Here is a 284,483-nt window from a genome sequence, read left to right as displayed (position 1 = left end):
AGCACAGCGGGGCACCCGGCTCCTGTCATTTCTCTGGTGCTCTGTCCAGTCTCATTTGAAATGCCTTGCAGGATGAATTACAGTGCTCTGAGAGAATCTGCAAAATAGGATCACAGGCCAATTGAATCCATCCGCAAAATGCGGGAGGATGATGTATCGCCCTACAGATGGATTCTGCTCACCCCTTTTTTTTTTTTTTTTTATTTTATTTTAAAAACACTTGGTGAGAGTAAGAGCAATAAATTCTTGAGGAGCAAACAGCTGGATCAGGCCATGCTGACTAAAGGTGGGTGATGCGGAAGGGAAGTTGGGAAGCAAGGAGAGATTCACACTGTCTGCTGGCCAGTCTGGTCCCTCTGAGATCGGACTATATATGGAAGTGTTTCATGGCATAAAATGTGGTGGGACAGGCTGGAATTAGCATCTATGGGGAGGCTTTAGGGACAAGTAACAACCTTCCCAAGTCAATCAAAGCAGCTTCAAGTAGGAGCCGTGCAGGTGCTGTGACCCACGTGGATGTTGCAGGTACCCCAGAGCATCTCAGAGCACAAGGGCAGCTGAATGCAGCCCTCAGGATCTGATTTAGCAATTCCTGGCTGGCTGGCCTGGCCATGCTCCCCTGGGAATGTGGCCAAGGTCACCCATCTTGGCCCCGATGTGGTTGGACTGCCAAGGAAGAAGTTAACCCCCTTGCACTTTGGGTGGATTGAGGTTGGGCTGGTGTTACCGAGCTTCCTCCTCCTCCGGCTGGGATGCTCCAGCCATGGCCTGAGGGGGAAGGGAAATGAATTAAACCCATCTTCAGACACGTTTGTATTGATTCTGTCACTTTCTTGCTGCTTGCTGACAGGTGATGGATGGCTCATAATGCGACCGGCACAGTACATTACGTTTCCCATCCAGGGACTCCTAAATCATTTCAAATTTTCAAATTCCCTAATCAATATTTTATCAGTAGCAGAAGAAAGCGGAACAGACCCATTTCTCAAGAGGTAGAGGAATGAGCGTGTGTGGATGCGTGCCTGCACATACATAGGCATGGGAGTTTGGGTATTTATAATCACAACTAAGGCACTCTTAGTATAACAATTATATCTGCAACCAGAAAAATAAATACAGAAGTAGGACCAGGAGTGATGCTTACATTTAAGTGACTTCAGGATGAAGTAAATTAGAGATCTGGATTTCTGATATGGACCTGGAGGATTAGTGCCATGGTGGCTTTGCACTCATTGCTCAGCTGGTTGCTCCATCCTTATGCAGGGTGGAGGGGGATTGAGGCAGGTGCAAGCATGCCTCATTTTTTGGGGAAGGAAATTGGATTTGCAACCACCTGTAATGCAGTGGGACTCAGCTCTCTCCCACTGCACTGAAGCAGTAATGGGGAAATATCCCTAACAAGGCTGGCTGGAGCTGGGTTATGTGGCCTGGATGATTATTTGTCTGGCATTTTAACCAAAGCATGGTGCTGCTTTCTTGGCACTGGGGTGGGCAGAGAAGGATCCTGTTGCTGCCATGGTGTGTTGGCTCCTGGGGCACTGGAAGACTAAATGGGAATGTGCCTGCAATGAACTGGTCCTGAGCAAACAGCATGTGCCTTTCTATTCCTGTGTTGGCACTTGCTGCCATGGTAGGATGTGATTCAGGTGGGGCTGAGTGAGGACAGATAAGGAAGGAGCATTTCAGAGGAGGTGCAGGTGGACTCTGTGATGTTAGGATACTGTGTGGAGTGACTGGCTCCAAACTGGGATCCAGATTCAGTGACTTTCCATGTCTTCCACACTGGGCTTCCTTCACCAGCAGCTTCCAGTTCCTGCCTGGCATCTGGCTTTCTGCTGAGCTTTGGGATGCAAGAGCCCAGGGAAGAATGGAACTGGTTCCCGCTGTTGTAGGAGTGTGGTCTGTGCAAAGTGGAGACAACACAGGGCTTTGTTCTTTCCCCTTCAAAAGTTGATCCTGGTTGAGACAGCCAGAGCATGCCTGTCTGCCCTGAAGATGGCTGCTTTCCCCAAATCCTTCCTGTGCTGGTGGTCCTTCCTTTGTGCTCCTTGCCTCCCCTGACCTTGTCTGCTCGATAATCTTTCTCCATTCAATTACTCATTCTCTTGGATGCTTGTTTTTTATTCCCAGACTGGATGTTTTCCAAGTAAAAGATTTATTCTTAAGCTATTTTTTCCTTCCCTGTGAAGAGAGCTTCCAAACAGCACAGATGTGAGGCTAAACATAACCTTCCTTGTTACTGTCACCTCTCCTCAGCCTTCGCCTGGCTGATCTGGTGTTGCCTTTGCTTCCAAGTGTTGTTTCACAGCTCAGTTGTAGCCTGCTGCTGGAATACACAAGGTAGGCTTGCAGGAAGAGAGCAGGGCTGCTGCTCTTGGGAGCACAAGGTGGAGCTCGAGGGTGGCACTTACACCCATGCTGACCTCCTGGGGGCCCCCCCCCCCAGGCTGTGTGGGGACTCAGCCCTTTGGGCTGGTGCAGTGGCACGGGCTGAATAACGGGAGAGTCAGAATCTCTCTCCAGAGATAGTTTTAAAACCAGATTTTTGCTCATAGAAGAAACTTTTGTGCCTTTCCATCCTGACCTCCCTACAGTTTAGGAGAGAAACACAATGCTCTTTCCCCAAGGCAAGAGCGGCCTCACCACCAGCAGGGAAGTCTTCTACTACACTTCTATGCCAACATTTTTCCTCTATGTTCAAAGCTTTCTGTGGGCTTGGTTTCAGAGACTGGATCCCTGCTGTGCCCAGGTGGAGGTGAAGTTTGCAGCTATACCCTTTTCTTTCTATTATCACATGCTCAGGGTTTGTCAGGGATGGGGAGGCCTCTGGTTTGTGCTGTCCACACAGCTTCCTCCCCTGGAGGCACTATGTGTAACGGGAACCTGGTTGAACGTTGCAAAAAGATGTGCAGAAATAACTGATTTTCTTCTTCTGAAAGCCTGTGCCTGATCTTCAGGAGCAGGAATCCTTTTGAAGAGCTCCTGCACATGTCATGTGCACCAGAGGCAGGTTGCAGGGCTGTTTTCCTTTTTCCTTGGTTAAAGATAAGATTCAATTGAACCAAAGAGAAGTCAGTTTTTGCTGTGTTATTTACTGACCCACTGGCTGTTTGGAGTTTGGTCTGACAGTGTCTGGAAGCAGAGTTTCTTCAGCCATGCTGCTCTGGGCCGTGTGTCCATGATTCCCAGAGCACAGCAGGAGAGAGGAAAGAAGCTACTGAGATGACTCCCAGAGAGAAAGGTATTTTTCATGTAGCTGTCACCAAGTACTCTTCAAATCAAACTTGGCCACCCAGACTGCCTGCTGCTTTCCCTCTTTTAAGTACAATAGCAGGAATTGCCTTTTTCCCTCCTGCTTTGGTGTTAACCTTCTCTTGTTCTGGTGCTTTTTGAGGACACATCATGTGTTTCACTGTGAGCAGGACAAGAGTCAGACCCAGACCTTGGTGCTTCACAGCTGCCACCTTTGCAGCACACATGTGAGCCCCTGTCAATAGCTGACCTAGACAATGACTGTATCTGGCTGATTAACTCAGTCCTTCTGCACAAGAGGTGAAGCCCATTGTCTGGGCACAGGTGGCTATAAATACTGTTTCCCTGGATGAGAGATGTTCTGAATAACTGTACCTGAGAAAGAAATGGGCCCTTACCACTTGAAAAAGTTTGCTGTGGGATTGTGTGTTGTAGTTCTCATCTTTGTGGTTGCTGTGCCTGGGAAAGAGCAGAGAAACTGGGAAACTCTCTGCAAGCAGTATTAGGCTTATCTCAAACAGGAGGGGATGGGGTGAACTGGCTCCCCAAAGGCTGTGCTTAACCCCCATTTGGGAGTTAGGACAAAGGATGTGTTCAACCCTAAAGCTCCAGGACACAGCTCCACCCTACACCTTAAGAGGTCTTTTCCAACCTAAATGATTCCGTGATTCTGTATCTTACATGCTTTAAAATATACTTGGGTGTCCTGAAATGATCTCAGGTTAAGAGCTGGGATTTATGTCCCTCAGGGTAAGAGCCTGTGGCAAACAGATCTCAGCTTGGCTTGTCACTTCTCTCAGCTGGAAGTACCAGGATTTCCTGACCTTTTTGTAGTGGGACAGAGCTGGTCCTGGTGGCACAGCTGCTGTAAGGACAAGGAGCTGCTTGGGTGAGGAGGATGTGGGCTGAGGATACCTGGAGACTTCATGTCAGAGCTGTCACTTGTCAACCTGACCAGAATACTGTGCAGGGAAGTGAATTTTGGATAACAGCAAAACACCACAAAGGCTCTGCGTGGTTTTCAAATGAGCTGTGGTGGCATGAAGGGGAAATGCCCAGCTGGTTTTAATATCCAGCTTAAGGGAAGTCCTTTTGTTCATTTAGTCTTGATTTAAAGTGGTCTGAGGAGGCAAAATCCTCTTGCCTCATCTGGGTCTAAGCTGGGTGCTGATAAGCAAAGAGCTGTTTTTCCCTGCCAGCCACTTCTGCCAAGGCAGAAATAGCCTGCCCGAGTAAGCTCACCATAGCAGCATTTCTCATTCAAAAAGTTAATAAGCTTTGAAATTGGATTTTAATCAACTAATCTTTGATCCTAGGCACTAGAGCTCGATTAGGAGCATCCAGTAAACCAAGTTACATCTCTCTTCCCTGCTGTCTTTTTCCCCCCCAAATCGAGCAAAGAAAAGGCTGAGAAATGTTTCAGCATTTGAGGACATGTGCATTTTAGGCTGTGTGTTGTCCCTGTTCTTTTGATCTGATCCAGCCCATGGGTGAATGGAAAAATGATCTCTGGTGGATGTCTGCTCTCCTGAGGCTGTCTTTTAACAGCTCCTTTTGGGGAAAGGGCTGGACCTCTTTTTTAACAAAAGTTGGGATTCAATCAGATGAGGTGGGACAAGGGATAGAAGATCTGCTGGGGCCCTAACCAAATCTCTCCTATTCTCAGCATCAAAATAGAGTACCAGAAATTCTGCATCCCACAGAACCATGAAACAGCTGATGTTGAAGGGACCTCTGGCATTTTGCCAGGCTGCAGAGAAAATTATAGCTGGACTTCAGGGTGATGTAGTTACACTTCCAGTCAAGGAATGGGTTCAGTTAAGACCTCTCCAACTCACTGCCCCCACCATAAATCTGAGCAAACACTCCTGCCTCAATTTACCCTCCAAACACTTTTCTCTTGATCAGATAGACTAGAGCCTGGTTTTTATTTTTTTAGAGTTAGATTTGGGTGCACAAGCTTCTGTTTCCTACAGAAATACTGGCTTAGTGAGCTCCCCAAGGACCACACAGTTCATTCCTGTGCTTGTGGAATGGTCAAATCAAACAGGAGAGGATTTGTTTGGGCAGCAGAGTAAGCATAGAGATGCACTGCACTGCTCACATGCTGTAGTCTTGTCATCTTGGGTCATCCCTGACCCAGCTGTGGTATACAGGGTTGAGGTGGGCTCTCTAATGGTCACCTCTTTCCCTAGCACCTCACACTAGGGGTGCTGGGAAAGTGGCACAGAGTCCCTGGTGTTTGGTTTGGGTTTGATGGGACACTGGGGAAGCTGCTCACGCTGGCTCTGAGCAGAGTCTCTGCAGGTCTCTGCTCTCCAGTTCTCCTGCTTGCTCTTCCAGAGGATGTTGTATTTCCCTTGCCCTGGGCTATGAACATCCATCTGGACATTTATCTTCTTTCCTCTGAGGAAAAGCAGCCAAGGGAGTATAATGGTCCTTCCAAACACACTTTACAACCTAGAATATCTACTCCATATAAAACTACCCTAATGGCCAGCTTTTACCTTTTCCAGTGCTTTTCAGGGGATTTAAGCTCTGTGATGGTACTTGCCAGGAATATGAGCTGTGGTGTGTCAGCTTTTGGGGCCTGTCCAGCCTGTGCTGGGCTGACAGGTAGCTTGAAGGGAAGCTGGTCTAGTGGGCAGGATTGGCTGGCCCTTCAGAAAACAGTGTGCTTAGGGTGAGTCAGCTTCCTCTGGAGGTGATGCTTCCAGCCAACCACAGCCACATGATAAATTAGAAGTGACATTAATCTACTAACCCTCAGGCCAATGCAGTTAGCAGTGCTGATTGTACCAAGGGAGGGATGAAGTTAGCCTGGTTGGGATCCTCTGAGGAATCTGAATTTTACAGATCTTGGGGGGTGCTGATCCCCAAACCTCCCCAGTCTGTGAGTGGAATTCAGAAGCCCTCATTGGGCTGATCCTTAGAAGGAGTCCAGAGCAGGTCTGATGCCCCACAGAGTGGCAGGTGGGGTCTCAGAAACTTTTGTCAGGCCACCCTCAAAATAGAGGAGGTTTTGCCTTGTGTAGTCCCAGCTATGAAGAGATGATGGCCTTGTACAGGGAAATCTGCAGAGTTTTTCAAGTGTTTCCTCATGTTTTCCATTCTTACTTGGTATTCCTAGCTAGGGCTAGTTTTCTTTTTTTAAAGTCCAGATAAAGAGCTGCCCCCCTGCAACAAACCTCAGTCCTTTCTTGGGTTAGCAAAGACCGAAGTGTTCTCACTCTGGTGGCATTTGGTGGTCACTTATTTTGTGAAGCTTTTTGGAGTGAAATTGCCCAATCCCATAACAAAGCAGCAAGTCTGGTGAACAGCATTGCAGGCCTCAACTTGTCCTCCAGGCTCCATGAAATGTGTGAACAAGCTGCCAGCAGTCATGGTGGGTGTGAAGACCAGATCCTGCCTGCTTTGGGATGTGTGAATGTTTTGACCTTCTTAGAGCTTCCCATTGCAATGTTTTAGGGCCTGATTTCTGACAGGGCTCTTCATCTCACAGTTTGTGTCCAGCTCTCTTGCCCAGCTGAGACCCCAAATCTGAGCATGAGATCAGGTTTGGACACTTCTCCATGTGCTCTGGTAAATATTTGTGTGGCTGAAGAGAACAGGCATAGCTCAAAATATCTTGTACAGAGTAACTCATCCTATTCCTTCCTTCTGATTGTCTTCTCAAGGTGATTCCTCCTTGTTGCTTCCAGCCAGCCACTGGAAGGACTAGAATCTCTGGAGATGTCCCTTCTGGAGAGCCACCCAAGTTAGAGCCAGCTGGTCAGATACAACTTTCAAATTTGAGATTTTTTTTGATGGCATTTGAATGGAAAGGCTGCATGTCCAGTGAGTTGTGCTTTTAAGTTTGGTTTTGGATGGTTTTTTTGGGGGGAGGGAAAAAGAAGGGTAAATGAATTATGTTGTGCAGATAGAGGTAAGCAGCTGATGCTCATGGAAACAGATGATCATGGAAGTTCAAGGTCTTGGGGACCTGCATGAGTTGAGAATACAGGAGAACCAATTTTGAGCCCACGTTCAGCTTGATTCAGAGCCATGCTGAGCTTTTTCTCTCTCTTTTTGGATCACAGCCTAAGGAACCTCTTTTTGGATCTGTGCTTAATCTCACCTGATATTATGGATCCATCTCCTTGAAAAAGGTTGGCAATATTGAAATAGCCCTTTTAATTGTCTTTTTCATAGTTGTGTTGTGTTGGGGCAAGTTTGGTTATGACTGAGAGAAACTAGTAGGAGGATGCTATGGAAATGCAAGCCTGGGCAAGGAGGAGGAAGAGGAATGGAACTTTATTGTAACCACTGCTCCAAGGGGAGGGTGTTTGCCTAGGAAGGTTTTGAAGGACTGGTGCCCAGTGGGCTGACAGAAGTCAGCCTGTGAGGAACCACTTGGAAGATTTGATGGTGCTTAGAAGTTGAGACTGGGGACCCACCAGTGGCATTATTCTTTCCTTTTAATGAGGGCAGAGTTCATCTATATCCTTGAGGAGGAGAACCAGATCCTGGACTCGTGTAGGGATGGTAGTTCCCAGCTCTTCCCTGGGAGGCTAGGGCTGGCCTGGATGAACTACAGATTTAACTTGTCTGCCCTTCTCCCTGTCCCAGCACAGTCACCTCCAGCTCAGCCCAGGATCTTGGCTCATCCCTTGTGAAGGACACAATGAAATCCTGCCCAGGTGACAATCTCCAGGGACTGCTTTGCAAAGACTTGCCAGAGATGTGGCAGCCACAGACTCACTTAAATTCCAACAGCGAGCTAGTTGGTGCCAAATGCCATTTGTATCACTGAGAAAAATGGTAAAATCATTGTTAGATGTTCACTAAAATACTCTAAATTTTAGAGAATACGAAGCATGAGTCAGGCATTGAAACCAGCATCCAAAGGAGGGAGGGAGTGGCGAGAGGCAGCAGGAGTGCTTATGAAATATTTTGTTTCACTGGCAAGAGGACAAGAAATAATTGGGCCTTAAATCAAGGAAATGGGAGAATAGGAACAGCAAATCAAGGGAAATGGTGGAAAATTAGGTCTTAGAGTAGAGAAATGTGTACACATGATCACCTGGTGGTTCTGGCAGAGATATATGCCCATAAATCTTCTCTTTTAACCTCTTCCCTGTTGCTTTATGGGGAATAGTGTCAGGTTTGCTGGCCCCATCCATCTTTTCTAGAGACTACTGGTTTTGGTTTCAACTTGCTTGGTGCTGAGCCTCCACTGAGTGGCCAGAATCTGCTTTAGAGCTGGAGAGGGAGCTCCCAGCCTGCCTGGACTCCTTGGGGCAGCCTGGAGACTCTGACCCTCAAGAGAAGATAATTGTGCAGATCCATCCTTTATGTGGGATGGGGTTGGATGGATGGGGTGAGCCATGGAGGACTCTCCCCTAGAGCTGTGGTGTGTCTGTTTACACACTCACAGATGTTGGAACCTAGAAGAGTAAGGTGACCTCTGTGGAGACCTAGGCACCTCCCTGCTATTTAGGCACAGGACATTCTCAGCAGGCTCTTCCAGCTGCAAATCCTGCTATTTAAAAAAAAGGAAAAAATGATTAAAAATCCCCTTTACGCCTCCCTTAAGGTCCCAGGCTTCTTTTTCTTATAAAAATAATGAAATGTAAAAATAAAGCTTTCCCTGTTTGCTTTCTGCCAGCCATCCCTCCCTTTGCACAGTGCTCATTAACTCCCCGAACGCTCGAGTCAGACACGGCCTCCGGTTAAAAACAGCAACCGCCCTCGTGCCTTGCCTGTTTCCCAGGAGCTGGCAGCCAGACAATAACACCAATGGGATCATCTTCATCAGATGTCAGCCCCTCTGTAAAATTTACATAACTTCAGTTTGGAGGGGGGAGAGGAGGGAAGCAGATTGAAAAATAAATAAAGAATGGTGGAAAAAAGAAGTGGAAAGAGGAGAGCTGCTGTTTGGGAGAGGCTGCTGGAGAAGCTGCCTCTCTGCATGTCCCTGCTGAGGGATCTTTTGGGCAGGTAGGAGTTTCTTCTCCAGGTGATGTGAGTTATATGACCCCATCAGTGGTTGGATTTGATGATCTTGGAGGTCTTTTCCAACCTTAATGATTCTGTGGTTTTCCCCAGCACAGCCTTTCTGACCCACTTGGATACCTGGGGTGAGAGTACTCAGAAAGAGTGAAGTGTTAAATTATTCTGTCAGAAACAAAAGTCTCTGCTGAGTGTTGTTTTAAAATAGCCAGTCTGGTCCACACGGTTTGAGGAGTTCTATTAGTCAGATAAAAACATTGTCTTCTGATATTTAAGCAGAATGGGGGTGTCCAGAAATGTCTTAAACAAAAACTGCTCCTGCAAAGCCTTTAATCTGATTTTGTTTGGCTGTTGGTACATCCTGGTGGGAATCTGATGTTGGCCCACCTTTGGCTGCTCTAGGGCAGCTGCCCAGGGAAGGCAAGCCCAACCCCAGGGTGTAACGATTGTTAAGGCGACACTGCTGATCTCCAATTCCTGCTTGAAATGGCTGCATAACCAGGGCCAGGCTCCCCTAGAGGGAAGGGGGGAAAGCTATCACTCACTCCTTTGGTTTGGGAGGAATTATATCCTATCTGGGCATCTGGGGTGAGGCTCCTGAGCTACCTGGAGGAAGCTCCTTCACCTGTGGCTGCCAGGATAACCCAGTTTGGTGTTACATGGCCATGGGGTTTGGTGCTTAATGCTGTCATGGATCCCCTTTCAAGGCCTGGACTTTGGGGTTTTTGTTTTGTTTTTTAGTTATCATCACTCCAAAGTGATGCAGAGGAGTGAACATTTGTGCCAGCAGCAGCTGAGGGTACCAGCAGCTGTCTGGGGCCATTATGCAGAAGTTCAAGTCCTGGCCAACGTGCTGAGTCCTAACAATCCCCGACTGAAGGCACGTCCAAGAGAGGTCAGGCAAAAAGTTATTATTTTTTAGTTTATGCTCTTTTGAATGTGGGAGATGCTGTTTGGAATGAGTGTCTGGGCACAACAGCGTTGCTATTCCTGCCTGCTTTTCCATCACCTCGCTCTCTCTGCCTGTTTGTTTGCTATTGTGTCTGTATTAATTTTTTCTCTCCCCCCCCTTTCTTCATCTCCAGCATAAAAAGTTATTCAGCCCCTGAGTGTGCGGGAGCCTATTGTGCACAGAGAGCTGCAGCACAAAGGATTCCAGAGACAATCTTGTTCCCTCTCGCCAGCACAAGCTGCCCAGCCAGATTCACAAACACATCTGCTAGTCTTAAAAGGAGTTGTGCTCTGTTTGACTGCAGCTTAAAGCACAGGGAATAGGGGAGGGAGAGGCCTTTCAGAAGCCTCGTGGGTTTTATCAGCCCACTCCTGGTCCTGTGGCACAGCTGCAGCCCAGCCCATGCAGATGTTAGTGAATGCCCATGTTTGAGATGGAGCTTTACTTTGCAGTTGGTCTGAAGATAAACAGTGGACAAACTCTCCCCTTGAGAACCTCTGGTTTGTGGGGTATGGAGGTGCCCCCCCAGGCAGGCTGCAATTTTAGCACCAGAATGGCTGCCCTGGTGGTGTGTGGATACTCATTAGTCCTGATGTTCATCAGGGCTCATATCCGGGTGCAGACTTCCTGAACTGCTTTCCTGCAGTGGCAGCTCTGAATGGCACCATGCTGTAGGCATGGATCTACTCCCTCAGCAGTAGCTTCATGTTTTCCAGGGCTCCCATTGCCCACAGAAGTGCCTGTGCAGGGACACCAGAGGGTGTGTTGCCAGCCCTGGCACATGGTGGCTGTCAAGGGCACTGAAGCATAAGAGATGAGTTCAGGAGACCTGGGTTCCCAGAGCTGCTCCAGGTAAGCCTTCTTGAATGCTGCCTTGACCCTTGGCATAACCTCAGCTTCCACAGCAGGGATGGGAGAAGCTCTAAGCTTGGGTTCTGCAGCTCAGTTTAGTCACTGGTGTCTCTGAGAACAGCTCTGCTCCAGCTGGGGCAAAATGAGTTTTTTTCTGACTACAGAATAACAGAATGGTTGGGATTGGAAGGGGCCTTACAGATCTTCCCATTCCAACCCCCTTGTCATGGGCAAGGACACTTTGCACCAGACCAAGTTGTTCTGGGTCCTGTCCAACCTGGCCTGGAACACTTTCAGGGATGGGGCAGCCACAGCTTTTCTGGGTAACCTGTGCCAGGGCCTCACCACCCTCACAGGGAAGAATGTTTCACAAATATCTAATCTAACCTCTCTTTCAGTTTAAAGCCATTCCTTCTCTTCCTGTTGCTCCAGAACCTTGTCCAAAGTCCTTTTCCAGCTCTCTTGTAGCCTTTCTCAGCACGGGAAGGGGCTCCAAGGTCTCACTGGGGCCTTTTCTTCTTCAGGTTGGACAGCTCCAACTCTCCCAGCCGATCTCCACTGGAGAGGTGTTCCATCCCTCTGAGCATCTTTGTGGCCTTCCTCTGGATTCTTTTCAAAAGGTTCACATAAACCTGTGGAAACCCAGGGAAACGCCTCATCTCCAGACCTGCACAGATGGGAGGGTTGGTTAAACCCATGCCACTAATCATTCCTTGCTCCAGTCTTGTGAGACAAAGTATTCCCAAGCTCATGGATCAACCTTCAAGCTGAGATGTGCTCTGTGAAATGTCAGGATTTGGGTGACCTCTTCCATTCCACCTTGGATGCTGCTGGAGTTCAGCGTTGCACCGAAATAGGAGAAGAGGAGGTGTCCAAGCAAGTGGCAGAGACAAACAGCTTTAAAAAAGCCCTGTCTTTGCAGAGTGCTGTTTCTTTTAACCTTTAAAGACTCTGCCTTACTTCTTTTCAAAGCCTCCTGCTTTGATTTCCCATTCACAGTTGTCTTTCTGGCAGCCCATGGAAGAAAGGAGATGCGGCTGAGGGTTAAAGAACAGCTGCAGGAACATAATTAATGCTTTGCAACATTTCTGAAGGCCTTTAGCACCTTGCCGTGACCCAGCCTGTAACATCTGTGCTTTGGCAGCAGCCAAGCTGTAAAACTCCCCTCCTCCAAGTCCTGCACAGAGCAACTGTCGCCTGCCCGAGGCATGCAATCACGGCAAAAACGTAACAAATCAGTACAAAAGGCAGGCTGCAGCACAGATGGCAGGTCCTTGGGTGCTGGGCTTGGCAGTGGTAAGGGGCTTCCAGCTGCTGATCCTTGTTAGATGTCCAAGGGGGGAGGTGGAAGAATGCTGCTTTTGCAAGAGATTAGATAGGAGAAATAGGACACAGCCAAATCTGAGCATCCCTGTGCTTGCCTATGTTCTCCCCCACAGAAGGGGTGTGGGCCAAAGGCAGAGCCCCAGCCCTGCCCAGCGCTGTCAGGATGATTGCCTGTGCAGCTGTCACCTACCCCGAGGGATGCCAAGTGTGTCCCCATTTGGATCGTGTTTTATCAAGGTCTGTCTCTTGCAGCACTTTTCCCTTTATGTGGCTAAAGGGCACCTTCAGGGCTTGCCACCCTCATTTTTATGTGAGCTGTAGCTCAGTACAAAGTAGGCACAAAAGTGATTCCAATTCCCCAGGGTTCCAGCTAGCGTTCTCCTTTCAGTCCCAGACTGAACTCACAGCTGGAGCTAACTTGGTGACCAAAGAGAAGATGAACAAAACCACTTTGTTTTTGAAGATTAACTTTTTTCTTCTTCCATCTCTTCCTTTTCCTCCCTGTTTTGCTGCAGCCAGCCCTGCTGAGTTTCCAACCTTCAAAGCCCATTGTATCCAGCTGGACAGGAATGAGCTTGCCAAGGGGAACTGTTTGTCCTTTGCTCTTTTTGGTTTTCTGAGAGGCCTGTGACTGTAGTGGATGCCAAGCAGCCCTGACCTTCACCTGACAGGAGTTCCCAGCTGCTACAGTGTTAGTACAGCATCTCTGCCTGATAGAAATTCAGCTTTGTTCCTTGTACCTGGAAATTTCATATGACAAATGTGTCTAATTTCTAATTCTAGCCTCCTTTAGGTGGACCGGAATGTCTGCTGCCTGGGAGAGGTTTGTAGATCCGAAAGGCTGGAAGGAAACACATTTCTCTCCTTTTGCCTCCTGTTAGAAGTGTGCCAGCATTTGAATTTCAGCCAGGTAGCTGGAAGGGACTGCATCTCCTTGGCACCTTCCACTGATGGACTATCCAGCTTTGCTTCTCGTCATGCCTCCCTGTACTTCTCTTCCTTAGGGCAGGAGGGGGAGGTGTTGCTGGAGAGACCGACTTTCTTTAAAGAAATCTCTTGCCTCACAAGTCAGATGAGGATGTTTTGTTGCACTTCTGGTGAATTTTCTCCCCTTTGGAAGGAAAAGTGGCTGGGTTTGCAGCAGGCTTCCTCCTGGTAATAAAAATGATGGGATTACTTCAGGGATGGCAGCTGAGGAATTAGGCCTGGTAACAGCATATTATAACATCTCAGACATCTTTGTTTATGCAGCTTAGACAATGTCTGAGCCACGACATCCCTGTGGGCTTGGTGAGCCCCATCAGGTCTTTGGGTACCTAGGGCACTTTGGAGGCAGATCTCTGGTTTTGCAGCAGCTGTGGGTTTAACTCTGTTGCTACATGCCTGTGCACTACTTTCCTTGGTGGGGAGGAATATGAATTACTGCCTTGCCGAGATGGCTTGCCTCTGTTTAGATTCCTGGTGCTGAATTATCTTTCCTTTGGCTGGCATTCACGAGGAGGTATTGTGGGGTTTTTTTTCTGGTGTTTGTGCCCTAGGGTCCTAATTCTTGACCAGCTCCTTTTGCTGGATGCTATGCAATCACTTCTTTCTCACCCTGCAATCAGGGTGTTTTTTTAAGGGAACTGGAAGAAGCCATAGAGTATTATTTTCATTTGGGAACTGCAACTGAAAATAGAAAGTGCTTTACTCTGGTGGTCAGTTCAGTGTCAGGTGTGTCCAGCTGTAAGCAAGTTGCTGCAGGCTGCATGAAAGAGAAAAGGAGAGAGAATAATCATGGGGGAATGAGAGCTGAGATGCTCTGAAGATCTGGTATCAACAGTCAGGAGTATGGGGGGACACTTTGGGCTCTGCAGGCACAAAAGAGGAGAAGAGGAAATAAATGGCCTGACAGAGAAAAAAGGGCAGTGGATTAATAAGTTACACAAATAGGACTGCCATCACTCCTGCTCTTGGTTTTATTCCTCTCAGCTCTAAGATAGTGATTTAAAAAGAAAATGTATGCCAAGATTGTGTGTGTGGAACATATATAAAATCCCAAGTGTTTGGTTAGGAAACTTCTTGTTTCTATCAAGAATATTCTTTCTCTCTGTGCAAATGTATATGCTCTGGGTAAATCCCCTTTAAGTTGTTCTGTGGTGAAGGCCCTTGAATACTGGTGGTTGAAGGAGAACATATTTTATTTTCACACTGGAATTTCTAATTGTATGGGGAAAAACTTCACATTTCCACCCACTTCTGAAGTAAGGAAGCGTTACATTCTTCTGCTTTGCTTCCTATTAACAGAGTTTCCAGAGGTGCTGAGCTCCTGCAGTTCCCACTGACGTGAGCAGGGCAAAACAACCTTGGAAACTAGATGTGAGAGCTCTCCAGACAGCTTTTCTTGCAATCCCAGTGCATCCTGCAAGATCCCAGATGTGGGATGTGGTATGTTTGATGCATGTCAGTTTGCCTTAGGAGTCTCACCTGCTTTATAGCCCTGTATGGTGGGATGCTCAAACCAGTGAGTCACTGGGCAGATGATGGGGGCCTGATCTGAATACTATTACTTTTGGGTGGTGGTTGTCTGCCTTTGATTGCTGGGCATGAATCTCCTGTGGGTTTCAGGCAGAGGTAAATATGTCAGTGAGACCCTGGCTGTGGAGTCAGAGTGAGTGTCTGAGGCACTGCCTGGGTGTTCGTCCCCAGTCCTGTTGATGTGGCAGGGTGCAAAGGACTAGTTAATCAAACTGCAGAGATTAGGTGCCACCTGGCCATTTTTCAGTTGTCACCTGGTGATCAGACAGAGCAGCTGCTCCGACAGCCCCAAGCACTCAGCCTGTGGTGTTTGACAGTGAATTAAACAGCAGGACCATACTTTGTGCTCCTTTGCTCTTACAAATTGGGACTGAGTTCTCAAAGCAACCATTTACCTGTGTGGGGGAGGAGGAAGAACGGGGATTGTAAAATAAAATGAAACAGACCATTCAAGTAATTTAATTCTTAAATCTTGTCTCCCTTGGGCTAATCTCCTCCAAGCCATTCTTTGCTCAGGTCAACTGCTTTTAATTAGCAAGCTTCATTGATCAGGGCAGGAGTGGGAGCTGGTGGGTTACTGTCCAGGTCTTTTTAATTAGAGGCTTTTCTTCCTTGCTGGAGGAATGGTATTACCCAGAGAGGAACCTGGCAAGAAGGCCTGCAATTGTTTGAAGAAGGCTGACCTACGATTGCCTTCACTGCATCTCTCCTGACAGTGTCAGGGGTTAGCGAATTTTCAAGTGGAGAAAGAGGGAGGGAAAGGAACCAAGTCTGAAAGCAGGTTGTGGTAGCACTGAGAATTGCTGTAGAGATACAGTTGCAGGCAGGAGTGTGGGAGTGTGTTTTTTGTCCTTCCTAGGGAAAGGCAGAAAAACCAAAGGTCATTGCAGACACCTCCATTCTCCCCAGCATCTTCAGCCTGCTTTCTCAAATGTTGCTGCCCAGCAACAGGAGCAGTGGAGCACCTTGGTGGGAAGGAGAGTGAAGAATACTTGCTCCCTGCCTTAGGGAGGAATGCCCTGCAGTCTAACAAGGCAGAGGCTACTATTCCCTCTTACGGTGATTTTCTGGGGCATTAATAGCAGTTGTTTTGTTTTTGTTTTTTTTTTTTTTTTTTTTTTTTTTTTTGCCCTCTTACATCTTAGGGATGGGGCTCACCATGTAACTGTGGCTTCGGGCAGGGGTGGTGGTGGTGTTGCTGACAGCCTTCTCTAGCTGGTGTCCCCTTAGGGGGATAAGGCTGAAAGTGAACCCCTAAAGCCTTCCATGCTCCTGAAGGATAACACTTTACTCCTCTTTCCTGTAAATGGAAAACAACTATATACCTGATATTAATCCTTCTTTACTCCATTACCAGGAGTGATAATTTCTATTAAGCATAGATGACCACACTTCAAGGATGTGGATGCACCTGCATCTCTGTTCTCTTCCAGGTCCCCCTGTGGTACAGTTGTCCTGCATTTTGGATGAATTCTGGCTGTGTGGTGACTGTAGATGCAAATCTATGGGCTGTCATGGTGTGATTGCTGGGTGATAATGCTCTTGGCCTCTGGGCCTCTGCAATTCATGGTTAAGGAAAATACATCTAATATTAATTAATTAGCACAAATTTGCTATTTTATGTATTTGTTCAACTCAGCCATGAAAATTCTGAAATGCAGTTAAATCAAACAGAAAGGGAAGTGGCTTTGTATTAAACTATTGAATTAATATAATTATCTTATTGATTAAATCATCAAATCAACCTACAGCTCCTTTATCTGCTTTACTTGGCCATTTGGGAGAGCATCAGCTCTCAATCCCTGAAGCACCCTTCTCAGTGCCTTTATATTCCAGTCAGACAGCTGATCTGCAGGTGATCTCCAGCTGAATGTTCCCTGGAAAGCAAGGCTATGATGTCCATCACAGCTGTCAACCAAAATTATATGTATTTGAGCAAAAGGTGATCTCTTTTATACCCACTCTTACTGTGAATCATAGAATGGTCTGCATTTCAAGGCACCTTAAAGATCATCTAGTTTGTTACATTTCCAACTCCAGGGGTGGAAATGCTGGTGAGTCGTGACTTTTAGGGTTCCACATGCCATGGGAACACAGGCGCCTGTCTTGCAGGCCAAGGGCTATTTCAGGGGCTGCTTTTGGAGCTGGGGAGGTGGGCTTGAAATGTCTTATCTAATACTCTGTGTGGCTCTTTCTTGCAACGGGTTTCCTGTTCTTGCATCTTGAGGGAAAATTGTGTGAGTGGAAAGATATTGGTATTGTTCTTAATAAATACTAATGTGGGCTAGCTTAGTGAGATCTCCCCACAGGACTGATGTTCTGCTGCAAGTAATTTTAGCCAGTGGGTTTAGTTGCTCAGCTATTTAATGTGTCACACTGGTTTCCTGGCTGAAGGTTGCTGTCTTAGACCTGTCAACTACGAGACCTTGCTAATGGCCCTAATTCTTGGTGGCTCACCAGAAGTGTGAGAGGAAACAGCAATGTCATAAAGAAGGCATGTCAGGGAGAGCCTGGCAGCTGCAATGTGAAGCTGTAAAATGTGGGCTTGAGTTTAAATCAGGGTCAGCTTCCCATTGGAGTAATCCAAGTTTTAACCAGGCAGCCAGCCAAGAGCTGGCAGTGATCACTCAGAGCCATTATGATCTGTGAGCCCACTTCTGTTGACCCTGCAGGACTCCTAACTTGAAAACATTAAAAACTTGACACAATTTGGTCTTAAAATTATTGTTGAGCCCCTCAAAGTTTTATCTTTCATAGGCATGTGCAAGAGCCAGTTGCTGTCTCTGCAAGCAGATAAGTTTAATTTGGTTTTAAGCTTTGAAGCAATGCTGAGCTTTGTGTAGGAGTCGGACAAAAGGTTGGGTCTTTTGAGAAAGTCCCTGCTTTGGGCTCTGTTTCCTAGTCCCAGTCTGTGACTGTCTCAGTGGTCCTGCAGCCACCTCATTGCTGATAAGCAATACCATTTCATCCTTAATCATTCCAGCTGACAGCAGCGAGGATGACTCATCCACAGCACTGTTTTTGGAGTGTGAGTTTAGCCCCTGATTGTGCTGTGAGGAGAGAACAAGCAGGAAGGGTTCCCGAGGAGGCTGCATTGTTCCTGCCAGCTCAGGGCTGCTGGCAGGGGGCTCAGGCACTGACAGTATTGCTGGGCTCTCTGAAATCTCACTCCTAACATGCCTCAGTAGGGGGTGAAAGGGTAAGAAAAAAAAAAAGGGACACAATCCAGGTTTGGCTTTGTGCTGTGCTCAAACTTCTCCATGGTTCCTCCTTCTCCAGGAAACAGTCGCTCTGCAGGTGAGGCGTGAAATACATCCACTGAAGAAATTGAAAGAGACTGTCTCAGTAGGGGAGGGATTCGAATTCTGTCAGATTTGGGGGGGAGGTTTCCAGCCTTCCTTGGATGCAGATGTCCCAGGGGCAATGCTTTTCGTCCTGCATGTGATTTTTGCTTTTGGCAAGCTGCCCTTTGGCGCTGCATGTTGCTTGAGATGAAAGGCTGGAGCAAAGCATGTTCTTAACACTTAGGAAACCAGCTGTGTTGTCAGATTCACCTTGAAATACTGATGAACAGCTTTGCAGGGGCCAACTCTTGTGCTACCCTGCCTTGTCCGGGCTGCTGCCTCGGCTGTGATCCACAGATGTGAGGAAGACCATGGCCTCCCTTTCTGGTGGAGACAGCAGCAGAAGAGATCAGTTGATTGAAGACACAAAAAATGGATGGTTTGGTTCTAGCCTGTTTCTGGAAGTCTGGTTCAGCCTTTGGGCTTGCACTCTGTGCTGATATCCTCTCTGTGATGTGGCAGTCCTACCTGGGCAGTCCCTGAGCAACACCATTTCTCCTGGTTCCCTCCTGGAGAACTGTCACATTCACCCATCAGTGTCAACTGATGGGACCTTCCTTTTGTTGTCAGGATTTGCTTTCCTCTGATAATGTTGAGACATGGGAGCTTCACCTTGGGGAGGTACTTTCAAGTGGTTGGAATTAATAGTTTCTGGGTGGATGGGAATAGCTGAAGAAACATCACTTGGGAATGTGTGCAGGTCAGGCACTGAGGGCATCCTTGGCCTGGCATTAAAGTCAACATTTCTGGCTGTGAACAGTGAAGTGATGATGGGTTGTTGTTACAAGTATCTGCAGTGCAAGGGAGACCCTTCTACTGGAGAAGGTCTCTCTGTAGCAGGTGTGTGTGATCTGATGGTGCCTGGTGTGATCCATACAGTCAGTCTGGTATCAGTGCTCTGATTTATAACCCTTACAGTGCTATGGTACCTCCACTGCAGTGTCAGACACCTCACCTCCCCTCCTCCAATGCCTTGCTTGCTTTGTGCTGGTAAATCTTAGGAGCAGCTCCTGTAGATTTGTTTAAGGTCAGATGCCTCCTCTTTTTCCTCTTCCTCCTTCCTTCCAGTATACCTGAGCAGTGTGCACCTGACAGGTTGATGTGCTGCAGGACGATCTGTCTGTTCCCTGTTGGACATCACAATCCTTTTCCCTCTTTGCTTGCATCAGCCAGTCAAGGTTTGTGACAGGGGAATGTCCTGACTGCTGGACTGCGTTGGTGTTTGAGCATCACTGAGCTATGCATGAGTTGCAGGTAGGAGAGTGCCCCAAGTGCTTGATGCCTTCGTTTTCTCTGCTTGTCCAAATGTGGCTTCTCAGGAAGATGCAATGGGGGTTTGCTCCCCTTCCTCATCTGTATTCCCTCACCTGAAAGTAGATGCTCCAGCACAGGATTTGGTGTCAGTGCTGGCACAGCTCATGATACTGCACACGGTAGCAAATCTAAACTGTTCCAGCCCTGCAGCATCTCCTTCCTCTTTGACTTTCTTGCCCTCCTTGGGCTGCCCAAGTCTGCACAAGGCCATAGCCATTCACTCTGTGGACAACTCTGAGTCTGGACTGCTCTTTTTTGGCAGAACAACAGTCTGTGCTTAGGTCAGCTGTAAATTTAATCGAGCAGCACAAAGGATTTAGTGCACCTTGTGGATAAAAATTGCCTTGGGCTGGACAAAAGAAACACACATGCCATTCCTTTCCTCTCTTCCTGTGATGGCTTAGGCTGTGGTTGTTCTTTTTCCCTTTTGTCTCCCACTCCATGACATACAACGCAGATGTTATTTGCATCTTGGTGTGTCTCAAAACACTATTCTTACCTAGCAATGATGAATTCAGTGTATGCAGCATAGAACTGTGATTTCCCTGGGGGTCCTTTGTAGTAATAATTTCTGTAAATAAAGGCTGGAATCAGGATCTCTGTTGTAATAGGATTTTGTTTGTGCAAGGGCTGGTAGCCATGTTCCCCTGATGCTGCCCTGTATTAGGACTGTAGACTTTATGACAGCTTTGTGTGTAGGATGGGAAGGGTGGGCTGGCATGGAACACCCCTGAAGGGAGGGAGAGGCATAGGACTCACCTATGGGAAGTGTTGGGAAGTTTGTAGGCCAGGAGCACAGTGCTGATGGGCACCTCCACTGTCTCTTGAACTGCTGGATCTCACCAGACTGGTTTGTGTTCCTGACAGAGGGCTGGCTTTCTGCAAAGACCCCATGGCCAAGGTAAAGTCTGCATCCTGTGTAAGGTGCCAAAGCCTGTGAGTCTTGGAGGAGAAGGAAGAGCCAGAGAGGTCTGAACAGGCTCCAGCAGCTCCTGCTGCTGCTGTGAGTGCATTGATCTGTGTGGAGGAAAGCTGCAACCTCTTCATTTGTCTCTGGACTCGCAGGACTCGCGATTCTGTGAGCCGGTGACTGCGGTGACCTGCATCCCGAGGCAGCTGCCTTTCCGAGCAGCTCACCTCTCTAAAACACACACCACTGCTGAGAGAGCAATTTGTCAGCCCCCTCGAATGAAGGGTGCATGAAAACGGTGCCTTTAATTATGCCTGCCTGGGAGAGAGGTGAGCTAGGAGCGTGTGATCGCAAGCCCTGGGGGCTGTTAGATTTTTTTCTCACCTGTTCTATCAGTAAGAAGCACAGGGGGGAAGCACACTTGCGTTTACACATTCACTCTGCTACCCCTGCTGGGTGCAGTAACTCTTCCTGTGCTGGTGAAGGGGTGCTGATGGAAAGTTCTCCTCAATGGGAGGACTGGTGGGTGTGCTGGAAGTGATGGGGGGCCTTCATGCCTGGCTGCTGCAGCACTGCAGAGCATCCTCTCTGCAGGATCCTGAGCAGCCGTGGGTGAATGCAGCACATCTGAACATACCCACCTCAGACACGTTGGTAAATTAAGATTTCTATTCTTGTGCTGGCTGTATCTCATCCTGAATTGGTCCTGTACCCAGGTTAGGTGGGCTCAGTACCACCTAGTGATGTGGAGCTGAACTGTAGCTCTACAGCACTATGGAGGTGAGAGGCTTTTCCTCAAGCAATGATGGCAAAGGATGCGTGCCAAGTTCGGCGTCAGCAGCAGAGAGTTGTGCTGTTCTCAAAAAATAACCAGGTGCCAGAACTGTTTGTCACGTGAAAAGGTGTGCTGGCAGTTCATCCCTCCCTGGCATCACCTGGGAGGCTCAAGTGAGCTCTGACAAAGCCTGCACACCATTCACAGTGTAATTAGCACCACAAGTCTTGCTAATTGCTGAGGGTTTTTTCCCTTCCCCCTCCCTTTTTCCAGCACAAAATATCTCTAGTTATCTTGGGTTAACATCATGGTAGACAGTGTGCTAAGCCTGGATGCTCCTTCTGAGGGCTGGTGTCAGGAATAATTACTGCCATAGTAAGCTGATCAGCCCTTCCTTATTAGCTGCTGTTGTTGTTACTCGACATTGATTAGTAATTTGTAGCTGCCAGTGCTTTCCTCTGCCCTCAAAGCCGAGGGTTTGCTGCTGCTGCCCTGCTGTTCTGCCAAGGACAAATGAACATTTTCCCCCCTTGCCACCCACCCTGGAACTTCCCGTCTAGAGCATGAGAGCAGCAGCAGCCCTGTCTGAATGCTGACTTTGCAGCTGAAAATTGCTGAGGGTCCCAACTGGCTGCAGTGGTGGAAGATCTTGTGGTGAGTGACCCAGTGGTGGGACAATGTTTGCAATTTCAGGCTGAGAGCTTTGCAGTGATGCCCTCAAGTCCTGCATCCTCCTGCTGGTTGGAGAGGTCAGTGGAGATGCCACCATAAATATCAAATTGCTCCAGAGAGATCTGTGATGTTTGTAGGTTGCTGCTCACATGTGTTCATGTCTGAGCTGGTGAGCAGTGGTGAAGGCAGGTTTAGGAGGGGAATGAGGAGAAAACACACCTGTAGCCTCTATCCTGTTGTGAGATATTCAGTTTGTTTTGAACTAATGCCACTTAGCAACTTGAAACTGCAAATGCTGGGAGAAGGGGAGCTTCTCAACCAAGACCTGGGGTCAGGGGTCCTTGCTCACAGTGCTGACTCCCTCTATGGTTGGGTCTGTCTCTTATGTCTTTCAGCTGTTCCTATCTCGCTCTGAGAGCCACGTGCCATCACTTGTTTGTCTGACCTGCTGGTCTGTGGACCAGCTGTGCCTGTCAAAGCCAGGTCAGAGAGCAGAAGGCAAGCTTGCAAGCCTGTGCTGGGATGGAGAGGGAAGTTTGGGAAAAGGAATAAAGGAATGCAAGTGCCTTTTATGTGATCTGTGTCTCTTGTGTCAGCATGTTGCTGGCTCATATATTGTCTCGGGACCTCAGCAGTGAATCTTGTGAGCATTTTGGCTTGTCCAACGTGGCCCCTTGCAGAGTGACATCCCAGGAGATGCTCTCCCATCGGACACCTACATGCAAATAATAATCTACCCTGGGCAAGCCCTCTATGGAGGGGACATGGAGCAAGCCTTGGGCTGGCATGGAGCAGAGCAGGATGCCCATCCATCTCTGCCCGCCGTGCCGCCGGCGCTGGGAGGCGGTGTGTGCCATGGCCGTCCCTCTGACACGGCAGGTATAAATCATGCATGGGCAGCAGAGACGGCGGGGAACGCGCCTCCTCTCACCCCTACTCTGACTAGCATCCCTGTGATGCCAGGGGGGTGGCAGGGGGCAAAGCTTGATGTCACTTCTTGGCACTCTAAGAAGACGTTATTCAAAGAGACGGTGACCTCTCCTGGCACGCCGAGCGCTGCCGGGGACCTCCAGCCCCGCGTCTGCGGCAAATCGAATGATGTGCTGTGGGAGAGGAGGGCTGGCACTCAGACATCCATCACCAGCCTGCTGACCGTGGAGGAGAGGAAGAGAGCTGCCAAGAAGCCTCCCCTCCATCAGCCCTCGGAGGCGCCGGTAACTTAAATCCTGGGTTGTCCTCTTACTCATCCATTAGTGGACACTAACCACAGCTCCCTGGGCAAGCACCTTAATGGCTGCCTCATCTGGACAAGCCCTAATTAAGACTGAGGAGTGGTTTCTTTTCAAAACCTGTGCTCAAGTGTGTTTTTCTAGTTTCTCACCTTCCCAGATGAGATTTCCAGCACTCAGGCTAGGTGATTTTTCTTTTCTTTAGTAGTTCCAGTGATTCACCAGTTTAAAAACGTGAGAGGACTGCAGGACACCCGATCAGGCTTCCTTTCTGATCACACATTCAGGAGATTTTATTATCTTTTCTTTTCCTCTCCAGAGAGCTCAAGCTCTGAGGTAGCTCAGGTAGAAACCTGCAAACCACAGAAATTAATCTTTGCTGACAAAAGCTTTCTGACTAAGCACTGGTCTGGGTTTGAGGATGTGCTTGATGCTCCCAGGTGAGCTTGCAAAGGTGGAGGGAGCACTGGTGTGTCCCACCACTGTGGCATGTACCACAATAGGGTGTGCACACCCTATTGTGTTAGTTAGTTAGTTAGGGGATCCAGCCCACTCTGTATGTGACAGTGACTGTGTCATGCCACTGCTGGGCTTCCTGGAGGGTGAGACCAGTGAAATGCTAGAGATCTGCATGTTGCCTGCAGAATGCTGTGTAGGGCTGAGAGGTTTCTTCAGCTTGGAGGCTCCAGCTCCTGTTCTTCGCTGGTACAATCCAGTCTGCACTAGTGACTTCAATGGGCCAGCCTTAGTTTACCTAACATGAGGATATTATTCCCTGGCTCATCCTCTTCCCTGTGATCTCCCCAGCTTCTTGTCCAGCTTGCCCCTGCTGCACAGCCACCATCTCAGCCACGGGAGCAATGCTGAGCCTTGGCTGCTGGCTCATGTACCATTGGAATAGGTAGAGGCTGCCGTGCTCTCCCCTTTCCTGGTGCTTTGGGGTAGGTGTGGTTTCTGCAGTACTGAACACCCCAGTGGAGGACACTGCAGGCAAGCCTGCCAGTGTCCCATGTGTTCATTGCCTGAATTGTGTTCCTCTGTGGAGGACCTGCCTCCCTCTAATGAGGAGGTGCTGCTGATGTGCGACTCTGGTCTTGTGTGGTAGAGGCAGCAGCATGTTAACTCAGAGGGCAGCATGGGACAAAAAACGCTGTGGAGAATGTGTCTGCTGTGGAGTATGGACCTGCTTTGAAGTGGTGTCTGCTGGGATCTGAGCCTACCGTTACAGAGGACTTTGGGTTGGCACTTTCTTGTGTGCACAAAGAGTTTAAGATGCTTGGCTGAGCCAGGTGCTTTCACAGCTATTTCCATTTCACAGGCACTGCAGTGATGCTGCATTGGTGTCTCCCCACAGGACAGTTCAGTCCTCTCAGGATGGTCTGCCCAAGGGTGTAAAGAAGCTTCCCCAGCTCACATCTATCCAAGTGGGTTGCTGAAGGTAAGACAAGCTTTCAAACATCCCAAAGCAGAAGGAACAATTGTTACCCAAGCTCTGTCCAAGTTCTCCTAAGGAGAAAAGAAAGACCCAAGTGTTGCAACATCCCTTAAAGCTCTCTGAGCAATGATGACTGAAATCTCCAGGAATCTGGCCCATGCTGCGCTCCCAAACCTCAAGTTCCCCGTCCCTTCTGACAGCTCTCTTCCTCACAGGTGCCTGGGGAGTATGGAAATTCCTCCCCGGTTTTCCCGACCCCTTTCCCAGGCCGGGCACTGGGCCCCTAGATGGCAGTGTTTCTGTTCAGGAGCCCCGCAGCCGCTTCCCAGGCCAGCTCCATGGATCCCTTTCGTGCCGGGCTTTGGAGAAGCTCCGAGATTAGCGCTGGGCTGAAGTGGGCAGCTTAGTACCCCGCTGCCTCTTATCTCTTCCTCAGTGAAAGTGGCTTGAATTGTGTGACCTTAGGGGACCAGCGGCTTTAGCAGGTTGGACAGAAGTTTCTGGCTGTCCTTCCATGCCACGGGATGGAATTGGCTCAGGGTTGAGTGCTCGGACAATTGCCCGTTGGTCAGGGAGGGAGCAGAGATTTTGGAGCTGATGGGTGTCCTTTGCTGTGGCAAAGCTCGGCTAGTTTTCTGTGTGTGCTTGAGGATGCAGACAAGGGCTCTGTTCTTCCCAGTGTGTGTGGAGGCTGCCTATGTGGGACTAGGGCCCTATCTTTGGCTGGAGGAGAGCTGGGAGCTTAGGGAAGGAAAATGTTGCTGGAGACAGGACTGTAATTGCTCCTGCACACTTGGAACTGTCACTTGCTGTCACCTCCTCCCTGTACCTGGCTCTGCTCACTGCCTGAGTGATGAGGTTCCTGGGCTCAGTACCCTCCTCCTTTCCCAGGGCTTCTGCTGTGATGCTGGATGGAGACCACACCTAAGAGGCTGTGCTCCTGTTCATCTTCTCTCCTGGATGCCAATGTGACAGATACTTTCCTTGTCCATATAAGTGTCAAGGGAGAAAGATGAAGGGAGCCTGAAGGCTGCTGTTCCCTCACTGGCTGCACTTGGTGGCTTTGCTTCAAGTTTGGGGCTGATTTCACTTGGCTTCTGACTTTGTTTTATCATGGACTCAACCCCTCTGGGGTCAAGAAGAGGAGAGGAAGACTCAGAAAGCCAGGGATGTGTTCCTGCCCCTGGGAGCTGTGAAATGGAGCACATGTAGACTGGGGTTCTATAACTCTTTCCTATCACAGCCCTTCTGGAAGCTGGCAACAAAATTCAGCCCCTTGCCAAGGCCCCCAGAGTGCTGAGAGGGAGGAAGGCAAGCTCCATATTCAGCAAAGGTCTGGGCCATTTGTACTTGTTGCGGCTCCTTGGGGTTTTATGAATCTAAGTGTACCCTCATCTTGGGAGAACTGGGTTTGCTCTGTGGACCAGAAATAGAGGCTAGACCCAGATCTTGCTTGAGCTTGGCTGGTGTGGTGACAACAGCTGACCTGGGATCTGGGGCAGTCTCCTCTTCACCCAATTCCTACCACTTCCACTGAGGGAAGTGTTGAGATGGGTGTGAGAGCATTTCCTTCCTGTATTGGCAAGGATGGGAGGAGCAAGCCCTGCTCCTGAAGATCTCCTCTTGTACTCCATCCCCTCCCTCTCCCCTCTGCCTGCCTGGCCTGGCTCTCCCAGCCTGGCCCCTTGCTGGGGCTGCTCATGCTCCCCCTCAGCACTGTGGAGGAGCCTGGAGCTGCTCCTGAGCAGGGGAATGATGCTGGTGCTGCAAAGTGTGGAAGGGGTACTGGATTTCAGGGGCTGCAGGAGATGCCAATCATTTCCCAGCTCTGCCACAGCAGAGCAGAAATCATTCCTATCTCCCTGTGCATCATTTCCCTCTGCATAAAACAGACAGTGATCCTTTTCTTGTCTCCTTGAGTTGATGCCAAAGGAGAGAGACTGGTTCCTCCTTGTTTTTCCCCCGGCACAGATGATAGTCCCTTTGGGGTTGGCGTGGTCATGCCTGGGCTTTCCAATCCCCCAGGAGACCTTGGGCCCTGGCTTTGCAGGAGTGTGGCAGCAGAGATGAGCTGCCTGGCTGTCCCTCAGCCTCTCAAGGCCATGAGACAGCTCATTCCCAGCCTATGCAGGAGCTTTCTCTGCCAGTCCTGCACCTGCAGCCTGGGAAAATGGCTCCAGTCATGCTGCAGCGGGCATGGACAATTGATTATAAGTGGTCATAGATTACCTGGAGCAATGCTATTAAATTTAATACACTTCTCCACTGGCTCTTGGGGCTCAGCCTTGGGTTGTGTAACTGACATCTTGTTGCAAAGCATTTTGGGGACATTGCAAGGGGCGGGAGGCAAAGAGATTCAACTGCAAAAAGAGGGAGAAGAAGATGAGTTTGTGTTGAGATTTATTTCCTGCCCTATAATTGCCCAGAAAAGCTGTGTAAACCTTCTCTGTTTGTGGAACAAATACTGCAAGAGTTACTGCTCTGACCTTTTTTTTTCTTTTCCACTGGACAATTGTCTGTGCCCTTGCTATTCTGAAGCCTTGATATGCTGCTGGCAGATTTATGCCATGTTGAAACCCACTTCTTATTGCTTCAAAGTTGATTGGAAGAAAGGAAACTTGCTTGCTGAAAAAATAAACCCGCTAGCATGTGTCCTGCATGCCAAGCTGGGGATGAAGTTTAGAAGTCCTCTTTTCCTTGTCAGCTCCTTGTCTCCTGTCACTGTGTCATCTCTGAAAGGTGAGGGACCAGCTCCAAAGAGGATCACCACTGGATTTAGGCAAGAGTGAGACACCAAATGAGCAACCCACACTGTGATGCAGCGAGGCCACTGCTTCCTCTCGAGGGAAGGGTTGTTCAGTGTCCAAGTCCTGCCCTGGCTTAACAAAAGCCTGTGGCAAATCCCCTTGTGAACACTCTCACATTGATTTGGCAGCTGCTAAATTTGGGGATAAATCCACCTTCCATGGCAGCAGTAGTAAATCAGATGAGGCATGTCCAGTGAGGGTTTGGAATCCACTGCAAAGCTGCATTCTGTTTGTGTGTGATTCAGAGCCTGCCCGTGCTGAAGAGGACTTGGTGCTAAAGCTCTCTAGAACAAACCTCACAGTTTTAATCCTGTCCTGGGTGAGATCCCAGGTGAGATCTCAGTTAGTGCTTTTTGGAGACTTCATCACTCTGCAAGCCTCTGATATTGGTGCTTAGAGCCCCTTTTCCCTCTGTATCAGCACAGAACAGCCAACAGGGTTGTGTAGTGGCCAGACAGTCTAGAGAGACTGTACAACAAAGGCTACCTGGAGTCATCAATCCTCCCCTTGAATGCCACACAAGAGCAGATGCCACTTGCCAACCTCAGCTCCTTCTAAGTGTTGGGTGAGTTCGAGGTCTGTTGCTACTGGCTTTGTCCAGGCAGGACATTGGTTCTGTCTGTAAGTTTTATTGTGGATAATATAAGATTCTTGTGGTAGCTGGTAAATGTCAGCCCTCATTAGGAAGTATGTCATCTCGGGGGTGTGTTTCTCCTTGTGTTGGAAGCTACTGGTGTTTCACTGAGTGTCTGAGTGGAGAATCAGGCCTGTATGTGTATCTGTGTATGTCCCCGTGCACTTCCTCCTGCAGGTGACAGGAGAGCAGAGGGTGTGGGGTTCAATTCGTGTGTCTGTGTGGGCGGCTCTGCCGAGGCTCTTTGGCAGCTGGAATCCCAGCACAGGGCTCTGCGGCATCAGCCGTGCCTTCCTTTTTGCCTTCTGTCACATTTGGAAGGAGGGAAGATGTAGCTGAGTCTTGCAATAGTAGGTCAAAACATACTGCAGCACTAAACATCAGAGCAAAAGCTTTCTCGTACAAACACATGGTTTTATTCATCCTGTTATTTTCTTTATCAAATGCTTACTTGCCTTTACAGAGCAGCTTTCAGCCCCAGGGAAAGAAAGTGTCTCTGGGAGGGAAGCTGGGCTAGTGACTGGAGTGGGTGACAGTTATGGAAAATGGGCAATCTGGACTTTTATTCCTGGTTCTGCTCTGGCTCCTGTTCTCCAGATCTCTGTGAAGAGCTGAAGGAATGGAGTGCAGGGGTTGTCACTGCATGTGTATGTGGCACAGAGTGCGGTGGCACCCCCAGAGCACCCTGGGCTCAGCAAGAAATGCCAGTCATGCTTGCTGGTTCTGGCTGGGGAGCAGTCTGGTTAGGGTACAGCCTGGTTAGGGTGCTGGAACGAGCTCTTTTATCCAGGCAAAGCATTGCCTGGAATTCTTCAATGTCCAGACATGCAGACAGCTTATTTTTAAGGTCTCATTTGAAAGATGTCAGCTCCCCCTCCCTACTCTTCCCCAGGCAGCGAGAGCAGAAAACTAAATTTATCTGCATTGGGACAGAGAGAGCTGGAGTAAACCAGCCAGGCGCTGCTCCAGACCTGCTGGGTGGAACAACTGGCACAGAGCTGTCTGTCTGTCCAAGGCAGAGGTGCTAGGGTGCAGCTGATGCTGGGCTGCTGTGACACCTGCACAGAGTTTTTCATTCCTGTCCCTGGGGTTCAGAATTTGCTGGAAAGTTTGCCTTGTTGAGGTGATGTTTTATCAGTCTCTGAGTTAATATATTTCTTCTATAGGTGAGGCAAAGCAGCCTCTCTGCTTGTTGGGAGACAGATGAGGAACTACACTCCTCCGCTTGCTTCCCAAGACCTTGTGAGAATCCCAGGGTGGAAACAGTGCTGGAGAGGATCCTGGTGAAGCCCTTGTTGCTCAGGAACTTTTGAATATCCTGTAGGTAGTACATAGGAATGGGTACTGTGAAGGACTCAAATATGTTCAGCTTGAGGGTAGCTGCCCACAGGCCCCTTTTTGGTGTCATTCTTGATTGGTGGAAGGGAACATAGGGCAGATGTTTGAATGGGTGTGTGCTGCACACTGCTGTGTGCCTGAGGTAAAGAGGAGACTCTTTACTGTGTTCCTTCCTGAGGCTGTCTGGGGCATGGGCAAATGGGGAATCAGTAGGATCTGTTTTTTCTTTTCCCCTTCCTAAAACTGGAGCATCCTTCTCTGTCAGGCTGCTGCTAATGAGTTAGTTAAACAGCATCTCCTTACTGGAAACTCTTTTCAGTCCAATTAAGATCTTGCAACATGTCAGTTGTGACAATAAAAGTGAATTAAGGCTCATTTCTTCTTTTTTACGATGTTTATTAGAAGATGGGAATGCTCATTTAGAGGAGCTAATCGTGGTTATTTATTTGTCAGTTGTACCAAGAAGCCCCTGCTCAGGCTAGAGACCCAGTGCTAGATGCTGTGTGTGTTCTTGGAAGGAGTGGGAGCCAGCCTTGGAGAACCATGCAGGAAGAGCCCAGCTGAGGTAGGGAGTGACCATTTAGCCCCAGCTGCAGGACTTGCTGCTGCTTGGAGAGCCACTGGAGTCAAAGAAGGAAAGAGGAGAATGCATAATTCGTCTTCCCTCTCAAGCTACTTTGATTCAATGGCTTGGCCAAGACTTAAAGCAAGCTCTTCCAGGAGCTGGGCTGCTAGTGAAGATGCTTTCCAGCACATCTAAGAGGGAAAAGGAGTTATTTTATTGCTGTGAGGAACCCAGGGAGGTGAATGTAATAGAAAAGGCCTGTAGAAAGGTTCATTGCTTCACTTTGTTTTCAAGAGGAGCTTGGTTTGTGCTTCTCAGACCCTTAACCAATAAAATGAAAAAATCCAGTAATTAAAAGCAGAAATCCAAGGACATGGAGGCACAGAGACTGAGAATTTGGCCAGGAAGGAAAAAGCCAAACTAATGATGCTCCCCTGCTGTCTGTCCTGCAGAGAACCAACAACAGTCAACCCTCAGTGCCTCTCCCTGTGAGGGTGACCCTGTGCTGGAGGAAGGGGGTAAAACGGTCTGGTCTCCCTTGCCCTGAGTTTGCCATGTGGGGAGGGGCAGAATTGACTGAAGGCAAATGCACTGAGCACAATGAGACAATGTCCTGTGGGCTACTGCAGTCCCATGCTGGCATCAGTAGTGACTGAGCTGTGGGCTGCTGAGCTCTGTCCCTGGCCTGTGGTTTGGGATTCCAGATGTTTGTCTTTCAGTCTGTGCTCCTGCCTGCCTTGTGGGCTCCTTCCTCAGGACTTTTTGGTTTGTGCTGTTGTGCTTATGAGTGTCATCCACACCCTGGGTCCATCCTTGATGCCAGCCTCACATAAACATGGGTTGGGGCTCTGAATGCTGGAGGACAGAAACTGAGGGCTTTGAAGATCATCCTGAACATGAGGATGGAGAAAGCTGAGGTGAATGAGGCTGCAGGATGTGCTGACTTGCTCCCAACTCCCTCGCCAGGATTCCCAGGCTGGGGTGAGCAGCAGCAGCCTGTGGGGAACTGAGACTTCCAGGCTGGGCTCCTGCTTGTGGCCACATGAGTACAATACACTGGGGCTCTTCCCCGTCCATGAACCCATCCTGCCGTGTTGTAGCAGGCAGAATCTCTGTCTGTATTGGTGTAAAAACATCCTTCTTCTTTCAGTCCTGCAGCTGTTGATGTTTTGAAGTTAAGAAAACATTTAAATGATTAAAAAAAACCAAACCACCAACCCAGCCTTGGTTTATCAAGGGAACTTCTAATGAGGAGAAGGGGAGGAGGAACAGACACAGGAAGGGCAGCAGAGAATAACAGCCTGGCAGAGCACTTGTCATCTTGACAACACAGTAAGTTTCAAACTGGGCTCGCTCCTGACGTTTGCCTGAAGGTATATTTAACTAGTGCGGGAGACGCCGGAGCAGAAGTGTGCACCTTTGAGCCCAAGGAAGCCTCCACGGGGGTTAGCCGGGCTTGGGAAGGGGGGAGATGGGCTCCAAACGGGAAATGTGCTCCTTCCCTGCCTGCCTGTCTGTGTGTAGCCAGACTGCAAGGCTGTGCTCGCAGCTTGGTGAGAGAGGATGCTAATGAAGCGTGAACCGGCTGTGCTCAGTGGCGGCTCCTCGCTATCTGCCACTAGCCCACCTCTTCCTTTCATTCCTTCTCTATCTGCATGTTGTGTTTGACGAATGGAAATGCGGGCTTGCCTTTGAAGCAGGAGGGATGACAAACAAACAGATAGGATGAGAGCTCAAATTCTGCTTTCGCAGGGCTAGGCTAAATTGTCAGAGGGTACACAAAGCTTCTAGGAGAGATTTGCAGCCTTTGGGACTGATGGGAGACCCTGGATTTTGCAGGTTCAGTGAGGTGCAAAGAAGGGTCTTTCAGTGGCTCTGTACTGTGTCCAGAATTTTATATATATATATATAATTTTTTTTTTTTTTTCAGGCTCTGACTTGGAGTGCTCTGTGCTCCAGGGCTGCTGCTCCCCTGTATGGAGTTCCAAACCCCCAACCCTTCTTACTCTAGAACTTCCAAAGTGCACCTCCCACCTCTCTCAAATGCCTTTCAGCTCTCCCTGCTGCAGCAGGACCTGCTCCATCTCTCCTGTTCAGGTATTCCTGCCCTTCCCCACTGCCTTTGATTCTTACCTCCCCTTCTTTCCCTGAGTTTTCCCTGCTTTAGTCAGGCCTTTGCTCACTTTCTGTCTTGAGAAGCTGAGCTATGGGATTTCAGAAAGAAACATGAACTGTATTTCCAGAAATCCTGACGTGGTGCCTACAGACCACAGGCTTGTGTTGAATCTGCATTACCTGCACGTGGGAGTGAACAGCATCATCTCCTCAAACATGCCTACAACCAAAATCATTGAATTGTTAAGGTTGGAAAAGACCTCTAAGATCATTGAGTGTGACTGCTAACCCAGCACTGCTGTGTTCACCTCTAAGCCATGTCTCCAAAACAGTCCAGACAGCCACAGGAGAGCAGGATGCTTTCTGTCTGGTCCTGTGTTGTGAGAAGGTTTTGTGGCAGAGCTTAAGGCTCATACATTGACGCTGGATGCTGCTGAAAAGATTTGATTGGTTTTTTCATAGTGAGTGACTTTTTGGCATTTCTGAGAAGCAAAGTCCCAACTAGGAGGCAGAACAAGCTGGGCATGTAAGATGGGAGTTGTGCCATGAGCCAGAGCATCTGCTGTATTGGAGGGTTTGAACTGTCCTGTTGCTTTCATCACATCCCCAGGCACCTCATGGCACCTCCCCGCCTGCAAAGACACATCTGGAAGGGTGCAAATGCCAATCTGTGTTTGTACTGGCCCTCTGTAACAAAGCCAGCCACATCCCAGCCCCAGCTGTACCAGGAAGAGATGGAAACATGCTATTAGACACTGGAATGGGGGCCCTGCCTGGGAGCCTTGCCTGGAAATGGTTGTCTGTGGCAGTATGGGGAATGGGCTAAAACCAGGGATGTTAGTCCATGCTCTCTCTTGCAGCTGTATGGTTTTATCTTCCTTTCTGGATTGGCTTTAGGATATGGGAAAACGTTGAGATTCTTCCCACAGGAGAGATTTGCTGAGGTCCTTACCTGGTACAAATCAATCAAGCTCTAACTCACAAAGCACCCTATGGGGACACAACTTCGATAGGAACCTTCCCTCTGAAGTTTGATGTGATTTCCTTTTCTTCCAGCCACACATTTTCCTCTTTTCATTGCAAAAAATAAAAGCTGTGACAAAGCCTGGCATAGCCCCAGAGCTGGTCCCCACCTCCCTTGTCCCAGCCTTCGTGCCCTCCATCAGAAAACTGTGAGTCATCACCTCTTGGCTCCACCAGCTTTGTAATGTTTTTTTTTCTCCTCCTCATTCCCCCATCCCAGCTGGGGTGAAGAAGCGAGAAAGCAAATAGGAATAAATACCTCCAGCCATAAAAGTGAAATAAATCAATACCTCTTCTCTGAAGCCAGAGATGCTTAATAGGCAAGGATCACTGCCAGATTGTAAAAAATGTGTTTAGTGTGCGGCTGGGGCAAGTTTAACCCTTGGACATAAACAGCTGAGCAGCTTCTCTCACCTCTGAATTAAATAACTTTAACTGCAGAGGGCTGTGATTAATGGAGGCGCCTCTGCTTGGGATGCTGCAGGTATTTGGTGCCTATGGATTGTCTGGGAGATTGGGATGGAGAAGTTGTTGCCAGGTCCTTTCTGCAGGCCCAGTGATGCTTTTTTTTCCATGAAAGTAGGACTCTGTTCACGGGTAAGGGAGCTCCTGGGCACTGGGCTGAGTTGGTGAGACTTCAGGTGCCTTTCCCAGGAATTAAGGACTTTTCCTTTGTCTGTGGTGGGAAAAGCAGAGGCGCAAAGCTTGGATGAGGACCTGAGACATTGATAGGACCTGAGGGAATGGCATGAATCTGTGTCAGGGGAAGTTTAGGCTAGATATTAGGAAAATGTTTGTCACCCAGAGGGTGGGTGGGCACTGGCTTCCCAGGGAAGTGGTCACAAACCCATGGCTGCTACAATTCAAGGAGCATTTGGACATGCTCCCTGAAGTCTGGCAGCCATGGTGGGAATGTTGGGGATGTCCTGTGCAGGACCAGGAGCTGAACTTGATGATTCTTGTGGGTCCCTTCTAGCTCAGAATATTCTATGATTCACTAGGATGACAAGACACAGCCAAGACTGGAGTAACAGGGATTGTTGGAAGCCCCAGTGAGATGTTGGGAAACAGTAGCCCTCTTGTCAGCTAGACTGGTGAGACCACATCAGGAACAATGGGGATACTGTGGCCAGTCTGTCTGAAGGCCAGTGAGATCAGATGGGGGCAGGTCTAAAGGAGCCTGCAGAGAAATTCAAAATCACACAAGTCCTATCACACCCTGAGTTTGGCTTCACAAAATCAAGGCTAAGAGGTGATGCACTCTGGGAGAAGAACTGTTTAGAGGAAGCAAGTGTTGGCACAAGGACAGCTAGTTATGGGCTGTCCATGAGCTCAGGAGACTGGCACCAAGCAGAAAGACAGTGAGCCCCTCCAGCAGTCATGGAGCAGGGAAGCATTGGGACTGGTTTAAAGTGAAGCTGAGCAGGAGTGATTATTTGACATAACTCCAGCACTGCTCAGAGGCTGGATGTAAGGATGTGGGCCTTCTTACAATTCTTATTTATGATGGTTTGTGTGCCTTTTGTTGGGGCTAGGAGCTCCAAGATAGCCAAGGTATTTCAGGAGAGGATTAGGGTCAGTTTCCTACAAAGCCTTCATGCACCTGGATAAGCTCTTTGTTCCCCTGGCACACACTCAGTTAAGTGCTGCCTGACACACATATACTTTCCTGAATTGCTGAGGAGAGCCACATGATGGAAATTAACTTGGTGTTGAGGAGCTGGAGGCATCTGACACAACTCTCAAAGCCAGCTGGTTGCCGTGCAAAAGGAAGACAGGGTCTGCTGAGGTGATCCTGGAAACACTTGGATTGTTTTGATGTTTATTTTCACGGGTAGAGGAAATTGCATCTCTTGTTAACATAAGCTTTGCCACAGGTGTGGGAGTTATTAAAGTAGCAGTGGAATAGGCTATTCCAAACATGCCCTGATTTTGCTTTTCTCCCATGGGGAGTATTGCCATTAGATGGGACAGAACAAACAATTGAGGTTGTGGTTGGCATAAAATGGGCAGGATTAGCCCCATCACTTGTGCCAGACTTTCGTTATGGGAAGCAACAGAGAAACCTGGGTCTTACACAGAAAAATAAAAAGAGCTTTGCTGACTTTTGATGCATTGCTTCTACCTTGCTCTGCAGTCTGACAGGCAGCTCCTACTCCTCCCCAACAGATTCTAGGTGTTCCAGTTTGGACCTGAAAGTCCTTGTAGTTATACCAGGTGATGTCAGAGGTAGCTCTCCACACCTAAATCCACTTAATTAAAGCCAGAAAAAATTTCCAAGATCATCAAGTCCAACCATTAACCCAGCACTGCAGCTTTTTTCAGTTTATTGATCCCTTCAAATATGAAGAAAGGCGGATCATATTGCCTGTAAGAGTCTACTGCCTCCAGGACCCCAGGTGATGGGTGAGGTGATGATGTCCTGTGGACATCAAACATCTCTGTGGCTTTGTGTGCGTCATTCCTCGCTCACTCATCCACCTCCAAACGCAGGAGAAAATCCTCTTGGTGGTGCCTGCAGAGTTGTCTGTGAAAGTCCAGCCATGGAAGAGCTGGTGAATTGTTTTTCTGCCCAAAGCAAAGAAAGTGCTCCTGATGGGATAATCAATCTTCACAAGAGCTCCCCCAGCCGAAGGCGACCGCCCTGACTTTATGGAGTGTAGAGCACCTCCCCTGAACTGGCCACGAGTCTCCCTCACAGGCAGGAGCTCACCTGTGGGATGGGGAGTATGTGTGTGTGTTTAAAGGTCGTAAAAGGCTCGGTGGAGGAAGGCTCTGTCCGTTACACGTGCTGACAGGAGAGCTCCCGGCGCTTCAGCTTCCTTGGCGTAAAATCACAGCGGCGGATAAATCCTGGAGAAATAAAACCAACCCAATCGAATTAGCCCAGAACCGTGTGCAGGAGGTGGGAAATGTTTTCACAGTGTTTTATCCTCTCTTGCGGGTACTGAATCATTGAGGGTAATTTTTCAGCTCAGTGCAGTTCAAACCAGACAGGGCTCCTTGTTGGTTAATTCTAATGAGGGGGAGAGGCCCCTCTGTTGGTCTGACAGTACCACGTTGCTCTTGTGTTCCCCAAAATGGGAAGGAAAGGCACTGGCAGTGGGTTTTTTTTGGGTGCCCTTTTCCTTCCTCCTTGGACTTTCTGATGCTGTGCCTTGAGTTTGAGGGAAGGATGCTCCCTAATGTCAGCCAGCACTGGGCTGGGTGTGCTCTGCCTTGCTGGCTGCCCCGGGGCCGGAGCCATCACCCAGGCTGGGATTTCTCCCGAGGCTGGGAAGTAGCTGCCAGGCCGGATCTGGGATGGGGGAAGGGAAAGACTTGGTTTCTTTCTGTATCTGAGGGTGGATTAAGTGGAGCGTTCCTTGTTAGCTAATTGAAACAGTCAAAATGTCAAATGAGGCATTTCAATAATAGTGATGTTAGGAGCTTTACGTTTTTATTTCCTTCTCTCTCTCCTTTGTATCGTGCCTTCAAGACATGGGGACCTAAGTCTGCTTTTACAGAAACCCTCTTAAAGAGGGGCTTCAGGGGGATGGGGCAAGGACTGAAGCTGTTTTAATCCCCTCCAATTCCAACATTATTGTGTTTCAGCAAATATTTTGCAAAAGGATTTTCAGGCTGAACTTCAAACAGGCAAATTCCTCACTCCAGTGACTCGGGGAGCTTTGCAAATTTAGAAAAGAAAATGAAGATTGTTTTAGCTGACATTTAAACCTCTTCTCTTTTCCCAGCCTGTCAGGAAGCTTCATACACTTTGGGTCAGACGCTCTTTCCCTGAAGAAGAAAAGGATATTTATAGCTTGGTAGGACCTTAAAGGGGAAATCTCTAGGCTGCAGTACCTGTCAGATGAAGTTATATATTGCCCCAATAGGAACAGTCAACCTGGAACCCACTAGAGGGAAGCAAAAAGATGATGGTCCATCCCTGGGCCACACAGGAGGGTCTAGCTCAGGTAATTTGGCCAGATTCCAGGAGGGTGAAGGGAGGTTTGGCTGGAGTGTGGTATTTTCCAGGTTTTCCTCATAGCTCACTGTGTTTTGTTGCCCTTCTGAATCTTGCAGAGTGTTGGCACACAGAGACATTCAAATGTGGTTTGGAACATTCCTGCTCCTTGGAGAGGTAGGAAAGGGATTGATGAGGGAGACAAACCCATAGAAAGCCAGTTTATCACACAGAAAGGCTGTGGCTTGCTTGCCTTGGTTGGTTGGAAGCTTCTGAGGGGCTGATGGAGCACCTGGCTGCAGGTCTTGGTTCCTTCTTGCTCCTCCAGCCAGGGCTGAAGCCAGGCTGGCAATGCCAAGCAGGAAGCAGCTGTCTGGGCTGTGTGTGGAGCATTTTACTCCCAAGGATTAGAGTGATTAGGGTTTCTTAAGGTAAAGACAGCTTGCAAGGAAAAGCAGCATGCCCGGGGACAGCAGAGCTTTGCCACAACCTGCTCTTACCCACAGCTTGTTCTACACAAGGAGATTTTGTTGGCACATCACCTCTCCTCCAGAACTGGTCTGGAAGGAGGGGAGCTCACTCTGTGGGGCTGGGGAGTGGGGATGAGGTTGTCTTCTGTGGCTGATGGGGCTGCACAGAAGCTTTTGGCATAAGCTTTTCTGCAACCCAACCCCTGGGGCTTGCTCTGAGGCCCCAGGTAGGACACCACAGACATTTTGGTGTAGCCCAAGGTAGCTGGAGTCTGGATGAAGGTTGGTCAGGCTAATGTAGGTCTAGGGCTGTTATTTCTGTGTGGTATTGGCTTATTGAACTACAGTGTGGAAATCTCTGGTGAGCTTCAACTAGATCTGAGAGCATCTCCTAAGTCTAGGTAGTAGATCCAAGTGTTCTCATTTTGGCCGGCATGGGGTGGGTGTTCTGCACTCTGTATTTTTCCCATGTCTCCCTAGATTTTAAGGGAAAGAAATTCAGGTGCAGTGTCTGGAGAGGGAACCATGATGTGTTCTGGCCAAGAGTCCTGGTTTAGCCATAGGGGTGTGGTGGCTCATTCTGTATGGAATGGGCATGCAGGTACCACCCAGAGCTGTGTGGGGTGCTGCAGGCAGGCTTTCCTTGTAGAAAAACCACCTGGGCTGATGGAATAACAAAACAGCTCTTAGAGACCACTCATCTCATGGAGGTGAGACCCAGAGGGATCTTCTGTGGAGCTCGCAGGTGACTCAGCTGGTGCTCTGCTCCTCTGGGCTCTGCAGGAGTGGGAGAGCCCAGGGCACTATGCAGGATGTTCTGGGGGTTATCAGGTTGGATCTGGCCACACTGATGGTTCTGCTTCCATGTTCTTTGAGATACCAGCCCCAGCAGTTGAGTCCTGGAGCCAAACTGCCCAGGTGTTCATGATCTCAGAAAGGAAAGTAACAAATCTCTTACACAGGGAGCTCTCCAGCGGGTTTTCCCACCTTCTGCCCACCCTGGTGGATGTTAACAAGCTAGTAGATCTAGACCTGCTGTGCCTTGATAGAAAGATTTATTTTTAGGGCCTTGATATTTAAAATGATCTGTTATAATTTCATGCTTAAATAACACTAAATAATGTTCCCTGTTTGCACAGTGTAATTGGAAGAGGCGAATAAACCAAACAAACCAGCTATGACTGAGCTTCCTTAGTATTTTCAGACTGAAACAAACAGCAAAAAACAAGGGCTTAGTCAATTTAACACTTTGGGGGTATTTTCTACTTGGCATTTCACTTTTTCATTTTCACAGGCCAAGAAACACGAGAGTTCTAAAGAGCCAGTGGCTTCTTGCCAAAGAAAACTCAGTTGATCTTAGATTGCAAAAAAAGAAAAAAAAAATCAGAAGTGAACTTATTGTTTGTTTTTTAGGAACTGGCAGGGCTAATGACTCTGCAAGTGCCATGGGATTTTATGCAAGTGCAGAAAAGACTTAGAAAATATTCAGCGAGTTCATTTAGGCTCCTTTCATGCTTCTCAAATCCTGAGGTTTCTTTATTGCTTCTTTATGTCAATTTGGCACTGCTTGATTTCGCTGCCGCCCTCAATGTTACTGCAATGGCATTGCTGTGCTCCATGTGGAACAGGCCCTGCACTGATCACATCCCATGTAACCTGCCTGGGCTTTTAGGGGATTGAATGAAAACAACTGTGGCCTTTGGCTGACCCTTTTTGAGGATAGGGAGTTCAGGCCAAGCTGCCATTCCCTGTGTACAAAGGTGTTGGCGTCATTATTTAGCCAAAGAGATTTTGTGATTAGTCATGAATCGGTTGTATTCCCTTCTGGAAAACTGCCATTGGAGAGGGAATATAGCCCTGCTGCTGCACATCAGGTCATCAGTGTGTCTTTATCTGGCAGGATCTCTCTTTGTCAGGGTTCAAGAAGTGTTAGGACTCTCAGGCTCATGTTGGGATTCTGTGCAGGGCCAGGAGCTGGACATGATGGTCCTTGTGGGTTGCTGTGATTTTATGATTCTCCTGTTAGAAGGGAGTGAGTCAGTTTTCCCTCTGTATCCCAGTGCTGAGATGCCCCATGGAGCAATGCTCCTGCAGGCTCAGACTGTGGCAATGATCATGATGAGACTCCTCAGCAGCCCTGCATCCTCCTCCTGGTTCTTCCCTTTCCTTCCAGTACATTTTCCTCCCTCTGTCCCGCCTACCCTGGGGCGAGCAGGCTTCCCCCAGCGCCTCCCCTCCTTCCTGGCTGGTGAAATCCTTTTCCCTCTCCTCCTCCCTGCGCTCCGCACAAGCCTGGGCTCTGTTTGTGCCCACATTAGCATTTCTGCTGACTGCAAGGATTGGTTTAATTTCATGGGTGTCATTTCCTTCAAGAAATCTCTCTCTGAGCAGCAGCCCGACAAATGCCTGATAAAACATATTTTCCTGCGGTAATGATTTTATGGACCCATAAGTCATGAATTTATTATGATCTCAGCCCCTGCTGCTGATTGCTGTAAAATGCAAAGTAATTAACAGCGAGCGGTAGCAGCTATTCCCACCTGGTAGCATGTTCTTGGGTATGCTGATGGCTTTGATTAAAGTAATGGCTAAAGTGTACAGCCCGGCTGTAAAATATTAGCATGATTAATGCAGTATCCTAAATAAGAAACAAAACTAATGGGCATAGTTTAAGGAATTAAATATATATATATGTGTGTGTATATATATATATATATATACACACATTCCTCTCCCATCCTCTAGCTATTGTTCTGGCTCATTTATGCTTTCTTTTCTGTTAAATAATGTATAGGCTGGAGGACCGGGGGCCAGGCTACAGATGCATATTGCAGTTTCATAACATCTTAAGTGCTTGTGTTAATTTTTCACTCCTTCCTCCTCTTTCCCCTCAACCTGCCATCTCCCATCGCGTAGGGGGAGAAAGATAATCGAGTTTCCTGAACTTGGCCTGAAGTCAGATGTGATTTGATTTGGATTGCAGACAGCCTGGGGAAGTGGCTCCGAGACAACTCGGGGAGTTGGATGTGGTTTCTGGTCTCTCAGAAGAGGAACCCCGGCGCTGTGCTCACATTCCTGTGGCCGGGGGTGATCTCTGGGCTGTCTCAACAGCCGGGAGCCCAGAAGTTTCTTGCACATGAAGAACAACCACATCTGTCCAAAAAGCTGCAGTGCTTCTGCTGAGAAAAGAATACTCTTGCTTTTCTTTTTTCTGAGCAGCCTAAAAAAGGCAGTGACTTGATTTTAGTGGCAAGTAAGACCCAAGTCAGATTTCTCCCTGCCACCCTTCCCAAAACCATGATGAATTTGATTTCCGGCATTTTCCAATGGGAAATTTTCCAATCAGAAATTACTTCGGCTTGTGTGTGAGAAAAGGAAATATGCTCTTTTTTTTAAGACCAGCACTTTGAAAATTTTATTTGGATATGGAGAAAATATCTGATTGAGGGGAAGAAAATGGGGGAAAAAAACCCTTTCTGACCCATGTATTTTGATCAGCTCTTCTCTTTCTATTTCTAAAGATGTGTACACCAATGTCATCTAATTCCCTCTGATCAGCCTCTACCTTTTCAGGTCTATTGATCTGCTCTAGTTTATGAAGCTCCCAACTATTGGAAAGAAGAGTTTATAAATAACTACAGAGAAACGGGATTCTGTATCACAGGAGTTCCAGCTGTGCTGCTTTTGTTTATCACACAACACACATTTTTTGGAGCTTTTCTTAACCAGGAGGTTGCAAAAGGAAGCTCAGCATGCCAATGTCACTGAGAACTGTTGTGTTGTATTGTACTGTACAAATGGTGTTTTCTCCCTCTTGGGATGGAAAGGTTTCTGGGTTTGTTTTTGTAGATAAGATATAAACTCAGTAGTGGTTCTGCTAGTAAATACAAGTAGCCTCAAGCTCTGGGATATGTCTTGTTGGTTCCTCCAGTAATTTGACAAAGTGCCCTTCCAGCAGTTTCCTGAAAAGTACAATATGAATAGTTTTGTTGATCCCTCAGTATCTTGAATAGTGGGAAAGGTCACTTTGCTAGTGTTAGTGTGTTCAGTGGTGGTCAGTCTCAGGAATCAGATGTGTGTTACCAGGAGGGTGAGGGAAGTTCTCCCTCTAAAACTGCCACTTCTGGAATTGTGACTACCTTTTGGGGGGAAAGGTGTAGGAAACCTCAAAAAGGTAGATTTAAAGTACAGGGGAGCTTGGAGGCAAGGAGAGACTAATCGGATTGAGATGTGTTGTTTGAGTAGAGAGGCAGCTGGGAGAGGGAGAAGCCAAGTACAGTCCAGAGAGGAGTAGGAAGATTTGCTGTATCTTGTGATGTGGGTTACCCAGCGAACTCATAAAGTAAAAAGTTTAAAGAAAATGAAGGTAAGTCCATTCTCCTGACATGCATAATTACATATATATTCCATCATAACTTGCTGCTGTGGAGTCCAAAAGAAGAAAATGAATAGATATGAAGCAGGACTAGATCATCATGGAAGGCAGATCCCTGCGGATGCTGAATGTAATCAAAGGGTTTGCAGCAAGAAGAGAGTCACAGATATCCTCATTTGCTTTCCCCCTCTTCCTCTTGGGAAGGCTGTGGCCATGTTCTTATGGCTGCTGTGGCCTCTTGTCTTGACACAGGGTCTCAGGGGCTGAGTGCTGGAGGATGTGGTTTGACTGACAGCACTTCCCTTCCTCAGGAATGGATGTCCCAGTCTTCTCCCACCACAGGAGACCTTGTGTGCTGGATGAAGAAGCACAGGGCAGGTGGTGAAGGAAGGGCAGTGATACTGGGCTACATCATGACTCCCACCAGGACCATCTGGCCTGGGGGGTGTGGAGGACACCACAAGCCCGTGGGGCTGAGAAGTAAGAGCCAGGTGTGTGGATCTCCTGCCAGCCCTGAGCCATGACAGTGCCACAGCAAACCCTGGCCTGTGAGGGTGGTGTGTGGTACCTGGGCAAGGGGGGCTGGTCCTTTTCATCCCTCCTTTGGGCTCTGTTTGAGCCGTCTGCCGCAGTCAGGCTGCAGGGTCATATTTGGAAGGCTTTCTCAGTAGTGCACACATGTTAATGATGTTTGAGGAGTAGTTTCAGTGGGAGACCTGAGAGCCAGGCAGCTCTGCAAATCAGCCCATTAGTATTTTTAAAAGAAAACCTCCATCCTATAGGAACTGCTTTGGCCTCTGGAGACGTGCCAGAACTGTATCCCAGACTGCACCGCATCTGCTTCTATTAGATCTTTCCCTCTCTCCTTTTATCCACCCCTTTTCCTTCCCTCCTGCCTAGAGCTTTCTCTTGCTTTTCTATCCAAAACACACTTTAGCTGTTCCTTTGGAAGTTTGCATAAGGATAGGTCGGCGTTTACTTTTCCCCCGCCATCTCCTTTCTCCTTTTGGAGCTAATCACCCCGGTGAAATTGAGCTGTAATTCAGTTGGCAGTGGTCAGATTGAGCTGAACATGTGTGCTCCAGCACATCCCCAGATTCTTGCATCAACAAAAATGAGCACAGACAGGCATAAAGCAAAGGAGAAATCGCGTGGCCTTGTTTAAAACACACTCGTGCAGCGGCGTCAGCTACCTGAACAAAAGCTGCCTGTCTGCTTTTGGGAGGTGGGTGAAAGAGGAGGTTGTTTGGCTTGATGTGCACAGCAAGAAGGGGAGATGGTGCTTCCCCCCTCCTCCCCCTGCCATCTGCAGCCTGGTGGCAGGTAGAGGAGGTTTGGTTTGGTTTGGTGGGGAGGATTTGTAGCTGCCGTGAGTCAGTCAGTGTGTCAGGGTAAATCAAGCCTGACGTCTTTAACATCTTCCCCACACGAAGAGGGAGGGGCGGGGGGAACGGAGGAAGCAATTGTAATTTTATGTCTATATCCTGCTCGACTAATCAAGGTGAGCAAGAGACTTGCCAGGCAGAGGTTTTCCTCTTGTTAGCTTGTTCATTCTTCTGCTTTGCCTTTCCCCTTCCTTTTCTGGACTACTAAAGCAATCTCCTCTGTAGGGAAAGAAAGATCCAGCTGATCAATGCTAGAGGCTTGTAGACAAATGGTTCTTGCTCCTCCAGACTGTCTCTTGTATTATCTCTCTAATTTGGGAAATTAAAACTCAGGGAAAAACACATTTTGGCAGAGGTTTGACTACCTTTGACCCTGTATCCTGCCTCCTCACCCCTATTCATACCCTGAACTTACAGCTAGCCCTGATGGCAGTGCTGTAGTGCGCCCTGCCCATCTCGGGAACACCTTGTTTAGGTTGGACAGGCCTACAGGTGAGCTATGGAAAGAAAGAATATCTGCATCATGAGAGGAAGGTAATTCCAGGGGATTTTTCAGCAGCAGCATGGCTTTAGAGTTGTGTTTGGTATGCTTCTTGTCTTGCCTCAGGCACGTGCTGCTGCAAAGCCTCTCTGTGCTTTGTACCTTGCTGCCAGCACAGGCTGCTTGCTCTAATCCCAGGTGGGCTAATTCCCTCTGGTGAGCGAGGAGAGGAAGGGAGGCAAAGTAAATTCATGGATAGGTGCCCCCCTTCCATTGCCACAGTCCAGAGTATGGGTGTAACACATTAGGGGCATCCTGGTTTGAATACTGGGATTAACAGGATGCTCTACCTTTTGTTGGGAGCAATGATCCAGTATCCTGGGATACCTGGTGGCAGTGAAAAAGCTTGTGCTCCAGGGGAACAGCTTGGCAGCTTCAGAGCTCCCTTCCAGCCCATGGCATATGTTGTCCTGAAGGTGGGTGAGGTGGATCATGCACAGTCCTGAGCTGGAGCTGCTGAGCAGCATTAAGAGCTGCACGCTGGGTCCATGTGCTGTCAGGGCAGGGCAGCATCATTAAAATTCCTGGTGTGCACAGAAGTGGACTAAGTCATCAGCACAGGGCAGGGAGCCTCCGAGTTCTGAGTGCTCATGCTGATTTACACCAGCTGGGGAACTGGGCCAAATCTGTCTCGTTCAATGAATGATCATTCAATTTTTCTCTCTGCTATCAAGCCCTTAAACAAAAGCCAATTGAAATCAATGGGAGACTTTCATCATTTTCAGGGTTATAGGCCTAAAAAATTGGATGCTTGGGGAAAAAGCAGGCAGGGGAAGAGAAAGGGAAGAAGGAATAAATGCTTCTGTAACATTATGGCTTACAACAGAAACAGATGGAAGTGAGAAATGCTTTAGTTACGATTCTCTGGCAGCAACAATTCAGCAAAGCTGTACATGGAGATGTGTACATTGAAGAGCATCCTTCCTTATGTAGACTGCTCTGTGAGTGCAAAGAGAGCCTGTCCCTCTGTGAATCCCATCCCTGCGTGTCCTATTTCTATATGTGATTAAGTTCTCTGCTCTTCCATTACAGTTAAAGTTGTTATTAGTGGTAAGCACTTGCACAAGCTCCACAGCTGGCTGTTCTGCAGAGAAATGCAGGAAGAATCCCAGAAACCAGCAGGATTTTTTTTTTTTTTTTTTTTCTTTTTTTTTTTTTTTGCAGTAGCTGGAAGAGGGGGAGGTTAATATCTCATCCAGCCTCTGGCTGTATTTTGATAAAATCCTTTGTCCAATGACTGCAAAGTATTTTGCACGTACAGCAGGATAAATCCCCTTCAGACAGGTATTATCTGGCCTATTTTTACAGCTGAGAATTTGCAGCCTTCGGAGCCATCCGAAGGCACTGCCTGCACCTTGTGATCTCCTCTGCAGAATGAATGTGTCAGGATGGGTGCTGTCAAACCCAGCCCCAGTTCCAACAGAGCCCTCCAGTGTGCCTGGGTACCGTTAGATCCTTCCTCCCTCAGCCTCCCCATCCCTATCACAGGTATGACAATCATCCCTTCCCCCGGGTAAACATTTCATTATGCGATGCTGCCGAGCACCTCGGAGGGGAGAAGACCTACAGATAAGTCTGCATTCTCATTTTGGCTGTATTTGTGTGCGTGTTTTCTGCTTTAACTGCTCTTCCCTTTCTTTGCCTGCTCATTAGTTCTGCCTGAGTGCAGGACCTCTCCAAAAAATGCAGTGTTGGCAGCGGGCATGAATTCTTAACGACTCCTGTCTCTAATGACAGAATCCAGGGCCAGGCAGTCAGTTTGCTTGCTGGGAGAAGGAGAGGCGGATGAGACTGTGGCTCTTCCCCTTGTCATGGGGGTGAGTTTGCAAAATCACGGGAGGATGTGCAAAATATGCTCAGGTCTTGGACTGCTTCTCATGCTGCAAGGAGAATTGCTTGAGATGGCAGATGGAAAGAGATGCCTCTCGGGCTGTGCAAGGTGTTGAATTTGTTTTTAAAGCTCACTCTGCTGTTCTACCCAAGCAATCAACAACAGATTTTGGCTTTTGAGCCAAAGCTGAAAATTTCGAGTCTGACTTGCCCAGTACCCTTTTGTGCTGACCAACATAATGCAGATGGAATGTATTAAATTGGTAAAGAAGCTCAAACAAAACAATACAACAATCAATTAACAGAAAAAAATCACCAAGGGTTCAATTTTACTGAACAGGAGAAGGACTTTTCTTAATGGAAAGATTAAAACTTATTTTTAGTAGTGTTTTTGTTGTCTTTCATTCCTATTCTGTCCTTGATTCAAAGTTTCCTTCACTTTTTTGCAGATGCAGCTTTTAACATGAGTTAGCTTTTCTTTCACAGACTCTTTTGTTTAAAGAAGAAGCAAGTCTTCACAAGTTAAAAGAGGTGGCAAGAGAAAGACAGGTGAATCCTGCCTGGGTGCCATTCTTTCTGTTTCACCTAATGTCAGGCATAAGAAGAAAAAACATTAAAAATCTTTGATTTTTGATTTTTAAAAGCCAAGCCAAGGAAAATTACAATTTTTCATACTGGTGATGAAATCCTAGATTTTTAGTTTGGTGGATTTGTGCTGAAATGTCATTTGGTAGAACTGTTTTGTTTCTGATGAAATCTCAGTAGGCGCTGAGAAAATTTCAAGTTGATTGTGGGATGACCAATCCCTCTCGGAGTTCTGGTTATTTCTTTAGATTTGTCCTGATCTCTCCTTCCTACTTTCATCCTTGCTGATGCATTTTTCCTCTCCTATTCCTGTTGCACTGAAATTGCCAGCACCAAGACCATTAAAATGCCCATGAGGCATTTCCTTCCTGGATGGACTAGTTGGGTTAAGATCCAGAATCCCAGAGATGTCATCTTAGCCTGACTGAGTTGCCTCTATCTCACACACTGTTGCTGGAAAACTTTTCAATTTTCTGCTCAGAGTGCTTCTCTCCACTTCTTCTATAAGGAAAGGCAGATTCGGGCACTGGGACATTCCATGTGGCCTGTGGAGGTTGCTCGGGTAGGCTGGATCTCAACCTGTGTTGTCTGCAGAGTTAATTCTGGCTTTGCAACAACTGAAGTTCAGCTCTCTATAAAATATGGTGGGATTCATTTGGGGAATCTTCAGAACCATAGGTAAACCTTTGATTTAGAGGAAAGAGAAAATTGGTAAATATCCTGTCCAGGGATTCTCTTTCCTCTCTCAGTCCCATCTGTGTCCATGGGCCCAGGGACATGAACTGGTGTTCACCTCGGTCTGACAGATGAATGCACACTGAAACAGCAGTGTCTTGCACCTCTGGCAGTGGCTTTAGCAGAGTAATCTGAAAACCAAAGGATCTCTGGAGCTCCCCTCAGAGCTCTGTGGAAGCTTCTTCTGCATGAAGCCTATGCCATGACTTTGGAGATAAGACCTGGCCATCTCAAGACCAGAGTGTTCTGCAGAAATGTGGAGCCACCACCTTTTGTGGCATCCTGATGTTCTAGACCAGTTCTGGGATGAAATATCCAAAATCCATTTCTAATAAGATGTTTGGGAGTTTCATCTCCATGTCTTGCTGGCAGGAAGTTCCCACCTTCTGTGTGTACCTCCATCCCCTCAAGCAGGAGTGTTGATTCCACAATCCTCTTGTTCTCGAGGGCAGGTTTTAAAATCCTGTCGTAATTATCCCCAAGCTTTGATTGGAGCCCACGCTCAGAAACACTATTTGCATCCAGGGAGGATCTGATTATAATTGCTGAAGAGAAGTTTGTTTGAGACTGACTCTGTGTCAGCTTTAAATTTCTTGATGATGCTCTTTGGGCATGAAAACTGTTCAGAGGAGGGTGGTTGAAGGGACTTGGGGTGTCAGGCTTGGGGATGGAAATTGTTTTTTTCTTCAGAGAAGATGGCTATAGTATGAATGCTGAGCTGGAGAAAGAGCAGAGCAGTAGAAACGGGAATTACCTGACTGGTCTTTGGGGCACCGCTGTCTTCTCCACCCTAAAAACTTGAGGAGGCAGCCTGTTTTCTTCAGGATGGCTGATTTAAATCACCCATTTTAATCATGATTTAAATCAACAAGCAGGAAATCTTGATTTAAAACCCACGTTTTAATCTTGTATTTTAAAGTTCATTTCCTAATGAAACGTGGTTTTTCATTGGTTGGCATAATTTGGTACTATTTTTGGCAAAGCAAAAGGGGACGCGACACCCATACATATTTATTGGTGTGACTGTAAAGCTCAATATATATCTGTTCTAACTTTTACATCTTTTTATTACATTGAAGGGATGGAAAGCATGTAATTTCTGATATAATAGCCATGGCTTTGGTTTTTTTTTACACTTGTCTCAAGCTATATGAGGACAAAAATTAAAATGCAATTAAAAATGCATGAAGAAAGCAGTTTAAAAGTTTGTTGTTGGTATCGCAGAGGGCTGGAACAAGCCTCTGCAGATAGTCTGCTCCATGTGTAGGCATTGAGGCAAGATCAATTACACCTTTCCCCTGCACACAGGTGTTTGTTTAACCTTTCCGTAGATGTCTCCAGTGAAAAATTCTGCAACTTCCCTGTATCTGTTCTAGGGAGAAAGTTTTTAATCTTTTTTTTTTAGATGTCTAAACTTAAGCTCTCTTTGCTCCGAGTTAAATTATTTCTTCTTCTGCCACTGAACACAGAGAACAATCGACTGCTGTCTTAATAACCTGCAAGCTACTGGAAGATTGTTATGCCTCTGTGCCTTAGTCTTCTCCTTTTTTTTCTAGGCTGAATGAACCTAGTTCGTTTAACCTTTCCTTGCCAGCTCTTCCTAAAGCTGTGACGGTTTAATTTCTTCTCCTCCAGACTGCCCCCTGCTTTTTTCATCTCCTTCTGCATCTGCAGTGAAATTACTTTGGGGGTGCTTCAAGAGGAGAAATTGCTTGCCATGCCGTGTAGGCAAACTGTGGAACTCATTGCTATGGGATACTGTGGATGCTAAAGATTAAATGGGTTTGGAAAGGGTTTAAACAAAGTAATGAAAGCTGTTCCTGAGCTGTGTGTTGCTGGAAGGCCTTGGGAGATTGGGATAAACAAAGGGTAAAATGCTATGTTCTGTCTTAAGGTTTCATTGCTGCCTTTGGGGTGCTACCAACCCTGCCAGGGGTTATATTGCCATGCACTGCCCTGCATCTTTGTCATGCTGTTGTGATGTACTGGGAGCTTGTCCCACTGCTGTGTTTCAGGGAAATGCTGTGATGTGCCCATGTCTTCCCCCAGAGCTTGTCTTTCCAGCCTTTCCAGCAGCTGCCTTCCAACCAGCTGGAAAAAAGGAGCCCAGCTCTGACTCGGGCATGTTGGGAATCAGAGCCTCAGAAACCTTGGATGGCAGCAAGGGGTGTATGAATTTCCTGGGATTTGGATGTTAACCAGATGCTGTTTGAGTGATGTTCTGGCCTTCTGGCAGACAGGAGCATGGGGTGGTGCTGGTGACTCTGCTGGAGCACCACGGTGGTTAATGAAGCCCCAGCCAGGCTGCACGAGTGCTGTAAACAGCCGTCGGGAAGCAGAAATCTCTCTCTTCTCCAGAGCTACTGGATTCGACAGTTCCCCTTTTATCTGTTCAGAAAGTGCTGAAGTGTTTTCTAGCTCCTCTTCAAAAGCAGTTCTGCACTGCCCAGAGGGGGCTGTAATTCACATGGGGAGCCAGGAAAAAATGATACTCCCCATCTCAGCAGATGTGTGTAAACCACGTCAATTCTGACTTCAGCTCCTCAGTGAGATTTAAATGTGAGGGTGGGAGTGTGGTGACAAGGACTCAGTGGGTCACTAGCAGGGCAAAGGTACACCAGGAAGCTGTTACTTCTGGAAAGGCAGGGTTTGAGGATAGCAATGCTTTGTCCTGGAGCATCTTCAGGGATTAAAAAGGTAACTGGAGTCTGAGTTTCCTGTTTGCCGAGCTTCATGATGCTCTGTGGTTTTCGTAAGAATGCCCTGTTATTGAAGGTCTTTATAGAACAGTCCCTCTTTGTTCCCATCTGTTCTTGGGCTTCCAAATCCCTTTTTCCTTTCCAGTTTATCTTATGGAGGGGAGCACTTTCTCAAAAGACCCTGTCTGATTTTAGCTCTCTTGAGGCCAGTGGAGCACAGCAAGGATTGGGTAGGTTCACAGTTCCTTGGGGGAGAATGAGGCCAATTCAACATTTAAAGGGGAAAGCTGGGATGTGGCTTTTGGTGGGCTGGGAATCATAGAATCCTAGAATAGTTTGGGTTGGAAGGAACCTTAGACATCATCTAGTTCCAGTGTGGGTGTGTGGAGGTGGAATTAGGCAGCAGTGAAACAGTGCTGGTCATGTTTCCCTTGCCATGAGCAGTGGGGCCAGGGACAGCTGGGCAAAGCAAGAAGTTGCTCATCATCTCCCAAGTGATGGTCCCAAAAGGAGGGTGGATGTGTCTGAAGGGGATTCATGACAGTTATTGCATCTCTTGAACCTCTTGAAAAACATTTGCACGAAGAGATTTCTGTGTTTCAAGAAATAATAAAGCTGGGCAGCTTGCAAGCCACATGCTTGCCTTCTCCCTGGTGTTCCCGTGCTTGGCAGTGCCTTTGCTTTTGCAGAAGAAGTGTGGCTTGGTTGTTTAACTCTTGCTGCTCTGTTAAAGAGAGCAGCCAGAGAATGAACAGTTTGGGATTTTGCAGGTAGACAGGGGGTGGACACCAGCCCTCTTTAATCTTGGGTGCTGAAGGTGATCAGAGCTTTTTATATAGACTTTTATCTGTTGGCAACTTAATTAACTAATGGTCCCAGAAAGCTCTTACAGAACAATTGATTTTATTCACTTCAATATTGTTATCTCTGTCCTGCTGGCACCCGGGCAGTTGTGCAGACATTTTTGGGTGGTGAAAGCTGGTCATGGCTTCCTTTCCCAGACCTGTTTTTTTCTCCGTAGTGTTTTTGGATTAGAGATTTAGCTTTAGAGAGAGTTAAATTCTCTCTGTCTGTGGCTGTGTGGGGAGCACATGGCTGCAGCTGTAACAACCTTAGAGTATGAATGGCACAGGGCAAAGGAAACATGATCAGCATTGTTTCACTGCTGCCTTGCCTCACTGTCTGTGCTCCCTACCTGACCTGAGGACACACGTGAGAGCAATACAAGATATTCAGCCCCTCGTCACGCTGTGTCTTTTCTTTGCCTCTGGCCTGAACCCTGGTCTTCTGGTTACTAGTTCTTGCAATTTTGCTGGTAGCCCTCCTGGTGGTACATGTCACGCTGAACTCCTGTGTCGTGGGTGCATGTGACAGAGAGAATCACAGCCCTCGTTTTAATAAAGCTTAATTCCTCTGCCTCCATAAAAAATATCTATGTAAGAAGACACAGCTGAGCCCTCAGGTCTAGATATGAGAAGGTAGAGGGAAGATCTCCCCTCAGGCTGTGTGTGTGTATTTTAAGTGCTTTCCCAGTGCAGGGGTGTGGACTCCTGGGGTCATTTGATTCACTGAGACTTCTGCAATAGGGATTGCTGGGGTGAACTGGGATTTGATGAGAATTGAAGCTGGCTGTGGGAAAAAAAAAAATTACCTGAGTCCTCCTCCAACTTCACACTGGGTTGGATTTTGCATCATCTTTGCCAAGGTCAGAAGAAATTCATAATGGCAGCTAGGGCCAGAACAAAGAGCTTTAAGGCTTGATGGAAGTTTTCTCCTTTTCCCATCCCTCCAGCTTCCTTGGACACCTGGTCATTCCCCCTTCCACCTACCATTTAACCCAGCAGCTCATCACCCTGCTTGTCAAGCACATCTTCCTCTAGTATCTCTGTCCCCATTCCCATCCTAAGCATCTGTGACCCTACCAGTATTGTGGCAGAATCCTTACTGGGGCTGAGGGTGCTTCGGTCAGCCCTTTCTGCCTGTGGTGCTCTGCAGTAGAGGGAGCTTCTTCTCTTTTTATTAAAACATAATCAAATACACCAGCACATATGGTGGCACCTCCATACAGATAAGATTGTGATCCTTCAGACCTGGAAGTAAGAACCACCCCCTTTGCCCCCACAGATGCTGGGACCACCCAATTTGACTTTCTTATATATTTTAGTTCCTTACTGGGGTCTTCTGGGCTGCTGGTGGCTGGGGAGATACTGTTGCTTTGTTTGAAACCCACAAAAGGTCATTTAATCAGTTTGGCTTCCTGTTTGGCTGGGCAAGAGTACCCCAGAAATGTAGTGGGCTGCTTTCACGAGCAGCAGCTCATGCTTGATATTTATAGAGAAATGGTGCTTTGAAAAGACCCCATTTTTCTGCCTCTCCTGCTGTTCTCTAGCTAGGGCTGAGCCTTGCTGTTAATAAGGGAAATGCAGACATCTCTTCACAGTAAAGACAAAAAAAATCTCCCCTTTGCTTTCCTTCCCATCTTGTCAGGAGCACCCTGCTGTGCCCCTCCGCTTTCTTCCCATCTCACAGAGGGGATGGATTCTCTCTTTCAGTTGTGCTCCTCACTAGAATCCTGGTTGCTGTGTGTGTCCATGCAGCCATACCATATCCCTTCAGTTGGCTTTTATTAGCAAGCAGAAAGCAAAGTGCAATGGTTTGGGGGGGGAAGGAGGGGTTTGGAAGACCTGAGGTTAAGTCTCAGTTGTGTTTTGGATTTACCGTGTAGCTTTAGGAAAGTCATTTGTGTGCATCAGCTCTCTACCTGTAAGCATCAATGTGGTCTGACCGACTTCTTCAGCATTAAATGGTAGTTATGTGTTGCTTTTAACCATATTCCATCCCCAGAAGAAAAGAAGTGGGTGTTGAAGCAAGGGTCACTTTGAAGCTGAGCCTCAGCCGTGTGTGTTTCTCAGGTGCTTTCAGTAATATGACCCATGCTTTATGTTACAGGCTGCAAATACTGCAAAAGGCTATTTTCAGCCCTGGTAGCTTTGACTGAGATCCAGGCTCCTAGCAGCCCTTGCAAAATGAGCCTGACACCCTGTATTCTGTTGTTCTAGTGAAAAAATGGGTTTCTTAAGCTTTTTGGCCGTGCTTTGGATAGATGTTTGTGGTCTGAGGTGTCACCAAAAGAACTGGGGCTCTGGCTCAGCGGGACTCTTCAGATGTTCTGATTCTGATATCAGAAATTCTGATATTTTCTCTCTGGAAAAATCACTGGCCATATAAGAAACTCAGATGAGAAAATGCTTGCTTAAAAACTCAGGAGACACTCCATGGCAAACCCACGGGAGGATCCATTTCCCAAGCCTCCTCCTGTCTGCAGGGGCTATTAGGGGATTCATTTATTCTGCTTGAAGCCTGCAGGTGTATTAACACAGGCTCTTCTCTTCAGCTGAGTTAAGAAGAACAACTTCCGTTTGAATTCCTGTGGGACTGTAGCTGTCTGTCTCTATCATTCAGTTCAGGAGTGTAGCAGAGGGGAGGGGGGAAAGCCAGGGGAGGACCAAAAGGGTCTCGGTTTGTACTGGACTAGGAAAACCTGCATTATGGTGAGAATGGGTAAAAATGTCACGATTAAACTTGTGCTGCTGCAGCCTGGAGGGATGAGCCCCATTAGAGCTCTTAGTGCAGCATCCCTGGTGCACCTGTGGGGATGGGGCTGGGCCTGAGGACACGACTGGGCTTTTAGACTCAGCTAAACTAATTGTCTTTGGAAGCTGGGGACAACAGGCAGCTTTCCCTGGGCTGTGGCAACACTCAAAAGAACAAGGTGGCATTTCTGGGGCCTCTGAATGTCACTGGTATGTCAAAGATGGCTTTGGGCTCATGGCTGAGAGATGCTACCACAGGGAAACTCACAGTGTCTGAGTGGTTGCAGAACTGAGGCTAGAGAAAACATGTGAGATGGCTTCTCTGGCTGTTTTCATTTTCCTGTGCCATACTCAGGAAGATTCAAATACTCCAGAGACCTGTTCAGTTCTGAGGCCACGGCTGTAGCTGGTGGGGTCACTTTCACCCTGCAGGTGGATTGAAAGGCTTTCACTCCCTCCTGCACAGGGATCGAAGGGTTCTGCTCCCTGGCTTGTGAGACAGAATGACTGCAGTTGCTGTGAGAGAGCAGGAAATCATCTCTGTAAAGCTGTCCAGAAAGCCTTGAATTCAGGTACAAGCCTCATGTTTATAGGAACATAAAAGGAACCATGGAAACTAAATATGGGTCAGAGCATCCACAAATAGAAAAAACAGAGGGATTGCAGAGTTACACTAATTTCTCTGCCTTTGGATTTGCTGTGGTGGTTTCAAACCTGCCTGAGGTCCTAGGCTCTAAAGGAGGATTTGAGATCCTTAGGAGTAAGGAATATTTTTGGGAAGGCAGTGGGCAGAAGACCTCATACAAGTGTCTTTTCCACGAGGGCCATGCTGCTCAGTGGTACATAAGATGCGCTGGTTGTGACATTCCCATTGAGTCCCAAGGGAGATCAGGCACCTGGGGAGGAATGAAGAGCTTCATGTGCATTCTTGACATGGAACTTAAACTTTGCTTCCCTCTGTTCCCTTGTTCAGAGGATTACCCTGTGGAGCTCTGCGTGCCCTCCTGGGCCTGTCGCAATGATTCAGCTGCTCTGCAGTCCTCAGCTTCATCACGGGGAAACTTCTTCACCTAGCTGCTGCCAGCATGCTTTTGGCGACCCTGGGTGTCCTGTCAGCTGTTACAGGCCATTAAAGGATTTGTTTCTCGGTGTATGAAAAGGCTTAATTCAATTCTCATTCTCTCCTGGCATTCCTCGGAGGTGAGTGCGTCCCCTCAGCATGAATCCTCCAATGCCGCTAATTGACTTGAAAGTAGCTCGTGTCTCCTTGGAAATGTCACCCAGCCCTTTTCAAGTGCAATTCCAGGCAATCAGGATCAATATGTTTCTTTAGCTAAGGGTATTAGCACATGACTGACAGCCCTGCGGCATTAGCTTATTCATATGGACTTTCAGATGCTCATTTTTCTTCCCTGTCTCAGCTCCAGTCCCAGTAAGGAGGGACAGAGCTTGGAGCAGAGCCATTTCCTGAGCTGCAGTTGTTCGCAGAGCACTGGTGGGCACTGGGCTGGCTCTCCCATACCTGCCCTAAATCCCTCATTCCCTGTCTCTCAGGTGAAGTCAAACTGCATTGCTCCATGCCCTTGCTCATCACATCGTGGCCTCGAGGTGTTCCAGAAAGAACAAAGGACGGGGCTGGATTTCTCTGCCCTTGTTAATCAGGGCGGAGCTTTGTTTGATAAAAGAAAGGGTGTCAGCATATTTTGGCAGCACCTTTGCACAGAGAATACTGTCAGTGTAGCTGTCCCTCCTCACATCACGGCCCCTTTTTTCTCCCAGGGTGGCTGCAGTCAGCAGCAGAGGACTTCTCTTGCTTTCCTCATCGTGTGGCAGTTGTGGGGTGATCCTGGTGCCCAAAACATTTGGGGTTTTCATTATGTCTTCCATCAATTAGACATTCTTCTGCTTTCTTACCTCAAAAATGTTTGTGAATTCATCTTCCCAGCACCCTGTGAGGAAGGGACATGCTGCTCTCTCTGCTTAGAAACAGGGGTGAAAGCACTGGGAAATTAATTTAGAGGAGCTTACAAAAGCACTTGAGACAGTGAATTTAATCTGAGCCCAGGTGCCCTCTGCTTTCCTTGCCTCTCCTTTAATAAGGCTGTCACACCTGATGCATTCACTCTGCTCCCCTGGAGAGACCTCCCATCTCTTCTGCACCCCAACTCTGCCTCTTTCCTTGGGAAGCAGAGGGGGAACTCACTCCCTACTTTGGGAAACACTCAGAAGTCTAACAAGCAACACCTCCGGAAACAGATCATAGAATATTTGATGTTTTCAAAGGCAGAAGCTGGGTTGCTGAGAGACCAAGAGCCATGTCCTAGGTGAGATGACATTTCTCTGGCTCGGTTCTTCTGGGTCCCTGCCACTCTGCTAGCAAGCAGTGCTCCCAGCTCTCCAAGAGCTCCTCCTGGCATGTTAGAGCTGCAGGGAAAATGAAGGTAGCTCCCAAGCAGCAAACATTAACATTCTGAAGGATGAGGTGTGCTGCACTGGTGTATTGAGAAAACTTTGAGAACTTCTATGCCATTGTGACTTTGAGTGTGCTGTGAATTTGGTGATGGCACATCATCTGCCCCCACCTGGGATTTGTAACTGCTACTGAGGCAGAGGTAGGGAATCTGTCAGGAAGCTGCTGAGAGCACGATCCCCAAAGGCACATCAAGAGAGAAACAAGAAAGCCTGGAAGTTTTTAAGGTGGTTTTTTGGTGGGGTGGTTTTTTTTTTTTTTTTTTTTTTTTTTTTTTTTTTTTTTTTTTGGTTTTTTTTTTTTTTTTTTTTGTTTTTTTCTGTGAGTCTGCCTGGATACCTGCAGGTGTGTTAGCTTTCCCTGTCCTCTGGAATTAGTCAGTAAAGAGTTAAGGTGTGTGCCCTGTGAGACAGCCAGAACGAGCACATCCCAAACCCGGGCAATCAGAGGCAAAGCAACAATTATTAACGCCTCGTTGTTTAATGTGGCAGATCGCTTACGCCCCCAGTTATATTGTGTGCTCAGTTCCAGGGCCCTCAGAGTTGTCAGTCAGCAGGTCCATAGATCATGGTGACCTTAGCATCGTGTCAAGGGGCTTCACTCCATCAGGGATAATGAGCATCTCCCACCAGTTCCTTCCCATCATTCATTTGAGATCCAGAAGTTCATCATGCAAATGACAAACAGTGTTAATTTTCTGCAAATAATTCCTCCAGATGTCCACAGGATTCCAGCATTCCTTGCCCAGAACAGTAAAATATGTTTGTCTTCCTCCCTATAATTCATCACCAGGCCCACAAATCTCCCCTAAGTCTCTATAAACAAAGCAGGATGCAGAGTGCAGAGGATAATAGTTCACTGCAAACATGTCTCCGGGTGTCTTCTGTGCTCTGCACAAGAAAAGGAGTGGTGGAACAGGTCCAGAAGTTTCTTCTCATGTGAGCTGAGTTTGACTGCATTTAGTCTTACAAATACAGTGAGTGGGATGGTCTGAGCCAAGCCTCACACAAGCACAAGTCATTGTGGGAGGAGAAACTCTGGAGGAATTTTTATGGGTTTGAAATTCAGGTCTGTCATTCTGGAATGGCTCGATCTGGAGTGAAACCTCCTGCAAAATGTATCTGCATCACTAGGGGATGGAGAGCCATGGGATCCATGCTTTATCATGGATCTGCATCATGCTGTTTTCTGATGAGTACTAAAGCAATTAACCAGGTTTTGATTTCTCCAAGCATCTTTCAGCTGACTGGATTCCAGATTCAACCAAAAATACACAGAAAGCTGATTTTCAGGGAGATTTGGGCCACAGAGCACAAGAAGTTTTAGCTTGGATGGATTTGAAGATATGATGCAGGAATTGGCTCCAGCCAGTGTGTCTGCTTGGGAATAAGGCAGACCCATGATGAGGCAGACAGAAAAACGACTGTATTTTTGACTCACACAAGAGGTCATCAGGTAGCTAGGACCCAAATCCAAAGAGGGTGGTACAAATCTTGGACTTCTTCCAATGCTCCAAGTAAAGTTCAGAAGAGTTTGAGGGTGCTCAGCTTGGCATCAGGCTCAAAAAGCTTCTGTACTTGAGATATGCATAGATGTATGTATTGTTTTATTTAGTTGGACACGGACAAAAACAAGGACATCCCAAAACTCTTCCTCCTCTGGCTGCTGAGAACACCCAACCATGCGCTCCTGCCTTACCTTGGCACCCACCAATTGCTAAAGCCAGCCAGAGGGCTCAGTCCTGAGCTCCAGGAAATGACCTGACCTGGAGACACATTAAGGACAGAGCCACCAGCTCAGAGTGAGGCTTCTGTGTGCTGGAGGAGAGAGCATCCCAAGCTCTGGAAGGTCCTGTGAGGGCCCAAGGCCCCTCTTGCCAGTGGGGCAGTGTGTGGTGGGTGTGTCACCTGGCACAGAGCAGGTAGGCTTTGTTACTCTGCTCTTCTGTTTCCCACCAGGCTTAACAGGCCCAGCTTTGCTGTGGATTTTTCCTCTCCATTCTCCAGCTCCTGCCAGCCCTGGAAGCTGCTGCACCCGCTCCCTCCCTCACTGGCCTTTTCACCCTGGAAGGGTTTTTAAAGGTCCCTCTAAGCTGCATCTGCTGTGTGGCTTTTTGGGTTGGTTTTTTTTTTGGTGTTTTTTATGATGGGCCGGAAATTAATTTCTTTTTCACTGGCGTTGGACTATCCATTCCCCATGTCACAGTGCAGAATGAGCTCGTAACTCTCTCGACTGCCTCGTGGCTGAGTTATGGGGTCTTCTGCAGTGTAGCCCAAAGGGTTTAATTTAACAGTGGATGTTGGAGGAAAGCAATGGAGTCCTGACAACTGTCTAGTGCTTTTGCTGTCGGTGCACTTGGAAAATTTTCCTTAATATTTGACTGAAAGGTTTCCTTGCTTTAAATTTAGCTGAGGACTTGTTGTCCTTTCCATAGGTGAGGAAAGGTGGATGGTTTTTATTGTTTTCCCCCTTTCTCTTTTTGTTTGTCTGAAGATTGCAACCATGTCTCCATCCTCTCTAGACTGAGCATCACAAATGCTTTCCACCCCTCCTTGCCAACTGTCTCCTATAGATTTCTAGTCACTGTTGTCTGTCTCTGTTGGACTGTCTCCAATTGTTCACACCGTCTGGAAGATCAGCATCCCAAACTGGACAACGTGTTCCAGCTGAGTCTTTAGCAGCGTGGAAGGCACGGGAGGGGAACCTGGACTCCTTGCACATGACATCTTTCCTGGGCTCTGATCCTGGTTGCCCTTGGCATGATCTTGAACCTCTTTTGGGGCAAGTGGGGTGAAGTGCTTTGGTTGCTGTCTGGGCCACCTGTGGTGGTCTCCTTGTCACCACACAGGGACACTAATAAGGCCATCTGCCGTAGGAACCTGTGTCTCGGATTGGGGATGCTCGGGTGAGCTAATGTGAAAGGACAAAGGATGCCTGCTGCTTGCAGGAGCTGGAGCTCGTTAACCCCCCTGCAGATGTTCCTGCATGTACCTTTATTCATGGGACTAGTTATTCACAGGCTGGTTTAATGTGCCTGTTAATGGTTAAACTGGTGGGGTTGTGTCCATTGGAGCGCTCTTCTCACAGAACTGTGGAGGAGCCATGGGGAAAGAAACAAAGTCCTTGTTTTTTCCTCATCCCTAGTTCTGCTTTTTTGTGATTTCCTGTAGCCCTGATTCCATGCCTGAGATGTTTTGGTTTTCTGAAATTCCTTTTCCAGGGAATTTTCCATAAACAGAAGACGTGTTTTTGTAACTGTACGATGTTATTCCTTCCTTTTCCTAGGATGGGCTTCTTGATGTCCCTCTGGACTGACCAATGTGAGTGAAGAGGTTTGCCTTGTATCACCAATTGAATTGGTCTGTGTAAAATAGTATATAAGGGGAACATATCCCAAAAATAAAAGAGTAATTTTCAGCCTTCTGAAGCTCAGAGTCTGTGTCATTGTGATGTAAAACAGTGTCAATTTCCCCTTAGAAAGATCAGCAGACTTCACTTTTTTTAAGGCCTAGCTCATTTTTTGTCCCCTTAATGAGTAATAACATCTTAAAGGCACTGTCCCAGGGCTTTGTCTCTCCCAGGGCAGCACCTAATCCTGTAGCATTTGCTCAGTTGAATGGTCACTGGGTTTTTTTGGACTTTCTGGACTCATACCATGGAGGACATGGTACAGATCCAAGTGCAGTTCAGGAGCTGGGCTCTTGCATGAGGGTGATTATAAACAAATAGAACTTGTTATGTTGGAAAAGACCTCTTAGATCATCAAGTCCAACCATTAACCCAGCAGAACAAAGCCCCCAAGTGTCTTGCAGACTAAATTATGTCCGCAGGTGTTACATTACATCCACTGTTTTTTTTTGAACACTTCTAGGGATGGTGATTCCACCACTTTCCTGGTTTGCCTGTTCCAGTGCTTGAACACCCTTTCTGTGAAGCAATTTCTCCTACTATCCAATCTACACCTCCTTTGATACAGCTTGAGGCTGATTCCTCTTGTCCCATCCTTATTCCCTGGGGTCAGAGCTTGACCCCTACCTGGCTACAGCCTCCTGTTGTGGAATTGTGGAGAGTGAGAAGATCTCCCCAGGGGCTCTTTTTCTGGAGGCTGAACAACCCCAGCTCCCTCAGCTGCTCCTCATTGGTCTTGTTCCTCCTACTTCACTTTGGGGTGTGGAGAGCAAAGCTGAGGCATTTGTTGTGAGTCATAAAAAAAGAGAGGATTTGATATGGTTGCTTTCAGGCCAACCTGGCTGGAGGTGGAAGGAAAAGTGGGTCCAACCGACAGCTGGAAAAGCTGAGTAGGAGCCCTCAACCTCCTGAGGGGAGGAGGGACTTAGATCCCTGAGTTGTTCTGTTCCTGTTTAGGAGCTAAAACAGAGCATGGATCTGACACACCCTGGAGACCTTACAGCATTCTAGGAGCAGGGGTGGAAATGCAGATGTATTGTGAGGGTCTGGACTTACAACTCCTCAGGTGATGCTCGTGTAACACCTGTCTCAGTGGAAATGACCAGAGAACCTGTGAAATCCCTCTTGTTTCTCAGGAGTTCACCCCCAGCTGGGTAAGGAAATCAGGATAAGTGGCTTGTCTTGCCTTTGGCAATGTATTTGAGGCAATCATCTATTTCTGGCACCACCTGAGTGCTGTTTGCAGTCCAAATACTGTCAAGTTCTGTGGGACAGCCCCTGTCTCTACCTCAAACTCATCTCCTGGAGCCAGACAATTAGATGAGACTCTTTTTCATCTAAGTGCTTTTTGTTTTGCTTTCTAATCTGTGGAGGGAAGCTGGCAGATATCATCTTTAAAGGTGAGGAAAATGGAGCCAACGTTTTGTATTCCAGAAATCTCATTATTTTCCAACTAATATGCTGATTTTGGATGCTTGGGGTTTGGCATTGATGCAAGGGTCATCGCTGAACAAAGCAGAAGCAGGCCCATCCTGGAGAAGCCTGCCTGGGTAAAATACACTTTTTCTAAGAGTGGAAAACATGAATTCCCTGGGTCATGTCAAGGAATGAGGCCTTGTGGGTAATTTCCCTTTGGCTCTGACTTGATGAAAGCTTTTACAAAAGGAAAAAGTGTGTTTTAAGAAGTTACTTGATACTTATCTGTCCGGAGTGCTTTTCCCAGGCTGGATTTGGGGAGGGATTATCTCAGATTTTCATTTAGTTCTGAAATCCTGGGTATTGGTTTTATAAACTAAAACCCCTTCGCAGCAGGTTGCTTGTTCTGTCTTGTTGTTTTAGCTTGATGCCTAGGAAGGAATTTAAATTTCCTGAATGGATGGGGCCTGCGCCTCAATGGCGTAAATCAGCATCGTTCAAATATTTAAAGGCAGATGCATCAATACTGGCAGCTGAGGATCTGGCTTACTTTGATTAAAATCTGATCAAGATTACTCAGCCTTGCCAAGGGACTTGGATTACCAGTCTATAAAAAGAAGAGGAGGAGAGGAGAGGACATCAAATATAAAAATAATCCAATGAAGGACGTTAAGCTAAACTCACTGCAAATTGAACAATAATGAAAACATCCTCCTTAAGCAGGTGGAGGGGGCAGCAGGGCTTGCAGGCAGGCATGGGGCCTGCAGCTGGGGTTGAGGTAGAAATATTGCCCTGGGGTTTCTCATGGGCATGGCCTCATCTTTTAAAGACAGATTTCTTTTCAAAGGAGGGCCTTGCTCATTTAAAACCCCCAAGGAAGCGTTGAGGGAGAAGATGTGGGTGACAAATCCTTCGGAAAATCCTTGCCTCTGCTTCCTCAGGAGACCTGGGCTAGTGCCAAATCTCACTAGCAAAGAGGTGATTGAAGCTGAGGAACAGAAAATCAACTCTCTTACAGATTACAGAATGTGAAATGTGCTTTTGTCTTTAGGGCTTCTTACAGGGGTTGAATTTCAACTCTTCCCTTCCATCACAGAATTTTTTTCACCCTGGTTCCTCATTACTTTTTAAATGTAAAGCATATTCAAGGAATGTTATTATGCCATGGGATTAGGCTTGATAGCCAGTGACTGATGGGGACACTGCACCAAGCTCATTGCTTGCTGAGCTGTTTAAGGAGTCTGTCCAACCATTTGGCACGTGTCTAGATTTCCCAAGATTTCTTGTGCTTATGGTCTCTAAACCCTGGTGTCATGGGAAGTGTCCCTGCCCATGGCATAGGCTTGAAACTGGATGATCTCTAAGGTCCCTTCCAACCCAAACCATGATTCCCTGTGCTCCTGTGAAATGCTGTACCTATTAGCAGGGCAGGCACACTTGGGTCCTAAACTTGTTGGGTTTTGAAGCCCCCAAATCCCCCTGAGGTCAGCAGATTTTTCCCTCCTCTTTATGGAGCATGCTGGCTTGCTGGAATGGGAAGGAAGCACATCCCTTGGTGATCTCTGTAGAAGACATGTGAGGGGCTGCAGGACCTGAGTGTCCTTTTGACAGGACTGTCACTTTGTGAGCAGGAGGCATGGAGAGCTGGCTGGTCTGAGACTGGAAGAGGCTTTGACTGTGTCAGAGGATTCTGAGAGCCTGGAGAGTGGGGCTGGGTGGCCTTAAAATAGTCACAGAATCCTCAAATGGTTTGGGTTGGAAGGGACCTTAAAGATCATCTGGTCCCAACCTCCCTGCCATGGGGTGGGGGTGGGAGGTGACGTGAAGTGACACATCTCAGACTGCTGGAGGGAAGTCAGGGGTGGCTGTGAGACCTCCTGGGCAATTATGTACATGGATGGTCAGTGACATTGCCTGAATGCCCCAGCAGTGCTGCCTGTCTGTCCCGTTTTCTGTAATGGGAATGAGGGTCGGATGAGGATAAGATGGTGTTCTAATAAATATTTGTGAGCAAGTGCCTTCCCCTCCCCCCTCCCCTCTAATATTGTTCATTTTCCTTGCAGTAACACGTGCCTCCTTCAGCTTCTGTTGCTCCATGTGTCGTGCTCCATTACTCCATCTCACTCGCAGCCACGGAGCAGGAGGAACACAGCCAAGGCTTTTTCTGGGAATTTGCTCTGGTCCTGCTACTTCCCTGGCCATGCTCAACTGATGTGTTTTGTTTGCAGGGGGGAATAAAATGCTCAGCTGTCAGCTCCTGTCAGAGACCAAGTCAAGGAGCAGCCCCCTCCTTCAGCTCTGTGTGCAGGTGCCCACACAGCCATGGGAAGTTTTGCGCCATGACTTTTGGGAGAGAAAAGTTGCTAAGCAATAAAGGTGACCTTCTTACCGTGCTTTAAAAGATGTGAGACTTTGCTTAAGGCATCCTTAGGATAAAGGTTCTTCCCCTCCAACCTTTCTCAGGTGCAAAAACTGGGTCTGCAAGTGGCTGTGATGGTCTGTGAAGAGGCAGCCCTGTCTGAGGTATGATTGTATCCTCGTGGGGTGTGGAACAGTGTTTAAAAACGTTGATACTTGAAATGCACTGGTGAACATGTTTTTCAAACACTTGCTTTCTTACTGGAAACAGGATTATCCTTACCCAGACCAAGTGGCTGCAGGGAAGGTGGAGCAGCAGTGGTGCCTGGGCTGTGCCTTGGTTAACTTGAGGCTGAATTTCTGATGACTCAGAAGGGAGCCTTGCAGCCCCTCAGCTGTTTGCAGGTCTGAGGGTCTTATGAACCAGCACTGCATTGAGCAGGGCTGGGACCAAAAGCCACCTCAGTCCCAAACTGCCCATAAATGAGGCAGCTGAGTGTTCCCAAGTGTCAGGTTTGCACAGGGCGCTCACAGGCAAGTTCCAAAGAAATAATAAGGTAGATGTTTATTATTTAATAAGAAGGTTCTCGCTGCTTGCTTCAGTTTTTTCAGGCCATGAGAGGGAGCAGGGGAAATTTGAACCATCTGATGTGTATTAGTAATGAGATATTAATGTTGTGCATGAACAGGGGCTTTATCACTGCAGGAGCTAGTGATACTGAGTATCTTACACTTTCTGATTTATAATTCCTTCCTGATCTGGAGTCTTTGGTCGAACATCTTTGTATGCAAAGCCCCTTTTTTCATGGGACATGCCTTGCAAACCTTTGCTGCCAGGTCACAGCAGCTTCAGAGCACTGGGCCACCAAGTGGGCCAGAATGACACGGGGTTGATAAGCAGTGGGCAGGAGTTTGTGCAGCTCCACAACCCACACCTGTGCCTGCAGCATCCTGGCCTGCAGAGCCTCTGTGCTCGCTCAAGAGGTGTTTCACCTGAGCTCTGGCTCTTCAGGTTGTTCTCTGAGCTGTGCTTAACCCTCTGTCCTACCTGGATTTCTTGTCTCCAAGAGCTGCACAGGGCAGCTGCCCAAGCTCAGTTATAAAACCTTTCCTTCTTGCCTTTTCTCCCTGAGAAAAGAGGGTTAATGTGGTTTTGGCTCCTTTTTTGCCCACCCCTAATAACTTTCCACCCTGATGGCTGATTGCAGCTCTATATGCCAGAGACCTTAAAGATAACAAGTTCCTAACCAGCTTGATATAAATAGGGGGCCAGGGAGAAGATTTTATCTTTGCTCCTCTCTGCCAAAGGAGTTCAATCCTTATCAGTGCAAGAGCATCTGTGTGTGAGAGAATGAGCAAGAGAGATGTCACGAATGCCTGTGGGGAAAACCGTTCTTGGAGACAGTGCCCTACTGCATCCTGGGGAATCCCACTGGGATATGTAACTCCATGGGAAATGGAAGTATTGCTGGCCCTGCTAGGGGCTGAGCACTGTGTGAGGCTTTCTCTTTGTTTTCCCTGCATCCTTTCATCAGAGACTAGAAGAAGTGATGTGTGTGGTGTTGCCAGCCTGACTTTGAGCAGGAAGCACAGGGACAGGAGTCTGGTACAGGAGCAGAGGGTTGTAGCCTGATTCCCATGGAAGTGAGGTTGTTTTAGCCTCTGGCTGGTTGATGGGGCATCTTTTTCCTCCAGCAGCACTTATTTTCCCTGGAGAACAGCCCCTGTTTCTAAAATGGTCCTCCAGCTCAGCACCCAGCTCCCTTCCTGCCCTCTTTGCCTTTTGCAGAAAGCTGTTTAATCAAGGGTGTATCAAAATCCATCTGTCTACACTGGTGTCAACAACTTGGCTTCAGGGACATTTTAAATCATTTTCTAACTGCATTCTGTAATGGATTTTGTTGCTGAGAGAATGGAAAGCAGGGCAGCAAAGGTGTTTTAATTACATCTGATTGTGGCATCTTGCAGACTTGCCCTGTCAGTTGTTCTGGCACAGCAGCATTTAGAGCCTGCTTTTGCCAGCATGGGCACATTAGCTGGGGGGGTTACTGATCACAGAGGAAATCATTGATATTTTACTACTGACATTATCTTGGAGCTGTGTCTTCTTTTTCTACCTTGCTTTTGTGGCATCAACTTCTCCTGCTGTAGAGGACTCCAGTCCTATGTCATGTCATTTGGGAGCAGTGAAAACCAGTCACTGCCCTATTATTGTACGGGCACCATATTAGGGTGGAGCAGAAGTGCTTTGCTTGCTCTGAAGGGAAGCTGTGTTGCTGCAAGGGAAATGTCCCTCTCAACCCTTTCCCCAGCTCACATCTTGGTTTCACAGCCTGTAAACATAAAAAAAACAGCTTCTCTTTTTCTGGGTTGAGCAGAGGAAGATTGAAATGCTGTCGCCAGCAAGACTGTTTGGGGGAAGAAGGAGGGAATGCGACAGGAAAAGGCTGATGGTCTTGCTAGGCTGAAACACCCTTGTCAGATCCATGGGACTGGATCAGCAGGTGGAGTTAGTCCTGGACAGGCAGGGGTGTAGCAGATGCAATAAAGCACATTTTTGGAAGTGCCTGCTCACCACACAAGAGGAACTCTAGCTGGGTACATGGGGGAATGCCAAGAACTATTGTATCTGTACACATTTAAGGTGTATTTTCACTGGCACTCAGGGCTCATGGTCTCTGCAATGATGCCTGTGTGTTTTCTGGAGCATTCAGCAAGTAGCAGCTCCCAGAGCTCATACTTTGACTTGCCATTTCAAACTGCTTAACAGGCAGGAACTGTTTGAATCTGACATGGGGTTTGGAGGAATGAGAGTCCGAGGAGGAGGAGAGCAGAGCTGATGTCATTTTTCTACATGACTGCTAATATTGCTTCCATTCTTTCCAAAGCTTTTGGCTCTGATTTAGTAGATAGCTCAATCCTCAATATCCACAATTTTTCAATGTTGGAATGTGCTTGTGCTCCTGACAACACTCATCTGTGTCATTTCCTCCTCTTAATAGTTCTAACCTCAGCTGCAGATGAGGAGTGCTTTGTTTGTGACTCTTGGGTGCTCTGCACTTGATGCATCTTCTCCCAACAGATGCAGGACAAACTCCGCTCCTCTTGCCTGGCCTGGGCTGCAATGATGGATTAAGTAGGTAAGGAATAGAGTGGTAATGAGATAACCACTGACACTGAGCATTAACGTGGGAATAAATGAAGTTACCAACCAGAACTAATGGCCTGAACTATCACTGGGTTGTAATTAATAAGTGTGGTGGCTGAGATTTACAAGGATATTTTAGGATGCTCCTTGCATGCAGCTTTGGGTTTTATGGCTTGGTTGGAGAGAAACTGGTGAATGCCAAGGACTTAATGAATGGGCAGAAGCTGTTCTTTGTCAGTTTGAAGTGCCCTTTTTGTGGAAGAGGCCAGATTGGCACATGTGGAATATCTGCCTTTTCATTCCTTCAGGGACTGGAGGAGGGTAGGATGCTGTGGCCTCTTGGTGTTTCAACCTTTCAGTGCGAGGTATCTTGCAGTTCTTGTTTCTTCTGTCTTATTAGGGCAGACTAGTAGGAGTCCTGGTGGAAGCACTGCACCATAGGTTCTGAATTGAACATATGGACAAGTTCACTTGTATGTAGAAGAGATTTCCATTGACATGGATTCTCCACCCAGGACCTCTGAACTGAGCAATGACAAGCTGCCCTGTTCTGCTCCATGAACAGGGTTTCTTCTGGTTTCTCCTTCAGGTCTTCTTGCTGCTCTGGCTCTGTTGCCTGCATGTCTCCCCTCCCTCATCCTGCTCTGATGTCTGTGTGATCCAACTGCCTGTACCTCATGCAGGAGCTTCCTGGAGCAGGAAAGGAGGTGTCCATGCCCAGAGGGCTTTGTCTGGAGACCTAGCACTCTCTGCTTGAGCAACTTTCTCACTGTGTGACCCTGCTTAATGCTTCTCAGACATGTAAGAAACATTTCAGAGGTGGTTGCTAGGCTGTTGCAGGAAACACAGCAGAGCAGTCAAAATTCTTCATGGTAATTGGTGGGAATACTCCAGCCACCTCACTGCTGCCTTCCTCATCTTTCCATGGCAACCCTCCCTCTACAGCAGCCCAGGTGCTTGTGGTTGGATAGAGTAGGAGTTTTTGAGTCCTCTGTCTTCCAAATCACCCCTTGGAGCATGGAGGGAACATCTGTACTTTTAAAGTATGGGCACCATGTGATACAACAAATAACTTCACTTGCTCTAACCATATTCCTTTTCTATGCTGGCAGAGACAGAAGACTTTGGAAACATGCCTGAACCAGACCCTTGCATTTCTTGGATGGAAAGAGCTGTTACCCTGATTTTTAATGGGGAGAGAAAGGTACAGAAAGACCTGAGTGTTTCTTTTCCTCCCCATAGTCTGAGCCACCACACCTCTCTGTGCTGGAGAGAGTAGTGGGACCACACTCAGCATCTGGTGAGCAAAGGGAAGGACTATCTTTTTCTCTCTGGCAGAGACAGCCTGGATGGAGCTGTGATGTCTCCTACAGGAAACCAGGATAGTGGCTGGAGGGAACAAAGATGAGAGAGAGCAGAAAAGAGAGAGAGAGAGGTCAGGCATTGCCTCATTCTCATTTCTGCTCCCTGCTGTAAACAAGGGTATGTGTGACACAAGATAAACACAGAACTTCCTGTTGGATGATACCCAGCTCTGCCAGCATGGGCAGAGTTGGGCATTGCAGAGCAGAGGCATCTTCCTGCTCTCCACTTCCCTGAAACATTCTCCATGCATGTTCTAGTACCATTATCTTTTCCCAGACCTGTTGTACAGGCATTTTTAATGATTCCAGGGGAAAATGAGACTCAATTGGCTTCTGGCAAACCCAGCCCAAAGCTGCCCAGACTTGGTGAGGTTGTCCCTTTGTCTGGAAGCATTATTTACCCTTGGTGCAGGCTCTTAGTTCCCTCCCATGTTGAAAAGGAGGAGGAAACAAATTTCCATCAGGCTCAGAAAGTTCCTTTCCACACTGAACAGGAGCAAGAAATTTCCACTTGCTGGGCCAGCACAAGCCAAGACCCAAACTGAACAAAGAATGGGCAGTGTATATTCAGAGAGATGTAAACCCTCCTCCTCCAGCCTTGGGGACTTTATTGCCCTCCAGGACGTGCACAGTGTGTCTGTCATTCCTGAGCAGCCCAGGCGGGCTCTTAAACGACAAGGGAAAATTACCCAGTCTGTTCTCCAGAAGGCAAGTGAGTAGGAATTTTCCTCCAACTGGTTCAGGACAAAGTTAATGTAGGGAAAGCCATTAAAATTAATGCTGGTAAACAAGGATAAAAACCAGCAGGGTTGTAACAAAATTTGGACCAGATTGGGTTTCCCAGCTGTTGTGCTGCACACTGTCTTAAAGGCAGGGGGCAGAGGGAGGGGGGGAGCTGAGCTCAGAAAAGTCTTACTGGAGAGGGTTGTAGGGTTGGGGTTGGGGCATCTGGGCTCATTTGGCACCAACTTTATGGTCCAGCCTTCTAATCCCCTCAGGCTGGCTGTCTTTTTTTTGGGAAGCAGTGATGTTGGGTTTTTTTCTGATGGTCATTACATGTTTTATATATTCTTGTTATTCATTTGCTGTTCTGCAGAGGCTGCCCTCCCCATTCAAGCCCTGCTTTAGGGCTCTGGCAATGTGTCCACATGGTTGCTGGCTGCAGGTGTTTTGTGTGAGCTGGTTTGGGAGCAGATCTTGGACTGTTGGGGCAGTGACTTGCTCCAAGAAACTTATCCTAAGTTCAGATGGGTAAAGAGGCACAGCTGTGTGTTACTACTCTCTTCTAGGTAAACAGCTTTTTTCCAACCCCACAGCTTGCTAGTATGATCCAGGCAACTTCTCCAAAACACCTGGCACTGGATGTTCAGCTGAATTGACACACTTCAGAGTAACTCAAATCTACTATAACCAATCCAACTATTCCAGCCCCAGAACAGAAGTAATGCCCCATATTTTCAGGTGACCACTGATGGTACTGGTGAAGAGGGAGAGGTACAAAAGCAGTCAGCCACTTTCTTGCAGTGTCTGAGGGAGCTGGACTATATATTTGGGAAAAAAAAGAAGGCAAGAAAAAAGAAAGGAAAAGGATTATATATTTGGAAAAAAAGAAGGCACAACCTTCAGCACAGACACTGACATCCATAGAAAACCTTCCGTTCCACAAGTCAGTGAAAAGAACAGCAGAAATATCCTTTAATTCCCCAAAAAATTATCATATCCCTTGTGTATCTGCCTAGTGAGGCTGTGCTTGCTCAGAGTTCAATGGTTTTGATGGTCCTGTCCTGGATGGTCAGGTTTTGCAGGTTGGGTGGGTTCTGGAATCTCCATGCAGCAACTCACAGAGCCAAGTGAAGCTGCTGAGATAAGGAGCTGTGGTGCCTCCAGCCCAGGGCAGGGAAATAAAGCTGGATGTCTGAAATTATCCTCAGTGAAGAGATGGAGGAGGGTCTGGACAGGTCATGGCTCCTGCTGGAATGGAAAGCAGTGTGAAGAGAGGCCCAAGGATTTTTTGGAGCTCCCATCCCTGTGGGAATCCACAGGCTGCCTCTCTGGAGAGGCATCAGCCCCTTTTCACCAGTCAAGCTGCTGTCAGGTTGGTGTCTCAGAGGTGGAGAGCTTTCTTTTGTTTTTCATGAGACATCACCAAAGAATCAGGGTGACAGAATTTTTTTTTTTTTTTTGGAAGTAACTATGTGAAACATTTTTTATTTGGATTATTTGAAAACTAAAACTGTTCATGGGTTTTAAAATTCATGTCCCCTCCAGGTTGCTTTACTTTTTTTTTGTTTCTTATTCCCTCTCCCTTATTCCTCAGAGGGAACCATCCAAACCTACACAGTGTGTTATTTCTTTGAGAAATGCAATCGTTTTGCAGTCAAACCTAGGCTGGAAATGCTGCTGGTGATTCATTTGTCTGAGAAATTTAAAAAGGCTTGGATGGAGCAGAAACCAGCCCGGTTCTGCTCAGAGGGAGTTTTCTTGTGTGTGAAGACCCACTTTAGCGGGGGAGTTCTTTTTTCATTGGAAAAAGAAGTTTTTATTGGCTTTGTTAGGGAGACTTGGGCTCCAGCCATTCTTCTATTGCAGCTTTTTGTATGGTACAAAGATCTGGAGCCTGGCTATCCCAGTTCCTGCTTCCCACGTCTGCTGCATTGCAGAGTTCCATGATTCCACTGCCTTGAGCCCTTTTTTCTTCCGGGTTGCTGCTTTAGCAGGGTGGGATGGGAGTGATGCCATTTTTGCCTTGACTGTACTTTGTCTCACAAGTCTTTCCCAAACACAAGTATCAAATGGATGCACTGCTGTGTCTTGAGGGCAGCAGGGGTCTCCTGTTATCACATGGTGAAGGCTCCAGGCCCTACATTCACCTTTAGGGTCTGCTCAAGCTCCTCCTCAGCAAGAACCTCTTTCTGTAGTTTCCCAGCATCCAGCTGGGATGGTTCAGAGCCAGGCACCAGGAAGGCAGAGTCATGGCTGGTAACCACCACAAGTCCCCTGCAGAGTACCTTTTTGGCCTTCAGTTTTCCCATCTATAAGCCAAGCATTTTTAAATGGTGTGCTCTTTGAGACATGGTTTTCTGTTCCCTCAGACAACAGGGACCTGTGGAAAACCCCCAGGCAGTGACTGAAATCAGATGAGCTGATATATCCCATCCCAAGAGTAATCCTGGCTTTGGGGAGCTGCTCTTATCACCTCCATGGATATCCCAGAGTTAGCTTGATTGGAGGCAAGGAGTACCATGGAAACAGGACTGGGAGGAGAGGCTTGCACAGTGGGGAGGCTTTGCAGGGGTCAGGAGTGGTGGCAAGTGCCAGTCTGTCTGGAAATAGAGCAAGAAGTGGGCTGGATAGAGGAGACCATCACTCCTTTAATGACTGCTGTAAGAGCTGCCACCTCTGCTGCCTAGAGCTGGCCAGATCCATGGTGTGACTGCTCATCTCCAGCCCCTGCCTTCCCTGTGCCCCACTTGCTGCTTTTCCCTATCAATAGTCCTGTGGGAAGCGGAGCATGGAGCCACCACGGATGGCCCCCAGGTACACGTGCAGCTGTGTGTGAGATCCCAGAGAAAAGCTGTCAATACCTTGCCTGGAGCCATCTAGTGAAACCTCATTAAAAATGGTGTCCTCTTCCCTAACCCCCTTCACCCCCTGGCTTCCCACTCCAGCTCGCCTGCATTCAGGCACCCTTATTAAACATGCACTTCTAAGCAAGGAGCGCTGACTTTCCCTTAATTGAGGCATAATAATTAGAGCATTAACACATTAGGAGGGTGAGACAGCATGTTTAGCTTTTGTGATTAATTATCTGAGGATTGTAATAAGTTGTTAAGACATTAATTACTCTGGCATGTTTATTGCTCTTTATTGCAGAACAGACACTTGGTAGCAGCAAGTGCTGGTTCGTCTGGAAATAAGAGTGAGAAGTGGTCTGATGGGAGCAGACCACCTACTCATCCACACAACAGTGAGCTGCTGCTGGTGGCAGCAAGGTGGGGGCATCCCCCTGGCTGTGCCTTGGTAACCAAACAGGTTTATCTCTCTCAGATGGATATAGAAATGGTACCCGAGTCCCTTAGGACAATCCAGGACCCAAAAAATCCTTTCTGATCTTTTCATCTGGATTTTTCTCCTCTTTCAAATGAAGTGTTTTCTTCCTGATGCTTTGAGCTCCCCCTGATTTGGATCATTGTGTGGCCAAGTTTGATTAGCAAGGCTCAGTCTCTGTCTGGATGTTACCAGGAAGGTTGTCTGTATTAAAGACAGGCTGAAGTTTGGAGCATCAGCAGATGCCAAGGAATGAACCAGGACCCCACTGGCCTCCCTCACCCTGCCACTGGATGAGTTTTCCTTTGGAGTTTAGGGAAGTAGGTCAGGGGAAGAGTTGGAGAGGTTTGGATTGCTGTAGGCTCCTCTTTGCACAGAAGGCTCCTCTGTGTCCCCTAGACAGCTCCATGTGGGTTGGTCAGGTTGGACTGATGGCAGAGTTCAGGCCTGCAGGATGAGTGGTTCTTGCGTGTTCCTGGAACTCTGAGAAAGAGAAAACTCAACATCATAAAAAAGACATGTCATCAAATCAGCAGGATGACATGGTGGACCTGTTTCCAGTCTTCTGCTCTTCTCATGAAATACTCATGCTGATGGACCCTCCCTGCCCAGCCTCTCCTTGAAGTTATCTGGCTGGGAGGAACACAGGAGACATGATGGCAGCCCCAACAACTATCACAGATAAAGAAGTTTGGGAATACTATGACAAACAAGAGGGTGGGGAAGCCAGAGGAGCAGTGTGTTGATATCAGTTTCCTTTGGGACCCCTGGAACCCAATGTTTCCTGTCTCCAGGCTGTTCTGTGTCCTCATGTTATTGCAACACATGCCTGTGTCTGATAAATGCAAGGGGCAGGAAGGGGAGATTCTCTGTTGCCTCTTTTTAAAATTGAAACACAGGATGATCCTGACAATTCTTTGTCCTTCCAGGGCTGACCCAGTGGTCACTTTCCCTGTGGCTTCCACCAGCTCAAGCCAGTGTCACTGTCACTCACTTGTGTGAATGGCTGTGGAGGAAAATTCCCTGTGTGCAATTTGGGATCTGTCCTGTGTCAGCTGAATGTGATTTGCTGCCTTCAGCCCCTCAGAGCCAGGTCTGCCTCTCTCCAGCCCAGCCTGGGATTGGCATTCACTGTCAGGGACCTGCTCTCTGCATTCAGAGTGTGGGACTGTCAGCCTGGCCTTCCCTGCTCCGCCCTGGGGACAAGGCAGGTCATGACTTATGCATTTTATCATTACAAAGAGAATTTCCTCTAGATGTGTGCAATAAGACAGTGGTGCTGACCTGTGATCCTGGCATTGAGCAGCGTTAATGACTCCCCTTTGCAGGTAATAAGCAGCAAATGTACACATTTTGGGGAGATTTGACTATTTTTTTTCTCTTTTTAAGACTGCTGTCTTCCTAGGCCAGACTTAATTAGCAGACCTCATTATTTCCTGAAATGTAACTTGACTTCCATTGAATGAGAATTGTTCAGTGGATGGGAAGCAGCAGAGCAGTGCTGCAATATTCATATTGTTTTAATTGCAACATTAACATTTCATGCCGCTCTTGGCACACTTTCAGGTGCGGCCCTTTAGCTCAATGCAACACTGTGAAAGGTTGGATCAGAACAATTAGGATAGAGTAACTGGATTTCTGGGTTTTCTTTTTTTTCCCCCTTCTGTTTTAATGAACATAAGCTGGAATTCAATCCCCTTCCCTTCTTTTGTTGGGCAGAACAGGGAGTCACCATCCCTGGAGTGTAAATACTTTTTTTTTTTTCTGAGTTAAGGATGTATTGTAGCACATGTTTAAATTGTCTTTTTGTGGGGCTTCAGCTCCACAGGTACAAGTGATACATGATCCACCAGGCTGAAGGCACCTCCTGGGACTTGACCTTTACCAGGTGAATCAGAGAAGTCCCAAAATGTGTCTGGCCAGCTGGGAGAGTGTCACAAATGAGCTGGAGGGAAAAAGGCTATTTCTCACTTCTCGGTTTCTGCCAGGGCTCTGCAATGCCTGAGGCTGGAAATGACACTGTGAACAGATAACAACTGGGTTATCAGTGCAGATCCTAAATGAGCACAGGGATCACACCCTGCTCTATCCCCAAACTGCATACAGGGTTTGGCTTTCTGACAGGAGGGTCAGACAGCTCTCAAATGCTGGGCTCAGCCTTAGCAAGGTTGTATCTCACTGAGTGAGGTTAATTGACTCTAAGGGAGAACCAGGAGGCTGTTGTATTCCTTTCAGCAGGAAGAAGAAGGGTTTCTGAGGTTCCCTCTTCCCTCCTGGGGGAAGAACACCAATGCTGCTGCCCGCCAGCCCCGTGCAGGTCTGTACTGGGGCTGGTGGGCAGCAAGGACCTGTGTGTGGAGGAATCTCACAAGTGCTACCCATCAGTCAACAGCTAATGAGCAGCTTGGTGTGTAAGTGACCTGCTGAGAGCTCACCAGGCACTGCTCCGACTCTGGGCTGCCTTCCTGGCCCCTCCTGGCAGCAGCCTGTGGGTGAAGCATCTTTGTGGAAGGTGAAATCTCTGCCCATGCAGTGGGGAGGCAATGGGAGAGTTGTGGTGAGGGTGAGGGAGCTGCTCGGCCCATCAGCTCTCCCCCTTGGGGCTGGCCATGGCACGTCCATTTTTGGCAGCAGCTGAACTCATCCATAAGTCTGAGAGGGCAATTAAGGTTGGAAATGCAGAAGGACCTCGGCTTGGTCTCGAAGAAGGACAAGGGAAGGGCACACATTCCATTTCCATGGACTTTCCAAAGGCATCTTAGCTGGCTGGCTCTCCTATCAGCCAAACAGGCCTGAAACCCTCTCCTGTTGGTACAATGTGCAGTGGGATCTATGAAATCTCATGTTCTCTGGGTGTGCAGTTTGGATTTGGAGTCTCTGGTGTCCAGTAAGTTATTTGTGCTGAATGGAGCATCTCTCTTTCCTGGGATATTTATAGCATCTCTCCCACACAAATTGTCTGATGTCTAATAAGGGATGATACACTACAGTTTGGAAGGTGCTAATAATGTCTCTCCTCTGTTTGGTAGTCTGTTCCCATGAAATTTATAGACTCTGACTGTCTCCAAGACCTCTGTTGCTCTGTCACGTCAGCTTGAAATCTGTTTGCGGTGTCAGAAGTCGCTGGGGAGTGGGCAGAGGACAGACTGATGCAGCAGGATTGCACACGCTTTACACTCGCAGGGAAATCAGGCTGGAAATGAGCGGATCGGGTACGGGGGCAGGCGCGGCTCGGGTCACGGAGTTGGGTGTCGGGGGAAGCGATCCGGCTGTGCGGGAGGAGGGCGATGAGCTCCGGGCGCTCCCCAGGCGCCTTCGGGCTGCCCGGGGCGAGCGGCGGGTGCCGAGCGCGGCCTCGGCTGGGAAACAGCCCCCGGGGACGATGGACGAGCCGGCCCAGAGTCCTGGCTGCCGTGAAGAATTGCCTGGCTAAAGGATAATGAATGCCACAGCAAGAGACAGAGCGTTTCTCTGAGGCCATTCATCCCCTTTATCACCCTGCTAACAAGCCCCAGAGCGACTTTAGAGACTTCTCTGGAGCAGCAGCATCCCTCAGCCGTGCTGCTGGCTGGGTGCTGGGGCCAGGGGTGCTGCATGTGGCAGGAGCACTCAGCAGGAACACCACGGACCATCCCCCAGATAACAGCCCCGGGTCTGGGGCTCTGCTCTGGGGACTGTGCCTTGGCCGTGGTTTGGCTGGCATGGAGACCATGCCCTCCCTCAGGCCGTGCTTGGTGCCACCTGAGAGATCCAGATGTAAAAGCCAACCATCCATCTTTTTAAAAGTACTTCTGAGCAGCACCTGCAGCACCCTTAGGAGGATTGCTCCATCCTAACTCCCAGCTTGCCTAAGATTTAAGATTTGTAAGATTTATACTAGACCCAAGAGGAGTTTGGGGCCGCCAGCACGTAGGTGAGTTGGTTCTGCTTCACTTGCAGCACAGCTGAGCCTGTGCGTGAGCCATGTGAGAGGAGGAAAGGGCAGGAGGGATGTGCTCTTCATGAGAGCTAATAAAAGCTAATCCATCCCTTTGCTCCAAGACAGTGGGAAGCATTAGTGGCTGGCTGAGTGCCTCCTCCACTGCGGCAGCGTTCTGAGTGCCTCTGCCTCCCCTCTGCCTGGGAGCAAACCCTGTCCTCCCGTGGAGGGGAAGGTGTCTCTGGCAAGGCTGTGCTGCCTGGAACTGCTCTCTGTGCCTGCCGTGCCTCCTGGGAAGAAAAAACTGCCTGAGAACCTGGACAGTCTGGGAATGAGGATGGACAGCCCTTGGGCAAGCTCTCATGCAGCTCCAAGCAAGTGCCTTGCCTCTGCTCCAGGAGTTGTGGCTTGTGGGAGCAGAGGAGAGCATCACCCCTGATCTGACTGGTGTGTATGAGACCCTCAGAAAGGCTGGAGCCAGTTGAGCCCAAACAGGTGCCCCAATAGGTTGGAATACCTTCACCAAACAGCCTGTGTGTTCACCTGTGCACTGTGTGTGCAGGTACAAGCTCTGCCACCCTGCCAAGAGTGATTTCTGTCTGGGGCGCAGTGCACAGTGGGTGATCAAGTAGAAATAATTGCCAGTAATTGGAAGTTTTTTTTCTTTTTCATCCTGTGTGTTTTCTTAATTTCTCCTTCTCCTCCTCCTCCAGGTTTAGCTGTCGGGGAATGCATTTTATGTGGTCCATGGTAAACACACCACAATCAGTGCTAGTGGGAGAAGGGAAAGCAAACAGAGGAGTTCATGTTGTGTTTGGGTGTCCTCAACAAATGCTGTTAGTGGTTTTATAGGGGCAAAAAAGGAGGAGAAAAGCTGCAAAGCTTTACAGATAGAGGGGGCAGAGTGCCATGAGAGATAATTGGGTGGTTCCAGTGAGGGGAGAAACAGCAGGAGAGCAGCAGGTGGTGGGAATGGCCTGGAATGTGTTTGCAGAGCTGTGGAGCAGAGGAGAAAGTGTGTCATGGAGCCAGGTGTCTCCTTGAGTGTGAGCAGCACAACAGCAAGAGGATTGTAAACCTGACTTTTTCTCTCTCTCTCTCTTTTTTTTTTCTTTTTTTTTTTTTTTAATCAAGAGGTCTCCAAGCATTTTAAAAGGAAGCTAACATTGCAGATTCAAAAATTTCCCATCTTGCGGCTTCAGTGACTAAGTTTGGAGCCAGCCAGAGGAACCTGTGAGTGTTGAGCCTTTGCCACATGCTTTCCTCCCAAAATGTCTGCACTTTAGACCTTGACCCCTCTCCCAGACCCCTGTGCTGACCAGACTGATGATGGGGAGCTCACTGGATGCCAGTCACGTCCCACTGGATGGCAGCAGGACATGTTGCCTCCTGTGGCCACTGCCATCAGCTGGACTGCCTTTGGAAGGGAGGTTGTTGGCAAGCCAAGTGGCCTTTCAGAGCAGGCTGGAATTTAAGTTTGTGAGGCCCCTGTTCCTGCCCTGCCCTCTCAGTGTTTCAGGAGGAGTTCTCTTCCAGTCCAGAAACATCTGGTGCTTTTTCTTCTTCTGCCAGCACCATTGAATGTCGAGTTGAAGGGAAACACAATACATCACCTTCCTCATGGGCTGCCATTCAGCCAAGAGTAACAGAGATTAGCCTTCAATCACATGAGGGCTGGAGCTGAAGGAAACCTTCCCGAGGACACGCTGGAGAAACATTTTCATTAGCAGAGGAGAAGGTGACGGAGATGAAGTGGCCCTTCACCTCGGCTGCCAGACCTCTCGCCTGCCTGGCGTTAACAGGATGGGGAATGCTGACTGAGGAGCTGGGGCCAGCTGCAGTGCTCCAAGTGCTGGCTGCATCCAGATGTGGGAACAGCTGGGACACAGCAAAGCAGAGCTTTTATAGTCTGATGGGGGTGGACTTGGTTTTCCTCCTGCCTATGAGCTCCCAGTGCTAGGAATAACCTGTCTCTCTCAGCTGAAAGAAGAAAATGTGTGCTAGGGCACATACCTGAGTGGGTACCCTGGCATGGGCCAGAAAAACAATGTCCTTGGGTGATAATGCCCGTGGGACCAGGAGGTATCACAGCCTCTGCCTCCTGCAATACATTTTGCAAATTTAACCTTAAATCCTGAACCTTAAGTCCTTACATTTAAGGACTGCCTTGGTGGTAGTAGAGGCTTTCTCTGCTCATGGAAAGCTGTTCCACAGCTCTTTGCTCTTACTCTGCATCCCCCCAAGGCAGTTGAGGTGTCCAGGATTCACTTCTGCTATTGATGTTGACGAAACACCCCCTGGACCCCAGCTGGGTGCCTGGCACAGACCTGTCTGTCCCAGTTACTGGGAATTAACCAACAGGATCCCTGCAGCTCTGTCTGCCGTCCCCCACCACCTCACCTCCCCGGGGCTGGCGTGCTCCTGACAAAGGCAGACTCCATCTCTTTCACTCACAGCTGAAGGATGCCTCGCCTGCTCCTATCTTGCAGGTTGGAGGAAATCATTTTAATTTGTGTGGCACATTCCTTTGGGCGTAAGTTGCAGGAAGAGAAGAAAATCCGAAAGAAACTCTGGCCATTCTGGGTATTTTTAGTTGTTTGCGTAGGACCATTAATATCTCTTTCTCTCTCTCTCTCTCTCTTTTTTTTTTTAATTTCCTGCAGACTGTTCTCTCTCAGGGGCTGCCTGTGGTGCTGCATTAACATCACATCTCTGTGGTGAAGGTAAGCTAGTTCTCAGTGTTCCCTGAGACACAGACTCAGAGGGAGCCCCATCTCTCCTCTTCACTCTCCCTGGGTGCCCACCACGTGCAGAGCCCTCTGAGAAGGGGCTCCTGCCTGGGAGGGTGAAAGCTTGAAGACATTTATGCCTTTTGGGACGGTTTTAACAGGAATGGGATTTGAGCTCCCTGAGAGGGAAGTGACACAGTCTGGCAGCTAGGGAATTGGTTTGGAACATCAGAACAAATGGCTGCTGGTTTTGGAGCCTTCTCATGTTAAGTTACCTCTCATGTCTCTCTCCTCCATTTCAGAACTGAGAGCAGCCAAAATGAAAGGAAAACATGGCTCCTGAGCATTTTCCCCCCTGTGATGCCTTTGCCTTTCTTGCATTCCCTTTTCTCCTACGATCTCAGCTGGCTGGGTTTCACTGCCAGCCTATTGAAAGGAAAGGCACGTGCTGGCTTATGGAGGGAGAGAGACCTGAGACAGGATAAATCTGTATGCAATGAGAATGGGGGGAAGCAAGTCAGCTGCTCTGACACTTTTATTATGGAGCCAGGCTGCTTGGGGATGAATCTTTCTTGAAACGTGTTGCTGGATGACATTTCTACCAGGTCTCAGCAGTAACCTTCACCAAGCCTTGCTGCCCAGCCCTGTGCTTGCCTGTTCCTAGGACAAAGAGAATGAATATCAGCTGGAAATGTCGCAGGCAGCAGGGATCAATGGGGCTTGATGCACCTCCAGTGAGTCTGAAGACACCTAGACTTTCTCACCAGAAGCTCTTCAGGCTCTGGTGACTTCAGCTTATGGCTGCATGTGTTGTTTTGCAAAGGAGGTGTGGGCTCCTACATCTGTTTCTCATTTCAGAAACAAAGAGGATTCAGCAAAGACCAAAATGAAATTCTCCTCGGAGTTGTGCAGAAGGATGGATAGCTGCAAGAAAATATGATTCCATGGCTCTGGAAAAGGAATATCTGCTTGTTTAGTAACCTGGTAATGAGGTGCTGGCTCTGCTCCATGCAGAGGCTGGAAGCCACGGGAGATTTGGGGTTACAAAGAGGGCTGGGCAGAGTTTGCTGCCCTCTCAGCTCCTTTCCTGTATCACTGTCAACTCAGATTTCACATCAGGAGGGTGATGTTATGGCTGGCGGTGACAACAGCAGAATGTCACTGGCAGAGGTGAAATCTTTCCCTCCGTGAGGGTAATTCTTCCTTCCCTTTCCCCTTCCCCCTGGCTTGCACTGGGACCCCCTGGCTCCTGGTGCTGGGCAGGGCAGGCACACATGCTGCTCAGGGGACAGCTTATGCTGTGCTGAGCAGCACTTCCTGCTGAGTGAGTGGCTCCGTGTCACTGCTGCCTCCTGGCTGTGTGGTGACCTGGGACAGAGGGAAGCCCCTTGTCACTGTCTGTAACAAATTGGGGCCATTGGAAGCTGCAGTGTCTGCCATGATGGCACCATTGCACACAGTGGTCCTCTGCCATGCTGGCAGGCTTGTACCAGCAGGAGCTCTGCCAGGGATGTCCCTTCAGAGCCCTGGGGACCTCTATGCTCTTTAGGGCCAGGCCTAACCTGGTCTGGGTCTGAGGGGCAGACTGACATGTTAATGGTTCATGTTCTCTGCAGGCTGTCTCTCACCTCCTCTGAGCAGGAGCTGATCTTGTAGAAAGGTGCCTGTGCCCACCTGCTCCAGCAGCCCCTCTACCAGCATCTGTTCCCAAGGGCCAGTTCAGCAAAGCCTTGCTGTTGTTCTGGGTCCAGTTTTCATTTTTCAGCTGGTTATGGAGAAAAGGATAAAGGTACCTGCTGCCACCAGCCCATGGTAAAAAACAGAGGAAGAGGACTGGCCTCTTGGTGTGCTTAAAGGACCAAAAATTTAATCTGACTTTGCTTCTCTCTCAACCCTGATCCTGTTGTATCTTTTCCAGCTGATGCCTGAGCCTTTTTTTGTTTTGCTATTTTTTTCTGTTCCCTTTTTACCCTCACTTTATGAAAAATGGCTTTCCCATCTGCATCTGTCAGGAGTCTGCCTGAGCTGGGTGTACGGCTCAGTGAATATACAAATGTGCAGTTGGGTCGTGGCCCTCCTGACAGGCCAGAGATGAATTCCAAACGTGCAGGGAGAAGGGCTTCTGCTGCCTCTCATGGTTGTTTTTCTTATCCCAAGGAAGTATGAGAATAGCCTTTGGGAGCAGTGCTTCCTTCTGCTCCTGCTCTGCCTTACCAAGGATCAGTTCTCTCTCATCCATCATCAGATGAGTCCTCCTTGCTCCCTCATCTCAGCTGCTGATGGGAATGCTGGGGAAAGGGAAAACAATCTTATCCTGCTTTTTACTACTATTCTTTTCCCTCTGCCTTTTGCATCCCACTTCCTAAGCCCATGACAATATATTTGGCAGGCTGGGGCTTGAAACATTTGCTGGTCCAGGTACTTTTAAAGAGAGTTAAAGACGAGGTGGAGGGAAGGGCATTGTTTTGTAGAATTGTAGAATATCCTGAGTTGGAATCCATAAGGATCATGGAGTCTAATTCCTGGACACCCCAGGGCACAGGACACCCCAACAATCCCACCATGTGTCTGAGAGCATTGTCCAAACATTTCTTGAGCTTTGGCAGGCTTTTGGTTATGACCACTGCCCTGGGGAGCCTGTTCCAGGCCCACTCACCCTCTGGGTTGAAGTACATTTTCCTAATACCCACCCTAAACCTCCCCTGACACAGCTTCAGGCTGTTCCTTGGGGTCACCAGTTCCACCCTTAAAATGCAGCTTTGGAATTTTTCAGCAATGGTTCACAGCTCCACGTAAGATGCCCTGAAAACACCCAAATGCTCCTGCACATTTCAGCCTGGCTGTGTCCTCTTTCCCTGCTGCACCATGGGGCTCTGCAAGGAGGAGTTCACCACCTATGCTGTGTAACTGCAGGATCACTCAGGTGCCCAGAGGGAGTTGTCAGCCTGCCCTGACACCCACGGATTTGCTGAGCTGCTCCTGCCTCTTGGCTTTCTGCAGGCTGGTACGTGAGCTGTTCCCTCACCCCTGTGTGCAGAGGTGCTTACAGCCAGGTGGGCTCAGAGGAGCAGGCAGGCAGAAAATAAAATGAGTCTGTCCATCCACTCTCTTGCCACAGTTACCTGGTCAAGGAGGGGAAGTTTCTGGGAGGGCAGACCCCCACTTTGGCAGGAAGAGAGAGCAGGCAGCTTGAGCTGAGCTCATTTTTCCACAAGCAGATGGATGTTCAGTGGGGACCCACGAAAGCCCTCTCAACTCCAGGCTGCAAGCCCTCCAAACCAAAGTGTTGTGCTGACATGGAAAAAAGCATCGCTCCGTTGGTGCTCAGCCTGAACTGCTTCTTCCATCCCATTCAGGACACAGCCACAGCTTCCTCCTGCCCCCAGCTCCCGTGAGGAGCCAGCTGCACACCTGCAGCCAGGTGAGGAGGGAGCTGGAGCTGTTGAGCCACGAGGAAAGGCGGCTGATGGCAGATTCCTCGGGCATTTCCACCCCGCGGGGCTCTTGGCGAGCCAGCGCTCGTCTGCTTTGCAAGCTCTTAGTGCTCCTGCAGGTGGGAGCCAATTTGTCTGCTCTCCTGCCCAGGTGCCATCTGTTGGTAGGATTGCCTGTGCGGTGGATGAGCACGGCGGGGATGGCGAAGGGAAAAAGGGCTGCTGGGGCGGGAGAGATGAGCCTGAAACTTTCCTCGGGTATCTTCAGCACTTCTGGCTGCCGTTGCTCCTTCTCCTCTGCGCCGTGGCGGGGAAATCACAGCCTGTCATTTGCTGTTCCTGGAGCGTGATGGGGAGCTGAGGCACCGCTAATAGCAAACCATCATTTTAATGCTAATTTCCTACCATTAGCTCAGGCTGAGGGAGGCTCAGCCTGGGTGGAGGGAAGCCATTAACAGATGGAGAAAGGGGGGATGTGTGGGGATTCGTTCTGCACCCCCAGAAGGGACTTCCAAAGGGCAGATGACTAACTACCACTGGGAAAATTGGTAGGAGGCACTGGGGTCAGTGTGTGGTGGGTATGTGGGAGGGAGGAAGAGCAGTGCTTTGTTCCAAATCATCTTCCTATAGGGATTTCTTGAGTGCCTCAGACTTAGGCTTGAATTTGGTGTTTGCTGCTTGTTGCCAGCCCTCTGTGCCCTGTGACCCAAGGGATGCTCAGAGTGCTGGCAGGGCTGCAGCTTTGGGCATTGTTGCCCTTTCAACAAGGGAGACAAGCAGGGTTTGGCTTAGCTGCTGTCATCTTGGGAGGGGCTCCCTAGTGCAGGAGCCTGGAAATCCATATTGGGTCATGGGCTTCAGAGCAGGGAAATGTGAAGGTGTTCTTGAGATACCTAAGAGCTAAAAAAGAGAAACCTGCCCTTTTTGCCATGGGAGCAAGGTCAGCTGTCCCAAGCTGGAGAGCTGGCAGGAGAAGACAGAGGCTCAATTTGGAGTCATGAAGGAAACTCAACCATTTCCCTGCCCTTTCCAGAGGTGGTAGTTCCTGCACCCAGCCTCTTGGTCAGTCTCCTGTAGCCATGCTTGCAAAGTGGAAGAGCCTGGGCTGGTGTAGGTGGCTGGAGCTCTGGGGGAGTTTGAAGGAAGATGACTGGCTGTAAGGCATGTTTGGGATTGTTTGGGCAGCAGTCAGAGAGGTCCCTCTGCCATTTCCAGACCAGCATGGAAATGTTGGGACCAAAGGAATGCGAGTTCAGATGCTGTGCCTGTCTGGTAAGAAACTGGTGGCCTACTAATGAAGGACAGTGTTGTTTGAAGGGCCCAGTGGTGTCCTGTCTGTGCTGTGACACCTCTCCTGAAGACACACCAGCCTGTGCTGATCTAGACCACTGGCTTCATCATTTCACATGGAAGCCTATGTGGATTTTTTAAAAACCCTCTAAAGGACTGTTTGAAGACTATTTTGTCATCTGGCAGAGAAGCAGTGGAAGGACAAAAGCAGCCACAACAAACCAGGAACTGGTTAAATGCAAAGGGATTGTAAGCCAAGAAGGGACCATCCTACCACAAGGCTACATTAGTAGAGTACCAGCTATCAGATCCATCTCAGTGTGGAGCATGACTCACTGTTTTTAAAGAAGCTATTTCCATCTGAGAAAATGGCTCCTATATTTTATAAAGGTTCTTCCCAGCTTTGGCTGAGGAGAGAAATGAAAAAGTGAAGGGCTACTTTTTCCTAGTTGAGGAGAATCAAACTTTTCCTTCAAGTAGCTGAGCAGGGAGATCAGCGCCTTACATGTTCCCAAGAATAACACAATCCAGTAGTTTTGGGGGGGAGAAGAGAAGTAAGAATAAAACAGCATTGCTTTTCCCAGTTCAGCACTCTGAATAATGAGCCTGCAAGGCAGAGGGAGAGCTCCCGGGAGAGGCGCCTGCATGCGGGAGATGGACACAACAAGTGTCTCAGATGGGTCGGTATCTGAAGCCATCTCTCTCTAATTTTCTACATCACTGAGAGCACAGCACAGCACCATCAATCACAGTCAGCCTCCCCTCGGAAAGCCACCTCCTACCTCGCTCTGCCGTGGTGTCCCCCTGTGCTCCTGCCCGTGCTGGGGACTGCAGGACAGCACTGCAGGCACTGTCCCTCCCAGGGGGTTCTCATTCCTCGTGTTAGAGCCTGCTTGTGCTTCTGCCTGTCTTCTTCCTCCACCCCCAGTACCTGCTCCTTGCCAGCACTTCATTTCCAGATGCATCTTCTTCTCCTGGAGTTGGAAAAGGCCAAATGCTGCTTTTATCCCCAATGAGTAGAAGATGTGGGGCTGCCTTACCTGGAATAAACCCACTGTGTGCTGCCTGGGAGAGGCCTCAGGGTGGGCTTGGTGCTTGGACTGCTCATCTGAGGATGGGGAGGTTGGGCTTTGCAGTTCCCATGGAGCCATCAGGGCACGTTCTGGGGTTTGCTCAGGACTGGTTCTTTTGCCCCAGCTCTGGGCATGGAGCAGCTTTCATGCTGTGCTTGTGATGCTATACAGCAGCTCTTGGTCCCTCATCTCTCTTTTTGTGAAGCCTTCTGCTCCTTCCTGGCCTGGCTGTGTTTCTGCCAGACCCAGGGGCACTGCTTTGACAGGAGAACTGGTCATGGGTCTTCTGGCCAGGCACACTCCTGGGCTGGCCAGAGGGCTGGTGGGATACAGATCTGTGCCTGTGGCTGTTTCTTCTATTGCAGCACAGACATAGCTGGTGGGTTTGCTGCCTCTTGCTTCTTCATCTCTCCCATGTGCTAAATTGGGTGGTCTTCTTCAGTCGCGGTGGCTCTTGGACCTACCAGAACCTGGCTGACTTGTTCCTGGTATCATGACATGGAAGTTGTTTCCAGCCCCATATCTGACTCCATGGCCTCAAGCTCCAGCTAGAAAACCAAGGACTGAGCTGCTTTCTTGAGCACAGCCTCAGAGAGAAGCATTTCCAGAAGAAACTCTTGCAATTGCCACCTCCCTCTCAGCCTCTTCACTGGTTTCTGAGAGCTGCTGAGCATCCTTGACCTCTCTCTCAGGCACGGCTCCCTGCATGTATCAGCCCTGCTCCAGTGTTGTGGAGCTGTTGATGGCATCTGTAATAGCTGCCTTGTTTACTTCCCAAGTGCCTGCCCTTTCTGTAATGAGCTGTAATTCATCCTGGTTTACACAGGGCCTGGAGATACCTGGAACAAGGAGGGTGTGCCATTAAACCACCTTCTAGACTGCTATCTGGACCTGGGATTGCTGATCCCCTGGAAATGTAAAACAGGGAGGACAAGGAGGACCAGGTGGAGATGGGGAATAACTGCCTTGCAGGGTAAAGGGGGCTGGCTGGGTTGGAAGCTGCTGGGAGGTGGCACACAGGTGCAGATGCATGGTTATGGCAGGCAAGGCAGAGGGATGAAAGATGCCTTTTTAAAGCATCTGCCTCTCTCTCTTCCTCTGCTTTATAACCTGTTTTTATAGAGACTGCACGAGGAACACATTTTTTTTATTAGCAGCTTGGGAGTGGAGAGTAATAAAGATTAATTTTTTTAAAATAATTCTTTGCATTATCTTTTAATTTCCTGTGGCAGGGTTTGACTTTTAAATCTGCAAATGGACTTAACTGCTAATGTGCTCATCAGTTCAGAAGTGGCAGCCAAAGGAGCTGTGGGACTTGGTGAAGGTGGGAGAGGCCCCAGAGATGAGCCTGGAGTCCCAGGAAAAGCCGTTCCACAGTCTTCCCTGGCCAAAAGGACCCATTCAGGTCCACAGCTGTATCTCCATCCCAGCAAACTTGGAGAGATCTAGTCCATACTACAGCTCATGATGCCCATTTTGCTTCCTTCCACTGATGGCAGTGGTGAAGCTCCTGTGAGGAGGAAGGAGGGAAGACTGATGTCCCTGCTGTGCTGCTGTGGGTGACAGGTCCTTGCTGGCCTCCTCCAGGGTGGTGTGTCCTGCTGGGACCTGTGCTGAGCTGTGTGGGATGGTGGGCATGGGGCTGTCCATGCTGGACCCCAGGGCTCATGCTGCCATCAGGGAAAGGTGGTTACAGCCCTGGGGAGTGGGGAAGTGATAGGAAGGGGATGAAGTGTCAGAGAGAAGTGACAGCACTGCGGATCTGATGGGAAAGGCTCTCCCTGATCCGCACCATCCATCCCAGCCTCCACAAGCACAGACCAGCTGGTGCTCTGCTGGGCTTTAACCTGCCTGAGAGACTGGCTTGCACTGGAGCTGGAGAACCTTCCCTGGCTTGGATGAGCTCTCCCATGCCCTGTAAGTGTGCCAAGGTGGCACTGGAGGTGGGGAGAAGTGATGACCAGCATGCAGATACCCCAGCCCCAGCTTGCTTTGATCACTGACCACCTTCTCAGAGCTTGTTCTTCACCAGGCAGCCCTTTTGGTTGAGTTTGCTCTGACTTTCTGATCTCCCTGTAGACAACATGGTGGAGGCAGAGAGCAGTGGTATGGAGAACCAGCACACTGGCTCCCACAGGTATGAAAGCAGCTGCAACTCAAGTGCCTGGTGTGGGCTTTGGGAAGACAGAAAGGGAAGCCTAGTGAAGGGTGGAGCACAGCTGGAGTGTCTGTTGAGCCCTGAAAAGGCTTTTAACTGGGTCATATTGCTCCTGTGTTGGAAGCAGGACCAGGATTAGAGGTTTTGGAGATGCCTGGGGATGGGGAAGAGCCAAGTCCTGCATGGGGAGCACTGTGACCCAGACTGCTCCTGGCTCCCTCTGACAGATGCCATCTGGAGCAGGCTCTGTGCATGCCCGGGTGTCTGTGTGCCAGCCCTGCTGACCCACAGGGCTGTGCCCCCCTCCTCCCAGTGCTTCTCTGCTTGGAAGAGTGATGCAGGGTAGCTCCAGACTCAGCCTGGCCTCACTGCTGCTCCCACAGCTCCCCTTGCTCCTGGGAAGAGGAGAAACCCACCTCAGACCATGCTCAGGTCGGTCACCCCTTGCCAGATCACCTCTGTTGGTATTTCACTGGGCAGAGCTGTCCTGGATGAGCTGTGGGCACCCTGCAGGGGATGTGGGAGGTCTGCCTTTGGATATGTGAGACTGCTTGGCTCCAGGAATCCTGCCTGCAGCAATCAATGTGGTTTGGGTTCTGGTTTTGTACCTTGGCAGCAGGCTGAGCTCTCATCCTGTTGGCTAGGCTTCATTCAGCTGGATCCTCTGGTGTCCAAGGGAATGCCAAAAAGCTTTGGTGCCTGTGGCTGCTGCGTGTTTTGGGTGGGAAAACTCATTCCTCAGCCTTTTGTTTGAATTTTCCATTTGTTCAAGGCTTGGACAAAAAAATGGGACCCTGCCCTCTGCCAGCAGAAGATGACAGAAGTGCTCCTGGAAGGGAGCTCAGGAGGGAAACTGAGGCTCAAAGAGCCTGTTTGGCACCTCAGTCACACTCACATCCATCCCTCTGTGTACATCTGCCAACCCCTGCCTCCCAGCCTATTCTGAATAACCACAACTTTTGAGTTGTGTTTTTCAGCCAAAAGAAGCATCATTTGTTACATTTTCCAGGTGTCAGGAAAACTTGGAAGGCAGTTCCTGACTGTCAATATCTGTCTAAGAGCAGAAGCCTCTCCTGTTGTGGTGGGCTCTTCTTTTTTTTACCTTGTGAATTCACAGAGAGAAAAATGGAAATAAAAAGCAGCAGGGAGAGAGCTGTTAAAAAGCTTAAAGCTGTCACAAGGCATTGGTTAGTTTATGTGCAGCGAAGTATACAAACAAGTTTTCAGCTTGTTGGTTGGAGCCAAGGAGCAGGGTGGGTTTTTTTTCTGTGTGATAAATATGTTTTATAGGTCTTTTATGGGATTTTTTAAAATGCCTGTCCCAATAAATTATTTACCAGGGTAATAAAAGATCAAGGAAATTGTTTCAGCCATATCGCTGAGCATCTAAATCCCAAACTTTTACTGGGGTGGAAGGACCCTCTGAATTCCTGTGTCCTTATGAAAGATGGGCCAGGTGTGCTGTTTTTCTGTGGTGTCCTTCTGGAAGGCAGGTCCCCAGGCACCCTGACACTCTGTGTATATCCAGGAGGTCCCAGAGGCTTCACACTGGTTTTCCACCCCCTCAGCCTCTACTCCTGGGGATGGATAGCATCTCCTTCCACCACTGGCAGCAAATCTCTTGATAGTCTCTGACTTTTTATTTAGGTTTCCAAGAGATCTCAGAAGCTTAATGGTCTTTGCTGAGATGAAGTGGGAGTTAGAAATCCCTCAGAAGGCAGGGGGGAGCTCAAAGAACACCCATAACTCCTGTGGGAGGGGCTGAAAGGGCAGCCATGCCATCCTGCAGGTAAAAGGAACCTTTTCCCATCCCAGGTGTCTGGGTTTGTTCCTCCTTGCTTGGCATCAGCCTCTGCACTCAGGAAGGGCCAGGTCCTGCTGGCTCGGTCTGCGTGCCAAACAAACCCAAATAGCCTCAGTGCAGGAGAAATAAAAATTGATGGGGTTTCAGCCACACAGTCTACAAATACATCTTTTTGGGGCATTAAAGTAGGCTTTAAGATATCCAGTCACTCTCCCTCCCTGCTCCTCCCAAGAGGAAGGAGGGGGCTGGGGCTCCTATCAAAGGTCCCCCTTCAGGACTGGGCAAATCCTTTGGCTGCATCCCAGACTTGCTGTAGTAAGTGGGATTAGGTGTAACCCCCACTAGGGTTTAAAAGACATCCAGTTGTTAATGCACTGGCTTTTGTGAGGACTCTGGTCAGGAAAGGTGCAGCCCTGTGTGATAAGCTGGCCACAAATAAATTTAGACAGGATTTTAAAAGCAATTTCTGATGCTTGAAAGGGATCCTTCTGGAGTGGCCTTCAAAAGGGCTGGTGGGTGGGAAGAGACAGCCACTGTTTCAAGATAGCTCTCAATATTCATGGGAAGGATTATTCATTCAGAGCCTTTCCAGAGGGGAGAGTCCTTGGGTATCTGGTGTGCTGAAGCGAGACTGGATTGATCTTTGTTTGTGCTGTCTTTGTCGTATGTTAATCCCTCACTTCGGGGTGTCTGCTGTCCTCTGCAGAGTCCAGGGAGGAATCCTCATCTCCCTCGGTGCCTAATTTGGCTCCTGGCTTTGGTGATGGTCCCGTCTCTCTCTGAGGTGGAGGAGAGTGGCCACAGCTGGAGTCGCATCTGGGGACAGGGAGCAATTTCTCTGCTCAGCCAGCAGGGAGCACAGGGCTTTGTTTGGCCTCCTTATGGTGCCTGGAGGGTTCTGCAGATCTTTCAGTTTTCTGAAATAATTCCTCTGCTATTACAGGGCACTAGGAAATTCACAGAGCTGTTTATCTTCCTTGATTGCTTCCCATGCCACATTACAGTGGTGGCTTTTGGGCTTCCCGTGGGCTTGTCTGACAGTTTGGGGCATGGCCTCGTCTCCAGGCCCGACAGATGTGCTGGGGTGGAAATCCTGAGTGGCTGCTGGATATCCTGATCTGCCCTTCTGTGCTGTCCTAAAAAGGGGCTCATTCCTCTCATGTGGGCACTGGGCCAGCAGGAACAGCCCTCTGGCATCTCTTCTCTGGGCTGGTGGCTGCCAAAGTTTTGGGGTGTGTGGGCTGCACCCTAGAGTGTGCAGTGCTGGTTCCCAATCCTGTGAGTGGGCTGAGGGCTCCAAGTCACTAAAGCTTTATCCTGGGAAAAATTAAATCAGCTCTGTCTGTTGTAATGTTTGCTGGGGTCAAGGCCCTGTGGTTTGGCTTTTAGGCTGGCAGCTGGGAACCAGGTTTTGGAGCGGGCTTTGCATCACAGGGAGCAGAGGCTGGAACACTCTGATGTTTGGCTTTAAAGAAAAAAAAGGACACATCTCCCCAGTGTCCCTCTTATTAATTACAAACACGTCCTGCTAGTTTGGGAAGGGATGCCATAAATTTCAGGATTGAGCTGGCACAGGTGTAAGGGACCCGGATGATGTGTGCAGGCCAGGCTCAGCATCCCCTCCTGCTCACTCCAGACTGTGCAGCATGACTCCTCTGACTTCAGTGGCATTTCCTCCTGGCTCCCCTCCTCACGATGGGAATTGGACTGCACGTAATTGAAAAGGATGGGGCGTCTGCCAGCAGACTGCCAGCCACATTCCCCTTGGCAGCTTGAGCTCGCTGGTCGGGGACAGGGGAGACAGGGGAGACACCTGCGTCAGGGGGAGGTGATCGGCATCACAGGGATCCCAAATCCATCTCCATCGGAAACTCTCTGGATGTGGCCTCCCGTTGTGAGAGGATTGCCCATGCCCGGAGGGGGGCTGATATCTCCAGCTGCTGGTGCGTGAGCAGTAATTTCCTCTCGTTCGAGATCTCCCCTGCGATGGCACCAGGACAGACACGTGAAGTGCTGCTCCTCCGAGCAGCTTTCTGAGCCGAGGACTTGAACTTGAAAAGCGTCCTCTGATCCGTCCTGCTGCTGCTGCTGACCCCGGGCTCTGCAGCACCACATCTCCCTGCCCGAGCATCAGTCGGGAGCAGCCGGGGGAGGCAAAGGCTCCTGGGCTTGGCGCGGTCCTGAGCACTAACAAGGGTTCATCACACGCGGCCGGCGCGGGGGCTCGGTGCAGGGCCACTGATCAAGATGCGAGGGCGTTGTAAACCCGACACCTACAAAGATGCGGGAACAAAGCGGGGCAGGATCTGCATTTCAAAGCGCCTTGTTTCTGTAGCACTGGAGCTGACGTGCTCCTGCTGCCAAGGCACAGACCGAGCTGTTTGAACAGCGGGATGGGGAAGCCTGTAAGCGCCGGCTCCTGCTCGGGGCACGCTGAAAGGAAAGGTTCCTGACCCCACACTAATTGCACGGTGAGCTGATGCCGGCCGGGCTCGGCGCTGCCTAACGCGGGCTGCAGCAGGGGAAGATGTCCTGGAACTGTGTTCTGCTTCCAAATGTCTGTGCTGCCTCACTTGGCTGCTAATGACAGAAGCATCCCTGCCACAGAGTCATAGAATCACAGAATATCCTGAGTTGGAAGGAACCCATAAAGGATCACTGAGTCCAACTCCTGGCCCTGCACGGGATAACCCAAGTGGAGGCTGGCCACACCAGCAATAGGAGATTCGCTTAGGGAGAGCCAGTTCCTGCCTCACAAGCCTTTGGTCCAGGCAGGAGAGACAGCCACGAGAGCAGGAAATGAAATAAAATCCAGTGGTGATGAAATTATTTGGTTTTGTATTCCGGTTGAAGCAGTGATTGAGTCAGGAGTGACAGCCAGAGCCTGGCCATGATTGCTGGACACAGCCTCCTTCACCACAAACAGTGCTTTTTTTAAAAAAAAAAATAGAGTTGTTTTTGGCTGTGAATTGTTTTTTTTTTCTGATAGTATTTTCTGGAAGGGGAAATTCTAGAGAGTGGGTGGTTTTGGGCAGCATGGCACCACTTTCATTTCTCTGTACTGTCCAACTCGGTGGGAGATGGAGCATCTCCTCCACAGCACTGCTGGCTGCTGTCACACTCCCAGGGCAGCTGCTTTCCCAGGGGAAGAGGAGCACCAGCAAATCCCAATTCCTGAGTGATTCCAGCCTGCCCTCTCTGGCTCATGGTGAGCAGACCTCCACATTCCTTGGTGGCCCTGCTGCTGTCCAGACCCTCCAAGCCCAGACCAGGAGCAGGATCCTGATGCTTGGCTTGTGTTGGAACCCTGTGTGCCTCAGAGGTGCTGGAGTAAGGAGCTGTTACAGGGAGAGATGCTTCTTCCAGGTAGCAAAATTAAAATTAAATAGAGCAAAATAGTGGCTGAACATAGCAGGTAAGGCAGTTCAATGTGTTCCCCCATCACCAAACTGAGTAGGGAACAAGATGGTTTTATAAATAAAACTGTTCTGGGTGTGTCCAGGTCAGGCACCTGTCTGGGTCACCACTGTGCATTCACCTATATTTCAGAGGGCACCATCAGGAGAAAAAAACAAACAAACAAACAAACAAAAACAAAAACAAAAACCACAACAAAACCAACCAAAAACAAAAAGAAAGAAGAAAAATGCCATCTGTGCCACTCAAGCCCCCTCAGTTCACTCGGGCTGTGGTCCAGAAAAGCACTTAGGCTTGTGTGAATGCCTCTCCAGGCAGCAGAGTGTGGTGTCCCTGCCTGGGCAGGGCAGCAGGGCCTGGCCTTGGGGTTTGGGAGCCAGGGAGCCCCTGCCTCTCAGCACCCTCATGAGATGCCCAGCCAGGTCCAGCTGTGGCTGAGCCTGGCTTGGGAAGTTACTGCATTTTTATTATGTTTACATACACCTGTGAGGAGTGGAAATGAGGACTCACTCCTTCACACTGGGATGGCTGGAGGCCTGCAGGATATCAGGCAGGACATCTTTTCTCAGACAAACAGGTACTTTGGGGTTTCTGGGATGTAAAAGCAAAGACCTTTGGTCACAGGTCTGGCTTTAGGCCAGTCTCACTTTCAAGGCTGCATCTGGACAGTTTTGCTTCATAATTACTTCAAGAGCAGTTGCCAACACTGGGTTGTCAGTGGGACTTGCACAAGGCTTTCCTGGGAGCAGCAGATCCCTTTCTTGGGGTTCCTCTCCAGAAACACCCATGTCAGCAGGAGGGTGGGACAAGCTTCTCCCGGGGCTCATATAATTCATCCAGAGAACAGAAGGATGACAAGTACCTCTACAGCTGAGAGCAGAGCTGGATCCAGCAAGGTTGCCACCATGGTAACAACTGACAGGACAAAAGGAGATGTCTTCAAGTTGCTTCAGGGAAGGTTTAGATTGGATATTGGAAAAAAATGTTTTCACTGAAAGAACGATTGAGCGTTGGAGCAGCAATGGGGTGAGTCACCGTTCTTGGAAGTGTTCAAAAAATGAGTGGAGGGGCACTTGGTGGGTTTGGCAAGGCTTAAAGGTCTTTCCCAGCATTAACAATTCCACCATCTCTGGTTGCCAGGCTGCCCTGCTCTGCTGAGAGAGGACACATGGCTGAGGACCACTGTGGAGACTTGTGGATTCCCCCCATGCCAGCTCACACCACCAGCAATCACTTCTGCGTGTGCTGTTCTACAAACCTTGGCCAGGTTGTTAACGGAGGGAGGAAATAAAAAAGCAAGGGCTCCAAATGGATCCCAGAGGGATTCCCTGTAGCAATTAGCTTTATACTTGAAAACATATTTCCAGTCTTTACTGCCTGCTCTCTGTATTTGAAATAATTTTCTACCCAATAAACCTTAGTAGCCCCCAAACATAATTTTAGCCGTGCATTAATTAACAACAAGGTGACCCGCTGGTGGTTCGAAGCTGAGCAGAACCTGATGCATCTCAAGGCAGTGAGGCAGCATTTCCAAGGAGCTCTCTGGGGCAGCACGTGGAGGCAGGAGCTTTATATAGGATATTACCTAAGGCCTGGCTGGCCCCAGGGCAGTCTGGGCTCTCAGGTGCTGACAGGCACCTTCTGCTTTGGGTAACCACACTGGAATTTGAGACTTGCAAAGCTCTTCTCTGTTTTTTTAATCCTTCATAAAGAATAATTTTGGGTATCTGTTAGGCTTAAGAAGGTCTCTAAACCTGAATAAACCCCTCACTTCCTGGCACCCTGTGGCTGGGTGTTTCAGGGCTTGGGCATGAAGAACAGATCCCTTGAGCTGGTGCAATCTCCTGCCTTCCCTGTGATTCCCATCCCTGTGGGTGTAAGAATCAGCTGGAAATCCCTGGTGGCTCCTTGCCCACTGCTCCCCTGGCACTAATTCACACTGGAGGGAAGCACAAGGCTTGAGGTGCCTGGTTGTTTCTGGAGGCACAGCCACTGTGTGAGAGCTGGTGAAGGCTCCTGGGCTGGAGAAGGCACCAAGGGGAGAGGGCATATGGATTCACCACACTGTGTGGAGCTGGTGCACCCAGAGCTGGGCTCCTGTGAGCCCAGTTAAGCAAGTCCCAGGTCCCTCTGGGATCTGTTTCCATCCAGAGAGTGGGCAAAGATGAGGGAGCACCTTCAAGGAGGCTGGATCTGCAGGTCTGGAGCCTGCTGTGGACTGGTGGAGAACGATGCAATGCCTTCAGCAGGTTTCAGCTGTCTCCCTGGGGGATGACAAAGAGTCTGGCCATGACTGAGAGGATGGGGACTCTGCTGGCTGCCACCATCGTGGAGGCAACCAGAGCAAGGACCCAGTGCCACCTGGTCTCTGAGCATGTAATCTCCTACTTAACAGGAGATGGGAGGGAGCATTACAGGCTGCTGCTGCCATTGGGGTTTGCAGCTATCACGGGCTCATCCTGCTTTATCTGTTGCATGTGAAATATCCCATGTAAAGCTACACAAAGCTGCAAAGCTACCGTAATCCTTCCTAAAGCCAGCCTGCCCTTCCCTGCAAATATTACATTAGATATGCTTATTAAACTTACTCAGCTGAAGTTTTACTTCCAGCCGGTGGTGATAGTCTTGAAATGCCATTAAGGTGATAATTATATCACGCTGTGCTCCATCCAGATTTTGGGTACTTGTTCACACCTGCTGCCAGCTGTTGAAGAGGTGGTAGATGTAAGGGAAGGCTGTGGCATAGTGGGTGGTGGGATAATCCCAGCTGGATAATGTGAGGGTGCCAGGCTGATCAGGGACCCTCCAGGCCACATGGGATTCAGTGCCAGTGTCCTGGGTGACTCAGACAGCCACTCTCTGGGGTTGGATGATGGGTGGGAGGTTCCCTGTCCTGCCCTCGCACATCAGGGCTGTCCCCATGCCTTGGAGATGAACTGGTGACATTTAATACCTTCATAAAGTCCCTGAAGTTCTGCTGGAAAACAGTGATGAACTTCATGATTAGAGGAGGAGAAATGGAAGGGAAGTCTGACATGAGGCTGTTGTGGCTCCTTCTTACTCTCCATGGTGCTGTTGGACCTGGGTCCATTTGGTTTGACCAGAGAAGCAACTTGTTACAGTTAAGAGAGCCACCAATGTCACTTTGCTCCTGGCTTTTCCACTCAAATGGAAGGTTGGATTAACTTCAGTTATTTCTATGAGTCTTACATGGAACACATTGCCACCAACTCCACATAAACACCTGAGGAGTAAGAAGTTGCAGTTTGAAATTTAGCAAGCATGCAATAGGTGGTTGTTTTGTGATTTAAGTGAACTCTGTTTATCCTGCAGTCAGCTGTAATCCCACTGCCTGTCACTCATCCCACCTGCTTTGCCACAGCCCTGCTGAGATGACCTGTTTCTGGGTAAACCCTGGGAACCTAAAATGTATTTCCTCCTGGCTTAAAATTGGATTTAGCAGAGGTGAAAGTCTCCCCTCACTTTGCAGGCCTTGAGTAAGAGCAGAGCACAGCCTGACATCCTGGCCCAGTGGGATTTGGAGGGCTCAAGATTCTCAAGCCTGTTGAGGTGTCTCCCTGGGCTGCAGTGGCCCTTCCAGGAGAGAAATCTGTTCAGATTTTGCATGACATGGGATTGTTCTCAGTGACTTTGCCAGTCCCAGCTGGAGCAGGAGGATCCTCTCCCTGCTTTGGCTTCGGGAGATACCACGGAGTCTGCCAGGCTGCTGGGTAGCTTGGAGAGGGATCCAGGAAGGACAACAAGCCAGGAGGGCTTATGGCTGTGGGAAGAGATAGCTCTTCATTCCTGTACTTGGCACTGCTGAGGCACCTCAAATCCTGTGTTCAGTTTTGGGCCTCTTGCTACAAGAAAGATTTTGAGGTGCTGGACCTTGTTCAGAGGAGGGCAGCAGAGCTGGACAAGGGCTTGGAGCACAATCCTTGTGGCTGAGGGAGCTGGGTGTGGTTATCCTGGAGAAAAGGAGTCTCAGCAGGCACCATATTGCTCTCTACAATTGCCTGAAAGGAATCACAGAGGTATCCATAGAGGTAAAGAGATGGGCATGGCATGACCCTGGGCTCCAGCACTGGGCATCCCATCCTCTGCCTTCACCTCTCCACCCCTCTGAACCTCCAGAACTGGAGCTCCTGGCAGACGTGTCCCATCAGTCACGGGTGGGGAGTGATCTGGGTTAGCATGACACTGATGTAAATTTAAAACCTTCTTTTGCTCTCTCCTCTAGCAGCCTTGTATTTTCGGGAAGAAAGAGAATGGGAAACAACTTTTTTAATGAAGTCGAGCATTTAAATTCTCTTTATACTTAGTCCTATCTGGAGCTCTTTACCCAAATGAAGCAGAAAGCATTTACAGCTGTATTTTCCATCACACCAACCAAGGAATATATTCATTTGCAGTAACATGACACTCAATGAAGTGGAAAATAAGCTCCCAAAACTGAGCTATGAAATGGTTTCAATGAGTAGGAGAAGCCCACTTGGACTCCACTGACCGGTCGCTTTGGTTATGATAAAAATTAATTTGCTTGAACACCTGAGCCGTGGCAGAGGTGAGGTTGGCCCCGAGATCTCTCTCCTTGGACTGTGTTTGGGGCTGGCTGCTGTGCCATGGCTCCCACCTCTCCTGCTCATGGCTCTGCTGGCCCAGGAGACCTGGTGGCTCCAAGGGACGGCCATCGGTGGCACACGGACACGCAGCAGCCACTGTCCCATGTGTCCCCGTCCATACAGCTCCAGGAGGGGACAGTGGCAGGGCTGGCCCCTGGCTGGTGGCAGCACTGCTGCCCATGCCCACCACGGGCATGTGGAAGCTCCAAGAAGAGATGAAGCGGTTCCCCGTTGCCGGCACCGCAGCCCGCAGAGGACGTGAGCGGAGCGCTAAGCAGGTACCGGCCCAGCGCCAGCGCAGGGACTGCTAATTGCTTGTGATGTCTAGTCCAACTCCATCGGCACGAGCAACAATTGCTACTGGAAATGCAATTAATAATTAAGCACTCGGCGCTGGCAGGTGTCAGCAGGAATCCGCAGGGCCTGGCATCCCCCGCCTCGACACCTCCCTCTGCCCCTGCCTCAGGATCGATACCGGGAGGATGCAGATCCGTGCCTCGAGGAAATAACCCCCTGCTGGAATTTCCCCAGCGTGGGTGAGGGCTGCCTGCTGTGGGGCAGGGGCATGAGGACTCACGCCTGCCTGCCCGGCTGCTGAGACCTGTGTGCAGTCCCATTATCATCGCAGGGATGCTTCCCAGCCCAATCCATCTTCCCTTAAGACGTTCTGTGGGCATTTTCTGGTTTTGCAGAGTGATTTTGGGTGGAGATGACTGGCAGCACTTCTCCGCAGCGTTGGAGGCTGGGAGCAGAACCCCAGGGCTGGCACAGGGTGGCTGGGCTGCAGCAGCTGGGTAATGCAGCCCTGTCCCAGCCATGGAGGCAGCTGAGGAGGATGGCAAGGGGCAGGGACATCTTAGTCCTGGCTGGAAAAAGCAGCACCCTCATGGATTAAAATGTCTTCCTGAGATGCTGCTCTGGCTCAGTGCAGCCTCAGGACCCCCTGTGTCCCCACTCACAGGCTCTGCCAGCGTCACTTTCACTTGCAGTGCTGGCTGCTCCTTGTGATGACTTACATCCTTCTTCAAGCTGGCTTTTATTTTTAATTACATTTTGCCTCTGAAGATGGTCTGCTTTGCTTGCTTTGCTGGTTCATTATTTTCCTCTGCCTTTTTTTTTCTTTTTTTTTTTTTTCCCTCATTTTTCTTTTAAAGCCCAACAGACTTTAGGCTCCCTGAGAAATAGCTTCACCCTTTAGGAAAGTGCAGAGCCTTTTCCCTGAGTAACAAAATGTTGATTTGCTACCACAGGGCTGAGTGATGGTGATTCCCTTATTAAACTGCACTTAGAGGCAGCGACTGTCAGGCAGGGATGGAGAGCTTCTCCGATAAGTTGGAGCTATTCATTATTAAATTATCTTCATTCACTCGAACATCTCATTTTCATTGAATTAGATGAAAAGTGCTCAAAGGCAGCTGCTGCAGCGGCTTGGAGGCTGCCAGGAGCAGCGTGCCAATGTCCCTGCTGGCCTTCCCTCCTGCACCAGCCACATCTGACCCTTTCCCACAGATGGATGGGCCTCATGGCTGGTGTAAATCTCCTGGAGCCGCACCTGCTGGTGGCCTGACCTTGGAGACCTGGAGCTCTGAGAGCTGGAGCTAGTGGGGACTGACTCCACCAGGGAGTGAGGTAGTGTGGCCCCAGCACTGTCACTTTGGCAGCAGTGACAAAGGTGGGTGTTCCCAGTAGCTGGGGCCCAGTGTCACCTCTCAGGAGGGCCTGTCCCAGTGTTTTGAAGGGTGTGTGTTTTTCTGGGGGACTGCAGATGGATTTGGCTGAGTTACACAGGGCTTTAGCCCTGCTCCTGCTGTTCCCTCCCCTCCTGGGACACCCTCCCCAGGGCAGCCACCAGCCACATCGGGCCAGCTTCAGGCCTGGATGGCAGATAAGCTGTTGTGTGTCCCGTGGCTGTTTTTGTGGGAGGATGGATGCCATCTGGCTGCCTGATCGCTCTGCTTTCACCTTGGCATGAGCACCTGGCACCCACCCCACAGCTCGGCACAGAACCAGGGGCTGCTGGCTGGGCCTGCCGGCCCACTGCTCTTCAAGGCACTTTGTGGAGTCTAAGCTGCTTTATGGCTGGCCCTGAGGAATGGGGGGCTTTTGTCTCCAGGCAAAAGGCCTTGGCCAGAGCACACCGTGCCCAGGCGTTATTAATCTCTGTCCCAGCCATATGTGAAGTTGCATCTTTCCCTGTGAGGGCTCAGAATTAGGATATCTGGCTGCTGCTCAATCCCAAATGCTTTGGGAACAGGCAGCACCCCTCTCTCCTGTGACAGCCTGCAATCTCACTGGGCAGGGAAAACCTGGGTGCTGTGAGGCCCTTCTCACCCCCATCCCACCACTACCATCTTCTTCCTGGCAAGGATCCTCTGGCCCCTTGGAGCAGCTCCTCAACTGTTGCTTTTCCTCGCCAGCGAATCTCGCCCGAAGAAGCTGCTTTGATCAATGCACTTGGATTTCAGCCTTCAGCCTTGATCAAGGCAGGAGGAGGGACGGGGGAGAGCGAGCACTCGCAGGCTCTTTGGGGACGGGCTGGGAAGCAGAGCTGCTTCTCCAAGAAAAGCCTGCTTCAAAGTAAGAGGCGGCACTGCCAGAATAAGAGTGAACCAGGCAGGCAGAGGAGGAGGAAGGCTGCTGGGTGCCAGAACTCCAGCTGGGATGGGGCAGGTGTGGGTCCAGCAAGGAATGGTGATGATGGCATTGCTGTGAGGCTGGAGCAGCTTCTGGGAGAGGACTGAAAACCAGGTGCAGTGGAGGGGGGGAGTCTACACTTCCCCCTGTGCTTAATTCTGTACCAGACCTGGTTTTCTGTACTCATTAGCTCTTTCAGCTCTCCAAACTTGCCCAGCCATGGGGACCTGGCACTAAGAGAGTTTTTAGAGCTGAAAAGGGTCTGCATTCTCTTCTTTGGCTCAGTGGTTTCCTTCCAGTCTTTAACTGGTGAGGATGGACCTAAGGACAGCTCTGGGACAGGAACAGGGGGGCAGAGCATCCCTTCCTTACCAGCACGCTCTGGCTGTTTTAGCTGTAAGTGCCTTGTGTGGCACGAAGGGGTGCACAAAGCACTGCTCAAGGTTTGATCAGATCAGAGCTTCTGGTTACTGGTAATTAATGGCCAGAAGACCTCCTGGGGTCTGGCTTTGTTTCCCCCATCAGTGCCAGGGAATTCTGTGTCAGGAGCTCTGGAATGCATGGGCCATTCCTTTGTGGGTTGCATTACCTGGAAGAGGAGCAAGAACTGAGCAGAGATACAAAACCTGGAGGTCCCATGAGCAGGGAAAAGCTCTGGCCAGAGACCACCTTCTGATGCTAACCTGCTCCAGCAATCCTTCTCTCTCCTGCTCCCTCTTTGCTGCTGCTGCCTTCCTCAGGTGCTCACACATGCACCTTTCGCTTTTCCTTCCAGCTACAGATGGCAGGCAGGAAAACCAGCCAGCCAGATGTGCTTTTCATAGCTCCCAAACCAGGCATAACTAAACATTTACATTTATTACCAATTAGAGGGGAAACAGACTGTAGTTTTATGTACTGTATGTGTCTGGATATATTTCAGTTTGTGACCTTACTACAACCCACCCTCAGCAACTAAATCTCTCTTGGTTAGAGGCAAACCCCTGGAAAGCATTGGGGTCCCATCACCTCGTGATTAGATGATGTGGAATTCACCACTTTGTAAGAAAGCCTGCGCAGGGATTTGCTCCTGGGTGATGCTGCACATCCCTAGGGATGCCCTAGAGGTATTTCCATGGTGGAGCCCATATCCATTAAGTCCATGAATGGCAGTGACCACAGAGCAGGTGTCAATGGGTGGCTCAGGAGTGCCTTGAGCCAACATCACAGCGGTTCTTTAATGATGTGTGAGCCAACAGCAAAACACAAATAAATCCATAACCAGACACTGAGCCTTGCTGAGAGCCAGGGAAGGAAGTGGGGGGGTGAATGTTCAGGTGGTAGTGATGTCCCAGCCTTTATCAGGAGGGTCACTGAGGGACTGGTGTCCTAACAAAGTCCAGATCCTGGCTGGGAGGGCTCCAGCCCCAGGGTGGTCACGGTGCCACTGCAATCTGCTCACCTTTGTGAGGCCAACACCTGAACCTGGGCTGTCTGGGGTGTATGGGCTCAGGACAGGGTCTGCATGTGCCCATCACGCCTTGGGCAGGCCAGTGAATGTCCAGTCAGGTGGAAATGAGGACTTACTGCTTCTGTGGGGATACTGAGTTTGCTGTACTGGGTCAATCACTCTTAATTCTGCCTCTGAGCAATGGTTAAATGCAAAGAAAAGCATCTCAATCTCCTTCTTCAGGTCACCATCCTCTTGGCAAGAGTGGAAGGATAAATGTGGTAAGGGGACATTGGAAAACAGTGTTTTTAAAACCAGGCTGTCCTTCATCCACCCTGGTACTGGGACTGTGCCCCCCAACACCACCCCACAGCCACACAGTTGGGATGCTGCAGAAACTGACCCTGCTCAGCCTTCCCATGCCTCCCCTATCCTCCCAGCAGGTCCCACAGCCATCTATTAATGCAGCAACATCCCTATTCCTTCCTCACTCTTTTTTTTTTTTTTTTTTTTTTTTTTTTTTTTTTTTTTCCCCACAGGGTGCCTGGAACCCTCTGGCAATCATGACCAAAGCTCACCTCTGGCTGTGCCTCCTGGATCCCTGTGCTCACCTCTGCCGTTGCTCAGGCAACAACCTCTGGGCTGGGCTGGGCTGGATGCAGGGCTGAATTTCCCTCCTCTTTGCAGGGTGCTGCTGCTGGGGAAGCAGCCCAGACACAGAGGGAAAGCCACGGGTGATGCTGTGGGAAGCACACACAGCAGTTGTGTGCATCCCTCTGGGGATGCCTGGGGGAATTATTCCATCACAGAGAGCTTCAGAAGTGCAATATTTTATTAGAAGCCCATTAAACTGTTCAAACAGGTGATTAGGAGAGCGATGATGATGCAAATTGAAATGAGGCAGGGGTGGACTCTCCACCTGGGCAAGGAGAGCTGTGGGGTGGATTTTCACTGAGCAAGGAGAACTGTGGCTGCAGGGCTGAGGTCGGGCCAAGATAAGGAATGGATAAAGCTGAGAGATTTGAAGGGGGTGGGGGTGGAATGAAGGGCTGCAGTATTTTGGCAGAGCTATTGGAGAGGAGAAGGGACCAGCCTTGGGGTGGAAATGGTCCATCCCCAACTTCAGCCCGTGGAGGACTGTGTGGACATGCCTATCCCATGGAAGGCACCATCCTGTCTGCATTTGGATGGGAAGCACCAAGTACGGGCTGGATCAAGGATGTTACAAACTCTGGCCACCAACCTTTGGGTCCCTTTAGGAAGGAACCAACACAGGGATGAAGCACGTGGGGAACATTTGTCCAGCAAGGGCAGGAGAGGAGTGAGATGGGAGGTGCAGGATCTACTGCTCCATACCTAGATTTTGTCCCATTATCCTGCTGATCAGCAAAAGCAGGAGACAGATTAACTGGAGAGTTGGATTTAAGATTCAAAAATAATACTTTTTTTTTCCCCTGCTCTTCTGTAACTGTGTTGGAGAGTGACAGGGTGGGAGCTCTTGGCAGCTGGGATGTTAAATGTTTTTCCACATGGTCTCTTGATTATTAATGGATTTAAGCACTTGACAAAGTAGAAATTAGAAGATAAAAGCTATTAGAAACTAATTTGGGTAATCACTGATTCTGTTCCCCCAGGAGCCTTTCTGAGAGCATTGCTCCCAACACCACTGCCAAGTCTCAGGAGAGAAGGAATCTCTCTTCAGCAGAGTTTCCTGGGCTTTGGAAGAGCCCCCTGATCTATGGCCAATGAGGAGATGACTTGAATGGAGCAGGCCTGATCCAAACAACACTCTTCTCCCAGCACCCTCCTGGGATTTATAGGATTTCACATCCCTGGACACTATTTGGGGTGGTTTATGTGCCACAATTTTTTTACTGTTATGCTGGTGAAACAACCATAGAAACTAGCTTGGGAAAACAAGGAGGGAAATAAATCCTCATGGCATGGGCTCTCCCAGCGATAAAATGAGCTACAGGTGGAGAAATAGACCCTTTATTTCCTTCAATTCCCATATTTTTGAGTGGATCAATACCACCAGGGGCAAGGAAAGGGTGAGGAACCATTGCAGGGAATCACTTTAAGGGAAAAGCTGGAAGGTGGTAACTGATGAGGCAACCACTGCTGATTTTTGAGGCAGATGGGCTGGGAGGGTTTGCATATCCCAGGAGGGTTTATGTACAGAGAAGAGGATGCCTGTAGGCTGGGAGAGCACTTTTTAAAATAATTTGACTGATTTTTTTCCTTCCTTTTTTCCCCATCCAGTCAGTCTTCACTTCTGGCATATGCAGTAGGAGCAAAAGGTCTGTCTTGCAGATTTTTTGGGGATTTTATTCCACCCTACAGGAAAATCCCTCCAAATCTCATCCCATCAGCCCACCAAAATTTGACCATGCCAACCTTTGTTCCAGGAGCACAGCCCAGAGGTCCTGTGGGAGCACAGTCCTGGGGACAGCTCTGAGGGTCCCAGGGGAGCTCCATCCCAGGCAGGGGGTCAGGGCCCAGTGGATGAGGTAAATCCTCCAGCCAGGCTCCTGGCTCCAGCACTGCTGATTTACACTGGCTGTGGTGACACCCCAGGGCAGGACACCCATATTTCATGGAAGGGGATATTGCTGCTGGCAGTTGTGAGCTCAGGGAGGAGAAAGCCATTTGCCATCATCATCCCTGGTCCTCTACAAATTATTCCACTTGCAGAACGGGGTGCAGTGAAGAGACTTTATTTGATGGCGTCTAAAGAGGTCTCCACCTTCTCCTGAAGAGCTGGGAGCAGCTGAGGGCACTCAAGGAGGGCAAGGGCTGGTGCAGGCTGGGTTAGGTGGCCGAGGTTATGCTTTTTGATCTTTGCTTAAGGAGGAGTTGGTGGGGAGGGAAGAAGGGAGCTGAGGAACTGGGACTGGGGCTTCCTGAAGTCTCCACCAGCTTGAGCCATCCCAGGTTCTCACTGAGCTCCTAGTGGGGACACAGGGGGGTGGCTGGGACATCTCCTGCATGCCTGGGCTTGCAGAAACCTCCCTCTTGCCTGCTCTGTGCTGATTCTCCTGTCTCCTTCAGAGACTGTGGCAGGAGGCTGAGGAGGAAGAGGAAGAGGTAGGAAGAAGCTGAGGTCACCACCATTCCAGGAGGTTGAAATTTTCCCCTCATTCTCCTTAAGAAGTGGCCATTTACCACAGGCCCTCTAAATCCTCCCTGGAGAGAAAACACCAGGGAGCATGGCATGGAGGAATGAGAGCCCTCATTGGCTTTGAAAGAGATGGCAGGGAGGAAAAACAGCCCACCATTGGCAAAGGGGAAAAACAGACTGAAAGAGAGAGAAGCTTAAAATGTGCTGAAACAGCTGATGACAGCCCAAACAGCAGGAGAAGGCTCCTGCCTGCCAATTAATGAGGCTCTGGTGCTAATTTGCCACCTTGACTGCACTTCTGAGCTTGTCAGAAGAGGGAGGAAAAACAAAAAGATGAGGCTAAAAAAGAGCCAGCGAGGCTTTGGTTTGCCTCTTGGCTATGCAGATGTCACTGGGTTTCCGAGAGGCAGGGGAAGTAAGGGGGGCTGGGGGCAAACCCCACCAATCCACAAGCTTGGCATGTGAAGAGAATGATGACCAGCTTCCATGGGCTTGTGTTGGCGGAGCAGCTCTAAGCCACGGTGCTGCCTGACTTAGGGATGCCAGTTTCCCAGGGATCACATCCCACCATCTGCTGGGTCAGTTGGGAGAATGAGAGGTGATCCCATGTGTGCCCAGGAGCATTTCTGGTACCCGTGGTGAAATCTGAGTCATAAAGGAGCCAGAACAGCCCTGTGCTCGGGCAGAGAGGGCCACAGGCACCTTGGCATCTCCTGTCTCCCCCAGAAACACTGTCAAACACAGAGGAGATCTGCTGGCAGCTGCCTGGTGGTTTGGTGTGGCTAACAGAGCCAGAGGAGCCCTGGGCAAAATGCTCAGCGTGAAGCCTCCTGCCAAGCCAAACGTCTGATTCCCACTTCTTGCCCATCCTGCAGCCCAAACCCAGAGACCATGGGGATGGATTAAAAGCAACATCTGCACCAGTGTGCTGTTTGCATGCAAAGCAAAAGAGTTTCTGCCAGGGAAGCGTGTTACCTGGAACCCTCCCAGCCCTCCCTCTTCCTCTGGGATGTTTTAATTCCTATGCATCCTCCTTCTCCCAGGCTGACAGTTTTAGCTCGAGCCACAAGGGGTAAACTGAGGCAGGCTGGAGCAAGAATGCAGACTAAGCCTCACAGCCTCTCTCCATGGAAAAACTGTTCTTGGTGTTTGGGCCCAGCCTGATGTGGAGATGCCCTCGGGCCAGGAGGCTGAAGGCACCACCTCATGGCACACAGCGCTGGAGGCTCAGCCAGTGCTGTGGAAAAAGGGTGAAGACAGGAGGGGGAAAAGGGTGTAGGTCACATAGGTGGAGTTGTGGGCTGTTTGCTCACGTGCAGCCCATCACTGGCTGTCTCAGGGCAGGAGATGGAGTTAGGACCAGCTCCAACCTGGGGGCCATGAGCTCTCTCTGTCCTGGGAGAGCTGTGCAGATAACTCCATCCTGCTGCCTGGGCTGGGGTGAAACATCCTGGCCTTTCCCTGGCCTCCTTTTCCCTGGCAGAGCTGCTAAACAAATGTGTCAGGAGGGAATCAGAGTGTCTGCAGTAAAATGAGTGAGGAGCTCAGCTTGTTATTTAAAGGCCATTTTCTGGCTTTTATACTGCAGAGAATCTCATATAAACACAGAAAACACAGAAAGGACAACCCCAAACACAGCAGTTGTTAAAACCTAATGGGTTTGATGGTGAACCCCTGGTTCAGGGTGGCACACTGGCTATTTCCATCCTGAGGCCAGACCCTGCTGGTGCTGTGCAGCAGCAGCTCTCCAGCCAGCCCCACTGCCATCAGCACTGTTCTGTGCAAGGGAGAGCACAGCAAGGTAATCAAATGCTGACCTCCAGTTATTAACCTCGTCCTTTTAATCACCTCCATTGAGTGCCTTAATTGCTGAGCAGGGATGGGAGGACCTGGCTGCTTCCACCAGAGATTCCCACGCAGCCTGGCAGTTCCCTCCCAGGGCATGTTGCTGCTGCTGCTGCTGCTGCTCTTCCTTTAACTCACACACATCCCCCAAAAAAGGGGGCAGCGGTTCTCTCCCAAAATACAGCAATTTAGCAGCCAAATTCAGGGAACCAACTGTGTTTGTTTCCCTGTCACTGAGTTAAAGAGGGAGTGCAGCCCCGTGGGGTTGGGGGTGGGTGACCAAGGCCTTGTTTGCCTGTCCCTGGGCTTCCCAGTGGGGTGCTTTTTGCTGAGACAGGGCTGTGCCAGCTGCCAGCCTTGGAATGCCATGCACAGCCTCACTCCTAATGGGAACTGGCAATTTGGGCCACATTTGGTGCTTTTGGGCAATAGATTATGGATCTTGCTGGGGGCTGTGGAGAGAGGAGAGTGCAGCCCCAGGGGCAGCTGCTGAGGATGCAAAGAGCTGATGGCTCATCCTTTTGGCTGCCTGCCTCCCCCTACTCCCTGCTTTTTATTTTTTCTTTTTTTTTGCATCAAATTAAAAGTAAATGGCCTTCAACCACCTCTCCCCTCACACAGGGGGTTGTTAGGGCATCACCAGCCTCCATCTGGAGCCTACACAAAGCCAGAGAAGTCCAGGGTCCATCTCTTGATGGGTTCCTTGAGGTGCTGCCAGTCATCCCAACAGCTCTTGCATTCACGTTCAAGTGGGTTTAGGATGTGGGACTGGTTCAGGACACCAAAAAACATGGCAGGAAATGCTCTGTCAGGAGGAGATGGGATGGAGTTGAGGAATGATAGCCTGACACATGGCCCACATGATGATGGGGAGAACCCGAGCATGGGTTGGGTTAGAAGACACCTTGAAGTTCATCTTGTTCTAACCTTCCATGGGCAGGGACACCTTCCAGTAGACCAAATTCCTCCAAGCCTCATCCAGCCTGGCCTCAGACACTTCCAGGAATGGGGCAGTCACAGCTTCTCTGGACAACCAAGAAGTGATGAGATGGGTGTACAGCAGAAGCCAAAATAATTTCACTAGCTGGGAATCCTCCCAGCAGCCCTGCCTGCTCAGGAACACTGCTGGCCTTCATGCCTATGCCCACCCCATCCCCAGGCTGATGTCCGCCAGCTTTGCCTGGGGAGCCCCAGAGGATGGCTTTGACTTCTCATTTCCTCCTGGTTTGTTTAACTGCCTGATTTTTATTTTTTTATCCCCTTAGGACTGGGAGAAAGAGAGGAGAGTTGGGCAAGGAAGACAGATGTGTGGAAAACAGAAGTCTAGGTGACAGATTGAGGGCTGCTATAAGCACAATAGCCAGCCTGATTGATAGATTAGACAGGGAATATAAATAGCAAGTATAGTTTATCTATCCCCATTTTATTTTCCTCTTGTCTGCCTCTTTATCTCTCCTGGTGTTATTTTCCTCATGCTTATCTCTTTATCTGCCCAGCCCGAGGATGGAGGAGAGGTGGGTGACAGAAGCAGGATGGATGAGTTCAGCTTTCCACCGCCTTTGCAGCATCCAAGCAGACAAGTTTTGCCAGCTGTGGAGGATTAGAAAGCAGCCTCAGATCTGCACACTGAGTACACTTTTCCCACCCCTCTCCTTTCCCCTGCACCATCCCCTCCGTCCTCACACCCTGCCCCAGGGATGCTGCGGTTGGAGGGTGGGCTCCTTCCTCTCTCTGGCTCATCCCTGGCCAAGGAATGAGGGCAGCCAGGGGAGCAGTGAGCTCTGCTTGTCTGGGAACCCGGCGTTCCCATCTGACAGCCGGGCAGCTCCACTGCTTGATATTCTGGTCAGGCACCGAGTACAGCAGAGGCAGCAGCACCGGGAAGAAGGGAGGGAGGGGAACCACACAGCACGGGAAAAGCCAGGGCTAGGGATGACAGTAACTGTTCTGTTCTTTTCTTTCTTTTTTTTTCCTTTCTTTTTTTTTTTTTTTTTAATCTCAGTTGGTTTTGGTTGCTCTTTTTGCTCAAAAAAGGCGTTTTTTAAAAAATATATTAAACAGATACATTTTACTAAGATGTCTCTTGGCTGGAGCCACTGACAAGAAATGACACTCCCCAAATGAATAGGCTTAAAAAAACCTGTCCCAAACAAACCAAATAAATAAATACATAAATAAAACATTTTCCTTTTCTTTCTTTTGCATTAGGTTTTTTTTGTTGTTGTTGCTGTTGGTTTTTTGTTTTGTAGGGAATCATAGCCCAGAGGTCTCTGTGATGGCAGTGCCCTGGAGCAGGTGCCAGGTCCTTCCCAGGCAAGGGGTGAGACAGTGCCTCAGCACTGCAGCAGACACGAGGTGCTTCTGGAGAGGCCCCAGGGCAGACCTGTCAGGTCTCCAGGGCCTGTGCTGTGGACTCCCACCAGCACCGTGTGCGAGGGTACAGCTGCAGGATGGATCATGGGGGATGCAAAGGCAAAGGTGCCAGTAGAAACCTCTTAAAAAGAGTATAAAAGCTGGGGTGGCAAGGAGGCTGCCACTGGGGGATCCTTACTGTGGGTTAAGCACCTGCTCTGGTGGGATCAGCAGCTGCCTCTGGCCAGGCCACACCCCCCTGGGCCATTGGCACACCTCCACAGCCCCCTCCGTGGTGGCCACAGTGGCATTGTCCCCGCACCCGGAGCCAGTCTGCCCTGCATGAGCCACCCCTCCTCCTTAGTCCCACTGGCATCCTCCATCCACTCGAGCCCTGTGTCTCTTTGGCCAGTTGCTGGGTGTACCATGGAAGCACGCAGTTGGCACTAAGGTAAGGCCTTGATTTAAATTTTTAGGGTGGTTATTTCTCTCTCCTCCGTGAGAAGTCTCTCCTCCCAGCCCCCTGGCGCCGAGGTCTGAGCGCTCCCAGCTGTTAGCTGCACAGCTTGCCTGTCTCCTGCTCCAGAGTGTTGGGCAGCTTGGAGTTGAAGGCTCTCAGGGAGGACTGGATCCTCGCCACCTCATTGTTGGCCAGCTTGAGCCGGTGCCGCAGCAAGCAAGTGAAGAGGTCGAGGCGGATTTTGCCAGGAGGTGAGAGCCTGTTCACCCTGTCCCTGATCTCCAGCAGCTGGAGCATGGCTGAGTCCTGGGAGCCCTGGGTGTAGGGGTAGTCCAGCTGGAGGATCAGGTCACGGATAGCGTCCGGCTCAAAGGGCAGGCTGTAGCCAAAGACTTGCAAGCTGTTGATTTTCATGTATCCCAGGTTCTTGGAGGGATCTGACATCTCCAAGGGTTCATAATAGATTGTCTCATTGGAGCTGTCATCCAGAGACTTGATGCGGCTCCGCAAGTAGACGTGCACCGTTTCAAAGAAGGTCTTCCACTTGTTGCCCAAGGTGATCGTCCAGTTTTGACACTGGGCAGAGGCATCTACGGTAGTCCTTTCCCAGTCTGGGAAGCTGCCCTCATTGACAGGCATGAACCAGCTCTCCGAGTGGCTTCCCCCGAAGGGGTTGACATAGATGGCCATGACGGGCTCTAGGGTGCTGTTCTTGGTGAGGCAGATCTGCAGAGAGAGGGCCAACATGACGTGAACCAGCCCAGGCTTGTACTTGTTGCTCTTGAGGGTCAGGAGCATGCGCTTCCTCCAGGAGGGGTCAAACCAGCTCCCCAGGCGCATGTCGTTGCTGATGAAGATGGAGTGCACCTCAATGCGGCTGTCCCGTTTCTGCAGGAGATACTTGAGCTCCAAGTCCTGCAGGTCGGTCTCCAGCCCCAGGTAGTGCTCCAGAGAGTCGGCCACCTCGGGGCGGCAGAAGCCCTGGGTGAGCACGTAGCCGTGGTTGCAGGTCCCGCAGCGGGTGCTGTTGTCCTGGTCACAGCTGGCACAGGCTGGCCCCTCGCCCAAGGCACACGGTATGGACCCCTGGCAGGAGGGCTGCTCGGAGGGACAGGTACAGCTGTGGCTTTCTTCCAGGAAGGTCCCAGGCACGGTGGTCTCGCTGCAGTACAGGAGCGACTGTGCGCGGCTCCACCAGAAAGGAAGGGACCTGGTGCAGAGGAAACGCAGAAGAGAGGCTTTGATGGCACCTTTTGGGATGTGACTGACTTTCACCTAAGAATGGAAGAGCTGCCCACCTTGTGTTTGTTTTCTGCTCCGCTGGTGGCCCCCCCATGAACCAAAACCCATTTTTCACCTTCAGGTTTGTACCAGATCTCTCAGGGCCACATTCCAAGCTGGTACAGCCACTCCTGCTGCCTGCTCACCCCCAGGCATCCCTGCTAGATGGGAGCTTGTCCAGTTGCAGCCACAGGAGGTAGCCCTGGCCCTGAGCCACCCTTGGGGCATGGGGCAGTGTCCCCAGCAAGGGATGCCATGGCACTCTACCTCTCCTTTGGCAGCTTGAAGCGAGGCTGGCGGAGGCAGCGTTTGCTGAGGTTGAAGAGCCGCCGGATGAGTCGGTAGGTTTTCCTGGAGAGCAGCTTCAGGCTGGTGCCCAGCTGTTGGTAGCGATGCTGGACATCCAGATCCATGGCCCAGAAGTGGGAGATGGCTGTCCTGTTCAGGAAACGGTCTGTGGGCAGCCTTTTCACCAGTGCCTGAAACTCCTCTGTGGGGAGAAGGAGACGGTGTCAGCAGACCCCAGAGAGCAGGCGGTGAAAGTGGAGCTGAAAGCAACCTCCCTCCACCTGAGCTCTGAAATCTCCACAGTGAGAAGACCACCCTGGAGACCCAGCACCCAGCCTGGGCTGCTTGCAAGGACAAGGAGATGTTTGGTGGGGTCTCCCCAGCCTCACCTGACTCCTCGAACTGGCTGTAGTGGCTCTCCCAGGCTCTCCCCAGCTGGGCCAGGCTGCTCTCCAGCGCCTGGATGTCGGCCTCAGGGCAGTTGCAGCGGGGGAAGGCAGGCTGGCACTGGCAGCGGCAGTCGCTCCGGCGGCACAGCAGCTCCCCGGCAGAGCCGCAGGCGATGTAGCTGAGAGCGGCCGCCACGAACCTCTCCCGCAGGTAGGAGGGGAGCACCGTCTGCAGCCCTGCCAGAGGGGGCAGCCCCGAGAGCATCAGGGCCCGCGCGGAGCCCCTCAAACATCCCCTGGGGGAGGAGGGCACGAGCCTCCCCCCTCCCCGGGCTCCCACCCTCGCACGATTATCATATCAATTTGCTGTGGAGCCGCTTGTCTGGGCTCTGCATCGATCTTGGCTCCTCTTGGCAGACAAGAAACAACCTCATCCTGCCCAGCTTTCATTATTTTCATCCCCTATCCTCCCCAGCCCTGAAATTAGAAGCAGCATCTCATGCCAGCATCCTCCCCCCCAACCCCCTGTGCACCCACAAGCATCCCATGGTAGCACTTGTCTGCCCGCACATCCCCACCAGCCCAGTCCTACCTTGGAGCTGCACTTTGTTCTCAGGGCTCTGCACCAGGACAGAGCTCACTGAGTCCAGGTTGTCATAGTTGCTGCAGCCAAGTGGCCCTGTCCGTGTTTCTGTCACCTAAAGTGGGGACAGGCAGGTGGTCAGGGACAGGAGGGGACACAGGATGCGCTACTCCGCTGAGAGTACTGCAGATAATCCCTGACCCCGCTGGCCAAGCCCCACTCCTCATTGCAGGGCGACGATCGAAGAGGAGAACTAATTATCTCCTAATTAGCTAGTTGACAGGCGGCAGCCCGGCCTGCAGCCTGCTGAAAAATGTGCCTTTATTAGCGTGCCCAATTTCCCATAAATAATGGGAACGTGTTAACTTTCCCTGCTCCCTCCTCTCTGGGTGATGCCGTTTTGGGTCTGGCCAGCTGCGAGGGGCCGCCGGTGAGGCCTGGGCTGCCGTGTCCCTCCCTCGCCCGCCCGCTCACCTTGATGGCGGCCGTGGCGATCTGGATGTGGTGCAGGCGGCGCAGGGTGCTCTCCCGGTCGATGAAGTAGGAGGCTGCCAGCTGGTGCAGAGTCTCCAGCGAGACCCCCGAGCTGTTCCCAGCGCCCCCCGCAGGCTCTGCCCTCCGGCTCAGCTTGCGCTTGTCCACAAAAATGGTCAGGGACTCCTCTCCTGGGGGGACACGCAATACTTTGGGAAGGCTGCTGGGCTCCCCCCACTCCCTTTCTTTGCCGTATTTCTCCTGCACTGTTTCTTTCCCCACTCTCCCTCCTTTGCACAGTCCTTGTGCCGGGGGGTGAGCAGCAGTGAGCAGCCCCAGCACTCACCTCCCAGCGTGGCAGCCAGCAGGAAGTGTGTCCCATACTTTTTGATGAGGCTGTCGGTGATCTGCTGGGGGCTGGGCCGACGCCCCAGCAGCCGGATGTTGCGGATGAATTCGGGGGCCAGGGGAAGTGGAAGGCTGAAGAAATCTTTCCTCTCCAAGGCCAAATTATTCACCTTCCAACGAGCAAACTCTCTGTGGGAGGAGAGCAGCAGTGGGGAGAGGGTGTGAAGTGAGTCTGGCCGTGGCACATGCGTGCTGTCCTTCCTTCTGTCCCCTATTTCCAGCTCAGGACAGGTGGAAAACTCTGGTTAGAATCTTTCCGGCCTCCCCATCAGAAGTGAAGGACCTGCTGCACACACTTGCCAGCTGTGGATCCAGCCAGGACAAAAGCACCATCCCTCCCTAAGCCATTGATGGTGATAAAGAGCTACAAGCAGCGGACATGCCTGATATTGATTAATCCAGCACCTCCGGAAGGCATTAATCACAGCCCAGGGCAGGGCTAGACCCTCTTCCAGCCCACTGGGCTGCTTGGATCTCATCCCTCCTCTAGCCCTATGCCTACAGATCCAAGTGAAAATCCAAGGGGGTACCACAGTTTTAAATATCAGCGGCATTTTGAAGCTGGAGGTGTTGGGATGTGGTGGGGCTGGTGGTGGGTCCCCCCAGAGCCCCAGATGCTGTGAGTGTGCCCCCCCAGCCTTGCCCAGCCCTACGGGGCAGCTGCCACTGCCTGTCACCAGCCTGTCATTGCCTCCAAAACCCCATGGCCTCCTAAACAACCGGCAGCAAATTCCAGCTTAATCTTTGGCATTTTGCTCTAATTAAAACCAGGCGGTGCCTTTCAGCCAGTTTTACCAGGGCTGGATGGGAAAAGAGGGAGAGGGAGGAGGAGGGAGGGGTGGATGGGTGCAAAGCAGCAGCTGCTGGGCTTGGCAGGTGACAGGTTGCCTCCCACCATGACTTTTGGGCTCAGAAGATGGGATGCAGAGGCCAGCAGCAGAGCTGAGGATGAGGCAAGGGGGATGCTGCCTCTCCCTTTGCACACACACTCCCTCAGGGCTGGGGTGCCGACTTCCCCCCTTCCATCCCAGAGGCAAAGCAAGTCCCGAAGGCTGGTAGCAGGTTCTCTGCCTCCAGGGAGGTGTGAGCCAGCTGCTGTCCCTCTGGCTGCTCCTTCCTGCCCCAGCACCGTCACCAGCAGCATCCCTGGAGGACTCAGGTCCCTCGGCATGGCAGCGTCAGCACACAGGAAAGAGGAGAGGAGCTCCCTGGGGGCGCCGGGCTGCATAACAAGGCTGCAATCCCGGCACCCACGTCAGCATTCCCGGGAGGCCCTGGTCAGGCTTTGCTCTGCTGCTGGAAGCCCCCAGGGCTCAGCCCCGGTGGGGAGCAGAAAAGAAAAGGGCTCATTAACCAGAGGTGACGGCCACAATTAGGAGGCTGTGGAGTGGAGTGGGTTTCCCACAGAGGCTGTCACAGGGTGGCCCTTTGCTGTGGTGAGTGGACCCCACTGCTGCCAAACCTGGGTTTCTGCTGGCAAGAAATCCCCTCCAGCCTCAGCCCCCATGCATATAGCATCCCACTGTAGTCCATGGGCTGCTGGCACTGGGGACATGCCTGGGGGTCAGTCAGGGTGCCTTTTCTTGAGCCCCAGCAGCACCCTAGCCCCATCCTAGCCCCATAGGACTGCCAGTCTAGGCAGGTTCAGTAATTTGGCACAGAGATGTCTTTGTGCACAGAAAAAGGACAGAAGAGCATTTTTGTCTAAAGGGCCGAGGAGGTGGACACCACATGCACATTGCCACTTCTGCTGTCTCCAATTTCCACCTCGGGGCAGGAGATTGATAGGTGAAGGATGTCCAAAGGGACTGGAGAACACGAGACCCATCCACCCAGTAGGCTCTGTGCCTCCTACCCTCCATAAGGGCTGATTCCATTTCAACCTGTGCACCAAATCCCTCCCAACATAGGGCAAATCCTGCCTAGAGTCCAGCCTGGCCACACCATGAGCATCCTGGCTGGGCTGCTGTTATATTCCCTGGAAAAGCAGCATCTCACATCCACCCACCAATGGACAGCCTCCTCCCGCACGTGGGGCGTCTGCTCATGTGGATTAAAGAGGCTCTGTCTCCACTCTGCCGTGCCCCCACAGCCCAGCCCCCAGCCCACAGCCCCCTCTCACCTGTAGATCCTGTACCTGGTGGTGAAACCCTGCCGGTAGCGCTCCATGAAGTCCACGTAGTCCTGCGCTCGGTAGAAGGGTCCTCGGTCGGTGAGGAGCCAGTCGAGGGGCGCCCGGACGGAGGGAGAGGAGGACGAGGAGGAAGAGGAGGGGGTGGCGGGGGCTGCATGGCCCTGGGGCACGGCGCTGCCCGCCCCGCCCGCCACTCCCCAGCGGCAGCAGGCGCTCAGGGCCAGCAGGGCCAGCGGCCACGGGAGCATCGGCGGGGGCCCGTCAGCGCGTGGGAGGTCCTGCCGCCCCATCCTGCTGCTGCCCGGCCGGATTCTTCATTCTCTCACCCCGCCGCGATCCTCCGGGACTGCCCCGTCCTGCAACGCCGACAGGGGGAAGCCCGTGAGGACAGCGCCGTGGATGTAAACCAGGAGCAACCGCAAGCTTTGGAATGCTTGCTGGGACGCTGACAGAGGGAAAGATGCGCTCCAGGGAGAGCCGCAGGTCAGGCGTGGACTGGTCATGCCACAGGAAATAAGAGTTTATGGGGTTGCAGGTGCTGCTGAAGTGAAATACTGGCTGATGGCTGTTGGGGGAATTTCTGGCTTTTTCTTTGTGCTTTTCTCTGCTGTACATCAGCCTGCCAAGCTGAGCTTGCCGCTGTGGGATCCTTGTGTGGTGGGGATGGTGGGCTGCCTCTGCACCCTGCACTGTGGGGACGCATGTCACGAGCATGTGTAACTCATTTCAGGTGGGGCGAAAAACAATAATCATGGAGAACTGGGAAAATGAGCTGCTCCAAGTATGGACCGAATCATGTGTGGTTGATGTTAGACTTTTCTTTGTGTCCTGCTAGTGGCTGGCTGGATGTCCACTCCAAGGTTGGCTAGGCTAATGGAAGTAGTGTTTTGAATGCAAAGTAAAGATGGAGCTTTTCTGGCAGCAGCAACCACAAGGGCAGAGCCTGAATTTGCCAGTGGAAATGGGAGATGGGGAGCGGCAAGGTCTGGCCAAGACCAGAGGTGCTGTCAGGCAACAACAGCTGTTTGCCTCAAAACAGGGACCCCATTGCTGCAGTAGTGCCAGGGAAGATGGTTTTTATTCCAGGAAGGCGGCTGGAGCCCAAATGCCCATCCCTGCTGAGCGCACACCAACCCTGCGTTCTCCCCAACAGGGCTTTGCTGGATGAATCATCATGCTTTAACATGTAATAATATGTTTTTTCAATTTTTTTCTCCCTCTCTTCTATTTTTAAACCCTTAAGGGTGCCCTTTGATTACACTTTCTCAGCTTCTTGCTTAGCCCTCGAGGCTGGGGCCCTGTGAATTTGAAACGAAAGCTGAGACTTTCGCATCACCCTGCTGGGGTGCCAGGGCAGTGGGGTGGGCAGGAGCAGCAGGCAGGGCTTATGTTGTTCCCCCACACTCTTTTTTCACGTGTCACCCTGGCTTCTCCCAGCCTGGCAGGCAGCCACATAACAGCCCAGTCACTGCCTCCTGCTCCTGGCACGTGAAGTCCCCCACAGCCATGATGTGACCAAATCCTGGCCCCAACCTGTCCCATGCTGGAGTAGGGGGAAAGCAATGCCAGGCTGGTTTCCTCACTCTGTGCCTCCAGTGTTGGAGGGGGCATCTGTCACTCCCAAAACGGGGCAGGACCCAATGCCAGAGGCTCATGGAGCTCTTGTGTGCTGCCATGTGTGGGTGATGGCTGAGCAGCCGAGGCACTTTGGCTGCCCCTAATCCTCCCTCCCTGCTTCCCTGCCTGCAGCCAAAGCTGGGCTGAGGGGAAGCAGGCAGATGGGATGCAGAGCCTGCCTGAAGCAGACCTCCACCCTGCTCCCCTCCGCAGGAATATCTGCTGGTACAATTAAAAATTGATGTGGCCTGGGAACCAAAGGGATCCTCAAAGCTCAAGATTAAACACCCCCAGGTTCATGGTGCCTGCAGCCATGGGTCCTGCTGCTGTGCTGACTCAGGACCAGCTGCCTGAGAATGGTTGGAGCCAGGGTCTGGCAGTAAACCTCACAGATAACCATAGGCTAAACCCTCAGTGATTTGATCCCTTTCCCATACAGCAAGGAGGAAAGCAGCACTATGGATCTCAGCTGAGAAGCTGAGGGAGGGTAAACCTTCCTTGAACAGCATCTTTCCAAACCCTGCCCATGGAAACACGCTGCTTGTAGCATTAAATATGGCTGTGACAGCAAAACACCTTGTTTAAATATCTGGTGCGCTGGGACTCTGCCTGTTGCCTCACAAACAGGCTCAGCACACCCCATCTCCTCATCCCCTGCCATCATCCATGGGTTTTAAGTGGCTCCTGACCCACCTCCAGCTGAAGTGGGGCTGGGCAGGGGTTGCTCCCTGGCTGTGTCCCTCACCCCCCTCCCTCCACACAGGTCTCTAACAGCCTGGGTCTTACAGGGGCCATTAAAGGGGATTTTAAGCAGTTTAAGGAGATGCTTTTCCACAAGTGCCATGGGACATTGGCCTCATTTATCACTGCTTCACACCACCACAGACTGGTAGAGACGGTTTTTGCACCAGTCACTTCACCACTCTCCCTGAGGCTTTCCTGGTGTAAATCAGAAGGACACGGGAGTATCCTTCCTTTGATTCAAAGCACAGGGGAGGACACACCAGGCAGAGCACTGTCTTTTCCATCAAATCAGCCTAGATGTTAAATGCTTCCACCAACACTAACCAGCCCCTTGCCATTACTATCCTGGGGGGCATCTCCATGTGCCTTCACCAAGAGGGGCTTCCTATGCTGTCCTTTCCCTCCAAAGCCCCTTTCCCACCACAGCTGTGGATAGACCCACTTTGGGCCACCTTTTCCCTTAGGCTGTGATCCCTAGACCAGCTAAAACCATTCCAGCCTGCTCTGATGCCTTCCCTGGGGAACTCATCTGAGATTCGAGGCTGAGCATGGGATGTTTTCCCTGTGGCTACTTCATGTTTTACTACAGAGCAATAAAAATAGGATTTGGTATTTCCAGCACTTGGCTGGGGCAAACTGGTGCAAAATCAGTGAAGATTCCCTCCTGGTATGAAGCAAAGTTTCCAGCCTTGCTAAATGAGCCTTTATTCACACGTCCCTCTTATTTACACCATGTGTGCCGGCACCTCTGAGGGAGCTCCTGCTTGGGGACGGGCGCTGACGCACACCAGCATCCTTGCCAACAGGAACTGGAAGTCCCAAGTCAGGCAGGAATGGGCAAGGAAGGCCTGTGTGGGGGCTGTGCTGACCTATGCAGCAGCTTATCCCCCAAGGAGCAGCTTTCCTGCACCACTGTCAGCTGGGATAATTTATCTCCTCCTATCGATCAGGATTTATAGAAAATAAATATGTGCAGATATTGCCATAGCTCTGTATAGTCCTCAGCCCCTACAGCTGGGGGGAACTGGCTCTGATTTGAGGGGAAGAGGGGCTGCACTGCTGCTCTGTGGGGTTGGGGCAATGCTTTTTGGGGCGCACCTCCACATGCTCACAGCAGGATCCTCCTGGGATGCTGGGGAGAGTAAAGCTCTTTAGAAACAAGTAACCCCCTTGACCTTACTACTAGAGCTGGAAATAACTTTCTAATCACTTTTCCTTGATCCAAAAAAAACGAAGATTTGATGAGAAGCATCTGATGACTCTTTTTTTCTTCTTCCTTTTGATTTAGGGTTTTGCATCACAAAAGTTGGAAAACTTCCAGCTTGTTAATTTTTTTTCTCCTCTTCCCCCTTCTATAAAAACCCCAAAGCAATGGAAAAAGAGTGCCAAAGCAAATATTCTTGGCAAATTTTCCTAGGACCACAACCTCTTTCAGGGTGAAGTCCTTCTGAGCTTCTTGCAGCCCACTGTGTCCCCATTGCCTGTAGCAGAACACCCTGGTGTTCCTCCAGTGATGGCTGATGCATGGCCCACACTGTCACTTGTCATGAGCTACATCTCAAAAAGAGATGTGGCAATTTCTAGAGGCACCCCCTACCCTGGGGATGGCAGTGGGTCACTTCTGCAGTGGTGCCCTCATCCAAAATGGGTTGAGAGGCCAAAGGAGGGGTGTGAGATGGGGATGGGGGTGCTCAGGTGAGCTGCAGAAGCCTCCCTCTACTGCTCTTGGAGCTGACAGCAACAGCAGCAACATCCTCAGCATAACGTCGGAGTTACTCCGAGGTCCCACTCGCTTCCACGCCGACAGCATCGCCAGAGCCACGCGCTCCACCACTAATCAGCCTGAGCTCGATAATTAAGACTTTAGCTAATTGTTAGGGACATTACCATTGATCTGTGCCCTTTAATGCTGCGGGAGCAGATCTTGAGATACAGACACTGGGAAGCGTGCTCTGGGGAGAGGGGCAGTGGTATTTGCCAGGTGCCGTTGGGAAGAACAGGAAGATTCCAGATGGACTCTGGAACTACCTCTGTCCACACGGAGCTGAAGCCCAGAGCCAAAGCAAAGCCCACTGTTTATGGCAGGTACAGGATAGCAGTTGGTGGCAGAGCTGTGGGATGTGCCTGCTCCCTGGGGCACAGTGGGAGCAAAGGTGCATCTGTGCAGGAGCGATGGGGAGGGGTCTCAAGCTCCCTGGGAATGCCTCTCAGTGGGAATGAGCTTCAAACCCAGTCACTGAGTCACCTTCTCATTAAACATGGAAAAGCTTTATCAAATTAAGGCCACTTAAAAGAGCTTGGGCAAAGGCTAAGTGCAGTTTAGCGTCTGAAGTGGATTGACTCAGCTGAGCCATGTCTATCTATGAATTCACACAGGCGCCCAGGCCACCTCTTGAACACCTCGGGACAGACAATTCCAAAGGGCTCAATTTTTGCAGGACGCTCCCATTGCTCCGGAGCCACCAGTCTCGCCTGGGGCTTCGTGGGATCCACCTCCCCTACAGCCAGCCCTGCCTCTCCCTGCCTACGCCGTGCCCTCCGCCCCCTGCCCCGGCTCGACCGCGGCTCGCAAGGAGCTGCACGGCCGGGCTCGTACCCGCACGCTCCCGAGGAAGCGCCAGGGCCTCATTGATCTGCGGGGGTAATTAAGAGAGCGAAGCAGGCACCGCCGGAGCGACAGCAGCGCGGTAATCGCTGGCAAAGCGGGCACGGCGGGGTGCTGGCAGCCACCTGGCAGCCCGCCTCGGAGACACGGCTCCGGGCGGCGGGCGTGGGGACAGCCACCTCGGAGCCTCCCGGGCTGAAAGGTCACAACCGTGGCTGTGAACGATTCCCACCGGGCTCCCGCCAGCCACCCTCTGTAGCCCGTTCAGTTGCCATAGCCCAAGGGACTCTAAGTCACTGCTCTCCTCTCAGCTCATGAGACCAGTTAGAAAAACCTGCAGGACTCAATGACTTGGGTTCCTTTTATTAGCTTTTCTTCACATCCTCAAGAGCGAGACACTTGAAGATGAGAGTAAAGGAAAATAGCAGAAAATCCCAGGACTCAGGGAGCCCAGGATTTGCATAAGACATCAAATGAGTTGAAGCCTGGGCCACTGTCAGGGGAGATGGCAGCTGAGTGCAGCGAGTCACACCAGTGCCATGTGTTCTGCCCTCTGGCTTTGCACCCCCGAGACTTTCACACCTACAGGCAAAAAGCCTCTTAAATAAAGCAATGTGCAAAATACAGTTTCACCCCCGCAAAATACAATTTCAGCTCCGTTTTCCCCACCTTGTGCTGAGCTCTCAGACCAAAGAATCCCTGCAGAAGGATCTTTGGGACCGGGGAAGAGCATCCCTGCACACGAGGGGATGGGGGGGAAAGAGCAACCCTGTGCACAAGGGGCCAGGGAAAGAGAGCAGCCCTGCAGCCTCCTCCCCAGGGAGGATGGCTCCTTCCCCCTAACAGATCCTGCGTGCCCAGTGCCACCTCATACAGGAGCTGGGGGCAGTGCAAGGTGAGGAACACTGCTTCCCTTCCCTGCCTTGCCTTCACACGAGTGACAAGTGGCACACACGGGCAGTGATGCACAAGTGTAGCTCAACGTTAGCGGCACAGGATAAATAAAGGTGTTGGGGTGGCTGGTGTTGGGCAGAGAGAGGGAGCCCTCCTCTGGGGTGTCAGAGTGTTGCCACTCCCCTTCCCAGCACCCTGCTGCTCCCCAGGTCCCCAAACTGTCACTGAACCGCCACCAAAACCAGCTCCGCTTTGAGAAAAGTGCAGGGGGCTCCTTGCAACATCTCCGGGGCTGGCAGGGACCCTCCTGGCTGCCGACAGAGAGGGGACACTGACATCTGCCGGCAGGTCGCACCCGGCCCCGCAGCGCCCCGGCTGGGAGTGCCCGGCCCGGGACCGCGGGGGGACACCCCGGGACCGCGGGGGGACACCCCGGGACCCGCCACCGCCGCCCCGGGGCAGCGACACGCGGCTCCCCTGGGGAGGGACAGGGCAGGGCGAGCATCGCTGCGCCGGGAGCTGATGCTCTCCAGCGCTTTAAGGACACGGAGTTTTGTGTCTTGCTGGAAAGATGAGTGTTGAGGGAAGGGAGCCCGGCAGCGGGGACCCCCGGCTCCCGGAGCTGCCGCTGCCGGGCCGGGCGGGCAAACACCTCCCGGCGGGTCCCGCACCCGCGGCTGGACGGACCCGATGCTCCGGGCGGTGGAGCGGGGCCCGCGGTGCGGGGGACGGGCGATTCCCCCACAGGCTATTGATCGATCGATCGGTGCCCGGCGGAGAAATGTGGGGGTTTAACGTTTGCGGGGGCATCTCCCCCGGTCCCGGCGGGCCGGGATGTCTCACAGCGGCATTTGGCAGGGAGCAGCGCACTCGGCACACAGCAGCAGGTCCCGGCATCCCGGGCATCCCGTTTATCCCGGTAGCCCGCCGTGCCCGGTCCCGAGGGCCGGTGGCAGCCGCCCCTCAGCTGCCGGGCCCGCGGCGCCGTGGCTGCCCCCGGGAAGGAGCCAATGCCTTCCCCTGCTCCCGGGGGGCTGCGAACCGAGCCCGGAGCGGGGACACAACTTGACCAAGGTCACCGAGCGAGCCGGCCTCGGCACCCGGGCTCTCCGCCCTTGCGGGGCCGCCGCTCGCCCTGCACCTCTCCTTGCCCCCCCGCCCGCGGGATCCCCACGCCGGCTCCAGCCCCGTCCCCAACTCCCCCCCGCGGGCCCGCACACTCACCCCAGGCTCCGAATCAGCGCCGGCGGGGCACCGGCCGCCTCTCCTCGGCGTCCCGCTCCGATCCGCTCCGGCTCAGCGGCCCCGGGCGCTGCCCCGCCGCCGCCTCCGGGCCGCGCCATGTGCGGGCGGGCGGGAGGGCCCCGGCGGCGCCGCCACCATCCCGCGCTCCCCTCAGACGCGCCCGCGCCGCTGCCGCCGGGTCCGCCGCGCTCCGCGGGGCCGCCGCGCCGCGACATAATATATGCAGCGGCCGCAGCCAATCACAGGCGCCGCCGGCAGCCCCGAGCGTTCCCATTCGCCGGGAGGGGCGGGGCGGGGCGGGGCGTGAGGGTCCCGGTCCCGCCTCCCGCCCCGGGGTGAGCGAGCCCGGGATGTCCGGGATGGGGAATGGGGCATGGGAATGGACCCGAGAGATCATCCCGGGATGGGGAATGGGGAATGAGGCATGGGAATGGACCCGAGACACCATCCCGGGATGGAGAATGGGGCATGGGAATGGACCCGAGAGACCATCCCGGGATGTCCGGGATGGGGAATGGGGCATGGGAATGGACCCGAGAGACCATCCCGGGATGGGGAATGGGGCATGGGAATGGACCCGAGAGATCATCCCGGGATGGTGAATGGGGCATGGGAATGGACCCGAGAGATCATCCCGGGATGGGGAATGGGGACGGGAATGGACCCGAGAGTTCATCCCGGGATGTCCGGGATGGGGAATGGGGGGTTGGAAGGGACCGTAGACCATCCCGTTCCCGTCATGGGCAGGGACACTTTCCATCAGACCAGGTCGCTCCAAGCCCCACTGACCTGGAGCACTTTCAGGGATCTACGTTGGCAGGTTCTCCGGGCGGGCTCCAGTGCCGGCCATTCCCGGTGAGCAGCAGTGCCACCACATTTAGTGTTCTCGGATGCTTTTTTTAATACATGTTCTATTTATCCGTCTGTGTTCTTCACACCTCCCACCAAACCCCTTCCTTGCTCTTCCTTGCTCTTCCTTACATTCATTCCAGCACTGCTCCTGGGGGCACAGCCCCTTTCCAAACGGGAGGGTGGAAAGAGCCTTGTAGGAGACACCCTATAATAATGCAATTGCACCTTCTTTTTTTAAATATATATATTTTCAAAATGGAAAAGGTTCTTTTAATGAGTTTGTGGTGAAAGAAGAGCAGTGAAAAGGCCTTTGGGAGGTCATCCAATGGGATTTCCCTGTGCTCCCCGAAAGGAACACAAAAGGAGGGCCACATCCTACAAAACACCACTCTTTTTTTTTTTTTTTTTTTTTTTTTTTTTTTTTTTTTTTTTTTTTTTTTTTCTGATTTTCCTTCCTCAGCTTTCCCTTTTCTTTTTTATTCCTCCTGATTCTGAGCCAGTTGGTGCTGGAGGGAGACAGCATTGCTGAAACACACCCCACTGCATCCCCACTGGTTTAGTTCAGTGCTTCACTCTGGTTGTTGAAGATGGGTAATTTCTCATGAACATAGTTCTTCCTGCCCAAGGTGTCGTGGAAGTTAAAAATACAGATCAGTCTGGGGAAAAGCAGCCACTGCTTGGGGTGTGTGGGGCACAGCCCTGTCCCCCCTCAATGCTGACCCTGGGGAGTGTTAAGCTTCACAGCTGGCACACATGGGGGAGGAGGAATTTAGGGAAACCCTTACAGAAGGAGCTGGAGAGCTCTGCAAAAGAAAAAAAAAATCTGCTGTGTGTGATTTTCTTTTTTTCTTTGGAGGTGCCAGGTGGGATGGGGCTGTGTCCCCATGAGGAGACGGTGTGGAGCTGTGGAGTGGGGTGGGAGCTCTCTGATGCCTCCACACCCTATTCCAGAGCTGTCTGCAGTCAGGAGAATCCCAAGGGATAAACCAGCAGATCACCATGTATTCCTGCTGGGATGAGGACTGGGAATTTCCCCCAGAGTGGAAGAAGAGGACATTTTCCATCAGAAGATTTTGGCTGCAGTGGGGACCACAGGTGTCTGCAGGAAGATGTGGCTGTCAGACAGGCTGTCAGTGCTGCTTTGTGCTCACTTAAACAGGGTGAAAATAAGAAGCATCCAGATCTGGCAAAAAAATTCCAAATCCGTCAGCTTTGGGGTTGCCTTTACACTCCATATACATATAAATATGTACATATATATATATATATATATATATATATATATATACACACACATATATGTATACACACATGCAGATGTACTGACAATTATTTATATTTAATATGGGCTTGGGGAATTTGGAGGTCTGTGACTTCTTCTAGGACTTTGGGGGTCCATGGCTTCTCCTGGGACTTATTTTGGAGGTCTCTCTGTGACTTCTGAGATTTTGGAGATCAGTGACTTCTGGGGCTTTGGGTTCCATGACATCTCATGGGATTTCCCCCGGGATTTTTGAAGTCCGGGGTTTCGGAGGTGCAGGATTTCGGAGGTGCGGGGTTTCGGAGGTGGGGGGTTTCGGAGGTCTGTGATTTACCCCGGGCAGGGAGGTGGTACCCGCAGGCTGTCCTGGGCGCAGCAGGAGGCCGGGCAGCCCCGCATCCCTCCCGCCGCCGCATCGCTCCGCAGCTCTCCCGCTTTCCCGGGGCTGGGCCGGGGGACCCGGGGTAAGGGGCGGTCGGGGGAGGCGGGGGCCCGCGGAGGGCGAGCCGTGCCGAGCCGAGCCGTGCCGAGCCGTGCCGAGCCGTGCCGCGCCGAGCCGTGCCGAGCCGTGCCGAGCCGTGCCGAGCCGAGCCGTGCCGAGCCGTGCCGAGCCGTGCCGCGCCGAGCCGTGCCGAGCCGTGCCGAGCCGTGCCGAGCCGAGCCGTGCCGAGCCGTGCCGTGCCGTGCCGAGCCGTGCCGAGCCGAGCCGTGCCGAGCCGTGCCGAGCCGTGCCGAGCCGAGCCGTGCCGAGCCGTGCCGTGCCGTGCCGAGCCGTGCCGAGCCGAGCCGTGCCGAGCCGTGCCGAGCCGAGCCGCGCCGCGCCGCACGGGGAGGTGCCGGTCCTCGGTCCCCGCCCCTCGCCGCCTCCCGCCCGGCGCCGGCAGCGGCGCGGGGCTCCAAGATGGCTTTGGCCGGGCTGTGCTCGCTGCTGGCCGGCTGCTGCCTGGCCGCGGGCAGCGGCCCCGCCGAGGCGGCGGCGGAGGCGGCGGCCAAGGAGCTGGAGTGCAAGCTGAAGAGCATCACCGTGTCGGCGCTGCCCTTCCTGCGGGAGAACGACCTCAGCATCATGCACGGCCCCTCGGCCGCCGAGCCCAAGCTGCTCTTCTCGGTCCGCAACGATTTCCCCGGCGAGATGGTGGTGGTGGATGACCTGGAGAACACGGAGCTGCCCTACTTCGTGCTGGGTGAGCCTGCGGGGGCGCGGCGGGGCCCCGAGCATCCCCGGCGGCGGGGGCTCCTCCCTGCCCTGCCCTGCCCTGCCCTGCCGTGCCGCACCGGCGGGCGGCGGCCGGGCCCGGGGCCGCACAGCCCCGCTGCACATCCCGCCCCGGGGCCGCCTCGGCCGCTGCACATCCCGCCCCGGGGCCGCCTCGGCCGCTGCACATCCCGCCCCGGGGCCGCCTCGGCCGCTGCACATCCCGCCCCGGGGCCGCACAGCCCCGCTGCAGCATCCTGGCCGAGGTGCCGCGGGCCTGGCGGGCTCCGTGCGCGCCCGCGTTGTCACCCGCGGGGCTCGTCCCCGGCTCGATCGATGGCCACCGGCGGCTTGTGCTGGCGGGAGGCCCGCAGTCTGCTCCTCGCGGGCCCGGCTGGAGGTGACGAGGGTTTCTGCTTTGTCTGCCCCTGAGCAGAGTCACCTTTGCTGCAGCCTGATGGAAAAACACTCCGCTGCCCGGTGTATCCCATCCTGCCTGTGCCTGCTGCCTCCCATGCTTCTGCCCCCAGGTTTTGGGCTCTGGCCTCTTCACAAGGTCTGGGTGGTTCCCACCTGCTCTTCATCCTCTGGGTGAGGCTTATCTGCCCTTATCTCATGGGCTCCTTAATTTTTCTTCCACCAGAAAAACCCCAACAATTTCCCTCTTTGTTTATGCAGAGTGAGGCCTCCACCTCTTGTCTGCAGGGCCCTGCTTCCCTCCTCACCACCTGGGACAAGTCACTGAGATGTTTCATTTTTGGTGACATTGGTGAAGAACGTCAGTTCCTTGCCCACACATAACATCCTGCCCTGGGAAAATGCCACCATCACTTCCCTACAGCCCCACAGCAGCTGTGTCACCTCCTGCAAGCCTTGTCCATCTGTTGCTTCTCTGGCTGCACCTTGGGTGTCCCGTGAAGTTCTCAAAATGCCACCCTTGTTTGGGTGTTGGCCCACAAATGGGGACCTGGTGTGTTGCTTGATGTGACATTGCCCTGCTGTACCACCCTCGTGTATAGCAGTGACCCCAGACTGGGTTTATTTCCCAGCAGCTCATCACTTCCATGGCCTGTGGACCCCTCCACATGCTAACCCCCCCGGTCCTGCTGGCTGGGTGGGCTTGGGGCAGCCCTGGCTGCTGGGGGGCGTCCCCCTTCTCCCGGGAGGGCGGCAGAGACAGGCCTGGGGCTGCTGTACCGTGGGGAGGGTGTGGGGACAGCCGGGGGTGTCTGTCCGGAGTGGGGGCTGTGTGGGGAGGGCTGGGCCGTGTCCCCGTCTCGGGCCCGAGCCCCGTGCTGCGGGATGCTGCGGGATGCTGCGGCGGAGGCCCGAGAGCGTTGCTGTGGCAACAAGGCAGCGGCGCTGCGGATGCTGGGGATGGCCGCCAGCCCCCGCCCCGTGATGTCCCCGAGGCCACCCCAGGGCTTGTCCCCTGCCCCCCTCCGAGCCCATCCCGTGGAGCCAGACCCCGATGGGCCCCGGGATCTCGGGTGCTGCCAGCAGGGACCACCTGGGTGGAGATCGGGAGGAGGTTCCCGGGCATGACCCCAGCCCATACTGTCGGGTTTTCCTCAGGGAATTTTCAAATCCATGAGGTACCACACACTGGGCAGCACGGGAAAGAAGCTGCCTGCCCTGGCAGCCCCCACTGCATTGATGATGCCTGGCAAGGGTTTGGTTTTGCCAGGCAAACAGAAGGATGACAAGCCCTGTGCCAGAGCACCCTGATGTCCTGGTGCTGGCCAGGCTCTCTGGGGCAGTGCTGCTTGGGACATTGATCTCCCAAAAACATGACCGTGCATGGTGTTATTCCAGCCCCCAGTGTGCAGGGCTTTGGGCTGTGGAGACACAGAGGTGATCCCAGTTCAAGTCTTCCTGCCTGGAATGCTGGGGCTGGGCTGGCAAGAGGGGGCACCTTGTGGGTCCCCTTTTAGCCAAGGGTTTGGCTTGGTGACTTCTGGGAAATGCCATGTTACATCTTCCCCTCTCCTGTGAGACAAGGGCTTGCCCTGAGGCTGGCTTGGCCCCTTTGCCATCTGTGGGTGTTACTGTTCTGTGCTGTTTTACCATGTGGGGGTGTTGTTTTTATTATTATAATTTTTGTAGTTATTATTATTGTTATTGCTACTACTACTACCACCACTATTAGCCTGGACACTGTTTTTGCATGGCAGAAGCTCTGAAATACACAGAAGTCTTTTAAGGCCCAGACTTGGCAACTCAGAGGCTGCAACCTCTGGATCTGGAGGCTCCCCTGCCCCAAATACCCAAGAGCATCAGTGCTGTCACTGCACACTTGCTGGGGGCATGGCTGTGTCAGGTTGATGCCTGGAACTGGTGTGAGTGGCTGTTTGTGTTTTTACAAGCCCTCATGCAGGGACTGGAGTGTGTGTTTGAGCATCTTTCCAGAAATGTGGCTTCACACAGTGCTGCTTGCACCATCCCTGGCAAACTCCAGACCCGTTAATTGCACCCACCTCGCTGGGTTTGAATGTATTATAAATAATATTTTGGAGTGGGGGATAATCCCCACACACCACTGGTCTGGTTCAGCGTCTGAACCAGGGGGAACTGGGCAGCTGCTTCCTCTGCTCTGGTGGTTTTCAGGTCTAGAGCTTCTGCGCAGAAAAGGGGTTCCCAAGGGAAGGTAAGCTACTACCCTGGCTGACAGGCTTGGACCAGACCCAGGTGCTGCCCCTGATCAGGAAGGGCCTAGTTTTGGGCTGGAAGCACCATGAAGTGCTCCACAGAAGCTCATGGCAGTGGCACCTTGGCTCCCTTATGGGGGGTCTCCCCATGCCTCAGTTTCCCCTCAGAGAGGGTGTGAGCATGCAGGTAGGTGGCTGCAGTAGGGGAGTGAGTGAGAGGAGCAGCTGGGAGAGGGTCTGGATCAGGGAGCCAGAGGATGGTGGGAGACCTCCAGTCTCCCTCAAATTCTTCCTAAGTAATTCAGGGTTTTTTGAGATTGGCAAGTTTTCATGGACACTAGCATGTGTGGTTCCCCTGCCTTGGTGACACCTCCCTGCCACAGTGGCCAAAGCAGGCATCCCACTGATGGATGCATGGATTTTTCTCCCAACTCAGGATGTGCTGGGGTCTTTTGGAGAGCCATGTGTGGTGCTTGTTAAAGCTGAAGTGCTGGGGGGAGATGTTGAACTAGGCACGCCAAAAATGGCTGTGATCCTGACCCCTGATAACCCCCGATGGGAAGCTCCAGTAACATAAATTAATGATGGGCTTTATATTTATCTTTACACAAGAGGGTGAGGCAGTGCTTGCTGCCTGCTTTCTTTGCACCTTTGCTGGGTCTCACCCTCCCTGCTGTGTCCATCCCAGTGCCAGCGACAGCTGTGAGTGCCTTGGTGCTCAGACCTCCCAAACATGGGGACCTGCTGTCCGCTCCTCTGTCCCTCCAAAAGCAGATGGGCTGTCTGTGGGGTTATGACTTCTGCTCTAGGAGGAGGTGAGATGCTTGGACAAGGCTTTTCCCTGCTTTGCAGCTCTTTTTGCTAATGAGTGGAGCAAGTTTTAACTGCGCTGGCTGCCTTCTTGCACATGTGCTGCCTCACTGCCTGCGTTTGCTTGGGAGCAGCTCAGGGCTCTCACAATAAACCCCACAGTGGTTTATATGTTTATCCCCAAAGGGACTCCAACACCATCTCCCCATTTTACTGTAGGGTTTTCTCCCACCTCCTGAATTTTTGGGAAGTGCTGAGGGTGTGGGAGCCGGGATGGGGCCGCTTGCTGTGCACCAGGCTGCCTGCATTTAGTGTCACCTGCTTTCATCCTGCTCTCATCCTGCTGTAAATCAAGCAAACCTTCATTTGGAGTGGTGGCCTTTCATCTTGTTTTGTGTTTGTGGCGTTAGTTGTATTTTTTTCCTGAAGGGAGGAAGCGTTTTGCTGGTTGGTGGCCATTAAGAAATGCTAATTTGCAGCTCAATATTCCCTGTCCGCTCGCCTTCACACCCCCTTCTCCCTCACTGCTTGGCTCGGCAGCATCTAGCCACATTTGATATGTCATTAACTGGATTCACACTCCTGCAGGCTGCTAATTTTTTTTGGGCCCCATCCTTTGCAGGTTATAAAGCAGCACGAGGGGTATTTATGAGCATCCTGGCTTCCCTCAGCCCCTTGGGCTCAACGGAGATTTGTGATGCAATTAAAAGCCCCGCCAAAGACGGTGTCTTTGACTCCTTCGCCTTCTCTGTAATGCAATAAATGTTTGAAAAGTAAAGTCTTGAAATACCTTTTTGAGAGTAAAATCGACTTGAGAAATGAGGAAGCAGAGCTGACAGGTTGAACTCGTGCTTTCTGGGTGCCAGATATTTCAAGATCTTGAAATACTGGATGGTTTTTTTGCATGCTGGTATTTTTTTTTTTCTTTTGAGCGTGGAGGAGCTGAAGGAGCTGCTTCTGCCTCTCCAGGTTCCCAGCCCAGTTGGTGTGCTCTGAAATAGGACAGTGCAGCCCCTCATCTCCCCACTTCCCACTCCCCACTGCCCTCCCGGGAGCCTCAGCAGCAGAGGATGGGAGACGGTTCTTAACTTCAATGACTTTAATAGATTATCATAAACTCCAGCCTTAATACAAGCTGTCATGATTTCAAATTATCTTACTTTTAAATTAAATAGATTCCTTTTTAAATACAAAATCAATTCTAATTTTTTAGAGGGGTGAGATTTTTCAAAGGCACCGATGAGCTGGGCATATTTAACTGCTCTTGAATATCTCCCCGAAATATCTAATCAATTTTTTTTTTTTGCTAAATCCTAGCTAAGCTCTTGGCTCTACTGCTGGAGGCTCTGGCCCTGACTTCTCTGGGTTAATAACAGGATAGCAGAGGGGGGGGTTGCAGGGATATGAGGCAGATCAGGGAGGGATGTGGCTGCTGCTAATCGGGGTGACGGCCACTGGAGCGCCCACCCGCCCCGGCTCTGGCCAGATGTGACACCCATCAGCTCTCATCCTCATCCCACACATCCCCCTGCTGCTGTGGACTGCTGGAGATGGTGTCCTCCTGCTCTGTCCTCTGCCCCCAGCTCCTAAAGGGCCCTGGAGGAGGCAAGCAGGAGCCAAGAGGCTGCAAGGTTGCATTATCCCACACTTTTTTCCAGTTCCATGTCAAGTGAGAAGAGCATCCTGTTGAGCTTTGTTCCTGTCACCTAGATCTGGATGCTGGCTGTGGGACCCAAAGCTGTTGGCACACAGGGCAGATCTTTGGTGCCAGCTCTCCATGGTGGGAAGCAACTCTTGGGGTGTTGCAGTGCCATTCCCTGGCTTGACTTAATTCCCAGGGGCAGCCCCACCAGAGGCCCCCTTCCCATCATATGTCACCATCTCATGGGAGCAGACTGTTGCAGAGGGCTGCAGCAGGGCTGTCTCCACCATGGGGCCCCCAGAGTGAACCTTGCACCAGGGAATAGGTGTAATGGTGAAATAATGAAGCAAATATTAAGAAATTCTAAAGTACCTAGAGAATAACCAAGTTAAATTATACCAAGGGAGCTCAATTGCCTCGCTTAGATTGATTGAATTACTAAATGAGCCTGACTAATGGAATGGAGTGGATATATCGGACTTTTACTCGAGATCCTGAAATAATTTCTCTAATAAGATTGTGAGCCATTAATTGAACTTGGCTTTGATCCTGGACACTGTCGCATGCTCTGAAACCTGCTGGTGTGATCTGTGCATGCTCTGAAACCTGCTGGTGTGATCTGTGCTCTGGCAGGCCCAGCCAGGGGACAGCTGCTGTCATTTTCCTGCTGGGTGGCTTGGAAGGCAGCCGGGGGATTCACCTGGGGAGGTCCCAGGAGCTGGGGTGGGGAAGGGAACCCAAAACACCCCATCTCAGCTGCCCTCCTGCCCCTTAGCAACCCCCATCCTGGCAGGAGGATTCACTGAATTCCTCCCTGCTGCCAGCAGCTGATCACCTGACTGGGGTCTGAACCCTGTTTCCATGAATTTGAGATGGATGCTTGGGGTGTCTGCCTACTGAAAATCCAGGAGTGTCCCTTGCTACTTCCTCCTGGAGTGGTTGCTGCTGGTGGTGGAACATTGTTGTAGCCCCTAGAGTGCTGCTGGCTGTCTGGTCTGCTGTGTGAGATGTCTGTCCCCAAGGCTTGGGGGCCTCCAGAGTTTCCAGCAAAGCAGAGAGGGATCTATCAAGGGGATGCATCCTACGCTGGAGCACCTGGTGGGGCAGGACATGCTCATCTAATAGCAATATCTAATAGCTCATTTAATAATTGGCTGAAAACTGCTGGTGGGGCCCCATTCCAGCCCCTCCTCTTGTCCACACAGTGTAACCACATCCCTTTTCCAGCTGGGTCCAGAGCCTGCAGTGAGGTGACTTGCACAGAGCTACTGAAGCACCAGGGACACCCCATTCCTGGTACCATTCCCTCTTCCAGGCAATGGAGCCCAGCACCAACCTCACTTATGAGTAGGGGCAGCCCTTAAAACCTCATGGCAGGGTGGGAAATGCTGCAGGAAAGCTGACAGCATCCCAGGGAGGAGCAGGGAGTCCCCTGTGGCCAAACTGGGGGCGATGGGAGCTCAGGAGGGAAGCACAGTGTACACGTCCCCATCCTCACAGACACCTTGTCCCAGTGCCGTGCCCATTGCAGACTCACTCTCTTGCTGGGCATGGACATTCTGGTGACATGGAGGATATACAGGGCCTCTTGTATATTTTTTTTCCTTAACCAGTGAGAAAAAAAAAAGTAAGGAATAAGGATTTCGTCTCTGGGAACCCGTTGCCACAGCAACGGCGCATTCAGCTGGCTCCAGCGGCAGCAGGGCTGGGAGGGGATCTCACTGACCCAGAAAGCAGTGAGGGGACTGAGATGTGGGGCTGCTGGGCCTTTCCAGGGGGCTGGCAGGGTCGGGCAGGTTGGGCAGGGAACCAGCACTCAGCCAAGGGGGCTCCTGGTCCCCTGTTTTGTCTCCCTTCTTGAATGTCTCAATCCATGTCCAGGCAGGGATGCTCAGGCTTGGTCCTGTTCCTGCCCTGAGACCTGTCCCAGTTTTGGGGACTGGGCTGACCATGTGGGCACCTGTCAAACACCCCCAAAGATTTCTGGTTTTACACCTTTGGAATTGGCTGTGGTTCCACTGCTGGAGGGGACCCTTGGGCAGCCATACTGAAGCCCTGATGCCACTGTCTCACCTCTGCCCACCTGTCCATGTGCTAGAGGCATTTGCTCCTGGGCTGCATCCCATATTTTATTTTATTTTATTTTATTTTATTTTATTTTATTTTATTTTATTTTTTATTTCATATTTTATTTTATTTTACTTTCTTTTATGCTCTTCTGTGCTCTTCCATGCTATTCTATTTTGTCTCATTCTGTTTAATTTTATATTCTATTATGTTTTATTTTTTTCACGGTCTCTCAGCCAGCTAAACGGAGACTGAAATCATCTCTCTTGGAGCCTTGCTGCAGAGCAGTCCTTCAAATGAAGGAATTTTTGCCTGGTGGGATTAAGGCAGTGCCTGGATGATGACAGCTCTGTCATTTAAGACTGGTTGTCCTTTTACTTGCAAATTGCTGGGCTCTGGCATCTCTGCAGCTGTGGCTGGTGGCTCATCCCAAACAGCAGCTGGGGGATTTGTCTAGATAAGGGAAGATTTTTGATTGCCAAGTTCTGGCTGTCCCACTACAGCTTTTTGCTGAGGAATCACCCAGAGGAGAGCGTGCCCTGCTCCCATGGGCTGTGTTGGTGTTTCTGACCCTGTTTTCCTGCCCTGCAGCTGGGGGTCCTTGGGATGGATGCTCACCTGGTGCTGGGCTCTTTGGAGCCTGGTGTGGGATGTGGTTAAGATGACCCCACACTTTGCTTTGCTCTGGGGTCTCTTTTGCTGGTGATGGGCTGAGGAAGGGCTCTGAGCCTGTTCCCTCCGTGGTTCCTGCCTGCAGAGCCTCAGATCCACTGGGAAGTGGGCAGGGACTTTTTTAAACATTCATATTTGAAGGGAAGTAAGGGATCCTTGAGGGACTCTCTGGCTGGTGGTGGCTCATGGGTCACAGAAGTTTGGGGTCTGCAGCCCTGACATGAGAGGGGACACAATCCCTTTTCTGGTCAGCTCTGAGGCTTCTCAGTAATTAGCATGACTAATGAGCATAGCAGAGCAAGCAGCTTGGGAGATGCAGAGAGCTGGCTTTGCTCCTGCAGGGAGCTGATCCAGCTGAAAACTGACCTGGTGGAGGAAAGAGATTGGAGAATCCCAAAACTGTAGAGTGGTTTGGGTTGGAAGGGACCTTAATGCTCATCTCGTTCCACACCCTGTTGTGGGCAGGGACAACTTCCTCTACCCCAGGTGGCTCCAAGCCCCATCCAGCCTGGCCTTGGACACTTCCAGGGATCCAGGGGCAGCCACAGCTTCTCTGGGCACCCTGTGGCAGGGCCTGCCCACCCTCATGGAGGAGGATTTCTTCCCAAGGTTGGATGAAGGGCAGGAGAAGGTGTCAGGAGGTGCCAATGCTCTTAGTTGGACACGTCACATCTGCTTGGCCTGGTGAGGGCTGTACTGCCCTGTGAGTGCTTCCCAAACCAGGTCAGTGGTCCAAGGGAAACCATAGCCTGTTTGCCAGAGCCCTTTGGGATGGAGGCCTGTCTGATGTGTACAGGCCTTGACCTTGTTTTTTGGGAGCGGCACCTCCTTTTCCTCCCTCCTGCACCCCTGCCCTCCTCCCCTGCCCAAAAACCCAGCTGCCATATCACCGTCACAACACAGTGGCTGCCTGGGAAGGCAGATATTAGCAACCCCGAAATATCCCCGGGACAGGCTCTTGTGTGATGGGAGACAGTTACCATGGAAACCTCCTTCAAATTAAAAAAAAAAAAAGAAAAAAAAAAACCAAGAAAAAAAAACTCCTGAAATTTAAAGCAGCCCTTGTAGCTCAGAGGAGCTGTAGACCTTATTATGGGTTTTGGCAACCCCCCTTTTTCTTTTATTTGTTCCAGCTAAAAGCTCCAGGAGGCAAGGCAATTAATTTGGCATCCCAAGGGGAGTGGGAGAGTGAGGGTACAGTGCTGGGGACCAGATTCCCGGGCTGGCAGGAGCCTGGAACTTCCCAGTGCCACTGCCCTGCAGCCTCCAAACACCCTCCTCTAGTGGGGCTCCTCCAACACAGAGGAAGAAGCAGGGCAGTTTTTTAGTAGAGGTGGCTTAATGGGTTAAAAGACCTTTTCTAGAGGCATGCATGGAGTGTTTGTGAGGGGATGGGGTGAGTGGAGAGGTCAGGGCACTGCAGGAGGGGTGAGGGTTGGGAAAAGCACTGCAAATGGCAGCTGCAGCATGGGGCTGGGTGGCTCAGCAGGGGCCAGGAGGGGGCTTGTCCTTATGAGGGTGGCAGGAGGAGGCAGTGCCCTTTCTCCTGCAGGAAGGGCAGCAGCATGGCAGGGAGGCTGCTGTGTGGATCAGGCTGCTGTGTGGCTGGCTTTGGTAGGGAAGGGGGATGCTTGGTGGGGGAGACATCCCACTCCCAAATTTTCTCTCTTCTGCAGCAGTGGCCGCAGGGTCTGTGAATGGCTGCTGTGCTCTCGGCCCATTTGCTCCCTTAATGATGTCCCCAGTGTCTGCAGCCTCTGGGAAATCTCCTGTTTGAGCTGCAGAGACTGCCCTGCCTCCCACTGCCTTGGGCTGGCCCCGAGCTCCCCTGGGCACAGCTTTCCCAGTGGTGGTTGTGCCAGTGCAGAGCTGTTCTGCCATCCCAGTGCTGCACCTCCCAACCTTCCCCAAATTGCTGAGCCAGAAATAGCTTCGCTCTGTGTTGGCTTCTTTGGGAGAGCTCTGGAGAGGAGCAGTGAGGGGACTCGAGAGCTGTCATGCTGCTGTGGAGTTGCTGGCTCTCCTGCTGGCCAAGGGGGCAAGCCAGGAGTTTGTCTTTGCACACATGACATGTATGGCCTGGCAGTCTAGGGGGAATTATAAATGTCTTTGCTGGTCCATGAGCTGCAAGGATCTCAATCCAGCTCATGCCAAGTTGCAGCTTCAGTCGTCTGGGATGTGTGTCCAAGCATCTGCAAGCAAGGCAGTGCCTGAAACATCCTTCCAGGGAAAAAGGAAACCAATTTTATTAGTTTTTCAGCAGGAGCTGCTCTGGGAGTGCTTTGGGTGCACTGTGGTCATGGTGTGCTCAGACTTGGTGGGCAGGAGAAATAGCTCAGCTCCCTCCATGGATGGTGGGAGGGGATTCAGCCTTGGACTTGGGCTGGCTTCCACAGCTTTTATTATTGTGTTTCTGCCTTTTTGTGCTTGCAGAGCAAGGCACATCTCTGGTTAGCCCTGGAGGACTCAGCCTCAGCCCCAGCATGCCCCCACAGTCCATCCATGCTGTGGCACAAACTGGGAGGAAGGGGTGTCCTGCAGGAACTGGGGCTGCTGGGGGATGTGGAGGTTCCTGGGAAGTAGTGCTCATCTCCCCATGGGATGGGGGTGGCACAGACAGCCTGGGGTGTGTCTGGCCTCCTTGTAATTAAAGCTCAGGGCTGGGTCTTCCCAGCTTTCACGTGGTGGGGATGGAAGGCAGTGTGGATGTGAAACCACTGTGCCAGCAACAGGGCAGTACCAGGGTAATGGAGGGAGGGCAGGAAAGGAAGGACTGTGAGGAGGGAGGAGAGGCACAGTGCCAGGAGTTAGCAAATAACTGCAGGAGCCACACAGAAGCCAAGGGGCTTTAGGAGCAGTGATGGCAGAGCCACTCGCTGTGGGTGTGAGCCACAGCATCTTTGGTGGCTTCTTGAAGCTATTGCACACTGACCTCAGTGAAGTGACCTTTGGAGTGAATCCCAGCAGGAATTAATGGCTGGTTTCACACCAGGTGGCAGCATCCAGGTCCTGGGAACAGCACTGCAAGAGACATGGCTATGTAGTCAGTGGGTTTCTGGCCAAGAGAGGGAGGAGATGCCAGCAGGAAATGGCAGGAGGTAGTGGCAGGCTGGCCTGTTGAGCCCTGGACTCAGCAGCAGCCAGAACTGGTGGGATTAAGGCAAAGATGTTGCTGTAAATGCAGGAGTTTACAGTTACTGGTGCTCAGAGTCCAGCAGGGTTCTTTGCTCTTGAAATACTGAAAATAAAGCTGACTCCTCACCTTGATTTGATTTTCTTTGCTGCTTGTTTGCTAAAATGGGCTCCTGCTTCTCTGGTGCAGGAGTAAGAGGCAGCAGCCCCTTGCTTAGAAACTCCCTGGTCATCAACATGGGAGTGCTGTCCTGGCTAGGACAACTCTTTTGTGCTTGGTTGGGCTGAAGCACCGACTCCATCCCCTTTTTTCTGGCCATCTCCAATTTCAGCACTGGACCAAGAGAATTGAGTAGATTTCCCTTCCTCTTTCCCACGCAAATGCAAGGAAACTTTCTGCCTGTGGTTGTGACATTGGGATTCCCACTTCCCACTGCCAAGGGAGCCCTACCTGACAAGACAGGTAAATACAGGCAGGGCTGTACTGCTGCCGTGTGAGGGCACTAAAGCTGATGGGTGCTGAAACCCAAGAGCAGTGTTACATAATATGGACTGCAATGCAGAAGCTCTTCCTTAATTTTTAATTATCCAGTTACCGCACGTTTGTGGCGCTCAGCTTGGGATGCGAAGCTGGCCCGTGCACACGTGGGAAGGGCCTTGGCTGGGGAAGGTGACAGGAAAGCCTTCTCTCATGTTCCTGTCCCTGGTGGCATGGCAGGAAGAAATGAATCCCCATGGCACCGAGCTGGGCTGGGTGGTGGTGGCTGGAGAGGATGCTCTGCACCTATCCGGGGGACTCAGGGATGTCCTGCTGGGACTTAGGGACAGGGGGAGGAGGTTTGTGTGCAGCTCTCCAAAGGCCTTTGAGGTTTCTCTGGTTCTCAGTGTTGGAGGAGTGTAAGGCTCCATGGTCATTTTGCACCCAGGTTTCCTGTAAAGCCCCAGCTGCCTCTCAGCTGGGTGGGTTTGTTGGGATGCAGGAGAAGCTGCCGAGGAGCTGTTGCAGACCTCCGCTGTGAAGCACCATTTCCTCCCCTCTCTATTTCTCTCCCTCTTTCAAATCCCCACTCTGCACTTTCTGTCCTTCCTACAAAGGCAGCTGCCTCGGAGCAGCTTGGGCTTCAAAGTTCCCAAAATAACAAAGGTTAAAATAAATTTAAAAAAAAAGAAAAAAAAAAAAGTGTTGCTAAAAGATCAAGTCAGTGCCCCACTTGCACCTGGGCTCAGAGCTTCAAAGGGGCTGCAAAGAACCCCCCACGATGTCCATGGCTGGGCTTCTCAATGCTTGTGGTCCTGTCTTCACCCTCCTGCAGTCACAGGAGATTTTGTAGCAGCCAGGATGAGGCTGCAGGTAACTGGAAGGGGCAGAGGGTCCTGCTGCTTTTGCCACCTGAGGGGACAATTGGAGAAAGAAGATTGGAGGAGGCGGTTGTGGTGGTGAGCAGAGCAGCGTGGGTGAGGTGGGTGCCCCAGGGCTGTGTCCTGCACCCACCAGCCCTGTCTCCTGGCCAGGCAGGTGGGCAAACAGCTCCTCTGTGCCCATTGTGTGCTTTGTGCCTCTGCTGGCTCTGCTGATTTATACAGATCATCAATATGACAATTATATACACCTGCAAATTTAATTACCTCAATTTTCATCAGGCAGCGACAGATTTATACCTCTGTTCAGTTCCTGTAAATCTCAAAGAAGCTTGACTAGACCCAAAAGTCTTCCTATTGATCACCGTGCACTGGCTGGTCTCTGGCTGTCTTGACAAGCTCTTCTTTCAAGAGTGATAAATTTGAAATGCACGGTTAACTTTTTCCCCTTCTACATCTTTCTTCCTCTTTTTTTTTTTTTTTCTTTTCATTCTGCCTTTTCCATCTTTCAAAGCCTCCCCACAAACTTGAAAATGGAGCTTGAAATCATGTAAGAGCTTCTAAGCACCAAAGAGTTTATGATGCAGCTCATACCTGCCATCTCCATCCCTTTCCCTGAGAAAGGGATTGTTCCCATTGTTCTCTCCAGGACAGGTGGGAGGAAGAGGAGGATCACCTCTTGGAAAAGCTCTTAGCCTAGCTGTGGATAGGAGAGCAGACAAGGTTATTTTGGTCCTGTTTCACTCCCCGTGTTTCAGAAAACCAACAGGTCGTGGCTCTGCCCCCAGGGAGATGAGGAACAAGTAGCTGTGCTTGTTCCCTGTGCTGAGCACAGAAATGCCAGAATAACATCTGATTTTCCTGACCTCTCTGCCTTGGCACGATGAGTACCTACACAGATGAGTGTGTAGGAGTGAGCTGAAGTTCACCCTTGAGGTGCAGCCCGTGTCATCACTGTAGAGCACCCCCTCACAGCCCCCTCTGGTCCACTACCAGTGCCTGACCTCCCCTGTACAACATGCTCTGATGTCTTGCTAAGTGCCTGGCAGATGGGCTGGAGTGGCCAGCCATTTCCTTCCCTGCCGGTCCGTGATGGATATAAATAGTCCTTTGCCTCCCCGTGAAAATTGCTGGCTGGCTTGTGGAGCTGAAGGGAATCTTGGCAAGTGTCTTGGGTCTGTAGGGTCTGGCAGCACGGAGGGCTGGCATTTGGAAAGGGGGAGCTTCTGGCTGGGTGTTAAGAGGCTCTGGCACTAGGAGGGGGCTGCCCTGGGATACCCCCTCCTCCAATGCCTGGGGGAGCAGAGGGTCTCAACCACTCCCAAAGGGACACATGGATGCAGGATGCATCCTTGAAAGGTGGCCTGGGTAGCACAAAGCTGGCTTTGCAGTCACTCCTGAGCCTCAAGAGACTGGGCAGTGTGGGGGTAGTGGGTTGTTGTCCCTTGGCATCTGCAGCCAGCACTGATAATTGAGGAAAAAAAAAGTTAAAACTGCAGGATATCTGTATATGGTCCTTTCCCTGCTGCCCTGGTCTGTGCTGCAGGGATTTCTTGACCTAGGATGTGCCTCTGGGCTCTCTGGCTCAATAGCTGCTGGTGCCTCTGTCTTCCCTGAATTCAGTACCTTTTGCTGTGCTTTCATACTTTATGGTGGATGAAAAAGAACCTTTTGTTGTTTTTTACACACATAAATCCTTGCAAAGTGAGAAATAGTGAATAACCATTGCCTTTCCCACTGCCCCACAGGCCTGATGGTTTTATAGGTTTTTATCATGTCCTCACTGTGTTGTTTGGTTCCTCTACTGAGGAGTCCTAACACAGTTGGTTTCTCCTCTTCTCAAAGCCATTTGCAACATCTCATCTTCCTCGTACCCCTCCTCCAAGCCTCCCAAGCTTTGCCTCTTCCGTTTCGAGATGGTTGACCTGAATATCACTTGCAGGATTCCAGATCAGCTTGCTTTCACCAAGGTTGAGTTTCACCTGCCCACTTGCTTGCCCGCTTTCCTTCCTGCACTTCTCAGCTTCAGCTTTGAGAAGACTAAATTTAGCCTTGGTGACCAACTTTGTCATTCACCTCCTCTTCCAGAGCGTTTCTGAGCAGCCAAGGTCCTGACAAAGATCTCTGTGGGGCTTCTTGGTAACCTCCTTTCTTCATGAAAACTAAACCCTTGCTCCTCCCCTACCTGGTGGGCTTCAGGACGACTTTCCTTCTTATCCCAACACCACTATGGTTCTTTGGGAAACTTTGAGGGTGGATTTTGACAAGAACTCTCTGAAACGAGTCTGTCAAATTGGATCACGCTTATTTACTGGCTGAGTGTTGGGTGACCCATATTTACTGATGCACCTACTGGTTCCTCTAACAAAGTCTCCAGGGCACAAGCAGAATTTACTGGTCTTTAATTTCCTTGATGTGCAAGAGCTTTTATAAGAAATTTGGGTTTCCTCTGGCAGGTTTTGCCCCTTGAGTTGCTCACCCTTTTGGAGTGATAGTAGTTGTGTTGGTGGAGTTCTACAGTTCACAGGTTCGTACTATCTGAGCTGAGGGGTTTGTGCCCTCCTTCTCACTGATTTGCTGGGAGAGAATTTAGCCAGGGCACTAATTTTCCATGGCTGATTGGAAGCCTCTCCATCATTTGGACTCTTTCCACAGAGACCTGGTTTTCCCTCTGGGAGAGGTGACATGACAGCATTGCAGGGTGAGATACCAACTGTAGATGTGGTCCTTTCTGGGGTTTTTATATCAGCATGGCATCTTGGAAGTGTATTCACACATTCTCTTTATTTTGATTTGCTCCCTGTCGTGGGTGGGCACTCGGGTTCTTTTGAGCATGACCGTGTCACCCGAGCGTTGGACCAGGAGGTGGATTTGCCTCTCTTCCCACATTTCCTCTGCAGTTCACAGTTACAGCGAATGGGACCAAAGTAACAAGACAGGAGTGAAAATCAAACACCAGCAAATGCCCCAATCTGCTGGTTGTTTTTCCCCCTGGCTTTAGGTCAAAATTGACAAACCTGATGGAAAAATAACCTTGGAGGGGGTGTCACACAGGTGTGGTTGGGCATGTCCTTGGGCTTATGGGGAAGAGCAGGGCAGTGTCATGTTGTGAAGTCAGCAGCTGCAGAGCAAACCCAGTCAGCCCAGGCCCACTAATGATGAATCAGTGTCCTCTGCTCAAAAACAGTTGTGCAGCTCAGCGTCACTCCCAGAGTGATGGAGGGTTTCTTGTTAAAGAAAGGGAGGGGTTAGGGCTCTGGCATATTTGGGACAAAAAAATCCCATTTCAGAGCTAAAGTGTGGCTGCAGCTTTGAAATGTAACTTCTTGGTGACCTTCCCAAAAGCAAAGGCACCCTGCATTCCAAGGAGAAAGCTGGTTAGCTGTCAGCCATGCCATGGCACCTCCTGGCTTCACGTGTACCAGCCCCATGTGCAGGCAGTTGTGCTGGGGTAATCTCTCTGACCTAACCTGGCTCCAGGCAGATCACCACTGCCTTTCCCTCAAACATCTGTGTTCTCCCATATCTATGAGTCTTTTGGAGATTTCCCCCCAGGGGCCCTCTCCCTTGAAGCAGGTTCCTAATATATCCAGTGATATATTTATATTTGCTGTTATGGAAAAGCTGGATTGTCCTGAAAAGGCAGAATGATCTGTGGAACGAGCTGGTTTTCCTACCTGAGACTGAAGACAGAAAAAAATGCAAATGAAATATGGGTAGTCAGTGATAAATGTGACTTTTTTAAGCAGGTCCATAAAAACATGAATATTATCCCATGAATGATCTGTCACTAAAACCCTGGAAGTATAAATGAGTTAAGTATCAAGATAAGCGTTTTGACACCTGAATTGGTAGAAATCAAAGCCTGAGGTCCCAACATAGAGAGCAAGTGACTCAGGGTGGGAAGGTCTTCTTAGTCACTTCAGACATTGGAGACCCTCAAAGGAGTGCAGGGATTGATTTTATCTAGGTTTGAGCCCTTTAAAGGATGTGTGTGTTTTAGGCAAGGAGCAAAAGCCTTAGTTAATGGGGAACTTAAATAAAAACACGGTCAGGTTCTGGATGGAAAATAAGGCAGGTTTAAATGTTAATGAGGAAGTACAAGTCCAAGTCAAAATCTGTGCTGGGCTGTATGAAATGAGTCTGTGGAGACCAGCATGATGGCAGAGTTCATTTGACTTATTGGAGGCATCTATTAGTGCAAAACGCTTCCAAATGGAGAGGAAAATTGTTTTACTGGGTGTGTTTTTTTCATCAAAATGCTGATGTGAGGCTTTTAAGGAGAGTTGTTCTCCTTGTGTGCCATCATGCCAGGTCTCAGTGGGGGGATGAGGACATGTGAATAGGTCCAGGTCAGCTCATGGGCCATGGTTTTGATGTTGCTCAAGTGCAGAATTGGGCTGTGACAGAGGTACTGCCTCCTAAAATCAGGACATGCAGAGGTGTTGCCTCCAGCAGGACTGGGTTTGCTTTGTGTGGGACAGCTGCCCTGAAGGAAATGAAGCTGTTTGGGATAATCAAGAACGAAGCAGGTATAAATCCACATACCTCCAGCACCTTCAGTCTGGGTTTTTTTTTGTCCTCTCCTCAAATTGCTCCTGTAGAACCTTTTATTTCCCCACTCAGATGGTCTGGGAGGGGAGCAGCCACTGCCCTTATGTTGAAAGCATCAGCCAGGGCCTTTGGAGGCTGCTGCTCCTGCAGATATGAAGGACCTGGGCCACGTTTGATTCCAGGTGAATGTGGCACAGCCTAATTAGTGGCCTCCTACTGTTATTAACCTCTGACTCAGACAGGCTATTTTTTAACTGAGGTGCAAGAAGTTAATACTACTGCTAATGGCTTCCTATCCAAGGCCTTAATGAAAGCCATGCAGGGACCGGGCTTTTCATCAATATCTTTCAAACTTTGAACTTAAAATTATCCTTTCCCCCTGCCATTTTTTTTTAGTTATTTTTATTTTTGTCTTTCTGCCCACTTTTCTGCCTCTTCTGGGACATCCTGGCCCCACTGTACAAACTGGTCAGCAGGGTTGACACCTGCCAGCTCTGTAGCAGAGCTGACACCCCACAACATCCAGATAAATCATCCCAGTTGTTCTACATCGGTCATTGTGGCTTCTCCCACCAGGTAGTGAGATGTCTGCTGGGAGGGCAAGACAAAGGGAAAAGTGAAATCTGTTGGACAGGGAGAAGAGAGAGTAGGGAGATGCTATGTTAGGGAGGAAGCTTGGTCTTGATCTTGTCTTGATCTTGTCCTGGTCTTGCTTAAACCAAACTCCAAGAGAGCTTCACGGATGCAGGAGAGCATTTATATGTGTAAATTTTTTGAGCAGAAATGGAGTAGGATAGAGGCAGCTGGTGTATTGCTAAGACACTCGAGGAAAGGAGGAGGAGGTCCAAGGCTGAAGCTCTCCCATCCAGGCACTGCCTCAAGAGCCTTTTCCAGGGCAGAAGCAGAGACTGGGGAGTATCTTTGTCCTGCAGTGTGATGGAGGGCTCATAGCCTGCCAGTTTGGGGTCATGGCAGTTGATTTTTGGGGTGTTTTCCTTTGTCTCTTGCACTTCTGACCTGTGTGCAATGCAGCTGCAGAGTCATGTTGGTGAAAGAGGATAATATACTCAGGCTCTGTGGCTGGGTGATGCTTTTCTAAAACAAGAATCCATGTTTTATTGAAATATAGTTTTCTTTTTAAAAATAAGCCTGTTTAAATAAATTTGAAATTATGACAACCTATTTTAAGGCTTAAATTTACTATAACCTATTAATCATTTAAATAACTTCCATCAAGGATTTCTTCTCAAATATTAATGAGCTGGAGGGTGCTGCTTTTACAATGATATGTCAGATCAGGGGGAAAACATCTCTAACTCTAGCTTTCTAAATGTCACAATGTCACATATTTAGTATCTATTATTTTCACACTTTACAATGGAGCAAATGCTGGTATTTACATTTTTTCCAAATGTCAGTATGTAGAGTTCCCACTGTGCATAAAAGCTCTTGCCTTAATTACTTCTAATTTCACGTTAGCAGGCAGGTGCAGGGAGAGTGTTTTCTTCCATTTGAGCTGGTTCACACAAAGTTGAGAAGCCGTGGGGAGTTGGGAAGGCGGGCGAGCTTGTTTCCCCCTCTCAGTCCATGAATAAAGACCATGTGGGAGAGGAAGAGATGTGCTGCTTCCAATCCTCCTGGCTGCCAGGACCGGCTTTTTTTTTCAAAGGGGATCCATGTCCCTAAACACACAGCTCAGCAGTCAGAGGGAATATTGAAAGCGCTTCTGGCTTTCCTGGCGACTTAACTCCGGGTTTTGCTTCCCGGAGCATCCCCGTGCTCGGGACACCGCGAGTGCTCTGAGCACCGCCAGAAACACGGCCCGTGCTGAGCACAACCAACCTGCCAACTCACTCGCTGGGGCTAATGTTCCTTTTGATTAATCAAAGCAGTTTGGGATGACAAGCCTGGTTCCCAATGCAGATTTTGCCCCCTACTCCCCCCCAGCAGCCAGCTCACTTAAGGCAGCCTAATGAAATTAATTAACAGCAAATTTAAAATGTTGTTTTTCAGCACTGTAATTGAATTCCAGTTTTCATTTGGAGGCAGCATGAAACAAGCAAAATAAAGATGATAATTTGCAAAGCGAGACAGGCGATTTCCCGTTGCCATCAATGGGGCAGATGCAGGAGGGAAAGCTATGCCTCAGTGGGAGGCCTCATTGTGTTTTGTCTGGTTGTCCCAACAAAATCTGCTGTTTTCACAGAAAGCAGCTAACAGGCTTGAGCTGATGGCTGAGATCAAGGTGGTGTGAGATGGTGGTCAAGTTGACCTGCTCTGAGGGGGAGACAGTGATTAAAACAGTGCCCATCTCTCCTGGGGAGAGGTGCTGGTGTTTCCCTGTCTTTGGCTGAGACCCAGCTGTAAGATGTCCCTGAAATTTTGGAGCCAGCCAGGTGAGTTAGGTTTGATTGGGCATTTAGTGTCCTGAAGCATGTGTTGTGTCCCTGTCCTCAGCTGCTCTTCCTGCCTGGGTGTCCTCTACTGCCGTGACAGCCCAGCTTTGTCCATCTGTCTGTCTCACTGCCCCAAACTCTGAAATTAAAAGTATTTAGGAAAGTTAAGGCTGCTTGGGCAGAAGCTTCAGGTACCTCTGCAGGTCTCTGGGCTGAGTCTTGGGTGGAGAGCTGTAAAAAATGGTTGAAAACTGAAAGCCTCTGAAATCACAGCCACGTTTGCATTTCGCTGTTCACAAAAGATGGTGAATATTTTGTCTGCAATCATTTGTGATGTGGTCCCAATCATGCTGCTGACCAGTTGTCTTGTATCCTGTGTTCCCAGTGTCTGAAGCTGTGTTTAACTCGGAGTGTGTGGGTGAAACCTGTCCAAATTAGAGCTGGAAGGACACTGCTAGGTTACTGCTGTCAGTAAGTGCTGTCTCCCTGCAGCACAGCTGGATTTTTGGAGAGGCCCACATTTGGGTTATACCCAGAAATATGGTTTTACTCCCCTTTAGCCCTTGAGGTTGTGATTTATGTAGGGGCAGCGATGGTGCTGGCAGGAGATGGCTGGAGGGTGTCCATCCTTTGGTCCCTCCATCCATTTTTTTGGGAAGAGTTGAACATCTCCCATGAACCCTCTGCTCCACATTTCCCCCTGACCAGCTTTGCTCTTGCAGAGATCTCGGGGAACACGGATGACATCCCTCTGGTGCGCTGGCGGCAGCAGTGGCTGGAGAACGGCACTTTGCTCTTCCACATCCACCACCAGGACGGGGCCCCCAACCTGCCCGGCTTCGACCCCACCGAGGAGCCCCAGACTGAGTCGGCAGAGGAGGAGCTGAGGATCCTCCACATCTCTGTCATGGTATGTGATGGGAAGACAGCCCCTGTTTAGCTGTCCAGAAGCCTGTAGAAAATACTGTAGCTTTTGAAAAGCCATTTATTTCCCCATCTGGCTCCAGCTGCCCTAGGATGGGGATCTCTGCCCACCTTTGGGGTAGTTAGGATGCCCTGGGCACCTCTCTGAGCGGTGAAAGCTAAATGCCTTCACGGGCTGCTTTAAACTTCTCCCTCAGTTTGCATCACTTTGAAAATACATTTGTGGGGTGCCTTCATCCCTGGGGGTTCTGTGCTTTGAAGGTCTCAACCACTTTAACTCAGGGTTAATTCACATTGACTCGTCAGGAGCCTTTTGCCCAGTGCATGCTGCCTGCTGCCCTCTGCCCTGATGCACAGCGTGTGTCACAGTGCCACCAGGGAATGTCACCACCACTTGTATCAGCATGGCAGCCCCGTGGCCATGGTTTCATGTGTCGAGGTTGCACAGCAATACTCCACCCAGCTACACAGAGACTAGGTTTTAAAGGCAGAGAAAGGAGAGATCTCTGTCTTGGGGGAAGATCTGTGGTGTGCTGATTGGTGGTGGTTTTTTTGGTTGGTTGGTTTTTTTGTTGTGTTTGAAAAAATTTGAAGAATCCTACAATTTTTGTGGCACTGGAAGATAATTATCCAGAGACAATGTGTTGTCGAGGCTGCAAACAGGCTGTTCAGTGGTGTCTACCCTAATAAGAGCTTCAATTGCTCTTCCAGATAGCTGCCCAGGGCCAGGTTTCTCCTCCATCATTTGTGCTTGATAAGTCTGAGGGAAAAATGTTTGCAAAGCCACTCCCAAAAACATCTTGCACCATTATCTCTATTTTACTGTCCATTCACAGCTGCTTCTAAGAGGGTGCATCACCTCTGGAGAGGCTGGCCCTGCCGTGGTCTTGGTCTTCTTGGGCACTGCTGTATCCCAAGATCAAGGCAAAAGTGCCTGGATCAAGGCTTGTTATTGAGCTGATGAAAAGGATGTCTACAACTCATTGCTGTCATACCAAAATGTGCAAATGCAGATTGAGTCCTCCCCTGCCCTTTTTCCCCCATCACTCTCAGCTCCGCTCCGACAGCATCCTTACTCCCTGACAAATAGAGGTTGGCTTTTGTGCCAGGAGTCAGGATCACGTGGAGTTTTCAAGGCTGATTTCCTTTCTTTGCTGTGTGGTTGCCAAGGGAAGAAGTGTGAGGGAGGGATTGTATCCATCGTGACCAAGATCAGCTCATGGACGGGGTGAGGAGCACTCCCACATCCCTCCAGTGCAGGGCTCCTCTCACAGCCATCACAGGGATGCGGGACTCGGGGGAGTGAGACAGAATGGGATTTCTGTACTCCTGTGGAGGGAAAACAAGGCTGTGAGGTGGTGGTCTGACCCTCTCCAGTAGGCAGTGCGTGGGGGAGACTTCAGTTCTGGCTTTCCTTCTCCTCTCAGAGCCTCTTGAAATCTCAAGAGTCCACAGGCTGCTTTTCTCAGGCATAATTTGAGCTCTCAGACTATTGCGGCAGAAGAAATTCAGTTTCAATGAAATAACAAGTCTCTTTTGTGAACCCACAGCCACTGCCTGAAAAGGATGAGCATCCACCAGATTTGAGCTCCAGCTTGGTCTCTCCTGTTCACCAGCACAGTTATATGGCAGAGCTCGCTGGTGTTTGGGGGATTTAATGTGCATACAGAGGGAATACAGAGCCAGGAATGCCCTGGAATTCCTCCTACCTGCTTGTCATGCCATCTGCAGGTGGACTTTCTCCAGGTTGATGGAGAGCCATGACAGAGGAGACCATCTCTGGTGGGGATGGGGGTAATCCCCACTTATTTATAGATCAGGAACTCATAGTGATTGGAGCACGATACAGAATTAGGCTCCCAATTTGCCACTGAAAATTCTGCATGACTGCCAGGCACTTTATACAAAGGCATGTAGTGATGGAATTAGACTGATACAGAGATTAGATACTGGGAAGCAATTCTTCCCTGTGAGGGTGGTGAGGCCCTGGCACAGGTTGCTCAGAGAAGCTGTGGCTTCCCCATCTCTGGAAGCGTTCAAGGCCAGGTTGGACAGGGCTTGTCCCTGCTTTTGGCAATGGTGTTGGGATGAGGTGAATTTTAAGGTCCCTACCAGTGAAAACCATTGTAGGGTTCTGTGATTTCTATGATCCAAGGACAGTTTTCAGCCCTAGCAAGATTTTCCAACTTCCTGGCTGTAGGCACCCTGGCAAGAAAGATGCCAGCCAGCCCCCCAACTTCTGCAGGACTGATGGTCTCCTGAATCACTGGAGTTTGTCTCCTCTTCCTTTTTCTGTTTTTAAAGAAAGTTGGGAAGGAACCTGGGAGAGTGCATCACAGCTCCATTATTCTGGAAATGGAAGTGGGTTAAATGTAATGGCCATTAAACTTCCTTTCCCATCTGCCTCTCCTGCTTCTCATTCAATGATTCCCCTAATGTTTTATCCTAATGGAGCAGATTATGACTATTATTTTATTTTCTCGAGATCACCTGTTGCATAGAAAAGAGGAGGGAGACTGGAGCTGTGGACAGACTCTGAGCTCTTAGCTGGCTTCATATGCTTTTTATTGTTATTATTGTTATTATTCTTGGCAGATTGTGCATAAAGGGCCAGTTTGGGGCTTTCATCTCACCGCTCTCTATCTGTGTATAGTGATGTCTTACAGGAGGGTGATCTTGGGGACAGTGGCAGGATGGCAGGGGCAGGTGCAGTTTTGGGGTCCATCCCTGTGGGACAGGAGCTTTTTCAGCCTCTTTCCCCAAACAAGTTCCCCAAACAGCACTTCGGTCCTGTCTCAAGCCTTGATCTCTTTTAATCTGTGCTGCAATTCCTGCTGGGTACCCTGAGAGAATCTCCCCAGATTGAGAGTGACAGCACTGAAACCAGTTGGAAATGGGTCAGAAAAAGTTGCCCGTAGGAGCATTATTTGCCTGGAATAAAGCTGATCTCTGTTTTCAAAGCCAGGAGAGTGAAACAAAACATGCTTTGCTTTAAATGCTGCTTTTTCATGCCTCGGTGGTGACTTCAGAACCGGTCCAGCCCAAGGCATGCTCCAGCTGGCTGCCCTTGGCCAGCGCCGGGTGCTCCTGGTGCCAGCAGGCTCTCGGTGATCAGGCTCCCCTCTCCAACTCCCTTGCTGCTCCAACTTTAGGCCACCCTGGAGGTGTTTGTACCCCAGGGGGTGGCTGATGCCAGCCCCTGGCTGATCCCTGCCCACTCCTGTGCCCGCAGGGAGGGATGATCGCCCTGCTGCTCTCCATCCTGTGCCTGGTGATGATCCTCTACACGCGCCGGCGCTGGTGCAAGCGGCGCAGGGTGCCGCAGCCCCAGAAGAGCGCCAGCGCTGAGGCAGCCAACGAGATCCACTACATCCCCTCGGTGCTGATCGGGGGCCACGGGCGGGAGAGCCTGCGCAACGCCCGTGTGCAGGGCCACAACTCCAGCGGGACGCTCAGCATCCGCGAGACGCCCATCCTGGACGGCTACGAGTACGACATCACCGACCTGCGGCACCACCTGCAGCGGGAGTGCATGAACGGCGGGGAGGACTTCGCCAGCCAGGTCACCCGCACCCTGGACTCGCTGCAGGGCTGCAACGAGAAGGCCAGCATGGACCTCACGCCAGGTGAGATGGGCCCTTTCCTGTTGCTTTCTTACCTTCTTTTCTTTGTGTTGTGTAGGATCATCCACGGATGGCAGGGAGAGGGAACTCTGCAGACCTGAGATGCTCTTGAGAGAACACGTGGTTTTATTGGAAGGCAGCATGAAACAAGCAAAATAAAGATGATAATTTGCAAAGTGAGACAGGCGATTTCACATTGGAAGGGTTTTGGGTAAAAAGGGCTTTGCCTTCAGCCACCAGCCTCAGCTGAAGGGATGCCCCAAAGAGAGAGGGAGAGAGAGAGAGGGTAAAGAGGTAAGAGAGGTGGCAGGGGTAAGCGAGGTAAGATAAGAGAGCAAGCACCTTGTTACAATACATTATATCTCCTTTTGTGCTGAATATTCTAATTTACAGTGACCAACCCACATGAGATACAAAGCCTACAGACTTTGCATACAGCCTATGAGAACTGCTATATTACCATATCACTCTGTATTCTAAACTCTAAAGGCTACTCTCTTATCTACCTTTTCCCGGATACATTGGTGGGGTGGGACTACACCCTTGGGTCCCTTAATGTCCCATTGTTTGTTATCACTTAACCTGTCTCCCACTTAATCACCGTCTTCCTTCCTGCCATGCCTACACATCTCAAAACTAGCTTTCATTTCTATTTCATTCACAGGTTTTACATTTTCAGTATTTCTTGCCAGGCAATCATATTTGTAAGCTTTTCCTGTCTCATCTTTCCCAACAGTGTTAGAGCAGGGATTAATACATGGGTGTGGTATCAATATTTTCTGCTCTTCTCAAGGGAAACTTTTCAACAGTTTTTTTTTTTTTTTTTCCCAAAACAACCTTGTATAAGCAATATTCCTTTCCAATAGCAACAGGTATTGTTTACTACTTCTATTACTTAGCCAATGGGAGAGGTGTCAGCCCTATGGACCAATAATGTGCCTTTTAGCACAGCATGGTATAAAAGGGCTGAATGAATTGTAAATAAAACCTTCTGATTTCTACTGCCTTCTGACTGGAGTCAAACATCTTTATTTCATGTCCTATTGCGAGACACAGGAGTCGCAGTTTTGTATTCGGACTCGGTGTTTATTAATCCTTATCTATATCACAGTCTCAGGAATTGTGAGCTCTAACTAGCAGGTTAGAAAAATGAAGGTGCCTCTAACTCTTTCCAAGGTTAAGTGTTAATCACCCAATAATGAGATGACACCTATATTATTTATATTTTTAACCCAATAATTGACAACTCAGGGTCCGCAATGCAGCAGACCTTTTTACCCAATTAGAAAAAAACACCCCAAACCAAGAAGAAGGTGAAGAAGAAGGACTTAGACAATGCCTTAAATCCTCCATATTGCCCCCATAGGTAATACTATATACTAAAACCTTGAAATCTTAAGTTTCCAGAGTTTCAATACTTTCCAACTTTTCTTCTCTCCATGGTTCCAGACGGGGCATTTTCCCTGGAGCATCTTCCCTGTTTCTCTGGGTTTTCATTGGGTGTGATATGTTGGTGGTCCCCTGAAGGCACTTCCCTTGCTGGGAGACCTTGCAGCCAGTTGAGAGCAGTCCCTGCTGAGTGGGACATGGCTGGGACAGTGCAGCTTTGTGGTTGAGAACCAGAATGGGGTTCCCTTCATGCTATCCCATTGTGACCCCCAAACTTCCCTTCTGTATCTCCAGATTTCTGGTGTCTTCTTCAGGTGAGGTTTTTAGTAGCAAATTTTTACTTGCCATCAGAGTGATTCAGAGCTGCCTTCTGATCACCAGCAGGGATTCTTTGAGGCTTATAACAAACCTGTTCTTTGGTCATATCACTAACTGAGCCATCCAGCCAGAGCCTTCCAACTGAGACATAGTTTGGAAAGATCGTGGTGTAGTGCCTAAAGCTCTCCTGCATACAAAGAAGTGCCCCAGGAGGCTGTGTTAAATCTCAGCTTTTGACTAGTTTGGTGAAGGTGCCAGTCCTCTTCAGGATTTGGGCTGCTCATGAGTGTGCACTGGAGGCATTGGCTTTGGCACCTTGATCACCTCAGGATGATCTGGAGACGAAGCCAAGGAAACCTCCCTCCCTTTTAAAAGTCTTTACCCCTGAAAAATTTTGCCTTCAATTCTTCCTGCTCAGGGAGCGACAACGCCAAGCTGTCCCTGATGAACAAGTACAAGGACAACATCATTGCCACCAGCCCCATGGACTCCAACCACCAGCAGGCCACGCTGCTGTCCCACACCTCCAGCAGCCAGCGCAAGCGCATCAACAACAAGGCGCGAGGTAGGGCGGGCCCCGGGGTGCACGGGCTGCCTGGGGCTTCACCCACTCACATTCCAGCAGCCCACCCTCTCCTGGGATGGAGAAACAGAGCTGGGAGAGAGCATGGAAAAGAGGGTTTGGTTTGGGAGAAACAGAAAATGTGGTGCCTGCAGGGATGCAGATGGTGTTGGGCTGGTTGGGTACAAAGATGCAGATGGTGTTTGCCCCAGTAAATGCTACAGGATACTGGCACAGACACGGGGGAAAGTTGCAAGGTATTGGTGGTGGTTGCGTGGTGGGGGGGTCTGGCTGTGTGTGGTGGGAAGGGGAGCAGATGCTGTCCCTGCTGCACCTGGCAGATGGGGCTCCTGGTTTTTAGTGCAAGGCTTTCCCTGAAGGGTGGTATAGGATGCCAAGGTTTGGGGTGGCACGGTGCCAACCCCTCCATGACTACACTCAGTGTCCCCTGCAGCTGGCTCAGCATTTCTCAACCCCGAGGGGGACTCAGGCACGGAGGCAGACACCGATCCCCAGCTGACCTTCTACACAGACCCCTCACGGAGCCGGAGGCGCAGCCGAGGTGGGTGACGAGCCACGACCCCTCTTGCCTTATTTCCCATCACTTCTCTGGATTTGGAGACTTTGCATTGGCAAAGGAGATGGAAACCCAATTGCAATCCCAGCTGCCGCAAGCAGGCACCAGTCCCTGCTTCACAGCAGGCTGCTGCTGCTCTCCGGTGGAGCTTCTCAGCAGAGGATGAAATAAATTCTGATGTTTTGCTGGAGGCTTCTGCTGGGCACTGGTGTATATTAATGAGTAACATGCTTCAAAGGCTGGCCCGTGCATTCCTGTGCACACACCAGCTGTATGTGCACCAGAGGCTGGGAACAGCCCCAGTCTCCTGGCAGGAGTCTTGCCCCACTGCCCTGCACCATCCCTTTGGGAAGTTTCCTCTTCCCAAAAGGAAAGTTAATGTCTGTTTTCCCTCATGGAGCCTCGTTTGCTGGGTGATGCCTTGTTCCTTTGGGAGTGGCAAGACTGGGAGCCATCTCCTTGAGCTGATGCTGGAAGACTGATTCAAGCTTTGTCTCCAGCCAGTTTGTTTTCCACTCAGCTTCTTCAGCTGAAAGATTAAAAGTCAAAGACCTGCATGCCCTGAGCAGTTAGAGCTCTCTATTGCTTTTTCAAGAGCATCAATGAGCCTGTTGTCATGAGAAAATTAACCTGAGTGAAGTGCCAAGGAGTGGGGAAAACCAGGATACTGCATTTATCTTTTTTTCCTAATATCACTGCTCTGCTTTAAAGCTCTGCTGCTGCAAAGTTCTCAGCATGGTGCAGTGAGGGGTGTGGAAGAGCCAGGGCTCTGGGGGATCAGGAAGATCTTGATCACAGTGGGAGAGAGGGATGGAGAGTCCTATGGCAAAGGCTGCTTCATGTTCTTCAAAGTCCAAAGTGATTCCATTCGATTTGATTGATGCTGGATTTCCAGGGGGCTGGGCAGAGTCTCTGCATCCTGAGGTCCCCTGGATGCACCCAAAGACCTTCCTGGGTTCCTCAGGTGTCAGGTTTGACCGTGCCCCTGTGTTTTGCAGTGGGGTCTCCCCGAAGCCCTGTGAACAAGACCACGCTGACCCTCATCAGTGTGACGAGCTGTGTCATCAGCCTGGTGTGCTCTTCCCACATGAACTGTCCCCTCGTTGTCAAGATCACCCTCCACGTCCCTGAGCACCTGATTGCTGATGGTGAGCACCCCACGGTCTGGCCCATTTCCTCCTGCCCCACTCTGTAAGGTTCAATGGAGCAGAGGGGGGAATGATGGTCAGGATGGGGCAGGACAGAGGGGACAGGCATGGATGGAGGGCACCAGTGTGAGACACAGGGAAGGGGCATGGGATGGAGAGTATGGGCACAGGACAGAGGGGATGAGTGGAAGACAGAGAGGGATGAAGGGGGTGACTCCAGGACAGAAGGGACTCGTGTGAGATGGAGGGTGAGATGTTGGGAGCAAGGGATGGGGTGGTGCAGGATGGAGGGGATAGGCACAGGACAGAAGAGACAAACACAGGGTGGAGATGGCTGTTGTGGGACACAGGGCTTGCTGCAGGATAGAGAGGATGGGCATAGGGCCAAGGAGATTATTGTGGGTTGGAGGGGAATGGATGTGGGTTTTAATGCACCATCATGGGATCAAGGACATTGTGGGACAGAGGGATCAGACCTCAGTGTGGGACCAAGGGGACGGATGTGGGATGGAGATGGCTGCTGTAGGACAGAGGGAAAAGGCACAGGATGGAGGGAGCTGTCATGGGATAGAGAAGACAGGTATGGGATGGAGGGTGCTGTCATATGCCAGACAGGATGGACACAGAACAGGGTATTCCTTGTGGGACAGATGGGACTTTCTTAGGATGGAGTGAATGGGCAGGGGATGGAGGGATCCATCACAGGATGGGGGGAAACATCACGGGATGGATGGGATGCAGGGGACCATCATGGGATGGAGGGTACAGCAGGAGGATGGAGGGTAGAGCAGGTGGAGGTTGCTGACACTGACTCCCCTTGTCTCGGTGGCAGGAAGCCGGTTCATCCTGCTGGAGGGGAGCCAGCTGGATGCCAGTGACTGGCTGAACCCAGCACAGGTTGTCCTCTTCTCCCAGCAAAACTCCAGTGGGCCCTGGGCCCTGGACCTCTGTGCCCGGCGCCTCCTCGACCCCTGTGAGCACCAGTGTGACCCCGAGACCGGTGAGTGTTCCTGAGGTTGGGGTGGGGGTTTGAGAGCTCCCCTCTGCCTCCTCAGCCCAGCTGTGGTGGGAAGGTGCTTCCTCACCTTCTCCACGTGCAGTAGAGAGCTGCTGGGTGTGCTGGGGTGGCTGCAGGCTGCAGGGAAGCACATGGAAATTCTTCCCATGTGTGTTCTCCTGTGTCCCTCATGTCCCTGTCTCCACAGGGGAATGTCTCTGCTATGAAGGTTATATGAAGGACCCTGTGCACAAGCACCTCTGCATCAGGAACGAGTGGGGAACAAACCAGGGGTGAGTGCCCAGGCTTGGGGTGTCCTCACATGAGCTGCTAGGCTTCCACAGCTCCTTGCCACAGCTGTGGTAACTTCTTGGATGGCAGAGTTAGAGGCATCTTGGTGAGTTGTGAGGTCAGCACACGGCTGGGCTCTGCAGCAGGTCTGCAGGAGGTGAGGATTTTTGCTCTTTGAAATAATCAGGAATGATGTACAAGAGGCCATTGTCACGTTTTAGAGTAAACACCCCGTGGAGAAGATTGAGGTTGTTCCTCCCACCCTTGTGTGCACTGTCTTGGGCATCCTGTGCTTTGTGGGGCTTTTGTTTTGGGTGTGTGAGGCATCAGAGGAGGGCTGAGGTCCCCACTGAAAACTGGGAAAATTAAATGCTTTGATACTGTGGCTGAGGGAACAGAGGAGTCACTGTCTGCTCCAGGCTTTACACACCTGGAGGTGCTAAAGGAAATTTTCCTGATGTTTCAGCAGCAATTTAGTGGTGGATTCCAAAAGTTCCCATCTCTCTGTGACCCTCAAGGGGGTGCTCCATCTGTCCCTCAGCACTCATGGGTTTGTGAAGTGCAGCTGGGGCCTCCCGGGAATATCTGGAGGTGGTGTGTAGAAAGCCAAGACCTCCCCAAAATTCACCTCCAAACCCTTTTTTTTTACCCCCCTTATCTCATCACGCTGCAGCTGGATCAGTGGTGGCCCTACACGTGTCAGGATGCCCTCTCTGAAGTCATTAGTCTTCACAGTGGGAAGAGAAAATTCATCAAAGGCTGGGCTTGGCATCTCCCCTGCCGTGCTGCTGTGCTGGGGGATGGCAGCAGTGGGGGGCTGCTGGTGCAGCCCCGCTGTGTCCCTTTGAACTGGGGCCCTGGGGAGAACCCTGCTGCTCCATCCTCAGCCCCCTCTCTGATTTTTATCATTTTAAAGGCAGTTTAGCAACTAAATCCTGTGTGGAGCACCAGCTGTGTTAGACAAGTTGTTACCCTGAGCCAGGGGGATGCTGGTGGCACAGGTGGCCCCATGCTGGGGATGTGCTGTGTGGGGTGGTGATGGTCCCCAAACCTCTGCCAGGTACCACTGCTGGGGAAGGGAAATACAGGCAGAAATACAGTTCCTTGTGCTGTTTGTCCCCAGGGAACAGTGTCCAAGAGGAATGTCCCCAGCTGCCCTGTGCCCTTTCATAAGAGGCACGGAGTGATGGGCTGGGGTGTGTGGAGGGTTATTCCCCTGCCAGGGATTTGCCTGTTTTGGGAGGTGGTGTGCTTAGGAGTGTCTCCAGCCTTAGCCTCCATCAGAGCAGTGTGTTGGGCCCACCACCTTGCAAAAAGCAAATTGGCAAATAACTTTGTCCCTCAAGACAAATAAAAATGGATAATAAAAATGGATAAGCACTGCGGAGAAACATTTGCTTCCTGACCCTCTGCTTTTCCTTCGCTCCTGAGTGTGGGTCTGCAGCTTCACACTTTTATTCCATGCACACTGCTCTTCTCCAGCTTTTTCCTGATTTAGCTGCTTCACTTTCTTAAGGCAAAGTGGAGAAAAAATGCTGCTTTCAGGTAAATTGGGAAAAAATGTAGATGGCAAGAAGCAGGAGAGAAGCCAAGGGCAAGAAGGACCAATACATTTCTGAAGCTCCCTGGACCTGTTTGCATCTCCTCACCCAGCTTTGGTCTCAGCAATGCCCACTTGAAAGGTGCTCAGGACCTCCTCTGTTCCTCTGGGGATTGGGGCTGCTTTTTTAGACCTATCTCCAGCCTGCTGCTTCCACAGGAGCCTTCTCTCTGCCATCTTTCCTGCAACAGGACTTGTACCTGGCCAGGGTACATCTTGTCTTATGTTTCTTCTTAAAAACCAGAATTGGCTATGAAAAATTATGTGCAGCATTTCTAAAATATTTTTCTGTTTGGGGCAGAGAAACCTGGCACTTCTCTTTTTCCCCAAGGTGCAGCAGAACTCCAGACCATGGTGGGGCTGTCAAAGCCTTCTGCCTTCTGTGGGCTCTCGAGAAGGCTCCAGTGCTGCAGTGTCACCATCCTTAGAAAACTCTCTCGAGCCTCTTGAAACTGGGGTCATTTAGTGTGTTTCTTCAGTGAACTTGTCAGACTTTTGTTTCATAAAGTAATGGTAGTAGCTGAAACCACACTTCACCATCCCTACCTGCAGCTTCCACTATTTTTAGGGGCTCTTGAAAGCATGTTCACACTAAGCTTTGTGATGCCAAGGGCAGCTTGGTGTTTAATGAGAGGTTTTTTTTTCCTTTTCTCCTTTCTGTTCCTGATGTCCAGGTGCTGCTTAGTGCAGCTCTGCCTGGAAGGGCTTGTGATGGTAGAGGTCCCTTTTGCATGAACTTTTGGCCTCCACAAGGTCATGACTGTGATGTAGTCTCTTTAGCCTAGGAGAACCATCTTGTCAGAGCCTGTTTAACTGAATAACTCGTAGCTGTAAGCTGGTATTTATGTTTTTTTGGGGGGTAGAGGTTGAGCTGCCATGCTGTCTTTTGCTGGGCTTATCAGCTCACTCCCAGTTCCAGCCCACCCAGGTGGCCTGCAGGTTCACCTGAAAGAGATGTCTGCAAATCTTCTGCTCTCCTCCCCCATCCCAAGGTGAGACCAGCTGTGCCTGACACATTTCTAGCTGTTTGTCTAATATCCTCTGAACCCTCCAATATTGGAGTGATGTGCTGCTGCCACGGGTCAGTCCCCAGAGAAACCACACTGGTGCTTGGTCAACAAAGCAGGATCTGCCAAATCCCTTGGCAATGGCGTGTTCTGGATATGACCTCCTCTGTTTTCCCTGGGTGGCCTTTTTATCTGAAAACTCATTTCAACCCTTTGGTTTAGATGGTTTTGCCGCTGGTTTGTTTTTATTTACACTGATGACAAGTTGACTCGGTGTCTGTTCCCTCAGTAGCATCTAATTTTGCTCATGAAGGCGAGCTCATCTTTGTACTTTATTGGTGGTGGCAGTGAGAAGCTTTTTGTGTTGTGTGTATTTTGGGTACCAGACTGAGCTCCACGCCTCCGCACTGCATCTTTTACCCGATGTGTCCGGACCCTAAATCTTCAGTTTTTCAAAAACTCAGATCTTTTTGATCATGGGTAGCAGATACATTTGATCAGCTCTGCTTTTCTTTTTTATTTTTTTGGTGTGTGTGTGTGTGTGCTGCTCTTTGCCTGTTCTAAACAAATCTGTCTGGTGCTGTTTGTGTGCTCACAGTCTGTCTCCCTGCTTTGATATGCATTGTTAATTAGCTGCTTTTCGACTCTTACTCTAATGTTCCCTGAAGAGGATGCAGTTTCTAGCAATCCCACCAGCAATGCTTCATCTTTGCTCATCAGACCAAATTTCTGCCGTTCTTTTTGTGGTGTAACTTGGCCAAAAATCAAATCAGCTCATTCTGTCTTTAGTTAATAAACTGTTACCTGCCTGCATTTGTTCATCCTAGCCCTTAGATCCATCTCACATGTGGCTTTCCCATTCCCACGTGCAGTTCCCTGGGTGTACTTTTCAGCCTCCACCCATTGAAATTTAAGGTGCTCTGCTTTTAAGGAGTCCTTATCAATGTGCTCTTTTAATTTGTAATGTGCTTCACCCTGGCCTGGGGAGGTTTTAAGGCAGTTTAAGGTGATATGGTGAACATGCCAGGCTGGATGCTCATCCTGCTAATAACTGTTGGGAAACTGTCCCACCCCAGTCCTGCTCCCCCACCCGCAGCCTTGCAGATGTTTTTTCCAGCACAGGACCTGAATTAGTGCATCAGCCTGTGCCCTGCTCACCCAGATCCCCTCCCTTCCCTCCCCATCCTGCCTCCTCCACACACAGATATCCCATCCTGGCAGTGCCTCTGCCGTCTGATCCCATCCCCACCCCACAGAGGAGCGAGGGACACACTGAAGTGACAAGTACAGCACTTTTCCTGCTTAAAGTCTTTATTTTTCTCTCTTTCCACCCCTTTTTCTATCTTCTTTCCCCCTTGCCTCTCTCCCTCCCCTGCTGTGTGCCTCGGCTTTGCGAGCTGGAGGACAGCCTGATAAAAAGCTCCTCGTTCTTTCAGATCCTTTCACCAAACCACCCGTCCCCCTCCTCCCCCCGCCTCATTCTCCTCGTAGATTTACGGGCTGCCCAGCGAGAAAGTGCCAGCATTAGCATTTTTAATAAAGAGCTGCTTGCAAGGAAGGGATGGCAGGGCGGGAGGAGGGTGGGCTAGGAAGGGGAGAGGCATCGGCAGCTGAAACCCGAGCAAAGCTGTTGCAAAGAGAAGCTGGGGAGGAGCTGCGATGGCCATTGCCGATTGGAGATGTCACTCGATGCTCTTCTGCCCTCAGGGTGGTCCTGGGTCTTCATGGGTCCCCACTTTGGGGTCCTGGGGTGCAGCAGATGCTGTGGGGATGCTCTGATCTGTTCACCCTGGGCATGGCCATCCTTGGTTGGAAACCCTGAAAAGCACAGGAGGTCAGGGAACCAGAGGTGAAGTCACCCATTCCAGCGTGTAACAACTTTCTCCTCCAGTGACATTTCAGTCACACTCCCGTGCAGCAACTTCTTGTGCCTCCTGCAAACACCCTCTCCTGTGGCCCCTCCAGCCTCCTGCCAGCTCCCCTCAAACCAGCTGCTCCAGCTCAGCTTGTGTTGGTCACATCCTGCCAGCTCTGGGCTAATTCCTCATCCCACCCATCTTGTCTGGAAGAGTTTTGCAGGTGGTGGGGACAGGCTGGAGCACAGTTCCTGATGCTACAAGTCAGTCTGGCCTCATCCCCTGGGGGCTGCAGTTTAAGCATGGCCCTGTTGAGCTGTTTCAAAGCATTGCCAGCAGTGCCAGGTTTGGGGGCTTAGCAGGTGTTTTGTGAGCTTCCACTCAAGCCCAGGTGTGGAGCAAAGCATCCAGATAATGGTACAGCTAGAAAAGCCAAGAGGCTCAAGATTGTCCTGGGGATCCACTGGCAGCACTTTGGCCTTGGGGTCTTTCTGGCTGAGTGTGGGGAATTTCCTGCTTCTCAGGTTCCCTGGTAGTGCACCATTTTGTTGTTTCAGATGCCTACCTGAGTGCTAAGGCTTGCAAGAAGCTGAGAGCTGTCATTTCTGGCCCATTTAGCCCAACCTGATCAGCTGCAGAGCTGCTGATCAGTCCCACTTTGTGAGCTCTGAAGGCCATTGCAACCAAAATACCCAACAGGAATAACGCAAAGCAGAGCAGTGAGGTGCCTCCAGTGATGGCAGAAAGCAGGGAGGGGAGTGAGACACCCATGCAGGGAGGGACACATCCATGTGGGGAGGGAGGCAGCTATGTGGGGATACACACAGAAGAAGGAGGAGGTGAAACGGTGACAAAAGGCAGCAATGGGGGAGGTGAGGTGTGCCTGGGGGAGGAGATGCTGCCCTGTCCTCTGCAGCAGAAGGCAGAGGTCAGCAGGAGTGCATGGGTGGAAATACCAGTGCTGAGCTTCTGCAGAGCTTCCTTGGAGGTGAGGATGGGTAGGTGTCTCTTGTTGAGCTGGAGTTCTTGTATGCAGGACAAGGCTCACGGCATTTCTGCAGAAGATCCACATCCTCAGTGGTGCCTGGCAACACTGACTCTCCCTTGCCCTGTAGGGATGTAGCTAAAAGCTGAACATTGCATTAAAGAGGCTTTTTTTGACCCCAAGTAGGGGAAAAGTGTGGCCACACATCTCCTTTCCTGGAGCACAGAAACCTCTTCCCTGGATCAAAGCCATCATCACTTTTTACCAGGGCATGTAGCATTAGGACCAGTGGTAATGGGTTCAAACTGACAGAGGGCAGGTTTGATTACATGTTAGGATGAAATTCTTCACTATGAGGGGGGTGAGGCCCTGGCACAGGTTGTCCAGAGAAGCTGTGGCTGCCCCATCCCCGGAAGTGTTCAAGGCCAGGCTGGATGGAGCTTGGAGCAACCTGGTCTAGGGGAAGAGGGGTAGAATGAGATGATCTTTAAAGTCCCTTTCAGCCCTGGCCATTCTGGGACTCTGTGATGACAAGAATTTTAGCCACATTTGGAAATTGCATCCTGGGTGGACACAACATGGCTTGGGTGCTGATTTCAATCTCCCAGATGGGTCCAAATACGCTGGCTCCGTGTCCTGGATGTGTTGACGCCCATGGGCTCACAGATGTGCCACCAGGCAGAGGTTTGGCAGTCCCCGTGCTTTTGCAGCACCTGCCCCAGCACTGAGCTCTGCTGCAAGCCAAGAGCAGCTCTCCACAACCACTTTTCCACCCGAGATGATGGGGAACAATAGCTGGCTTCTGTACAGCCTCTGCCTTTGTTCCTGGCCTGCCGTGCTCCTCAGAAACAAGAATAAAACCCATCTGCAGGAGCACTGGAAGGTGGCGGAGTGAAACATTCACGGTGTTGGCGAGACACAGGGAGCACGTCTCTTTCTGGATGAGGCTGACCTCATTCAAAACAATCTGATTGTGGGCTGAATGTAATCCCCAGCTCACAGCTGACCGGACAGGGAACACGGCATTGTATCCCAACAGAGGAATGAGAAGGCTTGCTGTAATCCTGCAGTCAGGATTTTATTATTATTATTATTATATTTGTCCTTGCTGAAATCACTTCAGATTAGAAATTAAACTGCTTGTGCAGGAGAGCTGTAATTGCCTCGAGAGAAAATCCCTGGGTTTGTCACTGGCACCTGACACTCTCAACTCTGAATTTTAGCAGCAGTGATGGGATGGAAAATCTCCTCTCCCCAGCTCTGAGCTCTTGCAAAGGGGATATGGAGTTTTAGGGTTTGGGAGTGGGGTTCATGGTTACTGAGTCAAAGCCCAGCATGGCTGAGTCTCTTGTCTGTCTCTCTCTGCAAGTGACGGTCTGCCAGCAGGGCTGTGCTGCTGAAGGTTCATGTCCCAAAGGTGTCATGGCCATGGGTGTCCCACTGAAAGGCAGCAGCCTCCAAATCTTAGTGGCTCATCACTCATCACCCTGTGCTATCTACAGCAGCAGGGATGATGGGGATGGGTCACCAGCTCTCCAGCCTTCTGCTTGGCTCCAAGCTGCCACCTTGTCTTCCAGCCCACTTTGCAAAGCCTCCCCTCCTGGAACAGTGAAACACAAGGGTAATAAGGCAGGTGGTGAAACTGGGGTCCCAGACTTGATGTGCTCCCTGGCAAAAGCCTCACAGAGAAAGGGTCCAGCTGTGGTTTGGTTTTCTTTATGCAATTCAATAGCTATGATGCAAATCCCTGAAACAGGACCAGGCAGGTGATACTGAGCACAAAGGGATGTTGGACGTGGCTGGAGTGCACTGAACCCCGAAATAACAGATGCAACACACCCCATGCCTATTGGCACGTTGGGGCTGGGATGAGAATCTGATGCTGCAAGGACCCCAAAATTAAGATCTCAGATCTGAGGCTGTTTTATCATTGTCCTGGCTACCCTAGGAGTCATCCTACCTGAGACCCTTCTGCCTGTGAGTTGGGAGCTGAGCAGGGGAAGCATTTTGGGCTGTGAGCAGCAGTGGGGACACGATGCTCCTGGGTTTCTTTTGCAGGCCTTGGCCATACACCATCTTCCAGCGGGGCTTTGACTTGGTGCTGGGTGAGCAGCCCTCTGACAAGATTTTTCGGTAAGTGGTGGAGGCAGCGTGCTCAGCACATTTTGGGGCTTAAATACAACCCAGGGCATGTAGGCATGCAGGTAACCCAGTTGGCAGGGCTGAGCACAGCTGTCCTGTGCCACCTCCTGGGGACATGAGAGCATGGCTGGGAAGATCCCCCTGCAGCTGTCATGTGGGTGCTGGATACCCAGCAGTCAGTTCCTCTTCTCTGTCCATGGGGAGAGTGAGTTTTAGGCTCTGAAGGAGGGTTTCTATGAAAAATAAAAAAAAGCCTTTTTAAAAAATTACTTAAGTTACATGCAATTTTTGGGAATCATTGGGTGTATTTAGAGGAGCACCCCACTTTACCCTGCCCACACACCTTAGTTTGGGCTGGCAGGCCCGCAGGATGAGCAGGGAGGCTCGAGGGCCTGGATTTGGGCAGAGACAACCTCCCAGCCTCAGCGTTTCCCTCTGTGCCAGCCTCTGCTGCTCTCCCTGGCAGGTTCACCTACACCTTGGGAGAGGGCATGTGGCTGCCCTTGAGCAAGAGCTTTGTCATCCCACCAGCCGAGCTGGCCATCAACCCCTCAGCCAAGTGCAAGACTGACATGACGGTGATGGAGGATGCAGTGGAGGTCAGGTAGGTGCCACGGCGGGGTGAGGGAGTTCAGGAGGGCTATCAGCAAATAGAGCTGGAATCCCCATCCCACGTTTTGCAGGTGGAGATTGGTACAACCATTAACCTGCCCCTCTTTAGTCCTGCAAAGCTGAGCTTTTGGCAGTATTCCTCCTCGTCTCAGTAGCTCCTGCACCCTTCTAAAAGCTTGGCTGCCATCCAGTTCACTGTCAGGCAGAGGAAAGCCTGAGCTCTGGAAAAACCCACACAGCAGCCACGGTCATGCACGCATCCACAACACCTCACTGAAGCAGTGACACATCTCCTCTCCTCTTCCCCCTCCTTGCAGGGAAGAGCTGATGACCTCATCCTCCTTCGACAGCCTGGAGGTCCTTCTGGACTCCTTCGGCCCTGTCCGTGACTGCTCCCGGGACAATGGGGGCTGCAGCAAGAACTTCCGCTGCATCTCGGACCGCAAGCTGGATTCCACGGGCTGCGTGGTGGGTGACCCAGGGGCCTGCCAAACCCCCCTGGTGTGAGCAAGGAAGGGGAGGCCAGACAGGGAAGACTTCCTGTCACTTCAGGGTGGATATTTTGATGTTGATTTTGTAGCAGGATGATGTTTTTGGGCTGGCATCTCCTCTGTTGCTGCACACACACACACACACACGAGGCAGTAAGAGTCCATCTGGCTCTGTGGGAGGCTCCACATCACTCACGTGTGTGTCACCACCACAGCTGCTCTGCCTTAGAACAGAGAATCTGTGGGGTTGGGTACAATGACACCAGAACTGGGCATTGGGGTGGAGAGGCTGTGAGTGGGGGCAGAAAGGGCAGCACCTCTTTGTCAGTCACTGGATCTGGGTTGCTGGAGAGTGGGGTTGATACCAGCACATTGCTTTGGTGGGGGATGGCTTGGAGGGCTCCCACCTCAGGGGATACACTCCTGAGGGCTGCAAAGAGGCTTTGGGGCAGGAGGAATATCTGCAGCTGTGGATGGTGCTGCTGCTGTCCTTCCTGCAGCCCCTGAGCACTGCTCGGGCTGCAGTTTGCAGTGGAGAGCAATGCTGGAGCCCTGCCCTCCACCTCAGCCCTAGAGACACATTTCTTCCCAGGGGTTTTCAGCTCTTACTTCCCCCACCCCCCCAGTGCCCGACCGGACTGAGCCCCATGAAGGATGGCACGGGCTGCTATGACCGTCACGTTGGCGTGGACTGCTCCGATGGCTTCAATGGGGGCTGTGAGCAGCTGTGCCTGCAGCAGATGGTCCCCCTGCCCGAAGACCCCCTGCTCTACAACATCCTCATGTTCTGTGGGTGAGTGGCCCATCACCTCCCTGGCTGCCTGGACACCCCCAGGGTGCTGCTGTTGGTCGCTGCTACCACCCTGAGCTCGTAGGGTTGAGCTGGAGGGAGTCTCCTCTCTCCTTGTGGCTGTCCTCAGTGCTGAGGGGGCTGCAGCTGACAGTGGCCCTCGTGATGGCTTCCCAGGTGCATTGAGGACTACAAGCTGGGCACGGATGGGCGCTCGTGCCAGCTGATCTCGGAGTCGTGCCCCGAGGCCGGGGACTGCGGCGAGCCCCGCGAGCTGCCCATGAACCAGACGCTCTTTGGGGAGATCTTCTACGGCTACAACAACCACTCCAAGGAGGTGGCACCAGGGCAGGTGCTCAAAGGGACCTTCAGGTGAGTTGCAGAGAGGGGAGGGCCCCCAGCAGGGTCATACCTCGCCATCCTCTCCAAGAAGAAGGCATGGGAAGGAGCCTGGGGCTGGGCTGTAGCACACTGCCTGGTCCATCCATGTCTGGCTTCACTTTGCAGAAGATGGAGGGGCTGGTGGGGAGGGTGCATCTGACACTTTCCATCAAGAGTAGACATCTTTTTAATCTGTGCCTGAAGGAAAGGAGAAGTGCCAGGTGTCTTTTTGGGATGGGCCACTTGCTGGAGGGGATGATCCCAGTCATTTTTGCTGTCCTCCAACCTTGCTTTTCTCTCTGCTATTGACTTCCAGGCAGAACAACTTTGCCCGGGGCCTGGAGCAGCAGCTGCCAGATGGGCTGGTGGTGGCCACAGTGCCCTTGGAGAACCAGTGCCAAGAGATGCTCTCTGACCCCACGCCCGACCCTGAGTTCCTCACTGGTGAGTGAGCCCAGCTGGATCCATGTCTCTCCCAGTGAGGCAGCTGCCAGCATGTCCAGCTTCAGCACCTTAACCTCCCACGGGATATATCTACCATGGGATGTATCTGGTCTGGCATGAGCACCCTGTGCTCAGCTGCACATAGAGGAACCAGCAGCTGAGGGTTGGTTCCTTTTTCCAGTAAGAGGAAGGCATTAAAAATAAAGGAAAGCCAAAGGCTGCAAATTAATTGTGGAGTGTAAAACCTCAAGCATCCATCAAATATTTGGGGCATTTGCAAAAAGGATTTTGTCTTTTTTTTTTTTTTTTTTTTGAAAGCAGAAAATGTTTTCCAACTACCTTTGATTTCTTTTCTGATATAATGAAGCATTCAAAACCCAGTGCCACCAAACCAAAATGATTTGGTTTGCTGTGCCAGAGCATCATGGGCCATGAGTGACAGGTTATCATGGGTTCTTAGACAGCCATCAAGGATTTGCCTTTTTTTTTCCCAAGTTGCCAGTACTCATAAATAGCCTTCATTTCCTTGGTGTTTGTTGCGTTTGACTGAAATGACCCGGACATTGAGGAGCTACTGAGCACAGGATGTGGCTAGTAAGGTGCTTTGGTCTCATAGGAGACCTTTTGCATTCCCTTTGTCCAGCTTTCAGGAGGATTTTGGGGAGCACCCATGGACTGTATCCAGGGTCTGGTGGATGCTGGTTGCCCTGACAGTGCATGGCAATGAAGGTTGTGTGTGCAGGCAGATTCAGCAGGGAGGGAGGGTGCTGGTGGGTCTTGGGGAGGCTGAGCTTCCCCAAGAGAGCTGTAAGGGTGGGTCACTCCTGCTTCCCTGGGAATGCTCAACCCTGCCTGGAGGTGCTGGAGTACACCTACCTCCCAATGGGGCTGTCCTGCCTGTGATATGGTTACAGGGATGTAAGGAAGGCACTGCCACCACAGCCCCAGCATCAGAGCAGTGTCAGTGGGGCTGGGACTTCACTGGGAATTACGCTGGGGAGGTAAAAGCCAGTAAATTATCCTGTTCATTTCCCACTGCTCTGCTGGCTTTGTGCCTGATTAAGAAAAAAAAAAAAAAAGGAAAAAAAGGTAAAGAAGTAAAATATTCTCTGCTTGTCAGAAGCTTGGATATCACTGTGAATACATGAGAGGCAGAGCTGCTGAGTAAGGAAGGGCTGTTTTTGCATAAACACTTTTGCAGGGAAGAGCAAGGCTTTGAAGCTGTCGGCAGCAGCCAGCACTGAAGAGAGAGGCGCTGGAAGGCAAAGGATCTTATCCAGCTCATACTCTGCCTTCAGGTCTTGTTACAGAGGGGGGGGATGCCCACTGTTATCCTCCTGAACTCCTGCTGGGTGCCTGTTAGCAGCAGAGTTTGCTGCTCCGCTGCTGAGTGGAGGCGTGATGTGCTGGCTGAGGATCTCTGGAGCTGCCAGGGAGGAGGTGGACTGTCCCAGCATCCTGCCATGGCACTTTAGGGATGCTCTGGCCACCAAATTCAGAGCCAGGAGCACCCTTCAGTTTCCTTTCTGGGGCTTTGTCTGAGGCTCGATGGCCTCTCTGTCCCTCTGCTCATGGAAGCTGAGCAGCCGTGTGCCTTGGGTGCCCAGCCCATGAATTTCTGGCTTCTGTGACTCACAGCTAAATGGCTGAAGAACGGGATGTCTTTGAAGGAGAAGGACAAACCCAGGGTCCTGTTCAGCCCCAGCATTGCCATAATGTCCTGAGGGAGCATTAGCATCAACAGGCGAGTGATTTCCCCGTCCATCTGTTGCCCACTCAGCTCAGTCCCATGGAAGGGGACCCAGGGCCTCCTGGCTGGTGGCACCTGGGCACACGTGGCGTGACGGTGACCGTTCCCAGGCCTGCTAACAGCTCATTAAAAAGCACAGTTCTCATTAGTGACATAATTAGCACACCTGGGCATGCCTTGGGAGTGGGCACTGGGAAGGAAGCAGGAGGGGATGCAGGAGGAGGCTCATTATCTTCCAGCACAGAGCCCCGGATGGCAGGATGAAACAAGCCTATGTGTTTTCCTTCAAAGCCATCATTTTAATTGCTGGGCACCACCTGACCCTCAGCTCTGAATGCCTCCCTGGGGGGATGTGCTGTGTACAGAACCCTTTTCCCTGGCTTCCTCCCACCTTGCTGGCTGTGTTGCCCAAGACAGGAAGGGCTGCAACCACCCTCATGGTGAGGTGTTGCTCAGCAGTGCCATTGAGTCCCTGTGTCCTTTCTCTGGCAGGGATGGTGAACTTCAGCGAGGTGTCTGGGTACCCCCTCCTGCAGCACTGGAAGGTGCAGTCTATCATGTACCATGTCCGGCTCAACCAGATGACCATCTCCCAGTGTAAGTGTGCAGGGACAGGGGGAATAAGGGGAGAAAGGATGGCAAGAGATGACATAGCCTTCTGCTGGCAGGGCTCAAATGCTGGTTGCCCATTGCAAGTGCATAGTGAGGTAGCAAGGGCTTGATGGGCTCTGGGAACTGAGCATCTCCTCCATCTCCTTCCCAGCCTTCAGCAATGCACTCCACTCTCTGGATGGAGCCACCTCTCGTGGAGATTTTGTGGCGCTGCTGGACCAGTTTGGCAACCACTACATCCAAGAGGCTGTGTATGGCTTTGAGGAGTCCTGCTCCATCTGGTATCCCAACAGGCAGGTCCAGCGGCAGCTCTGGCTGGAGTATGAGGACATCAGCAAAGGTAGGAGCTTATCCTCGGATAGGGAACTCATGCCCATCCTGTGGGAGTGGGGTTTGCTTTTGGCATAGCAAGGAAGGTGCCCAGCCTGTGTCAGGACTGCGTCCCACGTCATTGTCTCACACCTGCTCTCGCACCCTTTGAAGCCAGCCAAAGGATTCACATGGATTGCAGCAGGCACTGGTCCAGGCCAAAAAGAAGGATCAATACCCACAGCCCCAGGGAGATGAAAGACAAGTGCATCAATCCCACCAAGCCATCCTGCCTTATTCTGGACTTAACTCTTGTCTTTAATCTTATTCTTCCCTTCCTTTTGTCTCTGCCATATCTACTTTCTTCCACTTGCATCCTGCAGCCAGACTTTTCTCCCTCCAATGTGTTTCCTTCTCCTGGAGTCCCAGCACTGTGCTTTTAATACCTGGGAACCAGTTAGGAGCTGGGAGGTTCGTTATGGTGCAGAGGGCACCTGGCACTGCTGCATCCCCTGCAGTGCCCTGGCTGCAGTGAGCTGTGAAGGATCCCCAGTGGAAGAGGTGGTGCCTGCTTTGAATGGCAGCTTTACAAAAGCTGGGGCAGCCCAACTCCTGCCTGCTGCCATCTGTCGTCAGGACTGTAGCAACTTGGTCTAGCGGAAGGTGTCCCTGCCCATGGCAGGAGGCTGGTATGAGATGGTCTTTATTGTCCCTCCCATTCAAACTATTCTCAGATTCTGTTATTCCACGATCTCTTGTGCTGGCCTCAGCAAAGCTGCCTGCAGGCATTCTGGGGGTGGTTGTGCTTGTTGTGCTGGGGGTGGTGGCTTGCAGCATCCAGGTTTGGGCAGCAAACAAAAGCCAGCTCCCAAGCCTGGGCACAGGGAATGCTGAGCAGAGCTGCTGTTTTATAGATGATCTTGGTTTGCTGCTCCTGCCCAGGAATTCCCAGGTGCAGGCAGTGTGAGCTTGGAGCTCACAGGCACCATAACAGACACATCATTTCCATCCTGAAGCTTCATAATTCTCATTATTGGCACCAGCCTATGGTCCTGTTCTTGCTATGTCCCAGCCACAGAGGCATTTATTATCTCCACAGGGCTCTTGTGTCGGAAGGGTTTCTTTCATAGCCTGAGTCTGAGTCTGTGTTCTGTGGGCTCAGGTCTCCTGGAGCCAGGACTTCTTCACAAGCTCACCTGGAAAAGTACAGACCCGGTGCTGCTTGGCTGTAGGCTGTCTCCAGATGTAGCACCTCTTGATTGCAAGTACTTCTTTTTTTCTACTGCAATTTCCTCCTCTTTGATTTTCGTGCTTGGAGGCTTTTCAGGTCTGGCAGCCTTTTTCCACCCACAGTATCACATTTAGGTTTCACTCTGGCACCTGCCACTTTCCTTCCTTTGCTTTTTGTTTGCAAACGTCAGGGGCTGGATATCGATTGAGAAATTGCAAGAGACAAATCATTCCCTGGCTCCTCTGCTTTTCCTCGGTGCCTGCTAAGCTGCAATTCACAGCCAGCCTAAACTGATCCATCTCCAGCTTCCTGGGGGAGCAGAGCAACACTTTTGTATCCCAGGTTTTGTTTTAACAGCTTTGTTTTCTTTGCAGGAGTCTCAAGGATGGGCTAGTGTTGGCCCATTTCTCCATAAATCCTTGCTATAGGGAGATTTTCCTATTAAGTCATGGATGTGGTCCATGGTGGCTTCCCACAGCAAGCCAGCCTGACAATGGCCACTGACAATGGCCTGAGCCTGCCCTGGGGGTGAGGCTTTGCCTGGTCATCCTTGAGCTTCTTCCAACCCAACCAACCATCTTCGATGGTCCCTCTTGCTTCTGTATAAACCTAGGGACATCCTTTGGCAGGGATTTTGTGTGAAAAGCACTATTTCCCTTCATGCCAAGGCTTCCCATGGCAGGGTGATGCCACCCAGCACACAGCAGTGATGGGCAGCCTTTTTGGCTTCTGTGCAAGGACTGTTCCTCTTGTGCCAAGGTATTTCCTGCTATGTAGGGCCAGGAGGGCTTTTGCAGGAGAGTGGTTTGGCAGGGGTCTTTGGTGGGGAGTTGGTGTGATGTGAAGGTGCCCAGGCAGATCCTTCAGGAGTCTCCAACCACATGGAGGAGGCTCCCTCTCGTGGGAACCTGCTGTAAGGGTGGTCTGTCCCGATCAGGTGTAGGGATGGGGCTGGGGAAACTGAGGCACTGGGAGACCAGAGGACAGAATCACAGAATCACAAAATCACAGAATGTGTAGGTTGGAAGAGACCTTCAAGATCATCGAGTCCAACCCATGCCCTAACACCTCAACTAGATCATGGCATCGAGTGCCACATCCAGTCTTTTTTTAAATACATCCAAGGATGGTGACTCCACTACCTCCCAGGGCTGACTATTCCAGTACTTTATCAGTCTTTCCATGAAAAATTTCTTCCTAATATCCAACCTATATTTCCCTTCACGCAGCCTGCAATCATAGAGGCCAGGGTGGGCTTTTCAGTCCCAATTTCCCCTCTGAAGACCAGTAAGTATTTCATCCCTACAGACCACACAGCTCTTAAGGACATAGGGGGCTCTTTGAAAGCACTGCCTCTCTCTTGGGTGGAAGGTAGAGCTCTAGCCCCCTCATATTCCATTACCAACGGCCTGGAGCCCACCCTGGTGTCAATTTTTTCCCCCTTCTCCAGGCAACTCCCCCTCAGATGAGTCAGAGGAGCGGGAGAGGGACCCCAAGGTGCTGACATTCCCCGAGTACATCGCCAGCCTCTCCGAGTCCGGCACCAAGCGCGTGGCGGCCGGCGTGCGGATGGAGTGCCAGAGCCGTGGGCGCTGCCCCTCCTCCTGCCCTCTCTGCCACGTTGCCTCCAGCCCCGAAGTGCCAGCAGAGCCCATCCTGCTGGAGGTCACCAAAGCAGCCCCCCTCTATGAGCTGGTCACCAACAACCAGACCCAGCGGGTGAGGAGCAGCATGCTGGCGGTGATGGAGTGGGCAGCAGGGGTGGCAGGATGGCATTGTGGCTGTCCTTAGAGGCAGCTTGCCCAGATAGCATCATGTCCAGTTGTGGCAGCCCTTGCCCATTGGCCAGCCCTGCTCTCCAGGGTGGAGGGACTGTACTGAAACCAGCAGGGGATGGATGGACACTGTGCTGAACTGCTGAACCCACCAGGGGGTGGATGGACACTGCTAAACCCACGGAGGGGTGGATGGACACTGTGCTGAACCCAACAGGGGACGGATGAACAAGTGGTGGAGGGATGGGAGCTCACCTGCCTGGTGCTCAACCCCTTCTCCTGTCTCCCAGCTCCTGCAGGAGGCCACCATGAGCTTGCTGTGGTGCTCGGGCAGTGGGGATGTCATCGAGGACTGGTGCCGCTGTGACTCGAGTGCCTTCGGGGCTGATGGGCTGCCCACCTGTGCTCCTCTCCCCCACCCAATGTAGGTGCCCAGCCTGGCTTTTTGGTGTGATGGGTCTGTGGTGATGGCCAACAGTGTGGTGGGGCTGTGTGCCTTTATGGGACAGGTTTGCAAACTGATGGGTGACCTGGAAATTGGGCAGAGAGTACAGAGTTGCAGTGTCTTTTCTAAGTTCAGCTGAGCATTGCAGATCTGTTTGTGGATCCATCCTGGTAAAGCAACCCTAGGGAATGAGTCTTTTGGACCAACATGCCCAGAGCCAGGAGGGGAAAGGGAGGGGGACTCATTTCTCTCCTCAGGTTGCTGTCTCCTGTGACTTAATGGCTTTGAATCCCTTTTGTTGTGAGACTAATGCAAAAATTGTCCCATAGCCTGCGTCTCTCCACTGTACACGAGCCCAGCAGCACACTGGTGGTACTGGAGTGGGACCACTCTGAGCCCCCCATTGGGGTGCAGATCGTGGACTACCTCCTCCGTCAGGAGAAAGTCACCGACAGGATGGACCACTCCAAGGTGGAGACAGGTGAGTGGGGACTCCACTGCTTCTCTAGGAGAGTGGGATGGAGATGTTAGAAGAGAGCCTCTGTCTTTGTCTTTGCAAGGGGATGCTGCAACAAATCAAATATCTTGTGGAAGAGAGAGCAGCCCTTCTCCTGCCCACCATGCTGCAGAAAGGGGCAGCTCCATATCATAGGGACAAACTTTTCTGGAAAAGCAGTGGGTCCAGCTTTGCACCAACTTCATGCGTTAGCCTTGGTCCCCCTTTGCACCAAGCAGTGGAGCAGCAGGCACAGGCTCTCCACAGCCCCAGGGCCACCTGTGTCATCACCAGGGGCACATCCTCCCCTCTCTCCCTAGAGACGGTGCTGAGCTTCGTGGATGACATCATCTCTGGTGCCAAGTCACCCTGTGCCATGCCAGCCCAAGTGCCTGACAGACTCTCCTCCACCATCTCCCTCATCATCCGCTGCCTGGAGCCCGACACCACCTACATGTGAGTGCCCTGTGCCGTGCCTGTGGCTGTGCTGACTTCCTGACTGTGGTCATCCTCTTTGACGCTGCCTGTATTTCTGTGTGGTCTTGGCAGCCCAGAGCTTTGTTTTTTTCCCCTTCTCATCCAGGTTCACGCTCTGGGGAGTCGACAACACAGGCAGACGTTCCAGGTCAAGCGATGTGACGGTCAAGACGCCCTGCCCTGTGGTAGATGATGTGAAAGCTCAAGGTGAGATGCAGGGAGCTGCTGGACTGTGATGTTTGGGACAAGAGGGAGTTCCCCCTTCCAGCATGTTCTTGTACATGTCTTGTGTCCTGGCTGTAACACTTCCTTCACCCACAGGGGCCCAGGAGCTGCCACATGGTGTGGAGGGCTGAGATGGGGGGCTGCAGGGGGCACACATCCTCTCTGAAAACAAAAGTGCATAAATGGTGTTTCACTACTGCTACCTGGTGGTATCAGCCATTTCTTTTCTTAATTAGACCAAATTATGGGAAGCTAACCTGGACTGAGTAGAGGGAATGCCATCTAATCTGTTGCTCCTCCACTGGGACCTTGTCCTGACATGATGTAAATCGTAACTCAGTGGACAAATCTTGGTTCTTGTCCTGATTTCCCTAGAACTGAGCTTTAGCCCTGGTGGGTTTTATTCATACCTTTCCTTGCACCCCACTGAACACCCCCTGTCCTTCTGCCCAGAAATAGCAGACAAGATCTACAACCTCTTCAATGGCTACACCAGCGGCAAGGAGCAGCAGACAGCCTACAACACTCTGCTGGACCTGGGCTCCCCCAGCCTCCACCGAGTCCTTTACCACTACAACCAGCACTACGAGAGCTTTGGGGAGTTCACCTGGCGCTGTGAAGATGAGCTGGGGCCCAGGTAGGCTCGGGAGCTGAGTTGGCTCAGCAGGCAGGCCTGCCCACCAGCAGCCTTGTCCCTCATGGATAGTGGTCACCAGGAGGGCATCTCTTCAGCAAATCTCATTATATGATGATGGATGATAGAGTGTCACATTGGTGTTTCTGTTTTGCTGGATGCTGTGCATGTACAAGGGCCATTAACACAGGACAGGGTGGAAAGTGGTTGACTGTTGTCAACTCAACGTTGTTGTCCATGCCATCAGCCCTATCCTGTCTCTAGAGATTGGCCTAACATGTTCATGCTCTGCAGAGTGGCAAAGGGATGGGGTTCTCTTTTTTCCTTTGTGAAGCTGATACCACAGGCAAAAAGGCAGAAGGTCATGGAAAAATAACACACCTTTGAGGGATGGAGATTGGATTCTGCTTTCTGCCTTTTCCTGGGCTTTGACTTGAGCTGAATGCACCTCTGTGTGCTAACTCTGTCAGCTTGTGGTCCCCAGCAGGCAGAGGACTGACTTCAGGTCTGAATTGTGCATTTCCTCACTTTTGATCCACATCTGTGGTTGTGTGGGAGTGACATGAGTGTTTTTAGTGCTCAGGCAGTGCTGAGCTGCCGTAGCAGGTTTTGGAGGAGGCTGTCCTGAGCTCTTCCTGTCTAAAATAGTCTCATTGTGCCTGAGTAAGCACTATGTCTTCTCTTCAGGCTTCTCCAGATCACTGAAGCCCCTCCAGCTGCCTGAGAATGTCCCAGGCTTGTGGAGATAGGCAGATGTTCCCTTCTCCCCCATGTCCTTCAACATCTGCTTTAGTCTGTGTGGTTTCCCAGTAAAACAGATGTTTCCAGTCAGTTTAGCAAGGTGGGCTGCAGTGGTGTTTCATAGCATCTGGCCTCCAAAGAACCAGAGCTGTGACCTCATCTGGAAATCAGGGTTACTTTCAAATGTACATCAACAAGAGCTCCTATGTATGAAATTCATGGCCTCCACCTTACACCATGCCCCACACCTCCTCTTGCTGGTCTCACCATTGTCTGTCTCTCAGCTCTGCTTCTCCAGGTCATCACTTGTGTACTTCTAGCAGAGGATAGGAGATTCTCTGTGTACATTCTCTGTCCTCCAAACCTCTGCTAGGCAGTCAGAGATACTCAGAAAATAGCTTGTGCCCATCTTGCACTTAGTGCCTTGGACTTGTCACCTGGTACAGCTTTGGTGGGAAACTCCGAGGAGGCCCTCCATGCCCTGGAATGGAGGTGAGGTTTCCTCTCTTCCCCTTTTCCCATTTATGTCCTAAGAAATGTGAGCTCTTTGAGGCACAACTTCAAAGCTCAGTAGCAACACTGCAGCACATGGGGTCTTTTTAGGGCAGAGGCTCCCAGCAGCTCCTCTGCCCAGGGTTGCCTCATTTCTCCTGACACCGAGTGCGATCAGCAGGCTTGGACTTCAGTCTCACCTTTGTCTTGATCCCAGCTGTGGTGATGCCGCTCTGTCTCCATTTCCAGATGTGAAATCCAGCCCTGATTTGCACAGGCCATCTGACATCTGTTGTGGTGATTTGCATGAGGAGCACATAAAATTCCTTACGTGACAGACTGGAGTCGTCACAGAGCCGCTGCCATCGCTGGGGCTGAGTGGTGCCACTGCTGCTCTCTGCCCCAGGGAGGAGACCGAGGTCCAGCCAGAGCACGGTGTGGAAGCTGCCTCCTCGAGCCCCTTGAGGCAGAGGTGCATTGCCATGGAGCAGCCAGAAATGCCACTGAATTACCCAAATGGTACCATTTTCTGTGTGAACCCACGAGCCAGAGGGTTAATTGCACCCTCTGGAAATGCTGGAGCGCTTAGGATAGGATGACGCAAGTTGCTGATGAAGTGTTTGCAGCTCGCACTACTTGGAAAGAGGCATTTAGGCAGCTGCAGCGGGTTCTGGTGATGACAAATCTTGGAAAGCAGACCTCCTGTTTGATCGTCTGCGAGGGCGAAGCACCCAGACTGGTGGTGACAGGACAAATCACTTGCAGATGACATTATTTAGCCAGCAGACAGCGTTTGTTTGACTGTTACTGATGCTCCTTTGAAGTCGTGGATGCGGACCCACACGACTGACTCTACCATGTCCCTCCTCCTCCACACGTCCAGGGCACCTCCTACTCTGCTCATTTGTGGCACACTCAGCTCCCTTCTTGGCAGTGCTGGCTGCTGGACTGAAGAAGCATAACTTGTTGTGAGTGCATAGATAACTTGTCTGAGGCTACAAAAACAAGTCGCTCCCTTGCGGTCCAAGAAGGGATGCAGAGGGTCCTGGTCTTTGCATAAGGAAAGGAAATGGAGAAAAAAGCAAGCAGTAGGTGGAAGTTGGATTTGATGCAAAGCCCAGTGAGGTCTGGTGGTGCCTACAGGCTTTGAGCCAAAATCCCTGGGATCATATCAGGCATTCCCATGAGGGTACCTGTAATGCAGAAGGAAGAGAGGCACTCAGGGCACCTTGCTTAGGTGTCAGATGCAGAGACCAAGACAAGTGAGAGCTTGGCTATTTTCTCATGGCTGGGGTGGCTGTCTCCAGAGCCAACACCATGCTAACCACCTTTGCCTCTCTGGCATGCCCTGGGCATGAGCTCTGGTGGCAGGTGTCATGTGGCTGCAGAGCTGGACAACCTTTCAGCAGCTGCAGACTGGGCTTAGAGCTGCAGTCACATCCAAGGTTTTCTCTCCAGGAAAGCCAAGGTTGGCTCTGACTGAACTTGGGGTAAATTAATTCCTCTTCAAGCAGCTCTCCTGTGGTGTGCCTGGCCTGGAGGGAGGTTTGGAGAGGCAGTGGATGTTCTTGCTTGGTTGGTACACACATCCTGGAGCTGTCATACCAGCCCACACTGCTTATCCTAAGTAAGAATGTCCAGTAAGAATGTGAATTTTTCCTTCAGAATCATGATTTGTGACTGCTCCTGTTCTGGGCTGAGCAGATGCTGAGTTAAAGCTAGTGAGGGGATGTATCTTCTTTTCCCTGACTATTCTAACCCACCAACTGACCTTGTAGCTGGGTAGGAAACTTGTCCCAGTTCATCAGATGCTTAAACATTTGTCTGGGTTTCCAGGCACATGAGATACTTTCAAGATGCTTCATTTGAATCCATTGCCTCCACAGTGGCCACATTCCCTGGAGATCACCCAAAGTGTGAGACAAATTTAAAATTAACACAATGTGTTTTATCTGTACAAACTGATTTCCTTGGTAAAAAACATGAGAAGCACAATTTTATGAGGACAAATTTGAGGAGAACACAACTTAGGTCATGTTTGGCCATGATCCTCTGTGCTCTTACAATATCTCTTACAATATCCAATACAAGAGGTTGGTAATTTAGCATTTCCTCACTACCAGGACAAGCCTGCACTGAGGCTATGATACCCTGGGTGTGCTGTATTTCTGTTGCAGAATATGGATTCATCCTGGACTTTCTCTGCCTCTGTCCCTGACCTTCTCTCAAGGCTTCCTTGGATGGGCTGTGGCTCTTTACAAGCTACTGCTGCAGTGACTTGCCTTTTATCCACAACTGGAAGATGCAAAATGCACATGCAAAGAGCCAGGGAGCTCTGCCACATCCCCTGCTCTCTCAGTTGTGTTTTGATGTATGCCCCAGTATATCCCTTCTGGTTTGCACAGTGTCCTGTAGGATACATTTCCTAAGCTGTTACTAAATATTATTGTGAGTCATGTAGCAGGAGTGTCATTCACTGTACTTATGATATTGCATCCTGTGCAGGTCATAATCTTTATCTCACATTCAGCCTTCCATGCAGACCCTCACAAGCCAGACATGACATTCTGGTTTGAGATTTTTGGGGTTTTTTTTCTTTCTTAAATCTCCCTCCTGCTCAGTGGTATCCTGGCATGCTGCTCCCAATCCTGTGCCTTCTGGCAGTGGAGAAGTTGAGGATGCCCCATTCCTGGAAATGTTCAAGGCCAGGTTGGGACTTGGAGCAACCTGGTCAAGTGGAAGATGTCCCTGCCATGGGACAGGGGAGTGGTACAAAAGGATCTTTAAGGTCCCTTCCAACCAAACCATTCTGTGATTCTGTGATTCCTATATCAAGCCACAAGTGGCCAGCACATTTCCTGAATATGCAGCACATACACTTAACGGAGAGGGCACACATGGTGACACTGTTCTGGGCTGGCCATATATGTCATGCCTGACACATGTAGGCAATAGTACTGCCTACAGTACTATTGGCTCCTGGTTTCCCATCCTGTTATTTTTGGGATCTAGTAGCTGCAACAGTGACAGGTGGTGCCACATTGGTGATGTCTACCCAAAGGGGTGCTGGGGGTTTCACAGCTACACCTGTGACTGTCTCCTTAATAAACTCTCAGCAAGCCTGACCTCGTTGTGTGAGTGATACAGGGTGGAGGAAGAAGAGGGTACAGGACAGGGAAGTGTGAGTCCCAAGACCAGTGCAGCGGGTCCCGCACTGTCATGGTGACAGGGGCATGTCTGCCCTGGGTTAGGGGCTGTTCTCACATGGATTTAGCACACAGTGCTGCCTTGGGGATGGTGTGTCCCCACAGCCCCACCATCCCTCCTTGTCCTGGCAGCATCAGGCTCCATACAGCTGCTCCTGCATTATCTCTTCTCCCTCAAGGATCTCCCACGGTGTCCTTAACTGTCTTTACTTTTCTCTCCTCATACATTCCTCCCGCCCTTCCCGCCATCCTCTCCGTGGTGTCTCCATCACTCCCACCACCTCTCGCTGTCCATCGCCCCCCTGGCATCTCCCCTTGCCCGCCCTCGCTGCAGGAAGGCTGGCCTCATCCTCTCTCAGCTGGGGGACCTCAGCAGCTGGTGCAATGGCCTCCTGCAGGAGCCCAAGATCAGCCTGCAGCGCTCGTCCCTCAAGTACCTGGCCTGCCGCTACAGCGAGATCAAGCCCTATGGGCTCGACTGGTCAGAGCTCAGCCGGGACCTCAGGAAGACGTGCGAGGAGCAGACGCTGAGTGTCCTTTACAATGACTATGGTGACAAGGACTACTGAGGATTCTGGGCACCTGCTCTCAGGCTGGCCTTCCCATGGGCGTTTCTGAGGGTTTTACACATGGACCCGTGGAGGGGGAGGGCGTCGCTGATGTTTCTGGAGGCGAGAATTTGATCTGGGGAGCAAAACCGGCTGCTCTGTGCAGGACTGACTCAGTATTAGTTTATTCTTCAACTTGGCCAAAAGCCTTTCTAGTTAGAAGTCTTGTGGGACCCAGTTTTCTTGGTTTTGTTTTATTCATTTTGCCAAGAGGTTCCTCAGCATTGCTGGAGAAGGCAGGTTGGGAGGGCACAGCCCTCTTCTCCTGCCCCATCCCTGCCCTGGCTGTGGGGACTGTCTCCAAAGGTGGGGGACACCAGTCATGGGAGAAACATGGTGACACAGCCAGGATGGGAGAGTGATGCAGGCAAAAATGGAGGCAGGGCATGCAGGTCAGGTTGAGATGCTTATGGTTATGGCTGAGCTAATCAGCCACTGGATGGCCAACAGGGTTGGGATGGGGTTTTTTTGCAATTGTAAAGCATGAGGTCTGGGTGAGACCTGAGCAAGCAATGGTGCTGTTGATGGGCAGAGCTGGTGTGGTTTCATCAGCTGGGGTGAAGAGGAGGGGCATTGTGACCCCATCTCCTCAGGTTCTTCTGCCATGGTCAAAACCCACATGTGCTCCAAGGTGCAGAGTCCTCCAGAACAAAAGCAGCTTGGCCTCAGGACCAATGGTCAGCTGGACATCATGAGCTTTCCTCTTGAGGGACCACATTCCTAGGAAGTCAACTTTAAAATCCTTTCTACTATCTTTTTACACACTATAATACGAACTTAGAAGCAACATTAAGCTGCTGCTGAGGAGAACCCAGCTAGGAGAGCAGTCAGCAGATCGCACAGACAAGATGTTCTGCACCAGACACTTGTAGCTGTGGTATAGCCCAGGCTCTGTGTGGTGAGGGATGGAAGGTACCCCAATGCCGTGGTGCAGGATGGTCCTGAAGGTTCTGGTCCCAGAGAGGACATGGAGAACAGGCTTTGGGGGTGTTGCCTGTGTTTAGGCTCACATCTGCCTCTTCCTCTGGTAACTTTTTTTTTTAAAGCCAGATAGCTGGGGTTGTACTGGGATACTGGGTTTGGTCTGGAGCAAATGAGTCTCCCAATCTCTGTCACTGCTGATGATGTTGGAGGCAGAAAACAGGTTCCTTTTAGCTCCAGCTTCCTGCCTGGTTTGCAAAGGAGGGAGCTCTGGACTTGCCAGCTGTGCACCTTTGGTCTGGACAAGACCAGATCCCTAAAGTGGGATTTTTACGATGCCTCCAGAGAGAAATTTCCTTTTCATTTTTTCAGTCTTGGCAGGAAGAGTCTTCAGCCTGTCTCATATGATTTTCTGCCTCATTCCTCCTCCTACCTGCCAAGGACATGGCTTTAATATTTTCATGGTGCTGAGAGGGAGGTGGCTGTCCTCTGCACCCCATCACTGCCGACAGGGCTGCATCGCTGTATTTCCTCAGCAGCAGTTCACTATCTCCCTGCAGGAGCACAGTGCTCATGGGCAGACATCTCTCCAGGGGCAGCTGGCCTGGACTGGGGAGCTGCTGGGAGCAGCCACCAGCAGTCAGTGTGACCTGGGCATGCCCATGTTATTGCTGTAATGAGTGTGTCTAGCAGGTGTCATCAGACAAACGTTTGCTCTGTGCAAGAAGGAAGTCCCCTGGGTCCTTTTGGCTTTTTCTCATGTGTTTGTCCTTATATTTTGATGTGCCTGATGCTGCCATGGGCTTAGGGCTCAGAGCGAGACCAGTGCCACCTCCATGCACAGGTATATATGGGCAGGTGATCTGTACTGAGTCATCACTTCTTTTCCTTTCAGCTGGCGAGACTCTTGGCCAAGACACTTCTGTTTATCCTTTTACTTATCCCAGCAGATGCTGAGACAACTTTCAACTTCCAGCCAGGCAGCCATCCAGCCATGGGCAAAGGGCACCTCTGCTCAACGCCTCAAAGGGATGTTTGAATGAAGGCTGCTCTGGCCCAGACACCAGTTGGTTTCTCGCCAAGTAATACCGTGTACATGGCCTTTATGTGAAATGCAGACTGTTTTCCTTTGGGTAGCAGACTCCTCTCTTTTATTGCTTACTAGGTGCAGCAGCAAGGACAGGAGCAGTGCTGTCTGCCAGCCACTCGCTGTGACACTGCCAGGAAAACCCTGGACACCCTGTGCATTCACACCTGCCTAGGTTACTTTTTCATCTGGCTCTGCAGATATTTCTGTTCTGCCTCTGTGCTGACACTTCAAAGCCCTTGCATGGGCAACCAAAGCCCTGCAGCATCATCAGCCAGCTGGGCCAGACTCTGCTCCCTGGGCCCTGGCTTCCCCATGGGCTGGGATTTGGAGGGTGAGGGGAAAGCCATCCCTCCAAAGTCATTTGGCAGCACCCTTGCACAGCTGGATGGGGCTCAGCATCCTCACCCCATGATAGACTATGCAGGCTGCTGGCAGGGCTGTGCTCTGCTGCTTTGCCTGCCATGCTGCCCCTGCAGCTGCTGTGCTGGCAGGGCCTGCCAGCGTGGCACGTCTGTGGTGCCATTTTCACAGTGACCCTGGCTTTGTGAGGGCTTTCCTCTTGGTTTCCTCGTTCCAGCTTTGCAAGGCAGAATCTTGTTCAAGCATGGATTTTCTTGCCCAAGTCTCCCAGCTACTACATGAGTCCATCTCAGACAAAATGCCAGCAGCCACCATGGAGCACCAGAATCCACCATGGGGGCTGCACCATGGCTGTAGACCTGGCCTTGGTGAGATGTGTTGTGTGGGGCTTGCTCACCCAAAATAGGTGTGCCCTGGTCTAGTGGAAGCTGTCCCTGTCCACGGCAGCAGGGTTGGTACCAGATGATCATTAAGGTCCCTTCCAATCTAAACCATTCTGTCTTTGTGGTTCTCTGCAGAGCTGACACCATCCACATCTGCTGCAGGGTCCTACTGCTGGGCCTCTACAATATTTTCTCTCTTGGACTCCCTATTCTTCCCAAGCTGCCAGCAACATGAAGACTGTTTTCCAACCATTTCTGCAACCTCCTTCACCCCCCCTGTCCTTTCTTTTTGTTTTATTTCTGAATTAATGAGCAATCATTCACCTGAGATGAACCTCTGGGTCATTAACTTTTCTTTGCTGCGTCCGTACCCCTGTAATAGCATTACTACCTTTTCCCTGTTGTGGAGTTATTTAACATATAAGGAAGGTTTGGTCCTTTTCTTTACAAAGATGGCAACAATTCTTGTTCCTTGATGTTCTATTAAAACTCTAATGTGGCGTTTTACTACTGTAGGTTGAAAGTAGGGTGATTTAGGGTGAGATAGCCATGTGGCAAGAAATACAAAACCCTTCTGGATTACTTAGAAAAAAAAAAAAGAATAAAAAAGAAAGGTTTTAAACAACTGCAACAAAAATCATTGTAACACTATGTAAAACTCCAGATGATAATTTAACCGACTATTAAATGGAGCTGTTAGTAATCCCTGGCTCTGGCAAACTGGAGTGTTTGTTTATAGTTTTGGTCCAGTTGATGTCATCTTTGGTTGCAGATGAAACACTCACAGCCTTTGAACTCGGGTGAGTCTTCACACAAGTTTAGCATTAGCCTGTCTGCCCTCTGGGTTAGCCAAGTCCCAAACCACTCAGCACACACAGATGGAGCCATGTCCTGCACCTTGTTTTGTCCACCTGCTCTGCTGGATGTGGGAAGGTAAAGATGTCTCCAGTCACCTTTGGGGGAAAAAATCTGCATTTACACGTCCTTGGCAAGGGTCTCTTCAGTCCTTGATTTGCAAATCTCCACAGAGGTTTGCCAACTTGGAAGCTGAGTCCAAAAAATCTTCTTTTAGCCATTCTTTTAGTATTTAAGGTGGATGGGATGGTGCTGTCTGGTGGTCAGCCACCCCTGGAGAATGTCCTGGTCCATCTGGCAGGCTTTTCACAGAGGACTAGCAGCAACATGGGCATTAATGTCCCACAAAGAATGTGGAAACCAGTGCCTGGACAGAGGTGAGATCTGCAGAAGATGCCAAAAGCCACTTACAGGGCTGTGTTGTGTCTAATGGTCAGGCCATCAGGACTTACAAGAGCAGGTCCCTTGGCCAAGTCCAGTGTGTATTAGTCACCTGCCCTGCCAGATGGGTGGAAGACCCAGGGAGAGCCTGGGCAGACAGACAGGCAGACAGACAGGACACTTGGGAGGACACAGGGGGGATTTAGGGGCTATAGCACACAAATCCATAGGAAACCAGACTTCATCAAGTCTCATGGAACAACTTGATTTTTTTTTCTTTTCCCAGTGCTACATTGCAGGAAAATAAGCTAAAAATACACCCAGTACTTTCCTTCTGCTATTTTCCATGCAGTTAACCACCAGCTCATTGCACAATAAGCCTGACTATGGAGTGAGGAGGAAGAGGAGGAGGAGGAAGAGAGGGTCTGTGGGGCAGCAGGGTGTGCAGCTGCAGGCCTAAACTGCTGTGTAAATATCTCAGCACAGCTGGCTTATGACAAAATCTCAGAGATCATCTGGCTTGCAATCTGTGGGGCCACCCCAAAAAGAGGAAAGAGGATTGCAAGAGGTGTGTCACCAGCACATTGGTGGGTTTTTAGGAAGAGTTTGGTAATTGTGTGTGTGTTGGAAGGATTGCCCTTGGCTCCTGTCCAGAGTACACGATTTGGGGAGCTTTGCCCCAGAGAGGCCATTTGATGTTACCAGGAGATGCCGTTCTTCCTCTGAGACTGAGTCCCTGTGCAAAGACCAGACAGGAAGACAAGACAGATGAGAAGCATCAGAGATGGCTGGAAGAAGAAGAGTGGGGTTTAAACACAGGGCAAGGGCTTTTTGGTGTTTCTCAGTCCATAGGTACAAAATCTACCTGGTCACTTAAAAAAAACAATGAAAAAAAAAAAAAAACAATTCCCCAAATCTTAAAGCAACTTTATTGTCTTGGATTTTAACTTTCTTGCCAGGATACCACCTGGTCTTCTGGCCACTTTCTGCTCCCCATCCCCAGGGAGGTGGGGTGTGAACATACACACACACGCACACACACACACACACACACACACACACACATATTTCCCTACATTTTAAGTGGATTAATTGCAAAAAGTGATCAGCCTTGTAGCATAACCAGGAGAAGACCTTCTGCAAAAGGGTTCTTGCAGCTGGTGGCACAGTAAAAGCTGCCTGGGTGGCAGCCTTGAAGTAGGGGGTGGCATTGGAAGTGAGTGTCCCCCCCTACACCCCAAAACCCAAAGGAAATCTTCAATTGGGCTGTGACTGTTCTGGGACAGTCTGTGTTTTGGGAAGAGGAGAGAATATGTCAGACCAAAGCTGTCAGGACAAGCAAACCACTTCCCTGGCCACCTTTTGGGTGAATCAAGGAGGCAAGAGAGATGGAGGATGAGAAGATTATTTATTTTTTTTCATAGATTTTTATAAAAAATAATTATCAAATACAAAAAAATAAAAATAGCAGCAGCCTCCGTTGTGAATAAAATCCTAATGGGGACAAAAACCGCTCAGTGTCGCTATAGAAGAACAATATTTCAGTATGTAGAAGCTGTCTGGTCATGAGAAGCACAAATGTCCACCAGCCAAGCCAGCACTTCCTGTCCCAACCTCCCAGTTCTCCTGTCCATGGGGCACACTCCCTTCCCTGCACACACAGGTGAGCAGAGAAAGAAAACCAAACAGGATTCTCATGCCAAAAGGGTACAAATTTGGCAGGTAAACACATAGGCATCCACGTAATGCTGACACCAGGCAGGGAAGGGTTTGTCATGGCAAGGTGCTGAGACTTGAAATTCTGCTCCTGCATGTCATGTTCTTCCCATGTCCCCACTGTCCCCACCTGTGGGGGGCTGCCAGAACCCCACTCCTGCTGTGTGGGAACCCCTGGATCTCCTGTTTCCTGCACTGGTGAAGCAGGACAGGCTGCCCAAGCTGCACATCCTGGGGGTGTTGGGCCAACTATTATTTGAATTTCATTGGGTTGCTTGAGGGTCATTTTTTTAATTGAAAAGTGAGTATTTGACAAAATATTGCTGCTATCTGCTCAAGTGACAGTGAATTCTGGGGTGGTGTCACCTGTGCATGATGAGAACAAAAATGTCAGTGTCCCAAGAGGAGATGGGGCTCATTGTCCCCCACTTCTCTTCAAATCTCTGCCTAGACCAGGTGGATGGGGACACCTGGGGACAGGAAAGGGCTTGGAGAAGGACAAGGCATCTCCTGCCTGGATGCTGTGTAGGATGTCCGAGCACCTCTGCCCCCACTCGGGTCCTCCAGTAAAACACAATCATAAGAAATTCCTGACAAAATAGGATGGGGTAGACCTAGTGAAAGCCAAATGAAAATGCCTGGAAAATTCCTGGTCTCTCCACACCGTGTCACCCTCTCTCCACCACTGCTTCACCAGACAAACTGGCTCACAGCCTGTATCCAACAGCACAGGCCATGCAGGCAGGACAGCCTGGAGTCCTTTGGTCCCAGCCTGCAGCTCACCCGGGGACACTGCAATGAGTTCCTACTCTGTGGTCCCTTCTCTGCTCTCCTCTCCTCTTTCTCTCCCTTTTCTCTGCCTCTTTACAGCACAAAACCATCAGTGATAATCCCAGCTGGAGCCAGGCACCTTTCCTATTGCTGCCTTTATGTGGCTGGCTCCAAGCTGAGCTGCTGGGAATCAATTATGGGGGGCAGAGTTTCTTGCTGGGCTTCTCTGAGACCAGAATTGAATCTGCAGATTTTCACTCAGTGCCTACAGGAGCAAGAGCCTCTTGGAAGTCAGCAACTGTATGTCCAGCATGAGGGGCTGGGATATAGATAATAATAGTACTAAGGAAAATCTCAATGAGAGAAGATGATTCTTCAAGTCTCCTGACAAGTTCTTTTTGGTCCCTTTAGCATTACAGGGTCTAGTCTCCTCTGAGAGCTGCTGACAACACAACTCAGTTGGAGCTCATATCTGGGGGAAAGAGAAGAAGGACCACCTCAGCATCCTTCATTCAAGCATCACACAGATATGCTGGTTTGGCCTCTACACCCAGCTGGGTGTGCAGTGGCTGGGGGAGTGAGACAGAGAGACAGCATGCTGAGTCTGCTCCTATTGACCATGCAGTGATCCCCATGGACACATAGCCCTGCCCAGAGGGCTCTAAAATAGTATGTGAAGGATGCCTGTGGTGCCCTTGGAATCTGTTGTGCTCACTGGGATGATTCAAGGGCACAATAACATTTTTTCTCAACCCCAGAATCCTGATCCACACCCTAAGCAGAACAAGGCAAAGCATTGGCAAATACCAAGGGCAAAACTTGGCTTTGCAAGATGCCCAAATCCCCTTGAGGTGGGAGCCTCCACACCTGGGGAGCTCTCTCCTGGCATGGCCTGGATGTTTGGCTTCTCGCTCTGTCCTCCTTCCAGCTCCCTCTCAGCAAGGAAAGAGAAACTCCCTGCTCCTCCCGCCCTGACCTGCGCTTTTCCCAATGGTTTGTACTTCACAGCAGCATGGGTGTGTGATAAAGGATATCCTTTCTCAGCTTCATCAACAGCAAAGAAAATATAATATATATTTATATATATTATATATATGTATATAGATACAATTAAGTTTAAATATTTGCAGAGAGATCACAACTACCTCGACCTTGCTAAAAGAAGTCTGTACAGCAGAGAGGGGTGAATAGTGACAAAACCCAGAGCAAAGACAGACACCCAGGAGCCGGACCAGGACAGACATCCATGGCAGCATCCTGGGGCATGGACGGGCTCTAGCCCAGCGTGTGGCCGAGGCAGCACAGCCCCTCGGCCGAGCGCCTCGTGTGCCTCCTGCGGGGAGCAGCGATGGGGAGGGGGCCACATGCCCACCCTCCTGGGGACCCAAACCCCTCCGTGCGCAGTCGCCATCCCCCTGCCCGGCTCTCCCTCGGGCTCCTGCCCCCTTGGCCCCGCCGTCCCCACGGCCCCGCTGCTGCTGCTGCTGCTGCTGCTGCCCCTTGGCTCCTGCGGCGCGGCCTGACCCAGAGAGGCCCCTCGTGCTGCTGCTACTGGTTCTCCTCGGCCGCGGGGTCGCGGCACGTACACTCGTCCTGGTCACAGTCGGCAGCAAACGGGATCACCTGGGGGACAAAGGGACACCTCAGGTTCTGCCCTGGGATACCTCTCTGCCCCCATAAGGCTGCTCCACCCTGGGACACCTCTATGTCCCCTAAGGCCTCTCCACCCTGGGATGGACAGACAGACATGTCCCCACAAGGCCTCTCCACCCTGGGACACCTCTATGTCCCCACAAGGCCTCTACACCCTGGGATGGACAGACAGACATGCCCCCACAAGGCCTCTCCACCCTGGGGACACCTCTATGTCCCCACAAGGCCTCTACACCCTGGTACGGACAGACAGACTGGTCTCCACAAAGTCTCTTCACCCTGGGACACCCCTCTGCCTCCACAAGGCCTCTCCATCCTGGGATAGACAGACAGACATGCCCTGTTGTTGGCACTTCCAGGCTCTGTGCTCACTGAGGAATGGGCTCTCATACAGCCTGTCCCGAGCTGAGTTTTTGTTCTTAGCCTTTCCCTTCTTTGTTAATGTGTTTCAAGTTTTGCAGCCAAAGGCCAAGTTGAATCTTGTGCCCCAAATGTCAGACCCTGGGAAGAAGTGTCTCTTGATGGGTGTAAGACATTCAGACTAGGGCTGGCAGTTGTGAGGCACCTCTAGATTTAAGTTTTACTTTGGTCCCTTTTAGAAAACCCCCTTCATCCATGTGTGAACCTATGGACCTGTCAGCTACTCCTGACTCTTCCAGCACAGCATGAAGATAACATAGCCTCGTCTTCTGCAGCTCTTGGAGGAATTCAACCAGGCTCCCAGCTGCAAAGCTGACCTCCACACTGCCTGACATAAAAGCCAGGGTAAGGTGAATTTTCCTTGTGCATTGGGGATTAGGGAAAGCCAGGCAGGATGGAGGCTCTGTGAGCAGGAACAGCTTTCCATGGGGCAGGCAGTGGGTTCATCTAGGGCCACTACAAATTGTGCAGCTTTGAGACACCCCATTGTGTGGGTTGGGAGGCTCATTGCACATAACTTTCTCTGCAACAACTGTGTGTGACTGAGCAAGCTTGTGTCCCCTTAGCTGGTCATAGCAGAGAAAGAAGGGAGAGCATACACTGAGCATCTGACTCCTGGTTGACAGTGGCCTGGTAATCAGCCATGGGAGCCAAGAAAACAGTTCCCTTCAGAGATTTTATACACACCAGGCTCAGAGCCAGGAGTTTTTCTTACTGTGAAAAGACATTTGATTTCTCACAGGCTGGATCAGGGAAGGAAGGGCTAGAGCACCTTGGGGATTTTTTTTAATGTTTAAACCCTGTATTTCTCCACCTGCCTTCACAGGGATGTGCTGGAGGCTTGTTGAGCAGAAGATCTGGAACCTGTGGGGGATGCAAGCTGTATGTGGGTCTCCTGAGAGCCATGGGACTGAACCCCCCCACTTTCTACTGTGAACCCCTCCTTTATTTTGGCCATGTCTTGCTCTGAGATGTCATGATATTGTTGTGGGGATTTCACTCATCACTTGGGTGTAAAGCCTCTTCTTTCCTATCTCAAGTGGATCTTCCCAGGATTTTATTTTTCCTTTTCTCTGTGTATGCATGCGTGATGAAAGGAGAAATGATTCAAGCTCCACAACAAAGATGAGAAGATCCAAATTCACATATTTTTGCAGTGAGAAATTATTTCATGCCCTGTGATTTGTTTTGCTGTTGGATATGATTAGGAAGAATGGGCTGTGAGTGCTGGATAGCAAGTTAGGTGGGAGGGAAGGTTGTGATGGGAGACAAAAGAAGGGTCTGTGCAACCCCAATGCCAAGTGGCTCCCTCCACACTATTCTCCCCTCCTTCCCTCCTCAGAGAGGGAGGAAAACATCACTTGTAGCAGATGCCAGTGGACCATACCAAAAATCCCCTGAGACAGCTCAATTACACAAGGTGACTTCTGACTCACTATGTCTAGCATGATGTCCTATGGAAGTCATTTCTTTGGGACACGTTTTCCAAAACGAGAGGAAATCCCATGAACCTCAGTGGGAGCTGGGCTGAGGTTTCAATCACACTGGCCTGAGTCCAAACCCCTCTCTTAATCAGGGCGATGATGTCCATCAGCTTGCTTTGTTTTAAAACCATGCGTTTGTTCTCTGTTCATGGGAGAATTACACTGCAGGCTCAGTTCCACAGCCAGCAAAGCCAAGGAGCATAGATAGCAGTCACCCCTGAACCCATAGATCCTGGCCAAGGCCACGGGAGGTTCTCTCTTACCTTCCTGGAGGACAGTGTGGAGGAGCAGCAGTCCCCGCCATCATACTGGCAGTATGCCCGGTTGTTGATGGTGTCACACCAGCCGTCTGCTTGGAAGGGCTAAGGCAGAGGAACAAGGCTTTGTGAGAAAGATTGTTCAAAAGCATAAGATTGCCCCCAAAAGTAGAGGTCCCAGGTCCTCAGCAAGGCCCCTGGGCCCACTTCCACCATACACAACCCCCTCTTCAAAGCTAAAGGGCACCAGATATCCCAGCTGGTGTGGATGGAGCAGTCAGTGTTGCAAGGGCAGCAGCTAGAGGATCGTGGAATTGTGTCAGCAATGTTAAATGGCATGAGCAGCCATTCAGAAAACCAGTCTATTGTTTAGTTACATGAGTCATCTGATCAGAGAAGAAGCAACTGGGGCTGAGAAGCAGCCAGAGATGGCTGAAAAGCTATCCCATGCAATGGCTGCGTCGTGCATGGGAAGCACTCTCAAGGAGGTGTCAGGAGGGGTCGGCAGCCAAGGTTTATTTATCACAGATCTACACCAGCACTCCCAGGCAGCCACTGAACTTTAGCCACTAGCTACAGGGTGGAGAAGCCATTCATTCACAGTGATTAGTAACGAAATGCTTCTTTTCTCTTCAGGCTCTGTGATGGTACTTACTGGCCCAGCAACCATGGCTGGCCTCCAGAAGGACATTTTCCATCAGAATTGTGGAATCATGGAATAGTTTTGATTGGAAGGGGCCTTAGAGACCATCTCATTCCAACACCCCTGCCATGGCTAGGGACATCTTCCACTAGACCAGGTGTCCAAGCCCTGTCCAATCTGATCTTGAGCATTTACAGGAATGGGGCAGCCACAATTTCTCTGAACAACCTGTGCCTGTGTCCCACCATCCTCATAGTCAAAAATTTCATCTAGTATCTAGTCTAAACTCACCCTCTTTCAGTTTAAAGCCACTAACCTTTATCCTATCACTCTATGCCCTTGCCAAAAGCCCCTCCCTGACCCCTGTGTAGCCCCTTTCAGTCCTGGAAGGTGGTCTAAGCTCTCCACAGAGTCTTCTCTTCTCCAGCCTAAACAGGACTCTTTGGTGGAAACCTGGCTATCCTGCTGTTCATGGAAGTAGATTCCATTTCATTGTCACCCCAAACAACAATCAAACTCCCAGAAATGCCCAGACTCAGCCTTTGATGATGCACACTCACATGTAGCACCCTTAAACTGAATGAGAGCCTGCTGAAAAATGTCACTGCACCGCAATAGCCCTGCACCCGCTGTGCCAAAGCCAACATGTGGGCCTGGTGATAATACCAGTAATTCACATGAAAAAACCATGCCAAAACCAGAGAACCCATGTGGCTTTTTGTCCTTGTGACTCACAAGGAACAGAAATGGGCTCAACACAGGCTAATAACACTTTAGGAAGTAGCAGCAGGGATTATGGCAAACCACCAAAGTCTGGTCTCTGCTATCAGTAGCACAGGCCACAGGCCAAATTCAGGCAGCCACAAAGAGACTACATTAGCCTGGAAGATTTTGGAAGAGCAGAGAAAGAGCACACCTTCCTACAGCTGTGGAATTGAGGCACTGTCGAGTTAGGTAGCTCGCTCCAAAACACGAAGGGATTTGACTCCAATCATTGCTTGTCACAAACTGCTTCCAGAGGAGACCAGGGTGCAACTTCTTCAAGGCAAGAGTGTTAGCACTCCTCTTCCACTAAAAAGCATCAGGTGGGTCTTAAATGATTGCGATCAAAGGAGGTTTCTTAGCCTCCAAGCAGCTTTGAGCCCCGGGAGGGCCAGGGCAGGGATGTTGGGGCTGGCAGGTGCCAGGATGCAGTCGGGACTGGCCAGGGCCGCTGGCAGGGGAAGGCTCTTCTGGGTGTGATTTGCTTTTGCAGCCTTCCACGCAGTGGAGTTTTTCCTTGAGCTTTGCTCCATATGTCATGACTCACTGGCAAAACAACACCCGTCACTTTGGTAGTTTCCATACAATTATAGGGAGGTTTGCCCATCCTGGCTGCACAGGTCTGAAACGATTTCCAGATCTTGCGTGCAAGGTGGGGGGAGGACAGAGGCAGGGACAGGATGGGGAAGGAGAGGCTCCCAGTCTCTCACTACACCTATCAGGGCTAACTGCCCCCTCCTCTCACCCAGCCAGAACCCGTACCCCACCCTAAACAAATACAGGCTCCTATGGCAACACTTGTTGGGGAAACTTAACAACTCATGCTCCAAATTACATTGGAAAAACATATGAAGGGAAAATAAAAAATGACTAATTGGACTTGAGGCTCAGGAGAGCCAGGCACAGGGTTTGGGAATTTCTGTCCCTGCTCCTTGCCTAGTGTTTGGAGAACATGGTGACTCCTGTGCCCTTGCCTTGCTGAGAACGTCCACGTGGTTTTGTCTTTGCAGGCAGAAAGAACAGAGTAAGGTGCTGGTTACCCTCGAGGGCACAGGAGCCCTTATACTTCATCAGTCTCATTTTGGCCTTGCAGGAATCATGGCAAGGGAGGACACAGGCAATGCAATCTACTAAGGGTAGGCGGTGTGAGAGAGCAGAACCCGTTCAGACTCTGATCAGCCCGTGCCTGAGACATGTGGCTCCCCAGAAAGCAACGCCAGTGGTGGGAGAAGGCGCTTTGCTCCCGTCTGCGACTTGCAAAAACACCTGAATGTGTTTTAAGATGCTGGCAAGAAAAAGGAAAACACCGATGCCCAGCTGTGCCACATGAAGGTGATGGATGCGATCCAGGGAAACGGTCAGCCGGGTCTCAGCTGCCAGAATACGCATCCTCCGCTGCGGAGGGCGGGGAGGGGACAGCGGGCCGGTTGAAACGTCTCTTATAAACAGGGAAAAAATGAACAAGGTGATTGCAGCGGCCTCTCCACGCCGTGTTGAGTGGCGGGGAGCTGCCGGGCCAGGCGGCGTGCCACCGAGGCAGCCAGGGAGACGGGCTGTGTCAGCGGATCTCCCGCTCGGCCATCCATCTTCCTTGTTTGTTCAGACAGCACCCGGCGGGGCGTGTGGCAGCACGTGGAAGTGCTGCAGCATCTGGCACGGCCGGGGCCGGAGCCCCGCGCTGCCGCCACCAAAATAGTAACGGCAAATCGAGCGCTTGGCAATTTAAATAGGCTAAAAAAACACCGGCTCTCAAAGCTGGGAGCAGGCACAGATGAAAAGAGAAAAAACTGAAGGGGGGGGGGGGGGGGGGGGGGAGGAATGAAAGAGGGAAAAATTAAATATTGCAGGCAAAGAAAGGATGAGAGAAAGCACTGGTTAGATCCCAGTGCATCCCCACCAGAAGCATCTCCAAATGCTCAGTGGTGGATTTTCTCTCAAGGATGCAGGAAGGTGTCATGTAGGGAGCAGTGCCTGTGCATAGTATTCCTCCACAACTCTCCAAGAGTCCTCAGGCTGGCTCTGTCCCTGGGGCTGTTGTCCTGCCCTTCAGGGAGTCCCCAGTGCCATCAGTGACGTGGGCAGGGTCCAGACATTTTTCTTCAAATCCATCTTACACGAAGGTTGATTTGGTGTGAAAGAGCACAAAAGGGTGCAAGAGGTGAGGGAAAGGTGGGTCATGAAGACTCAATCACAGATCACATCAGTGTTGGACGTATTTCAGTGCTGCATTGCTGGAGTTTGATAAACATTATTTTCCAGGAATGCAGGTTTTGCTCTGGTTGAGCACACCTGAAGGCCCATCACCTTGCTTTTGGCCATGCCCCCTTCCAGATGCTTTGGAGGAATGTGAAAAAAAGAAAAAAAAAAAAAAAATCAGCATTCAACTGGCCAACTGTATAACTGAGGAGCTGAAAGATCCCCTGATCTGCCACTGAGATGGAAAGTGCTTGTCATTTCTCTCTGCACACAGCTATTGAAAGGCCAGATCCCAGCCTCAGGGAGTCAAGTCCAGCCTTAAGAAGCAAAATGCTTTCCCCCAGACTGGTCCTGGGCTTTGTGACTGCTGATCCATCCAAGGAGGGTGCATAGTTTGCTTTCATGGAGCTTCTAAGTCAGCATGAATTTTGCTGTCCTTTCATTTTTCCCTTTGGGAATTGGTATTCTGGGCATCAAGCTCAGACTGTCTGCATGCTAATGCAACCACTGGCTGAGAAGATGCAGGTGTTTTTGCCCTCCTCAGCTGTCACTTTGAAAGCAGCCCCCAAGAAACAGGGGAACTACCATTTGGACAGGGACTAGCCCTGGAAAAGCTGCTGCTGCCCTCAGACTCATGCCTTGTGCATCAGCTTCACCACTGGTAATTCTGCTCCTGGGACGGATGACTCACTAGTGGTGGGAAGATGAGTTCCTTTGGTGGCAGGGGGATGTCAGCCCAAACCAGGCTTCACAGAACCACGGGACATGAACCTGAGTTGCCCCAGAGCTGTAGAGTGCTACAGCTGCCGGAGCCTTAGGCAGCAATGTGTCATGTCCCAGGTGAAGGTGCTGCCCATGGCAGCAAGCACACTCTCCAGCAAGCAAGCTGTAGAGTGCTACGGCTGCTGGAGCCTTAGGCAGCAAGCACATGTACCAGGTGAAGGTGCTTCCCGTGGCAGAGAGGAAAATGCAGGATGTGTGGGGAAAGGAAAGTATGGACAGGCTGCAGTAGCCCTTGGGGAGGCAGAGGGCAGCTTCTCCCTGCCGGATGTCTTCCCTTCCTCCCCACCTCAGTCACTAGCAAGATCTTTCCAAAAGCTCTGGGAGGTCCCTGGGAGTACTTGAAAAGTGCCCAAAGCCTTATTAAACATCTGGTTCACTTAAAGCCCCAATACATCCACCACCTCAGCTTGGGTCCCTGAAAATTCCCCCTCCCATCCCTGTCCCAATCCCTCCAACATCCTTCCAAACCACTGTTCCCCTACAGAAAACTGTCAATTCTTAAGGCCAGAGATGTGACAGGAGCTGCCTAAAGTGATGCTACAGCACCGTGTCCCCAGGACACTTCCTTTTCCTTACACACATTCACGCTGGTGAGGCAGAGAGCCCGGTCATTCTTGGCTCTCCCTGCTTGCCCAGGGAAGTTGACTGGGAATGCAGACTGTGGGAGGAAATGACAATGTTCATTGTTTGGATTAAATATTTTTCTTGGCCCTCTCTCTGTTGCAGTGTCTTTTATTTTATTTTTTCTCCCCCCCTTGACACCCCAAGCACATTCACTTTCCTTCTCTCTTTTTGGAGGCTCTTTGGCACAAGGAGGAAATCGGCTCTGAAAAACAGAGAGGGACAGAGAGGGAACAGGTCTGGCTTCTGCTCAGGAAGTTTTTTGGGATGTTTTTGTGCCCTGAGCTGCCCTGAGCAATGAGCAAGGTCTACCTGGCCCATTGTAAAAAGGGAAGCAGGGTGAGCACCACCCAGAGGAAGAGACCTCTAGAAATTTGGAAACAGGAACCTGGGACCAAGTGACCTGAAGAACAGAAACAACATCCTACAGACTTAGTGTTTCATTGTCCACTTTTATGTCTTCCAGTTTCTGTCCCCTGAGCCATCCCTCTGCTGCTTTTGAACAGTGGCAGCTGTCCCTTGGAGGTACATGCCTGTTGCATGGCTTGTTGGAGACATCATGGACCTGTCCCATCACCTCAGACACACACAGAAAGCAAAACAGAGAAATCACAACTGTTTCTGAGCATGCTGGTGTCCCTGAGCCACTCATCAGCTAAGCATGCAGATTGTTTATACCACATCTCAAGTCTCCAGAAATATCTGCTCCAGCTTCAATATCTTCTCCCCAAGTCTAACTACAGAAACAGAGGCTTACTGCTTGAGAACATTCTCCATACACCTGAATGAACACTTCAGGGAGGAGCTGGTGGGCTGGAGGGTTGTGACATCCTGCTGTCTGGTTTCAGCTCATGGACCATCACTGGTACTGCCATACCACCTCCCAGCAGTCTTGGTGTGGAGCTCCAGGTGTTCTCCAGGACAGTGGGGTCCCTTGCACACGGGTTCCCTGCAAACAGCTGTGCCCATTTGAACCAGCCTGTGCTGAGCTTGTGCAGGATTGGTGTCTGTAAGGGGGATGGAGTGCACAGAGGCTCCACAGGCTTCTGTCAATGGCCATCCTGAGAGAGCAGGTCCTTGCCTTCATGGTGCCTGAAAGTGCTTCTGTGTCCCAGGCCAGGATTTGGCTCTGACACACTTCTGCTGCAGAAGTGAACACATGGCATCTTGGACCCCTGAATGAGGATGTGCTTCTTTATCCCTCTGCACTGTGCTGCTCAGAGGCCTTATGTCTTAGCAGAGAGACATCTGGAAAGGTCTTTGCACTGTCCAAGGGACAAGAGGGAAGAAAGGGATGAAAAGCTTGTGTAGATCACCACATCAGAGCAGATCTTTGCATCCATCAGAACATCCATGACTACGATCTATTGCTGGTGAGTTCCTCAGCCTTGTCCTTTTTACACCCTGATCTCAGTGCTAACAGGAGAAGAGAAACAGAAGCAGGAAAGAGCAGGGAGAGAGGAGCAGAGGGAGTTGCTGTGTGTCCTGGCAAGCATGGTGGCTCACCCTTCACAGGGATACTGCTGGGACACACAAGAGAAGGCAGGACTTCCCGTGCCATGAGCACCAGCCTGCCATCCTGCCCTCAGCGGCTCGCCTGCTGCACGGATTAGATCTCCTGCCAAACCATTTGTGCAAAATATGTTACAGGATAGAACGGGTTATGGAAAACAAGCCTTGAAAACCACAAGGGCCTCCTGACCCACTTGTATCTGGTTTCTGCCAAGTTCTTGTTACAGATCTTAAACAGAAAGAAAAACAATGTACAAGGCATGAAGGAGCTGAAGGGGAATGAATATTCGTGTTGGAAGAGCAGTTGGCTGGGCCGCGCTTGGGGATGTTTATTATCAGAAACGACTCATTGATTTTTATTTCAGCGGGTGCTTTCAGTGGTTTTCCACTCTGTCTATACCACTGGCTGCACGACTGTGACTGCTGTGAGGGGGAAAAGCAGGACGTGGACAGGGATGAGGGAAAGGCACCTGAACTGGAGAGGGCAGAGAAGCAGGCACAGGTCTGCTGACATCAGATGTGCTAACATCCCAAGTGCAGGGCTGCTGGCACAATGTGGCTTGGGGAAGCTGAGGCTGCTCCCACCTCTTTGGGGCTCCACCACTACTGGTGGTGTGCCTGGGTGCTGGAGCCCTACCCATGCCAGAAGACCCCCCATCTTTTGGGGTCCTGTGAGCCTGTTCCTGCAGGTAGGGGAGGGGCACCTGTCCCTTGTCCTTGCACCATGCTGCTGTGTGATCATTTTATTTCCCTCTGCTTTGTCTCTTGATAAAATGATGCTGCTACAATCACACACTCTATGTGTGTGCAAGGAACAGAGACCTCGCTGTTTAGGAAAAGCACACCTCAGCTGAGATTTTTGGAAGAGAAATTTATTTCTTTGGGATCATCCCCTGGAAGCCGATATCTCATGCTGAGCAGACCACACTGCCCAAAAGCAGCATGAAAATGTACCCAGCAGGTATGCAAAGAGCTCCCTATCTTGCCTTCCACCTCCCCAGCATGAAGGGCTTTGCCTTCACCAGTCAGAGGTCAGGTGTGATGCAGAAGTGACCACTACCTGCAGTCCTTGCTCCTCATGCTCCCCCACCATCTGTACAAGCTGCATTAAGCAGGGTGGAAGGTACAGCACTGCCTGGTCCAAGAGAGGAGAAAGATGTGTGAACCATGAGGGGGTGACTAAATTCTGGCCACGCTGCTCTAGTTGCTCTAGAGAGTTTCCTTGGTGCAGCTGGGGTGCCTTGTAGTCCTCATTGCCTGAAGCCTCAGAAGTACAGGAGAATCTTTCCTGGAGCAGAGCATTCCACCAGCATCACATTTCTTACCAGTTTCCTGTGCTGACTTTTGCCATGGTACAAAATCAGAGACCCACAGGTCTGGGGTGAGTGAGAACCAAGGGTCCCCAGCCTCACTGAGGGAGGATACTGAGGAGCAGAGGCAGCTGGACCTCACTGGAGTGCTGTCCCAGGGAACAAGCCTCACCATGTCTCACATCACATGAAAGAACAGCAGATTTCAGGTGACACTTCCCACCATTCTTATTGCATATGCCTTCCAAAGGGTTAACTCTGAGAAATGCTGGACACAAGCCACAGATGTGCCAAGTGAGGGTTTTGTGCATGCTGGTGGGAAGAGCTAAGGATCCTTCAGGGTCCTTCACTACCTGTTGGATCAAGAGACTCAGGAACAACTTGCAAGCACACAAACACTTCAGTCCCTATTTAATCATTTCCATTGTAATACCTCAGGAAAACCACAAAACAGAGAACACATTAATGTTTTACGATTGTGATAACATGACCAGCAGCATGAGAGGGCAGCGAGACCTTGTCCTCATGCAGGGAAGACCTGAGAAATTCCCAGCAGCTCATGCTCACAACAGTAGTCTGTTCTCTGCCCATCTTCATTCAGGACATGAGGCAGAGACCTCAAGTCCAAGTCCCTTCCAATTAACCCTTTGCCACCTGCACATAATGACACGAAGCTGGAGGTGAGAATGAGGTCAGCATGTTGCACAATGTGTTGGCTGCCCAAGAAAAGCTGCCCACGTTCACTGTGGTCACTGCAAGAGCAGCCTCACTTTCTCTGAGTGCATTTGAGCAGGACAGCAGTGGTTACCCCGTCCTGTGAATAACATTGGGTAAACACAATGAAGATAAAGTCAGTGAACTTTTGCACCTAAACCACATTTAGAATGTGAAGCACAGGAGCCCCTGTGGTGGGAGACAGAGGGCTGCAGATGTAGGGCATTGCACAGACAAGGAGGTGCTCTATAGCAGCCACGCTCATACACAGACTACTTTGGAATAGTCCAAGAGAGCAACCTGGATCTCTGTACATGCTGTCTCTTCCCCTGAAGTCAGCAGCCTCACTTGCTTTTGAGCACAGGAGGATGATACATCAGAGGTGATCACCTTGGGATGGCTTAGGAGAACGTGATCCAGATGCTGCAAACACCTCCCTCAGGCAGCCAAACACACCACCAGGACCAAAACCACCTCCTCCCAGCCCATGGTGGGGAGGAGGGGTTTCTCTCCTCCTCCATTCCCCTCTCCTGACAGCCCCAAGCCCCCTCCCTTGGTGCTGCCATCTGTTTTTCTACTGATGGCAGGAGACGAGATGTTCCGCTGGCCCTCGAAAGGCGAAGTGCGCTCAGCGCTAACTTGTATTCCTGACGGGCTCCTGGAAGGGTTTGCATCCCTCCCTCCCTCCCTCCCTCAAGTACGTGCCTCACTGCTCCAGCACTGGGGAACTTGGCAAGGCACAGGAAGAGAGCGGGAGGCAGATGGATGACCAGATTAACGGAAAGAGAGGGGAGGTGGGGAGAGGAGTGAGAGAGATGAGCAGGCAGGCTGATCCCGCCAGTGTGGGATAAAGATGAGCGGGAGACCCTCTAATGCCATCACACGGTGACCTGGACTTCGCAATAGGAGGCAGAGCTCCAGATAGAGGTGGGAAGGTTGAGTCTTGGCTACTGCTCCCGTGCCCGGCCTGAAGTGACTCCACCAGGGAGAGACAGTACGAGCTGCCAGGTGGCCTGGATTTCTGTTATGTAGGGTTGCTCCCCTCACTGAGGCATCCAGAAGAGAAAGCTTCCTGATCCAACACACACTTGGCAGTCAATGGAGAGGCAACGGAATCTCCAGGGCGTGACTCAGACCTGAGGTGACATGGACAGTCCACTGGAACAGCATTTCACTGCCCAGTGATGGTAGTCCGGCCTCTTAAAGGAGGTGTTTCCATTGAGGGGCTCTTACGAAATAAGAGAGAACCCTGGACTAACATGACCCATGGACATGGCAAATGAAGCTGAGCCATACTGTGAGGGAAGCCACCATGCAGTGAGGACAGAATAGAGGTTGTACTCTTTCTCTACTCTGCTTCTGCTGTGGGATGCCTCCATCAAGGGATGGAGGGAAGTGAAGCAGCCTCTGAGAACTGCAGAGTTTTTTGTCATGAGGAGGAGGGCAGAGAGGAATAGGAATGAGGATGGAAGTCAGCACAGATGAGGTAGAAACAGCATTCAGGGTATTCTGTGGTCAAATGAGGAGACTGGTGACATCTCCCTTCTTGCCAGTGCCAAGCAGCAGCTTCCAGAGCAATACTTCAAATGAGGCACTTTCAGTAAGAGTTATTGCAAGACAATGACTACTGTGAAACTCATGTAGGGAAAAAAGTTATCTAGGAAAATTTGGATTATTGGTCCAACCTTAACAGCTTGCAGCACTGTAGGAGGAAACACATGGAAAAGAATAAACCAAGCCATGTATGTGAGAAGTGAGAAGGAAAACAGGGATGAGGAGGAGGCTGGGAGCTGCATTAAAAAGGAGAGCCATGAGGGTGAAAGACGCTATGAGGACGAATCTTCATTAGTGTTACAGTGAGTGACTGTGACCTTAAAAATAGGCCTGCCTTGATGAAACTGCTAACAAGGAAGAAGGCAGAGGAGGATCAGGATATCTAACAGAGAGTTAGATGACCTGAAGGACTAGAGAGAGAAACAAGATGACATTCTCCTATAAAACTGAAGGACAAGCTCTTGTACTGATGGCAAAACATCTGCTGTTAGCTTGGTGCTCATCAGTTGGAAACAAAGGAGGAAGAGAAAGATCTGGGTGTTCTTGCTGACCTCAGGATATCTGAACTGCCAGACTGATGCAACTGCAGAAACAACAGATATAGTCCTGTGTCCCATCAAAAGAGACATTTCCAGCACAAGGAAGCTTTATGCAGGACTTTGGTGAGACCTCAGATGGAAGAATATGTACTGACTGCTTGGTCATTCCTGATGAAACAATAATTGAAAGCAGAAAAAGCATTAAAAAGTCTACAAGGGTGATGAAGATCATGGAATCTCTCCATCTTCTGGTGGGACACTGCAAGATTTTGGCTTGGTTAACCTCCTGTGTGCCAAGAGTCCTGCCTGAGACTGATTTCTAAGAGTAAAGGAGGGTGACAAGCAAATAGGAACAGAAAGAGCTCATGTTGACTGTAAGCATGTTTTTTGGTGGCTGATGAGAGCACAGTGACTTACATTGGGACACTGGGACTTCAGGGGCTCAGTGTCTCTCTCTCTCACACACACCCACAAAAAAATAAACTGTCATTTTTCATCATTTCCTATGGGATCTCTCACTGAAACCACAGACCCAAGGTGAAGCACAGGAACCAGAGAGGAGGAAACACTAGGGTCGGTCTGGTGTACTTGAGCCTAAGGGAGAAGCCTCACAGTTGTGACAGCTTTCTACTACCTGACTGCACAGGAAGGGAAGAAGAAAGACCTCACACTCCATCAGCTTCTTTTTTGAAAGAACCTAGCCCCAGGCAGCACCAGAAATTCTCTCTTGCTAGCAGAACAACCACAGAGACAATCACTCAGTCATCTGGTCTGCTCTTCCACTTAAGCCATCCCATTTCAAACACATTACTCCAGAGTTGTGCTAAAAGATGTGGTTTAGAAGACACAGAGCTCCCAAAATGTCAGAGGATCACTAACTTCTGGTACTCAATCACCAAACACCTCTCTAGCACGCAGCACCTCATTCCCCCACTCTTTCTGCCTGTGTCTCACTGTAGACACACACAACACAGACGCAGAATTTGGGAAATAACTGCTGCACCTTCTGTAGACCATGAGGTTTCCTTCCTGGGGATGTGCCCCCTGCAATATTGCCCTTTCCCCCATACTTCAGTCAACAAAGAGCTGAGCTCAGCAGAACCAGCGAGGAAAAGCAATCATTCGCATTGAAATGAGCACAAGAAAAAAAAAAAATACAATCAGCAAACCCCAAAGCTATTTTTGGTGTGCAAACTCCATTTACATTTTCCTTTTTGGTAAAAATCCCAAATTTTCAGCATACAAACATTCCAAAATTTCCCTCCTTTTTCCTTTTATCCTCAATCATAATAACAACTAGTGCTTGACAAAGACTGCCTATTTTTAATTTCCTTTGTGAACTGACTCCAGGCTGCCTATGATTTTCTCCTGCCTGGTCATTATTCAAAACTAAATGAGTGGCTAACCAATTTCTGCAAGGAATTCTTTGTCTGCAGATTCTTCAGCAGCAGTTTGTTTTGCATACACAAGGCTGGAAATCCTGATTGTTTGATTTGGACAGGTGAGTCACACAGGGCTTTTCTGGACCCATGTTACTCTAGAACTGCGGTTCTGGTTAGGGAAATATTCCAGCTTGGAGTCAGCTCAGGCTTTTGGGGGATACCCCTTGCCAGTGAAATCCTTTTGCTAGAATATTCTCCCTGGTCTGGCCAAAAAGAAGCGGGCAAGGAAGGAAATGGATTATTGTGCAGCTCTTGCTCCCCAGCATGATCTTGGCTGGGGGGACTCTACCCAAGGATGGTTCCTCCACTCATCCAGCAAGCCCTGGCCCAGCTTGGAGCAAACATAAGGTCAAAGCAGTCTGGTTTGTGCTGGAGCAGGTCTTCACTGCCAGGAGCTCTCCTGCAAGGAGCAGGCAGCTTGTGCTGGGGACAGGGAGGGCTTACCTCACACGACTGGATGCAGTGAATGACAGAGGGGTCGGGGTGCCACCGCAGCCTGCCCGTGCACACGATGTTCTGGGAGAGAAGGAGAAGATAGCAGTTAGGCCAGGCGGATGAGGCAGGGAAACAGCCAGCAGTGCTTTCTGAAGCTAGAGGGTCTCCTACAACTCCTACAACAGGAACCCACGGACCAGGGTACATTGTTCAAGGCAGAGGCCAGATACACACACGTGTGGGGGTGTATGTAGATACATATTGGCTGGACTTGCTGATATTGGAAGTCTTTTCCAGCCTTACTGATTCTGTGTTTCTATATTGATACAAAACTGGAAGATGACAAAGGGAAAGGACAGGGACTACCTGAGAAGTGGGTTTGGCTGGCAGTGCCACCATAATGTCTGACTTGGCCAAGAGCTGCTGCTGGGGGTAAGCCACAAGAGGCTGAAGTCTACCATCATGTCTCTGTGTGGTGCTGAATTCACCAGCTTCTCAGCTGGTCATCACTCAGTGCCTACAACAATTGGCTTGCTGATCCCTGCTCAGGCTCTAAAAACTGCATCCTGGGAGGACTCATCTCGCCAGAGCTGACTTGAAGGAGATACACCAGACCCATGGTCACTCTGAGGTTCTCACTGGTATTTACAAGGCACAGACTCAGCTGTTGCAGCCAGATGGACACAAGAGCGAGATGTGAAGGGCTCAGTTTCTCGGCCCTGGAACGCACTGCCCTGCTCATTTAGCTGGGGTTTGTGGGGAACACTCACGATTACACAGGGGGAAGAGAAGCCCCACCGCACATGCAATTTCCTCCTTGTAAAACTCAGGCAGGCTTTGAAATCTGAGGCCCCATAAAACAGTGTCTGGCCTGTGAAAAGTGTCCTAGGATGCCCTTCGCAGCACGGGAGTTGCATAGAGGGGTAGGTGTGTTTTCTCCCAGCTCCTTGTTTGATATGTTCAGTGGCAGGAAGACTGGCTCCAGCATTCCCAGGTGGCACAGCAGCTAGGGATGGAGCAGCTCTGCCCACACAGACCAGCTGCAGGTCCTTCTCCAGCATCTTTGGTCAAGACCATGATGAGGCTGGAGCAAGAGAGGTCCTGGCCCTCCTCAGCTAGCACAGGGAGGGCAGTCCCAGAGAGAGCCAACCTAATGGGGCAAAGACTGGGGCATTCCAGAACCCACCAGTTCCTGCTCAGCCAAGAGGATGTGTGCATCCTAACCCCATGGAGTTGCTTTGTATGTGGTTGTTGTGCAACTCAGATGCCATTTTAGCATACTCATATTAGTACACTCGTATTCCAGGCTGGGAAATAAGGGCAGAGAGACAAACCTGCTCAGCTGTGGGATGCAATGAATCAGAGCTGAAAGCAAAACAAGACTGTGCCTTCTCTGAGTGGCCTCTGTAGTTCTCGGTGTTGTTTTGCCCCATCCTCTCCATCTCATGGAGCATGGCAGCTCCCGGGAACAGCAAACTGTTGGAAGCTTGGGGGAGCCAAGCGGGGAGCAGAGACAGAAGCCAGGACAGAGAGGAAAACAAGATGGTCCAGGGAGAGAGCTCCTGGCAAAGGACAGAGCTCCTTCTTAAAATAGCGTCTCCTCTCCCTCCTCCTCTCCTCTGCAAAATGCCTCCCTTGCACGAAAGCCTGCAGTGGTGGTGAAAGGGAAGCCGAATGCCACTGCCTCAACGGGCCAAGCCATCTGATCCCTCAAAGGCAAGGACTCCTTCCAAGGCTCGTGCTTAACCATCCCACATGCCCCAGGCATCCTCACCCCCCGGCAGCCGTCTGCCGTGGGTCTGAGTCAAGGCAATGCACAGTAGTATCCACAGGCATGATGCTGGGCCTCCTGCGGCTTCCCAGGAGGAGGGGAAAGCATTTGGATGGGAGCACTGGCTCCTGGGAAGATTGTTTGCTTTTCTTTGTTCCACCTCCTTCCTTATACATCTCATTTTTATTTCAAGAAATATTACCCCGGCGGAGCTGCTTCTTGGTAAAGTCGTGCCATGAGGATCCAAACTATTTGAGCTATTTAAGCTGCTTTGCCTACAAAATGAGTAAGAGGTGGGGAGGGAAGGGCTCCCCTGTTCCAGCAGCAGAGGCACCCGGCTGGCCAGCAGGTCCTGGCAGCTGGAGACACCTTTCAGCTGACAGTGTCCTGCCTCTTCCTTGGCAGGGAAATGCCTGCCTGGGATTGCATCTCCCCTGCCAGATAATTGGGGACCCAGGCTTACACTGTACCAGAGGCGGCTTTTGCTCTCCCAGAACACTGGCTGACAATAAACAGCAGCTTAACAGGTTTAGGCACACAGTACATCCTGAAAAATCAGTGAGATTCTTGCATTCAACTTCATACATTGTGGTATCCTGCAATTCCTTGAAAGCTGGCTTGGGAGCTGATAACTATGCTGAACTTTGGTATAGGAGAGCAGGAGGATGTGTAGTAGCATCCACTGCTTGTCTTTACAAGTCTTACCTTTCTTCATCTGAGGCAGAGGTTTTGGGTTAGAACACCAGATGGAGAGGGAAGAAGGTTCCCTCTCTAAGCTGCCAGCAACCCCCCCTGCTAGAAGAATTCATCTCCCCTTTTACCTGGACTCTGGTGGGCTGCAGCCAGTGATCCATGGTCTCAGCAGTGACATTTTTGGGCAGTATGACGGGGTCACTGGGAGGAATGATACAGGAAGGAATGCACACAGCACCTGTGGGAGGAGGGAGAGCCTTGAGGACCTTACCAGGAGCCAGGCATCAATGCCTTGTAGGATGCCACCACTGATGGTAGAGACAGATGTAGAGGGGACCCTTTTCCTCCCAGCCTGGGATTGCTATTCCTTCCCCAAATCCTGAATTAACCAAGACCCTATAGGAGCTGTGCCCAATTCTCTTCTCCCAGATGAAAGGAAAACTGAACACAGCCTAAGAGAAATATTCCAACCTTGATGGCAGGACATGGGAGCCAGCATGAAAATAAGACTGGCCTGGTTGTTATATGATATTTGGTGACATGTTAAGAAGTGTTTTTCATAGTTTTTCTACCACAGAGATTTCCCACTGCCTTCCCATGACCAGGAAGAAAAAAAAAGCTGCAAAAACCACCTTGGAAAAACAGGTGGGATCCCAGCCCTAATCGTAGCCTCACATCAGGTCTGTCCTGAGCTTAACCTCAGTAGTCCCTGTAATTAGACTGTCCTCAGCCTGGTTTGACCAGACCGGGATGACTGGTGTGTTTTCTTCAGAGTAATAGGGGCTGTGCTCAACCATCCTGTCCAGTGGGGTGCTAGACCAGATGCAACAACCCTGGCTGAGTGTTGCAGCTTTTCCTGAAAGCACGAGGCAACCGAGTCCTGCAGACAGAAATGGATGATGCGGTCCCTCATCTGGTGAAAGTGCCCTGTTACACTCAATTGTCACTGCAGCTTTTATGGCTTTTATCTAGGACTTGTCACATTAGCCCTGCAAACAGCAACAGTAGAAGCAAGTGGAGAGACCTCAGGAAATATGGAGGGGACAGATCAGGAAAATGAATGCAAAGAGCTGAGCTTGCCCTAAAGACAATCCCTGCTGCTTCTGGAAAGAGAGATGCTTAATGCTGGAGACAGCTTCAGATTTGGGTCTTGCCCAAGAGTGCAACCAGGGTGAGCACAAGGCTAAAGCCACCCCTGGCTCTGTGTTTATAAAAATGATGGAGGAAAAAACAGGAATTTTTTTTCCCTATTTAGTGGGGATTTGTACAAGAAGAGTCATTGTGACTATCAACCCCCTGGAACAACTGAGTCAACACAAATTTTGGTTTCCATCTGCCCTCACCTATGCCATGGCCCTGCTCACACTTGTACTCCACGAAGTTCAGCTCTGGGGGTGGTGCACAGGTGCCCCTCAAGCTCTCACACAGTTTAAACTCCTCTGTCCACAAACCTTCCTTGGTGCAGACAATGGGAACCTGGAAAGTAGAGGGAGAGCAGCTGGTGTTACTCACCCTGCCTGTCCACTGCCCATCTCTGGGGTGCAAGGACACCCATCCCACCAGCCACATCCAGAAAAAAGCTCCCCAAGGCAGCTGGGCTGCAGCCATCTGCTCCAGCCTATGGGCACTGAGCAGAAAGCCAATTGTTTCCCAGCTGCTGCTGGATCCCACCACAGGGAATCGGCCACACTTCTTTTGACAAGACCCTTTCCAAGTGTTGGTAAGATACCTGTGTGGAAGAACTGGCAGGCAGCAGTCTCTAGGCCCAGGGGAGCCCCTTGGTGAGCACGACTGCTGCAACAAGCTCACCCATCATCCCAAGTGAATGCTTTCACAGCAGCTCCCAAAACCTACTGGAAACCCTCTACTCATGCTTTCTGACCCTTTTCACCCAAGATAAGCCAGCTTACTTGGGACCACTGCTTTTCAGACAAAGTCCCCAGGGAGCAGGTGAGCATCCCCAGGCAGTGGTGCACCTTGTGCCACATATGGAACCTAGCAAGAAGAGCTTTGGGCTTGTAGAGGGTCTGCTCTTTGGTGGTAAAAGGGTATTTGGCCTTGGGGATGGGTCAAACTGCTGCAGGGCCCCTCTACATATCAGGGCACAGGGAGCCCTGCACTTTGCAGATGCTCTGAAACACAAGTTGTGGTCAGAGGAATGCCTGCCTCCCCCCAGACACTCACCTGCTGTCCCTGCTGCTCACAGTTGAGGACACACTGGCTGTCCAGCTCGAAGCCCTGGGTGCAGTTGTACATGCCCTCGAAGACAGGAGGCGGGGGCTTGCAAACCACAGGGACACAGTGTCCCTCTTCCCACTGCCCACTCTCCAGGCACTGGACCTTCAGGAACTTCCTGGGGAAACACAGACACCAGACTGGCCTGCAGAACCCCAAACACTGCACCTTGGCTGCATCAGGCATCCCACAGATGTCAGGAGCAGACTGAAGACATCTCTCCTGGAGCACAATCACACCTCCCACGTGTAGGACTTTCCCATACCATACAATCCCTCACCATGGGCATGCCTTCCAAAGGGACACCCCATGCTTAAACAGGACCCTTTTTCTCCTCCCTGGGGGGATTGCACTGATCTAGGAGCACTGGATGTATGTCCCTTACAGTCACCACCCTGCTGCTCCCCAACTCTTGTGGTGCCCCCAAACCATTCCTCCCACAGTCCCTGCAGGTCCTGGTCTGCTTTGTCCCATGGCCAGTAGCTGCATACTTTGCTGGATGGAGTTTGCCTCCACCAGTAAATCCTCTGGCCTGTGCCCAGCTACTCCTGAGGCTCCTCTTTGTACTCCAGCCAGATCTGTCAATCCTGCTCTTGCCAAGGGGCTGCTGTGCCGCAGCAGACCAGTACCACCCTATGCTGCTAAAACAGCCCAGACACGAACTACTTGCCAAGAAAAGAGAGAAAGAAAAAGTCCAGAAGTGGAGCCCACCCACTTTTCAGTCACCCATCCCTGGCAGTGATAGAGACACCACATCTTTTACACAGAGGCATCAAGGCTGGCCAGGGACTACTCTCAGCAGAGGATGCATCACTGCCCTGATGGGCTTTATCTGAGCCAGACCTGATTCCTCCATCCTTAATGAGACTTTTCCCCCAGCTCCTGTCCTCCTTTACTAGACAGCACAATGCAGCTGCCTGCCCCTGCCCTCTCCCACCACGGGTGCCAGCAGGCAGGGCTCCAGGCACCACGTTAGGGAGTTTATAGCCTGCCACAGATATGTGGAGGGGGCCGCCAGGGGTTAGAGAAACCCCGGGGGAAGGCACTAAATTGCCCCTTGTTCTGAGTGGCAGCAGACAGGGTGTGGGGCCACCCATGTGCCCCCTAACACCTGGTGCAGGGTCATGACATTGTGGGGCCACCCAGCTGTGCCTCGACATGTGGTGCAGGGTCACACAACCTGGAGAAGCAAGGAGACCCCATTTGCACCCCACTGCCAGACCAGGGGTGTTCCCTGTCAGATTTCTGCTGGGAGCTCCTGGATGAGACAGTTTAGAGGCTTTTGCAGCATTCTCATATTTTAAAATATTTGCAGCCCTTGGAGAGACCCCTTCTCCCTTCAGAAACCAGGGATTTGTTTTTTTCTCAAGACTATATAAAGGATCCTCCCAAGGTGAATGTGGGATCCAGCAGGTAACACGGGGGCAGGTAGGGTAGGGAATGGGACACAGCAAGTCCACTGGCATGAAGCTCTGCACAAATCTTCTATCCAGCCCAGCTGAAAAGTGAGGATGTGGTGTGAGCAGTGAGGGTTGCTGCAGTATCACCCCCACAGCAGCAGCCTTGAATTAACTGAGGGAACTGCAGCTATGAAGTATTTCAGAAAGCTGGTGAGGTAGAGGGACTCGATTCCATTGTAGGCATCTGTGGTTTCAGTCCATTCCTCACCTAACTTTCTTGTTTGCTTGCCCTTTCCATGAGGATGATAGCCACTGCCTTGCAAAGATGTCACCATCAGACTTTGCCTTCTCCCAGATCTGACTGAATGCTTTGCTCTCCCCAGGTTTACAGGTAAGCAAAGGCACATGCCAAGAAGTACTAATGGTGGATGTCCAGCTCTGCAAGCAGCATTTTCCTCTTCTTGAACTTCCTGGCTCACAGGGTGTGGATCCAGCTGTAGGACTTGGAGGGGGTAAAGCACTGGGGGTTATGGAGGTACAAACTGGTAGTGTGAAATCACTGCAACAGCAATACCTCAGGTACTGAGCAAACTCCTTTGGAGACCAGGAGCATCCCAGCCATAGGTGACTTTCCACTGGCCTCTGCACCTCCCTGCTGGATCTCCAAAGCACAGCAGAGGCCCTGTGCCCAGGAAGGCCTGGGGAGATAGGTCAAGCAGGGGGAGGACATGCTGTGGCAGCTGCAGTTTGCTCAGGTGCAGACTGTGGTTTGCACCCCATCATCCTCACAGGGGGTCCTCATTTTGATGTGGTGCTGGAGTGACCCCAGTCAGAGCCAGCACTGTGCATGGCCTCTCACACCTCTCCCCCAAACCACCTTGCTTCAAGGCTCAACCCAGTGCCAGCATCCATCCAGGGACTTCAAACACACTCATAGCCCAGGCTGACCCCAGGATAGAGGGTGGGGTGAGGACCACTCCCACATATATGAAATAAGCAGTTCATGTGGAAGCATGGAGAAGGGAAGGGAGAGGCTTTAAAAAGGATTTTTTAAAAAAAAGAAGTATATACATAAATACACACAACTTCATAGGAGCTTGAAATTTCTGGACTCCCTCCTGCCCTTCAACTTCTTTTGACCTGGATTAATGGCACTTCTTAAGGATTAATGAGGAAGCCAGGAAAATCAGAGTCAACTCTCCAACCAACCAGGCAAGCCTAATGGACAGAGGAGGCAAGGGAGATGTCTGAGGCCAGTAAAGGGCTGTATCTGAGGTGAAGGCACGAGCACTTGTCCCGCTCCAAGAGGTGAACATGTAAAGCCTGGAAGGGATCCAGCCATCTTCTGAGGCAGCCAGCTTGGGGAGGGAGCGGGTTTGCTGTGCAGGAATGGTGACAATGAACCTAAGGCTTCTAGCTGTGTTGTGGTTGTTAGCTGTGTTTGCCTTTCATCTGGAAGGGGAAAGATATAGGCAGGGGCAGTGAGTGGGTTTGTGCCCACCACACACTTCAGTCCTCCTGGATTAGGCTGTCTTGCTTGCCCCACTGTGAACTTTGTTTTATTTCCAGTCCCCAGTCTGCTAACTCCTTCCAGTCTCCATTTTCTCCTCCACATTCTCCCACCTCCTCTCCTTTTTCCATGGTCTCTGCTGTTTTTGAACAGGAAGAGAAGGAAGAAGGGCTGACATCTCCATGGAAGCTCACTGAGGACTGTGCTGGTTCCATTGATCTCTGGTCAGAATGCAGGCTGAGACTTTCAAATCTGCCTGAAAATACCAAAGTGGTTCTTTGATTCATTCCCTCAAGCTAGCAGAAGGAGCTCACAAAGGCAGCTTTGAGATCCCCAAATCTCTTCCCTCCAAGGAATCATTCCACAATGGGCAAGTGAAACAAGTTCCCTGAAGGGTCTCACCTTTTAGGTCCCCAAATTGAGAGCATCCTCTCAACATTAGAGTGCTCCTCTAAAGGATCTCCTAGCTATTACCACAAAATCATGGAATTGTTTTGGGTTGGAAGGGACCTTAAAGATAATCTTGCCATCAACGGGGATACCACCTATTAGACCAAGTTTCTCCAAGCCCCATCCAACCTGATCTTGTCTATTCCTGTCAGAGATCTGCTTCAGATGGCACTTCATGCTGAAAGCAATAGCAAGAAGCGTTGTGGGGGTGATGCCCTTTCCCCCAAAGTATCTGAGTCCTGACTTCCAGACCAGCACTTTTCACAATGCTACAGCTCTGAGTGATGCTGAACATTTCTCCTTGACAGTCCACATCTTTGTGTGATCCAGGTGGTGGGTTAGCTCTGCCATGGAACAGGTTCTGCCTAAATCCAGAAAGCTCCCATCACAAAGCACAAATGTATATGTTAAATTCCCCTTGTTACCCTTACTTTGGAATTAGAAGTGAAGTAGCTTGGCAGCTGGAAGCCAGGCTGTTTTGTGGCCTCTCCAGGCTGATAACTGATCTCCTTTAGGAAGAGTCAAAGAACTTTACTCTTCATGTCATCATTGTCAGTCAGATGAACCTGCCAGCAGGAAGGCAGCAAATTTCTGGCAGGATCTTGATTAGACAATCAGTATTTCCTCAAGGATCTCTTGTTGACAAGCAGTGATTCCCCAAGGGCCTTTCCTCACCCAGGTTAATAGACAAAAGCATCTCCAAGACAACTGATTTCTTCATCCCTATTCTCTTCCCCTTAAACTATGGGAAATGAATTTCAACTATGACCTCAGCCCCTTCTAAGCACCCTTACTGCTCTTGCAGTAAATAGAACTAAGAAATAGAAGTGAGGTAATTGCACAAACATCTGTGTCCAAGATTATCTTCAGTGCAGAGACAGCTGGATCCCAGCCATGGCTTAGGCCTGCATAAGGTGGGCAACTCCACATGAGGAGCAAAGCAAGAGCTAGAAGAATAATTCAAAGGAAGCCTGACTACATTTCCAAAGGTGAACTAGTTAGTGGGCATGAGGAATCTTCAGTGTCAGTCACAGATTATGCTTGACTTTTGTCCAGTATATAGTACACACAGAGGGTCTTGCTTCTTTTTATACACTGACACCTGTATGGCACTAAATCCTTTAGTAAGTGCTTGCTGGGTTGGTGGACAACAGGGAAACAAAAGATCAAGGACTCCATTTTTCTGAACCCAGAGAGACAGCAAAAGACCCCAAAAACCTGATGTCCAAATCACCAGCTCAGACCCTACTTTCACACCAGCACATCAGGAACCTGCACCTCATCAGTGTTGGCTGCTTCCAGAACTCCTCACCATCACCTCCCTTTCTCCAAAACTGGCATGATCAAAGAGATCAACCTCTCACTCTGGCATCTCCCACCCTCTCCTTGCCAGGGCTGAGACACCAGAAGCATTTCCAGCAATCCAGGAACTGTCGTAGTGGATAAAAGCTGCTACACCACACCAAGGGGTGTGTACTCATGCTGAGTGTACACCAAGAGCTCCTGATGAGACAGTACAATAACATTTACAAGTCCAAGGAAAGGTTTTTGCTTGGGCTGGGCCACTCACATAGGGGATAATCTGCATGATAGGAAGGCAATATTTTTTATGGCTTCATTAATGTGGTTTTTGTATTCCACCATCAGAGATGTCCAATGAAATAGCAGCAGTGACAATTGCAAAGGGGAAAATGCAATGTCAACGTGCATTGCTATGAAAACATACTCCACTTCGCATGATTTCCCTTCACTCATCTCACAGGCTGTTCAGACCTATATGGAATTTACTCACACATCAGAGGAGCCTCAGGATCTCCCAGGGGTGATCATTTTTACAGCAGTTTGCTGCAGCAGGACAGAGGGGGCTGAACTCTGCAAGCTGAGTGGATCTGTTTGAATGCCCAGTGCCTGAAGTGCCACAGGCACAAAAGCTGCTCTAGAGTTTTCAAAGCAGTCCATGTGATCACTGCCATAATCATCATTTGCTCAGCTCCCTTTGGCCCAAGAAATGCTCCTAACACTGTGAAAAGCTGTTTACAGAAACCACTTCCTTCATTACAAGGCAAGAAATTTGGCAACTGCTTCCCACTGCACAACAACTCTACCCCAGAGCAAAGAAGAGATGAAGTCTGCATCCAATTAAAACTGGAAGGGGGCATTAAACAATTAACACATAATTACCTGATTTGGGCTAGAATCAAGACTCTGGAGAGGACCCAGCCAGTGCCAGGGAATCTTTAGTGACCAAACCAAATGGGGGCTTTGGCTGGAGGTGTCACAGACAAAACACTGTTTTACCCCCCAGCACTGAGATATTGGCTGAGAGCAAGGCTTAGTGAATCACCAGGAATTTTTCCCCGAAGGATCAGGAAAAATCTTCTCCCATTGAAATGCCAATACTAGAGATTAAATGTAGCCAAGAGGCACAGTGGGTAAGATGTTAGTTAACCCTGACAGAAGGTAGCCATTCATTCTTACAGTACCTCTGATCTCTGTTTTATCGCTTTTAGGAAAGACAGAAGCTCCAGGAATCTGCCAACATCTTGTAAATATCTAATTACCTGGGAGTCTGCAAACACTTGATTTGGTGCTTAACTTTCACAGAGTGACAAATACATTGAAGTACACCAGAAGATCTGCTTGTTTCAGCTAAAGTACTTAACACACTTGTGTGTGCAACAGCGCCTTGTTCCCACTGGGTTCACCTAGACCAGGGAATGCTTTTTGTATTTCAAGGAATCTGAGTGATCAGAGCAAGCTGCTCTGCCCTCTACTTAATCAAGCCAGGTGTTGGAGACTGCCACTGCCCTATCACCTCCGCTCCTTGCGCACACTGGGAGGAGGAAAGAAATGGTGATAACAGACCTGACACAGACTTACTTCTTGGGTTTGTCTGCCGTGCTCTCGGCCACGTGGTAGCCAGGCTTGCACTTGTAGCGGCAGACGGAGCCCACGTCGTGGTTGCCCTGCAGGCACCGAGGCACCAGGAGCTTGGCGTTGGCCACAGCAGGCGGCGCGGCGCACTCCAGCTTGCAGTAAGCCTCAGGCAGCGACCACAGACCGTCCTCCAGGCAGGTGAGCCACTGGTTTGCCCCTGAGCCCAAAAGAGAAGCAGTGTGTGGGGTTACAGCTGAGCCAGGAGTGGAGTCCTTGCCGAGGGGAGCTCAGAGCAACCAGCACGAGTCCTCCTGTTAGAGTATTGTATGTTTGGTATACTGATACCAAAGTGGGCAACAAACGTGAAGACTGGACACCATGGCCTGCTTGGTTGGGAAATGTAACAGGAAATTCTTGAATGCAGACCAAAGTATGGCAAGGTCAACTTCTAGAGGCTGGAGAAACGATCTTGGTTCTGCAAGTCTCCTATATTTTTCCTTTAAACTCGCCCTATTTTGTGGTGCCTCAGGACAGCCAGAGACCTTTGTGTAAGACAGCTCTCTGTCATGGTCAGTTCAGCCCACCTTCATTCTCCCCAAGGGATTTTTGCAGCTTGTCCTTACCTAGGCTGATCAAGCTGTCATACCCTACTATAGATGCAGTGCAAGATCATAGGATCATGGGATGGTTTGGGCTGGAAAGGCCCTTTAAAGGCCATCTAGTCCAACCTCCCCCTGCCATGGGCAGGGACAGCATCCACCAGGTCAGGCAGCTCAGAGCCCTACCCAACCTGGCTTTCAATATTTCCAGAGATGGGGAACCCACCACCTCTCTGGGCAACCTGAGAGTCAGGAGGATGGAAAATGCCACAAGAACAGATGTGAGAGGCTTCACTGGTGTGACTGGGAATTCAAACCATCCATCATAAGAAGTTTGGGTTGAGTATTACAGCCCAGCTCTTTGTTGTCCCTGACAGACCCAGCTAAATGGGTGGCCAAAACAGCTCTGGAAGCCTGCAGGAAGTGCCCAGGACTACATCGCCCACAGATTGTAGATGATGGATAGTTCATTGGCAACTAATGAGCAAGAAAAAAAGCTGGGCTGGAGTGAATGGGATTCTTCCTAGTGAGATGTTTGGATCAGCATGTTTGTGGTGCAGCCAGGCTGCTCTACAGTTCCTTCAAGCATCACTTTCTTTTTACAGAAACACTTTTGGGCCAGGGAGAAGATCACATCTCTACTAAGCTCCTGTGTTCCTGATGACTCAAGGCTCTCAGGGGTCATCTCCTACTCCAAGTGCCACACAGACAGTATCATCCTTTCCTTGCCTATTCTTAGCATTCATTAGCATCAACAGCTTGCTTGTAAGGATGCAAGTCTTTGTGGGGAACAAGCATAGAGCATGTCCCTGCCTCAGTGGCTCGGTTGTGTCAGCTGCACTCTAAGGTTTTGCCCACATGGCTTGGCAGCCTTGGCCAAGCACCTCCAGCCATTATGCTGGAAGTCACCCAGGAGGGGATGCCTTCCCACTGAGGGAGCCCATGGCAAACCTCCCAGTGACTGCAGCAGGACCAAGAGGCAGCTGTGAGTGAAAGATCAGATTAAAGCTCTGTCCTCAGTTGACCAACCCAAGGTGATGGGCATCAGTTCATGCAGAATTTCTGTTGTTGAGATGACATTTGCATGCTACCCGTTGGTCATCTCACTCTGGGGATCTGCCACCATCCTCCCTGTCATGAAATGAGACCTTAATTCTCTGCAGTTCTTGCTCCTTAGATTTAATTAAAAAAAAGAAAAAAAAAAAAAAGAAAAAAAAAAAAGAAGTAAACAATTCTCATACATTTCAGCTATAAATGTCTCCATAAAATAGGGCACCCATTAAAATGATTTGTTGTATGTGACTTTTCAGAGTAAAGGCACTGGTGGAAACTCACAAAGTCCCAATGCTTGAAGCTGTCAAGGCAATTACCCCTGAAATCCCATCCAGCTCAGCCCTTGCATAGACAGAACAGTAGCTCTCTTTCTCTGACTTGGCTTGAAAAATTCCTGCGGCTACTGATGGAGTCGGCAGAATGAAAGCCAGGCCATGGTGTGTCTGGGTGGTGAACATCTCCCAGGCTGCTCTACAGCTGTGGGCATCAGTCTCTATGGCTTTATACAGCCCCAGGCCCCCTGAACCACAGGCTTTCCCACAGCCACCAGGCACAGAGCCACTTCTGGCTCTCTGAAGTCCTCTCTGTCTGCCTGCATATTTCTTGTCTCCATCACCGTAATACTGGAGACTGGACCAGTCCTCAGGAGAGGACATTGCTACACCCTGAGGTGGATGGATAAGGGCTGCCTGCCAGGGGATGGGAGTCAGAGGGAATTATCCCCACACTAGGATGTCTCCACTCCAGGGGGAGGGATACCCATCATTTCAGGAAGTATCTCAAGAGCCCATCCAGCGGGAAAATCCAGAAATTCCAAGTAGCAATGCTCTGTTTGAACTGCTTGGGACAGGCACAGAAAGGTGGCATCTAAAAGAGTGGTTAAATGTCTTGACACTCCAGACCATACCTTGAAGCTTGGCTGGGGGGATGCAGGAGAAGGAGCATCTCTGCAGGTAGGTGGTTCCCACAGGGCAGGAGAACTCGGCATTGTACACATGGGACTGGTCAGGGACACGGCAGTCAACAGGGTCACAGGTCACAGATCTGTCCCACTGTCCTGAACTGCATGTCAGCACCACCTCCTGCTGCAGAAAAAGCAAAGCTCCATCAGACTCCTGAAGAGAGCTTTGATTTACAGGTGTGCCAGCACAGCAGAAAGGTCTAACCCAAGTTTAAGGATGAGGAGAGCTCTCCAATGTTTTTCCTCCCCTAGTGTGCCCTTTTTGCCAACTCTGGGCAATGAATCACAAGGCCCTGACCTGTTCACAGGGAGATGTGTGAGAGCAGCAAATATGCCTTGGGTTAACAATTCAGCTACTGTGCATGTTACATTGTCTGGGTGGTGCCAGTCCACATTGAGGAGAAAAGGAAAATCCCTTCAAGATACACTGAAACCTCTTGAGGTAAGCTATTCCCAGCTCTGTGTGCTGCATTTCCTCCCCTAAAAATCAAGTCTTACTTCAACTGTTGTCAGAAAGCTCTTCTGTTGATTGTTTTTCCCTAAATGTAGCAATTTCCTCCTGCCTCAGCCCACAGACCCCATTGAAATCTTATAACGTCATTTACAAATCCTAATAATACAGTCCCTCTTACTCACCTGGGGAACTGCCTGACATCAAATACCACCATGGTCCCACCACTAAGTATGGTCAATACATGCTACAGACTTCACCAAAATTGAGCGGTGAATGATGGTTTGCTATGAGCAACCTGGTTTAGTGGAAGGTGTTCCTAGCCACAGAGGGGGGCCAGACTAAGTGATCTTTTAAAGGCCCCTTCCAACCCCAATTTTTCTATGGTTTTCATTCCCAAACTGCTAACAGCCCAGCCCAGCAGCCCTCAGCCAGGGGCTGCAGACCAATATTCCTGACGTCCCTTCACTGGCTGAGGACAGTCACACTGCTGGAACAGCTGAACATGTGTGTCCTATCTTCCCAACCAGCACATTTTGATTGAACCTGGATGTGGTGGCTCTGAAGGACATTGTTAAATTGGAGTCTGGCACTCTCAAGTGTGCAGCAGGCTCATAGTGTAGCTGAACTAGGTGGAAAGGATGCTCAGGAGAAGAGCTGTGTGCATTTTCCTGAATAGGGTTACAAGGCAGACATCACTGCAATATCACTGGAGGGCTCAGGGCAGGGCACTTGCAAGCTGCCCTCTGCTGTAACAGCCGCTTGGTAAAAAGCTCTGTTCAGAAGTTTCCCATCTCACTGCCAAACACAGGAAAACTGTCACCCGAGGCAGACTTATTTTGCGTGGTTTCATTTCGGAGAATGGGAACATTTTGTTTTCCCTGGGCAGGCCTTGGCCCACAGACCCAGTGGCCGTGTAATTAACAACCTCCCAGTGATGAGCAATGCATCTCCAGCTGCCCTATTGCACTTCCCAGTGCCCACCTCTGCTTTGGCCAATGCTGCAGCATGGGAACCTGCCTGCCAGGTGCCACAAGCTGATCTCCAAAGAGAGGAAGTGTCACCCTGCTAACATGGCTCAACTCACTTTCCTCTGTCTGCCCCAAGCAAGTTCACACCCTCACTCAGTCTGGCATATTAGACCAGCTCAGCTCCAGGGACTCCTGTTCCTCCCTCTAGAAACAGCCTAGGGACAGGACACTGTGTGCCTACACCCCTGCCAAGGTGACTTCCTGGACCAAGGCAGTTCAGTTCCCAAGGACACATCATCCCAGGTCTCCTCAGTCAATAGCTACGAGCTGTGCTGGCTCCTGGATTTTATGAGGTAACCCCCAACCCTCTGGAAAGTGGGACAAACTCTTTCACGGTGACCTCTGTGCCATTATTGCAACACAACACAAAGGAAGAAAAGCTCTCCATGCTCTCAGCTCCCTCTAAATATAGCTGCTCTGCAATGACTTCATTTTTTCCTGAGCCACTAACTTCAGCTTTAAGAGAGAAAACATCCCAGGGATGTTTAACCCTCCAAGCAAAGCCCATCTGGAGAGCAGAAATATCTACCTCTCCCTCTGCTGGAGTGCATCACCTTGACTTGGGACATGCCCTGCAGCAGTTTTCAGCCTGGCAGAGCTGTGCTCTGCAGACAACACTGGACTGGGAGAACTAGGACTGCAGCAAGGGAAAGAGAGGGATCTCCAGAGCAGAAATACTAGCCATGAGAACAGGAGTCCAGCACAAGAGCTTCATTGAGCTGGGATGTGTTGGGAAACTAGCAAGAAGGCTGGGGCTGGAGGAACAAAGTAGTCTGTGCTCTTTCCAACCACCTCAGGGTGGTTAAATCTTTTTTATCTACGTCTTGGTCCCACTCACCTCTGTGGAGCCCAGCCTCTTCCCAGCACTGGAGTGGAGGACAAAGCCCTTTTCACAGGAGACAGCACAGGCCATGTGCCCTGGGCCATCAGAGCTGCAGTTGAGGGTGGCAGCGTGAGCAAGCAGCGGCTGTGTGCAGGTTCCTGATCCCACACAGGCACCATGGGCACAGCTGTGGAGGAGAACAGAGAAGGGATCAACCACTGGGTGCCAGGAAGAGACTTCAGCAAGGAAGGGCTCCCTCTGGGTGGCACTTGTGTGGAATGAGTGCTCAGCAGGTCACAGATGCCCAGAGATGCACACCCTCTAGCTCCTTCCAGGCTTGAAGCCTTCTGACAATGATGCCAGGAGAGCACATTATCCCAGCTCTGTCTTAGCTGGACTTCATCCCAACCCCACACCTTCCTACCAACCACCACCATGTTCTTTTGAGCTGGTGGTTTCACCAGCACTGCTCAACAATATTCCAAAGTTCATGCTGCTGGCACACAGACCCAGAGTGTGTGCACAGCCCAGCACCAAAGAGGCTCATTGCAGATAGACCAAGAGAACAAAAGGAGGGAGGTGACGAGGAGAGAGGAGGAAGAAGGTATATCTTTGTACAACTTTTGAATCAGATATGTCAAACTCTGTATAGGACACTGAAGAATCCACAGATGATTCACTGACTGCAAGGAAAGGTTCAGCTAAGAGGAAACCTCTGCAAATATTAGGGAATCATCCATGAGATGTTCTTCAGACCCTGTGCAGCCCCCCTTCATATCCCTACAGCTATACCACAAAGTGTGGTGGAAGGGAAAAGATGGATACAACAGGGTCCTCAACCCCACTCTCATCACCTTCCCCCTCTGCCCTGACGGTCTTCAGCACTTCTGCTCTTCCCACAGGCCAACAAAGCACTCCAAACCTGCTCATGTTGATGCCAGGCTCTTTGAGATCAAGACCATCTCAACACACACCTATCCAGCTCTACAGCCTCAACTGTGGCCACCAAGGTGAGATGTAGATAAAGGGAGGAGTAACCTCCCCCTTGGTACCACTGCAAGTTACAAGACGTCCCAGGAAAGTTTGCAATGCATCACCCACACCTCCTCCTGCATCTCGTCCTCACTGCAGCAGCTTCCCACTGAGGAGCAGTCATTAGGTATTGATTATTCAAGCATCACAACACCATAATGAAATTCAGTGCTGGTAAAAGGGTTATGGTCTCCATCAGTGAAATGCAGACAGTTAATTAATTACCTGGGATGGAATTGGGGCAAGACACAGGGCAATACAACAGCTCCTGCACCCTGGTTATCTATCAGCCTGGCTTTATCTGTTACCAAGTGATACAGGTGCAACACCTGATCTCAGCCCTGCTCAGTCAGGGACAGAGGTGCTGCAGCTTCAGGTAATAGCTGGGGATGATGCATTAAGTTTTAGCTTTTATATTTTTCAAATTCTGTGCTGCCTAGGGGTGTAGTTCTGAGATTCATATTAAGTGCTGGTGAGCTCTCTTCACAGAGTAGGTAGACAAAACAATTCATTTTCCTGTTGAAGACCAAGGACAACTTTCAGACCCAAAGCATAAACAATGGTGGGCTCAAAGGGGGAACAAGAAGGATGGGACCTCACAACCTGGAGGTGGAATTGGACAATTAAACCCCAATATGCAAACGGACAAAAACTTATAAAGGTGTAAGACCTCATAACCTGTCATCCATTTTGTGGCCATTTTAAGTCCAACCTGGGTGTAACCCTGGTCAGGCTCTTGTCCTGCCCAAGGTGTATCCTTAAATCCTTTCAGTAAATCCCTACTTTATTCTCTAGCTCTGTCTAGTCTCTGTTCCAGGTCAACTTTCCCAAGGCATCAGTTTTTGGTGACCCAGGGCAGAAGGAGAAGGGCAGGAGCTGTACCTGAAGTCCTCTCTCCCCTCTGCTCCCAGCCTGGCACAGGTCTCTGGCCGTTCTCAGGCACTGCCTTTCTCCCAGCAAGGCAGAGGCCTCTGCCTTTTGCCTTTACTCAATGTTTCCAGCCAAGGATGCACAGAGCTAGAAATACCACAAAAGACACACACACACAAAAAACCCAACAAAAAACAAAACAAAAAAAACACCAACAAACCCCAAAAAACCCCAAATTGGTGCCGGCACAGATGTTGAGGGAACGCGATGTGCTGTTGACTCTGGACAAGTCCCCTGAGCCAAAGGCATGGTGGAAACCTGCAGGCCACAGCCCTGAAAGAGCCGGTGGGCACAGGAGGGGACCACAAAGGAGAACGAGAAGAAAGGGGCTGTTTTTTCAATGCAGACCTGTTTATGAAGTGAGAAATGGTTTCAGGGCAGCTGCTGCAAATTCTTTCACTAGCTTATATTTCCATTTGCTTCCTTTTTAAAGAATTTGTTTTACGAGTGCAGCATTTGTCAGGTCATTAGCTTCTGAGGGCATCTGTTACCAATTGTAGCCCTCTCCCCTCCCCGCAGTCACCTTCTCTGGGCAGTTGCTCTGCTCCCTCCCTGTGCCCCTGGCTCATTCTTGCTCCTGTCCCCAGTTCCACCACCCGGTGATGGAGCTGCTGTCCTAAACTTCCTTGTGTGTTTGCCTCTGGACATCTTTCCAGCCTTGCTTCTCCATTCCATCCCCTTCCTCACTAGTCATGGGTACCTGTCTGGGGCAGCCTTGGCAGTTGTGACAATGCTGTTATTAAATAACAATTAAATGAGGTGATAATCCTTTGGAGCACTACCATTTTGGTTTTCCACCAGCTCAGAAACGTAACCAGCAATGTGGTAGAAAGTAGATCAAGATATCAGCAAGTTTCTTATGCATTATCAAGACAAAATGTTATACAGGGTAGTTATGCATAAGAGATTGATAATTACAGGTCATAACAACAAAACATTTTTATGTACATCACATATAAATGCTCATGCACATGTTCTGTATGTGCATGGATATATATTTTAGAAATAATAGAAAAAGTTTGGGTTAGAATAATTACCTTCCTTTTTGTCCTCAAAGATGACTAACTTAGCACTGTTTCCTCTGTGACTAACAACACCCCTAATCCTACAAATACCAGCTAGATTTTATTTTGGAAATGATCTGAGACCGATCAGCCCAAGTTGTGAGAAGCTGTGCTAATCTTACACCTTGCTTTGAAGTCTGGTGCTGCTATTCCAGACCTGAAGAGGAGCTCACATCACTGAAAGCTGTCTGATTTTCTAAAATATATCAATAATCTTAATATATATCTCTATATCTAATCTACCAATAAACACTGCCTTGATTGCTTCCTTTATCAGCATCATCACTGCCATCACTGCTGTACTAGGGGCCAGGACACTTTTGAGCCTGATGGTGAACAAGTGCAGGTCAAAAGAGAAAAAAGCCCTGTGACCTGGCCCCATCATGATCCACATGCTATGCCAGGGCTTGGGTAAAGTGATAGAATAAATCACAGCTCCCAAACCCTGGAACACCCTAACAAAGGCTGGACAAGGAAATGGTGCAGTTAGCCCAGTTCTGATCTCAGCATGAAGGAGCTCTTTCTGCTTTTGATGATAAATGAAATTCCTGTATCACAGCTGCAAACTCCCGACTTCTGCCCATTTCTGATTCAGGCCATATAAGATGTGGGACAAGCCAATATTTTTTCACTTTTTTTTTCTGCCCGAGACATCAAAAAAAAATTCCACTTCAATCCCAGCATCTTTTGAAGCTCAAACTAATGATTTGTCAACAACATTTTTACAAAATACCAAGGTTTTTCTCCTAACTTATTTCATGTCAGCACAAGCCTGCACGATGCTCTGGGCTCACCGAGTCCCATAACTTATACATCAAAGAGAGTTTCAGGTCTGGAAATCTCTGAAATTCTGCCTAGTGATGGCCCTAACTGCTCCAGAACGGTAAGAGCTTTGTTCTGAAATGGAAACAATTCTATAAACTAGAGGAAAACTTTCCCTTTGGGATCCTTCATCCTTCTATAATAAAAGCAGGCAGCCACTACCAGCAACAGAGCATGTTAAGCCAGTGGTGGCAAAGCTAATATGGCAACACTACTTTGTTGTGACAAATCCCAAACTCTAAAAAGCTGAAATTTCATGTTTTACAGCAATTACTTAATGCAACACAGAAAATACTGATGGATTTACCCACATCAACTAAGCCAAGTGAAATGCAGTGCAGCTGTCTGAAGTATAATAAATCATCTATACATTGCTGTAGTGTCTACTCGAGCTTTCAACCCCAAGATTGCTGCTGAAACATCCCTTATCATCAAGCTCCAGCTCTTAACAGCGGAAACTTATGAATTCTTCTCATGGTGTGAATTTTTGGGAGAGGGGGTTTTATAGGAGATGTTGACAGAAAAGTAAAGGCTTCAGCCAAATCTCCTGAAGTTAAAAGTCATCACTGAACATACTCTGGTGGAGCCTGGATTATAACACTCAACATCAGTGAGATAAAAGGTGTTTACCCCAATGCGGTCTAGCAAAGGAGAATAGCTAGGAAATGAGAAAAGGTGTTTTGGAAATACTTGGGAATGTCTCCCTTCAGGCATGTTTCCCGTGAAGGTGAAAGGTCTCACTTTTCCAGTAAATCTGATGGCAGCCATCCTTGTGGGAGCAGGCTGCGTGTACAGACCCAACGGTGGTGATGCCTCTTGATTACAATCTGCACTGAGGTTGCCTTCTCCAGAAAAGGTGTTTGCTTCTCTACGTGACTCCAAAAGAAACTTGGCAAAAAATAACATCCCTGTGAGTCATCTGTTGTCATCCTCCTCAGAGACAGAGAAAAGGCACCAGTAAGACATCAAATGACCTGTTGGCCCCTCCATAGCCACAGTGGCAAAGGGGGGAAAAGAAGCAAGAGTAGATAATGTATTTCCAGACAGTTCCTTTCTGGTTTTTGTTGTTCCATTATTTTGGGTTTTTTTGTTGTTGTTGTTCACTACACCAAAATAGTTGTGTAGAGGCACAGAAAAGGAGGTTGAATGGGATGTCAGGTTTGGTCTAGTCACCTTCCCAACCTAAGCCAGGACAGACTGTACCCAAAGAACATCTTTATCCATATTCGATCTCCACAGGAACACACTCTACTTCATTTTCTCATCTTGTCCAGAGGATTTAATTTCTGAGCCACATCCACCACCATGAAAGACATAAAGATAGCAGAGGGATTTCAAAAGAGAGCTGCAAGCAGAAGCCATAGCTGTGCTGCAAGACTTATGCTGTAAGAATTAAAGAGGAAAATAATATTTATCGTGACAGAGAGGAGACAGTGAGAGGATCTGACAGCTCTGTACAGACACATAGAAAAGTTGTCTGCTGGCAGGAGGCATCCAGACCTTTCTGACAGGGATGGAGCAAAAGCAACAACTTTCATCTTGAAATCAGAGACATCTTCTTAGCAGAGAGGGTTACTGGATATGAGAATAGCACAGCAGGGGACATGGTGGACTCATCACCTCCTGCAGCTTATGACAGGAGATAAGAGAACCTTCTGAAGGATGCATTTAATCCAGTCCCTGTGAAAAATCCCTGTGCCAGTGTATGACATCCGGAAGGGCAGGACAGAATGGGGGAGACTGGCTGTTGCAGAAAACAGAGGATCCTGCTGGCAAACCTGTGGTCTCCCAGCTCTTGCTCCCTTCTTCACTGGACACAGGAACTCACACAACTGATCTGTGTTGTAGCTCACATTCCTTCAATGTATCAGGGGTCAGCTCTGCTTGGAACAAGTGCATCAGACCAGCTGGCCCTTTCCAGGAGGTTAACACCAAGCACCCTGTTTGAAAGCTGTTCTGTTACTGTGTTTGACTCAATTTTCACCAAATTGGTGAAAAACTTGTGCTGGGAGGTTTTTTTCCTTAGGCAAGACTGGCTGGTCTCAGGGAAAGGCAGAAGACATCTTGAGCATCCCCAAAAAAGCCCATATATAGAGCACTACTCTCAGGAAGCTTATTAGGCTGCAGAGAGCAAATGGGATGGGGCAGTCCATGAAATGGTGTCTGGCCCTCCTAAGGTTACCTGTGACACCTTCCAGCTGGACATTATTTAAATTTTAATTTAAATTAAAATTAATAACACATTCCACAGCACAGTCTTGGCCACCATTGCTCATCAGCCAGTCAGGGAGGCACAAGACTGGCTTTGATGCTGGAGGAGAAGCACCTCTAGAAGTCTCAAAGGTGAAGGTGAGCCTATTCCCTAGGCAAGCTGGTCATCAGGACCCTGGAAACACAGAATCATTTAGGCTGGAGAAGCCCTGTAAAAATAAGCCTAACCATTCACCCAGCAGTGCCAAGGCCATCACTAACCCATGTCCTCAGGTGCCATGTTTACATGGGTTTTAAACCCCTCCAGAGATGGGGACTTCATCCATGGGGCACCCTAAGCCAGAGGCAAAGAATCAGATTTTTATGGTCCCTTCCAACACAAACTATTCTACATTTCTGTGAAATAAGACACCAGCATGTCTACTCAGGGTGCCCATAAATCTTCATGCCATCACACATGCAGCTCATAAATTGACCCTGCATAAATTTGGTGCCTGGAAGAAAGAAAACAAACCAAACCAAACCTGTTTGGGAAGCAGCCCTCTTCTCTGAATAAAGTTTATCAATTGCAAATATGTAAATAACTCCCTCCCCCATCTAATTTTCTCTCCCTCACATCCATTTTCCATACTAAAGGAATCCAAACCAGACTCCCCCTGATGCCTTACACCCACTTTTGGGGAAGCAGAGGAGGGAATACAAACACAAAGCAGATCTCCTTTTGTAGCACCTTTCCTGTGAACCCACCCAGGCATTTCCCAGCACATGTGAACATAAAATAAAACACACCAAAAATAAAAGCAAGCTAAAAATAAACATAACAGAGGAAATGAAAAATGTTCCCCTGGTTCAGTGTATAGCCTGTACCAAGTTAAACAGGAGGGACTGTGGCCCAGTTTAAAAATGCAAAGAAAAGCACAAAAGCCAGGAGATTTCTGGGTCTCCTGTGTGGATACATGTTAAAAGTCTGATTTCTGCTTGACCTCATAAGGTTGTGGATTGGGAGCAGAATGCACAGACAACCCCTAAAACCCCATATCTACTGGCAGAGACAGCAGAGAGGAGTTCCTGGTGATGGCAGTGAGGGCACTGCACTGCTTTTGGTCTACCAACCTTCAGCACCTTGAGTGGGTCCAAAAGCAAAAGGTGACACTTTCTTCAAAACAAGTCCTTACTTTTCTAGAGTCAAACACCTGTTGCATCCTGACCTGGAGAAAGCTGCACTTCAGCAGCAGCTCATCATGTTCCATAAACACGATCTCTGTTTTCCCCAGCCTGCAAAGCACTGCGAGATCCTTCCAGATGAAAGATGCTACAGAAATACCAACCTGTCATATATTTATTATTCTGGCAATGAGCACTTCTAGGCTGAAGGCAGGAAACCTCATTTCTGTGTTGCTTTTGTTACTGTCCTTTCTCAGGTTATTTTAGGAAAGCCCTCGCACGCACGTACTGTGTACATGAGGCTGGGTGCGTGCAAATGGTCAGTTCAACTCTCTACAGGAAGAACATGGATGTTCTGTGATCTTTTACAGTCAAATGCCTCTCAGTCTCTGAAGATTTTCTATTCCTGGATCTTTATAGGGGATTTCTCCCCCTGCCCACCACCAGAGTCCACCTACCTTATATGAAATTAATTGTTAACCTTTAAAAATATATTACTTTTTGCATTATCTCCATGCATTACTTCTGGAGATAGAACAGGTTTTAAAAATATAATAAAGGGGGCATACTGGAATGTTTCCTGACATAACAGAGAAATATCCTTTATTATTAGCATGGCTACTCAAGGCTGTAAGCCTAACCTCCCTGCCCTGAATATTTGAGACCTCAGTTCTGAAGATGGATACTCTAAATAGAATTTTTTACTCTGAAAACTCTGGGAATCTGATTTACTTTGAGTATTTGCTAAGGGCACACACATATCCTGCAATTCAGCATATTGCTGCAAAGTCAAGGCCATGGGGAGATCATGGGAGGGCAACAAGAGGAAGAGGAGACACAAGGATCCTGCTGTGCCCCCGGAAAAGGCACACAGCTTGGTGTGCCTTGGCAATAAGGGAACTGGCTTGAACTTCAGCTATAATGAGACTTTTATGAGGAAAATGTTTATTTTCCTCTCTATTTGCCCCTATATGGGCATCTCCTCATCCCCAGTCAATGCTCAGCTGCGTCCAGTGAGTCTTTTCCTCCTTGCAGTCACTTCTCAGGGGAAGGGAGAAGCTCTCAAGCAATGAGAATGCAAGATTATTTTAAGGGATGAGAAAATGTAATTGAAAAACCACATCAGTTGGCCAGGGTCTCAGAAGCATGTGAGTACATTGCTGTAACAGCTTACCAGGAGGAAACACGCTGCATTTCAGGTGAACACTGATCTTTTAATGTAAGGTTGAGAATAATATTTATATACTGACTCACTAAGATTTATGTTTCTTTATAAATCACACATGCACTTAAAAAAAAAAAAAAAAAAAAAAAAAAAAAAAAAAAAAAAAAAAGAAAAGAAAAGAAAAGAAAAGCAACTTCAGGATATTCATGGCTTCCAGAACTCTACATAAATCAATTGTACCACAGTCCCACAGGCTTTAAGACAAACACACGCACACACTCATTTGTTATCAGGGATGTTCACCCATCCAGGCCATCAACAGAAGGAACATGACAAGAACTGCCATGAGATGAGATGACCCTAGACAAAACCGTTCTGTGCTTAAGAACCCCAAAGCTCAACTCAAAAATCAGAATTCCCAGTGGTGTGGCTGAACTGGAGCCCTGGATCAGCACATGTGTGTAATGTCAGGGAGCCTGGGATCCAAAAGCAAAGCCAGACCTGGCAGATGTAAAGTTCTGAGCCCACTGCTGGCATTATTACCACGTTCAACAGGGCAGTGTGAGACTCGGTGAGGGGCCTGGGTAGACCAGGAGTGAGAACAGAGAGGATGAGGAGAGCTTCATCCCCACCTTCCTCAGCATGGGAATGACCAGAATGGATGGAGATGGAGCTTGTAAAGTAACTGCTGAAAAAGCCAATGCTTCAGCTTTAGCAAAAAACTCCCAGTGATAACTTCTCAGACACTTTCAAACTTCTCTTGGTTTTCCCACCAGGAATCAGTTCTTTAGCACAGTTTTGCATAGATGCAGAGGCCCAAAATGCACAAAATCTGGTTTCTGCCTTCCCACTCCCTCCAGCAAGATAAACAAACCAAGACTCATTCCATCAGATCTTGCAACAATACCTCAAAAGCCACCTGAGGATAGTGGCACAAAGGTACTCAACAAGAAGATAAAACCCCCAGAATTCAAACACAAACTCCCAGAGGAGAGCAGTAACCCTGGGTGCCCACATGCCCTGAGGAGACCATCCATACCTGTAGCACTGATGGCCACATCCCTCCTGGTGCTGCAGGAGGCAGGTGGTGAGGGGGCCAGAGGAGCCAGGCTGAGCCAGGGTCCGCAGGGCCACGGCTGCAATGCCCACCAGGGGAGAGGAGAAGTTGAGAAACACTGAAGCCACCTGAGGGGGCGGGTCCTGCTGGCTGTGGGTCACATTGATGATGAGGGGGTTGTGCTGACACGACAGCTCGTGCATCCCTGTGAGACAAGGCAAAGAAAGAAGTGACCGGCCCAGCTCCAGGGATTTCCTTTTGGTTTACATCTGCTCCCCCCACATGCCAACAGACCAGCCTGGAAGGCAGAAGATCTGCAAGGGGCAGGGCAGGGGACAGCAGTGAGGCATCAGAGCCATGGCTCTGGGTGTCCCTGTCGGTGTCACAGCCCACAGGTGGCTCACCCAAAGAGTGGTTCTGTCCATCCGTGTCAGTTAGCTGGACGGTGACCAACGGCTTGTGCCGCTGGCTTGGGACACTGCCAGAGGAGGCCAGGAAGAGCAGGACAGAGGTGGGCACTGCAGGTCTCTCAAAGCAAACCTAGGAAAGAGGGAAGGAGACACTCTGAGAGCAGGCACACCAAATACAGCTTCTCAGAGCCCATACAGGCAAGAAAGAGCGAGCAGTAGGACAGCAGGAGCAGGCATAAGGGGTCAGAGACCTTGCAGGGCTGCAAATGGCTGCAAAGGTGGAAAAGAGGAAGGAAGGGAGTCAAAACAGTCCTTTCCCTCTGAATTTCCCTTCTTCCTTTCACAAGTTTTCTCCTCATGTATTCAGTCCCACCTTGACATAAATTTAGGGGATCTTCACAGCACTCTGATTTGCTACTCTTTATATTGAGTGAGACCTGGATAACTTCCTTCCTGCTCCCCCTTCACCAGGCTTGGACTCCCACCCCACACAGAGCTGGCCAGGCAAGTGAGGCACCCAGAGAAAACAGCTACCAGCCTTGCCACCCAATATTTCCAATTAAAAAAAAAAAAAAAAAAAAAAAAAAAAAAAAAAAAAAAAAAAAGACAAAAAACAAAACAAGCCCAAAGAATGTCCCCAGTACCCACTGCGACAGCAAACTGTCCACCAGCCAACACGTGGAAAGATTTGTGGGAAGAAGCCCTGTCTGCTAGGAGAGCCAGCAACTTGCTACTTGTCTACAACCCTGAAGGCAGCTGGAAGTAGCTGGGAAACTCATGGCATCAATCATGGCAGAACAGATGTTCTTTGGAAGTAAGAAGACAGAAATGTTTTTCTCCCCCACCCTGGTGCCCCCCCTTCCCCCCAGTGCCGAGATGTGTTTTGATCAAGATCCGCCCCATGCAGTGTTTTTGTGGAATGCTGGCGTGGTGGAAGCTCAGAAATTCGAGGCAAAGGTGTATTTGGAAAGAAGACAAGTCCTGGCTGGCCAGGCACAGCCCAAGGAGCAGACTGTGGGAACGGAGGGGACAACCATGCAATCTGTGATGGCAGCCTAGCCTCAGGCTGGTTTTTGCCACGTCAGGCATTGTTCACACATGGGAACAGGAGAAAACCTTGGGCTTCAGCCCAGGGGTCCCACCCTGCAGGGAGGTGCTCATCAGCAAAAGCCCCATGAGCAAGGTCCCACTGCTGTCTCCTTGCTCTCTCAGGCAGGGCTTTCTCACTTACAGGGTTGCCTGGCTGCAAGGAGTGGAGCAGAGGGCTCAAATGTTTTTATCTGGTATATCCACACTGTCTCCCCCTTGGTGAGGTAAGTGGGGGAAAAAGGAAAAGAAACAGGAAAGCAAGAAGGGAGGAAAAGAACGAGAGAAGAGCCAGCAGTGCTCACAGACAAAGAGCCCCCCAAGACAGAGCTATAGCTGTGAGGTCTCAAGGACCTGGATGATTTTAACCCAACCTCCAAGTGTGGTTCCTCAGGGGAGGAGAGGTAGTTGAAGAAGTCAGGTGAGGCTTTCTCTGGACTACAAATCTTGAGGTGGAGAGTTCAGTCTCCCTTCCTACAGTGCATCTTTGTGAGGATGAAAGGCACTGGCCCCAAGCAGCTGCCTTGATTAACGTCCCAATCCTTTTTCAATACATATTATGTGCTTGCCCACAGCAGGCTATCTTCTTAATTTTTCTCCCTCGCTCTCCCTCTTTCTTATTTAATTTCCTGCCTGACACATTCTGACTTGCTTACAAGTGATTTTGATGTCTTTCCTCATCAGGTGTATTAAAAACTGAAAACAAAGCATGGCTGGAGATCTGCAAATTGTAACAAATCTCATGTGCAGACAGACTCAAGAGGCCTGGCAGGTGCTCCATTGAGTGGCACAGACACACATACCTCTTGCTCCCAACCAAATTATGGCATGACAGTGAGCATAGTAAAACACTGCACTGCTTTTCCAGAGCAGTTGTGGATCCCTGGAGGCATTTAAGATCTGCCAGGGCTCTGAACGACCTGATCTAGTGGAAAGTGTCTCTGTTTATAGCAGTAGGGTTTGAACTTGAGGGTGTTTAAGCTTCTTTCCAACCATAACCATTCCATAATCCTTTGACCCAGCCATTCCCCTTGTTCATTGGTGCCACCTCTTCAGAAATGCTGTAGGAAGTGATTCCTACCATCTGATGAGTTTTGTGGTGCAGCTCTAACCCAGGAGACACAGGTGGAACAGCTGTAAAATGGCCCTGGGAGCTGGTGGGCACCAAACACCTCATGCACATGGGTACACATGTGCATCAGCAGCACCATTCCTGTCAGGGCAGGCAGCTCTGCTAGGCAAATTGTCAACAAAAAGCCATCTTTCCTAACCCAATATGTTACCAATCAGGCCAACTGTTTAAAAAAAAAAAAAGGCGTATTTATTACTAGTCCATAAATAATTTTATGGGCGGAAAATAATAGCACTCCTAGAGAGAGCACGGAGAACCAGTAATGAAAGTCTTTAGTATAAACATCCATGGAGGAAGAGAAGTGACCACAAGTTCCAATAAAACTGTAACATGTTTTAACCCCTGCGGAGAAATGGAAAGCAAGCTTTCATCTAGGTGAGGCCGAGGGGCAGGATTACTGCTTTCCCTTCAGCAAAGAAGAAAGGAGGAAGGTTTGTCATGGCCAGAGACTGAAGCCACAAAGTGGGTTGTGAGCACACAGACAAGGAAGAGAGGGAAAATTAGAAGGAGGTTAAAGGAAGTTGTTTTGGAGAGACAGAGGACCTCAGAGCAGTACACCCAGTTTATTGACTGAGGTTTGATGATTCACCCAGTTGTCTGAGCATCTGAGGAAAGAGGCCTTCTCTAGAGAACCTTGGACAAAACAGGGCAAGCTGCCCCTCAGAGTGCAGAGGCAGCAGCATGCCAGAGCCTGGCTTTCCAGCAACACCAGGCAGCAGCCACAAAACCTCTATACTGTGCCTGTGGTCAGAAACCCAAGGCTGTAAAAATCCCAGCGGCCTGACCCTCAGCCCTCCTCTGTCCTTCTCCTCTACCTGCTGGGACCAAGGGGTTTGACCCTCTAGCAGCAGCCCCCAAGCCCCTGTTGAGCTGCAGGACCAGCATCCTGGGGCACAGAAGTGCCAGTTCTGGTCTGGAGTTATCAGAAGGACCAGCCACAGCTGGCTGCTGTGGGCTTGGGGTGCTCAGGACCCCTCAGGATGGCAGAGGATATCCAGCTGCCCTCTGCTGCTCTTCCTAGCCATGGGGAACAAAGGCAACCAGGACTTTAAGCACAGCCTGTGCCTAGCATTTGGGGGTTTTAAAGCACAGCTTGGCTGCAGGGGAGAGTCAGGAGTGAGTTGTTTCTCAGCCTCCAGGCATCTCTGTGGTATTTTGGTTTCATGCACAAGTCCTTCTGGCAATCTGCCCCAGGATGGGTTTGCTGTTCACAGTGGGAATGGGGCAACTATGTAAGATCCAGATACAGGTATTTGGGGATTTACAAAGAGTGCAGTAGCATATGGAGTACTATGTGAGCAGTTTTAAAGGTTGCTGTAGCTCCTACAGGACAGAAAAGGAAGGATTTTGTCACCACAGCTGGATAAAGACACACAAAATCCTTTGTGCCCGACCACACGCCCTCACTTACCTTGAGCCAAACTCCCTCAGCACCCAAGAGCATCTTCTCATTTGGGTCCTGAGCATTCTCTTGGCTGGAGGCACAGGGAAACCAAGCAGCTTGCAGAAGGTCCTTTGGCACCTCAGGAAGGTGGGATTTACATACCTGAAAAGAGATTTATTTCAACCCAGAAGGTTACAAGGAAAAGAGAGAAAAACAGCACCTACAAAACTTCAAGGAAGATTCAACAAATGTTGAGAAGGACCCCAAGGTGGCTCCTAGCATGAAGACAGTTTGGATGTGGCTTCTTAAGTGACATCTCACTGCCCACACATGTGTACAGAAGACTTTTGCTATTTTGGAGTGCTGTAAATGTGTTGCTTAAGCATCTCATGGTGTCTTGTGGGGCTGAGTAACAAACAATGAGCCAAGCTGTGAGCTGGTAGGTGAGACCACAGCATCCTGATTTTGGCTGGGCTCATGAGATACAAAGGTGTGATTCATTTGCCTGAATGACACTCTTCCATGCCCTGTGGCATCCCCACAGGCCTGGCAGACAAAACCTGGGAGGTACAGGTGTCATTGTAAAGGAGCAGACAACTGAGCCCAAGGCACCTCATTAGACATGTGTATCTGGGCAGTTTAACCACGCTGCAGGTCTCAGGAAGACCGTTCCTCATATCAAGTCAGTAGAAACACACGTGTAAAAAGGCTAAATATGATCTCTTTACATATTTCTTGCCTTTCTTCAGCCTGCTAGGAAAGAACATACACACCACGTTAACACCAATCAGGCAAAATCCCCTCCAGGCTCTGCTCCAAAGCCCATATGAAAGATGGGAATTCTCCCATTGATTTTTCCCTGGCTTCAGATCAGAGGGCTTGGGAGCAGTACAGATGCTGGTGTGTGTGTGTGTGATTTCATCCTTTCAGGCCCTGACCTTATAAGGTATTAGACTGACAGGATTTTTTAAGCCAACAGTGGGACAAGTCACACGCTCCAAGTGGAGCATTTGGCTGGTGGGATGGGGTGGTCTCTGTTCAGTGAAATGCATGGCTGGGGGAGGTGCTCCCTGCCAGGATGAAGCACCTCTCCATGAACTGCAGTTCCTGAACTCAGGGACTGATACAAGAGGAGTGAGAGAAATGCCTGGGTCTTCCACTCAGTCCCTAGTTGGAAAGGTAGGAATTGATGAATACTTCCAGACCTGGCTTTGTTTGTGCCTTCCCCAGCACCGACTTTGCTAGAAAAGTTTGGGTGGTGTTTTTTTTTTTTTTTTTGTTGTTTTTTTTTTTTTTTTTTTTTTTGGTTTTTTGTTGTTGTTGTTGTTGTTGTTGTTGTTGTTGTTGTTGTTGTTTTTTGTTTTGTTTTGTTTTGTTCCATGTCTTCACTCACCTTCACTACAGGCTCTCCAGTGACTAAGGAAGCAGGGCAGGACTTTGCATCCTGTTGGGAGGCGTAAGCTCTCACTGCCCACAGATCCACATATCCCTCAGGAGTGTGTGGGCCACAGTCCAGCATGCTGCTTGTCTTCTCAAAGGGCTCACACACACCATCCCCATCATGAACATAGCACAGGCTTGGCTCCCCTGCAAGGAGAACAGGGATGAGCTGCTTACAAACCAGGCCCCAGGCACATACACCCTTCCTCTTGTTATAAGAGGTTTGCTGTCTCATTAGCCTGGGGTTTTTCCCACCACAAGGGCCTGACAAGATCACACATGGATCACTCCAGCTGTTGTGATGAGGTGTGTGGCTCTCTGCTCTAAGGAGCAGTGTGAATAATGTACAGTTTTGACTCCTGCCTCAGAAGGAGTCAATCCATTTAGACCCATCTCAATCCAGCTGGACTCACCAATACAGTTGAAGCCTTTTTCCTTTTTACACTTCCTGGAACAACCATCTCCATCCAGCAAGTCCCCATCATCACATTCCTCCTCCAGGCTCCTAAAAGGGCAACACCTTGTTGTATTACTATCACCTTTGACTCAACAGCCCTGTGCTCCTGCCCAGTAATGAGTGAAGGTCCCTTATCTTGGTTCTATTTCCACAGAAGCAGTTGAAAAGGAAGAACCATACAATTAGATGGAGAAAACACCTTGCCAGGGGATAAAAAGAGGTTAAAGCCACAGCATTTGGAAGCAGACATGATTGTACTGTGACTTTGCTCTAACACCTGAGGCAAGAATTATGGGAGAATAGAAGAAGTAGAGAACTAAGCATGAGGAAGACCTGTTGCTGGAGAAGGCAGGAAATTCTGAAATGGGGCTGGGGTTTCAGTGGGAGCTGGAGAGGAGGCAGGAAAAGGGGGGAGACAGAAGGTTCTTCCTTTCTCTTTCCCCACGCTGCTAAGAAAACTGGTTTCAAATGAAAGCGATCCTGAGTATCCTGGAAGCTGAAGTCTGAAAAAGCTCACATATGGGAATCTGAAATAATTATCTACCAGGCAGAGCAGGTGAAGCATTGGGCTCTCTCAATGTAGAGCTGGTGCACCCCTCATTATTTGGGGTCTCTGAACAGAGACTGGACAGCTCTCCAAATACACCACACTGTGTGGGACTGTGCTTGCTGCAGAACCTACTCCTGCAGGGCCCTGTGCAAAAAGTTACACTGCCCACTTCCAAAGGCAGATCCTTTGGGCTGGACTCTGCAACAGCTCACTGTGATGGGCCAGAATCCAAGCACTGGAGTCAAGAAGAGAGGTTGTTTGGGTTGGACCCCTCATGCAGACCATGCCTCTCAAAAAGCCCATGTCCATCTCCTATGCACATGACATTTTACAAAACACCAGCTCTACAGCTCAGTCTGCTGGAGAGATTTTGTGCAGCATCTTCAGCCATGTACCAGTGCATGGAGGACCCACTTGCTGCTTCCCTTTGGGGCAGGATGACCTGACAGCTTAAAGAGCCTCATCTGAGAGCCTGAGTTTTTCAACTTACGTGGTCACCTTCCCATCCCCACAGTAGGGTGTTCCATGGACGTGGATGAGTGGTGGGGAGGCTTCTCCTGAGGTTGCCCCAGAGACTACCTGCACCTGGTAATGGTACATCTGCCCAGGAGTGACTTCCCTGCAGGAACAGAGAGAGCCTGAGGGAGCAGCAACATCTGCAACATTGAGGTTTGCTCATCACAGCTATAGACATCACATGTATATATCCTCGCAGTATCACAATCTCATGTGTCTTCATAAGACACAGACACATCAGGAGCCTGTGGGAAGAGCCTCTTTTAGGTCACAGTGCTTAATTCCTAAAGATCTGAGCTGGGGAGAAGTGGCATTAACTTGAGTAATCATTTTACTTGTTGCATTGATGGGGAATGTCATTCTGATCATTCTGATTTTCAGCCTTCGGATTGTTTCCATATTTCTACTGGAGCTTTTCACGCATTTACCATAAACAAAAGTAGACTGTTCACGCATTCTTCTCTGTGATGGACTGCTGGTTTGACCACTGGGGTCAGAGGGGTGTTCCTCTCGTCTCCCAATCCTTGATCAAATTCCAAATCCTATTTAAACCCCAAATCATAACAAACTTTCTCTTTCTCTCCTCACTTCTCAACGCGACAGGTGAGTGTCGTTCTTTCGTGTCATGCAGTGTGACAGGGGAAATGCAATTTTACGGGTTGTACTGATGGGGAAAATGTTTCTGGGCTTAATAAGCTCCCTCTAGTTAACCTGGGCTAGTGGACAAGGGTCATGCTGGCATGGTGGGTCTGCCACACTCTTGCTCAATTGCACTGGATGCAGTAATTCCCAGAGCGGCAGGGACAGGAGGAAAAACAAAACAGAAACAAAACCATCCAGGGGTTCACAAGAGAGAAGACACAGGGAGGTGATCACACCTGACTCAGCCACCCCCCAGCCCAGGACAGAGCCAGAGTGCCCAGTGACTCACGTGTCGGTGAAGTGGCGGTGTGGCTGCAGGGGAGTGGCCGGGGACCCGTCTGCAAACGGGGGCTCACGGAGCACCCGGTACTGGATCAGTCTGCAGGCTGAGCACAGCGAGCTGTGGGGCCTGGAGGTCAGCAGGGCTGTGTCTATCTCCATCCTCTCGTCAAAGGTGTAGATTTTAACTCCAGACATCTTTCTAGGGATATTGAGCTTCACAGTAAAGGGGACGTCGCAGAAGGTGTCCAGGGGGCCCAGGTGGATGGACTCCCCCTGCTCTGTCAGGATTTCAATGTCAGACAGGGCCTTGGGAGAGCCCGTGGAGAGGTACGTGGTCCAGAGGGTGAGGGAATCAGGGTAAACGGGGTGCAGGAAGCGCAGCTCCAGGATGCAGCCATCCGGCTGGGGACATGGCACGGTCATGTTCATGTCATACAGGTGGAGCTCCGGGCTCCAGGCCTGCAGGCTGGGCTCACAGGGCTGATCCACATCTGGAGGACCTGGGACAAGGAGGGAGCTGGTGAGAACCAGGGGACAGCTGGCTTCACTGGAGACCCATGGGGTGATCTTCCCTGTTGGTGTTTACACCTCTCCAGGGTATAACTGCACACCTGTGTGGGTTTGCACACACTACTAGGAATGTCCTAGACCTGGTGGCACCTGCCTTAACATCCTGGAAAGCAATAAACCCCACTGGTCTCCCAGCTCCTGGGTATTGGACATAGACACAAGGCTCAGCAGACCTAGTGTCTCACAGGCCTCTCAAATGGGAACACTGGTATCCCACACTGCAGCTGCAAACATCTAAGGACAGCCTAGACACAGCTGAGGAACGTGAAGCTTGCTCTGTAGCCTCACAGGGGCAGAAACTTTGCCAAGGGCACCTTAATGCTCCAAGCAGAGCAGAGACTGAAGCTTTGCACAAGCACATGCTGGGACAGGTCATAGCCATGAAGGGACCAGGTCCAAAGCAGGGTTGGAAGGCTGTTTTCTAGAAGAACCTCCAGGACAGTTCCCAGGCCAACCTCAGAGCCCCAACATGCCTCCCCTGATGGTGGACTAGCAGTCAGCAAGAGAAATGGAGTGCTGGCCTTTCAGACCCAGAAAGGATCACTGGAATTTATCATTCTGTAGTAGAATTACCCTCATCTTCATTAGCTACTGGAAGTATTTCTAAGGGCCCAGCAGATATTCAAAGCCTTCACCCAATTAACACAAGTCTAAAAGTTTCTGAAACCCACAAACCCACTCTCTCATATTATCAGAGCAAACAAACAGTTGTGACAACTACAGACACACAGAACCACATCCTCTGGCTCTGCATGGCACAGCAGCAGCACATGCATCCCACACAGCCCCCAGGATCAGCTCCCCATGTCTCCTGCCTCCTCTACCCTGCTCCTGGAGGAGCTGAGGCAACAAGAAAAGCCCAACAGCTCCTTTGGCAACTGAGTGACCCTGGAAGTCACCACTCTGCCCACAAGGTGGGTCTCCAAACCAACATCTGGGTCTCAGCACAAGAGAAGTTGTAACTCCTGGGCTAGGGAGGAATGGACTGCCCAGGGCTTGGCATAGACACAGTGGGACTCAGCACAAAGCTCCTCTGCTCTCTTTGGAGAGGACTACATTAAACTCTGTGAATATCCCTGAGGTTTTGAATGAGGTTGCAAGATCTATATTTTAAGGCTGATTTAAATTAAATGCTCCTCCTTTTGGTCAGCATCTCTCAACAACATTTGTCTGAATGATTTGGGTTAATATTGGGATGCCAGCCCATTTGTCCAAAGCATCTGGCCATTACCAGGTTTTTCTGGGCACCAGGAAGCCCTTCCTGCACTACAGAACCCTTGAAAAGGAAAGACAAGTGATGCTCTAAAAGAAATTTAAAAAAATATATTCTTTTTATTGTAGCAGAAAGGTTCTGTCTGGGGACTCATAGAGAGGAAAAGAAGGGAGACATTTACCTTCTGCTTCTTCTGGGGTCCAGTAGCCAGAGGAATCACAGACCCGGGGGGAAGAGGCCTCGTGCACGAACTGACGGAAGGTGCCGTCCTCAGCACAGCTGTCACACAGTGTGTCCTGCTCCCTGCTGACAGAGCACACACCTGCCATGTCTAAGGAGGACCAGGTAACTTCCCATCCACATCCGTCCAGGTGGGACTGGACAGGAAGTTGGAGAAGCAGAGCTAAGGTCTCAGAAATTCCCTGGGTAGATCATCCTGCTTAGAATAAGTTTCTTCAAAGACAGGGAAATACAAGTGCCTGTGGGACAGGCTGGATTTAATCTCTCCTCTTCTCCATGCTCTCTGGGCAGTCTTGGATGAACAACCTGTCCTGTCCCCCCCAGTCAGAGCTAACATATCCCACATGTCCAAGGGCAATGCCTCTGGACTAGAGTGGGTGCAATTAAGGCACTCTGCTAAACTCAGAGTCAGTTTTTGGCTTTCGACATTATTGTAATACAAACCAGTCACAATAGTATCAATTCCTGTGCTCTCCAGAAAAGATAAAAGCACTTTTCTATGATAAGGGCCAGCCTCAGCCACTTACCTCCTTCTCAGAGGATGCAGGACTGCCACAATGGATCAGCTCCTGAGACAGTTATGAGTGACACCGTGGGATGGTTCCAAAGTGTCTCCCTTCTAGACCCATGTTTTCCTACTCCCAAATCACTCCATTCCCCAACAAAGCAATTCATTTGGATGACTCAAGGCTACCCAGCACTCAGAGCCTCTCCTGCCTGTGGGATGACATGCATGTGCTCTTGCTAGTCCTGAGCAAATCTTGTTACTCCCAAGCCAAAGGCCTATTGTAGAGAGCACCCATTCTTTGAAAAGTCGGCAAACACTGACCCAAGAGTGCCTCAACTGCCATCAAACAACATTTTCCTTTTAATTATAAAGGATACCTTTATGAGGCAGCTTCAAAATAAGTTCAAAAGCTCTTTATGTATGTGCTTATGATCCCATAAGCAAAAAAACCAAAAACTCTAAAAATTAGGTCTCACCACCTAAAACCTGGTGGAAACTGAAATTTTTTAGCAAGAGGGGCTGCTGAATAGAGACACTGGTGGTGTATCCAGGTCTTAGTGGCCCCCTCAGTGGGGAGAAGACAGACATCCACCCAACACTCATGGCTGTGGCATTGCTCACCAGCCAAACAACTCTGGCTCCTTGGCTTTAAAAGTTTCCTGACTTACCCCCAGTTAGCTGCTCTGTGAATCCATGACAGCGCTGGGAACAAAACCCAGCTCTTGTGGTTCCAGCTCCCTGCCTTAACCACAAGGCTGCATTTCCTCCTGGTAAATAGCTACTTTATACAATAAGTGCTAAATGAAGCTCATTTTTCATCCCCTGATTGCACTCTGGGGTTTTAAGAGCTGGCTTGGCCTCCTGATGCTCCTTGGCTTCTCCCGCTCGCACCCCGAGCGTGGGGAGCTCAGGAGCTGCCAGGGAGTCACCACAGCAGCCTGGCTCTCGTGTCTGAGGGCTCTGCTGGGGACCACCAGGGTGAGAAGGGGATTTGGGGTGCACACCACAGAGATCCCTTGTCCCTTTCTAGCAGGCTCAGGCCCGTGGCAGGCGCAGCTCTCTCACCTCTCGTGGATGACCCCGCTGATGGGAGGCAGCCAGTGGATGCTGAGCGAGTCCTGTGTCTGCCCGGTGACCATGGGAGGGATGGGGATGGGCGCCGGCTTCTTGCTGTGTCCCCAGCGCTGGTACACCAGGTCCAGGTAGCAATGCATGCGGGCCACCTGGTTGGGGGTGAAGCTGTTGGTGCACTCATCGTCTGCGGGAGAAGAGGGGCCGGGATGAGGGCTGGGGCACGGCGACCGGCCCCTTTCCTCCTGGCCAGACTCCTTCGGGGACTGCCCGGGAGGGCTGGGCGGCAGCAGCGCGCGGTGGCGGCTCGGCTGCAGGGGCTCTCCGCTGTCGTGTGTCGCCAAAGCCACCAGATGGCACTGCCTCAGCAGCTCCGGGCCCTGCACCTGCCCGGCCCCGCACCTGGGCAGCGCCTGCACCGCGGGACACGGACTGCTCCCCCGGCCCTCCCAGCCTCTGGCACGCCTTGGGGAACCGAGCCAGAGGGTTAATAATCAATAACAACAATAATAATAACAGCAGCTTCAGGACCGGAGAACAAAGGCACGCACAGACAAGAGCAGCCTTGGTGCATGTCCAGGGATCCGCTGGCAGGAAGAGAGCCATGGACAGAAATAGCCTGAGGGAAGAAAGCGGTTAAGCAGCTACTACAAGCACTGCCTGACACATCCCAACACACCAGGAGAGACCCCCTGTTGGTTAGGGAACGAGGTAAGGCCCTACTGATGGAGGGAAACCCAAGTTTTAAGGAAGGTGAGCCCTTATGACTCCCAACAGTGATTAGTCATTACCTGTGTAACTCATGTAGTTGTTGAAGGGTGTCCCTGTGAAATGTGTCTGGCCACAGGTGTCATTGGTGGGGTCTGGATCCCGACAGAGTTTGCTCTTTGGGGTGGGGGCAGTGTCAGCACAGAGGTCTCCTGTCTCCATGGATGGAGTGGTCTCCCTGCAGGGATCCTCACAAGACTCCCGCTCGCTCACTCCCTTAAAGACATGGTACAGCCCCAGGACATGTCCCACTTCATGGATCATGGTGTTGGTGTGGCCCTGCATCCCGTAGTAAGCAGGGTTGAGGACAACTCCACCTGGAATTGCAAGTACAGAGAGCATCATTCCAAGAAAGGGACAGTGGATGTTCGTCATGACTCACCTGTAAGAAGTAAAACTCCTCTCATTGTGCTTCCAGGCCACAGATGAGGGGCTAGATGGAGATCCAAAGATGGACATATTCAGCCTCTCATAGGATAGGAAGAGGCTCCTTTGTCCTCTTGGATTGGGACAAGGTGGGTGGTTCTTCTTCCCCTCTTACCACTTTATTCCTCCCTCAACATCTTCAATAATTTCCAGCTACTGTTGCCCTCTGCATCTTTTTGCACAGCTGTAATTCAGTGTCTGCTTTGGATCACACAGCTCCTAAGAAACTTTGGAGCCAGAGCACCAAATTGAGCCATGCTGTGACTTTACAGGGATCATCTTTTGAACCAGAGGACAGAAGCCCTTCCCTGACCCTAGACAGATGTCTAAGGCAGGCCAGCTCCCATGGAAGGTGAGGACAATGAAGTGCTGAGCAGAATCCTGACACACTCAGCTGTGCCAGCTTCAGCACAAATCCACATGGATGTTCAAGTGCACTACCTCCAACCTCTGCAGAGAAATCACCCATGATCTATTGCTTCAACCTCCAAACCAGACTCTGAGGGGTAAACTAAAAGTCTCAAGAGGCACTGTTGAAATCCACTAAGCTTCTACCACAAACCTGACCCAAATTCAGTGTATTTTAGAGTGGGATTCCCCAAGACACAACCTCTGAAGAACTCTTCCTCCCCCCTTCAGAGGGGTCTTCATGTGAGCAAGGTGCAAATGAACCCAACAAGACCCTCACAAACCTACTTTTCTTCACTGGGATACCCCCACCCCCAGCTCAACGGGACACAGAGGGGCAGTTTGTCTCCATGCCAGTTTGGTCCAGGTTCAGTTGTCAAAGATGTTGGAGCACAGGCACAGACCAAGTCCCCAGAAACTGCCCCAGAGCTGACACCTGATACTGAGAGCAACAGCACAGAGCTGGACAGCACCCATGATCATCCTGCCCTAAACTGACCTGTGGCTGCAGGGCAAGTGGTTTTTCCTCTGCTGTGAGCCCATCTGATGGGAAGAACAAGGATCAAGGATACTGACAAAAGCCAGGTGGAACAGAGCCTTCCCTTTGCTCACTGCCAGCCTCTCTGGCTCCTGACCTGGGATGCACACCCTGTACTGATGGCTCTGTACCACATCTGCTAGGAAACTGTCCACAGAAGGTGCTCAAGAACAAAAAAATTTGCTTCACTGGCCTCTTTTCATTTGTCTCCTTTATATTGTCCAGATAAAAGTTTCTTTGGAATCTCTTCATTTTTTTTTTCTCCCTCTTTTGAGGTTTTTCACTGGGCATTTCCCCCCTTCTTCTCTTCTCCTTTTCACACTCCATCCACTTTTCCATGCTGCCTTACAGTGGAGGAGCAAGGACTGGGAAGCATCAACAAGACAGGGGTGCTAAAAGCAGACCCCAGCATGTGCCCAGGCTGACTCCGGGCAACTCTTCGAAGCCTCGGGAGGCTGTTTTTACACAACTACTTTTAACCCAGACAGCTTGGATGGCAGTGTGGTGAATAGTTGGCTCCGGCACAGCTTGCTCCCTCCTTTGCAGGGCCCTGGAGGATTTACTGTGCCAGCTACCTCACGGCAGAGCCTCTGCTACTGCATCTCTGCTGATGATCACTGCCCTGCCAGCAAAGTTAGAGCTGGCAGGTGGCCACAGCGTGATCCTGTCTCCAGCCACACAGACTGCTTGAAATCTGCTCCTGGATCAGCTCCGTACACTACTGACTGCCTCATGTCCTCGAGTACAGGGCATTCCTTCCAAGAGAGGGTTTTCTTCAGATCACAGTGTCCCTGGCAAGACACCAGCAGGTCTGTGACTCCTGTGGGGGAGCCATGCTGGATGAACACTGAGCTGGGGGCTGGAAAGGGACCTTCAGAGATGCCCTGAACAATTCTCCCAAGCCCTTCCAATAAGGGATGAAGAAACGAGGGTGGCATCTTCTGGGGAACATCCTGCGTGTGTGGCCTATGGAAGGGCTGACAGGCACCACTGACCTGTCAAGTGGCAACATTTCTTAGCTCAAAATTCGTGTTTATTGCTCTTCCTTCCCACAGTGTGGATCTTCTGGCCAGGGCTTGAGGCGAAGGATGGGTCACAAAGTAGCTGCCTTCCCTTTCTTCCTAGTTGTGAGACAAGAGAGCAAAGGACTTTGCATCCCATCAGTCAAGCTCTTGACCCTTTAGCTGCCTGGAGATGGGTCACAAGAAGGCACAGAGTTTGAAAAATCCTTTTGGGACCTTCATGTTCTGTCCTGTCAACTCTTGGGTTTCTGGAAGACATCACCCTCTCAATTACCACTCTAGTAATTACTATAGATAGTGAAGGGCATCCCATTGATGGGAAACCCAGTGGGCACATAAAAGCAAAGCTGCTTCTCATTTCAATCGAAACAGGGCATGAGAGAAGAGAGAATAGAAAGAAAAGGCATCTCTATAGCCAAACCCAAGCCTGAGCAAGGCGGGGGGGCTGCCTGCCCAAAGGTCTGAGAGGAGGAATGAGCACACAGAAAGAAAATAGTGCTCATAAACAAGTAAATGAGACGTGAAAGCCCTGCACACACCCTGCAGCAGTAACCACAGGGAAAGGGGCTGAGCACCAGGGGCACAGGGCACCCTGGGACCAAGCAGCCCAGCCCTCCTCCCTGCAGAAACCCAATGCTCTTCCCATGTGGTGCAATAAATGGGATTCCAGTACAGGGAGGCAGAAAACTCTCACAAGAGAGGGATGCCAAGGCCAGGGTACCCCGTCCCCTCCCCTCCTCTCTGCTGGCTTCCCCTATTCCATCCCTCTCCCACACCCCACAAGGACAATCATATTTTTAGTACTCATTTTAACAGCTAATTAAATGGCAGAATTAGAAACAGCCTGAGAACTCTGCCTTCCAGAACATCCCTATCCCTTCATTCTCTGTCCCCACTGCTCCCTGATGAGTTGGGAGTGCTCCCAGCTTTGGACCAGGAAGTCCTATTTCCCCTCTGCAGGATCCTGGCTGTGAAGGCAAGATGTGGGAGTGTTCATAACAACCCAACAGGACCACCTCCCCTCTCTTTCCACTGCAGATCAGGCATTCCCTTCTCACCTCTGCCTCCTCCTGCCCTGGGTGAAGGGCTAAATTGGGTTTTCAGTGCCTGAGAACCACCTCAAGGAGGTTCACAAGGTCAGCATTTACACAGCAAAGCTAAAAACTTTCATGTCCCTGTAATATCAAGGGGGTCCAGCACTCCAAGGCAGGTGAACCAGACACTTCTTTGGACTCACTCACTCACCCAGCCAAGTCCAGGCAGCTGGAAAGATTCAGATTTGGCCTCACAACACCTTGTCCCTCCAGGCCAGACCTACCAGCTGCAGACCTGGTAATGTCCCCAAGGCCAAGCCTCCACTCTCATCAAGCAACAAGAGATGCCCAGCCCACCAGATTTGTGCTGGTGTAGACTGAGCTTCTCCTTTACTCACAGAGCCCTGGAAGCTCCTGCTCCCAGGACATTCTCTGCTAGTAGCCAGGATCAATGGCAATGCTCAAGGACTCCTCCTGCCCATACCAGCCCCAAAGAAGCCAACCTGTTCCTAGGTCAGGGCTGTCCCACAGGACATTCCCAAGTAACCACAGGACCTTTAAACAGCAAACCACAAAGCTGAACCTGCATTGCAGGGCCAGTCTTCCCCAAACACTGAGTCAGAGCAATTAATGGAACAAACGCATGACAGTTAGTCAGACAGGAAGATGGCCATTGCCTAAGGTACCTCAGATGGAAGGGCTGGCCCTCCTTCAGGATCCACTGACCTCTGCCAGATATATGAGCTGGCCTCAGCTTATATAACTGCAGAAAGTATTTATAACATCAAACGTTCACAAGTTCCTTGCCTTTCAACCATGTTTTTGCAGTTCACATGCAGCTACACATGAAGTTGAAAGCATCTGCATTATTACATTACTGGGTTTTTTGAACAAGGCTTTCCACCACAGAAAGCTAAGGGTTTGGGTTTTTTTAAAGGAAGTTCTTTGACTCCTTCTACTTTGTACTTAAAAAGATTTACTTCTAAGTTCTCAGAAAACTCATTCCAGACTCCAAGAAATCTGAATTTGCAAGGAAGTCACTGTGATGATGGTGGAAAGACTGAGACAGACAGTATAGTCACAGGGAGTGGTGCAAACAGACCTGAGACCTTCTACCTCTGCTGCTGGCTGGCAGCAAGTTGTCTTTCTCTGGGAGCTCCACAGCAGCTGAAACATGGTCTATAGAAATTTCCTAGACCACTTCAGCCTCTCCAAGCCAGTAACTGTCTTTAATGCTTCAATGAATGTAGTTGCTGTTGGCTGCATTATTGGTAAACTATCCCCAAGCCTTCAGGAAGGCTGCTTGAAAATTAAATTTTCTCAGGTAAAAGGTCTAGAGGAGAGCAATAGAACTGTAAGTAACCAGCAGCATATAACTTGTCATGTAACTTCTGGTAGCTCCAAAGAAACACTGTGAAAAGAAGGAGACAAAAACCAAAGTTTACTGAAGACTTCCAGAAGGTTATGACACCAACAGGAAGGTGAGGAGGACCCTCTTGAAAAACACAAAGATCACGAAAAAATGGTTTATTAGGAGATCAAAATCCAGATGGCAGATAAAACGATTTCTAGAGAAGAACTGATGGAGAACAATAAACCGAGTGACCTTTGGGCTGAGGCAAAGTATTAAAATAGAAGAAGGGAGGGCAGCTGAAGAAGAAAAAGTCTCATGATGCTTCTCCTGAAAACATCTAAAAGTCCAGTTCAGAGAAACAAACAGAGCAAAATCTGACCAAGACTCTCAGGAGACAAGAGGCAGTTTGGCTTCTCAGAGAAGTCACGGAACCAATGTGATTCATGTAGAGAACTAAAGCATGGAGGGTCTGTATGTGTGTAGAGAAAAACCAGGGTCACATTTCCGCTCTGTGGGAGCAGACAACTGTGTGAGGGATGCAGGTCTTGTGTGCTGACCCTAATGTTTTAAGGTCAGGATAGACAGGAGATTAGCAAGATTTAGCACAAGGAAAGGAGCCTGTCTTTTTGGAAATGGACCCCTCTCTTCTGCAGAGACCTGTCTCCACCCCTGGCCACAGCTAGGTCCTTAAGCTCAGGAATTTTTCTCAAACTGCCATTAACTCCTCCCAAGGTTTTCCTTTCTCTCTACTCACCGCTTCACTTTCACATCTACTCAGATTCTCCAGTAGCCTCTTGTGAGAGTTTTTGTCAAAAGCCACATACTCATGGCCTCCTCAGTCCTAAGTTTCTTCTGTGTGTGACAATAATATACATTGTGCACGGTACAAAGCAAGTGATCATGTAGTGAAATTCACTGTTTACGGAGAACAGAGTCCGCCGCCCGCCCTCCCAAGCTCATTAAATCTAAACCCAAGGACAGTCTTGAACCAAAGTCTCCAGCCCGTGCCAGAGACTCAAAGAAGTTTGGATCCAGCTTCATACTTCACAACTCTGGCACCAGAGTCAAGACAACACCCCTTTTCCCCTGAACCTCCACGCTAAAAACCCTGATCCAACATTTCCAGATGGTGCCATTTCTCGTGTCCCTGGCTGGACACAAGTGCAGAGATTGGAGCTAAATGCAAGCTTTTGATGAGACCAGTCACCCCAATTACTCCTCTGTACAACTGCTTGCAAGCCATTGGGAGGGGTCTGAGGGGAACGTGTGTGGCTGAAGCACTTGCTGCAGTCAGATGATTGTCAAGCTGAGCCTTGGAAGTGATTTCTGGAAACTGAAAGAATAAATTTCATGGAGATTTGCCTTCCTCAACAAGCAGCTGTAGCAATATGCTATTGAAAAAACAGCCCTGAAACTCATTGAGTGAGGGAAACTGGCAAAAAGGAACTTTGAAACAGGTCTTTAATGGCAGTGTAAAACTTTTAAGGGTTGACGATCACGCACTTGTAAAAGCAGAAGGTCTATGTCTGCTGTGCAGGTGTCAGGAGTAATTATTTCCAGTTATTTATTGAGAAACACTTTAGACATTTTGACTGCAAAGTGCAAAGGGCTTTGCCAGAAAACTCCAACACTGAAGAGGTGGCAGGAGAGGCAGGAAAAAAAGAAATAGCAGAAAATGCACAAAACAATCACATTCTAGGGAACCAGTTGCCACTTTGGCTGTTTTGCAGCCTATGAGGACTGATGACCTTAAGGGTCTGCCCTGAATCCTCTGAGGCCAAGGAGAACCTTGCCTCCAGCAGGTAGTAGGTCAAGTTATTAAAACATGGTAAAATTTGGTAGTTATCCTCACACCTGGAGCTGGATTCGGAAGTGGCCAGTTCTGGCTGCTGCCTGGGCAGCCCTGGAGTTACTGAAGTTTGCCATCTCAGCCCTGAAAACACTGACACGCTCCTGATTCGTATCTGTTTGCTACTATGTGCTGCAGAGCAAAGTTCACTGTCTCCAGAATCCTAAAAGATAGACCTGGAAGGTCCAGGAGAAACGGAATGTGAGTCTGGAACCCTCTCCAGAGCCTGCAGTTATGGCAAACCTGTCATTCCACTGCCTCACTCCCTTCACCATCAAAAGTTTGTCATGACAATGTTGAAGTCTCTTGTCAGCGTGTAACCTCACCATCTCACCCACAGGGATTTGGGAACAGGCAGCTCTTTTCCTTAGAGCAGCACCTGTTGGAACACCCAAACCTTGTTATCATGACCTCCTTTTCAAACATCCACAAGGCCGAGGCGTGGCACAGCCGCCTCTTTTTGCCAAGTCAAGGAAGAGAGAAAGAAAACCAAAAATTCTGAGACCCTGGGAATGCGATAAGTTCCTTACCCAGGTGACTAAGGGCCTCTTTATCCCACGGCCAAGTGGCAGCACCAGCCAGCTCTTCCCTCACCGAACTGGCAAAGTAAACATTGAGGAAATGGGTGCTGTTCAGCTGCAGAGCCTCCTTCAGCTCCTTCACACTCATGTAAGCCCTGCAAGAACAAAAGAGAGGAGACAGTCAGCACACACTCCAACGGAGTGAGGAGGAAAAGCAGCAGCCATCCATGGACATCCCGCAAAGGGTGCAGCAGACATGGAGACATCCTCGACTCTGAAACCAAGGGTGTTTTGAAGCACAGAAAAACTCAGCATTTCAACAGGATGTCTCCTGGCACTGCAAACTCTGCTCTGTAAGGTGCAAGTGCAGCTAGTGAGGGGTTTGGGTGGTGGTGGAAGGCACTCATGCAAGCCTGAAGAAGTTTTGCTAATTATAGTAGCTTTGCTGGTGAGTTCTACTCTCAGAAAAGGTTTTCCAGCCGTGGGGACAAAAGGATCCTCACGAAAATAGGATAATAGGGAACAAAAGAGGAGGAGAAAATATGAGAGAAGGAAGGAAATGCAGAGGTAGGGAAAAGAGAGGGGGTTTGGCATTAGAAAAGCAGAATTTGAAGCAGAGGGAGAGAAGAATGAATCCAGAACTCCATCTGCTTCTAACAAGGGGTTTTCAGGGTTTGCCCCTGATATGGGATAGGAATGGACATCAATCCTTACTGTTGGGAGCAGAAAGGGTTTGTCAGCTGGGGCTGAGAAGTGCCTTCTCCTGCCTTCTCTAGTCTACTTCCATTCCATCCTTTTCCCCAGGAAAAAACCCCAGTATGCCAGAGATGGCAGTACATGGCAAAAACAAGGGTGTCCTGGCAGTGCACAGGCACATCTCTCACCAAGACACATCCCAGGTACTGCACAAAGAAGGCCATGAGCAAAAGAGGTCTTGGAACTTGCTAAAAAAAAAAAAAAAAAACAAACAAACAAACAAACAAACAATAAAACACCAACAAAAAAACACTTTCTCCCTTAAAAAAAGGGGGGGGGGGGAAATATTCTTGTAGCTCTGCTCAAAATGGACCTTGGAGAGGACTTTACCCCTCTGCTCATGATTTGAGTCTTTCAGACAAGGTCTGGAATGTCTGCAGGAGCCAGCAGGGGAAAAAACGAGGTCTCCCAAAATAAGCTTAATGAGGAGAAGGTAATCTCTGGAGCCAGATTCACCAAAGGGCAAGTTTAGTGGGAAAAGTCTCCTGACAACACTGCTGGCTGTCTCTCCTCCCATCTTCAGAGCTGGGAATAAAGAGTTGCAGGAGCAGAAAACACACTGGAATGGGATATCCAAGACTTCCATTTCTGTAGGCCACAGGAAGGCAATGGGCTGGGAGAGTTAGGTAGGCACTGGGCATTGCCACAGAGCAGTAATACCCATGGATATGCCTGAGTGTCCATGATGTGATCCTCACAATGGGACACATATCAGCACTTGAAGACAAAAAAAACCAACCCAGCAGTCAGGAAATTTAGGTTTTACTCTTTCCTCTGTGTGAGTGCTTCTGCACAGGTCAAAAGACTGCATCACATTCACCAGTTCACCAACAGTCCCAGCACTGGTCTTCAGGGAGTTCATGTCCTCAGCTATGCAAAACAACCAAGGTCTAACCTAATATCAGCAATAATAATAGCAATGGAATTACAAGGCCTTGGACTGTGCTGCAAATGCCAGTTACCCTTTTAAATGGACTTCAGTGATCCTTGTGGGTCCCTCACATCTCAGGACATTCTATGATTTTATAAATCAAGTACTACCATTTCCACCATCTGTGCCATTAACCCCATGGGCTGAGACAGGATTAGGACAGATGGCAGACATTGTCTCCACATTTCTGTGACTGTTCTCTAAGTCTTCAAAACCTGAAGACCCCGACCCATAGTTTGTGAGGCCATTCATTTAAGAGATTCTGAGCAAGAAAAAAAACAACTCATGGAAAGGCTTTAAATACATCACTGTGGAATGATGATGGAAACACACCATTGTGGAAATATGTCATAAGAATGACTAAACCTGCAGCATGAGGCCAACAGCAACATTAAGGTGGTGGAAAGCATTTCACTTATTCCCATGCTTCCAGGAGCAATTGGCATCTTTGAGCTGCATGGATGGATTATGAACGGAGCACAATTGTTTATTAACACTGGGCTCACCATGAAGGAACACCAGCCCAATTTGAACAAGGTGCTTCTGGTGGTGTCCATTAGCAGTGATGCCCATTAGTGCATTCCTCACCATACGGGATGATGGACAGAAGGATGGAGCTGAGCATGGGCTATGGGGAAAAAAGGCACGTTTTCATCTGAGATGTGAAGTGAGAAAACCAGTGAGATGTGCAAATGCTCTGTTTGACATGGCAAGATCCCCTAGTCAAGCTGTTACACCAATAGGCTTGTTTAGAAAGAGAGAGGTTGCTACAGCAAATTGAAGAGAAGGAGGAAAAAAAGAAAAAATAAAGGTTTCCAGAAATAAACTAGAGCAGGGTGGCATGTGGAACAGAGCTGGGTAAACCCAAGGGGTATTTCTCTGAAATAGCAGAGGCTTTCAAAAGCCACTGCTGGCTTGGGAGGTGTCAGATAATCAGGATCTTCTGACTGCTTCTCTCCTACCAGTCAGTCCCAAAAGACCATCCCAGGCTGGAGGCATCTCACCCATCTTCCCAGGAGCTCTGAAGATCCAGTTACTTCAGAAAAAATCCTGGCTGGACTGTGCGGCGGGATGAGATGACCAGCCTGTCTTCACTAGGCCCCGAGGTCTCCCACCACAAAGCAGCATTCCCAGAACACTTTCCCCAGCCACATCAGCTTGTGGAGAGAAAACTCTCCCAACCGGAAAGGACAAATTAGGAGAACTTGATCCCTTTCTCTGTGATGTCCTGCCTGAGCATCCCAGACACGCGCCACGCTGACGCCATCGCTCCAACCCAACCAAGACGGGAGCAGGCCGGGAGCAACAGATAGTGAGGAGGATAAACAAACCTGGAGGACATACTTGTGGCATGACTCGGAAGGAATAGATGTAAAAAAAAATTCAAAGAAATAGAGCACAAGGAGGGGGAGGGGGAAGGGAAAGTCTCCTTCACTCATCGGAGCTGCTCGGGGGACACAGATTTAAAAATAGCATCAATTCCTGACCTATGATATCTTGGAAAAATAGCCCCAAAGCCTTCCAGGCTGTCCAAATTCCAAGAGCCGACGTCAGCCCTATTCAGAGGGATATTCCTGCAGCCCCTCTTCTGGAGACATGATGTTTTTCTGGCTGTCGCCTGCCATTCCCTTGACACTGGCAACATTTTTTGTCCAGGCTTAATTATAAATAACTGTAATTTCCTCCATTGAGAGATCCTGGATGGTTCAGGGATATGTAAGGGCTAGGGGGAACAGTTCCAGCACTGAGAGAAGCTCAGGTGGGTTGGATAGGCAAGGAGAAGAAAGGACCCTAATTTCATCCTCTATGGCACAGGAAACACAAATATCCTGCTAACATCCCCAAAGATGTGAGCAGAACAATTCTTGAATGGGCAACTCCAATTCCCCTCAAACTACATTTCCTGCTAGCATCCTTAGGTTAGACAAGGAGCATCCGATTGGCATCTGAGCCTTTTGCTCCCTGCCAAGGTTAGGCTCTCTCTCTCCTTCAGTGCTTCTGTGATTTCCACTGAGGCAAAGGCAGAGCAGCCCTTGGTCTCCACAAACAGCCTAAATGACAACACTCTCCTATGCTTCCCAAACAGTTTTCCAGTGCCTACAAGATTAGAGCATTCCAAACTAGATGCTATTTACAGCAGGATGGGCACTGCAACCCAACATGGAAGCACAAAGGAAGGACAGAAGAATATATGAAAATACAGGTGTCAGCTGAAGAGCAAAACACAAACCAACCTCAAAGTACAGGGTAGAGGACAGAAGAGAGAGAGATGGGACATCAGGTTTGCCAGATTCACAGTCAGTGTTTTTCCAAGGGCATCCAAGAGCAGCCAGCTGTGTGGTGAGACCACCTGGAGCTGGGGAGCACTTACAGCCCTGCAAGAGTGGGGCTTGCAAGAAGAGTATGTGCAACAGTAGAGAAAGATTAGGGATGGGAGGGCTGTGGAATGACATTATTAGACATGCGTGTGGGGATGAACACCACCCAAAATTATGGTATTTGAAGGGATGAGCCCAGAAATGATGGACTCCCTTACAGCAGGTGATATTGGTTCAAAGTCCTGCTGAATGACACTGTTTGATGACCTGATACTAAGGCACCACACTGCATCCTGTTTTACTTGTATGGGACATAGTGAGGGGCTGTCATCTTGTGGGGCTTCTTGCTGCTGGAAAGAGGAAAAGAAAATGAGCAGCTTCAGAGACTGTCACCACAGAACAGTAGAATCAGAGACACCACTGCAGATGGAAAGTATCTCCACAGGCCATTCTGACCCCCTTGTTCAAAACCAGGTCCAATTAGATCACATCACTCAAGGTCATGTCCAGCTGGGGCCTAAACACCCACTTTCCCAGACTTTCTGGGCACTTTAGTCTAGTGTTTAAGCATCCTCAAGTTAAAAATAATTCCTAACGTCTAATCCAAATTTCTCACATTCCCAATTGTGTCCATTGCTTCCTGGCAATTGTCTTCTTGAAGTCTTGCTCCATCTTCCCTGTGTCACCCCATCATATCAAAGGGGAAAGTCAGCAAATGACTGCAGATTTGCATGCTAAACTCTTATTGCACTAGACCTTACCTTATTAAAGTCTCAAGAACCAAAGCTTTCTTTCTGAGCAGTTGAAAAATCACACTCCACTCACGATCTCAGACCTTCCTGGAGAACTCACATTCTTTCCCATGCTTTTCCCTGGACAGTTTTGTCCTGACCATGGGAGAGACAGCACCTTCCTGAGCATGGTTGTAAGCCAGGCTCCAAGCTGGCTTGGTCAAAGGAGAAGACTCGATATACCCAGGAGAGACAGAGCTGTTGCAGATTTTCCAGCACATATTTCTGGGAGCAGAAACAGGACCATTGCTGGTGGGGAGGTGGGAGAGAGGAGAGGATCTGCCAATCCATGGGGCAGCAGAAAACACAGTCAAGCTGCAAAACAAGCCTGATGTGGGAGAAGGTGCAAGAAGAGGGGCAAGAGTGGCACCTTTTAGTGACAGCTACACCATAACAGGAAGCCTTGGGGGCACAAAGTGACCATGACCAGCGAGACACAAAAGATGACACCTCAAAATGGAAAGCAAGGCCAGCATATACCCCTGCAGTACCACAAATCAAACTGACTTCTCTGGGTACCACAAAGGGTGCAGCGTGTAATGCCACAGGAATTCCACTGCAATTCAAAAATAGGAGTCTTTTCCCTGCAGACTTCTCAGAGGGGATGTGGGAGTGGGGTTGGGTGGAAGCTGTCCAAGTGCCCTCCGTGGACAACTGGAAAATACTTGAGACCCAGCCAGCTCCAGCTAACCATACAGCCTAAAGAAGTCACAGGGGATTCCTGGCTCTGCTTTCATGCCTTTCAACCACTGCAAGGAAATTCCTCTTCCTACTTCCTGCAAGCAGAGGGGCTCCCTTTCCCCCAAACCTCTGCTTGACAAATGAGGAATCCCTCAGACTTCCCAGAAATCAGCACCAGTCTGCCAATAACGTATTTAGCATGTGGGTAACACATTCCTCAAAGGCTGCAAAGGGTTAATGACAAACACAGCAACCTTGTCTCTGAGTCACAGCTCAGTCCATGAAGACAGGTGCTGATCCAAATGGCACGAACATTTTAGGAGACCAGACTCTCTAAATTCATCCATGAAGGGAGATGCTCTTCCAGATGGTGAGCCAAAGTGGGTATCTTCCATTCTGGCCCACCAAGAGACTTCTCCTCATGGTGAATCTTCAGCAGGGGGTCTAAATAGGTGGGCCTCCACACCTGGGCTCTCTGCTTGCATAAACAAATCTTCCTTGCTAGAATTTGGGACCCCTCATCCCTGTTCTCATCACATCCCACCCTTGCCTCCCTGCCAGAGGCAGACAAAGCCCACCACCACAGCATAAACACAGTGCCACCTTGGCAGCAGAGGAGCCCAGATGAGTTACTTGGTCTGTTTCCAAATGAGGCTGATGGTCATTCCTGTAACTGCAGCTGCCTCACACTCTGGGTTTACCTGCCTCCAAATTTCTGGCATTCATGCAGCTGGGGGGGTGCTGTGTTTTTGTTAAGTCCTTCTGTACTTACTAAGACTATTTGCATCCCCATGACCACGTCTGGGAGCTCTGACTCCAGTCCAACACTCTGCTGGTACGCCACAAACATTCTCTGCCAGCATCATGACAACTTGACAAGGCAGCAACATCCAAATGACTCTCATCTGGACAGGCTTTGGTAACACAGCCAGATACAAAACACATGCAAGATGGGAAGGGAAGGCTGAGAAAGAGCCAGACATTCCCCTGGGATCACAGGAAGCACAACACTGCTGGAATAATACCCTCTGTAGTGCTCAGGAGTCTTTCATCAACTTCACTGGGTGCTGGACTCCAGCCAAAGAGCATTTGAGTCCACAAAGGATGAGGACATCACACAGTTCTTGGAGATGCCTGGAAAAATCCACCTCTGAGGCAGTGACAGCACGAGTAGAAGAGCAGCCTAGGAAGCAGCCACCACTGACAGGAGAGTTAGTGTTGCACGGGTGGCTGAGTATCAAGATGCGAAAGAGAATGAGAAGGCAAAACAGGATCCTTCAGGATCAGGAGCTTCCCTCATGTAGGAGCAATTCCTGTTGGGTTCAGAGTTAACTCTCAATCTCCATGTGTGAGCACAGGACTGAAGCAGTAGCAGATGCTGAAGGGTCAGAGAGCTGCACTGGCAAAAGCTGGCAGATGAGATGAAAAAGACACATTGTAGTGCAAGGCTGTGACCCTTCCACACAGATTTACAGGGGAAAGGCAGCTAGAAGGCTGCAGACTGCTAGCACACAGCTCTGTTACATCAGAGGGTAGTACGCAACTCCTTGAGGTCACATTTGGGAAAGAAAGACATTAACATCAGTGTTAGACCAGAAAGCCTGCAGGGCATTTTGCCCTGAGATAGGCTGAAAAATAAGTGCTGCTAACAATGGCATGGCCCAGATATTCCTGGAAGTGTTGGCTAAAAAGTAATTCACTAAATCATCATTGAATCAGCCAAAGGCAATGCTATTTTAGACCCGGTTTTGCTAAGAAGGGCAGAAGTTATGAAAGAGCAGATGAGAGAAAGAAAACTTGGCCTGAACCTGTAATGAGTTGATTCAGATCAACTTAAAAGGAGAGATGAACACAGGTCTTGAATGAAGAATTGGAAACCAGGACTGACCAGCAGACACTGCTGCATCTGAGCTGTCAGAGAACATGGGGTGAAATGGAATTCCCTGATATCAAGCTGACTCCAGTAAAAAACAAAGAGTAGAATATCCTTCCAGAAATAAGGGCAAAAGAAAGAAGAAGCAGATCTGCTGAGGAGCTGAAGCTCAGTGTAATTGACAAAATTACAGTATGGTCCCCACCTTTATCCAAGTTTAAACACATGTTAGTGAAGCAGAGCTCAAGATAAAGGCAAAAATAAAAAAAAGGTGGCAGCATTTGGATGGGAGCTGAAGTGTCAGTGGAATTGGGTGGAAGAGAGACCACTGGGAAGGTGACAAGTCCCACTCCAAAAGTCTGGGATGTAGGAATATAGAGCAGGGGGCAAAAAGCAAAAGGAAAGAGTGCAGAAATACAAAGATTCATAGATAAACAAAACTCAGTGGATGTAACACATTTGCAGGGAAAATACCACCTTGGATCCAGAAGGACTGACCACAGGACACATGACTGGAGAACACTTGATATGGTACATGCAGAGATGTCTGAGAGGGTGAACAGGATCACAATGAGACAGGCTGATTGGGAGTCTCTCTAAAAACCTGTTCCCACCTGGTTCTCTTACCTTTAAGGGGAATGAATTGTTTTTGTGGTTCTAGCAGAGTGTTCCAGCACTCACTCCTTTAGACTGCATGGAAGGAAATCCTTCCCAACTGAGCCTTGAGCAAGCTGCAATTTCCTCTTCAAAACCCTTTGTCTTAGCACTAACCACCAGCACCACAGCAGGATCCAAAATCCACAATATTGTGATCACTGCAGGCAAGACTACCACTAGCTGAGCTACTACAAGCCAGGTATTATTGGTTTGTGAGTAGCAAGCCCAGCAGTGCCTCATTCCTGGTTGGCACATCCAACACTTGTGTGAGGAGCAGTCCCCTACACATTCCAGGAACTTTATGGATGATCTGTGAGCTGCTGTATCATTCTTCCAACAAACATCTTGGTAGTTGAAGTCACCCATAAGAACGAAGTTCTGATGACTCAGAGCTTAAATGACTCAAATGTTGTTTTGCTGGCTTTATCATCTTGGTGTGGAGGTCAATAGCAGATCCCTACTGTAATATGTCCCTTGGAGACAGTCCCTTTGATCTTGACTCAGAGGCATTTGACAGGACTTCCACAATCACAGTTCACTTCCATACACTCAAGGTTCCCCCTTAACATAGAGCAAAGCCAGAGTCAGGCATCAAGGAGTTCTCTTTGCCTCTGGCATCACAACAGGACACCTGACTTTAGGAAAGCTGTGTTAATTCCTCTCTATCAGCCTGCCCAGAGACTCTTTGCTTTTCTGCCACATGCTGCTTTCCTCTCTGGATCTTGTTACAGCTCTGTTGACAGCTTAGTGCAGGGCAAGAGGGCAGAGGCCAATTTTAAGGCTGGCTGCAGGTGGCACTCATGTTTTGGGGGTTGAACTGAGGATGGTCCCCCACTTGTGGTGAATACATGAGAATAAGCCTCAGGAGAGGTTAACCCCCAGATGTGCTCTCACAGCATGGTGGGCACCCTCAGGACACCAGTGCCAACGGGGTGCACATGTGCACCAAATGCCTGGATCATAGCAAAACACTGGGTTTGTGATATTTGCACCCTGAGGGCAGGGCTGGCTCACTGCCTCACTCAGCTACTTGCTGCCATGCACGTGATGGGCACCACAGCCTGTCCAAAGGCCTCTTGGGATGGCTGTGCTGGGAATCCCAGCACATCTCCATGTGCCTGTGGAGGCTTCCCAGATAGAACTGAGGTACCACCAGCCCTAGAACACCTTTGGAGGAAATAAGGTTCTTGAGAAATACTCACTGGGACTCAGACACCAGCATTTTGTTCAAGCTGCTTTTCAGTTTCCAAAGGAGAGAAAAAAAAAAAAAAAAAAAAAAAAAAAAAAAAAAAAAAAAAAGCTGATGGTTGTGGCTATTTGATAGACCTGTAGCCATTCTTGATAGACCTGTAGCCATTCTCTCCTGAGCTCCTGGAGGAGTCAGTCCTGCATTGCAAAAAGCACCAAGACCAGCCACCAATAACCCAAATGATCCTGCTGCCTGACACAGAACCCACTGTAAGTCCCCCAATTTGTTCTAGGTATAGTTATCTACACTCCATCCAGAAACAGGAACCCACATGCTCCTCTCCACCTGCCTCAAACTCTCTTAGGGAGGAAAGGACTGATTCACTACATTGCCTACCCACTCCCATCACAAATACCATCCAATATCACAACATTGTTGGAGGGGAAGGGGTGTCCTTTCCATGAGTGGCCTCATGGAAGCATCTAGACATGGCCCCATAGCACAGACATCATCCCCAGCAAGAGAGCTCTTGGGGAGAGGACAGCAGGAAGAAGAGGAGTGCTGGATCAGGCACACACAGCAGAGAAATCCAGGGCTGTGGGAGGGAGCAGAGGGCTGCAGTGAGGCTGATTGAAGGAGGCATAAAGGGAGACAAACAAGGGAAGCACGGCCTCTGGCTCGGCAGGGCCTACCTGACCTCTCCTGCAAGGGGCACGGCAGCTCTGGGCTGACGCCTGCATCCCGAGAGCTGCTGCTGTCTGGCAGAGAGGGCAAGCAGCAAAGCCCTAATCTGAAGGGACAGCTGGATCACAAAGCTCCCCATGTTTCTCTGCCAAGCCAAGATCTGGGAGCCAAGGCTGGGACCTCTTCCTTCTGCAAGGCTCTTCCCCCAACTGTGGTGCATGTCCTGAAAACCACTGCCATTCTCAGAGGGGACAATGGGCACACCCATGGGTCCCAGGCCTTTGGGTCACCTCTGGGGACAGGCCTGCCAGAGGTGTAACCCTCCATCCCAGTGCTCAGCAGGGACACACAGACTTGCACAGCTCCAGGTTTAGGATTGGCACAGGCTTTGCCTCCCATTCATGACCAGAGGTGTGGCCAGCAGGACAAGGGAGGGGACTCCTCCCCTCTACTCTGCTCTTGTGAGACCCTACCTGCAGTGGTCCAGAGCTGCAGCATTTGGGGCTGCCAACACAAGGAAAATTTGGATCTGTCAGAGTGAGCCCAGAGGAGGCCACAGAGGTGATCAGAGGGCTGGACCACCTCTGCTGCGGAGACCTTGGCAACACAGGAAACCCTGTGCCACCAAGAACCATTCCAGAAACTTAGCATTTCTTACAGCACCCCGGCCCTAAAGCATCATTTGTTTCTGCCAAACAACCAAAGTCTACACACACTTGAAATTTAATACAAAATAAGGTAAATGTTCCCGAAAGGCTCCTGCAGGAGTCTGGCTTTGAGCTTGTGTTAGCACTAGATATTCAACCCATGAACCTTCCTTTTCACCCCCTCAGGGAAGACAAATCCATGCAAGTCCCATAAACTTCCTGACTTCTATGACAATTCTCATGTTGCTTAAGCATAATGGCCCATCAACTTTCCCCGGGGATAAATTTGGCCTGGCAAACTGTCTTTTAGTGCTCTACATCTTGGGGGAGTTGATAGCATTTAGGGTTTATTTTAATGGGATTCGGTAGCCATGATCAATTGTAAAAGCTCTATTTCCACGGAAATGGGAATTTAATAGATTTTTGAAAATGCTGGTTATTGACCCAATGGGCCTTAATGGCTTAAAAACCATCTGATTGTTGCGTGTATGAGTAAATGCGTATGATTTTCAAATGAATACTGGAATAGGTAGTAAAAACCCATTTAAATTGCAGGAACCTGGTCAATAGGGAGTTTCCATTTGCTTGTTTGGCTTTTCTATTTCTATCTGAGTGAATCATGGCCGTCCCTTCCTCGCAGAGGCTCACCATTTCCTCAGGGCTGAGATCATCCTGGAGCACACAGCCCATCTGAGCCCCATGAGGGTCTAGGGATGTCTTTCATTAGGGCAGGCAATGATGCAGACCTCTGGTCTCTCAGAACAGCTGGGCTCCCAGATGCTTCCACGGTGGGAGCAGAGCATGCATGGACCATCTCTCACGGATGATGCACCCATTGCTCACAGGACAACTCCTTGGGAGCTGGAAAGACATGTGTGCCTCAGACTCTTGGGTTTGAACTCAACCTAGAGGCTCCCAGCTGACAATCCTTCCCAGGGAAATTCCCAGGCAGGAATTTTGGTTTGTCTGGAGTTGACACATATCAAAGACATCAATAGGAGAGAACTCCAAAGGAATGCACGAATTGCTAAGATGTAATCTTGGAAGCAACAGACAGACCAAACTCTTATATTTATTCCACAGAGCCTGTTAGCATTGACTGAAGCCCCCCTGCTCCAACGAGGGCATGTATTTAGGGTTATCACCCCCAAAAGCCCTCCAAGGTCTACCAAGGCTCATCACAAGGCTGCAGTTATCCCCCATCACTGGAGCAGCTCCTTTCTGGGTGCCTTTTTTGTGAGGCTGCAGGAACACAGAAGCCCAAGATTTTTACCTGTTTGAAACCAAACTGTGGGTTCAGCCACTATAAAGAAGAGATCCAAAGACATGTGTGCAGTACAGCAGGGCTGGGTGAGGGTCATGGCAAGATCCCTTAGAATAAAGCAGAAAAAATCTCCAAGGACCTGAAAATTCCCACATTTCAAAGGGACATCTGTTCTCCTGATCCCTTTAACCTTCCCCTCAAAACCCAGTGAAGCAGCAATTAAAGAGTTCAGAGCCACACACTGCTGCCTCTTGTCCTCATCAGTGGAATAAGCAAACAAGACAAAGACTGCAGCTGCCCATCTGCTCCCACCCCACTGATGCATCTCCCACGTTCAAGTATCATGGGTTGGTTTAGGTTGGAAATGGCCTGAAAGACCATCTCATTCCATCCCTCTGCCATGGGCAGGGACACTTTCCATTAGACCAGGTTGCTCCAAGCCCTCTCCAACCAGGCCTTAAACTTGAGGGGATCCCCACACTTGAGGGGATCCTGCAGCCACAACTTCTGAGACATCATCCTTGAAAACATGGAAAGAGCTGTAGTTGCGGAGAGTTAGTAAAAAAAATTCCAGAGAAAGAGTTAAAGATCAAGTTTGGAATCATTGAGGGGAATGAAAAGAGCTCTGCCTGGGAGAAAGGCAGTGAAGGAGCAGCTCAGGGAAGGAGAGGAGTCCAGCCTTGCCTTCCAAAGCCCAGCACAGGCAGCATCCCAGCTCCAGCATCCACCAACAGCTTGGGAGAGACCTGCTATCCACAGCACTGGATAAGCACTCACCTTCCTTTGGCAATGACAGTGCTGGCTGGAGTTACAGAGTGTGGGAGAGAGGGCAAGCAAGAAGCAGCAGGGGAAATGGAGAAATACATTTGCAGCCCTGTGCGGTTTTGGGAGGCAGAACTCAACGGTGGCAAGTTATTCTAGAGCCACTTCCAAGCTAAACAAAGTCAGGGATGGTTCCCTTTCTGTCTGGATTGTTTGTTTCAAAGCAAAATAAGAAAAAAACATCCCAGGCCAGGACAAAGTTTTATAGGTTTTTTTTTTGCCTAAGGTTACACAGATCATCCTTGTCCCACCTAAGCTACAAGAACAGACCTGTCAATCAGTTATCTTACTTTTTGCCTAAAACAAAAACATGAAGCAACCTTCCAGGCTTAGGGAGGCCTTATGGCTTTTGAACACAGCTCAGGGTCACCAGAAACCCAAACTTCACTGTCATTTTTTTTAGTGCAACTCCCAATCTGCTGAGCTAAGGGAGAGGGGATAACACCTGTGGGTGCAGTTCTCCTGGTCTGCCCCACCCCTGCATGGGCTTCACATGGCTGAGAGTCCCTGAGTGCCAGGAGATCCATTAAAATCCTCCAGACACAGGGGAACTGTGCAACTTTTTTCCTTGTGTTTAGCCAGGACAGAGTAGCTTCAAATCCCTTTTGAATGCCTCTCTTCTCTACCTAGGAACTGGGAGGCAGAAGGGCCAGATGCCACCATTAACAGCAGCTGCACAACTGGGGGGAAGATGTCCAAGACTTCTGTGCCTCAGCTTCCCTGGCTGATGATTACTTTTGCCCACAGCACAAGCAGGTGTTTGCAAGCATCTTGAAAGCTGTGACCTCTGCTGTGCAGGGTTTTCATGGGAGCTCAGGGAAGTGAGGCACCCACATCTCACTGCTGTTCCGGGGAAAGTAAGTGTCCAGCCTTTCCCAAGTGTCTCTTCCTCTCCCACAGCACCCTGCTCCACAGGACAGATCTCAGCTTCTGGGAAGGAGGGAGAGTAGTGGACTGAGTAAGATGGTGAAGGTGACCCTACAGCACATGCAGCAGTGAGGGTCTGCCTAAAGCCAAAGACTTTGGGATTGGTGCACACTACTTTCAGCATTAGGCCTCAGCAGGGGGAGTGTGTGGAGATCTGTGCTAGAACCAGCCAAGGCTGGAGAGCAACATGGACTGATGTACCAGGAAGCAGCTTGGTTACCTCCTGACAGAAGGCTTTGCTGGCAAAGAGGGGCCAGACCACAAACTGGTTTCTGCATGGATGCAAAAGGCAGAACCCTGAGCTTGAGGCTATCTCCAAAAACAGCCAAAGTGACAAAAAAAAAAAAAAAAAAAAAAAAAGTCTCTTTTCTTCATCCAGCCTCCCTGACAAACAGGGCAGCATCAAAAAAGGCGTCACAGATGCTGCAAATTTGGGGAAGGATTTCTGCTGGTGCCAGACAAGCCTGCAGCCAGCTGCAATAGGCACCCCATCCACCAGCAGGGCAGAATAGGCAATAAAAGGGTGGCAGAAGACCAGGGTGCCACCCTTCCAGCCCCTGGACTGTCACTTCTGTTCAGATTCCTGAGCACTGGCAGGATAAACATGATTTAACAGGCCTGACAGCAGTGGATCAATCTGCTGAGGAAGGATGATGCTTCCAGGGCATTAAGCTAACTGCTCAAGAGGAACCACACAGCCCTGTGATCAATAAGCCCCTCCCTGTGCACTCTTTACCATGATGGCAATGTCTAGTCTTCCCAAAAGATTCAAAACTTTGCTACATTCATCCTAAACTTCTCACTGAAGGGCAAAAACTTACAACCATGATATTGGTCAGGAAAGGAATTGAGACAGAGGAAAAGAAATCTGTTCAAGCCAAATGTCTCCAACTTGCTTTTTATATGCATATATTTACTTTTTTTTAGGGTAAAACCAAGTCCCAAGCCTCCAACTTATTTTTAGATCCAGGCAACTGGGTGTCCCAGCCAGAGAACAAAGTGCACAAGCCAGTATTCTAAGAATGCCTTCCTCACAGATATAAAAAGGACATGAGATAATTTATTGGGGAAATTCTGTAGTGTAACAATCATACATTAACAGAACAACAACAACAAAAAAATAAAACCAAGTCTGCCTCTCATCCCCAGCACAGCCCTTTGTGAGGCAACAGTCATAAACATTCAGCATCCTCATCCTTCTTCAAGCCTCCAAAGCAAGTCCTCTGCTTCACACCATCTCAGTGGGTTTGGGTGACGCTGGACTCATTCCCTCTCACCCCACTGCCCTCTGGAAAGGGGCAGCTTGAGTTCCTAAATGACAGTGGTGGCTGGGCCAAGGAAAACTAGAAGCAGAGTGTTCACTTAAGGTCTCCCCTGGCCATAGCTCAGGCTGCCAACTCCAGGCAGATGAAACCATCCCAGAGCCCCGCCAGCGCCAGCCGACAGGGTGTCCCTGCAGATTGGCTGCCAAGCTCTTGCCACCCCGGTTTTGGGGTCTCACAGGCCTGGCCAGGGTCTCAGCTGGTGTCCTCCACAGGCCAGGCTACAGTAGGATGAGGAGGAGCCCTGGGGAGGCCTAACAAAGAGTGACCCCTCCCAGCCATGGGACACACGCTGTTCCTTCACAATTGCCATCCCAACACAATCGGCCCCCCTCGAGTGAGCCCCCGAGTCGGCGGTGTTTGTGAGAACAATAGCTCACATCTGGGACAGCTGTTTTCCCCAAAAGCACCCGGGCTGCCTACAGCCACTGGGCAGGGGTCCTGTGCTCTCGCTCACACGCAGATCATGTTCTCCCTCTCCCACAGAGATGTGGTCACTCCTGGGGGGAGCAGAGCAGGTTCCTCCAGGAACTCGCTGCCTGGCAGCTCCATGCCCACAGGAAGGCTGATGGGAGTGAGTGAGACATCCTCCCACAGAGGTTTGTTGGAAATTAACCCCTCAGCTTTCTACCTTGGCAAGAAAAGGAGTGAATTACTGTGATTTTATTTCCTAGAAACAAAAAAAAAAAAGCAGGGAAGATTTGTGCACATCAACAAGATGAGACTAGGAACCACCCTTGGAGCCAGACACCTCCACATTCCCATGCTGCTCTTCCAGCCCTGCAGGGGAACTCAACAGAGCTCTGGCCTCACTTAGAAGGGGGATGGAGTCCTCTCCAGCCTTTGGAAGGTGCTCCCAAGAGCCTGCATGGGGCCTTGGATGGCAGCACCTTCGTGCTTAGTTACTTCTCTCTGGAAAGAAATCACTTCTGCAGTCCCACTGCCCTCCAGCTGTTGGATGGGCTGAGTCAGACCCTGGTGTGCCACATGTGCCCTAGAGGGAGTCTCCATGCTGGAGCCCCCACCACATCCCCTCTGCCACAACAATGCAGTCTCTCACCACCCCAAGCCCTCCCTCTTGGGAGCAAAATCCCACTGCTGGGCTCCTGTAACTAAGCAGTGGTAACATGCCAAATACTCTCCAATCAGAGAATATCTATCTCCATACTATCCAACACTTTGAAAAGGTCAAAAGCAATCTTCACCCCCAAGCTAGGGCCATGGGTGGGCTGAGGTACCTTCACATGGGTGTAGCCTCCAAATCCCATCAGAAGCAAGCAGCCTGGGAGACATCCTACCCCATCTGCTATAATAGGCTCTACCAAAAACATTCCTTCCTATTTTTGCTAAGTTTTAAAACTGTTGATCCATAGGAAAGCTCAGAGAGAAGGGACTTTCCTACAAAGAAAGGAGAAGGTTTCCAATGAGTTTTCCAAGAACTCATGAAACCTTAAAGCACCCACCAACAAACCATCAGGCTCCAGCAAAAAGGGCTGTTTACTACTGCCACCCCACAGTCCCAGCAGGTATACTAGAGACTGGAATCAGCAAGCTCAGAAGGCAGTGAACCCATTGCTGTCACTTTTGGTGTCCCCAAAGCACTCTTCTCCTCACCACTTTAAAGCCCCATGCCAAGCACTTGAGGCTTGGCTCTTTAGAAACACCAGGGCAATGTTTGGGCATGTGCCAGAGGGAGCTCAAAAGCAGCCAGAGTTCAGGTTCTGAGCAGAGAAACTCCTAGCCATGCATCCCTCATGGGACCAACATAGTCTCTGTCACCCCACAGCCAGTGAAAATCACTGAAAACACCCTCTCTCATCCACCCTTCAAGCAACCAACCACCACAAGCAGCAGACACCTCCACCACCTCCAGCTGAATCTGTTCTCTGCAACAGCTCTAGGGGCCTGAGGTTGTACACAAGGCTTTTACTTTTGCAATAACTTTGCATATACCTTCTCTCTTCAACAGTAACAAAGACCTACTAGGTTTCCTGTAGTAAGGGAAGAAGAAGGGGAACGGAGCAGCTAATTTGAATGCTGCTTTACCATGTGGTTGGGATTAAGGCCTAGGCAGGTCAGCTCTGGCCCCAAAACACCTCATTGCCTCACCTGCTCTCAATTTGACACCCTTTATGCTCTCAGGTCCAACCACATTCAGCTGAACATCTCCTGACAAGGAGATGCTGCTCAGGTGCCTGGGGATAGCCCAGAGTGATTCCTTCTTCCTCCTGATTGTCCACCAGAGACTTTCAGTGAGGTTAATCTGGATCAGCTTTTGAAGACAAGGCTTAAACTGCAGGAGGCTCCCAAGCAGCCTTAACCCAATTAAGCATCAGTCCCTTAGGAGGGAGGCCAGCCAAGCTTGTGTTAAAGCCCATCAAGTGCCCAGTTAATCAGGTACATTTTAACTTCACAGCTTTGGTCATCCCAGCAGAGGCCACCAAGCCTGGAGACACCTAGTCATTCTTCACTTCCTTTTGTCACTTTGGTTATTTCTGCCATTACTTTGGGCAGCAAGATGAAAGGCCCAGCAGCTCTACCCTTACCCACTTTGCTCTCCAGACTCCCCTCTGGTTTTTCTTTTCACATTAACTGTGTCACACACCAGATTCTCGTTGACTAAGTGCCCGAGGGGGACCCTCGCTGAGTGTTAATTGCTGCTAATGAGCTGTTGCTGCTTTCCTTCCAAGAGCACCAATTACAGCAGCACTCAAGCTCTGCAAGAAGATGGGAACCTGCAGAAAATTAAAGCAAGTTTTACTCCAGACCCTGACATTGGACTACCAGCAGCTCCTGGAAAATGCTTGAAGTCAGGATAAAACTGGGTGAAGGATGATAGTCAGTAGCTCTCCTGATGTTGCCTGTCCCCTTGTTCCTCATAAGGTGGACCAGAGGTGAATGAGAAGTCTGTGACTTGCCTCCTATGTCTCCTGCTGGGGTGGCTTGCAGGGATGTCTACACACAGCTCTCCACCTGAGTTCTTGCTCAAGTCCCCTCCAGCCACACATGCACAGTCCCACTGGTGGGTTTCACCTGTGGGTGGTGGCCCAACTGGCTCACAGCACAACAGGGCTTTTCTTGTTCCATGTGCCACCAGAAGAGGTGCAGGAGGGACTCAGCAATGTGTTTCAGTGCCCACTGATATCATTTCAGCATCAACCCTTATCCCAGCTTCTGCCTCAGCCACAGTTGGCTCCATTTCCACCAGTTTTCATAGAACCCTGGCATGGTGTGGGCTGGAAAGGACTTTAAAGATCAACTTGTTTCAATGCCCTTCCAAAGGCAGAGACACCTTCCACTGTCCCAGGTTGCTGCCAGCCCTGTCCACCCTGGCCTTGGACACTTCCAGGGATCCAAGGGCAGCCACAGCTTCTCTGGACACCCTGTGCCAGGGCCTCCCCACCCTCACAGCAATGAATTTCCTCCTAATATCTAACCTAAACCTGACCTCCTTCAGCTTAAACCCATTCCCCCTTGTCCTGTCACTACACACCCTTGTAAAAAAAAATTAATAATCCTTCTTTCCAAATCTCATTTTCTTCCCCTGGGTGAAGGTATAAGCTGGCACCAGCTGTAGCCCTGGAAGTATAATGAGATGTTCCCCAGCTAAAAAGCACTAAAGCCGCCACTGTTCCTCAGCTCTTTCCTCTAATTTACCTCTCTCTAAGTTGCAGCCCAAGAGGGAATTTTAAATCAGGAATGTGTTAAGATGGAAAAAGCGTTTGCTTGAGTGGTTACAATTGTGACTGACAAGACACGGTGTTGAGACCCTTCACCAAAATATACTGAATTTGTCTGCAATGCTGGTAAGAAATAACACGGCATCTCATTCTGACTTTCTCAATTCAATTATTTTTGGCCGTAGTAAGAAACGTTCATCTCCAAACCACTCTTTGTGAAAGCCTTGAAATGAAGTAGAGATGATTTAATCCATGAAAAAGATCCTAAGATTTTCTGCCTTGCCATCTTGATCTGAAAGGAGATACAGAGATCACCTGCAGTGGGGGCTTCCCCTCTCCTGATTGTCCCCAAGGCACAGCTCCCTCCTGGGCACAGGTATGAGGAACAGAGATGTCTGGGTGAGCAGCAGCCAGCTTGCTCTCCTTCAGTTACAGACCCAAAGCTGTTGCTCACATCAAAGCACCTGGCTCCTATTGTTCCACTTTTCTGCAGTTTGTTAAATTTTATTTCATGTTATTTCTCCTGTTTTGGCTTCCACCCTAAAATCCTTCTGTAAGTTTGCCAGCTGCTCTGCTCATTTAAGTATAATACCTTACAGCAAACACAGCAGCACTCAGCAGGAGCCCTGCCTGAACAAAACCCATTTAGGCTGAGGTCCCCTGCTTCTGTGTCTTGGGATTCACCCACCAATTTTGGGGGAACGCCACAAACCTGGCCGTGCTCTTCAGCAAGCACAACTAAGTTCACCTTAGTTTTTTTCCCAAACACACACTCCTAGTTTGCCAGAAGATTTCACTCAAACATATATATTCTTCCCCAGAAACCATCCTCAGTAGGGATGAGCACAGGGAGGGTGGATGGCCACCAGCATCAGTGGATTGGAGGGGGCTCTGAGCAATCTGGTCTAGTGAAAGGTGTCCCTGCCCAGAGCAAGAGGAGTGGAACTGGATGCACTTAAAGGTCCTTCCCACCCAAACCATTCAGTGACTTCTTTTTTCTGTGATCTCTGAAGAAGCCAGCCAGAGGCAACTCAGAAGACCTCAGTGGCAGCAGGACTCAACCCATGCTCCCTCATTTCCCAAATGCCAGGCACACTGGATTTCATTTTTCTGAGTTTAGCCTACAATCAATCATTCTTGTCCTCCATGCAGACCAATGAGGTCTGCGGAAAGAAAATTGCAAAAGATTTGTTATTTCCCTAGTGTTCCCATTTTCCCATTCCTTTCCCACAGAGGCAAGGGTTTTTTTGTTTTGTTTTGTTTTGTTTTGTTTTGTTTCCCAACTTTCAGGGGAAAATCCTGACAAATGGAAGCCCTGATTCATACCAGCAAAAATTTGGCCCTTTTCAATTTAAGGTGGAGCCCTTCTTGTCTGAGGATAAAAACATTTATTTAAGAGCACATAGAGGCGAGGACAGAGCCTTTGCCCTGCCAAAGCCGAGGCCAAGAGGTGGTGTGTGCTGATGGCCACCACAAGTGGAGAGTTGTTGTGCAGGCTTTTCATCTGCTCCATGATCAGAGAAGCACTGCCATGGGAAACAAGGAGACAGGTGGCCACAGAGTGGCAATGGTGGCTGTCACCAAAGAGACTTCCAGAGGTCGGAAAACATCTGGGTAGGGTTGCTCAGGCAGGGACATGGTGTGATGCCTCTCTGTGTCGCTGGGATGCACTGGAAGAAAGGCTCTCCATCCTCCTCCTGTGTTTTCTCAGGCAACTTAAGGATGGGTGAGAAAGACTTGGGAAGGAAGGAGGGAAAGTGCTGCTCCTCCCCACTGCCCAAACAGAGACTCCTGCTTCCCTCCTCCCTCTGTGTCCTGTCTGGGAAGGAGCAGAGAGAAGAAGCAGACTTGGAAAAAAGGGATTTGTGGCTACAGCCTATCTGCTCTCACAGCCCAGGGAAAGAAAAGCAAAGGAGAAAGAAGATCAAAGAACAGATGTGTCCCTAAAACTTTCCCTTGCAACTTTTCTCAGGAGATGCTGCCATCTGTGCTGCACCACTCCTGCTCCAGTGGGCACCTCTGCCTGTCACTGGGATCCAACAGCAGGGAATGAGTTTCCTCTGATACTGAGACAGAAACAGCTTTAAATAAATAAAATAATAATAATAATAAATAAAAATTAAAAAATTAAATTAAAAAAATATGATTTTTTTTTTCTCCTTTCCCATCTCCATACAGAAAGTACATTTAGCAGACCCCCGAGTGCTGGAAGCCATCAACAGGGCTGTTGGCACTTCAGAGGCTCCAGCAAGGAGGGCAGGTGGATGCAAGCCACCAACTGCACCGAGGACACTGTTCCCAACAATCTGGGCTCCCCCATCATGTGAATGGGTCTTCCTCTCTGTCCCCCCCTTGCTGCTGACTCCAAAGACCCCTGGGGAGAGCAAGGGTCCCCTGATACAACAGGTTGATGCTCCATGGGCCTTAGTCCATGTAAATTTCTAGGTATTTTGCACCTGCAGCACACAGTAAAGGCAGATGTCCTCCTCCAACCAAGGCAATCTCCTTGTGGGCATCACTCCATGGGGCAAGATTCAGGAACACACCCACACCTTTCCAAATCCCGCACCTCACATCCAGCACTGCTGCACTGCCTCCTTCTCCCCACTCCAGCACTCAAGAAAAGGCATTTTAAACACAAATTAAGAAATCAGACTTTAGACACATCCAGAGAAGGTGGGGAAGGGCAGCAATTCCCCAACTACACGCTATGAAGGGGATCAGGGTAAGCAATATCCTTTGCATGGGGTGCTCTGCCCACCCCAGGGATGCCCACATTCCCACTGGCATGTAACCAGAGGCTGGCAGCTCTGCACTGGGAATCCCCCCGGGGCTGGGGGTCAGAGGGGAGGAATGTCCCTGGGGGAAAAAACCAGTTGCTGGCAGGGCTTCACAGGGGGCTGCCATGTCACACCGTAGGGTTTACTTGCTTTGATGACAAACACACCCAATCCCATGGGAAAACGCCCCTCCGCCTTCCCACCCTGGGAAGCCCCAGGTCAGAAGCAACACCCAGGCGCAGAGCAGGTGTTGGGGAGAGAGTGTATCCCATCCCTCGGACATTCCACCCCACCAGCCCCACACCTACCGCTGGGGCGAGTCAGGGTCGAAGCAGGTCCTGGCCACGTCGGCGGCACGCGGGTCGCAGCAGTCGCCGTCGTCGAAGTCGTCCAGCATGTTGTTGCACTCCATGTGGCAGACGCCGTCCCGGCGCTTCCAGGAGAAGCAGCGGCCGGTCCTCCGGCAGTCCCCGCCGTCGTAGCCAGTCAGGGGGTGCTCGCACTCGGGGTCGCAGCGCTCGTTGCCCACCTTGCTGGGCTCGCAGCCCAGCAGGACGGCGCGGCGGCGCAGCGAGGAGTTGTGCACCTCCAGCAGGCTGAGCTGCCAGGAGATGTTGTAGGGCCGGAAAGCTTCACTCAGAGCCCGGTGCTGCCGCCAGATCTGCTCCCAGGTGACGGTGGGCCGCCCGCCGTCGTCGTCGGCCAGGTTGACCACGCGGTAGCGCACCACCTTCCAGCTCCGCAGCACCCAGTGCTGGTTGTAGTGCGACACCAGCTCCACGTTGTCGCAGGCGGTCTGTCCACAGGCTGGGGGGCCCAGCGGCCGCAGGATGGGCGACGGCGGGGATGGCAGCACCCACTGCTGGGGGAAGGCGCCCTCCCGAAAAGGGGTCCAGCATTCCTCCGGGGTGGCGAAGCCAGCAGCCAGAGCCAGCCCCGCCGTCTCCTCAGCCACCTCCTCTAGAAAGAAACGCTGCAGGCGGGACTGGGACAGGGCACCGTGCCACAGGGCCAGCCCGGCCAGGTGTCCTCGGAAAGTGTGGGTGGTCCCCCAGGCGTCCCCCCCCAGCAGCAGTGTGCGGCAGGAGGACATGAAGGCGCTGTGCAGAGCTCCCTCCTGCCCGCCGGAACGGCCGACCCGCACCCCATCCACGTACAGGGCCATCCACCGCCCATCGTAGCTGGCGGCCAGGTGTGTCCACGCCCCAGGGCGGTAGCGGTGGTGGGAGGTGACCTCGGTGGCAGTGGCTGCCCGGTCCGTGCGCAGGGAGAAGAAGAAGCGGGCGTCCTTCTTGCCACTGAGCTGCAGGGCGCGGATACCCAGCGCCCAACCCTTGTCGCTGGCTGAGTGAGAGCAGTTGTTGAAGACACCTGCAGCAGGTCGAGGACAGGGATGGAGAGAGAGAGGAGAGATGGTAAGGACCAGAGAGCATCACCACTCCTCCCTGGAGCACAAGCCGGGTCCTCGGCAGCAGGTAAATGAAGGTGGTCAGAGGCTGGGCCGTGGGTGCTCCACCAGGGGTGACACCCCAGCCCTCCTTCAAAATCATTTGGATGAGTAGGTGGAGTAGCCAGGAAGAATTGGCAGAGGCAGAGAGGCAGGATGGAGAGGGGAGGAAGAGCGTGGATGGGAGGAGAGGCTGAAGAGCGAGGTGTTTCTGAGTTGCTCTCTGTAGGAGTGCTCCGGCGGGATGGGATTAGAGGCTAAGCTTTTTATCTGCGAGCCAAAGCTTTTAAGAATTAGAGCACAGCAACCCAAAGCAATACAGGCTCCTCCAGGGACTGCTTCCCCAACAGCTTGCAGGCAGATTTACAGCTCTCGTTTATGCTCCAGTTTCCCTCCCAGTCATGCATCCAGTGCTGGCGGGAGAGGGTTGGAGAGGCTGTGCTGCCTCCAGCCCGGCGAGTGCACTCCTCAGCCCCTACGGTCACCTGAACATAAATCCATTCCCAGGAACAGCCTCTCCCTCTGTGCCCAAGCACACTGCAAACGTGTTTTAGGCTGGGCAAGACCCGGAGCTGTGCTGACTTCTCCCTCAGACTGCTGAGTGCCCACAGCAAAGAACCAGAGGCTTGTAGGCACAGAATGCCCTGGGGAATCAGTGGCACTTAAAAGCTGGCAAAGGTAAAGGGCCTGCTGCTTGAAATAAATGCCTCTGGGCTCCTAAACCACCACAGCAGGATGTTCATGCAGGTCATTGGCTGAGGTGAACGAGTTTTGAAGTCGCTCTTTGACTTTGACACTCAGTGGTGTCTTCTGGGACCACCCTGCTCTCCTATTCATCACCCCAACAAACAGTGTCCCAATGCTGACAAAACCTGCTGCCATGGCCAGAGGCTCTCTTTATGTTCCTCTTGTGGTATTTCTTATTCTCCATCCTGCTTTCCCTGCAGCATGGATTCTCCTGCCCTTCACTGTGCCATTCCCATTGCATACATTGCCTGCCCATCTTCATGTCATCAGGACCTCGTGGTCCAAAGCAAAGCCCTCCTGCCTGGGCCACTGCCTTTCCTGTCCCTGGGGATCCCCTACCTGCTGCCAGAATATCAAACAGGCCAGTAGAGAGAAGCAGAGGTGTAGAACAGAAGGAGCTCCAGGAGCAGCAAGATCTCCTGGCTCTCATCCAGGATGTGTCTGAAGCCTGGGGGTTACCATGACCCCACGTTTCCCCCTTATAAACATGGCTGGCAAAGGTCACACCAAGCCCTGCTGCACCCCAGGAAGCACCATCCCTCCCTCCCTCCCTCCATCCCTCCATCCATCCATCACTTTCACCAAGGGTGAGATGGGTGGTGGCCTCTAAACCATCCCACAGCCGTAACCACCCTGGGCATGGATCCCTGTCACTGCTCACTACAAAGGCAGCCACGCACAAAGACTCCGTGGGCGGATGGGCTTTGGCCAGCTCCTGGTGGATTGTGAAAGAAAAGAAGAAAGACCAGGGGAAGCTGAGACAGGAAGAAGCCAAAAAGCAGGAGGCGAGCAAAGGAGCCTTGCAGAAGTGAGAGGGCAAAGCTACAGAGTACTTCTGGGCTCGGTGCTGGCTGAAACCTGCTGAGACCCGCACACATGAAAGCCATCTTTTGGTCCTCACTGGGGCTGAGGAAACAGGGCTTGGTACCTTCTCTCTTGGGAAAACTCATGTAGTTCAACTTGAAATGATTCAGAGTGCCCCAAATTTGATTAAGCCCCAAGATAAAAAGGGGAAAAACAGCATCAGGGATGGAACACCCCCTGGGTGAGTGTAAGCTATCATGCTCACAAACCCACACTGGAGCCAAACCATGCCTGGCAGTGCCTGATGAGTTCAACATTGGCCAAAAGAAATTTAAATGAGCCCAGGACCAGGTATAAGGACTTCATCAAAGTCCTCAAAGGGATGGAAGTAAGGCCAAGGCCAGCTCTACAACAGGGGAGAAAAATCAGTAATCAGCAGCTGGTGAATCCTAGACATAGCCAGGGATGCCACCTCCTCATCAGCAGCAGTGAAGGTTCTGCAGGCAGAGCCACATCTCCCACAGCCAGCAGCCACTGCAGAACAGTGTAACAAAAAAGGTCTAGCACCAGGTCCTGACATCTCTCAAGGGCCTTTAAGAGAAATCATCAGAGGGGCAGTTTCAAGACCCTAGAGTTTGCCAAGGAGCTTGGTATTTTGTCCTGAGGCAAGCCACCAGAAGGGAAAGCTGTTTGTAGAAGAAGTGTGAGGTGTCTCCTCAGCAGCTCTAAGTACAACTCTGCCTCTGACCCCTTAGGCAGGAAAGGGGAGCTCTAGCCTGGTTTATGCTCTTCAACTGTGCCTTAAGGGAATGCCTCTGGGGGTTGAAACAAGAGTTGTTGGTAACTGTGCAAAGAAATTTGAAGGTACCTGGGGGGATACTTGCTGGGGAAGGTAATGGAGAAAAAGCCCATAAAGAGATCGAATGTACCCCTTTGTAAGGTCCCCACTGCAAGCAGCCTCTCCCACTAGGGCCAGGAGTTTTGCAGCACAAGGAACAGCTTTCAGTCATGCTTTGAGACCCAGATACTGGGAGAAATTGGCTGCTAAAGCTCCAGAGGGTCTGACAAAGGCCGGGAGCCTCTAGTCATGGTCACCCCTCAGGGTATGCAGTGGGAACCAGCTGAGGGACCCAAGGAGGACATCTGGATTTAGACACAGCAGATGTTTTGGATGGTCTCTGGTGGAGGATCTGACTCAACAAAATCACCTACAATTTGAGTAAAAACAAGCCCTCAGCCTGGCACAAAGGGAAATTCCTTGGAGTTCGCCAGAAGCAGAGCAGGCATAGATGGAAGGGAGACAAAAAAGGTGGAAAAGGAAACAGCATCACATGAAAGGACTCTCATCTGCTGCCCAAAATGAGTAGGACAACACAGAAGGACCAAATTCCTTCCCTATAAGCTGCTGTGGCAGGTTATACCCCAGCAGAAATCCCCCCAAGAAGGAACAACTCCAGAGTGGCCCTGAAGCAAAATGTAGCATCTAGGGGGAAAAAAAAACAGACTCCTGAGCCTTCAATCCAAGCAGCAGCCACACCAGCTGACAGGACAGCTTGCTTTCCATGGTCAGAGCTGCTCAGCCTGCCCTTACTTCCCAGGCACTGATGCTGAGAGAGCTCAGCTCTGCCCTGCTTTCCTCCTGCCTTCCCTCACACATGGACACTTGGAGCATCTCCAGCTCCTCCACACCTCTGGATGACCTCATGCTCAGTCTCCTCTCCTTTGACAGAGCAGGAGCATCGGATCAGAGGCAGACTCAGCACCTGCTGAGGGCTGGCAGCTGCTTCTGTCACCTGCTCACACAAAATGCCAACAGCACAGGGCTGGTCCCCTTTGGCCACCCACACCCAGGCCCCTTGGTCCCCACTGCAGGGTGACACTGGGAAGTGAACAGTGACTCAGACAGCCGGAGGTTCCTGGGGCTGACTCAAGCCCTGGAGCAGAGAAGCTGGGGGATATTACTCCAGTGAATGCCAGCACTCACGGGTGGTGCTTTCAGCACTAACAACTGTCCCACCCTCCAGAAGGAAATTAAAAAATAAAGAATAATAATAAAAATAAAAAAAAAAAAAAAAAATAAAAAAAAAAAAAAAAAATAAAAAAAAAAAAACACCTCTGCTGGCTTGCTGGGAAAGTCAAAACCCAGCACCTGCAGGCCAGACCTCCAGATGAAAACAGCTGTGCTGCTGATGCAATGACTGGGATTTGTGCTCCCTGCATCCCAAGGTGCAGGGAGGCATCAAGGATGCCAATAGGAAGGTGGACAGTGAAGTGGATGCTAGGGAGTTTGGTAGTTTCCTTGTACAGGGCTCTTTTTCCCCTCTGCCATGGAAAGAATGGGCTGCCCCAGCCCCTTCCTCCTACCTCTTCCACAGCACAGATGTGGTTATTGCACTGTAACCGAGGAGAAAATCAGTGAAAGGGACCAGGCAAAGGAGAGGGGGCTTCAGTGGAATGATCACAAGCCAGGGGAGAGTTAGACTAGAGAGAGGAACTCCCCAATCAGCTTGGCTGGGGCAGCACAGAGACACAGCAGCCCCCACTGTGGGGACCCCAGAGATCCTCCGCCATCTGCCCCCAGCCCTCCCCAGCATCCCTGTGCTGCCCTGCCCTGTTCCTTGTACCCAGGAACAAACACCCATCCTGGCAGAGCTGAATGAAGCAGCACTGCAGGAGGTGACATCTCTGTGCCTGTGTACCTGTCTTTGACTCCTCAGCTCCTCCATCACAGGATCATTAAAGTTGGGAAAAAACATTTAAGGTCATATCCAACAGTTAGCACTGCCAAGCTCACAAATGAACCATGTCCCTAAGCACCACATCTATACATTTTTTAACACTTTCAGGGATGGTAATTCCACCACTTCCCTGGGCAGCCTGTTCCAGCACATGACAACTCTTTCAGAGAGGAAATTTTTCTTAGTATCCAATATAAACGTCTCTTGGCACAATTTGAGGTAATTTCCTCTTGTCCCATCACTTGTTACTCAGGAGAAGAGACAGAACAACCACTACACCCTCCTTCCAGGTAGTTGTGGAGAGTAATAAGGTCCTCCCTGAGCCTCCTTTTCACCAGGCTGAGCCCCCCCAGCTCCCTCAGTGGACTCGCTCATCCCTTTCCCTGTTTCTCAACAAGCTCTTGAGGGGGCAGTTACAGGCAGGACGAGCCCCCGGGGCACCCCCCGGCCCGCAGGCGCTCTGCGGAGCCCTCGGGGCCGCAGCCGGGGAGCGGAGCGGGGCCGTGAGCGCGGCGCGGCTGCCACCGTGCGGCCACCGCCCCGGGACCCGCCGGGAGCCCCGGAGCCCCCAGCCCGGGCAGGGGCACCGGTGGGCTGGGGCCGGGGGGAGGAGGGTCAGGGGGAGCCTGTCACCCGGAGAGACCTTCCAGCTCCCGGCGAGGGAAGACGGAGAAACCAGATGGAGCCGGGGCGAGATGGGGGGGCGTGGGGGCGGGCTGGGAGGACGGGGCGGGTGGGAACAGAGGGGAGGGGATGGTTTAGGGTTTGGTCTCAAGGGAAGGAGGAATATTCCACGCCCGCGGTGCTGAGAACGCGGGTGCGGGCGCGGGGTGTCACCTGCCGGAGCGGCGGAGTCGGGGAGTCCCCCGTGCGGATGTGCGAGGAGGGTAGCGGGGTGCCGGGTCCCCGTCCCTCCCTGCCGGGCTTTACCTGCGATGATGGCCGGGTTGTTCTGTCCGCCCTCCGCCTTCACCCACAGCTCCAGGGTGAACTCCTCCCGCGGGACCGCGGGCAGCGCCTCCGCCCGCGCCGCCAGCTGCTCCCGGCCGCCCGAGAAGTACAGGGCGGGCAGCGGCCGCTCCCGGGGAGGCTCCGGCACCTGCGGCTCCCGGCCCCGCCGCCTCTCCCCCCGGCCCCGGCCCCGGCCCCGGCCGTCCGCCTCGCCCTCCGGCTCTTCTCCTCCTCCTCCTCCCCGGGCTCCCCGCGGTCTCCGGCCCCGCGGGGACGCGGCTCCGAGCGGCCCGTGCGCGGCGGGGCCCTGCGGGTACAGCCCGTACGGGTGATGCGGGGGGGCGGCGCGGCGGCTCGGAGCCTCCATCCCGCAGGCCGGCACCGGCGGGGGCTCCCCGCGGGCCAGGCTGAGCGCCGCCAGCAGCAGCGCGGCCAGGGGGGCTCCGCCGCGCAGCATCCTCCTTGGGAACGAAGTTTGGGGGGCCGGGAGGTGGGGGCCGAGGGGCCGAGGGGGAAAGGGGGTGTTCAGGGGGGCGGCGGGCGGCAGCGCCGGGGCACGGTCCCCCGCCCCCCGCCGCAGCCGCTGCCCCCAACTTTTCCCCGGCACCGCTCTCCTCCCTTCTGCTCCTGCGGGAGGAGGAGGAGGAGGAGGAAGAGGAGGAGGAGAAGGAAGGCGAGGGCACGGCGGCGGGGACCCCCTTGTGCCCGCAGCCGGGGCTCCCGGGGCACGGCGGACCCTGCGCGGCTCCCGGCGCTGCCCGGCTCTGCCTGCGGGAGCGGGGGCTGCGTTAGTCGCCCTTATCTGCAAAGCCCCGAGGCGCTCCACTCCCCCCCCCCCCCCCCACCTCAAGGAGGGGTGTGGAGGGGGGGCTGCCCTTATTTAAAGATGATTATGTCCAATCTAATAAACCCCGAGCGGAGCATCGCCCTCCCTTCCCTCCGCCCTCGCGGGCGCTGCCCAGGATGCTGGCGGGGAGGGGATGCGGAGGAGACACAACCCTCCGGGCGCTGGGTCCCCTCCGCACCGCTGCCCGCCCTCGGGCCCTTGGGACAGCACCTGCCCTGTCCCTGCCCGTGTTTTCTCCTGTTGTAGTTCCCACCTCGCCTCCATCCTCCATCTCCATCACCTAGAGGGGAGGAAAAGAAGCTGAAAGGAGGGGACACCCTCCCTCAGCCCTGCCCCAGGCGAGGGGAGAGGTTGTCTCGGGCTCAGAGTCCCTCCTCAGCAAGGGATTTTTCTGCTTTTTCTCGCTTTTATTATTTTTTTTCCTTTCCCAAACAATGACACGTGCAGAAAGGCAGGGTGGAGGTGCCTTATCTGAGCAAACCACATCCAAAAGCCAAAAAACCCCCTATGAATGCACCAAGGGAATGGGCAGCAGTGTGAGGAGCACCCCATCCACCCTCTGCCAGAGGGCACAGCACCAGCACTGCTGGGGAGAGTTTCTCAAAGCACACAGGTGAGAAAACAAACCCCCAAAGTTTCCTCTCGCTTCCTAAGACTCCCTCACAGCAGCACATGGCACAGGAGACTAGGAAAACTTCAGGAAGGAGATTCAGTGAGACGAGAAGCTTTTTCATGCTTCCTTTTCATTATTATTATTTTATTTTATTATTTTATATATTATTTTTTTCACTCCCAAACACTATCTGTGGTGGTCAGTCTGAAGCAGGGTTGCCAGCGAAAGCTGGGAGGCCCATTCCAGGGTACAGGCTTTCAAACCAGCAAGGCAGGAGGGAAGGGATTTAAGAAGAAACAGCAGGAGCTGCCTGTGTGGGGTTGGGGTTGGGCGAGTTTTTTGTCTTCTCAGGGTGGGAAGGTGATGGGAATAAGGGTGGGGGACTGGTGCCTTTAGTCAGGGGGAGACAGAAAAATACAATGCTGGAAAATTTGAGAGTTAGGAGGGGTGAGCACAGTGCATCTCCTGCTGCCCGGGAAGGAGGAAGGTGGGTGTGAGCACACAGAGAGGTGAGGGCTGGGCTGGCCGTGTGTGAGGAGGAAGGGAGGACACGAGGGAGCAAACAAGGCCAGGCACAACAAGGATGGCTCATGCAACGTTGTTCAAGCAGCTCCCAAGAACATTTGTGGCATGAACCACATCCAAGCACAACACCAACACCCATTGCTTGTGGGGAGGTGCTGAGGAGTGGTCTGCAGCTCTCCTGCCTGCACTGACTGACCCAGTGCCCATGCACTGGCAGTGGGGGCATGGAAAGAACCCAGCTCAGGGCTTGGCACTGGTGAGGTGGCCCAGCAAGTGTTGTCCTGGGGCCAATGCCAGCAAGCTCTGCTGACAGTGAGTATTCATTCAGGAATGAACCAGGCTCCTGATAGCTCTGTCTACCAGGGCCTGATAAGAGAGGATCCCACGGGATGGCTAATTTTGAATGGTGGTGATTTTATTAAGGGGCTGTTTATCATCCTGCCACACATTCTTCCCCAGGTAATCCAAAGAATCAAGACCCTCGGCAATGTATCAAGGGGTTCAGCAGCATTGCCTCCTCAGGGAAGGCCTGGCTGGGGTGAATCCAGCATCAAAGCAACAAAACCCTCCAGAAGTGCACCCAGGCAGGGACTCTATATATAGGAGTCTGGCCTGGGCTAAGCTGCTCCCTTGGCAGAATGGCACCCACAAACAAACAGCTCTGCTCTCTGCAGGGTTGGGATGAACCAGGAGCTGCAAAGCCCACCAAGGAGCCTGCTTCCTGAGGGCAAGATGGGCAACAGCAGAGAAAGGCTCCCTGCCATGCCAAGCCTCTGTCTTCCCTTGCTCTGCCTGTCCAAGCCTGACTCTGTCCAGATTTGGGAACCACTGGAGCAGGAAGCTGAGACTATGAATCATTATCCCTTGTTGGCTCCTGAGCACTCTGCACCCAGGCAGGTTCCCCTGGCAATCCCTGCCAAGGTGGGGCTGGTGAGGATGAGGATGGCAGGACAGTGGGGGCACATCACTGGGCTGGCTCAGCATCTGGGGAAGAGATGCTGGGATGCTGGTTCCCATCCCAGCACCACTGTGGGCTACAGAGTAAATCCCTGTCATTTGGGTAATTTTTCTTTGCTTTCCAAAAAAACAAACAAACAAGACCAAACAAACAAAAACACACACACAAAAAAAACCCCACCAAAAAACCAAAAACCAAACAATTAACTGACCACTGAGATGATTTCTCTGCCTATAAGCCTGTGAAGAGAAGACTGGTCCTGTGGATATGGCAGGGATTCCAGGGTGACTGACGAGTGGCAATGTGCCCTCAGCATGTTTTCTGTCTCTCAGGGAAGCATCTGTTAGATCTGTCTCTCAGTGGGCATCTGTTAGAGATCCCAGCTCAGAGCCAGGCCATCTTGGCTAAGGAATGCAACAGCCCTGAGATCTTCCATGGAGATGATCCTCACAGGCAGGGTGCCACTGCAGTTCAAATTTGCTAATGATGTTCAGGAGCAAGCAAAAGGATGCTGGGTGGGAGGAAGGAAGAAAGGGGGCAGAGTGGTGTCAGAGGGTCAGTTTGGAGGGTTATTCCTCAACCCTTCCCCACTCGTTGTCCTTCCTGGCATGTCCCTGCTCTTTGGATCCTCTAGGCTGTCAGTCTCTGCAGTCAGGGTTGTTTGGGGTGGGGATTGGGTAAGACAGGCTGGGAAGGAGCAGGGGGCCAGGAGCCTCTGGAAGGAGGCAGGGGAAGGGGGGAGCCCCATCAAAGTGAGATGCTGAGCGAGGGCTCAGCATGGAGTGAGGTACCCAGGGCTGCTCCAGCCCACACTGGGGGAAGGTGAGGAACAGCTGTGGGGTGGACTATAGGGGGAATGGACAAGGTGACCTTTAAAGGACCCTTCCAGCCCAAACTATTCTACGATTCTAGGATTTAGCTGGAGCAGAGGCTGAGCCTTGCTTTTCCCCACGCCTGTCAAAAACCATCAACAAAAGCCTTCCTCTCCCTCCACTCGTCCTCGGGAAACCACCAGTGATCTTGACATGGGAATAAAGGCTCTGGGAGAATCCAGCTTTTTTGTTCACGGCCAGGCAGCCAAATCCCGCAAGCCTGAGACAGCAAGCCTGAGCAATCAAAGCCACGAGCAGCAGCCGACCCTGCTCAGGGCACAGCCCCAGCCCTCCCTCCTCTCCCTCCCCAGCTCTCCTGCTTTTCCCAAGCAGATTAGGAGCCTGTTCAAACACTCAGGACCCCCGGAGGTCAGAGACGCTGGCCCCCCTCACCAGAGGTTTGTTTGGGAACTCGCTGGGTTTCCTGCTTCTGGTAGGTCTGGAGATAAGCCCTGGTGTGCAGCCGCCGTCTGGTGCCAGCGCTGGTAGGAGCCCGCAGTCACACACCGAAAATCCAGCAGGAAAAGCTCCAGAGCCATACAATCAAAGGATCACAGAATGGCTTGGGCTGGAAGAGGCTGTAAAGACATTTTAATTCCACCCTCTTGCCATGGGCAGGGACACCCTCCACTATCCCAGGTCGCTCCAAGCCCTGGCTTTGGACACTTCCAGGTATGGGGCAGCCACAGCTTTTCTGAGGAACTTGTGCCAAGGCCTCCCCACCCTCACAGGGAACAATTTCTTCCTAATACCTAAACCAAAACCTACTCTCTTTCACTTAAAAGTCATCTCCCCTTGTCCTATCACTACATACCCTTGTCAAAAGTCCTGCCTTCTGTGTTCGTGCCTTGCAAATGGACACATCTTGTAAGGGATGAGAGACAACCATGGAGACCTCTCCTGGATTCTCCATGGCCTGGGAGGCTGGGCTCCCCTCAGCCTGCAATACCCAGCAAGGTTTCCCTGTGCTGTTCCATCCCATGAGTTTGGTGACAACAATTTCTCTGCTGAATTCAGCTGTACCTGCCTCAAGATCTTAACAAGCCGCATACACAACTTCAACTCCTTTGGCAGTGGAGCCAAGGAATGAGATTAAATAACAGCAAAGGATATATCTGCTGCACCATCCTCACACCTCACACCTGCTTCCTCCCCTGTGCTCCAAGCCCTGCAGCCTGTAGATTGCCCAGGGTAGCAGGAATGCAGAGGGTCCATGGAGGAAGCCAACTAGCCAGGCAGTCATCGAGGCATCAGCTGAAGTGCTTGGAAGCCAGTTTGCTGCATCACCATCAGATGCAGCTATTTCAGAGCAGCCTTGGACATCATGCTGGAGCCCTGAGCTGCAGCAGAGCTGTGCTTTAGATGGCTCTTGCAAGCTTCCAGTAAAACCCATTTGCTTCCAGTTGGGAGGTGAGGATAGTAAAGATGCTCAGCAGCTCACTCACATCTCTACATAGGGGAGACATTCCCTACACAACACCCTCCAAGGATCTTCCTGCATCCCAAAGTTTTACACTTTGCCAAGAACTTGCAGGTGCTAAATTAAGACCTGCTAGAGAACAGGCCATGACCTTTGCCAGACAGGGTGTCTCAGATATTGAAAATTATTCCAGCTGCTGACAAAAGGCAGGGACTTATCTGCCTTTATGTAATGTAGCTCTTCTAGCAGCCAAGGAGGAAAAGCATACACGAAAAAGCAGAGGAAAAATGGAATCTAGCTTCTCACTTTCCATTCTGCTGCTGTCGTTGGGGAGTTTCAGCCCCATTAAGCCAGGATAGTCCAAGCACAACTCTATCACAGCTCAGTGGGAAGCGCTTGCCAAGGGATGCCAAGCAGCTCCTGCAGCAGAGGCAGGGTCCCAGAGGAGCTCTGCAGGCACCGAAGGGAGGGGCATGTTGGTACACACACAGCAGGGACCGCCTCAGACTCCCAAAATCCCATCCCAGCAGAGACAAGTCTGCTGGGAGGAGCCCCAGGAGAGCACTACTACACACTCACGGCAGCTCTGGTGGCCAGGTGGGATAATGACACAATCTCGCTGCATTTTCATCATCCATGTGCCCACACCAACACCTGCTTGCTAATCCTTGTTGGAAATGCTGCTCACACGATAGCATCACTTCCTTAATCGAGCACGACTCCCCTTGCAGGAGGGTCAGAGCAATTACCTGTACAGAGCTCCACCACCTCCTGGGAGCCTTCACCCTGCTCCTGCATTTTTAGACACTTTCCATGTGTCACCCAGACAGAAAAGCCATTTGCTGGAGCCAGTTGATAAGACATGAAATGAGCATTTAATCTGGCACTGGTATCTGAAGGACAGGGGAAAGGGAGGAATGGCTTGTGCCACCCCAGCACAGATGCAAAGCTCAGCGGTTCCTCAAAATTCACATTTTAGGATTTCTCATCTGGCCCAAGCCAGGGAACAGCTGCAGCAAGAAGAAAAGGAGCAGAAGTAAACAAGCACAGTGGCTTGGGTGGAAGCAATGGGGCTGCGTTTAACTTTTACCTCAAGGTAAAGCAGGATTTTTGGTGCTGTGAATTAGAGGTGCCACCTTATTGTTGGTCCAAAACTCAGTGTCATTGGGACATCCTCTATCCCGCAGAGAACCTGCTTCGTCATTTGGCAGTGAGCAATAAAAAGAAGCACAAAAGAGTCAGACTCAGCTCTTAAAAGCTGGCCAGCAGGGTTTTAAGTATTTGGGGTTTGGACAAGTTCATCACAACAAGGAAACACCTCTGCCTTCCCCATTCATTTTTAGAAGGGACAAATAAAAATAGATTTTCCAGAAGAGCCACAGACAGGGGAGAGATGGAGATGGAGCCACATGGCAGCTGCCAAGGAGGCTCACAGCCTCCAGCTCACAACTGTGCTGTAGAGCTGCACCGCCCTGCTCATTCATGTCCCACTCTGGGGCAGGTTGGAAACCTGGTTAAAATGTGGAAGAAAGGATGAGCACACACACACACACACATTCCTCTCAAGCAAGAGAAAAAAGTGGTTATCCCAGGCTGGGGGTATGACACCTACTGGTTTTCACTGGACAAGGCAAAAGACCAAGAGGTGAACTGTGGCACCACCCACTATCCAGCAAGTTTTCAGTTGCTTTTTAGTTAGTTTGTTTTTTGGATGTTGCCCACAGCACAGTTTTGCACCTGCAATGTAGGAAGTGGCAACAGCCCCAGGTGTGCACCCCCAGGCCAGTGGCATCCTGGTCCCTGTGTGTCCACACGTGAGGCAGGAGCTGGAGGCACCAAGAGCATTGGTTCTCTCCAGCCTTTCCAACCAGAGTGGATACCTCCATTTCCTGTAGGACTGGCACTAGGATGTGTCCTGCCACTTTGTGCCTCCTCTTCCAGTTAGCTGAAGCTCTTTAATCTTTGGTTTCATGCTCTTGAGCCCTTCAGTGTCTCTATCAATGGTATTGTGATGATGGCCCACCTTTGTGGCCAGCCTCAAGCACAGACACACCTTCTAAGGATGTTTGGTTCTTTGCTTCTGAGATCTTTGTGACATTTTTTTATCCAAACTTAATCCCAGTAGCACCTTAAAACCTTCTCAATGCAGAGTGCTCATTACAGCTGTTGAGCAGAAAAGGGGAAAGCATGGGTGTGAAAGCCTTGGTCAGGAGAAGATCTTGCTGGCAAGGGCCATCCCTTCCAAATCAAAACCTTCCTCAGTGGTAAAACCCATTGATATTTTGTACCCTGCTGTCATAGTCTTCATCTCAGCTCAGTCAGAGCTAATTAGCTGTTTTATCCTTATCTCTAGGTCAGGTTATCCCCTCAACCATTTCTATGACTTCTTCTGGAGCTGTAGATGTATGAGTGATCCCTGGTTGAGAAGGGTTACTCAAAGCCATCTCTGGCCTCCCTTTCATGCCACTGGCAGAGCTGGCCAGCAGCACTTCCAGCTTCTGCCAACCTCATTGTGCTGGCAAGGAGCACAGGAAAAATGCAGGAATCCCAGTCTGGGGAGAGCCAGCAAAATCAGTAATCTATCGCTTTGGATGCAAACCTCCTGGGCAAGGTCTTTCCAGTCAAAGATGAAGAGGAGAGGCTGTTCATGCCGTGTCATCCCTGTGCAAGCCTCCAGCTCCTGAATCTGCTGCTGGAGAGCCCCCTGCAGCTCCATGTGGCCACGCAGTCCAGATCCCTCATTATCTCCTTCTTGCAGCCCCCGGCACTGTGCCCATTTCTGCAGCTCTACCACCATCACCCACAGTGATCCTTTCCCTCCTTGCCTTCTCTAGGGCCCTGGGGAGTCTGGAAACATGCCACATCCCACACTGCCTCCCAGCTAGACTTGGGGGCACGGGGCCCAGCAGCAGGAGCTCCAAGGATGCAGCATCACCCATTGTTCAGCATCACCTGCAGCATCACCTTGAGCATCACCCATTGCCCAGCGGGGTCTGTGCCTGCGTGCTGCTCGTAGCCAGAGCTCAGCTCTCCAGCATTGCCACCGGGGGCTCTGCAGGAACGCACTGCTCCGCAGACTGAAGGCAGCTGAGAAGAAAGATAAAGACAAAGCTTCATTTTGCCGGGATATTGGCACGCTGGCACTCGTGCGACCCTCTTAGTTCAAGCTGGTTTTCTCTGCAGCAAACCTCAGACCAGACTCATCCAGCAAAATCCCTGAGCAGATAGAGTTGTGCCCGTAAGAGACTATTTGGCAGCATTGCTGTCCCAGACTAGTTTGAGGGATTAGACCCTTTTGCTGATATACAGAAGGTCTTCAGCATTGGCTGTATTTTTTTCTAGGATTAAACAGCTCTGGGGAAAACGTGCTTTTCCGACCTGCCGCTGCCCCCTGGGCTGAGGGGATCCCGGCTAGATGGGTTTTGTGGCTAACCCCCTGCCCTCACAGGCCTGATTTCCCCCGCCAGGCGGCCAAAGCACCACCAGTGCTGGAGGCTGAGAGGTGTCCGCCCCGCACCGAGAGCCCCCTGGGAGGCGGTGAGAGGCGCCCGGAGGGAGCCCCTGGGAGCGGGAGCATCGCTCGGCCCGAGCGGGGCGCGCACCCGGCACCCACCGGCCCCGGAGAAGGTGCTGCGGTTCTTGGTCTCCCCCCAGTGACCAGACCACATATGACAAAGCAGCGGGTCTGGCTCGTGCTGGGGATTTCCAGAGCTCCTGGTGTATGTTACCAGGTAATTACACTGGTCATTATTTCCTGGAATCTTCCCCACGAGCAAAGCCCTCTCGCTGGTGTGCAGGCTTGTGTTGCCGCTTTTGGAAACAATACCCCATTTCTCCCATACACCAGCACTTGAGATGTATATATTCATTCATTAAGGAGCACTGACACCACTGTGGCAAATGACCTGTCAACAGATTTACAGCAGGAACTAAGTCACTGCCTCTGAGCCTGCTCTCTTAATGTAATTAAAGTCCTCTGCTTGGAATTCGTTGTTAATTAATATTCATGCTCTGTTCCCCATCTGCCATTCCATGTTACTGGATCCTTCTGAGATTGATCAGAGGGATATTAAGGCAACAAGCAGACAGAGAAAGAGGGGTTGCCTGGTGGGAAGGGATTGAATCAGCTTTTGGTAGATGAGCAGAATTGCATCCAGGACCTCAGCTGCTCTGGGAGGGAATGGCTGAAGCATCATCCTGGCTTGCTCCATTGCTGAGGACAAATAAAAGGGATGGTGAGAATGATGGGTCGAAAGATAGACACTACTGTTTGGCTCCTGGAGGAGGAGGGCTTGCTTCAGGCCTCAGAGGGAGGTGAGAAGCATCTCTGGAGCTGGGTGCTGAGGACAAGCTGGCAGCTGGTGCTGAGAGTGAAGCATAATTGAGATGAGTCCAATTGCTGGCCTTTGTGGTTTGGCCTGGGGGAGCAGCCAGGGCATCCCAGCCCCATGAAGCAGACCCACAGCTCAGTTATTTGGGGGTGGAGGTTCAGAGGGAGTTCCCAATGAAGCCATACTCATTTGGGCATATTCAAGGAAGACATGCTTGTGTGGGGTGTCAATGGAGACCAAAAGATTTTCCCAAACTAGTGCAGGGCTTGTCAGGATATTTGCAAGGCCACAAGCCAGCTTCTTAGTGTGGGAATGCCCCTTGCAGTGGCAACACACCAGGTGCTCCTGTTACAGCAGGTCATGGGCTCGCCCTGGCCCTGGATGGGCCCTGAGAGCTTGCCCCATCCCTGCACAGGCTGGAGGTCTCCTCTTATCTGATCTGCAGCCTCTGTAGCAATTCCACAAGTGCTCAACATGAATCCCAACACGATCAGATACCCACGGAAACAGCCACAACTCCTGCACTAAAAATACTGAAACCAGGCACTGCACTGGGTGGGAAAGATGTCCCCATGTTACCGCCTGACATGACACAGCCTAGTGGTTGTCCTCCCACTGAGCATGTGGGCTGCTGTAAATGCAGTGTTCAGCAGAACAAAAAGGCCAGGCTGGAGACATAGTGGCCCTGATAGTGTCCCTGTAACACCCCACTGTCCCATCTCCAGGTGCTGGAGGTATGTCCCTCATACTGACCCATATCACCCCACCATCCCATACCGAGATGCTGGAGAGGCCAGAGCTGAGCAGTCTTTGAAATTAAGGGCACTTCATGGACTGCAAAGCCCCTTGAAGACCCCTCCTGTTCCCAGGATAGCTGGGGGTCTGTGGTTGGTGCAGACAGGTAGGCAGCTGGAAGGCAGATCTTGCAGTCAGCCTCTCTCAGCGGGAAGGCACTGCCCCTCTCTCTTCCCCAGGAAAGGTGTCACAGGGACAGAGTATCTCAGGATGGAGGTTCCCAAAGGACCAGAGGGACTGGGCCTCTCAGCCAAGCCCTGAGTGACAATGGCTCTGTCATAGGAGCACTATACATGGGGTTTCCTCTACTAACAAAGCCCATTTTGAATGTTTTTAGATCCTTAAACACAATCATAAGGCTTAAATTGGACGCACCCTGCTCTGAAAGCTGAGTCCTCCTGGTACCTCTCGTTTATATATGAACAATCAAAGTGATTTATTCATCTGCCTAAAGCATGGCTGCTCTTTGGGCATCCATCCATTATCCTTATCTATCTGTCTTAGTTAGGAGCTGAGCCATCCATCTTAGCCACCCTAATGTATGCCAAGAGGCTCTGTGTGCTGCCACGCTCCAAGAGGGCTCTGCTGGAGCCTGGTTTTCAGCAGCATTAACTCAATTCCACTGACGTCAACTGGACCACCTCTGGTCACCCTCCTAGAAAATTAAAGCCTAGGATGGGCAGAACCCAGGTGGGCACTGAAGGGATTTGCAGTTTGCCATCAGGATGTGCCACCAGGCTTGCCATGGAGGGTGTGGACCTTGTGCCCTCAGTGTGCAAAGAGCCCAGTTAACCCAGAGAACTTCTTGACTCTCCTGATCACATTGCAAAAGGAGACCAGTGGTGTGGTCTTGGGGCATCATCTTCTCATCTGTGATGTAAAGATCCCACTGTTCACGTGGGTACCCAACAGTGGCAGCTGCACTCTGGCTCCCCACATGGGATGTTGCAGAGGGGCTCGGGGGTGCCTCAGGTAATAGCAAGGTGCTGCCCTCCTGCCTCATGGGGAAGAGAGGTTCCACACCTTGTAGAAAGTGCAGCACCATGAGGATGTTACAACCCTGGGAGTGTTCAAGGCCAGGTTGGATGAGGCTTGGAGCAACCGGGTCTAGAGGAAAGTGTCCCTGCCCATGGCAGGGCTGTTGTAACAAGGTGGTCTTTAAAGGTCCCTTCAAAACCAAACCAGTCTGTGATTCTATGATCTGTGGTCATCAGGAATTTGCTCATAAAATGAGTTGTCACCTCCATTCTCATCTTTCCCCAGGGACAAACAGTTGTGATAAGCTGAAGTTCCTTGTATGCAGCAGGCAGGTGCCCAGCAAGGAGAAGTGGGTTTTGTGCTCTCTGTCCCACTGTCTGTTGCCATCCTGGGTTCTGTGAGGACTGTTCAATACCACAGCCATGGATTGAAGAGTTCTGAGACAGCCATGCAGGAGACATGGAGGGTCTCTACCCTGCAGAACACATGGCTCAGGGAGGATGGCACTGTGGCTGGACACCATGTAGTAGGCACCTCTTGGTCAGTGGGTTGTGTGAACACTGCTAAAACTACAAACTAAGAAAAATAATTCTAGAAGCTTAAATAAGCTGCACAAGGCAGTGTCCCTCTAAGGAAACCAGGAGGGGTTTCCAGCTCCCCATCAAGAAGATCCTCTCTCACCAAATTTTATCTCTTCAGATGAAGCACAGGGTGAAAAATTTTTCCCAAAGAAAATCAGGAAGAGTGTTTGGCCACAGGCAAGCCAAATGGCTTTCCCATATCTTTTCTCTTGAAAAATCTGACCCAGTTTGGCTGAAATCTTTCACAGAAATTCAGGTTGAGGCAAAGCCCTGGAGGACAATTTCTGCCTGAATGTCTGTGTTTTGGCATTGTTCTAAGTAATGGGAGACACAGCCCCATAATGGGAAGTATTGGGCAATCTCAGAAACAAGCAGTGTTATCTGCCCTGTCTACAATAAAACAATTAATTATCGTTAATTTACGCTCTTTGCCTTTGAAGAGGATTTCTAGACTGTGGGGCAGGGGAGAGAGAGAAAACATTTAAAAAAAAGAGAGAAAAAAAAAAAAAAAAAAAAAAAAAAAAAAAAAAAAAAAAAAAAAAAAGTAATGGAATTAGTCAGCCACTTCCAGACTTGAATCACTCCACATCTGTGAGAGCACCTGGTAGAGCAAGGAGAGGCATTAAATGCTGTGGATGGGAGACCTCTGAGCTCATCTAATAAACAAAGAAAGGGTTCCTGCCACTGCCATCTCTGAGCAGGACCTTGAACAGCTGGGTAATATAGGAGGAAGTTCCAAGCACGAGGTGGTGGGAATAATGCAGCAGCGCTTCCACAAAACAGTCCTGGAGAGGGAAAATCAGGTGTTTTCACAGTATTTGAGACCATTTCCTTTTGTGCAGAGTGGACAAGCAATGCTCATGTTGGGATTCTCCATTGCATTGGTGAATGTGGTTTGCAGCCTGCCTGAAAGCAGGACACCCACAAATTTTT

The 284,483-nt window shown here is 50.5% G+C and overlaps 3 protein-coding genes across 3 annotated transcripts; 1 reads left to right on the top strand and 2 right to left on the bottom strand.

Moving 5' to 3' along the window:
- Positions 1 to 106,838: 106,838 nt before the first annotated feature.
- BRINP2 (BMP/retinoic acid inducible neural specific 2) lies at positions 106,839 to 113,558 on the bottom strand (the record flags this gene model as incomplete). The annotated part of the gene is made up of 7 exons (XM_083867898.1): positions 106,839 to 108,921; positions 109,260 to 109,482; positions 109,670 to 109,906; positions 110,262 to 110,367; positions 110,727 to 110,917; positions 111,073 to 111,263; positions 113,257 to 113,558. 7 exons carry the CDS (start codon positions 113,556 to 113,558, stop codon positions 107,805 to 107,807), a joined length of 2,367 nt encoding a protein of 788 aa, XP_083724024.1. The 3' UTR covers positions 106,839 to 107,804.
- Positions 113,559 to 123,342: 9,784 nt separating this feature from the next.
- Positions 123,343 to 176,060, top strand: ASTN1 (astrotactin 1; the record flags this gene model as incomplete). The annotated part of the gene is made up of 23 exons (XM_083867078.1): positions 123,343 to 123,670; positions 143,684 to 143,871; positions 147,118 to 147,511; positions 149,634 to 149,780; positions 150,232 to 150,339; positions 151,353 to 151,502; positions 152,335 to 152,502; positions 152,708 to 152,792; positions 160,297 to 160,371; positions 160,847 to 160,984; positions 161,310 to 161,460; positions 162,110 to 162,276; positions 162,451 to 162,645; positions 162,971 to 163,098; positions 165,341 to 165,445; positions 165,612 to 165,800; positions 168,451 to 168,719; positions 169,066 to 169,199; positions 169,550 to 169,701; positions 170,037 to 170,172; positions 170,300 to 170,400; positions 170,872 to 171,055; positions 175,826 to 176,060. Exons 1-23 carry the CDS (start codon positions 123,388 to 123,390, stop codon positions 176,058 to 176,060), a joined length of 3,882 nt encoding a protein of 1,293 aa, XP_083723204.1. The 5' UTR covers positions 123,343 to 123,387.
- Positions 176,061 to 183,877: 7,817 nt separating this feature from the next.
- PAPPA2 (pappalysin 2) lies at positions 183,878 to 272,151 on the bottom strand. The gene is made up of 22 exons (XM_083868057.1): positions 271,610 to 272,151; positions 265,252 to 266,314; positions 243,631 to 243,776; positions 236,493 to 236,786; positions 235,696 to 235,888; positions 234,064 to 234,185; positions 232,107 to 232,599; positions 231,150 to 231,278; positions 230,066 to 230,157; positions 229,606 to 229,799; positions 228,240 to 228,374; positions 224,605 to 224,740; positions 224,183 to 224,405; positions 214,771 to 214,942; positions 212,397 to 212,574; positions 209,841 to 210,054; positions 203,550 to 203,718; positions 202,709 to 202,841; positions 201,494 to 201,603; positions 198,911 to 198,982; positions 186,397 to 186,495; positions 183,878 to 184,199 (listed from the first exon to the last, which is right to left on the bottom strand). Exons 1-22 carry the CDS (start codon positions 272,085 to 272,087, stop codon positions 184,125 to 184,127), a joined length of 4,920 nt encoding a protein of 1,639 aa, XP_083724183.1. The 5' UTR covers positions 272,088 to 272,151; the 3' UTR covers positions 183,878 to 184,124.
- Positions 272,152 to 284,483: the final 12,332 nt, after the last annotated feature.

The sequence above is a fragment of the Zosterops lateralis genome, assembly GCF_965231275.1.
Source record: "Zosterops lateralis genome assembly, chromosome: 9".
Taxonomy (NCBI): domain Eukaryota; kingdom Metazoa; phylum Chordata; class Aves; order Passeriformes; family Zosteropidae; genus Zosterops; species Zosterops lateralis.
The sequence above is the reverse complement of the archived record's forward strand: the minus strand, read 5'-3'. Positions and strand labels throughout refer to the sequence as shown.

Coding starts and splice junctions, on each gene's coding strand:
- PAPPA2 (XM_083868057.1), bottom strand. CDS start 272,087: ATGCTGCGCGGCGGAGCCCCCCTGGCCGCGCTGCTGCTGGCGGCGCTC. Junction 234,186..235,695: donor AGCGGGGTCATCCACGAGAG/GTGAGAGAGCTG, acceptor CTCTGTCAGCAG/GGAGCAGGACACACTGTGTG. Junction 201,604..202,708: donor TGAGCAGGGCCATGGCATAG/GTGAGGGCAGAT, acceptor CTCCTCCCACAG/GTGCTGTGTGCATTCCTTCC.